The sequence below is a fragment of the Pteronotus mesoamericanus genome, unplaced genomic scaffold, assembly GCF_021234165.1.
Source record: "Pteronotus mesoamericanus isolate MK-2021 breed Mesoamerican mustached bat unplaced genomic scaffold, CSHL_Meso_final contig_50, whole genome shotgun sequence".
Lineage (NCBI taxonomy): Eukaryota > Metazoa > Chordata > Mammalia > Chiroptera > Mormoopidae > Pteronotus > Pteronotus mesoamericanus.
Window position 1 is genome coordinate 24,675,505 of NW_026555186.1, and position 288,358 is coordinate 24,963,862.

The window sequence follows — 288,358 nt, forward strand, 5'->3', positions numbered from 1 at the left end:
GCCACCAGTTTACAAACTTGGGCCCAGGTGATCTCTCTTCTTTCTCATCAGGACAGATAATCTTAATTTTCAGATGTCAGGCTTTCCTGGGATATATCCCTCTTTGGAGATAATTCATTTTAGATTTTCAGTATTGAGAATTGTCTCTTTGGAGGAAGAGGGATCTTTTAAGGATCAGTGATTCTAAGGGTTGTGCCTAGACTTGTAGCAGCAGCATCACCTGAGAGCAAGTTAAAAATGCAAATTCTTGGACCCTATCAGACCTATTGAATCAGAAATTCTGGGGGTGAGCCTATCTGTGTTTTAACAAATCCTCCAGGTGACTGTGATAAATGCTAAAGTTTGAAAAGCACTCCCTCTATTATAGAGGTACAGAGGTAACTTAAAAACGGGTCCTGATAATAGAATTCTACTGAACTGAGAAAGAAAAAAATAACTCAGGTAACTTTACAGAAAACAAATCCCAAACATGGAATTGCTTTTTCATTTCTTTAGATTCTCTTTAAACATTAGTGGATTCGTATCTACACTAAGAATTTTTAGAAAATCAAATTGAGTTATAATTAACATACAATAAAATGCTCCCATTTTAAGTGGACCGTTTGATGCCTTGTGGCGAATGTGTACACCCATGCAGTGACCTCCACAGTCAAAAGAACGTTTTCATCTGCCCGGCTGGCCCTTTTGCGGTCAGTATTTGCCTGGACTTTCAGCACCAAGTACCGCTTCTCTGTTTTCTGTCACTGGAGATTCTAGTTAGCTGTTGCACAATCTAACAAATTGACTCATACAGCACATATGGCTTCTTTTACTTAACATAATGTTTTTGAAGTTCATTCATGTTATCTGTATCAATACTTTGTTCCTTTATAGTGCATATTTGTATCCATTGCATGGATAATTTATAATTTGTTTATCCCCATTGAACACTGAAGTGGCTTCTGATTTCTTGATTGTTATGAATAAAGCTACTATGACATTCCATTATAAGTTTTTGTATGTTCATATGTTTTCATTTTTCCTATGTAGCAATGGAATTACTAGGTTGAATGGTAAATGTATACTTAACTTTACATTATGCTGCCCAGCTGTTTTTCTAAAACGTTGCACCATTTTATACTCCCACAAACTATGTATGCGTTTGAATCTTTGTTTTTGGCACTCAGGATTTTAATTCACTTCCTTTGGGGACTTTTTCACCTTCTTGCCACATAGAAGTATATTTGGATCTTTTTCCAATTAAGGCTGTGCAGAAGTTTTCACTGGAACTAGGAGTAAAAGGGAAATTCTTTCAACAATAAAGGGTATTCACTAAAAATCTGCAATAAACATCATACTTAGTGGTCAAACTTCAGAAGAGTTCCTGACGAAGTCAAGAATAAGATCGGATATTTATTATCACCTTATTAAGCAACACTTTATTAAATCAGTGGAATAAGACAAGAAAATAAAATATCCGTAAAAGATAAAACTGCCCTAATATTCAGGTAATACAAATATTTACTTCGAAAATTTAAGAGATTTTATAATCATATTAAAAATAGACTAGAAGGAGTCTTACAAATTGATAAACATTTAGAAAATAGAATAGCAAAAAAAAAAAAAAAAAAAAAAATCCAGGTCATAAGGGCAGCAAAACCTACAAGGTACAACAACAAATGTAGTGTACAATGGACAGAGATGCACACAACAACTTTATAAATGGAAGGGAGGTTTATCGTCAGGCAGAAGGGTCAGCAGTGTGGAAAGGCTGTAGCGGGATGCACCATTGAAAATGCTGCAAAGAACGCTGTCCCTGTAACATGATACATGTTATTACAAAAGTTAGGAAGGGCCACTGAACACTAATGCGGATTGCTTCTGGGCTTGGTAAGTGACCTTGTTGGACCAGAGCTTAGCCAGAGAAGGTCACATGCCCGGGCCGCTGGTAATGGCTAGAAGAAACTGCTAACTCATCATTTTGCTCAAATACCAAAATGGGGAGGGAATGAGTTTTTTGGGACCTGGGTTTGCTTTTCCTTAAAATCTAGCCTTTATGGCAGCATAACAGTGGTTAAAAGTGCAGATTCTGTAGATAGACTCTGGTTAATCTGAACCCGTATATGCCTGAGTTTCCTTATCTATAACATGGAAATAACAGCTGCTTTGTTTAGACTCTTAAAGGGATTACATGGACATATCTAAAGTGCTTAGAACTGTATCTGGCTAGTAGTACTCTCTAAATAAATTTTAGTTCTTATTTTTGGTAATAAATACACAATATTGAAATGATTTTGGAAAGTATCAACCCAGAGCCTAGGCTGGTGTGGCTTAGTTTGTTGGAGCATCATTCCATAAGTGAAAAGTCACAGGTTCAATTCCAAGTCAAGGCACATGCCCAGGTTGTGGATTTGATCCCTGGACTGGATGCATACAGTCCCCGGTACAGGAGGCAACCAATTGATGTTTCTATCTCACATCAATATTTCTCTCCCTTCCTCTCTCCCCTTTTCTCTAAAAGCAATGAAAAAAATATCCTTGGGTGAGGATAAAAAATAAATAAAAATGGAGGTATAAACACAGATAATTAAGAAAACAAGAGGGAACTATCAGCACATATAATATTTTAACAAATTTTTAGAAGGTGGAAACTCAAATGGAATAGTGGTAACCAATAGTGATAACCAAAGGAAATCACAGCCCTAACACACATATAACCTGTGGGAGACTATTTACCCTGCATAGAACCCTGGAGCAGCTGGGGACTCTGAATGCCAGTTAAAAAGGGCAGGAAATTGAGGGACTAATTTAAAAATCGGTGCATGGGAATGTTGGCTCTTTCTTCCCCATGATCAGATTATTTGATAGGCAGGTTTTAAACCTGAGGCAAACAATTAGATGATTATCTTTTTAAAAAAATCAAATAAACTGTTTCAGCTGACTTTGAAGAGCTAGTGTGGACTCTGGCACACCCAGACAAAGAATCCTTCAAGAACTGTTCATTGCCCTGACTGGTGTAGCTCAGTGGATTGGGTGTCACCCTGTAAACCAAAAGGTCACTGGTCCAGTTCCCCATCAGGGCACATGTCTGTGTTGGGGATGTGCCATAGGCAAGCGATTGATGTTTCTCTCCTCTTTCTCCCTCCCTTTCCCTCGCTCTAAAAATAGATAAATAATCTTATTTAAGAAAAAAACAAACCCGGTCGTTATGCTCAAGGAATATCCCAAATGTGCTTTCAGCTGCTAGCTCTGTATTTACAGGTAACTTGAAATAATTTTCTGAGATGTTCCTCTGACATTTAGAGCTTCTCCAGGGTAAATCCTAGCTCCCCAATATGGCCTCCATAAAGTAAAGGGCTTAGATTCAAGTCACATTATGTGGCTCTTAATTAGATTTTTAACCATAATTTTGACCAATCATCTTTTAAATGACCTACTTTTAAAAAAGAACTATTGATTGTTTTTTTTTAAGAGAAAGAGAAACATCGATTTGTTATTCCACTTATTTATGCATTCATTGGTTGCTTATCGTATGCCCTGACTGGGGATTGAACCCAGAACCTTAGCTTATCGGGACAATGCTCTAACCTAAAGCTGCCCAGCCAAGGCTAAATGGCCTACTTTTTAAACATAAGTTGAAAACTGAGGACTGGTATACATTTGAGGATGGCTGGGAATGTGAAAAGTGAACACCAAGGTAAATGTTAATAGCCTTGGAAGAAACAGGTAATTTAGGAGACAGATGAACTAAACATTAGTATTCATAAAGTTAATTTATCAGGACCCCACAAAATGGAAGCCATCCTGCTGGCCTGGCCCAAGTCACAATTCTAAACCTAAGTCAGCCTGCACTTATGAGACACACCTGTCATGGAAATCTAACATACATTAATCACACTCGTCCAGCTCAGCTTTAGCTAGTCTACCTCCCCCTAGAAAATAGGACTGTTGTTCTATAAGGAAATCCCTGCTCTCCTGGCCAATTCTGCCCTGTTTCCTATCACCTTTTCTCCATAAAACCTGCTCCTGTCCCAGATCCCCCGGGAACGGTGCCCTACTGCGTGTGAGGCACTGCACTCCCCCATCCATGGGTTGTTTCCCCGTGAATCAAGGACATCAGACTCGTTATTAACTTGCTTCAGTTTTGCCATTTGACAGTATCATAGGAGACATTTAGGAAGAATGTGTTGGTTAAAAAAAATAAGATGTCATGAAAATAAAGAATAGTTAGGGAACAACCAAGAGCCGTGGGAAGTTAAAAGTATAATCGCTGAAATTAAGAATTACTATTGGAGAGCTGGAAAATAATGGAGAGGCAGTCTCAGAGTAGAGCAAAAGCATTGAGAGAATATACGGGGGCGGGGGGGGGGAATACGAATTTAGGTGATCAATTAAGTCCCCACCTAGATAATGGGAATACTAGAAAGTGAAAAAATAATAGCAGACAGGAAGAAATTATCAAATACAATCATAGAAGATAATGTCCTAGGGCTGATGGGACACCCACCTGTTCAGATTGAAAAGGCCCAATGAAGGCCCAGTACGATGAATGTAGACAGACCCAAACCTATACACAACATTTTATAACCCCAAGGATAAAAGAGAAAATCCTAAAAGATACCATAAAGATAGAAACTATCACCATCCAAGGAATAAGACATACTAGCGCGGTAAGTATTAACCAATCTTAGCAGTTTAGAATGAAATACTTCCTGTTGTGGGACTTGGTAGGTTTTGTTATTCCTTTTGGGTCCTGACTAAGCCTTTTCGACATACTATATTAGAGCACTTACTGGAAATTTCTCAGTGAACTGCAATTTGTTTTGAGTTTTAGTTCTTCAAATATGTTTTCATGGCTTCCCTTTAAAGGACAAACACTGAGCGTTTGTACTCAGACCACCCATTCTACTTCCATTTGACTGGGACTCTGGGTAAACCTCTCGGTAAGTAACTTGCCATCTCTGGCAAAGGTGCTTTTCTTCCACACCTAAGTTAAAGCCCTCTTATTTCTCATTCTTTTTTTTTACGTGTCATCCTTGCGCAGGGGCCATGCTAATCTTCTCTGTATTGTTCCAATTTTAGTATGTGTGCTGCTGATGCGAACACTCTCTCTCTCTCTCTTTTTTTTTTTTTTTATTTATTTTCAGAGAGATGGGTAGAGGGGAGAAAGAGAGGGAGAGAAACATTGATGTGTGAGAGAAACATCTGTTGGCTGCCTCTTGCACGTCCCAAACCAGGGACCTGGCCCACAACCCAGGCATGTGTCATGACCGGGAATCAAACCAGTGACCTTTCGGTTCTCAGGCCAGCATTCAGTCCCTTGAGCGACACCAGCCAGGGCTTATTTCTCTTATTTTTGTTTCTCTGGAGACAAGAGGACTGGCACTGTGGTCACACAGACTTGGGTTTAAATCCTAGATCCACCACATAGTTGCCTCAGTTGGCACTCTAAGCCCTTGTAGTCAAAGGATATGAAATCTAGAGAGGGTCTTGGAGGTCTCTCCCCACAAGAAGTGGCCTTCAGATCAGCAAAATTGACCCCTGAACCAACAAAATTGATCCCAGCTGATCTGTTGCAACCCTGTACTTCTTTATCTGCAGGGAGGCTTGGAGCTGTGGTGCTGTCTCTTGACCAAATTTGAATGGAATGTCCTAACTAGTGACTAATGTCCTGCGCTAGGGTCTGAAACAGACCAGAGGCAGCCTGTACTGGCTTTTCTGTTTTTGAGACTGGTCGTGCAGCCTAATTTTGGTCACATGACTAGAAGGGCATAAAAGATCCCTCCTCAGAAGAGATTGTGGTTTCCTGAGACCTCAGTATTTTGAAAATACCTCGGTTGTTCATTACCTAAAATGCAACACAGCCTGTGCGACGGAGTAAGGCCACCAGGAACCGAGCCTGGGATCTGAGACCTCTCCAACGTTTGCCTGTCTTTTCAATTTTTATTTTGGTATTTTATCCTTTACCCGTATTCATTTGTTATGTCAGTATGCTATGTAGAGTCATGTGAGTTTTTTCAGTTACCCAACCCTGTGTAATTGCTGAAGATAGCTCTGTGAATGGGATAATTGAAACAGTTTTTGGCTTTATAATTTAAATAATGGCTAAGGCTTTGTTTGGGAGAAAGAAAGATGAAAAGTAGGGGAAAGATTGAGAGCCACTCATGGCAGGCTGGCTGCTGAGGAATTCCTGGTTTGAGTTCCTTCAAGTACTCTAAGTATTGATGGGAGGGAAAGCATAACAATGGAGTTTAAAGGTGGTCCCAGAGGCAAAGGAAATAGCTAGATGCATTAAAACAGAAATTCAGATAGAGAGGAAGTCAGCCAAAAATACTGTACCTCGGTTGGTTTTGGCTGCTTTGGCAAAAATGAAAGTAACTAAAAAAAGGCTTAGGCTGCCAACACCACCAAGTTTTGGCCAGTTCCATCTGTGAAGGAAAGGAACACGAGGCCAAAGGAGAGTTGGGCAGGTTATTTCTTCTGGTCATAATCAGACCCCCATCTGATAGAGAACCACTGAAGAGTCTCTACAAGGAATGGGCATCAAGAGAACTGAAACAGAGGAGCTATTCAATTGAAAAACTAAGTCACCGCATAGCTAAAGTTTACAGGTTCAATTCCCGGTCAGGGCACATGCCTAGGTTGCAGGTCCAGTCCCTGGTCCGAGTGTGTATGGGAGGTAACCGATTGATGTTTCTCTCTCACATCAGTGTTTCTCTCTAAAAAGCAATGAAAAAAGTGTCCTCAGGTGAGAATTAAAAAAAAAAAAAAAGCTAAGTAACCCTGAGGACTGATATAGAGAGCTGCTTGAAGAAATACTGCTGAAATATATTTAATGCATTATTGACAAAGGAGCACTTTTCCTTGCCTTAGGTACTGTAAAATGAAGGGCATGCTTGGTCTTAATCAAGATTTTTTTATTAAATTTTATTTATTCTTAGAGAGAGGGGAAAGGAGGGAGAGAAACATCAATGTGTGGTTGCCTCTAGTGCACCCACTACTGGGGACCTGGCCTACAACCCAGGCATGTGCCCTGACTGGGATTCAAACTGGCGACTCTGGTTTGCAGGCCAGCACTCAATCCACTGAGCCACACCAGCCAGGGCTTAATCAATATCTGTTCACTGCCACTTTTGCAGAAATGTGGGTAGATGGGCAAATTGCACATCAGCTGAGCTGGATAAAGACCAGGGCACATAAAACACACCCTGTAAAGCAAAATCATCTAATTCTGCCTGTGGGTATTAAATGGCAATATCCTTCTTAGGTTTCTGAAGTGCTGAAGATGCAGGCAAGTATCTTTGGACTTGTTATATGACTATACCAAGGTATGCCCTATTTTATGCCTTTGACTTAAGTGATCATTGTTGCTGTGATAAGAAGGCCTCCACCTGCTTGGACTGCACATGCAACCTTACTGTTGAGGGGACCAGATGAAGTGAGAGAGGCTGACCTACTAACATATTTGCTCCAACTTGGGCTGAATGATGAACAGAAGATCAGTATGATTCAGCCTTGGCTGGTCAGGCTCATTGAATTGAGTGCTGGCCTGCGAGCTGAAGGGTTGCTGGTTCGATTCCTGGTCAGGGCACATGAGTGTGGGTCCGGGTCTGCAGTTGGGGGTGTGCGAGAGGCAACCAATTGATGTATCTCTCACACACTGATATTTCTCACTTTCTCCCTCTCTTCTCCTCTCTCTAAAAGTAAATAAAGTATTTAAAATAAATAAAATCTGTAAAAAGAAAACACCCCAAAACCTTAAAAAAAAATCAGTATGATTCAGAAGGAATGAAACAGTAGGAATAAAAGAGTTGAAGAAAATCTCAGGACTAGTCAATCAAGTGGAAATGTCCATTAATCTGCTTTTCTTTCCCTTCTCAGGAGATGGCCACTCAGGAGGAGGCCACTGGAGAGAGGGTTCCCCAGCATGATGTTGCTTCTCTCATGGATTTGTCTGTTCTTCTGGGCATCGATGCTTTTCAATTGGAAAAGGAAATCATAAAAGAGGAGCAGAAAGAACGAGACAAAATGCAGAAAGGCTTTAACTCAGGCATGCGCAGTGAAGCAAAAAGATTAAAGACTTTTGTGACCTACAACACCTACAGCTCATGGACACCACAGGAGATGGCAGCTGCTGGGTTCTATTTCACTGGCGTAAAATCTGGGGTGCAGTGCTTCTGCTGCAGCCTAGTCCTGTTCCATACCAGCCTCCAGAGACTCCCCGTAGAAGAACACAAGAAGTTCCATCCAGATTGTGAGTTCCTTTTGGGCAAAGATGTTGGTAACATTGCCAAGTATGACATAAGAGTTAAGAACCCAGAGAACAAGCTGAGAGGAGACAAAGCAAAGTACCAAGAAGAGAAGGCCAGACTGGAATCCTTCAAAGATTGGCCATTTTATGCCCAGGGGACATCCCCAAGGGAGCTCTCAGCGGCTGGTTTTGTCTTTACAGGTAATTTAAAATCATTTTCTGAAGACTCTCTCTGGAGTTTTAAGTTTAGGTTTCATATTTCAGTTGCACTATGTTGTGAATTTTTCCTCTTATTAAATGTATTTTATTAGGTATAAGGTCTATTTTATTAAAATTCAACTTCAGTAATTTTGCTTTAGCTTTATGTTTCATATAGCATGTTAATTTGTCAAATATGTATAAAGTTAGACAGCTACTTTTCCTTAAATTTGGACCTTAGACAATACAGACAACATTCTTAAGGTCCTTAAAAAAAATCGTGAGGTCACCCGGACCCCAGTCTCCTCACCCATTTTCCTTTTGCTGCTCATATAAGATCTTTCTTTGATTCTTTTACGTGCTGCAATACCAGAGGGGCTTTTTGTTTGTTGGATGGTTGGTTTTAATCTTAGGGCTAACTCTAACATATAGGGCAAACTGCATTTAAGAAAACTGCACTTCGTTTGCACTGTCCTAGGCATGCCGTAAATGTTTTGGGAATGGGAATGAGAACTGTAGTAACAACGGCTGTCATTTACTGAGTACCTACTTGATGCCAGCTAGACTCAGGTTAAGCACTAAGTATCCCCAAAACTCACCCCCTCCCGCCATTTCGCAACTGAGTTCATTGAGACTCAAGGAGTTAAAAACATGCCTAAATGTCCAAAGAAATTTCATTGCAAAGCTACAAGTTAGGTCTTCTTCCTAGCAGAGAAGCCCTAGAATTTAGGAAGTTCTCTGCTTCCGCACTACTTCAGCTCTGAGAGCTCAATTAGCAAAATACCAGCTCTAGGAACACCTTGCGGGCATATTGAATTAAGTAGTTTGGAGTTCTGTACCTGAGGTATGGCCGTGGCTGAGGGGCGAGGTCCTAGGGTAGCAGGACTGGCTGGAGATTCAGCCAAATGACAGTGTGAGTGGACAGACGTGTTGGAGCACATCTTATTCCCACACAGAGCAGTCAACTCCCAGACACATGCTTTCTGATCTATTCTATGGTGCCATTGCTGGACAATCTCAATGTTTTCCTTCATATGTAGGGAAACGGGACACTGTGCAGTGTTTTTCCTGTGGTGGATGTTTAGGAAATTGGGAGGATGGAGATGACCCTTGGAAGGAACATGCCAAATGGTACCCTAGGTAAGTAGAGAAATCTGTCTCTTTTTTAAAAAAGATGAAACAAAACTAAAGACAAGAGTCACCTTCCTGGAGTAGCATCTTCAGCTTTGACTCTTTTCCTGTCTGAAACCAGAACACTACAGAATTTATTCAAGCATTTATTCAAGCAAAAAAAGGCCTGATTATATCATGAACATTTCAAATCATATTATTTGAAAATAATTTCTTAAATGTTCTTTTATTATCCTAAATACTAAGATATGTTTTACCATGTAGAAGTTTCAGGATCAGCCTTAATTGATAAATAAGAATAATTAACATAGGGATGATGTAAAATGGTGTATGAAGGAAGTTGGAAAGTAGAACAATATTTAAGACTTTGTTACAAATGGTTTCATGCTCTGCTGATTATATACCAAACAAAAACATTTTATTTTAAAAACTCAGAGTTTAGATTGTTGCAATGGTCTTTTAGTTCCCTGCTTAGAAAATAAAATGCATTTTAATTATTTGTAAGGCTATATTGACTAGTATTTTCTTTTTATTTATTTTTTAAAAATTTTTATATATTTATTTTTAGAGAGAGGGGAAGGGAGCGAAAAAGAGAAGTAGAGAAACACTGATGTGAGAGAGAAACATTGATTGGTTGCCTCTCACACACTCCTAACCAGGGACCTGGCCTGCAACCCAGGCAGGTGTCACTGACAGAGAATTGAACCAGCGACCTTTTAATTCACAGGCTGGCACTCAATCCACTGAGTCACACCAGCCAGGGCTGTATTTACTAGCATTTTCTACATGACTTCGTATCTATCAAATAAATATTCATTTCCTTCACAATTTTTAAAACTTTCACTATGGAAAATTTCAAAGGTAGAATAGTATAATAAACACTTATTAACATATGGCCAAATTATATTCCATCTACCTCTCACCCATCTCTCCCCAGAAATAATAATAATTATAACCAGATTATAGTAAAGTCAATCCCAGACATCTTAGAATGTCATTTGTTGATACTCTTATATTTTAGAGTTATATACTAAAATATCTTTAAGAAACAAAACCACAATATTATCTCTCTTAAAAAGGATTAACATTAATTCCTTAGTACGTATTATCGAATACCTGAGTCAGTGTTCAATGTCCACATCACCCTGCCTCCCTTTCTTTCTTTACTGTTGGTTAATTTGAATCAGGATTCAAAGTCTACATATTACATTTAGTAGATATGTTGCTTAAGATTTTTATTATTTTATTTCATTAAAAAATTTTTTTTCTTTTTTTACCGTAATGGTAAGTTTTGGAATAAATTTTTTGACAGTTTTATTTGGAGTTTAATAAAATTCACCAATTTTAAATATACAATTCAGTGAGTTTTAACAATGTTCATTGTGCAACCATCACCGCAATAATAGAGATATAGGACATCTCTGTCATGATGATATCAGGGCATATTTTAATTATGCTTATCAATTATAGATGTGAATTTCTTCAAAGTAAGAAATCCTCAGAGGAAATTGCCCAGTATATTCAAAGCTACAAGGGATTCGTTGGTGTCACGGTAATTTACAACAGCATTTTTTTCTCAAGTTGGCTTTTGATTACCTAACAATATCTGAATTCGAAGGGGATGGGCATTTTGGGGTTTTTTTTTTTGTCATGGACTCTACTTCTTTCTTATTTCCTTCTTTGCTACCCCTATTTCTCATCTGGCAGAATCAAGAAAATTTTATTTTCTTAGTAAACTAGAGCCCTTAAAATTCCTTTTTCCAGGGCTGGTTTTTGTTTGGTCCGTCTGTCTCCCGGACAGTTTTTCCCTCTTTGACCGAGCCCAGCTGCCCCAGCTGCCCCAGCTGCCCTTGGCCGCCCCCATCTGTCTGCCTGCCTGAGATCCTGGCACCCCAGCACCACTCCCCACAGGGGGCCTCAGAGTTACTGTCTCTTCGCTGGTTACTTAGAACTATAAGTAAGGATTCTTTAGAGGCAGGTGATGGAAAACCCAACCGAAATTGGCTTAAGCGCAAAAGGGAATTGATTGGCTAACATGACTCAGACGATGAGATCAGGTGAAAACTTGACCTGAACGTGAGGGAGAAGTGCTTTCTGAGAAAAACCCAGTGCAATTGTCAGAGGGGGATCAGCTGCCCAATACCTAACACCCTTCTGAATCCAGTTGTCTTCCTGTAGCTTATACTTCCTCATTAGTCAAGGTACATCTGCGATACCTACATGCAAATCAGCTCTGGAGCTAGATCTCTGGGAACAGTGAGCACGGAAGGCTTCCTGTGAGGCATAAGTGAACATTCACAGGTTCTTTTTGTTTTGTTTTGTTTTTGCACTGCATAAAAAATTCCAACAGTAAAAGAAGCAAAAATTTAAAGAATGATCTCCAACACTCCTGCCACTCAATCGAATGAAACTCTTTTGGGGTGAGGGAGTTCTTGCAATTTTTATTCATCGATATGTGTATACTCTAAGTCAGAATTTTTAATTATCTTCAGGGAGAACATTTTGTGAATTCCTGGGTCAAGAGAGACTTACCTATGGCATCAGGTAAACACTCAGACATATTCCAAAGGCTTTGCTTGTTTATTTCTTCTTTTGTTCTTCTTTTGTTCTCATCCTTTTCTTTTTTTTTTAAACCTTCGCATTTTCTTCCTCATTTGATGGTGCCATAGTCAGTAAAACAAATTTTTTTCACCATATTTCTGATCTTTTGGAGTTACTTAGGTTTTTAGTATAAGGGAGCACAGGGGCATATGGTAGTGCTGAGTCCCTGGCTGACATCTGCCCTAACACAATTAAAATTTCTGGAAAAAATGGTTTTGAAAACATTCTTAAATGAATTAATATCTGTCCCCATTTCCTGGTACAGGGTCCCTAAAAGTCTCAAAACTCCCAAGTGATAAGAACACGAGGAGCATCTCTTATTCTAAAATTTGCTCTTTGACCCTAACCCTGACAAATTCCTAAGTGATAAGAGCACTAGGAGCATCTTTGTTCTAATGAGGTGGTGCTGGGTGGGCTCTGGAAGCTCCTGATGGGAGCTGGACACCAGCAAGACCAAGCCATGGTTAAAAGCCTGGCATTTTCCGTCGCTCCCCTCATTCTCCAGAGAGGGGAGGGGGCTAGAAATGGAGTTAGTGACAACACGCCTCTGTGACGAAGCCTCCATGAAACCCCTGCAGCACAGGGGTCAGGGAGCTTCCAGGGGGGTGAACATGTCCACATACTGGGAGGGTGACACACCTCGACTGCACGGAGACAGGAGCTGCTGTTCTAGGGCCCCTCCCAGGCCTCTCCCTGTCTCTTCGTGTAGCTGTTTGTCTGAATCTTTTATATCCCTTAATAAACTAGAAAACAGAAGTGAGGGTTCCCCTGAGTTCTGTGAGCCACTCTAGTTAACGAAGTGGAGTGCGGGCGGCCTTGTGGGGCTGGGCCCTTAACCTGTGGGATCTGACGCTCTCTCCAGGTAGATGGTGTCAGAATCGAGTTAAGTTGTGGGACACTCAGCTGGGGCCAGGGAACTGCTTGGTGGGGAAAACCATCACACACCTGGTATCAGAGGTGTTGTGTAGGGTGACAGTATAAAGGAGACACACAGGAGGAAAAGGCTGAGATTTTTCCAGTACATTAAGCCTATGCAGATTTAAAATGAAGCGCCAGCAGGAATCCTGGGGTTAAGTGGAATATTGAAGCAAGCTTTCATCTTCAGAAACTTTTCAGAACCAAGTTAACCTAAGTTTAATTTTTAAGTCCTTAGAGGGCACAAATGACAGGAACCAAACCCTAGAACCTGCCCAAGGCAGGATGTCTAACGGAGACCATTCCCCAGAGGGGGCACCCTAAAGGGCAAGAAATAAATCTGCCTGCTCTTAAGGGAGCTACAAAGAAAATTTATCTTTCTCCAATCTTGACACTAAGTTGCGGAGGAGGGGAATCTCCTTTAGCTTTTTGGTTTGTTTTATTCTGATGCTAGATGATGAAGAGATCATTTGAAAGGTTTTGTTATCGAAAAATATACAAAAATAAGATATGTATATACTCACCATATAGCCACCACTCTGCTTCTACAATTTAATACATGATCAGTCTTGCTTCATCTAAACCATTTTCTTCTTTTTAACCTTTCCTCCAATTATACTGAAACGAACTCCAAACCTCATATCATTCTATCTGTAAATATGAATGATAACGTGAACGCTGATACAGTATCAAAGCTTGCTGGTCTCGTCATGTGCCTTTTATTTAAGCTTATTGCAATGACAGCATCTTTGCTAATGAAGAACTACGACTGGACACTTTTAAGAACTGGCCCCCTGAATCTCCTGTGGGAGCTGCAGCTCTGGCCAAAGCAGGTCTCTTCTACATAGGTGAGTCAGTAGTTTACATAAAGCTCTTAGCTTGCTGCTCATTCAAACCCCACATGTAATTCATGATCCTGAATTTGTATTCATCTGGTCCCAACAATATCCACTCTCCTAGTTTTCTACAACTCCCTTGGGTTCAGAAGCTCCAGATTGAAGCCTTAAGGTCTAGACAAACAATGAATACAAATGCAGGTATCCTCCATTTTTTGAAAGTTAGCTTTATGCTACTTTGTTTTTATGAAAGACATATACATTAGTACAGGCAGACCTCGGAGATACTGAGGGTTCGGTTCCAGGCCACTGCAGTAAAGCGACTATCACATAAGCGAGTCATAATCTATTTGCTGATGGAGGGCCTTGCTTTCAACTTGTAAAAAATGTAGTATCTGTGAAGCATCCACGACTATTTGCTCAATATCCCATTGGTCCTATGTAGAATATTGCCTCCCTGGTAACCTAAGTTGTGACTTTGTCACACTGATTGGAAATGCAAGTAAGGTTTTGCTAATAAAGGCTTGGTGGTTATTACCAGTGTCACTTAACAAATACACATGCCAGTAGCACTGACTGAATTTCCTTACATCTAGGTAAAGAGGACATCGTCCAGTGTTTCTCCTGCAGAGGATGTATACAAAACTGGGTGGAAGGTGATGACCCATTAAAAGACCACACCAGATATTTTCCCAAGTGAGAGGACTGAATGCTTAATGTCTGTGAATTTGGAGGTGCTTTAAAGCAATTTGTCCCTTGTTTTCTTCCTCATTTTCTTATTAAATCTTTGCTTATTCTTCTGATTCATACTCTGAAGGATGAGTCTTTATCTCTTTTATTCCCTTGCTCTCACGACACCCTTTCCAGGGAGCCTTTCCCTCTTTATAGTTAGAGCATAATTTTGGTTAGATCAGTATTTTTACATTATATGTTTACTTATCATGACCGCATAAATGCTGTGCAGGGGCTGAACCTATAGTAAATTATGATTTATTTTCCCTTTCTGTACAAGTTTTAATTTTTGTAGAAAGTAATAATTGTTTCATTAGTACTTTTGCTTAATTTTTTTTTTTGAAATAAATTCATATATTAACCATTTTAAAGTATACAGTCTGGTGGCATTTAGAATATTCACAATGTTGTCCAACCACCTGGCTCTGATTCCATTTTCATTACTCCAAAAGAAAACTCTGTGCCCATTAAGCAGTCACTCCTTATCTCCCCACCCCATCCCACCTTAGCTCCTTAGAGTTAACCATCTGCTTTCCTTTTATTTTAGATTTATTTATTTTTAGAGCGGGGAAGGGAGGGAGAAAGAGACGGAGAGAAACATCAATGTGTGGCTGCCTCTTACATGCACCCTGCTGGGGACCTGGCCTGCAACCCAGGCATGTGCCCTGACTGGGAATCGAACCAGTGACCCTTTGGTTTGCCGGCCGGTGCTCAGTTCACTGAGCCACACCAGCCAGGGCTCTTTTTTTTTAAAAAAAAAAAATATTTTATTGATTATGCTATTACAGTGGTCTCAATTTTCCCCCTTTGCCCCCATTCACCCAGTACCCCCAACTTCCCTTCAGCAACCGCCCGCCTTAGTTCATGTCCTTTAGTAGTGCATATAAGTTCTTTGGCTGCTCCATTCCCTATACTATTCTTGACATCCCCCTTTCTATATTGTACCTACCAATTGTGCTTCTTAATCCCTGCACATTTTCCCCATTCTTCCCCTTCCCCTCTCCCAGCTGATAACCATCTGAAAGATCTCCATATCTATGATTCTATTCTGGCTCTGGTTGGTTGCTTTTTTAGATTTAGTTGTTGATAGTTGTGAGTTTGTTGCCTTTTTAATGTTCATAGTTTTGATCTTCTCCTTTTTCTTAAATGTCCCTTTCACATTTCATGTAATAATGGCTTCGTGATAATGAACTCCTTTAGCTTTACCTTGTCTGGAAAGCACTTTATCTGTCCACCCATTTTAAACGATAGCTTTGCTGGATAGAGTAATCTAGGTTGTAGATCCTTGCTTTTCACCACTTTGAATACTTCTTGCCAGTCCCTTCTAGCCTGCAAAATTTCTTTTGAGAAATCAGCTGATAGTCTTATGGTAACTCCTTTGTAGGTAACTCTCTGCTTTTCTCTTGCTGCTTTTAAGATTTTCTCTTTATCTTTAACCTTTCTTTGGAATTTTAATTATGATGTATCTTGGTGTGGTCCTCTTGGTGGGTTCCCCTTGTTTGGGATTCTCTGTGCTTCCTGGACCTGTATGTCTATTTCCTTTGCTAAATTTGGGAAGTTTTCCTTCATTATTTTTTCAAATAAGTTTTCAATTTCTTGCTTTTCTCTTCTCCTTCTGGCACCCTTATGATTTGGATGTTGGTACGTCTGGAGATGTCGCAGAGGCTCCTTAGTCTATCCTCATTTTTTTCTGAATTCTTTTTTTTCTTGCTGTCCTGGCTGAATGCGTTTTTATTCCTTATGTTCCAAATCATTGATTTGAATCTTAGCTTCATCTCCTCCACTGCTGGTTCCCTGTAGGTTTTTAATTACTTCATTTATTGTAACCTTCATTTTTGCCTGGGTCTTTTTTATGCTGTTGCTGTACTCAATGAGTTCTTTGAGCATCTTGATCACCAGTGTTTTGAATTCTGCATCTGATAGGTTTGTTATCTCCATTTCATGTAGTTCTTTTTCTGGAATTTTGTTCTTTCATTTAGGTCATATTTTTTTTGTCTCCTCAATTTGGCAGCTTCCCTGTGTTTGTTGCTGTGTGTTAGGTAGAGTTTCTTTGACTCCCTGCCTTTTCAGTGTGGCCTATTGTAGAAAAGTCACCTGTAAATTGTGTGGGGCGGAGCCTTAGGTCATCGCCAGGGTGGAGCATCCCGTTTCACTTCTTTGTGGCCCTGGGTTGTGGGGAGGGCTCAGAGAGGAGACAGTTCCACTGCCTGGCTTCTAGAGGTTTGCCCAGGAGGAAGCTGTCTCCTGGCACTCACCCTGTTTCCAGTCACTTCACTTTCTCCCCATGTGTCACTGGTGCCCTTCCAGCTGTTGCCCTAGTGCTGAATCCCAGAGGGCATAGGTCTGCATGAGTCCTAAGTCATGTGGGCCCTTTAAGAGGAGTCTCCTGAAAATCCAGCAGTTTCTTTCACCACTCCAACCCCCACTGATTTTTAAAGCCAGAAGTTATAGGGGTTTATCTTCCTGGTGCTGGAACCCTGGGCTGTGTGGTCTGGTCTGGGCCTGGGATCCCTCACCCCCAAGGTATCTCTCCAAATTTTTATCCACCACATGTTAATGTAGGGTTGCCTGTTCAGCATCTCTGAACCTCTCCGCCCACCTCGGAATCTCCAGCCCTCTTACCCATCTGGGTGAATGTGCCTTGTTTAAATTGTTGGTTGTTGGACTTCCATACAGCTCAATTTTCTGACGGTTCTGGGTGAAATTTGTATTGTAGTTAGTTCTAATTTTTTCTGTTGTTAGGGAGACCAAATATCTTTACCTAAACCTCCATCTTGACTGGAAGTCCCAAATTTTAATTTTTGGCAATCTACTTACTAATAATGTTGAGTATATTTTCCTATTTTCCCACACAGTTTCCCTATTATTTTTCTTCAGAAGTTTGTCTTCATTATTTTTCCCCTTTGCTCTTTCTTTCTTTCTTTTTTTTAAAAAGATTTTATTTATTTATTTTTAGATGGGGGAAGGGAGAAAAAGGAAAGAAGCATTAATGTGTGGTTGCCTCTCACACACCCCCTACTGGGGACCTGGCCCGCAACCCAGGTGTGTGTCCTGGCTGGGAATTGAACCAGTGACCCTTTGGTTCGCAGGCTGGCACTCAGTCCACTGAGCAACACCAGCCAAGGCTTCCTTTGCTCTTTCATATTCAGAAAGTATATGAAATGCCCCTCTTTATCCCTCATAGTATTCCTTATTCTTAGTCTTTATCTGATATTCATATAGCCATTTCAGCTTTTCTATAATTCATTTTTACATCTCTCTCTTATTAAAAAAAATATTTTAATCCTCACCTGAGGACAAGTTTATTGATTTTAGAGAGAGTAAGTGAGAGAGAGAGAGAGAGAGAGAGAGAGAGCAAGAGAAACATTGATCAGTTGTCTCCTTCATGGGCCTCAACTGGGGATTGAACCGGCAACTTAGGTACGTGCCCTGACTGGGAATCAAAACTGCAACCTTTTGGGGTATGGGACAACGCTCCAACCAACTGAGCCACCTGGCCAGGGCTACATGATATCTTTTTGACATTATTTTACTTTTAATTGATCTATGACTTTATATTTCAAATGAGTCTCTTGTAGGCAACATAGTTGGGCCTTGTTTTTAACTCTGACAATATTTGCTTTCCAACGGGAGTGCATAGAACATGTACATTTAATGTGGTTATTGAAATGGTTGTGTTCGAATCTACTATTTTGCTATTTGCCTTGTATTTATCCCATCTCTTCTTTGTTTATTTTTCTTATTTCCCTGACTTCTTTGAGTTTTGAGTATTTTTTAGTATTCTATTTTATCTCTATTGTTGGTTTATTAGCTGTAGATCTTTGTCTTTTTGGTTCCGACTTTAGAATTTACAATGTGACTGTTTTGTATATCACAGTCATCTTTAAATACTGTAACACTTGATATAATGTATGAATTATGTAACAATATACTTCCATTTCTCCCCTCCTATCTTTTGTGCTATTATTATCATATATTTTACTTCCATACATATTATAAATCTCACAATATAGTATTATATCTTTGCTTTAAACAATTACCTTTTAAACACATTTTTAAAGGAGAAAAAAATGTCTTTCATATTTACCCACTTAGTTACCATCCCTGGTACTTTTCATTCCTTTGGGTAGAGCCCAGTGGAGTTTATTCTCTTATAATTTTCCTTTTAACTGAAGAACGCCCTGTAATATTTTTTATAGTACAGGTCTACTGGCAACTTACTGTATTGGCTTTGTCTGTATGTAAAAGTCTATACTTTCCCTTCCTTCAGAGTCCTTTTTCTTGATGAGTCTATCTGCATTGTGACCTTGGACAGAAGCATCAAAAGCCTTATTAGCTATTTACCTGCAGCTACCCTTCTATTCCTAGACTCATCTCTAAGCCATCTAGGAAAATAAAAAGAAAAAAATGAGTGTCCTGTTGCTTTTTCTCCTGGTTTCCTGTGATTTTGCAGCATGAAAATGAGCCCAAGACAGTTGGTTGTTTCTAGTTTTGTCATTTACCTATTCACGTTTATAATTCTTACCTGTCCAAGTTACTCATTTGGAGCAGAGCTCTTTAGAATTTTCTCCCTTGGTTGTTCAGCCATAATGTTCTCCAACATCCTCCCTGAGTTAAGAGAATATTTATGTACCAGTTTCATGAAGCCTGGCAGATAGTTTTTAGTCCTCACCTGAGGATATGTTTATTGATTTGAGATGAAGAGAGGGAGAGAGAGAGAAACATTGATGTGAGAGAGAAACATTGAACAGCTGCCTCCAATATGCACTTGGACCAGGGGTTGAACCTGCAACCTTGATGAGCCCTGACTGGGAATGGAACCCACAACCTTTTGGTGTATGGGATGATGCTCCAGCCAACTTGTGCCACCTGGCCAGGGTCTGGCAAGTTGTGTCTAGAGAGTATGTTTAGTCTTCATATTGATGGAGGTTTTTTAAAATAAGCCTTTTATTTGGGAATTCTTTCAAAAAATTTTCATTTATTGATGAGAGAGAGAGAGAAAGAGAGATATTGATTTGTGGTTCCACTTATTTATGCATTCATTGGTTGCCTCTTGTACGTGCCCTGACGGGAGATACAACCCACAACACTTGTTTGTCAGGACAAAGCTCTAACAAATTGAGCTAACAGCGCACAGAAAAGGTACAGAAAAGGTACACAGATAATACAGAGTTCCCATACCTGGTTTCCTCTAATACTAACATCTTTTACATTTTCATGATACATTTTTCAGAATTAAGAAACCAACATTGGTACATTACTATCAACTCCAGGCTTTATTTGGGTTCACCAGTTTTTCTACTGTCTTTGTTGTTGTTGTTCTAGAATCCATACATGAAGTTTTCTTCTCTATTTTTCATTCTTTAGGTTCATTTTAGTTGGTTTCATGTCTGAATGTTAAATATATACTTCATGCCCCAAATCCACTGGTTATTCCCACCACTATTTGATAAAACACTTAACATTCAGTTGCTGAGAGCGGCAGTCTAAACACCTGGCTTGGTAAAGACCCTGATGGAACAAATCACTGGAAATGTTGATTTTATATTTAATATTTCTCATTAAAACTCTAAGAGTATTTTTAAAAACTTAATGCATTAATAAAAATGACTGGAAATATCCTTAGGCAGGACCACGTGCATACACTGTGGAGCCTCTTGCTGAAAACCTTTCAGGAGAGAGAGCAGAGCATGGAGTCCAGGTCCCATGCGCCTGCACAGGGTGCGTGCCTGGGAAGCCTCGGGGGCAGCATTTTTAAGAAATGAGTGAGCTGTATTTTAGGAAAGTAAAGGATTTTTTTCAATTTTTTCCTATAGATCTCCATTCACTTATGGCATATATATGCATGCCAGCTACTACAGTAAAAACTATAACCACCGTCTCTACCCTTGTGTACTTTACGGTCTAGCTGAGAGTCCTGTACGTGATCATTTTCATTACCTGATTCAAATATGTCTTAACAACATTAAGAGAAAAATATTTACACGACCAACGAGTCTCACTTCTTTATATTTTTAGATATATAGTATGAACTGAAAATAAATAAAGGAAAAAACCCTAATGCAAACATTTCCCTACAACTAACGTTATAACTTTTCACTTGTGTGCTTAGTTGTCAGTTTCTCCAAAACATGAAGGCCTCTGCAGAAGTGACCCCGGACCTTCGCAGGCACAATGAACTTGCTGAATTAACGGTAATGAACAATGCCATCTTGTTTATTTGAGCGGTCCATGGTTGACAACTGTTTTTGAGCAGAAATTGCTTTCCTAAATAAGTAAATGAATAAATTCTACAAACACCTGCTGAGCACCTACGATGTGCAGGTGTGGATGGGGATGCTACAGTAAACAAGTAAGACATAATGCACAGCTTCATTAAATGTGGAGTCAATCCCTCCAAAGTTGCAGCCCAAGCTCCTTTAAACTTAGAGGTGATGAGCGTCCCAGCTACCTGGATCCCACTGGCAATCTTCATTTGGAAGATAGCAAGGTCTGACTTGCTACTTGGCCATTCTCATCTTGGCTGGAAAGATGTTTCTTTTACAAAAGCAAATGACCAACCAAATCATAAACCCAGATAATAGGTTGACCCCTTTAACACAAGAAACACCTCATAGTTCTCTGGGATATAAGCCACTATCAATTTCACACACACACATACTCCTTATTTGAGGCTGTATGTTAGGTATATTATGTTTGTCATCCCACAGGGGGAATAAAAGTAACAGCCTGTTCATTTGCTTCAAGTTTATGTTAGTGAGCTGAAAAATAAAATTGAAAAAAAATTGGGGATATACGAACAGCTTATATTTTAAGGAAGAAACATAACCTTCCTATATCCCAGGTATGTAATATTAAACATGTTAATAATGAGGGTCAATAGCTGTATCTAAGGATTCTTGGAGGGCCGTCTTGCTCTAGATGCTATGATTTGGATTACCTGGAAGTAATCACTGCTTGACGCACCATGTCCACCACCTAGGAGTACACACTTACAGATGTTTGCAGATCATGTGTTACTCCATACTTGCAGCACTCTTCCCTTCGATTGGCATAAATACATATATGAGGATGCGCTGTGTTTAGATGATGTCTGGTTCCCAATTATATCATGATTCCTCACCCTCTTATACAAATTTTTAAAAATATATTTATTGATCGATTGGAACAAGAGAGAGGAAAGGAGAGAGAGAGAGAGAGATGTTGATTTGTTTTTCAACTTATTGATGCATTCATTGATTAGCTCTTGCATGTGCCCTCATGGGAATTGAAACTGCAACCTTGGTTTATTAGGAACGATGCTCCAACCAACTGCACCACCTGACCAGGGCCTCTTATGCAAATTTTGATCTAACTGAGGATTTTATTTTCAAAGGAAACCACAAGTGAAAGCAATCTTGAAGATTCAGCAGCAGTTAGTTCTACAGTGCCAGGTAAGGATTTTGAAGTAGCTCATGGGAGAATATATGAGGGATGACCCAAACCCCCCCCCAGAATTATCTTCTGGAAGGTAGGCTCCTTGTAGTACAGGTTTCCCCTACTAGGTGAGCCCACCTGCATCCGACTAGGCACCTACCTGCATCAGTGTACGAGCTGGCGTTGTTGTGAGGGGCTGCATTCAGCCTCAGTGAATTTTTTTGAAGATCCTTTCAACTCATTTGCCCATTTCATGATGGGTGATTTATGAGCACATCCGCCAGCACCATACTGAGTGTTCAGCAGTTTTTGATCAAATATGTTTTTGGGTTGTGGAAGAATTCACAAACAGGAGAAAGTGCAGAGGGTAGAAGTTTTTATTTTTACTTTCCCAAGGGAGGCAAAGGGTTAGGTGTGTAGAAATGCACCAGCCTCAGCCCCGAGGGGTTAAGGCTTTGGATTTTTATCCGGCAGTGGGGTGGTCGTAGAGCAGGTTGTTTCAGTTAGGCTGCGGCTTGTTTCAATGTTATGTTTGGGCGCAGGGTTCGGTCTAGTTGCTGTGGCCTGGTATGTCCTGTTTCATAAGTTCCCAGAGCCTCTGTGCCTTCAGGGCGCGTCCAGTCATTTTCTAGTCCTGAGGATTAAGGCTCAGAAAACAATTAGGGTCAGTCATCTTTATGGTGTCGGCTGCTCTGGGAAAGAGGGCTTGGAAAAGGGGCTTTTGTCCTATTAACCCCGTGCCCCACCCTCCCTGTTCACCCAATTTTGCCCCAAGTGATTATTTCCCTGGATGAAAAAAAGTCCTCAAAGGGAAACATGTTGCCAATGTGGAAGAGGCAAAACAAAAAATGGCAGAAGCACTAAAAATCATCAAAATCAATGAGTTCAAAAACCGTTTCTGAGCAGTGGAAAAAATATCTCGATAGGTGTATTACATCAAACGGAGAGTATTTTGAAGGTGACTGAAGTTTAAACATGTAAGAATAAATACACAGTTTTTTATAAATAAATTCTGGTTTTGGGGTCCCACCTTGTATTTGTGTACATACATGTATATTAGGGGATTTTTAGAAGAGAGAGGGTTTGTAATTGTGCCTCCTTTCTACCCTTCACAGAGATGGCCCCGAGTGAAGCCCAGTGGTTTCTGGAGGCAAAGAGTCTGAACCAGCAACTGAGAGAAACCTACATCAGTGCCAGTTTCCGCCATATGTGTTTGCTTGAGGTCCCTTCCCTTGTAGCCACAGACAATTTGCTGAGTTGTGACCTGTCCCTCGCTTCAAAACATATCAGCAGCCCTGTGCAGCAGCCTGTGCTATTGTCTGATGTCTTTACCAACTTGAACTCCGTTGTGTGTGTGGAGGGTGAGGCTGGTAGTGGAAAGACAGTCCTCCTGAAGAAAATAGCTCTTCTGTGGGCGTCAGGATGCTGCCCCTTGTTAAACAGTTTCCAGCTGGTCTTCTACCTCTCCCTTAGCTCCACCAGACTGGACCAGGGGCTGGCCAACATCATTTGTGACCAACTCCTGGAGACGGAAGGATCTGTTACTGAAATGGTCCTGAGGAATATCATCCAGCAGTTAAAGAACCAGGTATTATTCCTCTTGGATGACTACAAAGAAATGTGCTTGGTCCCTCAAGTCATAAAAAACCTGATTGAAAAAAATCACTCATCAAGGACCTGTGTATTGATTGCTGCCCATACAAACAGGGTCAGAGGCATCCGCCGATACCTAGATATGATTCTAGAGATCAAAACGTTTCCCTTCTATAATGCTATCTACATATTACGGAGTTTCTTTTCTCATGATATGGCCCATCTGCGGAAGTTTATGATTTACTTTGGAAAAAATGTAAATTTGCGGGGAATTCAGAAAACTCCTCTTTTTGTAGCAGCAGTCTGTGCTAATTGGCTTCAGTATTCTTTTAACCAGTCCTTGGATGATTTTGCTGTTTTCAAGTCCTATATGGAATGTCTTTTCTTAAAGCACAAAACTTCAGCTGAACTTCTCAAAGCAACTGTGTCCTCCTGTGGTGAACTAGCCTTGAAAGGGTTTTTTTCATCTTGCTTTGAGTTTAGTGATGATGACCTTAGAGAAGCAGGGATTGATGAAGATGAAGATCTAACCCTGTACCTGATGAGTAAATTCACTGCCCAGAGACTGAGACCAGTCTATCAGTTTTTAGATCCTGCATTCCAAGAATTTCTTGCTGGGGAGAGACTGATTGTACTCCTGGATTCAGACAGGCCAGAAGATCTAGATTTGGGACTTTATTATTTGAAACAAATCAACTTATCCATGGTGATTAAAAATTACTGTATTGGCTTTTTGAGGTATATTTTCTGCTACCCTTCAACAAAGGCAGGGCCAAAAATTGTATCTCATTTACTTCATTTGTTGGATAATAAGGAGTCATTGGAGAATATATCTGAAAAAGATGACAATCTAAAGCACCATTCAGACTTTTTGGAGCTAATGACATTAATAAGGATGTCACAGGTATTATCTCCACAATGTTACTTTTCACTGGTTTCAAACCATTTACTGTCTCTTGCCATAAAAATTGCTTATCAAAGCAACACTGTAGCTGCATGTTCTCCATTTATTTTGCAATTCCTTCAAGGGAAGACCCTGAATTTGGATGTGCTTAACTTACAGTATTTTTTTGACCATCCCGAAAGCCTGTTACTGTTGAGGAGCATCAAAGTCTCTCTAAGAGGAAAAATGAATATCGGGACACCCATACCAGAGAGTTCAGTCCTGGAAAGATGCTGGGACAAAGCACAGGTGCCAACTATACATCAGGACTGTGCTTCTGCCTTTGAACCAATGAAGGAATGGGAGCGGAGTTTAGCTGAAAAGGAGGAAAACATAATGAGATTTCAGAATATGAAACTCAATGCACCACCAAATATCAGCAATGGCTATTGGAAACTTTCTCCAAAACGGTACAAGATTCCCCTTCTGGAAGTCCACGTAACTGGCATGGATGGTGTGGATCAACATATGCTCAGGGTTCTGATGTCAGTTTTCTCAGCTTCACAGCACATTGAGCTTTATTTAAACCAGAGCAGGGGCTTTGTTGAAAGCCTTCGCCCAGCTCTTGAGCAGTACAAGGCTTCTTTCACCAAGTGCTCCATAAGCAAATCTGAGCTGAATGAAGTAGAACAGGAATTGCTTCTCAACCTGTCTTCCCTGCAATCTCTTGAAGTCTCAGAAACAACCCAGGTACAAGGTATACCTAAATATATTTTAGCTGGCTATTCTGATGATAATTTTATTTGCTCACTCTTAGTTTTAGGTGAATGGAAACTTATGAAAGCATGAGACCATAAATGATTGCTGATAGAATATCTATTATAAAATAAACCTTCATTAATTTATTTTTTCAGTAGTATGAATTAGTGAAAGACCTCTAAACAGAATGATCTTCAAACAACTCAGATAGAAATTAATAAAAATTAACTAATTTCAAACAATTCAGATAAAAAAATAAAATATTGCCCAGGCTGGTGTGGCTTAGTTGGTTAGAATGCCATCCTGTACACCAAATGTTGACGCTTCAATCCCCAGTCATGGCACATATCTAGGTTGCTGGTTCGATCCCCCATCAGGGCATTTATGGGAGGCAACCAACTGATGCTTCTCTCTCACATCGATGTTTCTCCCTCTCTTTCTCTCCCTTCCTCTCTCTCTAAAATCAATAAACATAAAATAATAATAAAAATATTAACTTAATAAACACAAATTACTTAATATTAGTAAATAATAATCTGCATGTAAAGATGATGCTTGAAGATTACCCCCACCCGACCTGCTTAATGGGAAGAAGGGTTTATACATTATGGGAAATAAATAAATGGTAAATAATATCTCCCATTTATTTGTGTCTTCTTTCCCTTCTTTAGGTAATGCCTGAAAGTTGTCAGTGTGGATTTTATATTTCTTTCATTCAGTTTATTCCTAGGCACTTGTGTTTTTTGATACTTGTGTAAAAATATTTAAATTTTTTCCATTTTCTAGCTGTTGCTAGTATGGCTTTGGTTTTTCAACAGTTTGTTATATGCCTTGGTGTACTTGGCTTTGTATTTGTCTTGCTTGAGGGTAACTGAACATTTTTGGATCTGTGGGTTATTTATCATCAAATTTATAAAAATTTTTGCTTCCTATTTTCAACATTTCTTTTATTATAGTAAAATATACATAAAATGTACAATTTTAACCATTTAACTGTTCAATTCAGTGGCATTAGATACATTTACAATGTTGTGCAGCCACCGCCACTGTCCATTTCCAGAAACTCTTCATCATCCCAAACAGAAACTCTGTAACTAGTGAACAATAACTGCTTCCTCTCCTTAGCTGCTGATAATGTCTATCCGACTTTATATCTCTATGAATTTGTCTAGTCTAGATATTTTATGTAAATGGGATCATAGAATATCTTGTCCTTTTGTGTCTGGCTTATTTCACTTGTCATGTGTTCAAGGTTCATTCATGTTGTAGCATGAACTGGAACTTCATTCTTTTTATAGCTGAGTAATATTCCATCGTATGTGTATATATATGTATGTGTGTGTGCTTTTAATTCTTTTAGATATATACTCAGAAAGAGAACTGCTGCTTCATATTAATAATAGTAATTTTATTTATTTTTTTGAGGAACCTCTAAACTGTTTTCCCCAGGGTCTGCACTATTTTACATTTCCACAAGCATTGTGCGGGGACTCCAATTTCTCATGTCCTTATTAATGCTCATTTGTTTGTTTTTTTAAATCATAGAGGCATCCTAGTAGGTGTGAAGTGGTATTTCATTATGGCTTTGATTTGCATTTCCCTAATGATTAATGATTTGAGCATATTTTCATGTGTTTATTTATTGGCTGTTTATGCCATTTTTTGGACACATGTCCATTAAGTCCTTTGCCCAATTTTAAAATGTGTCATCTTTGTTTTCTGAGTTGTAGTTCTTTTGTATATTCTGGATATTAAATCCTTACTGGACATACAGTTTGAAAACATTTTCACCTATTCTGTAGATTGCTCTTTTTTTGAAGACTTTATTTATTTATTTTTAGAGAGAGGGGAAGGTAGAGAGGGAGAGAAACACCAGTGTGTAAGAGAAACATCAGTTGGTTGCCTCTTGTATGCCCCTAACTGGGGACCTGACCTGCAACCCAGGCATGTGCCCTTATTGGGAGTTGAACTGGTAACCTTTCGATTTGTAGGAATGACATTTAACCCACTGAGCCACACCAGTACGGCTATAGATTGTCTTTTCAGTGTCTCCATGATGTCCTTCAATGTACTAAGTTTTAAATTTTGATGAAATTAAATGTACCTATTTTTTTGTTTTTTGCTAGTGCTTTTGGTAGCATGTCTAAGAATCCATTGACAAATCCAAGGTCATGAAGATTTTACTCCTATGTTTTCTTCTAAGAGTTGCATGGTTTAGTTCCTATATATAGGAGTTGTCGATCCATTTTGAGTTTATTTTGTATATGGTACTGTGAGGTAGTAGGTCCAACTTCATTCCTTTGCATGTAGAAATCCAGTTGTCCCAGCAGTATTTGTTGAGATGAGTTCTTATTTTTGTTAATCCAGACAGTAGCACAAGACTTCCCACACAGTAGTAGATAATCAATAATTCTGCATAAAGCAGATCTTCATATAGGTACCTTCTAGAAAAGAATGTTTTATGGTATGTGAAAAGTTTTCATGTGAAAATAGCTTGATGAATCAAAGTGATAGTTTCAAATTTTCCTTTTGGAACTCTTCAGGTTAATAATGGAAAATTGTGTGCTACTTTCTAGATCAACTCTTTCCTAATTTGGACAAGTTCCTGTGCCTGAAAGAATTGTCTGTGAATGTAGATAAAGAAAATGTTTTTTCAGTCATTCCTGAAGAATTCATAAATCTCCACTATATCGAGAAATTATTGATCCATATTTCAGTTGAGCGCGGTCCTTCCAAACTAGGTAAGAATGGCACTTTGATTTACTTGTTTTTACATCACTTGGTAGAGCCACTTGGCCAATGATTCATTTAAGAGTTAAAGTTTCTGTGGATCTGTGTGTATAACCTGTATCTGTGGTAAATTATGGGAATAGAACTTTCTCATTAAGAAAGCAGAGAGATATTTTACTACATGTTAGGGTGATCGGTGATGCCAGCTGTGAAAGAATTCACAAAGAGAAGAAAAGTGCAGAGAGTAAAGTTTTTATTCACTTCCCAAGAGAGGAGAGGGGCTCGGTGTGGAGAGACATGCCAGCACTGAGGGGTGGGGGCTTTGAGTTTTTATCAGGTAATCCAGGTGGTTGTAGAACAGGATGTTTCAGCTGGTCTTGTCTAGGCTGCAGCTTGTTTCATGTTATTTTGGGGTACATGCCGGGTCCTGTTGCTTCAGTCTGGCACATCCTGTTTTGTAAGTTCCCAGAGCCTCTGTGTTTTCAGGGCGCTTCCAGTATTTTTTAGTTTTGAGGATAAAGGCTCATAAAACAAGAGTCTTTCAAGCTAGTGTGGCTGCAAAGAGGGACTAAAAAGGGGGCTTTTGTCCTGTTACTACATGCTAGGGAATTGTTACAAGCACTTTTACAAATATTAACTCATTTAACCTTCATACTTGTTCTGTGAGGAAAGGTAATATTATCATGCTCATTTTACAGCTGGGAAATTGAGACATAAAGAGATTAAGTAATTTGCTCAAGGTTACCCAGCTAAAGAAATGGTGGATCTGTGATTTAAACACTGGGATTCTGACTACTACAAAGCCTGAGCTTTAAACACTGGTATATACACTGCCTCTCCAAAATAATTTGTAAAGTTCTTTTATTTTCTTTTTAAGTTACAGATCTGCCAGATTAGGTGGAAGGAAATATGCTGATTGGTAGCAATTGGAAGCATTTCCCTGTTTTTCTCATCATCCTATCATTATGGTTAATGGACAGCTTGTGCAGCCACCTTTCTTAAATATATCATTTAGCAAAATGACTTAGGTACCATCGATTCCTTAGTTTAGTAAAATTAAGGACTGAGGAAAACCAATGACTGAGGAAATGTAAATCTCTGTGGAACAGACATGCAGAATTGCATGGAAAGGATTCACTGAGCTGAAGCCAAAAGTAGTTCTTTTCTTACTTGTTAGCAATTTTTGCCTCAAATTTAAGTTTTATTTCAGAGTTGTCATTGCTTTTATTTCTTTGTCTAGTACTCCTATTGTGTAAATGTCATGTGCAAACTTAGAAACATTAGAATGTTAAAACTGAAAGTGAATTTACTGAGTCAATGCCCTAATTTTATAGAAAACTGATTCCCAGAGGAGGTCAAACTACATATCCAAGTTCACATAGCTTGCTAGTTAGTTGCAAAATCTGAACCTAAGCCCATAGTGGCCTGATTCTTGGATCATTACATCATGGTGCTTTGTTTTAATCCAATATTGTTGAATCAAAATAACAAGTAATGTGGCTAATCCTGGTAGAAATTTGTAATTTCTCCTAATTTCCTAAATCTTTGATATTTTACAGTTAAATTGATTCAGAATTCTCCAAACCTTCATGTTTTTCATCTGCAATGTAATAGCTTTTCAGATTTTGAGTCTCTCATGATTGTACTTGCTTCCTGTAAGAAACTCGAAGAAATTAAACTTTCTGGAGTATTTTTTAATGCCATCCCATTTGGTAAGAGGTACAATTGTAAAATTTTGGTTTAAGATGCTTCTGTGGACAGTCATGTTAAGCACTTTTTAAAAATAGCCAAATTTTAAACATGCAATTGATGTCAAAGAACTATTGTAATAGACATATAATTCTAAACAAGTTATCAAATAAGTTGTACTTGATTCTACAATTCTAAGTATTTCTACTTATCAGAATTATTTCTTGAGCAAAGATTTATCTACTTGATCATAGTAATTAATTCTATCTGAATTATTGTATTACTTTTTGGTATAAGAGTATTATTTTTTGGTATAAGAGTTGTAGCTAACATAACTAGATTTTTATTTTTCCTCTTATAGTCACCGTTTTGCCCAATTTTATTTCTCTGAAGATATTAAATCTCCAAAACCAACAATTCCCTGATAAGGAAACATCTGAAAAATTTGGTATGTTTTTATAAAACTGTGCCTTTTACTTATTCTTTATTCTCTTCCTCCCAAAAATCCTTCATCTAGTTTGCATTAGCTACAACAAATCATGATATGTATTAACTACCCTAGCTGATTAGGAGGAAGGGACAGTGCTGTTCAACTCTTACCCTCAAATGCCTTGACTGTTCTCAGAATGCCTCATTTCTTAGAACACATAGTTGCTCATTAAAGCACTATGCAGTTTCATGCCAGGTACCCCTAACCCATTCCAAACATGTTAAGTCTGTGTTGTTTTAAGAGTTTCTGGGATATAGGTAAAACTATCTTTTAATAAGGTTATGAAAACTCAGTATGTGAAAACCCAGATTTAACAAAATGATTAGCTATAGAAAGAGTTTAAATACTTCTGCATTTTTTTATGATTACAAAAGTAATGATGTCCATGGGGGGAAAAAAGATAAATTGAAGCATATTAAAAATTTTAAGTTTATTTGAGCAAAAATGGATTTGAATTGGGCAGCTCCAGTTTAGGAGACAGAGCACTGGAGACGACACAGAATGACTTTCATAGGCAGAAGGGAGCAGGAACAAGGAAGCAACATGAGGCAAGAAAATGGGTTGGTCATTGCAAGGTCACTGCCCTTTAGGTGATCTCAGGGGTCAGCCAGATTCCCTAACGAGTGCTGATCAGGTGATTCCTGACTGACTGGATTAAGATTCCATTTCTGAGAGAGGTGAAAGTCTCAAGTTTTGATTTGGTAACATCGGGCTTAGCATAAGCAACTTCATTTTGGGTTTATGTCTCATTTTTAACACAAGAAAACAAGATGAGCGGAGATATGAAGTGCTGAGCAGTTAGTGTCTCTTAAACTTCAGCATGCTTAAGGACCACCTGGATCTCCTCTTCCTCTTTTCTTCTTTTGGAGACAGCTATGTGGGTGGGGAGGGAGCAGGAAGGCAGAAAGGGCAGAGGCAGGATCAGGAGTCAAAGAACCGCCTGCTGTATCCAACAGGTTGATTAAGCAAATACATTGAGTATAATGAGAGCCAAGTTTCCTCACTGTTAGAGAATGTATAAATATTGAAAGGGTAGGTTAGAAAGAACTCTGAGGTATTAAATTGGGATTAGAAATATTGAAATATTGGTGTGGACTCATGATTTTTAACCTATTCACATAGATAAATAGATCAATATACCCACAGATATATATACATTTATCTATATACAAACACACATAGTTTGGGTTGGCCAAAAAGTCTGTTTTGCTTTTTCCGTAAAAGACACATTTTTTATTTTCACCAATAGCTTTATTGATGTGGGTATTTTGAGTATGTCGGCTATTTCCCACATGGTATAATGTTAACTATTCTCAATTAATATCACTATTTGGTCGCTATCAACTTCAACTGGTCTACATGACTGTGGAGCATTGTCCAGTGAGAAATCTCCAGCATGAAATTTCGCAAACCACTTTTGATCTGTTTGATTATCACAGCACCTTCTCCATACACTGCACAAACTTTCTTTGCATTTCAGTTGCGTTTTTACCTATCTTGAAATAATAAAGCATAATATGCTGAAAATGTTGTGTATTTTCTTCCATCTTCGATATTAAAATGCTACACAAAAACTCACCGATGTTGATTATTTTTTAAATGCATGCTGATATGAAAGCTGTCTCAATACAGCCCAACAAAATTGTTTCAAATGAAGTTAAAGACAACTAAGTGCTACTAGAGTCATTTTATGGGAAAAACCAAATGAACTTTTTGGTCAATCCAATATTTCTAAGCTCAGTCAACTAAGAGACTAGAAAGCACCTTAATAGCAATGAGCACACCAAATGCCCAGATCTTGACTTTTAATACTGGCTTCCACAAAAGGAACCAAAGTTCCTGGAGAAATGGCTGATGTAAGAACTGGGACAGAGAAAGTAAAAGATTAAGCCTGGAACATTGTTTTATGGTAGAAATGTTCAAAACATCTCCAGGGGTGAGGCCTCAGAAGTAGAGAACTTTTTAGGGATCAAGTGATCCATAGTGTACCCTATTAAGGAGGAATCAAAAGAAAGACAGAATGGTGGTCTCTGAAGCTTTAGTGCTCTGAGGCAGAGGTAGAAATCTCTGAGGTTAACAGCGGGAGGTTGGATCGAAAAGAAGGCGGATGAAGGCCTTGAGTGGCTAGGAGAGTATCCAGGACGCCAGTAGGAGCTACAGCCTAAAAGAGGAAAGGGATATGTGGTAGGTTTTCTGAACTCCAGTGCAGGGAAGATTGATTGGGGAGGGTTAAGAAATGGTTGGAGGGAGCAGTGAGGATCAAAGTGTAGGCCGACCCCTTTCTCTTGTCCTTGGAGAGGAAGAGGAACACTAGATGGGGACCTCCTGGACTGTGCGTCATTTTGAAGCAAGAGACCGCTGTTTGGGAACACAGGATGAAAAAAGCCTTTTTTTCCCCTCCCCTCTTCCAATAGCCTACACTTTAGGGTCTCTTAATAACCTGGAAGAACTGATCCTTCCTACTGGAGATGGGATTTATCAAGTGGCCAAACTGATCATCCAGCAATGTCAGTATCTTCCATGTCTCCGAGTTCTCTTATTTTTCAAGACTTTAAATGATGACAGTATAATGGAAATTGGTGAGTTACCTTCAGGTAAAATGTTTCAGCTTGCATGAAAGCCAGTGTATTACTCAAGTTTTCTGCTGCAAGGTGTCTATAAAACCTCTTGTCTCACTAAAAGTGCTCAACCCACTTCCTCATTTTCACTATCTTATCATTCCTTCTTAGGTTCTGTTGATTCTGGTTCATTCTGGTCAGATTTGGAAATAAAAGATGCCCTTCCATTTGAGACTATACAAGCCTTTAAGTCTGTGTTCTTGACATCCACTGCTTTAGACACTTGGCCACATGCCTTCCATGTACTTCTTTTTATAGTACTTAAAGAAATTGAATATTAATACACATACATAAAAGTACACAAATTGTAAGTGTACAGCTCAATGAATTTTTATTTTCTTAGTACCTCAGTCTTTAAAGTTAGAATCCATGCTACAGCCATGGATTCTAGAGTGAAACCAAACTTACCCTTTGCCCAAATTAGGAAAAAGAGATTTAGGAATTAAAAACAAGAACAAAAACCTTGCTAGGTATCCACTTTCCAAGTGAGGCCGGCCTATGTTAATTGAGCACTTACTGTGTGCCAGGCCGCCTGTCCTCCTGAACCGCCCACAACCGGAGGCCCCCCGGCAATATAGGCGCAGTGGGTGGCAGTCGACAGTGAGAAGACGTGGCTGGAGGAATGTCAAATCTTCTCTGCAAAAGGGGAGATGCTGTGGTTGCCACCATCTCTCATGTGCCTTGTGACTTAGCCTGCTTCTTAGCCATGCTGCACTTTGACATCTGTCCTCCTGGGAGACCAAAAGAGAAATCCAAATATGCACAGAATGACAAAACTCTCATAGCAAAAGTGGCTTCGCTGCTCTAGCGCTTAGCTTTACCCCTCTGGTTTCTGCTTTTCCCTGGGGTTTTGGCCAGTTCTTTATTAACTTGTCAGCTCTTTGGGACTTTCAGAAGCTATTTTTAAAAATATTTTATTGGCATTTTCTACTTTTAATGGTGGTGGTGGTGATTGGAGAAGAGGTTGGCTCAAATAACCCAGTCTACCATTATTGAAATAAAAGTCATTATGATTCTGATTTCATAAATGTGTTGCTTTTATAGCCAAAGGAGCCCTCAGTGGAGGTTTCCAGAAACTTCAGAACTTAGATCTTTCATTGAATCACAATATTACAGAGGAAGGATACAGAAATTTCTTTCAAGCATTGGACAACTTGCCAAAGTTACAAGAGTTGAATATTTCCAGGCATTTCACCAACTGTATCAGAGCTCAGGCCACAACAGTGAAGTCTTTGAGTCAATGTATGTCACGGCTGCCGGGCCTTACCAGACTTAACATGTTAAGTTGGCTCCTGGATACAGAAGACATCGCGCTGCTTACTTCTGCGAAAGAAAAACATCCTCAATCTAAATACTTAACTATTCACTGGAAATGGATATTGCCATTCTCTCCAATCATTGAGAAATAGAAATTTAGTTAAAAACTACTGAATCAAGAAAATATTGGTCAAAAATTCTAAAAACCTAATTATCCAAAAATATTTATTAAATACTGCATACAAAATAATGTGTATAAAATATGTAAAGACATGTATAAAATAACAACAACCCTGCCCACACATGATTGAGCTTAAGAGACAGATTTAAAGAAAAAAAAGAGATTATCACCAGTACCTTTGAAGTCTCTGAATGGCACTGCCAACTAAAGTTGATGTACCTACATCAACATCAGGTTTTCAGGCTAATTACGGTAAAGAACAACAAAGCCACAGGGAGGAGGTTGAGGAACTTATGTTGATCTATCTTAAAGCTACAATATGGAAGAATTATATATGAAATGACCAACTTATGGCTTGAATCAGTTTCACACATACGTGAAACAAGAAGATTTCACTTTAATACAGGATGCAGATGTATCTTTTGTGGGCCAAAGATATCCCTTAATCCTTATAGAATCTATTCTATGTATTAAACTTTGGTGCAGTTGAATTTACTTATACCTTATCTTTATCCATTGCCAATGGGAAGAAGAAATAGGATTTAGGGGAAAACACTTTAACTCCAGAGGCTTTTGATTCAACATTACTGCATAAGCAAAAAAGCAGAATTTAGCATTACTGAATATTAGCTAAATTTGTTTTCCAGAAAATTGATTATCAATGCCTTTTTAGATGGCATTGTTAGAGAGTTCAACACATGCTATAATGGCCTTAGAATTTTCTTAAAATCCACTCTGCTCAGAGAGAATAGACTATACTGTCTCTTTGGTGACTTCATACAGATCAAGGTGTTAAATTTGCTGTGAAAGTCTATAATCAGGGGTGTCCAAACTTTTGACATCTCTGGGCCATACTGGAAGAAGGAGAGTTGTCTTGGGCCATGCATTAAATATACAAACACTAATGAAAATTGATTTGCAAAATAAAAGGTTCTAAGTAAATTTACAATTTTGCGTTTGGCCATATTGATAGCCACCCTGGGCTGCATGCATCCCATGGGCCGTGGGTTGGATACCCGTGCTACATCTTTTTCTACCTCCAGAATTTCACTCCTATTATTTAAGCTGAATTTTCTGAATGGCTAGAAGACTATTCCAAATTCATAATGCTCGTTTAAGGTGGAAAACAATCAGTCTTTAACCCTAATTTTTTTTTTTTTTTTAAACCAAAGAACAAGCCAATCCTTCCCTCCCAACCCAAGTATGAAACTTAGGGACAGTGTGTGTGGTATGAGCCCATTTACTTAAAAAAATATAGTCTCACGTTTCTAGATGCACTAAGAATTTCTGTAGTTTTACTTATATGTGGAATCTAAAGAATAGTATAAATGGACAAACAAAACAGAAACAGCCTCAGATACAGAGAGCAGACTAATGGTTGCCAGAGGGGAAGGGCGCTAGAGGACTAGGTGAAAAAGGCAAAGTGATTGGGAAGTACAAACTGGTACTCACAACACAGTCACAGGGATGTGAAGGGAATACGGTCAGTAATAGCGCGATTACCCTGAATGGGGCCGGGCGGGTGCTGAAATACCAGGGGGGGCACTTTGTAAAGCGCATGATTATGTAACTACTGTGCTGTACACCCGAAACTAATACAAAGTAATACTGAATGTAAACTGAATTTAAAAAAAAAAAATGTCCTGGAAGACTATACAGTGTTAATAGCGGTTAACTCCGAAGTGGGATTAGACGGCATTCTTTCTGCTTTCTCTCTTTTTCTATGGTCTTTTGTTTTACAAATGCCTGTACTGTTTTGATATTTAAAATAAAATTAAAAACTAGTTGACAATATTAACAGGAGTTACCTACCTCTGGAGGGTGAGATTACTGGAAGGGTGAGATGGGTTATCGTCTTGCTTGTCTGATTTTACGTGCAATACTTTTGTAAACAGAAAAGTTTTAAGTACTGTAACAGAGTCCAATCACGAGACAGATACCGCACATTAATTTAAATGGGGAAATTTACTATGAAGTTATTAACTGTATCAGGAATTAAGAGACCTCTAAGCAGATATAGGAAACAGCTGTAGGCTCTTCGCCTTATCCTGAGACAGAGCACCCCAAAAAGGAACCGCAGGGCTCAGATGCAGACCGCTGTGGAGAGGGCACAGGCGTGGATAACGGAGAGGCTTGCTGAGGCTCAGGAGGTGCAGTCCAAGGAGGCGCGAGCACTGGGGACTGTGCTGAGCAGGTGCCTCGGAGGGGTCGGGGAAGCCGCTCGTGTTGGGGAGCTGTGTGACGCTGAAGGGGGCAACGATCCAGGAAAAGAAGTCCCATGATCTTCTTGTGCTCCCCAGCACCCTCTACCGACAAGCTCTACACTGTGCGAGCTGACAGGAGAGAGGTATTTACAGGGTCCAGATCTATTATTGCAGAATAGGCAATGAAGGCTGGATTGGGACACAGTAACTTGATAACTGATACAAGTACGACTTATTAAATAGTTCATATATAAACAGAAGGAACTTAGTTAATTATTTTAGGATTAAATGATAGGATATATGCCACGTGCATATTTATATATTCACTGAAAACTTCTTAAATAATATCTAAGAAACTGGTAATGATGACTGACCTCAGGGAGCAGACCAGGATAGCTAGAGAACAGCAGCGGGAGAAAGGTTTGCTTTTTTTTCTCCTGCATGCCATTTGGTACAATCTAAATTCTGCACCATGTCCATGTATTTTTTTTTTAATCATGTTATTCTATTACAGGTGTCTCAATTTTTCCCCCTGGCCCCCCTCCACCCATCCCACCCTGCCCCCCTCTCCCATAGTCAATTCCCACTCTGTGTCCATGTCCATGGGTCATTCATACATGTTCTTTGTTTAGTCCCTTCTCCTTCTTTCCACCATTGTCCTCCTTCCCCATCCCTTCTGGTCACTTTCGTTTCGGTCTGCTCCATGTTTCCATGCCTGTGGTTTATTTTGTTCGTTATTTTGTTTAATAGTTTATTTTGTTGGATAGATTCCACTTATAGGTGAGATCATATGGTATTTGTCTTTCACTGACTGGCTTTATTTCACTTAGCATAATATTCTCCAGTTCCATTCATGTTGTCACAAAAGGCAGGCGTTCCTTCCTTTTTTTTTTTAATGCAGATTAATTTTTTAATCTATTTTTCTAAAGGTCAAAATCCATTATAAAATATTAAAAAATTTAAATCCGTTATAAAGTCTCAGCAATTAAATCAACATGACACCAGCACAGAAATAATCAAGTAGATCAGTGAAATGAAATGAGCATTCTAGAAACAAATGTATATATCTGTCTAACAATGTAATATAGGATTCAACTGATGTTTCAAATCAATGGGGAAAATAAAGCTTATTCAACAAATAAGGCGCATGGACCACTATTGAAATATAACAAGTATGGAGCCCTATTTCACACATTATACACAAAATATTCAGGTGAGTTAAATATCAATATGTAAAACCTAAGGAGTTTTAGGAGAAAATACAAAATAATGTTTTTCTTACCCTAAAGTAAAGTATTCAAACCCAGAAGCTATAAAATAAAATACTGACAATATGCCTATACTAAACATTTAAGACTCTATAGAAATATATGTATTAAAAAAGTTAAAGGACAAGTAATAGAATAGGAAAGTATTTGCAACACATCTAAAACAGGGTTAATAGTGGGGGGGGGTTAGGGAAAAATTTACACATTTAATAAAAAAATGGATAAAGAATACCAAAAAGTCATTTAAACCTTTTAAAAATAATAGGAATAGGCAAGAAATATACAAGAACAAGTTTAGTTTCAACAAATAATAAAGTACACTTAAAATAACACATCATTGTCACAATCAGATTAATAAGTATTAAAAATATCGGTAATATCAAGTATTGGTGACTGTGAAAGGAACTGAGTATTCATAGACTCTTTCTCTTCATCATCTTAAAGCAGTCCCTTTAACATCTTGTAATGTTGGTTTGGTGGAGGTGTATTCTTTTAGCCTTCTTTTGTCTGGAAAATTTATTTCATCTTCCATTTTAATTGAGAGCCTTGCTGGGTAGAGCAGCCTTGGTCGCAGGCCTTATCTTTTCATTACTTGGAATATTTCTTGTCATTCCCTTCTGGCTTGTAGTGTTTCTACTGAGGGAGGAGTCAGCTGCTAGCTGTACCAGGGCTCCCTATATGTTACTATCTACTTCTCCCTTGCTGCCTTTAGGATTCTCTGTTTGTCTTTGATATTTGCCATTTTTTTTAAATTAATTTATTTACTTTTTAAATACATTTGTCTCTGCCTACCCCCCCCCCCCCCTCCCACCTTCCCTCCCTCAGCTCTTCCCCTTTGGTTTTGTCCATGAGTCCTTGCTATATGTTCCTATATGATATTTGCCATTTTAATGATGATGTGTCTTGGAGTGGGTTTCATTGGGTTTCTTTTGAATGGGACCCTCTGTGCTTCCTGAACTTGTGTGACTTTTTCTCTCCTCAAATTAGGGAAGTTTTCCATCATTACTTTTTCAAACAGGTTCTCTATCCCTTGCTCCTCTTCTTCTCTTGGTATCTCTATTATACAGGTATTATTACATTTCAGGTTGTTCTGCATTTCCCTAAGCGCCTCTTCATTCTTTTTGAGTCTTTTTTTTCATTTTCTTGCTCTTTCTGGGAAGTTTGTCTACCTTATCCTCCAGCTCTCTGATTCATTCCTCTGCTTCATCTAGCCTGATTTTGATTCCTTATACCGTGTTCTTCAATTCAGAAATTGTATTCTTCATTTCTTCTTGTCTCCTGTTGATAGTTTCTATGTCTTTTCATGCTGATATAGTTTTCAGTAAGTTCCTCGTAGTTTCCCTGTAGTTTTTTGTAATTCTCTCTGAGCTCACCGAGCTTCCTTAAAACCGTTGTTTTGAACTCAGTATCTGGTAGTTTACTTGCCTCTATTTCATTTATTCTCTTTCTGGGGATTCCTCCTTTCCCTTCGACTGGGGGGTGTTTCTTTGTCTTCCCATTATTCGTGAAACTCTTCTTTTTTGCTTCTGATTCTTAAATTGATCTGTCTTGATTTCATTACTTTGTAGTGTGAACGTCTATGGTAAGAGACAGCTGTTTTTGATTTCTGGATCAGCCTCTGATGATGTCAGATGTTGACTCTATCTTACCTTCGGCAGTCTGTTAGGCAGAGATTTGCAGGAATCTACTCTCTGTGGCTGTCTCCTTCAGCTGTTAATCTAGTCACTCTGCACTCAGCAGGCTGGCTTAGAGATACCACAGGGTGGAACAGAGTCTCTCCTGTGGGCGGGATTTTAGGGTCCTCTCACGCTGCTGCTGCTGCTGCTCAGGGGAGTGGTCTGCCTGAGCCAGATGGTTGCTGCTGTATGGGGGAGGAGTCGGCACTGGGATCCCACCAACTACTCTCTCTGTTCTCTCCCCAAAGCCTCCATCTCCAGTCTCTCCTCAAGTGTCTCTAGACCACTCTCCACCCCTGTTAGCCAGGTATCTACTATCTGTGGCTGCCACTCTATACTCAGCAATCAGGCTTTAGCACTACCAGGCCAGGGCAGAGTTCCTCCTGGGGGGGCAGGGCTGTTGTGTCTTTTCATGCAGTTGCCACTCAGGGGAGTGGCCTGTCTGAGCAAGATGGCTGCTGCCCTATGGGGGATGAGTCGGCACCAGGATCCCGCCGCCACTCTCCCAGTTCTCCCCCCAAAGCCCCCCCCGACAGTCTCTCCTCAGGCGTCTCCAGCCCACTCTGCCCCTGCCTTTGCTAGAGACCAGGGTAAGTGGCTGCAAATAAAAATTTATGCGTTGGCCCTTTAAATGGTTCTTTGTGTCTCCAACCACCTATCTCTGGCAGAGAGCAACCCTGTAGCTTTTTGCAGCTGGTTGTTATCTGTGTACTTTTTTGGCTCTGGTGATGTAGGCTGGAGATCCCCACTGATAGGTCAGACCCTGCTTATCTCAGGGGGATCCAACTGGCCATTTCAATATCCTTCTGGTGCTGTTGCCCTTGGGCGCCCTGCCCGCCTTCTCAAGTCTCTACCACGCTCCTTACCAGTTAGGTTGTGCTAACGCTTATTCTTCTGTCTGTCCAAGGTTGTAAGACTCCTCTCTCGCCATTGTTCATTTGTTTGTTCGAGGTGATTTCTCCACAATTTAGGTGTAATTCCAGGTTGGTCCTGGGAGGAGGTCAGTGTGACTTCCACTCACTCCTCTGCCATCTTGATTCTCTCTGATGTCCATGTATTATTAAAAAAAAATACCTTAAAAAACCAAGGCTTCCCTTCTAACACATTGAGTTTTGTTTCCTTTACTGCTTCTCTACCTGATCTCTAAACATTAGGAGTACCTGAGTTCTTAGACATCTCTATTTAAATGTACTTCCTTGGCTATCTCATCCTGTTGAATGACTTTAAATTCAATATCTATGCTAACTTCTAAATTTTCATCTCTAGCCCAGATCTCTCCTTTGGATTTATTACTCATATCCATCTCCTAGTAATGGCATCTCAAATTTCATATATCCAACTCCTATCTTTCCTTCTTACTAAAGTACTCTTTATTCAGACTTTTCCATCTCATTAAATTCCAGCTTTATTATTCTACTTGCTTAGGCCAAAAATCTTGAGTCATTCTGACTCCTCTCTTTCATTCTCCACATGTAACCTATTGGTAAATTCTGAGCTCCATGCACAAAATACACTCTGATCCAAACACGACTATCCACTAGTCCTAACTAGTTGGCCTGCTTCGTCCTTGAAACATATGTTCTATTTTTTTTTAATCCCCACTAGAGGATTTATTATTTTTTTAACTGATTTTAGAGAAAGAGGAAGGGAGAGAGAGAAAGACAGAGACAGAGAGGCAGAAAAATGAATGTGAGAAACATTGATCGGTTGCCTACCATATGTGACCTGACGGAATCAAACCTGCAACATTTCAGGGTTTGGGATGACACTACAACTAACAGAGCCACAGAGCCAGGGCTGATCTATTTTCTTTTTTCTATTTTAAGTTTTATTTTATTGATTATGCTATTACAGGTGTCCTGATTTTTCCCCTTTTGTCCTCCTCCAACCAGCATCCCCCTCTCCCTCAGGCATTCCCCCGACCACTGTTTATGTCTATGGGTCATGCATATAAGTTCTTTGGCTACTCCATTTCCTATATTGTACTCTACATTTCATGGCTCTTCCGTAACTACCTATTTATATTTCTTAATCCCCTTCCCTCTTCATTCATTCTCTCCCACATGCCTCCCATCTGACAACTATCAAAATGTTCTCTGTGTCCAGGATTCTGTCTCTGTTATTCCTGTTTGCTTAGTTTGTTTTTTAGACTCAGTTGTTGATAGATTTGTGTTTTTGTTTTGTTTTGTTTTTGCCATTTTATTGTTCCTAGTTTTGATCTTTTTCTTAAATAAGTCCCTTTAACATTTCATGTAATAATGGCTTGGTGATGATGAACTTCTTTAGTTTTTTCTTGTCTAAGTTCTTTATCTGCCCTTTGATTCTAAATGATAGGTTTGCTGGGTACAGCAATCTTGGCTCTAGGTCCCCCTTTTCATGACTTTGAATATTTTTTGCCAATCCCTTCTAGCCTGCAAAGTTTGAGAAATCAGCTGACAGTCTAATGGGAATGCCCCTGTAGGTAACTAACTTCTTTTCTCTTGCTGCTTTTCAGATTCTATCTTTAATCTTGGACATTTTAATTACGATATTTCTTGGAGTGGGCCTCTTTACATCCACCTTGTTTGGGACCCTCTGTGCTTCCTGGACTTGCATGTCTATTCCCTTCACCAAATTAGGGAAGTTTTCTTTCACTATTTTTTCAAATAGATTTTCAATTTCTTGCTCTTTTTCTTCTCCTTCTTCCACCCCTATGATGTAAATATTGGACCTCTTGAAGCTGTCCTAAAGGCTGCTTATACTATACTCATTTTTTTTGCATTATTTCTTCTTGTTGTTCTGATTGCTTGTTTTACAGTTTCTTATGTTCCAAATCATTGATTTCTCAGCTTCATCAACTCTGCTGTTGTTTCCCTGTAAATTGTTATTAGTGTACCTTTCATCTCTGACTGGACCTCTTTTATGCTGTTGAGATCCTTACTAATTTCCTTGAGCACCCTTATAACCAGTGTTTTGAACTCTGCATCTGATAGACTGCTTATCTCCATTTTGTTTAGCTCTTCTCCTGGAGTTTTGATCTGTTCTTTCATTTGGCCCATGTTTTTTTGTCTACTCATTTTGGCCACCTCCCTGTGATTGTTTCTATGTATTAGGTAGAGCTGCTTTGACTCCACATCTTGGTAATGTGACTTAATGTAGTAGGTGTCCTGTAGGGTCGTGGCACAGCCTCCCCTAAGCTAGGTACTTGAGGTGTGCCCTTTGTATGGGCTGAGTACTACCTACCTCCTCTTGTAGTTGAGCCTTGGTTGCTGTTGGCAGACCAATTGGAGGGATTTACCCAGGCGTCACTGCACAGACTAGCTGTGACCACTGACCACCACCCTCTGCCCTCTGTGGAGGATCATCTGTGCAGGGGCAGGGTGGTGGCGCTCCGTAGCTATCCACTGGGTGCAAACACTGAGCTTTCCTGGGTGGTGCAGGCCAAGGTCATCCCCCACCTGTATTTTATCTCAGGCCACTCTGCCTGAGCTGTAAAGCAATTTGAGATGACAGTTACTTGTGCTGGCTCAGGGATTCCCAAGAGAAGCCAAGCTGTGAATTTAGGCTGGCTGCTTCTAGTGCCAGGCCTGGGGCTCACTGAAGCCAGGTGTTGCTTGTTTGGTAGAATTTAGGAAGTTGTGCTGCATGAGCCAAGACCAGCCATTCATATGGAAAGCAGCTTGGGTGGGCCCAGAAATTGGGTGGGACAGAATGTCTTTGGATCTCCAAGACCGGTCAGTGTTAGCCAGGCTGATGGAGGATCAGATATGAACCCAGCCTGCCGGCTCTGTGGATGGAGGATTTAGGAAAGGGACAACAGCCTCTGCTCACCTTGATGCCAGACACTTCAGCCTCTCCCTGTATGCCACTGGTGGCTTTCAAGCTGCTACCCTGGTGCTAGAGCTCAGAGAAAATGAGTATGAGTAGGTGAGTCTGTGTGTGGGTTCTTTAAGAGGAACTGCTTGGGACTACAGAAGTTTCTTCCACCCACTCAATCCTCACTGGTTTTTGCAGCCAGAAGTTTTGGGGACTTGACTTCCTGGCACTGGAACCCTCAGCTGGGTGGTGTGGTGTGGGGCTGGGACTTCTCGGTCCTGAGATATCCCTCCCAAATTTTTATCCACCACAGATGGGTGTGGGGCAAGTCTGTTCTGTGTCTATGTCCCTCCTACCAGTCTGGATGGGTGGATGTGGTTTCTTTAATTCCATGGTTGTCTGACTTCCATTCAACTTGATTTTATAGTTGTCAAACTTCCATTCAGCTCGATTCTGACAGCTCTGAGTGATGATGGTTCTGTATTTTAGTTGTAATTTTGATGTGGTTGTGTGAAGAGGTGAGCCATGTCTGCCTACACTGCCATCCTGACCAGAAGTCCAGGCTGATCTATTTTCAACACAGCAGCCTGAAGCCTTTTTATAAATCAGATCATGCTACACCTTTGGTTCAAAACTCTCCAACTGAAAATAAATGCTGACGACCTTACAATAGCCTACAAATGACCTGAACCCTGGCTACCTCTCCTACCTCCATCTCTTTAATCTCTGCTTTGTTCACTTCCACTCAGCCACACTGGTTTCTCTGCTCATCTTAGAGCCTTCGTACTTGTCATTTCCTTTGCCTGGGGAGGGGGGGGGGGTTCTCCCTCTACTTATGTGTATGGCTCTCATTTCCTTCAGATCTCTGCTCAAATGTCACCTCCATGAGGATTTTCCTGACCTTTCTTTTTAGAAAAGCATCCCCACTCCAATTTCACTCTGGCTAACCCCTTTCTCTGCTTCACTTTTCTCTACAGCCCGGATCATTATTTGCCACCCTATACAGTTTACTTGCTCACCACCAACTGGTTCCTACCACTATAAGCAGTAATTTTCATGTCTTGTTCACTGCTGTCTCCCAAGAAACTAGAATAGTGCTTAGCATACAAAGTGAAATAAGATTTGCTGAAATGAGTAACTTTCTAAACCTATAACCACTCTCCAACTGTATTAGGTATTAAGGGAAGTAACATCCAAAAATATCTCAGGAAGTAAGTAAGCTGCCTTCGTAACTAAACTTAACTCAGCTCATATTTAGGCAATTAAAATATGCTAAATATATAAAATAGTGGCTGTCATGAAAAAATGGTAAAACTACACTTAACCTGTACTAGAAAGCTTAAGCCATAGAACAACCTATTCTGCAAAGCTTATTTACCACACTGAATATTCATTTATTCTATAACTATGTACTGGGCAGCTACTAGTATGCTCGGCATATTTGGTTTTCCCATACAAAACTTCTGAAAGAAAAAGCATTTATCATATTAACCTCTTCTCCTGCAGCTAAATGGATTGAAAGAATCCCAGGTGCCATGAACACCAAGCCTTAGACTAAACGGAAACAACAGGATCTCCAACCTCTCCTGAGATTTTGTACTGAGAGACACAGATAAAGTCAAATGGATGAAAGATGGAACTACAAAGTAGTAATGAAGAGAGAATGGCCTGGGCAGCTGTGTTAGGCAGTATGAATGAGGAGCACGTGCAGGTCAGGAGAGAGAGATGCAGACAGACAAGAGAAGGTACAGGGAGGAAAATGACAGTGTGCCTTTCAAGAAAAAATCTAGCCTTGGTTCCTGCTGGCCATGTTCAGTCCTTGTGACACTCAGCTTAAGCTGGGCCTTGTTTCTTAACCATGGGTCAGCAGCAACACTGTTTTACAATTGGTTGTATCTTTACAATACTACCCCTTTACCTGGAATAGTTTTCTTTCTACAGACTCTACCTCACCATATATAGTCCAAGGAAAAACATTCAGATAGGCAAAATTTAAAAAATTTATCATTTATTTTTAAAGGCATTAATAAAAAGCTTAACATACTAAGAAAGTTACAATATACAAATAGGTTAACAGATTGACTTTTCTCCATTACATGTGACTTTGAGTTTCTTTTAATTACTCACATTTTCACTGTTCAGTTACTCAGACTGGTTATTCCCTAGAAACACCTGGTTGATTATTCAAGAATGAGTCACATACAACAAAGGCAAATGGAGATGATTGTGCCACTCAGCCAAGTGTTCATGAAGAAAATGATGGAAAACTGTTCACATCCATCAGGGCACATCAAAATACTCTTTTCTCCTTGGTAGAGAGCTGCACCTTAATTTGAAAGAAAAACGTCTAGATATAATTATGAAATTTAAAAACCTGTTTTCTTATAAAAATCAATAAAGAGAGAATAAAAATCTGCTAATATACTTAATGTAATACTAACTTCAATCTTTATGTAACTGTTACACAGACAAATTAATTGTGGAATTCATCTGGAAAAGTGAACAGGCAAGGATTTAAAAAAAAATTTAAGGAACACTGGTATTTGATCTTTTTTACAAAACAATGATCAAAATTGTGTTAAAAACAAGTGATTACAATAATACAAACAACATTCTCCAATTCTACAAAAGTAAAAAGTATTCCTAAGTACCTAGAAATTAAAACATTAAACATTTCTAGAGTCTGAAACAAACAAAATTTTGGAATATCTGGAAAATTATAAGAATTCTACATAGTAGAATCTACAGAACACAACTAAAGCACTGTTCAGAGGAAATTTTATGGTCTTAAAATAGCCATTTTAATAAATAATAGACAAGAAGGAATTTTAAAAACTTATTTAAAAAGTTGAAAGAAGAAATTAACCCTTGGGATAATCACATGGGCCCATTGAACCTAATTTTAGATTTGAGTTTCTTTTTCAAGCAGCCCTAACTATTTGTAAGGGTTTATAACTTGGTTCTTAGAGGTCTGCCAAAGAACAAAGAGAAGATTTACTTATTTAAAAAAATTAGTAAAACTCCTATGTTGTAATTGTGCTGTAACTCTACTGGACTCTTATAAATCTAAACTATAGAATCTTAATTTTTCTTATTATTCTTTATCTCAAAACATTGTTATTTTTCTTCCCAGGATTTATTTTATTCTAACTTGTGCACTTCAGTGATTCCTGCCTCCTAGTATTCACACCCTTATGTAATCAATCCCCTCCACTTGACTGTAGGCTGGACCGACTTCTAAAGAATAGAAAAGGTGAAAGCGTGGGATTCAGAGACTAAGTTACGGAAGTGAGATAGATGGTGTTGCTCACTCTCTGTCAGATCGCTCGCTCTGGGAAGCCAGCTGCCATGTTTCATAATGTGGACCCTCAGGTTGCCTCTGGAGAGCTGGGAGTAGCAAGGTACTGACTGAGGCCTCCTGACAACAACCCTGTGGGTGAGCTTGGAAGCTGATCCTCCGGTCCCCCTGAGATGACTGTAGTCTTGAGGCTGACAAATTGACTACAGCCTCATGGGAACCACCCAGCTGAGCTGCTCCTGGATTCCTGACCCACAGAAACTAAAGATAATAAATCTGGTATTACAGGGTGCTAGAGTTGGGGGTAATCTGTTATGCAGCAATAGGTAATACACTCACCAATTACCTCCAACCAAGCTTAAAAAAAAAAGCCTAAGATAATAAGAACACGGAAGGATGAAATCACCTAAAAGGATGATGAAATAACTCATTAGTAGTGAAACAAAGCATCACTATTACATCTTCCTTCAGTTTTCTTATTGTTGCCCAAAGTATTGGATTATCTTTCAAGAAGTTTTAATGGAAATTTGGAGAAATTCTTGTCTTCCCTCCCACCCAAGCTTTACTTGAACACAGTTGAGAATTCAGTCTTTTTTATTTTCTGTCCATAATAGCCAAGAGGACAAAACTGACAGGAAGTCACTTCATAATTATTAAATTAGAAGGTGAATGTAAATAGACAGATAGCAACATCTAGACCAGCAGATGGAAAACTGCAGCCTAAAATATTTACTACAACTCTTTAAGAAAAAATTTTGACCCCTACTCTAGACTAATAATGGTGCTGAAATTGTTCATAAGCAAAATCTCAAGACAACGTGTCTTTAGATGACATTATATATTCTACTTATGTGAAGTTTCTCAAACTCAAATTGATATGTTTCTGAGGACAAAAAAATATTGTAAAATTACTGTTAGTCGTTTAACAGGAAGGATTTCATTATATAATATTTTGTGATAAAAACCTGACCCATCCAATTTTGCTAAAACATGAGACAGTATTCTTTCATGTTTTATGATGCTTGTGTACAAAAATTTATTAGACACACTTTGTAAGCAGACAAATATGGAAGACAGGTGTATATACAAATGGAAGGTAACAGATGATGTGGAAACGAAACACAGTAATTGGATTGATCATTCTAATTGGTGTTTATAAATGTAAAAAATGAAATGTTTTGCTCTTATGCATCAAAGATAGCTATCATCTACCAATAACATTATAAGCCATGAAGTTTTCAAAGTATTTGTGTTTTGATGAAGTGCATGAACAATCAAAAAATGCTACAGGTAGAAGATGGTAGTAGAGATGCATTAGAAACCTAGGATGAATATTTATAAGATAAATATATTCCAAGTTCATGCATTACAACTAATGCACTTGGCTGCATTCAAAGAACATTATATTTTTCCAAAACTAGGAAAATATGGGAAAAAATCTGGGTCTGCTATATTTGAATTCTCATTAAAACTGCTAACAAAGTTATTTCATAATCTCTTTATTCTTCTGTATACTATTTGTAAAATGAATTAAAAAGGAATACAGTTGATTCTCATTATTCACAGCAGTTATATTCTAAAAACACTGAATTTATAAATACTAAGCCATCACTCCTAGAAGAAAACACAAGGCTGAGTTTCTGCAACCCTCTGATCACATTTTTATTAACCGACAGATACATAACCTTGTTTTATGCGTTTCTGTTGAAAGAGATGTTACTTAAATACATATTGTTGATTCATTAACATTGAATTCACAGCCAAGAGCACTATAACTCATGCCTGAATGAAGCTTATCTAGCATGTGTATTTTCTCTGTGAGGAACATCACAGCCTTCTTGCATCTGGGAACACTAGACAGCACTTCAGCACAATGCTTGAGGGCCATCTTAAAGAGTGAAATCAAAAGGCACAAAAATGTAGCACTAAGATTGTGAACAGGACACTTGTTCATAGTATGAGGGCTAAAACAAGAAAACAGCATTGCTCAACCTGAGCTGGGAACATCTGTGTCAGGTGACTCAAATTTTTCACCTTCTTGTACCTGCCCATGAATGACAGCGAAAGTGCTACGAATACTGATTGTGGGTCACAGACAAATTTTAGAAAATAGGCAAATTTGCAAATACAGAATCTATGAGAAAGAATTTACAGTAGATAAAATTTTATCAGCAAAAATTTAAAAAAGAGTAAGCACAAATATCTAAGATGCTAATAGAATAGCAATATAGATAAATGAAAAAAATTAAACTAAACACTAGAAACAGTAGATGAAAACCCAAAAGCCATTAAAAATGAATCTGACTATATGAAAATAAGGCAATATGACTACATAAAAGCAAACAATTCTGTCAAAATGACAACTGCTATCACCATAAGCAAGGTCAAATGAAATGATAAACTAGAAAAAAAGTATCTACAGTTCATATCACAAAGGGACGGTTACCATAACATACTAAGAATTGTTGCAAATTAAAAGAAAAAAAAATCCATGTTGAAAGGTGGGCAAAGGTGATGTACATAAAGTTTTCAGGAAAGTAAAATACATAGCTCTTAAACACATAAGAAGGTGCTAAATTTCACAATGAAATAATTATAAATACAATGAGACAATCACTTTTAACTATTAGACTGAAGACTGACAAAGATCCAGAAGTTTGATAAATTATTGACTAGACCGTGGGAAACAGGAACTCTCAATGTTGATGGAAATACAATATAAACTAATACAATCTTTATTAAGAGCAATTTAACAAAAATGTATTAAAATTATACATGTATTTCTTTTTCAATCCAGCAGTTCTAATTCCAGACTGAAAGTTTAGATTCTTATTTATTTAGATTTTCCTAGAGATGTATTCATCTAGCTACAAAAAGAATTAGGAAAAAGAATGACTGTAGTATTAAATACCAAACAAGTACAAAGAGCCTAAACTTTTATCCATAGAGCTTAATTAAATATAAATATACATGTATATATGAGAGTATCCTGCAGCTATTTAAAATAAGACAGTTTTATATACTGATATGTATCTCAATATAAACATGAAATATTGAGGAATAAGCACTTACTTGTTAAAGAATACTGTGTGAACTACCTATAAAAACAAAAAATTAAAAGTTTAAGAGAATAACAATGATAGATACATCTTACTTGATTTATTTTAATTACATATTTTTTATTGTCAATAAATGCACATAGCATAAAATAGAATAAAATAAAAAAGGGTATTCTGTGAAGTCTCCTTCCCATGCCTTTGTCTTCTGAGGTAACCTGAGTACCACCTTGCGATGCTAATCAAAGCGTACACATGTACATAAATATATATGAACACGGATAGCAGGCAGCATAATACACAGAGTTCTGTGTCTTATTTTCATTTAAATGTTTCTTCCTGTCAGATCGTTTGCTATACAAAACAAGTAACAATGTAGTTAAAAAAAAACTAAAAAAATTAAAAGAATAAACTGAGTATTAATTCAAACTTTAAAACTTTTATAAAAAAGAACAATGAAAAAAATCTTAAACTATAACAAGTAGATACTCGTAACAATTAGGTAAGTGTGAAGAATGAGGGCATTATTAGTTAATTATTTGGGGGAAGCAATACAACAACATTGAAAATCTACAGAATTATTTAGAATTTGAAGCCCAATATACAAAATTAATTATCAAAACACAAAAATAATTCTTTGGCACTATGTTAAATTAAAAAGCCAAAAACAGATTACTGCCATCTAGAAATACATATCATAATAACCCAAAATTTGACATACTAATCTTACATACTTGAGAGGTATAGAGTGTTGTAACCATCACAACACACTAGACCAGTGATTTTCAACTGCTGTGCCCCAAGAATTTTTAAAACATTCAATACATGACTATTTATTCAGGGGCACTGACCTCTTTTCCCTCAGATTGTCAAATAAAATAATGACAACTGCCAATACAACAATATCCACTTGGTGTAAATGAATCAAAATTACACCTATTTTTGGTCAGAGCAGCAAAAAATAATGTATTTTTGATGTGCCACAGAATTTTGGTAATTAGTTTAATGTATGCCACGAGATGAAAAAGGTTGAAAAATCACTTCAATAAATTAATCTTTCAGAGAACATGCAACTGAAAATTGTTCCAAAATAGGAAGGATGATGCAATGAATTTTGTATCCCACCAAGCATTCATGAGGAAAATGATAAAATGATTGTTAAAAAATAGGGAGAATAGCTGGTAGTGTACTTGTTTTCCTGACACGGATTATAAAGCTGGGTATAATATACAGGGAGGGGCAAAAATGGGTTTACAGTTTTGAGTACAGGAAACAAAGTTTATTCTTGTGTTACTTACTAATTATTGTATTATTTTTCATATGAACAACTGTAAACTTACTTTTGTCCTACCCTGAATTATACAACTGTTTTCAGGCACTGGGCAACAGACAGCAGAGGGCTATGATCCTTGAGAAAGGGAAGCACGTAGGCGAGCTTCCCTTTCACCCCTTTATGGCTAGACACAATTTTCAAACTGCAGCACGGAAGGTGAGATCTGAGCAAAGAGTATTGTCCTTCCTGGGTGGAATCAATAGATTGTAGTTTGGGCATTGGAAGAGGCAGCTGGAATTTGAGGAGGCAAGGTCTAGAAAGGAGCAATTTGAAGAGAAAGAACTCTAGAAAATTTGTGTAGGATTTCCATTTAGGTCCTTGCCCAAACCCTAAATTACTCCTTTGTAGGACAAAACCTAGAAGACGCTATTGCTGGGGTTGGGGAGAGTTGGGGTGCTGAGAGCTGAAGAGAGAACTCTGGGTGGTTTGTACGGAGTTCTACCATTTACTATGTGGCCCAAAGCAAGTCATTTCACCTCTGTGAGCCTTTCTCATCTGTAAAATGGGAATAATTATAGTATTTAATTCAATGGTGCTATAAAGATTAAATGAAATAACTACACCTACCACACACAGTAGTCATTCAAAACAAATTATTATTTCACATGGCAGTTCCTAGTTTCCTTTACAATAAAAATGCTAACTAACAGTTACCTAGGAGTCTACTGAAACCAAGATTTATAAAATAAGATTTTTTTTTTTTACTCTTAACCAGAAGTCTTTAAAATGTAAACCCAAAGACTCACTGATGCTCAAGCACACTGTTTCGCCTCTGTCTTCTGCCTGAAAGCCAAGTACTGGTTTTATTTAAAGTAGAATATAGCTCGACTCACGATTTTATGACATTTTAAAATGTAAAAGGTAAATTTATGTGTCACAATAACTAGTAATAAAAAAATCAGCATTTCAAACCTCAAAAACTGATTTTCCCAAAGGCTATTCCAAATATACTACTTGGTATCTTCAAAATGTTACATATATTCCCTTACAATTAACTTTCAAAACCATTCACCTAATTGCAGGATTTGTATAAAGAAAAGTCTTCTTTAAAACTAGTAAGAAATAGAGCTGATGCCTAACCTTTCATGGTGGGTGAAAGATCTGATCTGAAAACAACTCTGAAGTCTCTCTTCCCATTTACCATTTTCTCTCTTCTTTGACATTCCCTCCATTCTATGCTCTAAGCAAGAAACTGTGCCAGATATTGTAGACACGAAGAACGAGATGCAGTGCCCCGCCTCTAATGACAGAGGAAAGACAGATGAAGACTGAGTGGCATTAGGAACAGTAATATGACATCTGAGCTACCTTGGGCCTTGAAATATACAATGCTTCTGGCTTCGTATATTCTCTGCCTCGGAAATTTTAACCCACTTCATTCTCTGCCTCGGAAATTTTAACCCACTTTATTCTCTGCCTAATTTTTCTACTCACCTTTTTAGACTTGCTGAATAACCTAGCTGAAGAACTTCAACTGAGTGAAAATGACTTTAATCAAAGAATGCAATGCAGGCAATTATACTTTCAAATGTGATATGTAATTTAAAATATGCCCTTCCAGAAATGCATCTCCCATTTTGAAAGTCAAAAAGGGACTATATCTTTTAAAATATGCTTTTCAAGCCCTGGCTGATGTGGCTTACTGGGTTGGGTTGTCCCACAAACCCAAAAGTTGCCAGTTCAATGCCCAGTCAGGGCACATGCCTGGGTTGCAGGCCGGGTCCCCAGTTGGGGGAATGCGAGAGGAAACTGACTGATGTTTTCCTCTCTGTCTGTCTTGCTCCCTCTAAAAAAATTTTTTTTTGGTTTTCATGGAAACATCTACCAAAAATCATAATATCCATAATATTTTATCAAATAGTCACAACACGTAAGTTTACCTTAAGGTTATGACAGAATAAAATCAAATGACTATGTATAAGGAAGTATTTACTGTAACATTATCCAGAATGTGAAAAATGAAAAACTACTGAAGGAATAATGTGTCGACAGTCTGACAAAAAAAATAAGTAAAAGCATTAAAAATGTGATGTTAAGTGGCAACACACACACACACACACACACACACACACACAGACCCCCCCACCCTACCCACACAATGATGGCATCCATATCATAATGCAGATGAATATGGACCAAAAGTATAAATATGAAGAAAAGAAATATAATGATTGACATGTAGCTTTCACTAATTTAGTTTAAAAATATATAACATTTTTATTATGTACTTTTCAAACATACAGAAAACAGAAAAAACAGTACAATGAATGTTCATGCACACACCACTTAGATTCAACAGCTGTATGTACTTGGAGCATTGTTCTGTAAACAGTAAGGTCACAGGTTGGATTCCTGGTCAGGGCACAGCCTAGGTTGCGGGTTCAGCCCCAGTCAGGGCACATATAAGAAACAACCGATTGATATTTCTCTCACATTGATGTTTCTCTCCCTCTCTTGCCCTCCCTTCCCCTTCTCTAAAGTTAATAAGCATGTCCTTGGGGGGGGATTAAGTGTATATAAAGAGCCATTAACAACACTTTACTTGTAAATACTTTAGTATACAAATTTAAAGGTATTCTTCTATAAACTACAATAACCTTTCTACAGCTCATAAAATTATCCGTAATTATCTAGTATCATTTAAAATTCAGTTCATACTAAAATTTCTCCAATTCCCACATCTTTTCAAACCAGGGACTAAGCAAAGATACCACACTGTATTTGACTGTGTGTCTTTTCAGTCACTTTTCAACTAAAATAGTAACCCATTCCATGCCATTTTTTCTTTCATGACACTGACTTTTTAAGGAAACACCAATTTATTCTCTACAACATTCCACATTGTGGAGCTGTCTACTCAGTGTGTATGTGCATGCGTGCGTGTGTGCATGCACGTGTGTGGTGTCATTTAACTTATTGCTCTATCCCCAGTATTGCTGTTAAATGGGGAAGGACATTTTAAAGGCCTAATTAAATTTCAGTTACACTTTTTTGACCAGAGCACTTCTTAGGCAACAGTGCGCTTCATACTGCCTCCCCAATCAAAAGGCGTGTCTGGCTGGCTGACCACGGTATGCAATGCTTGCAGTGCAGTTTCATCACTCGTTCTAAGGATCTCTTTATCAAAAAGTATGTTTTTCTTTCCACACCACCAACCAACAAGTATCTGGTGAAATGATACCTGGGTATCATGAGAATTCTAGAGGGGAGATTTTATATATATATATATATACACATACACACACCTTTTATCAAGTAGTTTTGGAATCAAAATGTCTTCAATATTGTTTTATATTAACTTTCCTGCTATTTAATATTTCATTTTTAAAAATGTTTTCCATGAACTATAAAATATATGCAAAAAGAAAGATTCACTTCTATAATGATGGCACACTTACTCCTTAATTAAAATGTGGGCATCTTCCTTCTTTTTGATTTTGTTTGAATCCCTGTAAGAAAAATAAAAAAATTTAAAAGAATAGCATACACATTTTATACAGATATTCATAAACATTTTGTTTCACAATAAGATATTTTCCTCATTCCACTTAACAAAATAAATGTCACTGGCCAGTTTATAGACTTCCAATGTGCTTTAAAAGTGACCCCAAAGCATATAGTTAGGCTGTAATTAAAAAATTTTCTTCTTTCCCTTATGCTCATTTCAGCCCAATGATGTTCATGAGCAGACTTACATACCTTATTTCCATCAAATAAAAAATATAATTGTCATACTCATTTATTAAGGTAAGACCAGTATTCACTAAACAAAAACACTTAAAAAGTTAAAAAAGAAATCAACAAATATTGACCGCTCTTCTGGCCAGGCCTAGCCCAAACGCCTGGGCCTCAGCGCCTCCCACAGGCATACCAGCCCTCCAGCTCGCCGCTCATCTACCCTCAGAGGCCGTACGGGGTACTAACAGCGATTTGTTACTGATGAACACCAAAGTTGTAACCAATTGGTGTTATTCCATTAACATGAGTCTTAGTCATCTGCGTTCTGCTTGGATCTCTCGAAAGAGGAAAGGCAGATGTGAAGAGGTGAACCCAAATCCTATCTGGCTGCTCTTATGGGAACAGGGAGCAAACCGTCCATCGCGTATGCTTCTGTGAAGCAATGGTTAAGGGTTGTTAGCTGAGGGTAACGCTATTTAAAAAATAAGTTGTTGGAAAACTTGAAAATAAGTAGTGGTAAAAATTTCAAAGACACAAAAAAAAATACAACAACTCGGAGACAGGATTTCTTCATATTTCTGAATAGAAGTGTATGTTTTTATTTTAATTTATTCAGATATGCAAATAATATTCATAAAAGTAAAGATCACTTCCCCGGAACAAGTTAGTCATAGGTTAGCTCTGAATTTCTGGCAAATACTATGGACAAGATAGCTTTCCCAAAAACTGGTGCGTGATCTCATGAAAAGAAACAGAAACAACTGTATTTTGTTGATCAGGACCATAGTTAAAAAGTCCACTGAAAATCTGCTAGGTTTTAATAACACAGTACAATCAAATACATGAAATAAGGATGTTTATAAATACAATTTAGCTAACTCTAATTTTCACCCACGTCATCCTTCAAGTCCAATAAATACATTCTAACACATTAATACAATGCATTCGTATTTTTAAACTGTTGTTAGAGCTAGCAAACTAAAAAACAGTAAGATTCAGAACTATTTAAGGCTGTGGTAAAACAGACAAAACCATGAGCCTATACATAATATGAGCCTGACAAAAAAAGTATAAATAAATAAATAAATAAATACAGTGAATCTGGGTAACAGAGCTATGGATGAATCCCCTTTCCCCCTGGCTCTATCTTTCCCTGCCTAAAAAATTTAAAAATAAACAAAAACTATGCCAGAACTTTATATATATATATTAAACATATTAACTTATAAAATATTTCATAATTTAAAAAACATGCAGAGAAATCTGAGATGCAGAAAAAGGAAGCTTAGAAAGTTAGATAACTGGTTTCAAAAAACAAATAACAAACTGTTACTTTGTCATTTTTCATTATTTTTCTGGTAATTAAAAGGGGAACTTCGTCCTGACCGGGTAGGTCAGTTGGTTGGAGGTCATCCTATACACCAAAGGGCTGAGGGTTTCATAGCCAGTCAGGACACATGCCTAGGTTGCAGGTTCAAATCCCGGTCAGGGCATGTGCAGGAAGGAGCTGATTTCTTACGTATCGTTTCTGTCTCTCTAGAATCAATGAATGTTTGTTTGTTTATTATCCTCACATGAGGATATGTTTCAGCGATTTTAGAGAAAAGGAATGATAGACGATGATAGATGAAAAGAGAGAGAGACACACATCAATGTGACGGAGAAACACTGATCATCTGCCTCCCATACGCAATGGAACCCACAACCTAGGCATGTGCCCTGACTGGGGTCTGAATCCACAACACTTTGGTGTACAGGACAACACTCCAACCAACTGAGTCACCTGGCCTGGGATGAAAACTAGCTTTTAAAAGAGTATTAATGGGGCCTTGGGTGAAGTGGCTCAGTAGATTGAATGCCAGCCTATAATCAAAATAATCTAATAACATGAAAGATTTTTAAATGCACTACAATTACACTTGGTGGGGACAACAGAAGAGTAATATAAGCCTTAAACAAATAGTTGTACTTTTTAAACTTCAAGGTAGTTCTTAATCCTTAGGTTCTGCCCAATGTAACACATCATTTTTTTAATCACAAATGCAACAAAGTCACATATCCACAAAGTGTCAGGAAAAGATGCTTAGTGATCACTTACCATATAGTAACCAGTGTGATAGCCACTCATGTACCATGAGATTAACATACTTCCCAAAGCATCAGCATCATCAAGAGAATCTGGACATATGGGAGGTGGTGGGGGAATTATCTGGAAATGGAGAAAAATATACTTTAAAATGTAAAGTTAAGAGATCCATTTTATGGAGAGAATGCTGGATATTAACTGTCTCTTTCCCTAAATCCATGTTATCTATTTAAAATTTTTAAAAGATCTGACATTTGGAGAAAGCCAACCAGTAACAAGAAGACCAACAAAATTAAATTGAACAGCATTCAAAAGACACTATGTCACAAAAAATGTTTAAACATTTTGTTTTGATTAAGAACTATTTTTTTTTTTGTTTCATTATGAAGCCATGGTTGGAATACCAAGCATAAATATTGGGTTGGCCAAAAAGTTCATTCGTTCTTTTCCATAAGGTGGCTCTAGTAGTGCTTAGTTGTCTTTCACTTCATTCGGAACAATTTTGTTAGGTGGTATTGTGACAACTGTCATATCAGTGTGCATTAAAAAAAAATTCAAAATTGGTGAATTTTTGTGTAGCCATTTTAATATTGAAGATGGAATATATAACATTTCTGACATATTATGCTTTATTATCTCAAGAAAGGTAAAAAACACAACTGAGATGCAATAAAAGATTTGTGCAGTGCATGGAGAAGGTGCTCTGACTGATCAAACGTGTCAAAAGTCGTTTGCGAAGTTTTGTGCTGCAGATTTTTCACTGGATGATGCTCCATGGTCAGGTAGACCAGTTGAAGTTGATAATGATCAAATCAGGACATTAACTGAGAATCGTCAACATTATTTCACATGGGAGATAGCCAACATACTCGAAATACCCAAATCAATAAAGTTATTGTTGAAAATGAAAACTGTATCTCTTATCTTACGGAAAAAATCATATGGACTTTTTGGCCAACTCAATACTTCGACGGTTTTCCTTAAGAAAACATCCAAACAGCATTTCAAATAAAGGTCTTGGGCAGAACATCTGCACTGTTCCTGGCCCAACAGTTTGTCAAAAAGTACCTTTGTATCTAGCCTATTGTTGTTATTTAAAAGTTTACCACTAGATATCTGGATAGTCTACATGATCAGAAGCTAATATCCAGGCAAACCTGAAAGAATAAAACAAATCTTTATGTGTGGTATACTTAAATCTTTTCAAATAGGAACTACTTCCCTTTAGAATAAGATACAATTTCTGCCAGGAAGGAAGCAGGTGACATAGGGCTAAAAGCTGGGGCAATAAGAATAAGTCTGGTAAAGAAGAACATTAAAAAACCCAAGATTTAGTTCAAATTTTTACCTATTAGAACCTGGCCCTAGGGATGGTTTAAAATGACATTTCCTAATCACCTATATTCTGCTAAATCCCAAACTATGTGTGAAAGCAAAGCTTCACCTAAATTCCTTTTGCACTTACTGGTGGCCCAGAAGGAATCGGAGGCAGCCAGCATGATAGGAAATGAGGCGGCGGCGGCGGCGGCGGTGGCGGCGGGGGCAGTGGGCCATTAAATTTTAGACCTGACTGTAAAAAGTATTTCAAAAGAAGGATTCAATATGAAAACAGGAAAAAAAGATTTAATGTCAAAAAAATTAAAATAACAAATCAGAAAGATTAAATAAAATTGCATGTACCAAGTGTTGAAGTCAAACAATCATAAACCAAGATTTTCCTCATTTCCTTTCTATACACATTCAGGGAATAAAATCAAAGAAAGATAACATTTTAATACCTAATAAATCAAGAGATAGTATATTCAGCAAGGTATTTCTATCACAAATCACTATATCCCCCATAATTTCATTACCTAGGCTGTACAATCTTTTTATAGATATCCTTTCAGTAGTTGAATATGCTTAGAGCATATATTGTATAAATTAGTAAAACTAAGATTTTTTACTTAACAAGAAAAATCAGTCCCCTGAGACTAATGAATCACTATATATATACATACACATAGACAGGTAGACACACATACATAAATTAACAGGCTTGACCATTGCAGAAACTAATATGATATAAATCTCAAGAAAGATCTCACAGAAAATCTTAAAGAAAAGTCATGCTTGATATTTTTATTTTAAAAATATTATTTCCTGAATACTGTAGCCTCCAGGTAAGTCATTGCTTTATACATAACAAGTAGACAGGGACATACCTACTTGGGTTCCATGATATAACCTAAAATATAAATCTTTTTAAGTCGATTTGTTACTTATAACCAAAGGAAGCATAAGGAAAAACAGTATTTACATTTACTCTATAAAACAATCTGGAAGCCCCTTAGGATTTTACCTGTATTAGATGTAAGTACTGTATTTCCTTGCAATTCTTATATATCTTACACAAGTGACTTGGGAACTATCAGGATAGTCAGCTGATAAAACATCATACTTCCTAACTTAAGTTCACTATATCATTAATACTCCATAAAAGTATTTGCAAAAGCTTTTCATTATAAACTATTCTGCATTACTATCACTTCCTTTCTGAAGAATTCTCAAGTGTTTATTTGTAACACCTGCATAAAGCTACAAAAGTTTCAAGGGAAAATCTATAATTCCCTTATGGAAGGTCTGAATATTTGTTGAATGTTTCAATATTATCATCTATTTCCTGGGAAACTGTTCGGTATAGAAGTTACCTTTCCTTGTCCCAGTCCTGATCTTGGTATGGGGGGTGGTGGAGGGAGAAAATAGTTCCATGGAGCAGCTTTTGACTTGAAGTTATTTGGTTTATTTCCAGGAGACCTGGAGGAGTTCTCACTTTCATCTGTTGAAATCTGACTTTCATTTTCATTCTTTAAAAAGGAAAAAAATACATATTTTTTGTTATATAGATGTCACTAAGGAAAATTTAATGTCTTAGTGGATCAAATTGACAACTCGTTATACCACAGTTTCTCATTTAGTCTCTGCTTCCACGAATTCTATTTTTTGTATACTCACCTCCTGAGCATTATGTTCTATATTGTTAGCTACTTCAGACGTTGGGGAAAGTAGATCAGACAGGTTTTGCTCCTCTCTATTTCCATATCCAGTGTAAACCACAATACAGGTTTCTCTCTTAAAATCAATTGAAGCAATGGTAGCTGGGTAAATGCAGCCGTCTTCTGACCAAATGGCTGAACATTTGTCACCAACTTTCCACTACAAAAACAAACAAAGGCACACACCCGTTTCTTTTAAAGACGGTAAATTATTATTTTTGTTTGGGTGGGGTAAGGTAGGGGATAGAGGGGACAGTTCCAGTCACCTGATCCAGAAGGCAGAATGAAACAGTAAAAAAAAAGTGCAGCCCAAAATACATAAATCTGAATTCCAATATAAATATAATATAATCCTGTCATATAATATAAATTCTGCCATTTTTATAATCATGAACAGGTTTTTAAATCTCTTGGAGTCTTAGTTTCCACATCTGTTAGGTGGACACAGTATAATCTAGCTCATTTATTTATCGTGAGGCACAGAAAGGAGGGAATGTGTTAAGTGCTCCGCATTCCTGGGCTGGCATTAACAAACGTTAGCTCTCTTGCCCCCTGGTAATGAAACTAAAGTGACTAATGAGATACCGAAAACTTAGCCCCCAGGTGTACTATTTTAAGTAGCAGAAAGGACTCTACCCAGAATTTTAGGTTCCTGGGCTTAGGATTTTTGAAGGAAAATAAGGATACCTACTTCTCAGTTTAAAAAGTAAATCACTGCCAATTCAGGTTAAGGCCCTCAGGCACTCCTCCTAAACAGCACTGCCTCCCCCCACCTTCCGCCTCCCAAATAAAGTAAACATCGTCCTGAATTTGGTATTTATCAGTACCAATGAATTCCTTAGACTTTTATTGACATGCATGTTCTTAAACAATAGAGTTTAATAGTTTTAGAAATGTTATTATTACATGTCAATGGAAAACACTGTACTAACCATTTAAGTTAAAGATACTTTACACTACTTAATAAATAGTATGAAGAAATTCTTTGAAGTTAAATCTCAATGTTTTAAAATAACCTGCTTCAAGGGAGTTGTGGTGTTCTTTTTTTGGCTTTTATTCTTCTTGGCAGGTTTTCTTTTAGGTGTGCCTTTTGGTTTATGTGAAGCTTCAGAAATGTCACCATTCTTCAGAGCATGCTATGAAAATGTGAACAGAAATGTACATGTTACAGAAAGCTTCAGACAAAGTTCCAATATAATTCGGTCATTATTGGCTGGTCTCGAGGCCCCGCCCCTGCAGAGAGCCTCTGCTTTCTCTTTTCGCCACCCCACACACTACAGAAATTGCTCTCAAAGGCATCACATTTCTGACTGTCAGCTCCAAAGCTCCCTTTCTGGTGAAGAGGCTCACTTGAGGACCAGGGGCCCCAAGACACAGCCCTGGCTGAGCTCTTAGCAGAAGTCAGCACTAATTTTGCGAGTGAACCGTCATGAAAGTAGATCCCTTGCCCCTGCAGTGAGCCAACCCAGCTGATGCCATGTGGACAGAGATGATCTGTAGCTGTCAAGATACATGAACAAAATAAATTGTTGTTTTTATTTCTTTGGGAAACAAAAAACAAAAAAACCCTTTAATCAAGTCTCTGCACTCTCAATTATTAACATTACAACTCTGTTGATCATCTTTCTTTTTGATATTCAAGACAGTTTGGATGACATATCAATGTACACGCCAATGCTTTTATTACTTCTCTGGTCGAGTCTTAAACTTGGGCATTCCCAAAAAAGCCAGCCATCCTTACTTACCTGACTATGATCATCTATCCTGCTATTGCTTCAACTATAACCTCTATGCAAACAGACTTCCAAAGCTACTATCCAGCTCTGACTTTTCTCCGTAGTTCAATCTAAGATTTCCAATTATCAATTTTATATCTTCACATTTATCTAAAACTCAACACAAGTAAACTATTTTTCCCTCAAATTGGTTCTTTTCCTCTATTCAGAATACTTCCCTCTGCAATATCACTTACCCCATCCTGCACTGAGACCCATTTTAATCAGCATTTTACAGAACTCTCTTGGTTAGTCTGAGTTAGTGTACCTGTACTCTAATTGTAGACTGGAATGCATGCTATTGACAAATTCAGAAATCAGCTTCAAGGATGATACACAGGCTGGTCCTCTCACCGCACAGTACAGGAATGACTACAGAAAGAAAGTGGACTCCGTGCCTGGTGTTCTGTATGAGTGTATGCTCTTTCCTTTGACTACTGATGGCTCACACATGGTGCTCAATAAGAACAAATACCTCCGGCAGTGGGTCAGGTAATGATATTGGACAACTGTGTAAATGTTTTGTTTGGGCCACAGAAACAGACTACACCCCTTTAAAGAATTGTACATTCCTACCATCAGAACACCTGACTTAATACCCAACTAACTGGATGTGGGACAGATTAACTTAATTAAATTTATGTAAAGCAGGTAGAAGAGTGCCTAGAACACAGTAAAGACTCTGTAAATATTAATCACTGCACAACGACTATCTATCAACATTCTTTCAATAAAGATTTAACTGTTTAAAAATTATAATTCAGACTGTCCTCCCACTAATCTGAATTAGACAACTTCTATAGTGTTATGCAATGTAAACACATTAAAAGGAACAAAGGTTTAAAATTCTAGTTAAATCACCTCTCTTAAATGGATGACATATAGACAGGCTATCTCCCAACTTCTAAAGGAAAATATTTAACTGACCCATGTTTTATTTTAATCTTCAAAATTAGAACTAAATAATATGCACTCTAACAATTTACTTTAAATGTTATCAATTAAGCCAAAAAAGTAAGCACTTCATACCTTAAATGAAGCCACAGCTTTATCATAAGCTTTTATCAGTGCTGTATCATCCCAAACGTCCGAATCATCACTCTGGTAACGGTAAAGAATAAAAACAATTCATGTTTGGATGGATTTCATCAAAAAAAGTATGTCAGTACCAAGAGCCATCATAATCCAAACATAAAATTAAACTAAAAACAGGTTTTTAAATCCTAAGTATAACCACAAGAAGCCTACCTGCTTAGAGACTGTGTGACATTACTCTCAAAGCTAAACATATGTAAATGTTCTAAGAGGTAAACCATGAAGTGAATGCTCCACAGTTTAATCACAATCTATCGACCGTTAAGTGGATCTGTTCAACTGTAACTCACATTTCAATCTTTTCTAACAGCAGATAAAGGTGTAGCCTGGCAAATCAGGGATAAGATAAACGGCTTAGTTTTAGTGGGAAAAAATCTGATATTAAGTGATCTGGAAAAGATCTAAAAATTACTTCTAATTTTGAATTTAAATTAATGAGTGCTTAGCAGAATTTAAACATTATTCAATTAAAAAATATTTTTGAGCACCCACTACCTACTAATCACTTATCATTGAGAGTTATAAAATTATGTTACCTGTTCTCAAGGGAGATCAGGGATTTAAGACATGTCACACAAAACAAAAAAGAATAGAAAACAAATACAATCAAATATTAAAATGTGAAGTGCAAACAATAAAACAATAGATGTCTTATACAGAATAATATATTTTCTCTAGTTCAAGATGAAGACACAGCTGATTCTGAACTCACCTCCTCCCATCAACACATCAAATCTACAGCTATGTAGGGAACAATTTCCTCTGGAAAAACTCTAAAAATCAGTGGAGTGACTTCTACACATTGGGCAAATGAGAAAAAAATCTGATATGAAAGCAGGCAGGAGAGGCTGAGACAATCTCACCGCGAACCCCGACTCCCGGGCAGCAGTCCACAACTGGGAGCGAATTGAAGGCTGGGAGCTTTTCCTGAGGAGCGAAGGGTTTCATCCCCATATTGAACAGCCTAACTTTTAAGACCTGTACTGATATGAGTCCCCAAAACATCTCGCTTTGAAAACCAAGGGGGCTCACGTCTACCAGACCCACAAAGAACAGCAACTAAGTAAGGGCTCTTAAAGGAACCACCTGCACCGGAAGGCCCAGTGCAGAAGCAGCCACCTGAGAGGCACCCAGACTCTACGGTAAAGAGGCTCACTTGTTTACCTTAAGGCACACCCCCCACCAGAAGCAGCCATCTAATTAAATACATATCTAGGAAGCTGCTGGGACACTGAACCAGGACAGAGGCCTGCCAGTGCCGCTTTCACGCTCTCTGCCTTGCTCGAGTCGGTGGGCCCCATCTTTATTCTCTTCCTTGGCCTCGCTTCAGCTCACTGTTATCTTCCAGAAATGAGCTTATACACTTGTCCAGCATCCTGATTACTGCAACTTGGAACCAGGGGACACTCTCAGATCACCTGATTCTGGTGGCCAGCAGGGGGAGTTACAGCTGTGTTCTCACAGGCTGCTATGCTTGTATACTTTAAAAACTGCTGCCTGAGGGTCTGGCTTCCCATTGGCCTTAATTTAGCTACTAACTTAATTCAAATCCTCACTCTTGGGACACGGACAGGTCTTTGGACACACTTAATGGTCTGAGAAACAACTCAGACTTAAGGCAAGACTGAAAGATAAGGTTCATCTAAATGAGGACACTCCTTAAAGTCTGGGAGAGGTGGCTGTTTTATGGAATACATAGAAACCAACAGAGTCAAGTATTTTACTAAGTAGACGAATATGTTCAAAACAAAACAAGATAAAACCTCAGGAAAAAATCCTTAATGATAAGCATAAGTGTACCTGATAAGGAGTTCAAAACAATAGTCATAAACATGCCGACCAAACTCAGGAACAGAATGGATAAGCATAGTAAGAATTACAATAATGAGATAGAAAATACAAAACAGTAGCAAACAGAGGTCACAGAACTGAAAAACACAATAAATTCACTGAAAAATATGCTAGAGGGGTTCAACAACACATTAGATGAAGCAGAAAGATCAGTGAGGTTGAAGACAGGGCAGTAGCATGCACCCAATCAAAGCAACAAAAAGAAAAAGAATTTTAAAAAGTGAAAGAAAAAAATATTTGACTGAAAATCTAAGGGGTACCAATGAAGACAGAAAAAAAAAAAAAAAAAACCCAAAGGAATAAAAATTTAAAATGAAGTGGTAAATATAAACAATTGGCAAAGAATGTTTAATGTATATAAATGGGATCTCTGAATAAAAACTGAAGAACAAAAAAAAAACCACCTCTAAATAAATAAATCCTTAGCATCTCTAAGCAAAAAGGCCAAGTCATTTACAAAAATAAAGAAAAGCAGGTAGTATTAGACTTTCTCATAGAAATTTATGGGAAAAAGTATGAGCCAAGGATTTTATATATATCTTAGCTGTCCTTCAGTAATTAGACTAAGTTTAAAGTGTTTGAGAATACTGTACTCACTTGCCTTTCCAGAGAAATCTACTAAAGATAAGCTTCATCCAAACAAGGTTCAACCATGGAAAACTTGGGTTAGAAAAAACCAAAACTGTTAGCGTCATATATATTTAATTGCAGACTTAACAGAAAAAGAAAGTATATTAAATTGGCAAGCTGATTCTAAAACTCATATGGAAATACAAAGGGCCTAGAACAGCCAAAACAATATTAGAAAAGTAAAGCCAAGTTGAAGGACTTACATTATCTGACTTCGTGATGCACTCTAAAAGCTACAATAATCAAGAAAGTGTGTTTTTAGCATCAAGGTAGACAAATAGACCAGTGCAATGAAATCGAGTCAGAAACAATCCCATATACACGATTAATTTGCAACAAAGGTACAAATGCAATTTAGTAGGGAAAGCACAGTAGCTTTAACAAATGGTACTGGTCAATTGGAAATCCTTATGCCAAAGAATGAATTTTGACCTACATCTTAAGCCATACACAAAAGTTAACTATAATTTATCAAAGACCTAAAGCAAAACCTCCAACTTTAAAACTTAAAAGAAAAATCTCTGCAACCTTAGATAGCCTGCAATAAAAGAACCATCAAAAAAGAAAATTGAAAAATTAGATTTCAGCCAAGTTAAGAATTTCTGTCTAAATGGCATTGGTAAAGAGACTGAAAAAACAAGCTACAAACTGGGATAAAATGTTTGCAAATTACCTACCTGATAAAGGTTCTGTATCTAGCATATATGAAGAACTCTCAAATCTCAATAAAAAACAAAACAAACCAACTCAAAAATGGGCAAAAGATCTGGGCACTTTGCCAAAAAAGATATATGGATGGCAAATAAACACATAAAACGATGGTCTTCATCATCAATCGTCAGGGAAATGCTAAGTAAAACCACAAGATGTACATCTACTAGAATGTCTAAAATTAGTACAAGACTGACCATAACAAGTGTTAGCAAAGATGTGAAGCAAATGGAACTTTCATACATTGCTAGTTGAAATGAAAAATGGTACAACCACTTTGAAAAAGTCTGACAGCTTCTTAAAGTTAAAATAATGACATACGTATTACCCAACAGAAACAAAAGCACGTCCCTTAGGTATTTACCCAAGAGAACTAAAAGCACATGTTCATATAAAGTCTTGTATGCTAATACTCATGGCAGCTCTATTTGTAAGATCCCCAAACTGAAAACAGCCCAATATTTGTGAAGAAGTAAATTAATGAACACAGTTAGTATATTCATGCAATGGAATACTAGAGCGATAAAAAGGAATGAACAACTGATATACGCAAAAAAATAGATGAAACCCATAGTAAGTATGCTGAATAAAAAGCCAGACCAAAAAAAAAAAAGAAAGAGTCTCTGTTTATAAAATTCTAGTGCCTGTTTATAAAATTCTAGAAAATGCAAGCTAACCTATGGTGAAAGCAAGTAGGTCAGCAGTTGTTTAGGGACAGGAGATGAGGAGAGATGAGAAGGAAGGAGTAAAAAGGGGCGTAAGGAAATCCAAACCAGCTCACCCACTGAGACCAGGCCCCATGGAGAAGTCCTGAGACCATCTGAAGAAGAGAAATGGCCTGCCAATCCCTAGCTGCAGTACCACTGCAGCTATTGCAGCTTGAGCTACTATATGGACGCAAACAAAGGACAGGTCTCAAGGAGCAATGCCCAGCAAGGCCTTCACAAATTCCTAACCTACAGAAACTATGAGACATAATAAAATGGCTATTGTTTCAATCTATGAAGTTTTGAGTGATTTGTTACACAGCAACCAAAACAGACCATTAGAGCTGCCCTGATGTTTTTCAGTCACCACCAGTAGCCAAGGTTCTGAAATTATTCCTCAGGTTCTGCCATCCTCTACCAGTTCTCAACTACTGACGCTTCCACTGTGTTCTCTTAGGTAACCAATATACTACGCAACCTATATCTTTAACCGCTTCTCTGAATATTCCTTTCGTCTTCTTGCTGTAGCTAAAATCTGGCTTTCTCTGAGGATGCCACCTTCCTTGCAGCCATCCAAATGAAGTATTTTTCTCCTTCGTATCCTTTAAATTACTGTACCAGAGGAGGGGAAGAAATCTTCCTCAGTTCCACTTCCAGAGGATTCTCTCTTTCCTCCCCAAAGCTCCTAGCTTTAAAAATCCTGTCAACAGAGTCTACTGTCTACTATCCTGCTTATTGCAACCATCTACAGACATCTAGGTCATACCTCCTCATTTCCCAAGACTTCTATCCCAGTGCTTTCTCCAACACTACTCCTCATAACTCTTGATTATTAAAAAAAAACCCATGTACATGATCCTTCCAATACCCTATCCTTGCGGGTCTTTAAACTCTTCTCTACCAATGATCTATCACCCAATTTCAGCTACCCACTTCTAAGTAAAATCACAAGATGTCACCACATCTATTAGAATGTCTGAAATCAACACAAGACTGACACACCAAGTGTTAGCAAGAATTTGGAGCAAATGTAATTTTAATACATTGCTTTTATTATATATAACCAGTAACTACAAACTCTCCAAAAATCCTACTCTCCAACTTTCTAGGATCTACAACTTATTCCTTCTAGTAGTGTGATGATGACAATCAATCCACTTAACTGGGAATAGCAAAAACACTGATCCTTTCACTTCTTAAACTATCACTGTCCTAATATCCTCACTTCCTTTCTTAGCTTAAACTCCATGGTCAATCATTAAGATAATTCCCTTGTACCTTTCCCTATTTCTTCATGCCTACTTGCTATGAACTACAGGCATACCTCACAGATATTGCAGGTTTGGTTCCAGACCACTGTAATAAAGGGGGCATTGTGATACAGCAACCTGTACTGTTTTTGTAGGTGGTGAGTCTTGCCTTCAGTGTGTAAAAAAAAAACAAACCCAAACAAACAAAAAACCAAAAAAAAACCAAACCCAAAACAAAACACAACACCTGTGAAAGGCAATAAAGTGAAGTGCAATAAAATGAGATGTGTCTGTACAACCCTATTAATTTCAACTACTAGTTTACTCTGTGCCTGCCCTCACAAACCTGAAGTGCACTTAGGTGGTGAAAAACACAACCGTGCTGTCTAGTCTTTAAATTCATAATCACAAATCCCAAGTAGAACTTTAATATTGTCTAGCAACATTTCCCCTACATGTCCCTAGTCCAACACTTACCCACTCTCCTAGAGGCCTACTTCCTACCTTCTCGCTGCTCAAACCTCCAATACCTGCCCTATCCTCACTCCTAGTTGACACTTCTTTTATGGACAGCACAGCATCAAAGGAAAAAAGGTTTCAGTTTCCCATCAGATCTGTACTTATATCTTTCACCACATTAACTGTCAAAGTTCCTAACAAAGGCCAAACCTGTCCCCTCTTACCTACTCTAAATACACTACTTTAGCAATTTTCTCTTCTGTATCATCAGTTCTTCCATCCTTACTGGGTCTTTTCCTATCAGCCCACAGACATGCTGAAACATGTTTCTCCCATCTTAAAAACAAAGAACAATTAATAATCCACTTTAGTTCACTTCCCCCTTCATCTACTGGCCAATTTCTCTACTTTCTACTTACAATAAAATCCCCTGAACTACCTGTTTATAAATGCTGCCTTGAATTTCTTTTCTCCCCCTCTCAGACTCACTCCAATCAGACTGCACCCCTATTTCACCCCAAGCTAGTTTTTATTTTCTCCTTTATAAACCTGCTCTACTTGCAGTCTTAGCCATCTCAGCACACTGTAAACGACAACTAACTTCACGTTTTCAACTGTTTGGGACAATCTTGAAGTTATCCCTGCCTTTCCTCTCTCAAATCTTCATTACCGAATCCGTACGCATAACCGTTGCCTCTGGTTTTGAAATATCTGAGTATCTAGAATCCAAATACTCTGTTCACCTTTGCTAACACCCTGACCTAAGCCGGGGTCATGTCAAGAGACTTCTGTTTTCCCTGCTGCACCCTGGCCAGCCTCTACACACGCGCCCCCCCACCCCCCACCGCCCGCCCCTGAGTCAGAGTGGGCAAACCAAAGTTGTTGGGGCCTCGGCTCAAAGCACGCTTCCAAGCAGCATGCGGAAGGAGCTTGCTGCTGAGGTTTCCCAATGGGAAAGGATGTAGAAACAGGAGGATCACAGTCCTGCCATAAATGCACTGGCCAAACCCCGGCCCACAACTGGGGAAGAAGTGCAGGAGCCGCCTACTAGGCAGTAGGAACCCGCACTGATGGAGGAAGAGCCGGCCGCAACCTCACCTGGCCAGTGCCACGCCGGAATAGCACCGAGTCCTCCTGCTCAGGAACACCGCCACTACCTGCTCCTGCCATCGCCATGGCGAGGATACCACCAGCTGCGCGGCGTGGGCTGCGTGCCTCTGAGAATGACGATTCTCACCGCCAGGACCTCTGGGAGCGGAAGAGTACGGTGGCCTGAAGAGCGCCGGGAGCCCAGGGGGAGTCCGTGCGCTCTCTAGAGTAATCTTCATTGTTTTGTTTTGTTTTTTCTTGTTCTTCTTTTCTCTCAGTTCTTCGATTTCACTTTTCAGTGTAGTTGTACAGAGATTCTAACAGGGCATTTTTGTTTTGAACAATAGATTTTCTTTATTTGTTCATTGAAGGTGATTTACAAAACATGGGTGAAGCAATACAGTAATAATCAGTCCAGAGGTAACCAATAGTAATATTTTTTTTATATGCTTTAAAGAATTTTAGCCCTGGCCCAGTTGCTCACTTGGTTAGATCATGGTGCCTAGGTTGGCTCCTGATCAGGATATATGCAAGAATCAACCAATGAATGCATGAATAAGTGGAACAACAAATTGATGTCTTTCTCTCTATCTAAAAATCAATAAATAAAATAAAAACGCTTTAAAAAAACACATATATTTTTTAAATGGTGATTAGATTTTTCACCATTTTAAAGCATATAATTTAATGGTTTTTAGTCTATTTCCAAGGTTGTAAGGCCTCTACCACTATCTTAATTCTAGAACATTTCATCACCCCAAAAAGAAACCTTGTATCTATCAGCAGTCACTCCCCATTCTCTCCTACCTCACAGCCACTAATGTACTTTCTGTCTCATGGATTTACTTAATTCTGGATATTTCATGTAACTGGAATCATATAATATGTGGCCTTTGGTGTCCTTTTTTTCACTTAGCATAATGTTTTCAAGGAGGAATTAGTTTTAAAGAATTTTAAATGATAGGTTCTGTTGAAAAAGTATTTCTACTTATCAGGACCTGGTTCAACAAAAATGAACCTATGGCATTTTTGTTTTCAAAGAAATGATGACTTTTTTCCCTGTTGATGACATCCAGATTTGAGTTACTATATTTTATGAAGTTGTTTCATATAATAGGCAAAGCACTCAAAAATATAAATAGCAAGTTTCCAAAGGAAACTATATCATCAGATTTGAAAGCATTTATGTAAACATTAACTTCACGAACTGGAACCAATCTTCATGCATATGGAATTTTCATACTAAAAACCTGCCTTTAGTGACTCTTCCATCTTGCCCTTAATCAAATAAATAATTCAAGTAATTAATGATCTGATTTCCAGTTCTGATTTCCAGCAAGATGAACAAATGGAGTCTGGAGAAACATAAAGATTCAGGTTAACAGACCCCTACACATACCTAAGTTTGGGTAGTCATGTCCTCCTTGGAAGCTGGCCCCACATTTAGCCATCAATCAATATGTAACTCTTTTACTCCCATCCTGACAACTATGTAAGCCCTCAGAAAAAAGCGCTTGCTCTCTTGGCTCTCTGGTCGCCTGGCCTCAGGCCACCTGACCTCTGGCCACCTAGGGGCTTGCCACCCCAGCCGTCAGCTGCCCTTACTTTTGCTGCCCTGCTTTGTTTGCCCTGAACCTATGCTGTTCACACCGCCTCCCCCCTCCAACACACCTTAGCTAGGCCCGTACTCTTCCAAGCAAACGGATCACTAATAAACTCTGATTGCACAATAATAGATTTGCTGATCTCTTAATTCTTTACATGCATCGGCAAGAAGAACCAGGTCTCTCCCATCAACAAAAGGATGCTTGACATCCACAATCGAGGTATTACCAATTAAAAACCAAGAACTAGGGAGGAGGGGGAAAAACCCAAAACAGAACCATTTTTCACTCAGTTTGGTAAAATTATTAGAGATTAATAATATCAGATGTTATGAAGGGCATGAGGCTATGAAGTGCTACCTTGTTGTTGGGGAATATCTGTTTAAAATTATAAATATGTACACCATTCCACTAGGAATCCTAGTTTTAAGAATTCATTTTTATAGAAATAAAAGCACCAGTACATGGGGATGAGTATGAAGGCATATATTATAGAATTGTTTGTAGTGGTAAAGGGTTACAAACATCCTGATTGTCCATGAGTAAGAAAATTACTGGATAAATTACCACACATCCATATGATGGCCAGACCTATTGTACATGTACTGACCTATAGGCATGGCTATTAAAAAAAGTACTAAGTTACAGCTAAGTTTCCCATTTTTGTTTTTAAAAAAGCTCCCTCTGGTGGGTTGAATGGTAGCCCCCCAAACAATATATCTACCAGATACCTGTGAATGTGTCCTTATTTGGGAAAAGGTTTTTGTTGATGTAATTAAGAATCTAGAGACAAGATCATCCTAGATTAGAGTGAGCTCTAAATCCAATGACAAAATTCCTTAGAAAAGACAGGAAGAAGATAGAGAAAAAAGAAAACCATGTGAAGACAAAGGCAGAGATAAACAGTCAGGCTGCCATAACTCAGGTAATGCCTGGAGGCACTAGAAGCTGCTGGAGGGAGGCAAGGGTTTTCCTCTACAATCTGTATGTTTATATACATAGATATATGCACACATATATTTATATATGTTTACATACAGATATATAGATACATATGTTTATGTATATATATATATGTTTATGGCACAATTATTTATAATAGCCCCAAATTAAGAATAATCCAGGTGTCTGTGAAAAGGAGAGCGAATAATTAGAATATGGTATATTCATGTAACAGAATGCTACACAACAATGAAAAAGAGTGAACTACTGCCACACACAAGACAGAGGATTCTCACAGGTATAATGCTGAATAAGTGAAGCCAGACTCCTAAAAATACGTACTGGATGATTCCACTCATATATATTTAAAAACAGGCAAGACTCATCTATGATGATAGTCAGATATGGGCATTATCTAAAAGTGGTCACAAGGGAGCCTGCTAGGGTACTGCAAATGTCTATGTATCTTGATCTGGGGTGAGAATTTATATGTAAAAGTCAATCAAGATGTACATTTAAGCCGTATGTTTATTTCTCTGGGATAAATGACCAGGAGTGCAATTACTGGGTCATATAGTAAGGATATGTTTAGTTTTCTAAGTAACTGCCTAATTTATTGCTAAATTTCTTCTAGTCCTTTTGTTGCAGTTTTTCCATTTTTTGATAATGAGCATGTATTGCATTTTTTGGCTTTGAAATCCGGTTAGAGAAACAAATGGTATAAGCTTCATCATTGTTTCTCACACTTTAAACGTTTACTTACCCCCTTCATGATTTGCATTATCATGTATCTGTATTTTTAAAATTTAGTCTTAGCTTTGCAATAAAAGTATTAAACTCTACTTCATTTTAGTCTGCCCATCACCTGTCCTTCTGGCAACAGAATCTCAGATTTATTTGGGGGACCACCTATTCCTCACTGGATATATTTTGGTTATACCATCAAATCAGGCAACCTGCCCTTCTCTTGCTGAGGGATAAGCACACAACCCCAAAGAATTCATTTGGAGGTACTCTGAGATAAAGACGGAAAATTGTTGTCAGGATTTCAACCTGATAGCAGCACAAAAAACTGTCTCATAGTACCTGGAGCTGTTCCTAGATTAGAGTGAGCTCTGAATCCAATGACAAAATTCTTTAGAAAACACAGGAAGAAGATAAGAGAAAATCTTCTGACCTTTCCAAAGCTTTGAGTCTTCAACTTTTCTTTGGACCCTGGAGTCTCTCATCCTTTCAAATAATGATTGTGCTTATTAGTAAATTAATGATTCTGTTTGCAACCCAAAATTCCAATATACCAAGAAATTGGTTTTGATGTGTTTCTATTTTCTCAAGCACTCATTAAAATACAAAAATTGATTTTAAATGTCCATTCATAAGCCACCCTAACAGTTATCTTTAAAAAAGAAGATGTTATTTATTTATTTCTAGAGCGAGGGGAGGGGAAGGAGGAAGAGAGGGAGAGAAACATCGATGTGATAGAGGAAATTCGATCAGGTGTCTTTTGCACACGCCCCATCCGAGGACTGAGCCGAAACCCAGGCATGTGCCCTGACCTGGAACTGAATTGGTGAACCCTTCACCTGGCAGACAGGTGCACAACTGAGCCAGCCACACTGGTCAGGGCCCTAACAGTCATCTTGAGTGGTGTGAGGCCAAATGAGCCTTTGGCCCCTCCACTCCAAAGAAATCCTTGACATGCAATACATGTTTATAAAAGAAAAGTATTCAATAGGATTATCTTGATTTCACTGAGGTTGCTACACAATTTCTTGTGAACTTACAAGTGTGGAGAAAGGCTACACCAAACTATACTGCAAGGAAATGTTCCTGCATTGATATACCAGTAAGTTAAGTCATGGCCAACGATAAAGTAGCAAGAGTAGTATGTGACAAGGAAAATACTTCTGTAAAAGTTCTGTTACAGCCCTGGCTGGGTAGGTCAGTAGTTTAGAGCATTATCCCACAAGGTTACAGGCTCCATCCCCAATCAGGGCACATACAGGAATCAACTAACGAATGCTTACATAAATGGAACAGCAAGTCAATGTGTCCCCCTCTCTCTCTTTCCCTTCCTCTCTTTCTCCAAAAATCAATTCTTAAAGACAGTTATGTTACAAATTTTAAAATCTCAATTTTCCTGGGCAAACGGTCCAATAGCAGGCTATCTGTGAACTTTTAAAATGCATTACTAGCTAATGAGTACTTTGTAAAAGGTTTTGTTTTTAAGAAGCAAAGTTGTAAGGAAAAGCCCATAGGAAGTTTTCAATCTTTCTGGAATTCATAGGGAAGTACATTTGAGCAACTTGTAGTCATTCTTTCTATTTCAGTGATATTTTCATGACTTGGCCATCTGGAAAAATAGCATATTTCAATATGTGATTATATATAGCAAGTACTTTAGCAGATGAAGCTGTAGGAGGCAGTTTAATAAATGTTCTTATTCAGTGTTGACCTAATAGAAAATTATGATTGACAATTATAAAAATAATTTGATTTTTTATTGAATTTTTCTGTTTCTAGATCCTCATTACCAAAGACAACTAGGAACTTACCTAAAGAAGTTGATTACTCCCTATTTAGTTGATATCCCTGTTAAACCAAGACACGGATGGTAAAATGTACAAATCTAATCTTTTGTTTGTCAAAGTCAATTTTATAGTAGGTTTTCACTTTAGGGGTATGTTTTTTCCCCTCAGTAATACTGAGGTATTATTGACAAAAGTTAAATATATTTAAGGTGGTTTGATATATGTATACATTGTGGGGGGATATGCTTTTTAAAGCTCAGTAGATTTGAAATATTGCAGACTCAAAACTAACAGTAGTCGTATATCTGCCATAAACTGAAAAACTCTCTTTACAGGGTAGAACTTGAAAATATAATACAAAAATAGATTGCCACTTTCTGGAATGGAGAAACTCTTGCCTTGCCTGGAGTGGCCCAATGGACTGAGTGCCAGCCTGCAGACCAAAATGTCGCTGGTTCGATTCCCATTCAGGGTACATGCCCAGGTTGTATGTCAGGTCTCCAGTGGGGGGCATGAAAGAGGTAACCGATTGCTTTTTCTCTTGCACATCATGTTTCTCTCCCTCTCTTTCTCGCTTCCTTCCCATCTAAGAATACATAAAATCTTTCTTTTAAAAAGCAAATAAAGGATATCGCTTAAAGCATAAAAAGTTCCTTGTATTCATGGCCTGTCCGTGTAGAAATTCTAGAGATAGAATTACAGAAATCAGACCCATAATCTTTGTGGTGTGATCAGGCTTCCTCATTATCCTTTTTATTAGAATGTAACCTAAGCCATTGTAACCCTTTTGCCCTTGTGACTAGCATGATACAACGTTTTGAAGAGTGAAGTTAACTGAAGAAATAGAACAAAGATTTGCTTTAACTGAAAATCTGTGGTAATATGAAGATAAAAAGTCAGGCTAAAAGATTTCATGTTTGCCTATGCGGTATGAGACACCTAGAATGGTATTTTTATTCTTTGCAATAATTGTGCATATTTACTTCAGAAAAGAACAAGGTCTCAAACCTTAGTTTCTTTAGGTTATTTTCAAATTTATAACCATTAAGTCACAAGTTTTTTAAGGGTCTCAGGGCAGACTAAGAAATGGCACTCTTACAACACAGAGAGTGAATCCTAATGCAGACTCTGTACTTGTCTGATAATTATGTGTCAATGTCGGACCATCAATTATAGCAAGTGTACCACCCTGGTGGGGGATGCTCATGATGGGGGACGCTATGCAGGGGATGTATGTAGGGGCAGGGTTATATAAATCTCAATTTTGTTATAAAACTCACTCTGTTCTAAAAAAATAAAGTATTTTCAAAAAAGGAACTTACGGCCCTGTCCAGGTAGATGAATTGGCTAGAATGTCGTCCTGATACACCAAGGCTGTGGGTTTGATTCCAGGTCAGGACACATACAAGAATCAACCAATGAATGCATAAATAAGTGGAACAACAAATCAATGTTGTTCCACTTATTTCTCTAAATATCAATCTTTCTCTAAAAATCAATAAATTTTAAAAAATGAAAAAAGGCACTTATTCCAAAAAATATTAAAGCTGTAAGTAAAACTCTTACTGAGACCTCATTAAGTTTATGATCATTTAGTTGCTATTCCAGGTCATTTGTACTATCTGTTGTAAATTCTTCAAGCAAACCAGTTCATTACAAAGCCAAATTAGGTAAATGCATCTTAAATTTTATTATAAAATTGACTTCAAAGAGCTACCTTATCAAAGTTTAAGATCCTAGATTTATATGAGATTGTATTATCTGATCACATTACCTAATTAATTACATACACATTCATTGCTGATTAAAAAAAAGTGGACTCCTAGCCAAGATGGAGGTATAGGTAGAACATGCTTCACCCTCTCACACAAACATGAAAGGATCACAATTAACCTTAAAACAAAAAGCAGCCAAACTGCTAGAAAACTGAGCTGTATGCAAGTCCAACCAAGAATTTAAAGAAATATTCATCCAGACAGGTAGGAGGGGCGGCAACAGTGACCCCAGGGAGTAGAGGGTGCGGTGTGCAGCGGCAGCGAGGCAGTGGCAGCAGCCTGTGGAATGGGCAGCCCCGCGTTCACCTGTGGCAGATAAAAACCAGGACTGACACATGGGGAGAGTGACCCCAGCCCCAAGCCAGCCTGCCCGGCCCGTTTCTAGTGCCAGGAAAATAAAACCTCATAACTCCTAGCTGTAAAAAACCAGTGGGGGTTGGGGCGGTAGAAGAAACTGCCAGTCCTCAAAAGTCTGTTTAGAGTCCCCATGGTCCTAGAATGTATGCAAACTCACCTGCTCTGGAAATCACCACCAGGGCAACAGCTACAGTGGCATTAGGCACATATGGGAAGTGGGGGAAGTGACTGGAAATGAGGCAAGTGCCAAGCTAGCAGCATTGTTCCCTCTGACCCCTCCCCCTCCAAACAGCATCAGGAAGCAGCAAAGTGGGTTCTCCCACCCTGGGAAATACCTAAGGCTCTGCCCCTTAAAATGCAACAAGTGGGTCAAGACAGGGGCTTAAAGCAGCTCTACCTAATACACAGAAACAACACAGGGAGGCTCCAAAATAAAGGAGACAAAAAAATATGGCCCAAATCAAAGAACAGGTCAAGACTCCAGCAAAAGAACTAAGCAAAACAGAGATAAACAACTTATCAGATGCAGAGCTCAAAACACTGGTGATAAGTATGCTCAGAGAAATCATTGAGTATTGCAAATGCCTAAGGGAAGTAATGAAGGTTACACTAAGTGAAATAAAGAAAAATCCACAGGCAACCAACAGTGAAGGGAAGGAAGCCAGGGTAAAAGTATTAAAAAAAAATGAGCAAGACTCTGGGACATCTCCAGAAGTGCCAATATCTGAATTACAGGGGTGCCAGAAGGAGAAAAGGAGGACCAAGAAATTGAAAACTTATTTGAAAAAATGAAAGCAAACTTCCCTAAATTGGCAAAGGAAATAGACTACAAGTTCAGGAAGCACAGAGTGTCCCAAACAAGTTAGACCCAAAGAGGGCCACACTAAGACACATCGTAATGAAAATACCAAAGGTTACAAATGGAGAGAGAATCTTAAAAGCGAGAAAAGCAGAGTTACCTACAAAGGAGTTCCCATAGGACTCTCAGCTGATTTCTCAAAAGAAACTTTGCAGGCTAGAAGGGACTGGCAAGAAGTATTCAAAGAGATGAAAAGCGGGGACCCACAACCTAGATTACTCTATCCAGCAAAGCTATCATTTAGAATGGAAAGGCAGACAAGGTGCTTCCCAGACAAGATAAAGCTAAAGGAGTTCATCCTCACCAAGCCATTATTACATGAAATGTTAAAGGGACTTACTGAAGAAAAAGATCAAAACTATGAACAGAAAAATGACAACAAACTCACAACTATCAACAACTGTATCTAAAAAACAACAAAGTAAGCAAACAACTAGAACAGGAACAGAATCATAGATATGATAGATATGGAGCTCATATGGAGGGTTATCAGCAGAGAGGAAGAAGGGGGAGAATGGGAGAAAAGGTACAGGAAATAAGAAGCTTAAATGGTAGGTACAAAATAGTCAGGGAGAGGTTAAGAATAATATAGGAAATGGAAGAGCCAAAGAACTTATATGCACAACCCGCGGACATGAACTAACAGGGGGGAATGCCAGAGGAAGGAAGGTACTGGGCGGAGGGGGCCAAAGGGGGGAAAAAATGGACAACTGTCACAGCATAATCAATAAAATATACTTAAAAAATTATGTTCACCACTATGTCATATGCATGGTTAATGTTTTATTTTATTTTGATTTAATCTTTATTGTATTTTTTTTTCCATTACCATTTAGTTCCTTTATATCCCTCTCCCCCCAGCATGGTTAGTATTTTATTCTTTGAAGAACGGTTTTGAAACATCACACTAAGTCAGGCAAAAAGGTAAAGTTAGAATAGTTTTTATAAGGATTTGTTATAACATATGTAGTGACTGTTCACTCTACAAAATCTTGATCATAGAGCTCACGATACACCTAGTTGGCAATAGCACCCAGGTTTTCCAAACTGTCAGTCATCATTTTTCTCTTGTCTGCATTGACTTCTTCTCATTAGCTGCTTTCTGCTTTTGTTGCATGATCTCAGAGTCCCTATAATAGGAGAAAAGGCTGTAAGTTGTCACAGAAAAGCTGATTTTGTTTTCCCCTGTTTTCTATATATAACCCATTCATTATATTAGAAGACAATTTAAAAGATGTAAACATTCAAGTCTTTCCATTTTCATGGGTGGAGACAGAATGAGAAGGCTTGGAAATCAGATCTTATTTTGAATAGCATCTATCTCTACTGTTACAACCTTGGGCAAATAACCTCAGACTTTCAAAATCAGAGCAATACATATTAGGGTTGTTCTGAGGAATAGCTATGAATATATATAATAGCATCTGACATTATCTAAGAACTGTATATAGAAATAATAGTAATTATTCTTTGTTGTCAACAAACTTAATTCACTCTAAATTTTTTCCTGGGAAAAAATGGGGCATTTAACAAGTCTCCTAGAGCCCTGGTCAGATAGCTTGGTTGTTGCAGTGTCATCCTGCTAGCCAAGGTTGTGTGTTCGAACCCTGGTCAGGGCACATACAAGAAGGCATACATAAGAGGAAAAACAAATTGATGTTTCTCTCTCCCTCTCTCCCCCTCCCTGTCTCTAAGTCAATTAAAAAAGAAAAAAGAAAAGAAGAAGTCTCCTAGATATCCTAATTGGTACTAGGATTAGAACATAGATGTAATGAAGCAATTCAGGTTCTTCTAAGCCGAAAAGCTCTATAGCTAGTGATTAAAAATGGATTACATTAAAGAGAAACAAGACATTCAGGGCATTTTCCTAATGCTTTGTGTGTCTGGCTGAACTCCACATGCCATAGTAAGTGTGAACTACAACCAGACTACCTGGGCTAAATGGTTCAACATGTCTATATTAAAAAAAAAAAATAATGGCTATGTATTCAATATCTAATGTATGCCAGGCATTTCATTGTCTCTAGATTAACATTTCAGATAAAAATTTTTTTTAAAAAGGAAAAAAATTAAAGGCTTAGAGCAAAATAATTTGTCTCAGATCACGTAAAAACCAAGCTTTGTCCAATTGCAAAGTCTACGCTCTTTTCGATCTTGTTATTGCATAGATTAAGTATTATATTATACTTTAATTCAGGATAAGTAGCTCTGTTCATGGCAGTAAGATATTTCTGCAAAGCCAATAGTAAAAACAAGGAAAAACAAGACAGCTACAAAAAACTGTGTTATCATAGAAAAGAATAGTGATAGTTTTCTGTTTGAATCCAAGCTTTGCCGTGTTTGCTGTATAACCTTAGTATTATTATTGAATACACGGCCTCAGTTTCCTGTTCTATGCATTGAGCCCAATATTTTTAAGACTGTGATGATTAGAACTATTACGTACAGGACACCCAGCACAGGGCTTTCTAAGACGTGGGAGTTCATTAAACAGTGGCTATTGCTGAGCCAAGCTAGACTAGACTTTCCAATAAAAATACCATTTCAGGATCACTGATCTGTACCACTTTCACTTTTGTGTTAATATGAGTAAACAGAACTGCAAGGCAAAACTTATTTTAATAATAAATGCCATAGGAAGAAAGCATGAAGTGGTATTTAGAAGCTTCAATCTCATTAAACAATGATTCTTAACTCTAGCTGTACATCAGGATCACCTGGGGAGTTTTTTTTTTAAATTAGGTTTAACTAAGGTACAATAACATTTATCCAGAGCACCTTTTAAATTCTCACCTGAGGACATGCCCACTAGAGGGGGAGACACGGAGAGAAACATCGATGCCAGAGAGAAGCATCCATTAGTTGCCTCTTGCACATGCCCCAAAGGGACCGAACTTGCAACATAGGCATGTGTCCTGATTGGGAATTGAACCTGAGACCTCTTGGTCTCAGGTACGATGCTATAACCAACTGAGCACACTGCCCAGGCACACCTTTCAATGTCTAACCTCAGGCCAATTACCAGGTAAATCAGGACTGGGTATAGGGCACAATAGTCTGAACAGGCTCCAAAGTTTTGCAGGTGATTCTAATGTGAAGCCAGGCTTGAAGACTACAGAGAAGCTACATTAAAGCATGTTTAGTCAATTATTCACTTGACCTCCAAGTTCCACATTGATCACATTTGACTTTAGAATAACATTCAACTTTGATTAGCTGTTTTAGAAACATGAGTGCATTTTTTTTTTTTTACTTAAGCTCAGTCTCACAGTATTCCTGTAGCAGTTTTGTATAATCTTTCATGCATAGTCATATACCAAGGCTATCCACTTGTATTCTGTCCAACCCAATGAATCTTCAGAAGTCAACATAGCTACATATATTTACTTTGTCTCCTTCAGAACAGTTATCATTACGTGTCATCTACACTAGTTGGGATACAATGTCTGCTTTGAAAATGCTGCAGCAATGGGTGGGGGGGAGAGAATGGTGTAAAGAGGGGGAAGGGACTAGTCAAAGAACATGTGTGAATGACCCATGGACTGGACATGGACAACAGTGTGGGGACTGGCAGTGGGCGTGGGGTATGGGCTGGGCACTGGAGAGCAAAGGGAGAAAAACTAGGATGACTCTAATAGAATAACAAAAAATATTGTATTTTTTTTATTGGCACTTAACAGTAGACATATGGAAGGCATTCAATTATTTTGCTAAATGATGTTCTTATGGTTGTGGTGGAGTTACATGAGGTCCTCTGCAAAACAAAGTAAAGCTTGGGAGCTTTAAATTCTTCATCCATAGGTTGGGATAACTACCTCATATTTTTAGCATGCCTGGCACACAATAAATATTCAACTGTTGCCCCATTCTGCAGGTTAGGTCTAGTTCTACCACGAATTTAAAAAAGGCTTTCCATTCTCCACAATGAAAACTTCAATGACTTGAGAATTCTATTAGTATTACTGACCTTTGTTTTCTCTGAGAGGTAGTCAAGCTATCCTCTTTTCTTTTTCCCTTGCTAATTTCCTGGGTTTTCTTCATGTTTTTCTGGCGGGCAAGTTCTCGCTGATTTCCACCTACAAAGAGAAACAGTCATACTCTCTTCCCGTCTCCAAAAGTAGTAATTCCATTACAAGGCTCTTACTTAACTGCATCTGAAGTTTGCTTTTTAATAGATAAGTCAGCAAACTACTGCACTGAGTGGTGTTCCCAGATCTGACCACAAGGAGGAAGCTTAAAGGTAAACATTTAAGGTCTTAAAAGTATTATCATACCAATCAAGGTGTTCACTGGCTGTAAATACCAGATCTCTTAAACCGGGCATTCCATCCCAATCGTCTGTATATATGAGCCAGTATTCCAAAATAAGTTCTAGCTTCTGCGGGGCGTGGGTGCAAAGAAAAAGATACAGAGATCGCACAAGTTGGCCCATCACAAGCCAACTGTTAAGCAAATGCAGACGCTTGTGAAACATTACCTGCGAGGGCCAAACAAAAGAACTAGGGAGGAGACTCGGTCGGAGCTCCCAGTTTTTATTAGGCCTTCTGATTTTAAGTACTAGCTATGAACCTCCTCAAAACCAGGACCCCTTCCGGGGCTGCGGGCTTCACACACCTCACCTCCGGGGAGGTGTTCTTTGCCGTGTAGACTCGCACCTGAGGGTCAAGCACCCTTTTCAGGCTGGACCGAAGCCAAGCGTCCCTACCTCTGTTGCGTGACGAGGGGGTCCCCGCCCTGCCTGACCCAAGGGGATTCACCGGCCAGCCCCCGCCTCCCCGTCAGCCGCGCCTCGGTGATCCACTGGCTTCCTGGCCGGACGCTCCCCGCCGCTCCCACAACTCGTCCGCACACTCACGGGCCATGCGGACCAGCGGACCGAGCCTTGGGAAAGAGCGACTAGGAAAAGCAACAGCCTCCTCGCTGGCTCAGCGAACGTCCTCGGCGACGGATCTGGAAGACTGAGCCAGTGCCCGCCCTTCGCCGGACCACGCCTCTGCCGGGTCCACCGCCCCGCCCATCGAGACCACACTACGGGGACCCGCGCCACTGGCAAGCCCGTGCGCGTGCGCGGCGGGGAGGGTGGGGTTGGGCTGACTCGGCCCGGCGCCGCGGCTCAGGGAATTAACCTTCGCCCCGGGCGTCTTCTCACTTTCAAGTTGGGTAGAAACCTGAAAACAGGTCTTGTGTCTAAGAGAGAGGGATAGATGTGTGCGGATTTCCCCCACCGGGTACCTGGCACTGATGCTTGACCAGCTCCCACTTTTGGGAAATGACAATAAATGCTATAATATCTAACTTAACGACAAAGAATGCTAGCTTTCCTCATTCATCCCCTTGCGGCAGCGGGAAAGAGATGAGTGAGACAAGGCATATTGAGGTTAACGCAAAAGCAGCGTTTGGCCAGTAATGCCCTTCCTTATTCTCTCACCAACCCTGCAAAGGTAGGCAGACATCACTGTTCTCCGTTCACTAGGAGGAGACTGAGGCTCTGACCAGAAGCTACTAACCTAACAGCTATAGGGACTGGTAGAAGTGAGATTCAAATTTAAGACGGTCTCTAAAGTCTGCTCATTTCCCATTTTATTCCAGTGCCCTCATCACAGTCGACGGTACTTCAGGAGTTTTAAGTTAATGGTTTTGTGCTTGGGTTGTGTGATGGGGAGAGGATGGCAGGAGATACAGCCTCACTACGTACTTAGAGCAGCGCCGAACAACCTTAGACCCCACGTAAAAGCTGTGGAGCATCTGCCATTGCTAGAAACATACAAACAAAGATGCTTGGTAGTTATTTGGTTGGTACTTATTTTCTTCATCTATTCTGTTAACCATTACAAACTGGGAAAAGTGTAGAATTATTCCGGACGCCCTAAAATTACCCTCAATTAGCACTCAATATGTTAGCTGTTATTTTCATTCCTTTAATCGCTGAGAGCCTTGCTCATCACTCACGACATGCCACCTCTCCTCCTCAATACAGTTTGCAGGACAGGTGTCTGTTTCCACTTAGCGAACCTCTCCCGGAATAACTTGAGCAGGAGGAAAAGATGGACTTTCTGTCCAGGTTCTTTATGGGCATAAAGACATAATGTACAAGGGAGGGAAGGAATTAGGATAAAAAAGTAAGTGGTAAAGTTGTTTTTGTAAATGGCCTTAATGTACAGCCTCATTGAGCTTTTTCTTTGCAGCTGAAATACAGTTTTTGAATTGTAGGGATACACATGATGTACAGCATGTACATGAGAAGTGTTGGGTGTGTCTGCCAGTAAAAACTGCCAAATTTAAAAAGTACTGTGATGCCATTAAGGATTTACTCTGTAAATTCGGGTGTGTAACACATATTTTGACTTTAATACTAAAATTAAATCTGACTTTGTTCTCATCCCTTTACTAATGGGAAATTAAATCTTAGTCATTATTGACTTTCTTACCTGCAGAATCATGGAGATACCCTAGACGCTTACATGGAACAGAACAGAACATTTGAGGAAAGGCCTTGTGTCTTCCGATTATACCAGAATATGCTGTCCAAAGCTATATGGTCCTGGCAGTGGCTCACAGATTCTTGAGACACCTCCAGCAGGGTTTTTGTTGTTGTTATTTATTTCTTGAGCTTCTTCTTCTTTCTTTCATTGATTTGAGAGAGTGAGAAGAAGAGGGAGGAAGAGTGGAAGGGAGAAAGAGAGAGGCAGGCAGGCAGGCAGGCAGGCAGACATTGATTTGTATGCATTCTTTGGTTGCTTCTCATATGTGCCCTGACAGGGGATTGAACCTAAAACCTTGGCAAATGATGACAACTCTCTACCCAACTGAGGTGCCTGGTCAAAGCTCTTGAAATTCTTCAGGTGTACGTGAGGTTCTCTTGCCTCCCCAGAATACTAGCGGAAGCCCACAGAACTCATGAAACTTCATTTTCTTTCAAGTCTTAGAGCAATCTTCCCCACCCAGCCCCCGTGGTTTCAGCTTTCCCTTCCTACTGTCAAAAGCACTTGTTCTTTCTCCCTGGATGACTTAGCAATCTCTTCAGTCAGTTCAGTATTTTATTCCTTTGACATTTTGTTATTAATGTAGCAGGATGTTCTTGTAGAGTCATATTATCCTTCCAAGAAGAAGATGAGACCTTTATGTTTCCACAAGTCAGGGTATTTGCATTGCATGTTCAAAAACAGGCCCATACTCTGTAGATCTAACCCCCTCTGTGGCCAGTTTTCCTCTATCATAGGGGCTTTGTCTAACCATCCAACTTAAAGAAAGCCTGTCTCCTATTAATCTGTGACATTACCCTTTATATTTTTACAGCGCTTAATGCATTCTTAAGTTGTCTTGTTCATTTGTTTGTTGTATTTTTCCTTCCCTACCCAAAATACCTGTTTATTGCTCTACTGCTACTTCCTGTAGCAGATTAAGAATACTCACATTAATTTTCAGAGTTTTAACTGTAATCATTTTTGAACAGACAATATATTCACCTTAAAAAGTACACAAGCACATACAGTGAATGCTCTTCCTCCCACGACACGTTTCCCAGAAACCCAGTTCTTTTCCTAGAAGGTAACTATTATCAGTTGCTTCACACCTGAATTTCTAATCTATGTTCTACTCAATTTAGAATTTCTGGGCCTTGGGCATGTGCTGGAGACCAAGCCCTGCTCTACAGGACCCTCTAAAAACAAAATCGGCCAGCTATTTTAATAGTTCCCGTAAAATTTTGGACTGAGGGATTGACTGCCTCCTTTCTTTCTTTTCAACAACTTCTAAGGACGTCCGGAGAGGGGAGAGCACACCTTCTTGCGTCTGTTTCTGGTTCACCGGCAATCGAGGATCTGTAGTTTGACAGTTACCATGGCTCCGGGCGCTGTGCGTCTTAACGTCATTCCGCAGCGCTCGGTGATGACGTAATGAATTTAGGCTCCCTCTGAGGGCGGGGAGCAAGGTGTAGGGGGAAATTTAGCTGTTACTGTAGCAGGGTCATGAAGAAGAGGCGGCGGCGGGAGGCTGCTGGAGGCGGCGGGGGCGTGAATCTGCTGTAGCTGCCCGCCGGGCTGGTTTGTGCCTTTGTGGGAGGGGCGTAGTTCTTAACCCCCTTTCCGGGCAGCGGCCGGGGCTCGGGGCTTAGAGCGGCCGTAGGGCCGCCTCCCCGGGCCCCGTGGCTCCGCCATGTTCCGCAGGGCACGCCTTAGCGTGAAGCCGAATGTCAGGCCTGGTGTGGGCACAAGGTGCTCCACTACCCCCAATCCCCAGCGTGGACAAGAGGCTCCCAGGCCGCCGGAACCTGCAGAGGCCTGTGACCCGAAGCCAGCAGAGGCCAAAGATGTGCCCCCGGTGGATTTCGGGGGAGCAGAGCCCCAAGAAGAGGCTCTCAGGAGCAGGTAAGTGCTTGAAGACGGGAGCATTTTCATCTGCTCCGCCTTTCCGGGCCGGTCAGCTGAAGCCGAGCAGATGAACTTTACCTTAGGGGAAACTCCCTCGCTTGTTCTAAGTCTCACAGTTGATGCCGGATGATATGTGTTATCGGAGAGAGAATCAGATCTTCAAGTGGTCGTGGGAGGAATCCCGGGGTTAACAGTTTTGAAGTGAATAATATCCACGTGTCTTATTAGTCATTAGAGAATTTAAATTAACGTAGTTTTCATTCTTTTGGAATACTTTGTGGGGATGGTACTGTACATTTTAAACATTTATTTTTAAAAATTTTTATTGATTGATTTATAGAGAGAGAGAGTAGAGGAAGAGAGAGGGAGGGAGACAGGCAGGGAGAGAGAGAAACACCGATCTGATGTTCCACTCATCCATTCATTCATCGGTGGTTTCTTCTATGTGCTCTGACCAGAGGTCCAGCGGCAACCTTGGTGTGTTAGTATGATACTGTAACCAACTGAGGTGGCCGGCCAAGGCCCATTTATTGTTAAATGAAAACCAGTGTTATTTTGGTTCTGCTGATTTATGTTAGTGGAAAGAAGGCCTGGTTATTTGCTTTGATTTGAGGGTCACTCTTGAGGGTGAGCACATGGTGACCATGCTTTCTGAACGGAAAAGCATGTGTCATGTACCGTATTTGGATTCAGGATTCTTCTACTGAGTTGAACAACTTAGTAGACTTTGCCCAGGCAGTATTTACTCATTTGTAAAATGATGATAATATTACTTGCTTTGGGGAATTATTGCAGAGATTAGAGATAACTGATATAAACCATCTTGCACAGGACATGCAGAATAGTTGCTTACAGAAGTTGTTTAAAATAAAAGTGATGGAGCAAAGTCAAGATATGTCACACTAATAATGGCCTCTGTTTCTATAACATGTGAGGACATGAATAAAAAGCAACTTTATTAAGTGACAGTGGGATAGTATAAATTCTGTTTATGCTCTGGCTTAAATGTGAAATCTTTTTCGTTTTCTTTTTGGCCCCTCCTCCGTTGGCCTGAACTGGTGCTGGGTATAGAGTGTTATTTTGCTAGCTTAATGATGCTTAGTAATTTCCAAGTTTCTTAAGTGAATTTGTTTCAAAATTCCTTCCAAAAATGGGGATACAAATTCCAGTCACTTAAATTAATAAAATTCACAGAGATCCTGTTAACATATACATAAAATGCATGATGATTGATGATTTAATAAATTACTAAACGTCTATAGAGTCTTGACATTTAGGTTGGAGGATATTTAATTCTTAGAGTTAACAGTTAGGGAGTATACTTTGTTTTTATCATTTTTTTTATGGGTCTTTGCTAGTTGTAAAAATGTATAGGGTGTATGTTCTTTCTAAAAAATTTTTTATTGTTCTGTTACAGTTGTCCCAGTTTTTCCTCCTTTGCTCTTCTCCACCCAGCCCACCACCTGCTCCCGCAGTCAGTCCCGACACTGTTGTCCATGTCCATGGGTCATTCATGCACGTTCTTTGACTAGTCCCTTCCCCTTCTTTCCACCTTGCCCCGCTCCTGTCTCTCCTCTTGTTGCTGTCAGTCCGTTCCATGTCTCCATGCCTCTGGCTCTATTTTGCGTGTTAGTTTATTTTGTTCATTAGATTACTCTTATAGGTGAGATCATATAGTATTTGTCTTTTAATTGACTGGCTTATTTCACTTAGCATAATATTCTCCAGTTCCTCCACGCTGTTGCAAAAGGTAGGAGCTACTCCTTTCTTTATGCTGTATAGTATTCCATTGAGTAAATGTACCACAGGTTTTTGATCCACTCATTCACTGATGAGCACTTAGGCTGTTTCCAGCACTTGGCTATTGTAAATAGCACTGCTGTGAATATTGGGGTGCATAGGTTCTTTTGATTTGGTGATTTGACATTCTTAGGTTATATTCCCAGCAGTGGAATTGCTGGGTCAAAAGGCAGTTCTATTTTAACTTTTTTTTAGGAAATTCCATATTGTCTTCCACAGTGGCTGCACCAGTCTGCATTCCCAACAGTGCACCTAGGGTTCTCTTTTCCCCACATCCTTGCCAGCACTTGTTCTTTGTTGATTTATTAATGCTGGCCATTCTGACTGATGTGAGGTGATATCTCAGTGTGGTTTTAATTTATATCTCTCTAGTGGGTAGTGATGTTGAACATCTTTTTATATGCCTATGAGCCCTCTGTATGTCCTCAGAGAAGTGTCTGTTCAGATCCTTTGCCCATTTTTTAATTGGATTGTTTGTCTTCCTGGTGTTGAGTTGGATGAGTTCTTTCTTTATTTTGGAGATCAGCCTTATCCAATGTATTATTGGCAAATACGCTCTCCTGTATGGTTGGTTCCCTTTTCATTTTGATGATGATTTCTTTAGCTGTGCAGAATCTTTTTAATTTGATGTAGTCCCATTTGTTTATTTTTTTCCTGAATTTCATTTGCCTTAAGAGATATATTGGCAAAAATATTGCTACATGGAATATCTGAAATTTTACTGCCTATGTTTTCCGTAAGGACTTTTATGGTGTTACAACTTATATTTAACTCTTAAATTCATTTTGAGTTTATTCTGGTGTATGGTGTAAGTTGGGGTCTAGTTTCATTTTTTTGCTTGTTCTCCCAACACCATTTGTTTGAAGAGGCTATTTTTATTCCATTGTATGATCATGCCTCCCTTGTCAAATACTTATTGACCACAGAGACATGGGCTTATTTCTGGGCTCTTTTTCCCAGGGGTATATGTTCTGTACTCATGGTTCAGCATAATTAGGTGAACGATATGGTGCAGGTATTACATTATAATGGTTGAGATAAGAATGTAAATTGGAGACTTGTTGGAAAGGTTATATTATAGGTGTAGGCATTTTACACTTTTAAGTATATCTGCAACATATGAAAAAAATAGAATGCTTTTAAATCTTGACTTATACTCTCTTCTTTTTAATTTTTAATTCTTATTTTTGATTTTTAGAGAGGGGAAGGGAGGGAGAAGGAGAGGGAGAGAAACACTGATGGCTGCCTTCCATACGTGCTTCTACTGGGGACTGAACCTGCAACCCAAGCATGTGCCCTGACCTGGAATCAAACCTGCCACCTTTTGGTTTGCAGGACAGTGCTCAACCAACTGAGCCACACTGGCTGCATGCCCCCACCTCCGCCTTTTTGACTTACCTTGCTTTCCGGCCATTCCTGAAATAGTTATATCCAGTCTGAATGATACCTAATATCTAATTTGGAGTGACTGAGCATTTTTTTTGAGTGAAGAGTCTGATAGCTGTGTAAGTGGAGTTGTGCTTGACAAAAGACAAATGATTTCTGCCTTGAACAGAATTTTGTGTGGTTAGTGTAGCTAAATGTATACCTTCAAATACTGAAATACAAATATTTCAGATGTTTGATGTGCATGTTTGGTTTGACTGATCTCAGGTTGTTAATAGAATTGAAATGCCAGTAATTTAGATCAGTTTAGAAGGATGTCAGTATGGATTATAAGATTAACTTTAAAAAAAATAATCCAGTTATTTAGTGATTCAGATTAGGCTAAATAAGGTGTTGTGTTTTTTTTTTTTTTTTCGTAAGTTACTTTTTTTTTTTTTTTTTGAGAGACTTAACGTTCACATAAAATTATGTGCTGTTATTTGCTTAGGGACTTGAAATTTGAAAAAGATCAACAGTCTTCATTAGAATTTGCGTGTTTAATGACTTACTAAAAACTTTTATTGTAATCCCTGTCTTAAGTAACATGTATCTCCAGTAATTGATTTTTTTTGATAGTAAGACTTTACTGTTTTGAATTTTTACCAGATTATTTATTTTTAAAATTTTATTGATTTGAAAGAGAGAGAGGAAGTGGGGAGGGAGGGAAAGAGGGAGGGGGAGAGAGAGATGTCAAGAGAGAGACATCAATTTTGCTGTTCCATCTATTGATGCATTTACTGTATGTGTTCTTCCTGGGGATCGAACCTGTAATCCTGGAATAGTGGGATGACACTCTAACCAACTGAGTTACCTAACCAGGACACCAGATTAGTTTTTAAAATTAAAATATTTAGAAGAAGATCCATGAAGCCTTTTTTATTTTCTTTTTGAATTTCAGCAGCGATGAAAAGACTGATGGTAAGAATGATATTGAAGAACCCAGTAAATCTTCCTCTACTGTTTCACAGAGAAGAAAGCAAATATCAAGTACTCCTACTCTGGTTAAGCCTGGTGTCAGTGTTGCGTCAGAGCCTCATCCCTTATCTACAGTTAATCAAGAAGCTCCACAGCCAAACCCAATTCTAACAAAAGAGAAACAGCCATGCTCAGACAGATACCGAATATATAAAGCCCAGAAACTGAGAGAAATGTTAAAAGAAGAATTAAGAAAAGAGAAGGTAAGAGAGAGAAATCAGAATTTTGACTACTGCCTTGTAGATTTTTTTATGTCAGACATCATTTGGAGGAAAAAATTAAGCATCTGTAGCATTTTTATGGGGAAACAACCAAATAACATTCCTCATGTTAATATCCCCTTTTCTTAACAGAAAGATTAGGAAGCACTATGGACTTAAGCTATTTTTTCCATGATATTAATTTTTATATATTTTATTAATCTGTATCTTTGTTTTTGGTGAAGGCCACCAGTAGAAGTTTCATTTATACACAAATACACACAGATACACAGATAAGCATATGTATAACTTTTAATCAGATTTTTTATGAGGACGTCCAAGTTAACATGAGTTATATTCATTTGATTTAAGACAAGTATCGTTGAGCAAAAATGAATTAGTAATATTTTCTAAATTGACATTATGGAAAATTATAAGTGGGAAAAATTTTTATGTATGTATAGGGTAGTGCCCATGTTCTTTTTAATCTTGAAGATTATTTTATTGAGAGGGCAGTGTAACAGCAGTGAAGCATGCAAGCTCTGGAGTTAGCTACTTAAGGTTTCCATATTAGGTTCACCCCTTACTGACTATGTGACTTTAGGCAATTTAATTAATCTTTCTGTGTGTATTTCCTCATCTGTAAAATAGGACTAATGATAATATCCACCTAATTGAAAGATTGTGAAGACTAAATGTGTTAATACATGTAAAACTCATTTAAATTAGTGTCTGGCAAATAGCAAGAGCTTAACAAATGTCAGTTCTTATTATTAATTATAGAATTCTCTCTTTTTAAAAGGTTTTATTAATTTATTTATTTAGAGAGGGGAAGGGAGGGAGAAGGAGAGGGAAAGGGAAAGAAACATCAGTGTGTAGTTGCCCCTCACGCATGCTCGACTGGGGACCTGGTGCGCAACCCTGGCACATGCCCTAGGCTGGGAATCGAAATGGAGACCCTTTGGTTCACAGGCCGGTGCTCAATCTGTTGAGCCACACCAGCCGGGGAATTCTGTTTTTATTTTAAATTAAGAGGAAGGCACTGAGTTTGGTGCTTTGTATTCATTATCTCATTTTCTTATTTAATTCTCTCAACTGTGTGAAGTAGATATCACTATTTTACACAGGGGGGAAAAAGCTCAGAGAAATTATTTGCTTTATGACACATATTTACATCAGTGGAGGACTTGGCATTTGAGTCCATACCCTCTAAACGCCTAATTCTCCAAAATGTTCTGTGTTACAGGATATGCTTAATTAGATTTATTTTGAGCAATTAAAATTAAACATTTACTTCAAGAATTTCATATAATACACAGAATTAGAATTCAATGCAGGGTAAGGAAAAGCTATGTATTTATAACTTCTCAGTTAATTACTGTAGTTAAAAGGAATCAGTAAGCATGATTTTATACATTGGGCTTTTATCCAGTCCCAGTCACAAGTTTTAAAAATTTCTTTATATATGACAGCTTTTTAATGTTCAGTTTTTAAAAATTTTTCCTAAAAGTAGGCATAATTGTGGTAGGAGTAATATTCAAGCACTTGGCATGAATGCAACAGTGGACTGTATATTTGAATATGGTATATTTGAACTTCTGTATTCATGAAATAAAAGTGGATCTTTGTGTGTATGTTTATCTAGAAACAATGGAAAAACAAATATGCCATAAATGAAAGTCAGAGGCCACCAGATCGTTCAAAAATGACTATGAGAGACTTCATATATTATCTGCCAGATAACAATCCAATGACGTAAGTACATTTTATTTGTTTTACTTTGAGTGTTTAGTGATTTAAGTATCATCTATAGAGTACAGTTTTATGTTTTCCAAAAGCTTATTGACAAAATTTATAGCATATCTGATGTCCTTTTTTTTAAATCCTCACCTGAGGATGTGCTTTTAGAGAGGATGTGCTGGCTGGGGTGGTGGGGGAGAGAGAGAGAGAGAGAGAAACATTGAAGTGAGAGAAACAGAGGTTGTTTTTCCATATGTGGCTCGACTGGGGGATCAGACCTGCAACCTAGGTATGTGTCCATGATTGGGAGTTGAAACTAACCTTTTGGTGCATGGGATGATGCTTCAACCAACGGAGCCACCTGGGAAGGGCTCTGATGTGCTTTGAAATGGAGTTTTCCAACAAATATTAGTGGTATTTCAGGTAATTGCTTTCTTGGGATGGTAAATGATCCCCTACCTCTGAGATTAAAAATAAGTTTCTACCCTGGCTGGTGTGGCTCAATTGGTTGGCCGTCATTTTGAAAACCAAAAGGTTGCCAGTTCTATTCTCAGTCAGGGCACATGCCTAGGTTGCAGGTTCAGTTGCTGGACAGGGCATGTTTGGAAGGCAACTGATGGATGTTTCTCTCTCACATCAATGTTTCCCTCCCCCTCTTTCTCCGTCCCTTCCCCCTCTCTAAAATAAAAATTAAAAACAGTAAGTTTCCTTTGTAATATCATTAAGATGTAATAAAGCTAAACAACTTTTCTGTAATGATGATCGCAATTTCTATTTCTTGTACACTATAACCTTATGTAAAGGTGTGATCTAATTTTTATGCCCTATTTCTTAGTTAAATGCAGTAGTGTTTGATTTACAAATCCTTCAAGAACAAAGCTTCTTTAATCAAAGTTAGCCTGGAGAGGCAGAGAGTTTATGATAAATCTCATTGTTGCGTTGTTGATGGTTTAGCTGGTGGATGGAGGAGTGGTAGCATAATTTCAGTACAGCCTTTTTCAGACTCAGTAGGTTTTTGGCCAAGAGTGATTTTCAACCAGTGTGTCACAATAATTTTTAAAACGTAAAATACCTGACTATTTAGTCAGGGACACTGAACTCTTTTCCCTTAGAATTGTCAAATTAAAAAATGACAACAGCCAACACAACAGTAGCTGTCTAGTGTGAATGAATAAAAATTATACCTATTCTTTTTGTCAGATTGGCAAAAAAATATAATATTTTTTGGTGTGCCCCAGAATTTTAGTAATTAGTACATGTGTGCCATGAGATGATAAAGGTTGAAAATCACTGGCTTAGTTGAGGGAGGGCCAGAAACCTAAGGTTTGAGTTGTTTGACAAGCTACTAGTTCGCTTCATGCTCCAGCACTGGGAACCTCCCTTCACTGAGGAATTAGAGGGTAAGAGAATTCCCTGTATAGGGCCTAATAAATTTATATTTTGTGACAGAAGTACTGTTGGGGCGCACAATTATTAACAGTAGTTTTAGGATATATCATTAGTAGATAAGGGTATATCATTAAAGTGCAAGTTAAAATAATTTACTTCTTGCCTGTAGATAGAATTGACAAGATGTAAGTTATTATTTATTAAGAAGTATTTTGTTATTTGTGTTCAATAGTTATTCACTGGAGCAAGAAAAGAAAACTGAAAAATCATTGACGCCAGTCCAGACAAGAGAGTAAGCATCTCATCTCATTCTTTTTTGGATATATTCTGGTATATATACATTAAAAAAAATGATTTCAAATGATAAGTCCTGTTATAGTCAAATTACATGTGTTAAGTGATAGGAATTTTTCAGCAGAATTGCTAACAAGAATAAAGTTTATGCTTGATGTTAATAAATGAGAGAGCCCCACACTATTTGTGTATTACATATATAAATGGCTAATGTTATGATTTTAAATTAAAATTTTCAGAATTAAAATGGGCTTTATTTTGCTTTAGAATAACATGTTCACATGGTACAGAGTTCAAAAGGAACAAAAATATACTGAGAAAAGTCTCCCATCCCTGTTTTACTGACATCTAGTTCCTGTCCCTGGAGGGAGAATGTTAACCAATTTTTTAATATATTATTCCAGTTCTAGCCTACATGGATATATGTCTTTTTTCCTTTCCTTTCCCCCTTTTTCCCCATTCCCCTTTCCTTTCCCTTTGGTTTTCTTTTAGCATTCTGTGTATGCTGTCCTGAATGGATGTAGTTTTGATGCCACTAGTGAGTCTTTTTTTGTATAAGCTCTCTGTTGCCTTCCACATTGCACTGTCATGTTAGTTTGCTACAATGAAAGCCTCCAAGAGACCCCTGAGAAGTTACTGTAGCCTCGTTATGGTGGAGGATTGTGGAAAATTAGCAGAAATGTTGGGATTTTCTGGTTGGTACTTCAAGGCTTACTGAGTAATGATACTGTTTTGCTTAGAATCTACATTGTTTTAAAGCAGAACTCTTAGGCTTTACATAGGTTATGTTTTTATAGATTTATAGGTATGTTTGCTTTAGTAAAACCTTAAGGAGACAATGTGATTAAATGGAAACTATATCGGGTTTGGAGTCATTATTTGGAAAACTGTTCGGCTTCTTGTCCCATCCTTATTGTTTGTGTAATCTAGAGCCATTGAAGTAGAAAAGGTGAGCATTTATTTCTCTATATTTTCAGAGAGAGTAAGGCTTTTATCAAAGGCTACCAGATAAAATTTGAGGAAATCTTATAACCATGTCCTTAACAGCACATAGTATTTTCTGTTATTTATTGATTTTAGAGAGCAAGAGAGAGGGGGAAATATTGGTTGAAAAAAAAATTTTTTTTTTTAAAATGATTTGAGAGAGAGGGAAAGAGAGATTGATTTGTTGTTCTCCCATCTGCATTCATCGACTGATTCGTGCGGGTGCTCTTACCGGGGATCAAACCTGCAACCTTGGCGTATCTGATGATGCTCTAGACAACTGAGCTACCTGGCCAGGGCAACGCATAGTATTTTTAGTTAGGTTATAGGGAAAGTTGGAAATAACTAGGAGGTTTAATTTGCAATAATTTATTTTGGAAGTTCATGGTAGCGAGAAACACTTCTCATGGATTTATGAATTAACTTATGTTTGCCTTTGGTAGGCAAGAAGATAAGAGTGCTCCTGATGCCGAAGATAATGAAGACCTAGAAGAAGAGATGGATGATGGGCCATTACTGGTTCCCCGAGTAAAAGTGGCAGAGGATGGTTCTATAATTTTGGATGAAGAAAGGCAAGTTAAAAAAAGAGAGAGTGTAGTTTCATGACAACAAAAGTGCTTTGTCTGAGAGAGATTGAGTTTTTCTATCTGTTATTGTTACTTAGATCCTGATATTTATCTTTGTATAATGGATGTTGTAAATAGAAAAGTGTGTTAGATTCATTTATAATTTTTAGCAGTTTTTATTTTTAAAACATTTTAAAAGTTTATTTGAGAAAGAGAGAGGAAGGGGGAGAGAGAGTGGGGAGACATCGATGTGTTGTTTCACTTATTTACACATTCATTGATTGATTCTTGTATGTGCCCTGACCAGGGATCAAACCATCAACCTTGGTGTATCAGCATGATGATCTAATCAATAGCTGCCTGGCCTGGGCAGTAATTTTTAGCAATTTTTATAACTTTGAATTTGTATAAGAAGATGGTACTGCTGAGCTATCTTCTATTAACCTATCACCATTATTTTACTATCTTACTGGTAATTGGAATGAACTACTGAGCTAATCACATGCTGTCCTCTGAGAATAGATTTGAAAGATTAACTCAGTCTTGAAGTCAGTCTTCAAGTTTTCATATTATTAACTAATACCATATTCTGGTGTTTGGTGGTAACTAATGAAAATGCAGTGAAACAGGTTTAATATTTTCTCATTTTTGTTATGGTGAGGTTTAATTCAGTTTCTGGTTTAATTTCTCAGCTATAACATTAAGTTTCTTATATTTGGCATTGTGGAATTTAGTTGTCTTCCCAAAGTGTATTTTTTTAAAAAAGAAAGTGATTTTTTAGTAAGTAAATAAAAAAGAGGGATAGAAAAGTCTTCTGATAATTTAATTAGTAAAAAACGCATTTTATAGCATATAAATTCTATGATAATGAAACATAAATGTAATACTCATAATAGTAACAACTGTGTTTACATGTTTTTCCATTATTTTGTGATGATGATTTTGTTGGACATTAAATAAGTAATTAAAAGCATATTTAACTTCTTTGTGTTCAGGAATGTAAAACAAATATAAAATGCTTGCATTTCTCAGTATCCTTTGTTGAGTCTAGCATGATAAGATAATATGTATTAAATACAGGACACATACAGAAGTCAATAAAACAAGTAATTTTTTAGGTGGCCCAAAGATATTTTCTAAATTTTATATTGCTTTTAAGGATTTTTAAAAAAAGAGTTGGCATTTATATTTACTCCCTGGCAATCATATTTTATTTGTTTTGTATATTATTTTTTGAGAGAGAGAGACATTGATTTGTTGTACCACTTATTTATGCATTCATTGGGCTTGTATGGATGTGACTGGGGATTGAACCCACAGTCCTGGTATATCGGTTCGATGCTCTAACCAACTTAGCTACCCAGCCAGGGCCCCTGCCAATCACATTTTAAGTGAAAATTAGATTCTTATAAAACATGAATACCTCCAGTGTATATTGTACTTTTGACATGGCTCTGCCATGGTAAATTTCAAACTGTCACTATTCAACTATCATTTGCTATGTGTTTACTTGTTTTTAGTATTTTAAATATATCTATTTAAAAATGCATTTCTTTCAGTTTAACTGTAGAAGTTTTAAGAACGAAAGGTCCCTGCGTTGTTGAGGAAAATGACCCCATATTTGAGCGTGGTTCTACAACTACATATTCCAGCTTTAGGAAAAACTATTACTCTAAACCATGGTCAAATAAAGGTAACTGATTTTTATTTTGAATTGCAGAGGTTATTTATTTGAAATGAAGTGAATTATTTTCTGTTTCTGAATTAAATTAGATCCCTCTTAAGTATACAAAATGCAAACTATCATGTTGTTTCTCTCAAGCCAATTTTATTGACAGCTCTCCTTTGCGATCCTACCTCCCACGCCATGAAACTATAACTCTGACTTGGAAGGAGTTTTAGAAATTAGCAGTATGGTCAGTCATTTTGGCTGGAATGTTTCTCTGTCAAATCCCTGTACAACAAGTAATATTTTAATGTAGAATTAACACTATTTCTAATGCTTACAATAATGTTCTACCTCAGATAGTATTGAATAATAAAATTTTTAAATCTAAAAATGACGCTGTTCAAAAATGTATATAATACTTATTGCATGTTCTTATTATTTTTTATTGTAGAAATAATACAACCTATTATGGGAAAAAGAATTCAAACACAACAATAATATAGAGGCAAAAGATTGTATACTTCTCTGATTTCTTTAGTCCTATTCTCTTGAGGTTACTTCTGTCAACTGTTTCTTATGTATGTTTCTAACTACTTTCTTTCACACACTACTAAGCACATCTTGTAATGGTAATAGTGCTTTGGTTATGGCTGATTTTGAGACCAGATAGGCATAATGTCTTTTTTTTTAAAATATTCCAGCTGCTTTGGTATGAGCATGCAAATTTCTTATACCATGTTTCTATATAAAAGTTTAAAAAATTTTTAAATTTCTTGAGAGAGAAAGAGAAACATTCATTTGTTGTTTTACTAATATATTCATTCATTAGTTGATACTTGTATGTGCCCTGACTGGAGATTGAACCTGCAGCCTTGGCATATGGGGATGATGCCCTAACGAACAGAGCTACCCGACCAGGGCTTAAAGAAGATGTTTTTAGATTTGTGCGGTTCTTTACAACAAAATTGAATTATGTCTCTAATTTTGTAGATAGACATTTCTATGACTAAAGGTTTACTGGACTGTAATAAACTAAGTATTGTCAAACATTTTAATTCAAAGTATATACTTAGGTAAAATTTTTTTCTTCTGAAATATTTAGAAAATTAAATTTTGCTCTTTCTAAATCTTTTATTTTTACAGAAACAGATATGTTTTTTTTGGCCATCAGCATGGTAGGGACTGACTTTTCTATGATTGGACAGCTTTTTCCTCACAGAGCAAGGATAGAAATTAAGGTAAAGTAAAGCCATTACATTTGTTAATTGGAAAGAGACTAAAAATGACTAACATTTTCTTAAGCTTTGATTTAAATCTTAGTCTGTCCTTTTTCACTATTATGTTTTTGATAAATCTGTTTCTTTTTATAGCTCAAAAGGTAATGTAATATTTCTCAATTCCAATATGAATACAATTTTATTAACTTTAGTATTATACAAGGGGCACCACAAAAACCCCGGAATGATTTTTCTGGAGAGCAGGCCCCTTGTAAAGGGTTCCCCTGCTAGATGGGTTCTAGGATTCCATCTATACCAGTGTACCAGCTGGCGCTGTTGCGACAGGCTGTGTTCAGCTCAGTGAATTGTTTTGAATACTCTTGCCTTGCGTTTGCCCATTTCATCATGGGTGATTTACACATGCATCTGCCGACCCTGAGCTGAGTGTTCAGCAGTTTTTGACCAAAAATGTCATGACTCCTGTGCTGCACCCTCAGTATTCACCCGATCTTGCCCTGAATGACTTTTTTTTGTTTCTCTGGATGAAAAATGTCCTCAAAGGGAAATGTTTTGCTGATGTGGAAGAGGTGGAACAAAAAATGGCAGAAGCACTAAAAGTTACCAAAATTGACGAGTTCAAAAACTGTTTTGAGCAGTGGAAAAAACATCTTGATAGGTGTATTGCATCAAATGGAGAGTATTTTGAGGGTGACTGAAGTTTAAATGTGAGAATAAATACACAATTTTTTTAATAAATAAATAACGTTTTTTGGGTCACCCCTAGTATTTTTTAATTTATATCTTATCTACTTCTAAAATGTGGGAGTACTCACATTTTATTTGTTTGAGGGAGTACCACTAAAGTCACTGAAACTAAGGTAAAAGAATAATAGATAATGAAGAGGGAAGATAAATGTACTAGAATATTTGGGTTAAGTGTAGCCTTTTGTTCACAAAATGTATTTCCTATGAAGGCATGAAGAAAAGCATGCTGAATTACATAGTTGTCATTACCTGGTCTTAACTATTGTTTTCTCAGGCCACCTTAACTATGGGACACGCAATGACAATTAACAACAGCAGTGATGTCAGTTAATGTTTTAATATGCCTAAGAAGATGAGCTTTCTCTGTTTATAGTTCCTTTTCTTGGGGAACTTTATTATGAGTTTCCTGGGATGGAGTGCAATCTCTGGCAACCACCGGTCTTCTCTGTATCTACATGCCTTTTTCTTTCCTTTTTTTAAGGAGTGTAGTGTAAGAGCATATGGTATTTTTCTTTCTCTGCCTAGTTTATTTTGCTTAGCATAATACCCTCAGAGTTCATTCATATTGTCACAAATGGCAAAATTTTATTCTTTTATGGCTGGAAAATAATTACTTTATCCATTCATTCATTGATGGACACTTTGGTTGTTTCTGTGTCTTGGCTATTGTAAGTAATGCTTTAATGAACATGGGGGTACACATATCTTTCTGAGTAAGTGTTTTCATTTTCTTCACATAAATACCCAGAAGTGGAATTGCTGGAATATAGGGTTATTCTATTTTTAATTTTTTGAAGACCTTCTGTACTGTTTTACATAGCAGCTGCGCCAATTTGCATTTTCACCAACAGTGTATGGTGGGTTCCCCTTTTTCCCATATCCTTGCCAACACTCCTTCCTTCCTCCTTTCCTTTCTGTTTTCTTTTTTCCCCTTTCCTTCTTTCTTGATAATATGTGTTCTAACAGGTATCAGCTATATCTCATTGTGGTTTAGATTTATGTTTGGGTTGTGCTTTTTTATCCAGTCTGACACTCTGTCTTTTAATTTAATTTTATTTCTATGAGAGATAAACGTTCATTGTTTTCTTATGTTGACCCTTGATAAATAAAAATGTCTGTTTTTACCTTTCTATGTAATAATTTAGTTTAAATTTAATGTAACAGTTGATATGGCTGTGTTTAAGCCTACCATCTCACTATTTTCCATTTATTTCATTTTTTTAAACAAGTTTATTGAAGTATAATTTACAGTAATTACCCATTTAAGAAAAATTTTATTCTTTTACTGATTTTTGAGTCAAACATTTTTTAATATTAACATTTTACTTTTCCTATTGTACTACTTTACTTTTTATACTTCATACTTCACAAGTCAACTCTTTCAAATATAATTCCATTTTTGTACTGTTATATATTTTATTTTTACATATTTTATGAACTCCACTTGACAATGAATTTATTTTAACTTAAACAGTCTTTAGTGTTTAGAGGAAATTGAGTAGAAAAAATAAACCAATCTTTAATATTTAACTACATGTTTACTATTTTTGTTGCTTCTCGTTTCAGATGTCTGAACAGCAGATCTGCTGCTGAAAAATTTTATCTGCTTTTATTACCTGAAATCTTTATTTCAGTCTCACTTTTTTTTATGTACACTGTTCTTTTTTTTTTTTTAATCTTCACCTGAGGATATATTTATTGATTCCAGAGAAAGAAGAAGGTTGGGGGGGGGGGGGAGGTAGAAATAGAGGGAGGAAGAGGGAGAGAGAAAAAGAGAAAGGAGAATGGAGAAAGAAGAAGAGGAAGGAGGGACGGAGGGAGGAACACTGATGTGAGAGAACGTCGACCGGCTGCCTCTGGTCTGCATCCAAACTGGGGTCCCAATCTACAAACCAGGCATGTGCCCTGACCTGGAATTGAACCAGTGACCTTTTGGTTTATGGGATGACCCTCCAACCACCTGAGCCATACCAGCCAGGTCTCCGTCTCACTTTTGATGGAGACTTTTACTACATATACAAATCTGGTTTGACAGATTTGTTTGGCATTGTTTTTAAAAATGTCATTCCATTGTCCACTGGCTTCCAGTGTTTCTGATGAAAAGTCAGCTATCATTCCTATCATTCTTCCCCTGTATGTGATGAGTTGTTTTTCTGTAGCTGTTTCAAGACTTTATTCTTTAAGTTTGGTGTTTAGCAGTATAATTATGATTTGCCTAGGAGTAGTTTCTCTTGAAACTTTTCCTGCTTTGTTGTCTCTTTCTCGGACTCTGCTTGCTTGTATTTCTCTGCATGACATTGTATTACAGGTTACTAGAGCTCTGTTCATTTTTTTCCAATCTTTTATTTCTATTGCAGTTTGGCTAGTTTCTATTACTATGTTTACAAGTTCACTGAGTACTGCTGTTGTTAATCTTCTGTTAAGCCTATTCAGTGAATGTTGTGTTTGTGATACTATATTTTTCATTTCTGTAATTTCCATGTGGTTATTTTTCTTAGTTTTCATTCCTCTGATGAGATGTGTCTGTCTGTTCATTTCACATTTTCCTCTAAATTCTTGAACATATTTATAACAGGTACTTGAATTTTATTGCTTCCTAATTTCAACATCTGGGTTGTGGTGGGATTGTTTTTATTGCCTTTCTTTTTATTTTCTTGACTGTGAATCACATTTTCCTATCTTTTCTCATGTCTTGTGTGTTTTTTAAAAATTTGTACTGGACATTGTGGATAATGTTTGTACAGAGTCTGTACTATGGTTTTATCCTTTAGAGTGTTGAGATTTGTTTCTAGAAAGCAGTTAACATACTGCCAACTCTCCTCATTCCTATCAAGTCTTGGTTTTCTGCTTTCTTAAGAAGATCTAGATGGGTCCTTATGCTAGGCTTCTTATCTGAATGACAGAAAAAATTTGAGTTATTTTTCCAGCTCTCTAAGAATGGTCATATTAATACCATTCTAGATGCCTAGGAGAGAAGGCAGCTCATTAATGTCGTGGTTGACCTAGGGCATTAGGACTTAATTCTCATGCTAGAACCTTGACTAAGAAAAGCTGCTCTAGAGTGTGGTCCATATCCCTGAGTGGTGGCTTTTCTGGCATCTGAGGTAAATGGGTGTAAACAAAGTCTTGTCATTCATGTGGACTAGAACACTGTCATCTCACTGTGTTACATGACTTCTATTATCTTCCCTCTATTCTCTTCCCTGCAATAGATGGTATCCTAGGCCTCGAGCTCTGGGCATATACAACCTGGAGAGAACCAAGACATGGAATACTTCCACCAAGCTATGAGGCTCCTTTTTAAATAGCACTCTTCTCAAGAACACTGCCTCCAAAGATTCCCTGCCTCCTTAGCTCAGTAGGATCTCTGTGCTCTGTTTGGCCTTTATCTCCCTTTCATTGGTTAGGAAATTTAGCTCAGGCAGAGAGCCAGGGTAAATGTTGGTGTATTTTGTGTGTTTCCCTTCTCTCCAGGATTGTGGGATTGTAGTCTTTCTTGTTCTGCCTGTTGTTCAGTGCATGAGTGCATGAAAATAGTTGATGCATTTATTTTATGTCTTCTTAGTTATTTATGGTGAGGTTGGTTGTATGGAACAAGTCTGTAACCAGTTACTTTGTCAGGGCCAGATGTGGGAATTATGGAATTTATTTTATGATCATCAGATTTGGTCTACAGTGTCTCCTATGAAATGAGTGACTAATAACAATATAGTCTTCAAAAAGCTCTTAGTCTGAATTATATACACAATTAGGTAAAATATGATGTAGCAATATTTTAGAATTGAAGAATGCCTAGAGCCTGATGGCATTTCTGTCAGGATGTAAACATCCTGACTTCAGGATTCAGTGATTATAGCCTGTCACTTTTTATGGATGTAACTTTTGTTAACTTTTGATATGTTTATAGAATAATTTTATCTTTTAAGGGGGAAAGATGATCATTGAAAACTTCTATATAATTTGGTAAAACTTTATGAAGAGAAATAAATTATTAAAATGACAGGTAATCTGTAGATTTAAAGATGTTAAAGTCAAATGAAGTTTTTAAAGAATGGGCAAGGATAAACTATAGAGTCTAAGAATGTTCTCTTGAATGGTAAACAGGAAGAAAATGCAAGAAAATAATTGCTTTAAAAGTCAGGTTAGTGGTTAGGTTCTTTTGGAGGGAAGATGCGGTCCATGAAGTAGTAGTTCCTTTATTTTGTGTACTTTTCTCTATTTTTTTAAATAAAAAGTTGTATTTTTATATTTTTAATAAAAGCTTTAGGCCACTGATCTATAGAAGGGAGGGATTAGCAAATTGTTCCCTCTCCCCAGATGTGCACGCATGGTTAGACATTCTGAGACACACACTTAAAACCTCAGATATCCTAATGACCTTAGGATGGATTGAGTCATAAACCTTAACTACCTCCATTGTAATGGAGTTAGTATGGAGTGGAGCTGGGAATGGGGCATGAGGAATGTAATATAAAGAAGGTTCCAAAGATAAACTTGGCCTGTTTCAAAATCTTGCTTAGGTATTTCTCTACAGTCACCCCTCCATGTCATTAAAAATATATTAGAATAATAATGTAATAGGTTTAACTTGATATGAATGTTAGTTTTTAAAGAGTTAGTACTGGTTAGTTTAATTGATTTGTTAGTTTGATCTGTTTCTGTGCTAGAAGACTTTATTTTTTCTATCCGTAAATGAAGCTTTCATTGCTGATTCATGCTACCAGTCATAAGGAGGATCAGGAAACTCAGTATGAATCCTTCATCCCATTTTTAAGAGGCTAAAGTTTAAGTAAGTTGTCTGTTGGCAAAGACATTTTTATTTATTTGGGAATTATATGTTACTATAAGAGTTTCACTTTCGTACTTATTGTTTTTTCTTGTTAACGTAATCCTCACTTGTTTAATGGGAGAAAATTATTATAACATTTTTTTGTTTTGTTAACAGAATAAATTTAAACGTGAAGAGAAAACAAATGGATGGAGAATAGACAAAGCATTCCGTAAGTACTAAGACCTCTTTTATAATGTATAATTTGGAGATCCTAAAAAGTGATCAGTCTTTTGTCTTTGGTTCCAGTGTGTTTTAGATTTGTTTTGTCCTTATATTGTCATAGAAGAAGAGTGGAAATTTTTCTCTTTAGCAGTGCAGGGCCAGCTGCTGATACAGATCTATAGGTAAGGGATTAGCTAAATTACCAAGAAGCAAGCAAGCAGAGTTCTGAGTCCGAGAGGTCACAGATGGACTGAAGGTACCATTTTTAAGTGCTCTTTATTCTGAGGGAGCTGTGTTTAAGGAGTTGATTGTTTCTGAAAAATACTGTACTGTAGATGCTTCCTTCCAGTGGTTGGTCATTCCGTCAACAGTACTGACCACCTGGTGTGTGCTAGTACTGTTTAGGCATGGGAGTATATAATGGTGGCAAGACAGATGAAACTCCTGCTCTGATATGAAAGCCTTCAGTCTAATGGGGTGGGGGAAGGGTAATAGTCTGTAAGCATGGTAATTTCAGATAGTGATTAATTTATAAGAGGAAGAAAAGAGAGGGAGTTTGGCACGTAGGTATTTAGATTGGCTGGTCAGGGAAGTTCTGTCTGAAGAAATGACATTTGAATTTACATCTGATTTGAAAGAATGATGTATATACCTTTCAGCTTCTAAATCAGGTATGTCCAACCTTTTGGTGTCTCTGGACCACAATGGGAGAAGGAGAGTTGTCTTGGGCCACATATTAAATGCATTGTGACATGTAATCATAAAATAAAAAATCTCATAATATTTTAGGTAAATTTACAATTAAGATTTTATTTATTTATTTTTAGACAGAGAGGAAGTGAGGGAGAAAGAGAGGGCGAGAAACATCAATGTTTGGTTGCCTCTCATGTGCCCCTACTGGGGACCCTACCTGCAACCCAGGCATGTGCCCTAGACAGTGGATCGAACTGGTGACCCTTTGGTTCGCAGGCTAGTGCTCAATCCACTGAGCCGTACCAGGCCAGGGGAACTTTTTAAATCCGGAGAAAGACATCAAGGGATCTGTAAAGAAAAACAAATGTACTATATAAGGTAGTTTTGTATTCTTTGAAAGATGATTATCAATGTTTCATGATTAATAAATGTATTCAATGTCTATTTGTTATAGTGCTTATCTTAGGAAAAAATCTAAGGAGAGGACCTAGGTTTTGCAGCATGCACGTTTATTTAATGAGTAAATACTAGGTAAGGTAGATGAGTGGACCCTGTACCCTGTGTTGTATTGGGTCCCCAGGGAAACCACTTTCAGGCATGGCCCTTGGAAGATCTGAAATACTGTGGTCATCAATCCTGTCCATTTTAGAGAAGTGGTCCTGAAACTTTTTACTATGTTTTACATATTATAATCAGAAAAGAATTTATAAATCTCTAAATTGTCTTTTATGGGGTGTAGAGCCATTGTTAAAACCACTATAAAAGGTACCTTTAAAAATGACTGATTTTGGTGTTTTGTAATGGAAAATAGAAAAAAAACAAAAATAGTGTTTTCTAGAACTTATATTTCAAATTCCTCTGAAAACCTTTATGGGTTATTTTAGTGCTCTGTTTTTTACCATCATTGCTGTGGAAGGTCAGAACAGATAAAGGCTGAGTCTACAATAAAATAGGGCCTTCAGAAATCCCAGGTTTGGACTTGATTTCCAGGGGCTGATTTATTTTTGTTTTGGTATATACCTCTTTTTCTGAGGCCATCTTCAAATCATCTTACGATCAAACTAATCTTGGAGCTTACGTATGTAGAGCACCATTTTGTCTACATTCACTGTATTTTTATTTTTCAAATTTACCTTTTTTACTGTATTTTTAGAGTAGAGCTTAACTTAGGCAAGGGTTTCACTCCAGTAGTGGATTTATGTCTGATTTGCTCACAAATTGCTGTTTCTGATGTAGTGCTGTTGTTGGGTATTTAGTGAGAGCAGTCTCGATCAGTATATTCATTTGCTTTCCACTTTGATAATATTGGGAAGAGTAGAGTTAATAGTAATAAAGAGAGGGCATGTGGTGATGCATAGACTATTGAGGACTTCTTAGTCCTAGGTTTTCTTAAAAGTTGATGTATAATTAATACACAGTGCAATTTGTAGTTTAAGTTTTGACAAAGATTGGTGGTATAACCACCACCCAAAATGATATATTTCCCTTTCTAGTCAATCACCGCTCATATCCTGACCCAGTCAACCACTGTTTTCAGTTGAAACATCATAGATTAGTTTAGCTTGTTTCAGAATGCCTTATTCATGCAGTCATACAGTATGTACTCCTTTGTGTCTGGCTTCTTTGACTCATCATGGTTTTTGTAAAAGATTTTATTTATTGATTTTTAGAGAGAGAAGAACAGAGGGAGAAAGAGAAAGAGAAAATATTGATGTGCAAGAGAAACATTGATTGGTTGCCTCTTGCATGCTCCTACTCAGGGCCTGGCCCAGAACCCAGGCATGTGCCCTGACTGGGAATTAGTCTGCGACCTTACTGTTCACAGGCCTGCGCTCAGTTCACTGAACCATACCAGCTAGTGCTCATCATGTTTTTTTGAGACTTAAGTTGAAATCATTAAAAAAAAAAATGGTTTGTTTCTTTTTATCTTTTTATTGCTCAGTGGCCTATTATATGACTGTATTGTCGTGACTAGAATGTTTATCCATTCTCCTGTTGAGAAGTGCATTTGCTTTTTTAAAAAATTTATTTATTGATTTTGTGGGGGAGAGGAGATTGACTTGTTGTTCCATTTATTTACGCATTCATTGGTTGAGTCTTGTATGTGCCTTGAGTACCTGGGGATTGTACCTGCAACCTTGGCACATCGAGTTGACATTCTAACCAACTGAGCAACCCAGCCAGGGTCCCATTTGCTTTTGATGTTACCATACTTACATAAAAACTTGAAGGTTCTTTTTCTTTCTGTCTTTTTCTTTAAAACAGAGGAAAAGCGCCCCTTTGACTTCAATTTTTTTGCTCATTTACTTCAGAAAGTTCTTGCTGAAGAAGAGAAAAGAAAACAAAAGTCCATTAAAAATCAGAGTTTAAAGGAGAAGAAGTCCTCTAAACCACGGAAAAATGTAAAAGGTATTTATTTGAAAAGAAAATGTGTTATTTTTCTCAGTAGACTTGCAATATTGTTCCTTAAGTCTTTGAGTATCCACATGTAGTTCAGGTAGTAGAGATCATCTGGGTATTCCAGTTACCTGGCCCCAAACAGCAACTCTCTTTTAAATTTTCTAATTGTCATGGCTGGGCTATTTGACATCTTTCTTGCATCTAAAATGTAGTTGTAAGAGTATTCGAATTTTGGAGTGTCATGTTTGGTTACTTATTTTTCTCTGTAAAACAGATTTGACACAAAATTCTAACATTAAAAGACATGAAATTCATACTTTGGACTTGGAACTGAATTGTATTGTTTGAACATAACTTATTTCTGAGGGTTAATGTTGACCTGAACCAAGTAGAAAACTGTTTCTGTAGGTTTTTAAGAAAATTTTTAGTCTTATATTTTCTTAACTATTTAAACTCTTGATCTATGAAGACAATGTTTAGCTACAATCACATAATGTAAAGAATATTAGAACTGCAGGAAACCTTATGTTAGCTAGTCCACATCCCAGCCCCTTTCTGTTTGTTTTAATCATCCAAAAATAGTCCTGTAGATCCTAAATCACTTTTTTCTAAGGTCTCATGGTGTTAGTAGTGGCAGAGGCGGGACTCAAACTTTGAACTGTGAGAGCCTGTGTTGGGGTTCCCAAGACCACTCCCCAGATGTGATTACTTGCCAGGAGGACTCATAGAACTTAGTGCATACTTGTGCTAGCAGCTGAGATTTATTACAGTTGCAGACTACAGAGTAAAATTAGCAAAGGGAAAAGGCAGAGGGGTCAAAATCTAGGAGAACCCAAGTACAAACCTCCAGGAATTCTGTCCCAGTAGAGTCACACAGGATATGCTTATTTTCCCTATCACCAAATTGTCACAAGATATGTAAGATGTTGTCTACCAGAGAAGCTTGTAAGAAACTCAGTGCCCAAGGATTTTATTGATACATGCCTTCTACCTGGCATGTACCAGAATTCAAGACTCCTAGAAGGAAAGGAGTTGTTCAACATAAACCACATTATTTGTACAAACAGTTGAGGTACAATGAGCCACTTTTGTCAGGTAGGCAGATGGGAACTCTTCCCCAAACTCGAGTTTCTAGACATAGGCAATGGGCCAATGTTTTTAAGCAGACCTTTCCAAAGATAGCCTGCTATGTTAACTCTCTTCTGCACAGAGTCAATCTAGAATTTCCATTTCTGTAGTATGGTGCCTATATCTTTTAAAAAGTAGTATTGATAAATGCCAAGTTATTTCATTCTTTAGATGTATTAATGTAATTATCTTGTTAGAGTTGATAGCACAAGTAACTCACTTTATCCTATTAATATGAGAAATTTTCAGATGTATTATTACAAGTCTCAGAATTTAAAATTGCTAATTATTATTCTGATAGAGAATAAATCAGGTGTTATTTTCTTAGTTTCAAAATCTTGTTTTGACTTTCCTGCCACAAAAATAAATGACATTTAATTTTATTATTTTTTTAAGATTAGATATTTTTAGAGATGTCTGATCAGCCATGGTTGTGAAGTTTGCTTTGAGTTTGGATACTGTTTCCATGGTGATCTCTATTTTTGGTTTTTAAATTATTTCATTGTTTCCATCTTTTGATACAGTTGACTATTAATATGACTGCAAAGAAAAAGCACTAGGAATTATTTTAAAATATATGTTAAAAAGGAAATAAATAATACAGGAAATACAATTCTTGAACTCTGTTTCTTATCCTGCCAATCAGAAGAATCTCCATATTTTCTAGGGATAACTATTACTAAACTTTTTTAATGCATATATACATGTGTGTCTTAGAGTATACGTAATTAATTGTTTTTGTTTAATAAAAATGAGGTCATACTATATATGTTGTTTTGCAACTTGATTTTTTAAAAAGGTAACTATTTTTTGAAATCTTTTACATCACTATATATGAGCCTACCTCATTATTATTTATAGCATGGATTTTTATAGCATAAATGTAGTATTATAACTTATTTAGTTGTTTTCTGTTGGGCATTTTATATTGTCTTAAAAATTTTGCTCATACAAATAATACTATAGAGGACATCTTTGAGTATTTATCTTCTTCATCTTTAAGAATTTTTTTGTAGGTTGTTGCCATATTTATAACCATTTCTCTTATTTTCAGTGAAAAAAGTTGCCAGTGAAGGAGTGAGTGATAATCCAGATGAATCTGTGAATGCTAAAATTTCAGACATAGAAGGATCTATAAAGGATGCTCAGACAGTTCAAGAAGAGCAACAACCTCTGACTTCATCGGGACAGGATTCAGAACAGATTGCATTAGAGCCAGACCTAAATCAAAAGAAAAGGAGAAGGAAAAATCAAGATGAAGTTGGTAAACAAGAAGTAAAAAATCTTTCAGGAAATGCCGCTGTTCAGCCAGGCCCTTCTAAAGGAGAAAAACAGAAAAGTAAGTTTCTTACATATGATGTTCATAGCCCCTGTATTATTTGAGGACATCTGTACAGTATTATGGTGTATAATTTACATGCCATCCTTTGGGATAGTAGTAATTATTAATGATTATTAATTGGCTCTCTACTTTTGTAGTGTGTTAAATCCTCTTATTTTTAAGTTAGTATGGAAAAGATTGTTAAAAAAACCCTACAAAACTAAATGGAGAGATTTTTCTCCAAAGTTTGTGTCTGAAATGTATTACATCCTATGTACTCAATTAACAATGATAGGAAATCACATGTATATACTGCAGGTCCTTGAATAATGTGGTTTCATTCAACATAAGTTTTCTGCAACTTGATGAGACGACATAGGAACTTAACTCTTTTTTTGGATATCAGTTAGCCTCTGGTAAAATTGGTTTTGTTATATATCATTTTGCTTCATTTCCAAGAACCTGTTAACAATGTTGAGGACAATAGTTAAATGTATATTGCTTGTGTCTGTTAATAAATCACAAGTTTTCATGTCACCTTTTCAGAGCACCTCTGTGAGCCCACAATAAGTTGTTTAATTTCTATAACAGAGCTATTGGAATAAGTATTCCTCCCATTTTTCATTTTTTAAACTTCCTTCCAATGCAGACATACTGACTTTTATGAGTTGCTAAGGAATGAAGGCTAAGAGTTTAGGGAAGTCTTGATCTCTTTCCATTAAGAGTTTGCGTGTAGATTACTTAATGTAGATAATTAAGTAAAGAGAGGAGAAAAAGGTAGTAGCACATCAGAACAACCTTTCTATAGAGTTTAAATTTTATGTAGTTCAGCTTCACCAGTAAGATTTTAATTAATGAGTCCTTGTAGGTAGGTAGCAAAGTATGATTTATAGGAATTATAATATAATGCTCTTTTGTGGCTTACTATTAAAGATATTATATGTAAAGCAGAAGAGCTCAGTGATTAGAAATGGGGCTTTGGAAATCCTGTAGACCTTGGTTTAAATTCCAGCTCTTTTATTTGGTAAGCGTGACTTTGGGCAAGTCACTTAAGATCTTTGAACTTAGGTTCTTTTTCTCTTCGATGGGTTAATAATAATACCTTTTAGTAGGATTGTTTGGAATATTAAATGAGATATTTATCTGATGGACATAGTTTCTGTCATTTAGTTAAGTCCTCAGGTGATAGTTGTTAGTATGTTATTAATTATGACCCTTCTAAAAGAGGAGAAGAGCCAAATCCACTTTGTTTCCTAACTAGACATATTTAACCACCTAAAATTTAATCATGGTAAGAGGAGGATGTTATAAACTGCCCAAGAATCTTGTGCTGATCCTCAAAACATAGATAGCTATAAGTTGATTGATTTATAATGCTCTAAAAATATGATCTATTTCTTGCATATAAGAACTTGAATGTTGAATGGAGTAGTGATTTATAGGAAGAGATGGTATTATATATAAATTCCTTTAGGCTTTAAAATATAGATGATTTTGCTGTCAGTTTTTAGAATACCGTGCATTTTTTATTCATAGATAAATGTCAGTCTCTAAGCCCTGAGATAAATGAAAATGAAGGCAATATGGAACAGACACTTCCCTGTGCACAGAACACCAGTGAAGTTGCAGATTTATCCTCCAGGGACAAAGTTATGAAAAAAACTGACCCTGTTCTTTCATCAAGGTATTTTATATGTTTTTCTTGACATTGTCTATCTACATTTTATGCCAGTTATTGAGAGAGGAGTGTGAAATCTTCAGTAGTAATTATGATCTGGCCTATTTCTCTTTTCAATTCTTTTTTTTTTTAATGTATTTTCAGGCTCTGTTGTTACATGCATGCATATCTTGGCTTGTTGTCTCTTGATGAAATCACCCTTTTTTATCATTTGTGTGATATCATTCTAGTATTGCCTGTTTTAAAAAATGTATTTTATTATGTTATTGCAGTTGTCCCAATTTTCCCCCTTTGCCCCTCTCCACCTGGTACCACCCATTCCCTCTGGCAATCCCCTCCCCACTGAGTTCACGTCCATGAGTTGTGCATATAAGTTCTTTGTCTGCTCCATTTCCAATACTGTATTTGACATCCTCTGGCCTGTTCTGTACCTACCAATTTGTACTTAATCCCTCTACCTTTTCCACCATTCTCCCCCCTTCTCCTCCCAGCTGATAACCCTCCAAATGATCTTCATATCAATGATTATGTTTCCGTTCTGCTTGTTTGCTTTGTTTGTTTTTTAGAATCAGTTGTTGATAATTGTGGATGTATTGCCATTTTAATGTTCATAGTTTTGATCATCGTCTTTTTCTTAATTAAGTCCCTTTAACATTTCATATAATAATGGTTTGGTGATGATGAACTCCTTTAGCTTTAGCTTGTCTGGAAAGCACTTTATCTACCTTTCCATTCTAAATGATAGCTTTGCTGGATAGAGTAATCTAGGTTGTAGGTCCTTGCCTTTCATTGCTTTGAATACTTCTTGCCAGTCCCTTCTTGCCTGAGATGTTTCTTTTGAGAAATCAGCTGACAGTCTTATGGGAACTCCTTTGTATGTAACTGTCTCCTTTTCTTTGGCTGCTTTTAAGATTCTCTCTTTATCTTTAACCTTTGGCATTTTAATTATGATATGTCTTGGTGTGGTCCTCTTTGGGTCCCACTTGTTTGGGACTGTGTGCTTTTTTGACTTGTATGTCTATTTCCTTTGCCAAATTAGGGGAATTTTCTTTCATTATTTTTTCAAATAAGTCTTACATTTCTTGCTCTTTCTCTTCTCCTTCCAGTACCCCTATGATTTGAATGTTGATATGTCTGAAGTTGTCCCAGAGGCTCCTTAGCCTATCCTTGTTTTTTTATTTTTTTATTTTTTTGTTCTTGCTGTTCTGATTGAATGTTTTTTTTCCCTTGTGTTCCAAATATTTGATTTGATTCTTGGCTTTATCCACTGCATTGTTGGTTCCCTGTAAAGTTTTCTTCATTTCGCTTAGTGTAACTTTCATTTCTGCCTGGGTCTTTTTTATGCTGTTGAAGTACCCGAGGAGTTCCTTGAGCATCCTAATAACCAGTGTTTTGAACTCTACATCTGATAGATTGCTTAGCTCCATGTTGTTTAGTTCTTTTTCTGGAATTTTGTTCTGCTCTTTCATTTGAGCCATATTTCTTTGCCTCTTCAATTTGGCAGCCCCCCTATGTTTGTTTCTATGCATTAGGTAGAGCTGCTTTGCCTCCCTGTTTTGGTAGTGTGGCCTATTGTAGAAAAGTGCAATTGCCGGGGTGGGGCAACCTATGTGAACCAGGTTGATGGAGTTTCTGATATGGTGTCACTGCTGTGTGGCTGTGTGTGGAGGAGGGCTCAGAGAAGGGACAGTGCTGCTGCCTGGTCTCTGGAGTTTTGTCTGGGAGGAAGCTGTCCTCTAGTACTTGTCCTGATGCCAGATACTTCAATTTCTCCTCCTATGCCACTGGTGCAGTTCCAGCTGGTGCCCCCATGCAGAAGGCCAGAGGGAGCGATTTTGTGTAAGTCCTAAGTCCCTTAAAGATGCAGTCCCTTTAAGAGGAGACTCCTGAGAATCCTTCAGTTTCTCTGCCACACCAACCCCCACTGGTTTTTACAGCCAGAAATTATGGGGGCTTCTCTTCCTGGCACTGGAATCCTGGGTTGGGTGATCTGGTGTGGAGCTGGGATTCCTTGCTCCTGAGGTATCCCTCCAGATTTTTATCCACCACACTTGGGTGGGAGACCACGTGTTCTCTGTCTCTGCACCTTCACGCCTCTCTACATGTATCCAAGTCCTGTCTGGATGAATGTGACTTCTTTAATTCCTTGGTTGTCAGACTTCCATACAGCTTGTTTTTCTGACGATTCTGGGTGATTTTTTTGTAGTCTAGTTGTAATTTTTGCTGTGGCTGTGCATGGAGGCGAGCTGTGTTTACCTGTGCCTCCATCTTGACTGGAAGTCCATACATTTCGCCTTTTGTTCTGATGCTTACTTTGCCACTGCAGCTTTCTTGTAATAGTGTTTTCATGGGTTTGTCATATTTTATAAAGATTTTCTCTTTGTTTTGTAGCAGTTTGAATATGTTGTATCTTGCTTTCTGAGTTTTTTGTTGTCTTTTTTTAAATTGTGGTCAAAAAGGTATATGTGATCTCTCCTATCAAATTTTTAAGTGTATGTAATACAGTATTGTAAATTATAATCACAGTGTTGTAAAGCAGATCTCTATAATTTTTTCATACTGCATGACTGAAACGCTATACTGATTGAATGGAAACTGCTTACTTCCTTCTTAGTGTTAGTTTCAGGCAACCACCATTCTATTTCATGTTCTTGTGTGTTTGATTACTTTAGATACCTCATATTATTTGTCCCTCTATGACTGGCTTATTTCACCCAGCATAATGTTTTTAATGTTCATCAATGTTGTAGCATATGACAGGATTTTTTCTTGTTTTAAGGATGAATAATATTCGATTTTAGTACATACCACATTTGTTCATCTGTCAGTGGACATTTAAGTTGTTTCGGTATCTTAGGTGCTGTGAATAATGCTGCAATAAACATGGGAGTACAGATGTTTGTTTGATATGCTGTTTCAGTTCTTCTGGATCCCAGAAGATCATATGATAGTTCTATTTTTAGTTTTTGAAGGAACCTCCACACTTTTCCATAGTGGTTGCACCATTTTATGTTTCTACCAACAATGCACAGGGATTCCAGTTTCTCTATATCCTCACCAACACTTTTTTTTTTTTTTTTTAAATAATAGCCAGCCTAACAGGTATGAGATGCCTCATTGTGGTTTTGATTTGTATTTCTCTCATGATTAGTGATGTAAAAATCTTTACATATGTTGGCCATTTGTCTGTCTTCTTTGGAGAAATGTATATTCAGGTTCTTTTCCCATTTTTTAATTGAATTATTTGTTTTTGTTCCTTTTATATTTTTGATGTTAAGTCCTTATCAGATACAGGAATTTTACAGTTTAAGGTGTTAACCTTTAAGTCTTTAATCTACCTTGAGTTGATTTTTGTGTTTGGAATAAGATAAATGTCCAATTTCATTTTTTTGCATGTGGATATGCAGCTTTCCATTTGTTGAAGAGACTATTCATTTCCTTTTGTACCGTTTTGGTACCTGTAGAAGGTCATATGTCTATATATATGTAGGCTTATTTCTGAGCTGTCTATTCTACTCCATTGGTCTATATGTTTGTCTTCTGAAAAATCTGATGGAAGTTATTCTCATGTAGAAAAATACACATAGGCACATGGGCTGATTTAGTCATGTAGTTTAGAATGTTAATTATTTGAAGATGAGCCATTGACCTCTGATAAATTTTTTTAAATTACTTTTTTAGAGAGAGAGGGAGGGAAGAAGAGACAGAGACAGGCAGACAGAGAATAATGATTTGTTCCTCTTATTTATGCATTTATTGGTTGATTTTTGTATGTATCTTGACCAGGGATTGAACTCGCAACTTTTGTGTATCAGGATGACACTCTAACCAACTGAGCAATCTGTCCAGGGTCATGATTCTTAACTTGTGAGGTTATAGACTTCTAAATTGTGACTTCAGCAATAACAACTAATTTCATAAACTACATATAAAACAATAATGAGTATTTTTTTCTAATTTAGGGGGAAAACAACCCTGTAATGACTATTAAAATCTCAACTAGTTTTATAGAACAGCAAGCTGATACTAAAGTTGTTACATACATAAGAGTAATGATCATGGATAGTAAATATAACTTTGAAAAATGCCTCTGGAGAGGAACTGTATTAACAGTTTTAAAACTAGAGTAATTAAAGCAGTGTAATACTGGTACAGGGACAAATTGACTCAAAAGAACTGAATATAGTCCAGGGAAAGATTTAGGAATTTGATACACGGCAGAGGTAGTATTAGGAATTAGTGGGTAAAGATTGAGCTGTTGTTTATTAGTTGGTGCTGAGATAGGAAAAATATGGTATTAGATCCCTATTTCACCCTATGCACTAAATTCCTGATATATTAAAGACTACATGTATAAAGCAAACCTTTAAAACTTTTAGAGGAAAATATCTTGTGATGTCAAGGATTTTTTTTAGATACAAATAAGCACAGACTTTAAAAGATAAAATTAATAAATTTGCAGTAAACTTAAATACTTTTGTTGACAAAAAGCTCTAGCAGAAGGCAAGCTACTGATTGGGAAGTTTTATGGGTAACATCTAACCTAAGAAGAGGAAAGAGCTCTTATTAGTTAGTTGGGGGAATACAGTAGAAAAAAATGAGGAAAAAAAAAGTATGGCTAAATGTGGATATGTTTGGAAACTGAGTGCTAGTTAGTACATGGCTATCATTTATATTCTTACTAGTTGAAATACTTCATAGTACAGTAGTCCTCTTTTTGCATAGTACAGTGTTAACTTTAACATGCATATTGGAACTGTATCCTCAATTGAGTTTTGGTTAACACAGTATAAATTCATGCAAAGCAAGGATTGCCTAAATAAATTTTACTTTATTTTATTTTATTTTTATTTAGTTTAATTTAATTTAATTTTTGAATTTTTATAAGAGGTTATTTGAACCAAACTGACACATATGCTGGAGAGCAAGATCTCAAATGCTCTCATAAAATTTTAATGAAAGATAGTTCCTAAATATTACTATGATTTTATATATACATTTGATTTGTGAACTTCATATAGGTAAGAGCTTTTCCTTTTGTGACTTTTTAAGCACTTTCCCAAGCTTATTAATTTGTGGTGGCTACTTTCTTTGAAGGAATAATTCTTCATAACATGGTGCAAGAAAGATCATAGAAAAGCCAAGATGTTTGTTTTCATTTTTCCATAATATGAAGGATTATCATCTATAGTGTTGATTTGTATATAGTATTTTAAAAAATCTTTTAAATAATTAGTATAAAGTATGCATTACTAAGAATTTCTTTCCCCTGATGTTTTCATTTCCTTAGTAGCCAACAAGATGCCATGTCAGTAGCAACTGAGACTTCAGAATCAAGTACTTTAGATTTGCATTCAGCAGAAGTTGGAATTAGAGCCTTGTGTGAAGTGAATAATGCTGAGAGTAGTTGTACAGAAGAAAGAAATGTAGACCTAAAAAATGTATCACTGTAAGTATTTTACATTGTGGGATTTTAAAATTTATTTTCGAACTTTTGATAATTTATTATCATTTAAGAAATGGTGCCCTGGCTGGTGTGGCTCAGTGGATTGAGCAGTGGCCTGCAAACCAAAGGGTGGCCGGTTCGATTCCCAGTCAGGGCACGTGCCTGAGTTACAAGCTGGGTCTCCTGTGGGGGGACACTTGAGAGGCAACCACACACTGATGTTTCTCTCCATCTCTTCCTCCCTTCTGCTCTGTATAAAAATATATAAAATAAAATCTTAAAAAAAAATAAAAGAAATGGTAATAATACTGCTTCCTTTAGGGATGAGAAAGGAACTGTAGACTATTTAAATATGTAACTATACCATGGTCTGGATATCACATCAAGGTTTTTCACTTTATATTTCTCCAGAGTCTCTTTCATATATGATGTATCACAGTGATACGAAGTTTAACGAAATGGTAACTTACAAAATTCTGAAATAATTTAGAAGCTTAAATATTTAGTATGAGATTTTACTTTTACATGGTTTGAGTTAATATTCATGCCTATTGTTAAAATGGTTGGTTTTGATATTTATGACTTTAAAGAGGTTGTTTTTTAGTATACAGATACTGATTAAATTAATATCTTCACTAAAAATAAAGGCACCACAAGAATTTCCTTTTGAAGACAGATCCCAAAAATTTAGACTTCCTTTTTGTCTCCCACAAAACTCCTCATATGGGCTTAAAAGCCATTCAGTTTATGAATTATTTATTTTCAGTGAAGCAAACTCATATTGAGAACCTTATTTTTTAAAATAAAAATTTAAATTAGTCTTTGGAATAAGCAATATATTCTTACGATTCAAATGTCTAAAAGTGTAAAAAGGTATTGAGTGAAATATTCCTCCTGCCATATCCTTATTCACTGTAACTAGTACCAGTTTTCTTTTTTTATATTCTTTCAGACTTTTTAAAATATTATATGAAAGCTAATACAAGTATACTGTCTTACTCTTTTAAAAAACCTAGTGGTAACATACTGTATATATCATTTTGTAAATTTTTTATATCTTATATCTTCATATCTTTACATAGAGACCTTCCTTACTCATTTTAAAGCTGCATAGTGTTCTATGGAAGAATCACATTTTCTATAATCAGTGCCCTATTGATGGCTATATAGGTTGTTTTTATAATCAGTGTTTATAATCTTATATCTCCATTGTTTCATCTCTATGTCAGTATATTTGTAGGGTAAGTTCCTAAAAATGGAAATGCTTGCTCCATGGATATATTATGTGTGTACATTTATGATTTTGATAATGCCAAAATGCTCTCCATAGGGGTTATACTAGTTTGTATTCCCGCTAACAATATAAGGAAACACTTGTCTCCTGTACCAACTAACAGTGTTATCAAACTTGAATTTTTGCTGGTCTTGATAAATTACAAAATAACATCTCAGTATAGTACCTTTACCCCATTCCTTTTTTTGGGGGAGCAGTGTATGTAATTCTTTTATTTGTTTTTTTCACTTTTCATTTTAATATTTTCTAACCTAAACAAAAATCAAAAGAATGGAACAGTGAGTATCTGTATATAATTCCACTTAGATTCTCTGATTTTTAATGTTTTGTCACATTTGTACTCACTCATGCTATCTCTTTGTCTACATTTCATATGTGCTTTTAAAATATTTATTAATTTGAGAGAGAGAGAGAAAGAGAAACATCGATTTGTTAATCACTTATTTACGCATTCATTGGTTACTTCTTGTATGTGCCCTGACTGGTGATTGAACTCACAACTTTGGCTTATTGTGATGATACTCTACCAACTGAGCTACCTGACCAGGCAATATGTACTTTTCTTATTGGGAGTGAAGAGCATCTCTTTACATTTAAAGCTATTTTTATTTTTTATTTTTTGAGTTGTACATATCCTTTGTCCTGTTATTTAATTAGTTACTGATGATATTTTTTGTAGGAGTTCTTTATGTTTTAGGGAAGTAAGCCTTGTGCTATGAGTTGTAAAATATGCTTTATTAGTTTGTATTTTGACTTTTTTTTTCTTTTGATGTGACTGTGTTCCAGTAAAACTTTATTTACACCAAAAATCTGAAGGACAGATTTTGCCTTTGGTCAAACCCTGCCCTTAAGGGCTGTGTGTTTACTAATTTGACAAACTTTTAAAAAAATATATATTTTATTGATTATGCTATTACATTTATCCCATTTTTTTCTCCTCTTTATTCCTTTCCACCCTATACCCACCCTTCCTCCAACATTTCACACCCCCACACCCCCTTAGTTTATGTCCATTGGTCATATATATAAGTTCTTTGGCTTCTCCATTTCCTATACTCTTTTTAACCTCCCCCTGTCTAGTTTGTACCTACAATTTATGCTTCTTATTCTCTGTACCTTTCCCCCCATTATTCTCCCTCCATTTCTATGATTCTGTTCCTATTCTAGTTGTTTGCTTAGTTTGTTTTTGTTTTTTTAGGTTCAGTTATTGATAGTTGTGATCTATTCATAGTTTACTGTTCATAGTTTTTGATCTTCTTTTTCTTAGATAAGTCCCTTTAACATTTCATGTAGTAAGGACTTGGTGATGATGAACTCCTTTAACTTGACCTTATCTTGAAACACTTTAACTGCTCTTCTATTCTAAATGATAGCTTTGCTAGGTAGAGTCATCTTGGATGTAGGTCCTTGCCTTTGATTAGTTTGAATACTTGCCAGCCCCTTCTTGCCTGCAAGGTTTCATTTGAGAAATCAGCTGATAGTCTTATGGGCACTCCTTTATAGGTAACTGTCTCCTTTCCTCTTGCTTTTAAGATTCTCTCCTTATCTTTAATCTTGGGTAATGTAATTAAGATGGGCCTTGGTATGTGCTTCCTTGGATCCAACTTCCTTGGGACTCTGATCTTCCTGGACTTCCTGGAAGTCTATTTCCTTTGCCAGATTGGGGAAGTTCTCCTTCATTATTTTTTCAAATTTTTCAGTTTCTTGCTTTCCTCTTTTCCTTCTGGCACCCCTATGATTCGGATGTTGGAATGTTCAGAGTTGTTCCAGAGTTCCCTAAGTCTTTCCTAATTTTTTTGAATTCTTGTTTCTTCATTCTGTTCTGGTTGAATGTTTATTTCTTATTTCTGCTCTGAATCATTGATTTAAGTCCTGGTTTCCTTCTCTTTGCTGTTGGTTCCCTGTATATTTTCCTTTTTTTTTTTTTTTTTTGTAAGATTTTATTCATTTCTAGAGAGAGGAGAAAGGAGGGAGAAGGAGAGGGAGAGAAACATCAATGTGTGGTTGCCTCTTGTGCATCCCCTACGAGGGACCTGGCTGGCAACCCAGAGTGTGCCCTGACTGGGAATTGAACTGACGATCCCCCTGGTTTGCAGGCCAGTATGCAATCCACTGAGCCACACCAGCCAGGGCTATTTTTTTTTTTTTAATTTCACTTTGCATAGCCTTCACTTTTTCCTTCATTTTGTTACCATACTCAACCAGTTCAGTTAGTGTTCAGATTACCAGTGTTTTGAACTGTGCATCTGATAGGTTGCCTATCTCTTCATCGCTTTGTTCTATTTTTGGAGCTTTGATCTGTTCTTTTTTAGGCCATATTTTTTTGCCTCTGAGTGCCAGTTATGTTGGAAGGGGTGGAGACTTAGGTATTTGTGGGGCGGGGGCGTGGTACGGGGACAGGGACGGGCAATCCAGTTCCCTGTGTAGTCACATTGTGTGTGGGGGACGGGTCCAAGAGGGAACAGTGGTACTTGTTTCTTGGTAGGCTCTCCGCCATCCACAAGCAAATTGGGCCCTTCTGGTCCTGATTCCCAGGTGGATGGGTTTGTATACTTTCTAGGACCCCCTGGGTCTCTCCAGCTGACTCTTCTGTGAGGCTGGGAGCTTCTCCCGCTACCACAAACCCCACAGGTTTTTACAACCAGAGGTTTTGAGGCTTTCTTTATCTGCACTGGAACCCTGGGTTGCTCAGTCTGTCTTGCTCCCCAGCTGGTCTTCCCTGTTTATCCGCACATGAATGTGGGATCACCAGTCCGCCAGCTACTGCTTTGCTGCATGTCCTCTCCATCCTGTCTGCTTGTCTCTGCCCCTCCTACTGGTCTGGATGAATGTTTCTCCTTTAGCTCCTTGGTTGTTGGACTTCCAGTTCGATTTTCTGGCAGTCTGGTTATTTTTTGTTTTTAAATTTGTTGTTGTCCTTCTTTTGGTTGTGTGAGGAGGTAAAGTGTACCTACCTACACCTCCATCTTGGCCTGAAATCTGTAGTTTAACTTTTGATTTGGCTGTGTTTGTTTAGGTCATGTAAAATTTTTTTATTTTTATGTTGTTAATTTTCTCATTTTTTTTTCTTTTATCGTTCCTGAACTTGTAATCAAATTTTAGGTCTAATCCCACCTTAAGGTTATAGAAGAATACTAATCCATGTTTTCTTTATAGTTTTATTTAAATTGTTGATCCACTTGGAATATAAGTACAGTGCAAGGAGTGGAGCTAATTTTATTTTATTTCCCATTGTTACCAGTTTTTTCATCATTATATATTTAGTATTTATTTTTAAGATTACATTATTTTGTATTTCATTTTGTTCTCACTGTTTTTAAATTCTACCTTTATTTTATACTAAAATCATGTGTATTTTTGGGTCATCTCAATTTTCTCTTGTATTTCTTTTATCTGTTTCTTCATGTGTCAGAAAGACAGTGTTTTAATTATTGGTGCTGAATACTATATTTTTAATATCTGAGAGAACAAGTTAGTTCCTACCTCATTGCTCTTCTTTTTCAGTTTTCTTTGTTACTGTTATTGTAAGCTTAAAGGATGTCCAATCTGGCTCTGAGTGGATTTTTAAAGAATTCATTTAATATGCTTGCATGATAGTGCAATTTCAATAATGTAAATTTTTTAGGGAAACTGATCAGGCAGAAAATGTTAAACCAATGGCAAGAGGACGACTTCAGAGACCTAAACCCAATTTATCAAGGGCTGTTGGGAAGAAATCTGTTCTTTCACAAGGTGAAACAGATGCAGAGAGCAAGAGTTTACATCCAGAAACTTCACTTGGAAAGGTATGGAATAAGAGACTTTATGGAAATACAAATTATAAAAATTTTTTAGTTGGGAATAAAAGTGTTTAGTTGTAATTACAAAGTAATGTTACTGACACTAAAACAAAAATACAAGAACTAATACATTAATATTAAATTTATCTTACTAGTCTCCTATTTATGCTTTTTCTTTTTTTTTAGGACCTAGGACAAATTTCAGAAATCCTCAGTAATGACAAATCTGACTTTTCTTATATAAAATTTTTATTCAAAATATTTTTTAACCAGCTATACCTAAAATTATAGTCACAACTCTTTGGTCTAAACACAAATAAATTCCTCTGTCCTTAATAAACTTTATCTCTCTTTTTATGTATGTAACTATTTCTGTAGTTTTAATTTATTTATTTTTAAAAAATATTTATTTATTTTTAGAGAGAGGGGAAGGGAGGGAGAAAGAGAGAGAGAGAAACAGCAATGTGTGGTTGCCTCTTGTGCACCCTAACTATGGACCTGGCCTGCATTCCAGGCATGTGCCCTGACTGGGAATCGAGCCAGTGACCCTTTAGTTCACAGGCTGGCACTCAATCCACTGGTGAATCACACCAGCCAGGTCATGTTTTTTTTTTAATTTTTTTAACATTTCTGTAGTTTTTAATCATAACATAAAATTTAAAACTTTTTTCTCTAAACTATTCATTTATGCTTTTTGAAGGGATTGATTGATCTTTTTAATAGTTGCATCTGGTTAATTTGCCAATTTACCTAACTATTTCTGTAATGGTGGATGTTTAGGTTATTTTCATTTAAAAAAATCTCTTGAAATAAAAGGAAACAATTTTGTAAATGGGCTTTCTCAATTATAAAACAAAGGATAAATTTTCAGAGATGGTGAGATAAAAAGGTTGAAGTATTTTTAATATTTTTATAGTTCTTGTGCATTGCCAGACTTACAAAGACACAAATCCATTTACACATTGCTGCAAGCATCAAATGAATGTTCCTATTTCTTTATATTCATGCCAGCAATATATTGTTATAAATTTTTTATTTTTGCTAAAGTATTTTTAAAATGTTAGTCTACCTGTTATTCTATTATGTGAAATATCTTCTTTATCATACTTTTTGTCATATAGTTATATGTGATTTTTTAAATTGTAGAAAATAGGGTAAGTATAGATTCATGTAAAAATTAAAACAAAATCTACTTGTAATTTCATTATCCAGATGTAACTGACCTTTTAACATACAGTTCTTCCAGCTTTGTTTTTTTACAAAATTGAGTGGTAGTATTAATTCAGTTTTGTATCCTTCTTTGGTACATTTTATAAATATTTTTCCTGTATCATTAAACATCTATTGAAAACCTTTTAAAAAAAAATTTAGTGACTTCATAATCTTCTATCAGTGGATGAGACTGAATTTATTTAATCATTCATTATTCAATATTTTGTTTGTTTATAGTATTTGCTATTTTGCGTAATATTCCAGTGAACATCCTTGTACTTAAATCTTTATCTAAATATTTTAAGATAGAGTCTTAGAAATCATACTACTGGGTCAGAAAATGTGAACATTTTTAAGGCTTTGATTCATATTGGCAGAAGTCTTTCCACAAAGGACTTACTGATTTGTGCTTTTGTTAGTAATGTATGAGGTGATACAGGGATGGGCAAAAGTAGGTTTACAGTTGTGAGTCCACGAAGCACAAGTTTATTCTTTTTTTTTTTAATCCTCATCTGAGGATATATCCATTGATTTGAGAGAGAGAGAGAGAGAGAAGGGAAGAGGGAGAGGGGGAGAGAAAAAGAGAGAGAGAGAGAAAAACATCAGTCAGTTGTCTACTGAATGTACCCCAACAGGGAACCTAACCTCAACCCAGGCATGTGCCCCAACCAGGAATTTAACCTGTGACCTTTCGGTTTACAGGATGACACCCCAGTCAAATGAGCCACACTGGCCAGGGTACAGTTTTATTCGTGTATTCTTACTTATTATTTATTGTATTATTTTCCATATGAACACTGTACACCTACTTTTGCCCCCCTTCTATGTTTTATAATACTTTCATCTGTATATGTGGTTTTAAAACTCTCTTCTAATTAGCGGTACAAAAGAGATTTTGTTGTTTTAATATCCATTTATTTATTACAAAGTTTGAACTTTTTATGTTAAGTAGATTAAATGTAAAACATTCAATTCATAGACTCAGGTGGAAAAGGAAAAAATGAATTTATTTGACATTCCTGGAATGGAGAATACAGAGAAAAAGAACTCAGAAGCCGATACCATATCTAAGTAAGTATTTAGGAAGTAGACTAAAAATAGTAATTCTTAGAATTGATTGTAATAACCTGTTGTCTGAAGTTTATTTTCAGCTATGTACTTTAGGTCCATTTTTAACAATAGATATTGTTGAAACATTTTAGTAATGCTCTTTATGCTTAAGACAGGGGTGGACAAAGTAGGTTCACAGTTGTTTATTTCAGTTTAATTGTGTGAGTATACAGTTTATTTTAGTCTTACAATCATAACCTGTATCTTTTTGTCTATACAAACAACTGTAAACCTATTTTTGCCCACCCCTGTATTGTAGAAATAAATAATGAGATGGCTCCATTGAGGTAGCAATTACATTTCTCCCTCAACTTATTAACAAGATTATTAACAAAGTCTTGTTAGATAAGTTAATGGGTAAGATATGTGTTTCTGGATAATTTTATTAATGGCAAGGATTTCAAAAGAGAATATTTAACTTGCGATGGAAATCTATGATAGGCATTGCTCTGGTATGAATCTAACCAGTGGATTATGGACTGTACATCTATGCCATAATCTGGTTCCAGTGCCCTCTTGTTGTATATTATACAATATTATTTACAATATAATATTATTATACAATATCCTTAGTGGAGAATGGTATTATTACATACTTGTGAGGTGTAGGTTTTTCCGTTTTTGTGATGAAAATTTGATTTTAAAACACTTTTTATACTCATGCTTCCAGGAGTATATTTTGGGTTCCTAAGGGTCAAAGTGTAGAATATGTTTGAAGGATGTTCTTGAGAGCACTTGTGAATTATTTTATGTTACAAGTGGTTTATTTATTCATACCTGAGAGAAGGGAATACTGAAAACAAGCAAGTATGTGACTTCAGAATAACCATTGATTTTATTCCTATGTAATTGTTCTAGTTTGAGTGAAAAAGTTAGTCTGAAGAAAGATGATCAACCAAAGGCTTTCAGACCTGCACGACAAATGAGGGGCCGATTGCAAAGGCCAAAGCCAAATATAGGTAAAGCAGCTGAAAGGAGAGAAATTCTTGCATCACAGGAAGAAATCGGGGCCAATGCAGAACAGAATGAAAGTGAATATTGTATTGATAGAGATGTAAGTACTCTGAGTCCTCCCAGTTTTTTTGTTGAACAATACATAAGCCTCCTTTCATCCTCCTGCCTTTTAAACAGCAGTGCTATATAATTGTGTACATTGTTCATTAAATATAAGGCCAAAATGTCATTGACATTTTGCTGATTGTAAAGCCGCATAACTCATCTCTGGATTTTGAGCATTAATGTGATGGATCATCGGCTTTTCCCTTTCCTTGTTTGGACTTGCTTTCCCCCATTACTTCGCGGGTTTTGAATTACACTTCCCTTTTGAAAATATACCTAGATGTGTGAACTTTAATGCTGGCTTAAACAGTATAAAATGGTAAAAGCTCCCTACTAAAATATAATCTAAGAACAAAAATTAAGAATTTTAGATTATTTACGTAATAATACATCTTCATGACAAGGGTAACAGTCGGTATAATTCAATTTCTTGTTATAATTCCCAAGGTCTATAGTGTGATTATAATAATAAGGTGGATTCAGAAAGATAGACACCAGAGCATAATTCTTATGGATGAGACTGAAGCTGTTACTGTATTTTGCTGTGTATAATGCACACCCACATTTTTGGCCCAAACTTTCACGAAAAAAAAATCTTTCATTTTAATTTTTTAATTCAGTTTTTTATATGTTTATATTTAGAAACAAAACTGATTATTGTATTCCAGGATATTATTTTGCATATGGATATAGTTACTGCTTTGTAGAGTTACACTTTCAACACATAAGCATAAATGAAAGAATTAAAAACATTTATATAGATATGGAAATAGTACTGCCCATGTATGATATGCATCCTTATTTTTCCTTCAAAAATTTGGGCATTGTACATGGCAAAAATACTGTAGTTGCTTTCTGATTAGGAGAAAAATAGGGGCTTTGAGATGAGGGAAAGGGTGTGGCTTGTGAAATTTTCTAAGGTATCTGAAGAAAAAAACATTAAAAAGCACCCCTTGAATATCATAATTTTGAAATGTTTACTTTTTTTACTCAAATTGGGCACAATTTTGAATGAAATCTTTTATAAATGGTTGTTTCATTTTGAAACCTAATACTTTTTAAAAAAATGTGTTTGTTATTAAGACTCCTGAACAGAAAGATCAGTCACATACAAATTTTGAGTGTGAAAACATTACATCACAGTCTGAAAAAAGAGATACTTTTCAGAATGTTCAGCCAGATGAGCCCAAGTCTCTGAATGAATGTCTAAGGTAAGCATCATCTTATTGATTATATAATTTTTAAATTTATGAAAGTTTTTGAAATTGTTAATTTTTAAAAACAAGCAGATAAGACTGATTTTATTTCCCCATATATCAATTTATGTAATATTTAGAAATATAACCTTATTTTTCAAGGCAATTTACATCATAGCCTTTATGTCAATTTCTCACTTATGGGGCGATTTGACAAGAACTACTCATCATAAATTAGACTTTGGGTTAACATGGATAGAATTATCATTTTAACATGCATGTTAAGTCAGATATCTTATGTCCAAATGTGAAAATGCTACTTATTTTTTAAATAATTGGTTCCTTGGGGTTAGATTTGATCACATATTGCCTTTATTAAAGGTTTACATAAATTTTATGTAAAACCCATGTGTGAAAACCCATACATTTCATAGCCAAAGCTCTTTATATTTGTTATTTTTCCCTCTGGAAGGCACCAAACCAGACTGATGGGATTATTAATATACATTAATTTTTTTTCTTTTAGAAAAGCAGTGATAACAGAATAATGGGCTCCTATGTACCTATTGTCTATTTTCAACAATTACTAATATTTGGTCAATCTTTACATTTAAAGTCTGGCCTATACTATACTTTCTTACAGCCGTATTAGCCTCTTAAAATACTACCTAACAGAGTGAAAGCTTGGTCTCCTGAACTATTTTAAAGATCTTTATTGGAAGACAGAAAAATTATTTTATTCCTTGCTTCCTCCTGTATTCTTTCATACTTTCCTCCCTGTAGTGTGCATTCAGGGCCCCTCCCCCGACCCTGCCGCCCCCAGTAAACTGTTTTTCTACTCTGCCACATAATCTCTGGGAAGAATCACAGACATTACTTACCACATATCTCTGATACACTTATTAATTACATATCTGACAGTTTGGAAATAACATTGTTACATATCTCTGCTACAGTTATTAGTTACAGATACCTGACAGTTTGGATTTTTTGTTTATATTTGTTTCAGTTTGAGCCAGATTCTACATAATATCATGCAGCTTTGTAAAAAATTAAGTTTTTCTCTTAGTGGTCTTTAGGTTTTAGAACCCTGGTAGATATTGTTTGTAACTACTATCCAGTCTGATCTCAACAACTTTTCTTTTTAAGGCAGTGTCCTTTCTCTTTTATCATGTGGTCTTTCTGGTCTTTGAATCTCCAACATCCTTAAAAACAATTCTAAGATTCTGTGTATTATCAAATCATATGGTTCTTTATATGTAACAAGCAGTTCTCTCCATGCCCCCAAACACTTTTAGCTATTCAAGATGCCATGTAAGAGGAAGGGAAAATAGAGAAAGAGACTCTGAGATAAAGAGTGCATTAAAAAGCTCTGAATGGCCACGGCTAGTGTACCTCAGTGGGTGGAGCATGAGCCTGTGAACCAAAAGGTCAGAGGTTCAATTCCTGGTCAGGGCACATGCTGGGTTGCAGGCCAGGTCCCCAGTAGGGGGCAAGTGAGGGGCAACCCTACATTGATGTTTGTCTCTCTCTCTTTCTCCTTCCCTTCCCCTCTCTCAAATAAATAAATAAATATTTTTTTTTTTTTTTTTTTTTTTTAAAGGGCCCTCAATGGTGTGGCTCAGTTAATTGAGTGCAGGCCTGTGAACAGAAAGGTGGCAGGTTTGATTCCCAGGGAGGGCTTGTGCCTGGGTTGCGGGCTGAGTCCCCATTTGGGGGACATGCGAAAGGCAACTCATCAATGTTTCTCTTGCACATCAATGTTTCTCTCCATCCCTTCCCATCTCTCTAACAATAAATACATAAAATCATAAAAAAAAGAATGCACTAAAAATTCTTGATTACATAAATTAGCAAATGTGTCTTTGAAACTTCTCTAAGCTAATTTACATCCTGTGTACTTGATATAAATATTTTGAGGTTAGTGTCATGATCGAAGATTATCTTATGGAGGTTTATAAATATTTTGTTGACTCTAAACTCTGTATTTTAGAAAAATACACATGGACCATGGAGCAGATTTATAGTTTTGTGCACATTCTTTCTCCAACCTTTTCCAGTTGTGATCCTCCCTCCCCCCCTTAAATTCTGTGATCTGGGGAGAGAGTTATAGACCCATTATATGTTTTAAGTTGAAAGTAATCAAGTACAATTGCATGCCTAATTTCTAATCTTAGATACTTCCTTTCACTTAATTATGCAGCTGATATGAGCTCAATGAGATTTGTCTTGTTCACCAGTGTATTCACAGTTCCTAGAACATGCCCTTCTGGCAAGGAATAGGTGCTTAGAACCTATTTGCTGATTGATTGTTCATGAACTCCAAGTAATGTGGTGCTGAATATTTATCCATAAAAATAAAGCTTATCAAAGTCCTTTTATTACTTAGGATCTACACACATAGAATATAATCATAACCTTGTGTATTAACATCTTAAAATCTGAGTCAATATTGAAATAATGAGATCATTAATAAACCTTTCGCTTAAAACACTTATATGTTTTAAGACCATGTAGTTTTTATGCCCTGGCTGGTGTAGCTCAGTGGATTGAGTGCTGGCCTGTGAACCAAAGGGTTCCCAGTTCGATTCCCAGCCAGGGCACATGCCTGGGTTGTGGGCCAGGTCCCTAGTAAAGGAGTACAAAAGGCAACCACACATTGATGTTTCTCTCCCTTCTTTCTCCCTCCCTTCCCCTCTGTCTAAAAATAAAATAAATCATATATTAAAAAAAAAAGAATATGTAGTGTTTAAAATGTGGCTTTATATCTTTTCCCGTGATAATTAAACCAAGATTGCTAGTATTTGAACCTCATTAAAACCTAGATATTTCTGGATGGAGATAAAAAGTATTGTAAGTCAGAATAAAATCCACTGAAGACTAACCAAATTAAATTTTCTTTAACAATTGGTATTAATTTTACATTGAATGTTATCTATTACTAAAGTTAATGATAATTAAAAAAACACCTCAGTTATATAAACAAGTATGATTTGAAAAGCAGCCTTGTTTCTAAGAACCTGCCTTGTGTTATCAAAAATTGCATTATAAAAAACATGGTTTTTTTAAGTATATTTTATTGATTATGCTATTACAGTTGTCCCATTTTTTTTGTCTCCTTTATTCACCTCTGCCCTGCATCCCCCCTCCCACCAGCTCCCCTCACCTCCTTAGTTCATGTCCATGGGTCATACATGTAAGTTCTTTGGCTTCTCCATTTTTCATACTGTTCTTAACCTCCCCCTGTCTACTTTGTACCTACTATTTATGCTTCTTCTTCCCTCTAGCTTTTCCCCTGTAATCCCCCTCTCCTTCCTTGCTGAAACCCTCCAGGTGATCTCTATTTCTGTGATTCTGTCCCTGTTCTAGTGGTTTGCTTAGTTTGTTGTTGTTTTAGTTTTCTTTAGGTTCAGTTGTTGATAGTTGTGAGTTTGTTGTCATATTACTCTTCATAGTTTTGATCTTCTTCTTTATAAAAAACAGATGTTTCAATAAAGAAATACAGATTAGGACCAAGACAAGTTCAAACAAGCATTAACATAGTTTTTAATCTTTTTAAAAAAGCTGTTAAGTTTATGTACTTGTTCAGACTAACTTTGATGAATAAATTTAGTGTTTCATTTGATCTAGCTTTTGCCTGAGATTAATGACCTTTCTTAACCAGACACTAAGAACTCTTTCATTCAATTATATATTTTTATTGGGTTTTGCCATCTAATGTTAAGATAAAATACAAACACAAGTGCTGCTGCTCTTCTGGAGAACAAGGTACTTATTAAAGATAGTGATTGTTGTGTGCATAACAGTCAGCAGACTGCAAAATACTGTTTATTTAATTTTTCCTTTTATTCCCAATTTGTATTGAAATCACAGCTCTTAGAGAAATGTCTGTACAGGAAATATATTTTTTAATTGCTTTTAAAAATGAGGAGGTACAAACCTAGTTCTTAGTCATAAGGCTGTATCTTATTCAAATCATGCCTCCATTTAGTTGTTTGAGATGCCAGTCAAGTCTGGCCAGATAAGTGAGTTCCTTAACTCTATGGCAAGGCACATATCTGTAAAGGATAGTAGGGGAAAAGATGTAGGAATAACAAACAGAAATTGGGCCAGCTCCAAGGAAGAGCCTGATGAGTTTTTCTAAGCCAATGTTTGCAAAGAATGGTGTGAATGACAATTAGAAAGAAACTTTTCAGGGCCAAATAGCTGCTACTCTAATTGATCTTACTGATGGATTTTTCTCTATGTATGACAGTATATAAATAGATATGTTTAATTTTTTAAAAAGTTTACTATAATTTCAAAAGATAGAATTTTTCTCTCTTTTAATTTTTAAGTTTTACCCAGAGATTTCTGGTGCTTTCCTTTTTTTCCTTTTTTTAAATTGAGAGTTCCTGGTGTTTTAGTAGTGAGTTCTCAACCACATCTCTTTAACTGGCAATCTGGTTTAAAATTTGATTTGTTTTTTTCCCCCCACAGTATTCAAGAGGATAATAAAGCAAATATACTCAAACAAGTTCCAGTTTTAAAGAATCGATTTCAGAAGCCAAAACCAAATACAGGAAGAAGAACTGGAAGAAGAGAGATTTTCTCAAAGGAGGAGGAGATTACTGCCTTTGGGGAAAAGATAGCAGCAAGACTGGAAACCTCCCCAAGGGAGAAGATACCAGTAGAGACTAATACTACTAAGGAAACAGAGTCAGAGTTACAAGAAACTGGAAGAAGAGACATCTCTCCCAGGAAGAAGATACCGGAAATGATGGACATCTCTGTGGAAATGGAAACAGGTTTGAAAGAAACTGGAAGAGAGATTTCTCCAAGGAGGAAGATTCCAGAGGTGACTGATACCACTGAGGAAATAGAGACAGAGTTGGAAGAAATGGGGAGACAAGAAATATCCCTACAAGAAGATGCCCTAGAGGGCAACACTGTGGGGGAAGTGGAAACAGGTTTGAAAGAAACTGGAAGGGAGATTTTTCCAAGGGAGAAGGTACCAGAGGTGACTTATACCACTGAGGAAATAGAGACAGAGTTGGAAGAAACTGAGAGAAGTGAAATAGTCTTACAGGAAAACGCCCTAGAGGACAACACTGTAGAAGAAGTGGAAATAGGTTTGAAAGAAACTGAAGAGGAGATTTCTCCAAGGAAGAAGGTACCAGAGGTTTCTTACGCCACTGAGGAGAGTGAAACAGATTTGGAAGAAAATGAAAGAGGGGAAATACCCGCACAAGAAAAGGCCTCAGGGGTCAAAACTATAGGTGAAGAGGAGACAGATTTGAAAGAAATTGAAAAAGAAATTTCCTCAAGGGAAAAGGTACTAGTAGGGATCAGTGCCATAGGGGAAAGGGAGATTAATTTGAAAGAAACTGGAAAAAGAGACATTTTCCTGATGGAAACAGTATCAGGAAAGATGGCTACCATTAAGGTAACAGAGTCAGATTTGAAAGAAACTGGAAGAAAAATTTCCTTGAGGAAAAGTGGATCAGAAGAGATCAGTGGTAAGGAGGAAATGGTGGCAGATTTGAGCAACACTGGAAAAACAGACATTTCTCTAAGGGAAAATGAACCAGAGGAGACCTGGACATCACTACAAACTGAGACAGATGTAATGCAGAACAGTAGTGCTGACTGTACTGCTCTGCCTTCACTAGATACCAAAGTACGTATTTTTCTGTCCTTAAAAATTTTTTACAAAAGATTTTATTTATTTGTTTTTCAGAGAAGGGGAGGGAGGGACAAAGAGGGAGAGAAACATTGATGTGAGAGAGAAACATTGATTGGTTGCCTCTCATATGTGCCCTGACTGGGGATCGAACTGGCAACCTTTTCACTTTGCAGAATGACACCCAACCCACTGAGCCACACAGGTGAGGGCTGTCACTCCCCCACCCCCCAATCTGTTTTCAGAGAAACTATCAAAATAATTCCATGATTATTACCTAGTCCAATAGTGTTTAAAATCTCTAAAGCCTGAAGTCTTTCTTAGCCCTAAATTCTTTGTTTTGGGATCTTGAACTATATGTATATTTACATATATTTATAATATTAAAATATATATGTAAAAAATTTTTACATATATATTTTAGAAATATTTTCTTTAATTGTGGAAAAGTTACTATTCTTAATGTTTTTTTGAATTTACTTTTTTACATAAAAGGAATAAGTGAAATTGGAATGAATTTGTACTAACTCTAGTATGAGCATATATTGGAATTATTTCTTTTGACTATAAATGTATCAGTTTTCTCTTAATTTTCCTGCCCAATCCACTTCCACTTTTAAAAGTTCTTTTTTATTTAAAGTTTTCAGTTATATGAAATTCATCCTATTCTATCATTTTTAAGGACCTCTTTTTTTATTTGAATAGATAACATTGGCATTTATGATTTGGAAAAACCATAATATGCAATATAAAAGGAAGAGTTAGCTGGAATTTATGTTTTAACATTTGTAAATTTTATTTTATTTAAAAGTTAAAAAAACAGATTTTTAAAGAAAAGTGTTTAGAGTATAGTAGGTTTTGGTTTGATATGCTTAAGGACTCTTGTATATGTGATTTACTATGACTATTCTTCCAGAATGTTAGCAGTGAAGTACCAGTTGTGGTGCATACATCTGTAGAAGAAAAAAGAAATTCTGAAAAGGAAGTATCAAGTCAGTTCAGTCATTTGAAGACGACTTCACCGATTTCTAAACCTGATAAAACAGAAGACCAGGGGATACCATCTGCTAATGTTCCAGAGCAGTGTTCAGATACCAATTTAAGGTACAAGTATATAGGTCTGTGTGCTTTTAAAGAAAAAACATACTAAGTTCTATTTGCAGATTATGTTACATGGAAGTTTCAAGACATAATAATCTATAGCATAGTGTTAGAAATTTTAAGCTAGTTTTGGGAAGACTAGGAGATGGATTGAAGTTATTCTGAGAGCTGATTGTGGGAATTACTAACGTACAGAATTGTATGTAACACAAACTCCTAAGTCAATATGGATCTGACAAACCTGTCTTGTCTTTGTGCAAAGATGATATAATTCCTAGGATTATATCTATCTGGATTGTACCACTCATGTTTTTCAAGATCTACTTGATGCTGAAGTGTAGTTTGTTTTCCTGTTAAGAATTAGAATTAAGTGTTTACTGCCAATTGCTAAGGTTGTCCTAAAACTCCGCTCCCACTGCCCCTTCAGTTCATTCTAATTCTTGATAATCCTTGTTCCAAAAGCAAATCTGTTCCTCAAGAACAAAAGCCACTTGAAATTAAGCCAGCACCTTTCATGAGAAGTCGATTGAAAAGACCAAAACCAAACTTATCAAGAGCAGCTTTAAAAAGAGAAACTGTGGAAGGAGAAAAACATGTACCTGGGAAGAAATTGGAAATGGATAAAATGGAGACTCTTGTGATAGAACAGGATGGTGAACAAATGAACACTCTCCCTTCTCAACATGTGAGTTATATTTAAGGTGGAGGATTTCTGTTTTAGTTAATAAAACAAAACACCTGGAATTGAAATTTCACAACTGTTTCCTCATAAAATTTTTACTGTGTGTAATTTTGTTGTAGCTGTACTTAATCTGCCTTTTTGTTCCATGTGGATTGAAAAAGAATGTCAAATCTCTGGTGATGGGCAAGTGTGTCAGGGGAAGGAATTTAAGAAGCCGGGGCTCTAGTTCAAGTTCTGGCCTTTATTTACTACATGGTTCAGCGCCAAAGGATGCAACCAGTTTCTTCGTAGGAAAAATGAGACTAACAACTTTTTTATTTCACTCTCTTGGGATGGTGAAATAAAAAGTTAAGAGCTTCATATAAGTTACTTACTTGGTTCATAACATTAAGATTGTGTGGTGTAGCATCAAAAACTTGAAATGTTAACACTTGAACATACACTTTTTTTTTTTAAAGGCTTTTATTTATTTTCAGAGGAAGGGAGGGAGAACAACATCAGTGTGTGGTTGCCTCTCAAGCTCCCCCAACTGGGCACTGGTCCTGCAACCCAGGCATGTGCCCTAACTGGGAATCAAACCAGCGTTGCCTTCATTTGCAGACCAGCGCTTAATCCAATGAGTCACACCAGCCAGGGGTTTTTTGGGTTTTTTTTTAAGATTTTATTTATTTGTTTTTAGAGGGAAGGGAAGGGAGGGGAAAATAGAGGGAGAAAAACATCGATGTGCAAGAGAGACATCAATCTGTTGCCTCTCGCACGACCCCAGCTGGGGACCTGATCTGCAACGCAGGCATGTGCCCTGACTGGGAATCGAACCTTTCAGTTTGTAGGCCAGCTCTCAGTCTACTGAGCTATACCAGCCAGGGTGAAAGTACTTTTTTAAATTAAAATTCTTATTTTCCATCTTAAAATAACTTAGGTCTTACTGTGCTGGAACATTTGTACATTTTTCTTCTAATCTTACATTTAAAAAAATGACTTTTTATTGATTCATCTGATAAAAATTTCAAATTTGAAAAAATACAGAATCTAAAAAGTGAAAGTCCTTTATAATGCCCATTGTTCCCTTCCAGTTAATAATGTAGCAATTTTGAATATATCCAACTAGACTTTTCTGTATAGATACTTAACTATATAAATAAAAAATGTGAGGGTGTTTTCATTGTTTTACAAAAATGACATCATAGCTTGCCTTCTGATTTTCTTTTTCACTTAACACAACATTGTGGACATTTTTTGGATCAGTATATAGAAATCTGTCTTTTAAATGGCTCTGTACTGTTGCATTATACAGAAATTATAATGTATTCAGTCCCCTACTCATAGATTTGTCTTTTTTCAATATTTTGCTTTTTTCTTTAGTGCAATAGCCATTTCTTTTCTTTCTTTTTTTCTTAAGGGGTCAATAATATTGCTATAATAAATATCCTTGAATAATTCTCTAGATACTTATTTGAGATACTATACATTTCTAGAAGTAGAATAGCTGGGAAGTAAAATTTTTAATAGAGCTGACCTATTGTTCTCTATAAAGATTACACTAATTTATTCTTCTAATAGTACATGAAAGTTCCTGTTTTCCTATACTTTTACCAATGCTCAATAAAATTTTTTTTACCTCCTTTTAGGAAGTGTCTTCCTTAATGACATCAAGAGAAAAAGACAAATCAGGTCACAGGCAGGAGGAGGCTGTGATATTACCATGTGTACAGACAGAAAAGAACCTTTTACCTTCCAGTCCTTGTGAAGCTAAAGAGGAATCTCAGTCTACGCAAGCCCAGGAAAAGGAATTACTAGTTTCTATGGGGTAAACAATGATAGTCCCTTGAAAATCTAAAATAAGAGAGTTCTTTCAAGTACTTCATTTTTATTAAGATGCGTTAATATATTTTAAAAGCAAATATAAAGAATACTGTACTTGGTTTATTTTTATTCATATGGTAGACTGCTTGTCTGCTTATATTCACTCTTCACTGCTGAAGATCTTATAAAGCACTGCATTTAAAAATACATGTATATGAGGTATGAATTATTTCTTTTAAAAATTGTGGTAAAATACATCTAATATATATCATATAACCTAATTTTTTGGGTGAATAGCCATTGGTGTTAAGTACATTCACATTGTGCATCCATCACCACTGTCCATCTCCAGAACTTTATTTTCCCAAAATAAAAGTCTGTACCCATTAAACAGTAACTCTCCATCGCCCCTTCCTCTAGTGCATGGCGGCTGCGATTGAACTTTCTTTCTATGAATGTGAATATTGGAGGTCCCTCATACCAATTTATTACCTTTTAAGAATTGAAATAACTATGTTCTTTTATAAAATAAGGTATAATTATAATCAGAAAGTACTATAGTTTTCCTTTGATGCTATAAAATATTTTTATAAAGAGGATATTTTTATTACAGGATACTGAAATTTTGTATTTTTACAGTAGTTTTCATCTTTTTACAGTCAGGTCCCTCTGTTTTCCCCTGTCCCTTTTTCTAGGACTCGTAATATAAACACTTCTCAACAAGAAGCAAAGGAAAGTGTTATCCAAACTGCTCAACCAGTAAGGAGCCGATTTCAGAGACCCAGACCAAACATAAGAAAGGCTGGACAGAGGCAAATGGTAGAAAAAAGTGAAGCCAAAGGCATGGTTAAGGAAGAAAGAACAATTATACAAAGAGATGAAACTAAAAAGAAATTCCTGACTGTGGTGAGTTATTGTTATATAATTAAGTTGAGCCTTTTAGTACATATTAAAATATCAAATGATAGCTCAAACTTGTCTTAGGTTATCTGACACTCCAGTCAATGAATACATAATAATGTGTCTGGTTTTCTTTCAGATTTACCATTCCACATTTAAAAAAAAGTGAATATAAAATTTTTTTTCTAACTAGTGAACCTATTCATTGTGAAGAACTGTTAATTAATACAAAATAATGCAGTAATTATCCCGAAGCTCACCACTTTGAGAAAACCACTAAAAACTTCTTGACATATATTACCATATCTATCTCCATTCATGCATATATGTGGAAACTTATGTAAATTTAAATACTAAAATCACTGTATACATGCTATTTTATGGCTTACTCTTTTTCATTTAATATATCAATATTAACTGATATTCCATGTCAAGAATACAGAGATACATCATTTTTAACTGCTTCATAACATTCTGCTCTTTTGAATGATAGTTTAACCATTTTTTACTGATGGATCTTTTGATACTAGAAACAGATCTAAGTAGTGTAATGCTCATTTCAACAGTTCTTGTTTATCTGTTCTTTTCTCTGTTAAGGGCAAATCTAGATTTAAAGTGATTGTGATCCTTATTTGAACTTTCTGACTTAAAAAAAAAAATCATTAAACTTTTTTTTTGTTTGTTTCACAACGGATGGTTGTTATAGTTTTTAAAGCATCATTTAAGCATTGCTGCAGTAATGGCAGTTTTGTTTTGGGCAAAAAAATATGAACATACCCAGTTTGAGCCTTCATTTCAAAAACTAAGTACCTTTCTTAATGATTGGAATATTTTAGGAGCTGTATTCTGTTGTTTAAGGAAAAAAACAAACCAAGTATGGTTTTGTCATTTCAGCCAAATTCTCAAATTGTAACTGAAATTGAATCCTCCACAGCTTCTGAAGGAAGAATGTATGAAAGTCAGAGTCACGTGGCTCTTGAAGAAAATCATGTTAACAAAATTAATGTTTTAGATAAAAAGATGAGGTGAGTATGCTTTTAAATCAGGGAAACATCAGATTTCCCAAAGGTAAAGGTTGAATTTTTACAAGATAATTTCTCATCTTGAAAATTTTATGAAAGGATAGGTAATAATTATGAAACTAGAAATTTTTAAATCTGCTTCTTCAAATACTGTAATACATGACTGATGTTCTTTTAATTTGTAAATTCCCTGGAAAGTTTGTCAAGCAGGCTAATTTTATTTTAAAATTAAACTTTTATAGTAGACTGGTTCTTAAGTTCTTCATATCTTTAGAAGTTTATAATCTGTTGATTAAAATTAATAAACAGAAAGTGTTATGGAGTACTTATTATATGCTATACTTGGAGCTGTGTTCCAAACCAAATGGTAACAATGATATCTTTTAAATGAGATATAAATCGAATATGCCAGAAGGGTGAAGATATATGAGCATTACTACTTTTATTTATTTATTGCAATTTGTTTTATTGTTACTGATATTAAAGCAAGATCTGTTAGGTTCTTTTTTATACATTAGGAAAATAAAACACCTTTTTGTTTTAATTGTTGTTCAATTACAGTTGTCCCAGCTTTTCGTTGCTCTCCCCTGCCCTGTGCGACCATCCCCTCAGCACCCCCTGCCCCCTCAGTTGATCCCTACTCTGTTGTCCATTATCATGGGTTATTTATACATGTTCCTTGACTGGACCCTTCTCCTTCTTTTCCCTGTTTTATCCTTCCCCCTCTCCCCTCTGGTCACTGTCAGTTTGTTCCTTATGTCCATGTCTCTGGTTCTGTTTCGCTCGTTTGTTTGTTGATTAGGTTACACTTATAGGTGAGATCATACGGTATTTGTATTTTCATCAACTGGCTTATTTCACTTAGCATAATGCTCTCTAGTTCCATCCATGCTGTCACAAAGGGTAAGAACACCTTCTTTCTTTCTCCTGTGTAGTATTCCATTGTGTAAATGTACCACAGTTTTTTGATCTACTCATTTACTGATGGGCACTTAGGCTGTATCCAGAGCTTGGCTATTGTAAGTAATGCTGCTATGAACATTGGGGTGCATAGGTCCTTTTGAATTGGTGTTTCAGGATTCCTAGGGTATAATCTCAGCAGTGGGATCGCTGGATCAAAAGGCAGTTCCATCTTTAGTTTTCTGAGGAAATTCCATACTGTTTCCCGCAGTGGCTGCGCCAGTCTGCATTCCCACCAACAGTGCACCAGAGTTCCCTTTTCTCTACAGCCTCACTTGTTTGTTGATTTGTTAATGATGGCCATTCTGACTGTAATGCAGTGGTATCTCATTGTGATTTTAATTTGCATCTCTCTGATGGGTAGTGATGTTGAGCATTCTTTCATATGTCTATGTGCTCTCCAAAATACCTTTCTTATTCTGGATATAGTCCTCAATACATCTAATTTACTGCACTACCTTTGTAACAGGATATGTTTCAGTGAAGTATTTATTAACTTCCCTCCAGGATATCTTTAGCACATAAAAATTTACTTTGAACAGTGCAACTTCCTTTAATTATATAGAATTAACTTGTTTTTTTGAGGGGGGGGGTCATTGCAGAAGAGATGTTATATATCCTTTTTTCACTCTCTGTGAAGCCATAGAAATAGAATTTGAGCATGTTATGTCATATAACTGCATGAGTAGTGCTGTTGATTTTGGATGGCTTTAAACAGTTTGTTTTTATTTAGGCAGGTTTCTTTCTTTTTTTTTCTTATTTTTTTAAATCATCACTCGATATATTTACTGAATTTAGAGAGAGGGGAGGAGGGGTGGAGAGAAAGAAAAAGAGAGAGAGAGGTAGAGGTCGATGTGAGAAACATTGATTGGTTGCCTTCTGCATGCCCTCTACTCCCCACGCCCAGCCAGGGATCAAACCTGCAAACTAGGTAGGTACCCTCACTAGGGATCCAACCTGCAACCTTTTGGTGTATAGGATGATGCTTCAACCGACTGAGCCACTTGGCCAGGGCTAGGCAGATTCCTTATATGAAGCTTTTATTGTTTTATTATGAATTTCTCTCATATCATTTGTTTCTCTGTGTGTGGGTGTGAGTGTGTGTTGAAAGGCCTTCTCATTGCTTTTATTTTAAAACTAAGGCCAGGTTTTTCTTTACATTAATTTCAAGCTTCCTTGCTAAGTCATTTTTTCATTTCATTAGACTGGATGTTGAAATAAAGTGGTTGGTGCTTAGAAATATTTTCATTAAAATGCATTATAGATAACATTTGTATTATAAATGCTATTGGATTAGGTTGATGATTGCTGCTACTGGGTAATGCATCTCTAAAAATGATTCCAGAAAACACTTTCTGAGATGTTAATTCCCAAACATTAAAGATGAACCTGTTTCAATCTCTGTCTTTTCTTAGTTACTGTTTATGGATTTCTTGTCCATGTATAATTTAATCTCTTTTTGATCTTATAGAATTACGTAGTTTTGCCACTGAAAAGAATGTTAAACATTCATTCATTTAACAAACATTTTAGTATTTTGTGTGCCAGGCATTGTTGTAGGTGCTGGAAATATAGGACAGTATAGGAACAAACAAAATCCCCTGTCCTTGTGGTGGTTACATTCTAATTTGGAGAATAGATTATAAACACATAATTTGACTAAACTGGTAATAAATAAGTAGAGAAGAATAAAGCAGGTAGAGGAGTAGGAAGTATCATGATTGGGTTTTGATTTTTAGAGAGGGGGAGGAGAGAGATCAATTTGTTGTTCCACTTATTTATGCATTCATCAGTTGATTCTTGTATGTGCCTTGACCAGGGATTGAACTCACAACCTTGGCATATCTGGACAATGCGCAAACCAACTGAGCTATCAGCCAGGGCAGGTATTTAGTTTTTAATTAGCAGTGATCAGAGACTGCTTCATTGAAAGGGTCTGATTGGTGAGTAGGCCTAAAAGAAGTGAAGGAGCAAGTCAAGGGAATGAATAGGGAAAGAGGAAATAGCAGTTCAAGAGCACTTCAGGGGAGAACATACCTGGCCTATTTGAGGAACAGCGAAATGGGCCAGATTGAAACAGGGAGAGAGAGGAAGAGTAATAGATAAGAAAGGTGAAGGTTTAGTAGAGAGAAGGTTTGTTAGGATTATGTAGGACCTTTGTAAGAGTTTTGATTTTTATTCTAAGTGAGCCTTTAAGGACTAGTGACCTTCAAGGTCAACCTTTCCTAATGTTCTCATTTATAATTGACTACATAAACTTTTAGAGGATTTAGATGGATTGCTCAAAGTAACATTGGGAATTTAGTATGAAAACTTAAGTTTTCAGGATTTATGATTTACAGACTAGCGATTTCCTAAAGGCAGAGCTTCCTGAAAGAAATTTTTCATATGCCAAGAGATTTTATGCTCAGCCTTTGCATTTTTACATTTCTTATATAGAAACCTATTTTCCACCTAAATCTACTCCCCCCTTTTAACCTTCTCTGTTCATGAAGTTTATTGTAGCTTTTAGCTATATCTTGACTGATACTTTCTTCAGAGTATATATTCTGTATAGTTTTTAATTTAACTTATTCTTAGGTACAGCATCTTCTGGTCCTTATTGACTTCAGTAGCACATTGCTGCTTACATATGTATTTTATTCTTAAATATCTTTGTAGAATCACACTTGTTTATAAATAGCTTATACTTAAGTTAAATATAATTTGTTTTCCCAAATGCATTAGCCTACACTAAATGTATTGGTTAGCATTGTAATCTTGTTAGAACTTCTGTGGACTTCCTTGATGTTTCACTGCCAGACGGGCTTAGGTTGGAACATTTGAAAATGTAACTTAGTACAAAGCTTTTTCTTCTGGGTAATTTATTAGAAATATTACTTAAGATTAGTTTTTAATACAGATATTTTAGAGGACTGATGATATTTTAGAGGAATAACTGGACCCATATCCAGTTATTCTTATTTTAAAAATTTTTTAAAAACGATTTTATTTATTTATTTTGAGAGAGAGGGAGAGAAGCATTGCTGTGCAAGAGAAACATTGACCGGTTGCTTCTTGTACACCGCCAGCTTGGGACCTGGCCCACAACCCAGGCATGTGCCTCGACCAAGACAAACTGGTGACTTTTCGGCACTCAATCATCTGAGCTACATCAGCCAGGGCCAGTTATTCTTGATAAATCTCCACATTTTTATTAGTTTTCAGCTTTCTAATTCAGAATTCATGTCTTTGCCTGTTATTTCTTCCCAGGAAACCTTAGGACAGCTGTTCGGGTTGCCTTGGACGATATGATTACTCTAGTGAATATTGAAATCTTATCTTTCTATATTTTGGCTGATAGAAGGGGTTACATTGAGATTCTTATGACACTGGCTATCAATAAACTGTATTTTATGAGCTGATAGGCATGTGGAGGAAGAATAGACTCTAGCTTTCAAGCCTGCCCTTGAACCAGTAGAACCATGGTTGTTGTGACCGTTGTGTATTTGTTGATGCCTCAGGCCCAGTTGAAGCATTTGTTTAATGTGCCATTATGAAACCCATCTTCAACTACTAGAATTTTTTGTTTGTTTTTTCCTAATTACTACTCTGAAAATTACTTAAAGTAGAATGAAACCACAAACCAGATTCAGTGAAAATAAAAAAGATTAATATTGTTGTGAAACTATTCCCCAGGCTCTATTGGAAATGGACATTATAAAAGCTATTATGTTCTTCCTTTATTATCAGCATAACCAACTTATATATAGTCCTTTGAACATAGGATTGGTTTTTGTCAAATATTGTTTAATAGCTGTTACATTAAGAAATAATTTTGATTTTTGTTCATGATTTGTGCTTCATTCTAGACATGAACATAAAACGTGTGTTTCTAGTCCAGCACAGTTGATAAGAAGGCAGTTCCAAAAACCTAAGCCAAATTTGGAAAGAGCACATGATAAGAAGGAGGAACCAGGTGTAAGAAAAGACACAACAGATCAGAATGAGGCAGGGAAACCAGAAGATAATTTGTTGCAACAAAGAGATTCTCACACCCATCTCCTTCAAAAAGTAAGTTTTGAAAAAATACAGTTTTTTTCAGTAGGCTGTATTTTGTCAGGATCATGAAGCAGAGCATTAAAAATATATATAGTTTTGCCTTTTGTATTGTTACTATTTTCATGAAAATTGAGTAACATTCTCAGTATTATAAAAACTTAGAAACCCAGTTTGTGTGTGTGTATAAGCAAGAAAGCTTAGATCTCTAGACCAAACTACCAAATTAAATTACCATAGAGAATGTTTTTGTGGTAATATTAGCTGCTGCTTCTTAAATTTAAGGAAAAAACTGAGCTTCTGACATCTCTGGAGGTTTCAGCAAGAAAAGATTGTGTAGGTTCCGAAGAGGCTGGTTTGGTCAGGAAAGATGCTCAGTCAGAAGCTGGACCATCAGGAGGTGTTGGACAGAAAACTGTGGGGGATAATTCTGTCTCGTCGACGATTAAAGAGCAGCATCTCAATAAACTAGCAAGGTAAGATTTTATGTAACAAATACTTTCAGAAGAGGAAATAAAAAGTTATTCTTTACAGATGTCTTACCTTAATTTATTGATAGAGTGAAAGATGGCTTGTAACAGAGTATAAATTGTTTTTTATTGATGGGTCTATTTCCCTCCTTTGATTTTTATTTACTAAAATTTACATTTTTCTGACCTTTTTAGGAAGATTTTATTTTCCTGACATTTAAAATCTCTGGGTATTAAGCATGTTAGACCTGGGCATAAACTTCACCAGAGACTAGTATGTAGTACCTAAATAATTAGGATACTAATTTCAGTGGAATCACAAACACAAGTGAAGGACTGTAATTCTGAAGAAAAGTAGAAAGCGACTCTAATTGCCATGTTCTTGGCTGAGTGTTTGGATACTTAATGTCTTAGAATTAGAATCTGGAGTTTTATATGTTTTTTTATTCCTCCTTTTGATATCATTCAGTTTAGATTTGATTGTAATTATCTTTTATCTCTGTCTTTTCATGTCAAATACTGGATAAGACTTGTTTATTTTTTTATGTCATTAAAGTCCTTTATTTCTCCTTAAAAAAAAAAAAAAGAAAAAGAAAAGTAGAAAGAAACCTAAGTTCTTAAAAACAACTATGTTCTGATGGATTTTCTGCCTCCTCTTTTTTCTTTTATCCTATTCTCTTTACATACTAGGAGAAAGCTCATATTCTATATTAATTGGCTCATTGATCTTTATTCCTTTTTTTTAAGATTTTATTTATTTTCAGAGAGGCGGGAGGGAGGGAAAAAGGGAGGAAGAGAAACATCAGAGAAACATTAGTTGGCTGCCTCTTGCATGCTCCCAACCCCCAACTGGGGACCTGGCCTGTAACCCAGGCACGTGCCCTGGGTGGGAATGGAACTGGTGACCTTTTGGTTTGCAGGTCAGCAGTCAGTCCACTGAGCCACACCAGCCAGGGCATCCTTTTTCTTCTGATTCCAGTTTTGTATTTCATCTCTACTTAAATAACAAGGGGGAAAATGGCCCAGAAATAAAAACTTACTATGAAAAATTTGTGGATTATACCTAAGAATTAACTCTGAATGAGAAACTTAAGTTTCATTTTTCTTTTCACAGTATAAGTTTTTGACAGAATGAGCGATGGGAGTTTTCATTTTAATGGCTTGAATTGGGATTTCACTCTTAAAAGTTTGGTTTTCATTAAAATTATCCTTGTGCATGTAGTGACTGTGTTATTATTTTTGATTAAACCTCCAGCCATTCACAAATGTTAAAAGAATCAAGTTACTTAAAAGTTGCACTAAATCGAAGAACAGCTCTCTCTTCTGCCTCTGGACGAGAGATAGATCATGGTGTAAGGAGAATGCATCGGAAGATCAAACCAAATGCCACCAAAGGGCGTGGATCAAAACGAATTCGTAGTAAGACTTCTAAGAAGGAACCCCGAGCTTCCAAGGCTATGCTGGTGACTCTTCGGGCTTCCCAGGAAGAGGAAGAAGATGATGTTGAAGATTTTGAGTCTGACTTTGAAGAAGAAAGCTATCATCTTGCTCCAGAAGAAATAAACAAAGCTCCAGTGTTTGTACCTGTTGGTCTCAGATCTCCTGAACCTGTTCCTGCTCAGGTTGAGGAAACGATGGAAGAGGTAGTTTGTTCTTTGAATGCTTAGAACTTTATCTTACTTGTATATTTCTTTTAGTTGATTTTTTTTTAGTGATTATTAGGATTTGTAGAGTTCATTCTCTAAATTACGTCTACCAAATGTAATTTTTACATGCTTAGGCTGTTTTTTGGTCGGTAGAGAAGGTAGAAGGGACATATATTAATATCTATATATTCTTAATTGTGGTGAAATACACATAACATAAAATTTACCATCTTAACCATTTTAAGTGTGTAGTTCAGTGGCATTAAGTGCATTCATTGTGCTATATCATCACCATCCATCCACAGAACTTTTTTCATCTTATAAAACTAAAAGTCTATACCCATTAAACAATAATTCCCCATTACCCTTTTCCCTTTAACCTGTGCCAACCACCATTCTACTTTTGTTTCTTTGACTTTACTCTCAATACCTCATTTAAGTGGAATCATACAGTATTTGTCCTTTATATTAGTGGTTTATTTCACTTAGTGTAATGTTTTCAAGGTTTATCTGTGTTGTATCATGTGCCAGAATGCCCTCCTTTTTTTTATATTGAGAATATGTTTATTAAAGATAGGGACAGACACAAGGAAGGGCTTAGGACAGAAGAAGCAACAGGAGAGAGCTTAAGTGGTGCTGCTTTGCCTCACTAAGAATTAAAGTCTCAGCAGAATGTCCTTTTTGAAGGCTGAATAATATTCCATTGTGTGTATATATACCACATTTTGTTTATTCATCTGTCAGTGGACGTTTGGGTTGCTGCCACCTTTTGCCTATTGCAAAGAATGCGGCTGTGAACAGGGGTGTACAAATATCTCTTCTAATTCCTGCTTTTAATTTTTTTGGGAATATACCTAGAAGTGGAATCGTTGGATTGTGTGATAAATTATAAATCTAATTTTTTGAGCAACCACTATACTGTTTTCCATGGCAGCTGCATGGTTGTACATTCTTGTCAATAGTGTACAAGGGTTCTAATTTCTCCACATTCTCACCAACACTTTTTATTTATCATTTCTTTTTTCTTTTTCTTTTTGGATAGTAGCCATCCTAATGGATGTGAGGTGGAAGAACATACTACTTCAACTTACTTTATTATAAAAGCTTCTTACTCTTTTGCCTTTAGATCTAGTATTCCAACTTTGTAAGTTTAAAGTTTTCTGTGTTGCTTCAATTTTCAGTGACTTACGTGGCATTAGCCTAGCATATATGGATCAGTTTTGTAGTCAGTACTCATTTGAAATAGAATCAGGAGTTAACCGAGATGGTATTGATGATAATAATAAAAGAAATGGTAAACAAAACAATTCAAGTAATGTTAAGTTAACCCAGAATTAATGAATTACTGAATCTGTAAATTTACATTTATGAATGGCAGTCTAAAACCACCTTAATTCACTGTTAATAACAACATGCTAGGAGTGGTAAAGTTACTGAATTAGAATAGTTGAAGCTAAACAAAAATGATGCAAAATGAAGTTGTTTCTTGTAACTAAAAGTTCAAAGTAAAGATAATGAATTTAAGTTTTAGTTGAAACTAAGAAAATGCAAAAGGAAGGTTAATTTTGTGCAAGGACAGCTGGTTAACACTGCATATGAATTCATTTAGCAATATTTATATTTTATAAATTTCTTTGGCTGAAAGACAAATTACTAATGAAAACTAGTATCAGAAATTAAATTCTGAAAATTAGGTTCTAGTATTTAACCCTGAATTGGTACAGAATGCCTTCTTAAATAGCATTAATCATAATAACTGAGTAAAGAAAGCTTAAATTACATTCCTTATAGCAAGATTATTAAGGCAGGGAAGTTGTTTATATATTAGAAAATGTTTCCTTTAAAAACCATTGAAATACAGTGGTATATTATTAAATCATAAAGGGATATAGAGTATTGATACATACTACAACATGAATCTTAAAACCTTGACAACATTGTGCTAAGTGAAAGAAGCCAGTTATTTAAAAAAAAAAAAAAATCACATATTATATGACTCCATTCATATGAAATGTCCAAAATAAGAAAATCTAGAGACAGAAAGTAGATTACTGATCTCTTAGGAATTTGGGGTTGAGGGGTCAAGGGAGTGATAACTAATGAGTATAGGTTTTGTTGTTTTTTTTTTTAAAGCAATGAAAATGTCCTAAAAGTGACTGGTGATGGCTGTACATATTTGTGTATAATCCAAGAAACTTTAAATGGGTGAATTATATGGCATTTAAATTATATCTCAATTAACCTGTTAAAAAGTAAAGCTTTGAAACTGTAGGATATTCAAAGAACCAACTTTAAATTATTTGACATGTTCTAATTTTTCACCCAACTTTTCAGAAAATATTTTGTCTTTTCAAATCACTTGAACTATTTAATCACCCCAGACCTGTAGGATATTAGCAAAGACTTTTCCTCTAATGTTTGTGTCTGAGAAAAGAGACACAGAATACACAAGTGTTACTATAATAAATGTCTTGACGGCAGATTTTCATACTTGCCTCTATTCAGTTTCTACTGAATTACACAGTTTTTTATACTCATCTCTCTGTTAATAAGGGAATAGGAGCCAGTTTGTCTTGGATTTAGTCTAGGAAATAAAATCTTAGTCTTTTTAGCCCCCTGTAAAATTACAGGGATCTTTAATCAATAAGATTGCCAAATGAAGGGTAAATGTGAGTGAACCTATTATTTTACACAGCCATGACATGGCTATCAAGAATGGTACAGGTTTTGGGGTTGTGGGAGAGAGTTGTTTCCTTGACAGGGGTCGGGGTAACATGTCTATCTAAGTGCTTTCAGCCCATCTCTATTATAGTACTGAGGACAGTGTATGATTAGTTGATTTTGTATGTTTTTTTTAGATTGTGAGATCCTTGAGGGGAAGGGCCAGACTTGTCTTATGCAGCTTTGTCTCCTTGTACCTGCAGCCCTTGAGTTTTTAGGAGCGCTCCGTAAATACTAACAGACCGATGAGAGAGATTAAGGGGAAATGGGGACAAAGTGGGGATGATGGAAAGTTAGATGCTGGGGACTGGGGAGATTAGTCTTAGAAATTTTGGTTATTGGTTATAAGAATCATAGACCCTTCAAAAGCTTGAAATGTTTTACTTTTGCCAAGTTGATATAAAAAAAGTTTAAAAATAATAACTGTATTTCAGTTTTTTAATTGTGTATAAATGTGGATTTTTTTTAGTTTAACATTTTATTTGTCAGTGTATAGTATGCCAAAATGAAATAATGAAATTTTTCATTTTGACAGCTTGAAATAACAGTGAATGTCCCAGATATAGGATTCATAACTGTCGATGAACATCAGCTCTCTAACACAGATGTGACTGCTCAGGAAATGGAACAAGAAGAAAATTTGAATGTATTATCAGTCGTAAGCATCCATTTTAATATGTCCTTTGTGTTTTTGTTTTGTTTTTAATTCTTTGCTTACCTTCAAAAGACTGAAAGTTTATTTTGAATACTTTAGGTTTACAAGCAGTTCTTAGCTAATTTCTGTCATCTAGAGAGCTATAGCTATGAATAGTGGAAACTAGTGAAAAATCCATAGGTTTTATATTTGACTTGAAAAGCAGTGATCTTTGTGTATATGTATGGATATAGCTCTTAATATCTTCATAGGCTTATGTTACATTAAATCTATACCAAATATAAATTATTTGGAATATATTTAATTGCATTTTGCTTGGCATTCTTTCTTATTTGGTTAGTGTTTATCTTATTTTTGCAAACAAAGACTTGGGATTACAACTTTTTAAAAACAGCTTTATTAAGATATGATTCACACAGCATACAGTTCATCCATTTAAAGTGTACAACTCAGTGATTTTTAGTATACAGATATGTGCAAACATCATCACAGTTAATTTTAGAACGTTTTCATCACTGCACAAAGAAACACCATACCCATTCCTTCTATCCTTCCTCATGCATAGCCAACCAACTTGTTTCTAGAGATTTGTCTGTTCTGGGCATTTCATATAAACAGACTCATATAATATGGTCTTTTGTGTCTGGCTTCTTCTACTTAGCATAATGTTTCCAAGGTTTCATCATTGTGGCATGAATCAGTACCTCATTCCTTTTTGTGGTCAAATAATATTACTATGAATATACCACACTTTTGTTTATTCATTTATTTATGGACAATTGGTTATTTCCGTCTTTTGGCTATTATAAATAATTGTGCTATGAACATTTATGTACAGGTTTCTGTATTGGCATATTTTTTCATTTCTCTTGGGTATAGTCCTAGGATTCCTGTAATTGCTGTGTTATATGATGACGCTGTTTAATCATTTGAGGAATTAGCAAACTGTTATCCAAAGCTGCTCTATCATTATACATTCCCACCAGCAGTGTATGAGGGTTCCGGTTTCTTCACATCTTTGTCACCATTTGTTATTTGACTTTCTGGCTTGAACAACCTAGTGGGTGTGCAGTGGTACTTCATTATGATTTGGATTTGCATTCCCTAATGATGACTGAGATTTAGCATCTTCTCATGTACTTATTGACCACTTTTAAATCTTTGGAGAACTGTCTATTCAGAGCCTTTGTCCATTTTTAAAATTATTGGTTGACTTGTATTTTTATTATTGAGTTGTAAGAATATTTTATATATAGTAGCGCCCTCTTATTCACAGAGTATATGTTTTTTTCTGTACATACATACCTATGATAAAGTTTGATTTATAAATTAAATACAGGAACAGATTAACAACAATAATAATGAACTGGGACTGTTATGATGATGTAGTGTAATACAAGTTATGTGGCTGTGACCTTTCAAAATGCTGTACTGTGTGTACAGTACAGATGTGCTGGACACAGGGGTGACCCATGATGCCTGCGGCAGGCCAGAGGAGGACAGCTCGAGGTTTCTTCCTGCTACTCAGAACAGTGTGCGACGGAAAACTTACACATTGTTTATTTCTGGAATTTTTTATTTAACATTTTTGGACCATGGTTGGCCACCGGTAACTGAAACCATGGAAAGTGAAGCTGTGGATAAGGGGGGGACGACATGATCTATGAATATTTTCTCCCATTCTGTGGGTTATCTTCATTTTCTTGATGATTCCCTTTAAAACACGAAAGTTTTAATTTTGATGAAGTCCAGTATATCTATTTTTTTCTTTTGTTGTTCACGTATCCAAGAATCTTTTGCCAAAGCCAAGGTCCTGATGATTTATTCTAAAAATTTATTTTTAGAGAGAGGGGAAGGGAGGGAGAAAAACAAAGAGAGAAACATCCATGTGAGAAGCATTGATTGGCTGCTGCTTGTATGCGCCAGATGGGGGACCAAACTTGCAACCGAGCCTTCTGCCCTGACCAGGAATTGAACTGGTGACCTATCACTTTGCAGGATGACACCTGTCAGGGCTGATTTACTCCTATTTTTCTTATAAAAGTTTTATAGTTTTAAATATAGTTTTACATTTTAGTCTTTAATCCATTTTGAGTAAATTTTTGTATGTTGTGACGTTAGAGTCCTACTTTAGTCTTTTGCATATTATCCACTTGTCTGTCTCACCTTTTATTCTTTCCCCATGGAATGGTCTTGCATTTTTGTCCAAAATCAATTGGTTGTAGATGTATAGATTTATTTCTGGACTCTCAGTTCTGTTCCATTGATTTAGATGTCTGTCTTTGTGCAGGTGATGCCCTGTTGATTACTGTTAGTTTGTAGTAAGTTTTGGAATTGGGATGTGTAAGAATTATTTTATTCTTTTTTTTCAGGATTGTTTTGGCTATTGTGGGTCCTTTGTAATTCCATATGAATTTTAAAATTAACTTGTCAACTTCTACAAAGACATCAGCTAGGATTCTGATTGGGATTGCACTGGACCTGTAGCTAAGTTGGGGGGGCGGTGGTAGGCATTGCCATCTTAATAATGTTGAGTCTTCCAGTCAGCGAACATGGGATATTTTCCCATTTATTTTGATCTTTGATTTTTTTAAAGCATTTTGTAGTTTTTAGAGTATAAGCTTTGTACTACCTTTGTTAAATTTATTTTCATGTACATTTTAATTTTTGATGCTATTGTAAGCAAAACTTTCTAATTTTATTTTTGGGTTGTTTATTGCAAGTGTATAGAAGTACAATTGATTTTTGTATATTGGTCCTCTGTCCTGCAAGTTTGCTACATGTGTGGTTATTTCTAATAGTTTTTAATGGATTCCTTAGGATTTTCTACATACAAGATCATGGCATGTGTGAACAGAGATGGTTTTATTTCTGCCTTTCTGCATGAGTTTCCTAGGGCTGCGATAACAAAGTACTATGAACAGGGCAGCTTAACAGAAAGTTACTCTCTCAGCTTTGGAGGCAGAATTCCAGCATCAAGGTGCCATCAGTGGTGGTTCCCTCTGGAGTGTCTGCGGGAGAAATCATCCCAAGCCTTTCTCTTGCCTTCTGGCAGTCCTTGTCACTGCTTGGCTTGTGGCAGCACAATTCTAGCCTTTGTCTCCAGTGCCATGGCTTTCTTTTTGGATGTGTGTCTATATTTCTTCTCACAAGAACATCGGTCATATTGGATTAGGGCCAATCCTAATTTTAACTTGATTACATCTACACAGACCGTATTTCTTAATAAGGTCATGTTTACAGTACTGGAGATTAGGACTTCAACATATCTTTCTGGGGAACACAGTTCAGCTTATATCACTTTCCAATTTAGATGTTCTTTATTTCTTTTGCTTGCCCAGTTGCCCTGGCTAGAACCTCCAATACAATGTTGAATACAAGTGGCAAAAGTGGACATTCTTGTCTTGTTCCTGGTCTTAGGGGGGAACATTTAGTCTTTCACCACTCAGTTTGATGTTAGCTATGGTTTTCTTCAATAATACCCTTTATCGTATTGAAGAAGTTCTATTCTGTTTCTAGTTCGTGTGAATATTTTACCATGAAAGGGTGTTGGAGTTTATGGTGTGCTTTTTCTGCATCTATTGAGATGATCATGTGATTTTTGTTTTTTATTGTATTGATGTATTGATTAACTTTTGGATGTTAGACAACAAATTGCATCTCTGGGATAAATCCTACTTGGTCACGATGTGTAATTTTTATATGTTGCTGGATTCAGTTTGCTAGTAATGTATCGAGGATTTTTGTGCCCTTATTCATAGTAGATATTGGTCTATTTCTGTTATGAATCTGACACCAGATTACTGTGTCAGAAACCGAGTTCTGCTCCTCCTAGGAAGAAAGCCCTTTAGTTGGGACCTGTGGGGAGAAGGGACCTGTTTTCTTGGCTGCAGCAGTTTGAGGTGGAGTCTCTGCCTTGCTGAGCTGGGAGGAATGAGGCAGAGAACAGTTATCAGATTTTCATCAGTTTTCTTAAATGGGTGTTTTCTTATCCTGTGCCCTCGGGCCCATTTCCAGAGGCTTTAATGATCATGTTTAAATAAATTTCACCAGTTTCAATGCGGGGAGGGGCAGCAGAGCTCCTCATGCTGTCATGCTGGACATCAGACTGTAACTTTTTAACGTGTTAAAAATCCACTTAAGTTTTAAGCTACCTAGTAGGGTAAAAAAATTCCAGTGTTCTTCAGAACTTGGTTTTCATTGAGTCAAAACTAATGGCAGTTGTGACTAAAGTTGATGAAAGTGAAGAAGTAAAGTAAGAATGGTAGAGGTACACTGCAATATAATGAGTTAAAATTTGCAAATAATAGAAGGCCAAGGTAAAATAAGGAACAAGAGACGAAAGAACTTGGCTTTTAAATTATTTCTGTTTTTGTTTATGAAAGTTACGAATAAGGGGGAAAATTAGTTTTCACTCCATCGTAATGAAAAGCACAGACAGATCTGAACAACATGGTGCTTTTTGAGATGCAGAACATGTATTTGGGAAAATGCATAAGATATTACTCTTCCTCTTTTAGGAAATGACCACAGGTGAACATACCCAAGATGAAACAGGTAACTGTTAATAGGAAACTGTTAAAAACTACTTGGTTAACACTAGCATGGTAATTTAGTAGTAGTGGTAGTTCAAAAATGAGTCATTTTGCTGGAGAGTTGAACAACAAGATTAAGCTTTTGAATGTGTTATCGCTAGAGGAAACGTGGATTTTGGAACATTACTTTAGAAAATGAGTTAAATGTTTAATAAGTATTTATTTCCTCTAATCTGCATAGATTTGTTTTTTGAAGATATTATGTTACTTAATGGGTGGGAGGCATTTGCAGTGGTTTGAAGGCAACAGTTCTTTATTTGTAGTATATAAGCCAAATAAAACATTACCACAGTAAGGGATTAGTAGTACAGAAGATGTTGAAGCTTGTTACCAGAGGATAAACACCTGAATTTAAAGACTTTTCTAAGTAAACATACTTAAGTTTTCAGATTCATTCTTCTGTTTTAATGTTGGTATATTTTCTCACAAGATACCAACAACGATGGAAGCGCTGAAGCTGCCATAACTTTACTTACAATGGGAGATCTAGTGTTGCAGTCAGAGATCAGTACAGAACAGAGTGATGGTAAGAATGAAAGATAAGTCCTCAAAAAAAGAAACTTAAAAATCCAATTTTTAAGAAATTTATACCCACATTTGAGTAATAAGTGAATACTTGCCTTTTATATATGAAGTTGGTACCACTTTGTTTTTTTTCCAGAAAAGGTAATATGTATGCATTGATCCATCTAATTGTCCTTTTGGATGTAGTGGCTACCATTTTGAGAGTGCACTTGGTTTATTAAGAATAATTTATATTTGTGTGGAATAGTTACCTTGTCATCATTAACATCATTGGTTAACTGAGCTCATTGATCACTGATTGCACACATTTCTTTAGCAAAGGAGCTGCCTCTTTGGATAGTTTCACAATCACATGGCAATTGAATACAGTACGAAGGGGCAATAGCTATCATTGAGATCATTTGGTTTAAAATGTTGTTAGTTTGCACCAAGCCAAAAGATATGTCAACTCAGATTTTTAATATTTTAGGCTGACTTTAACAGAGAAGCAGTGGTCTTGATTATATAAGTACCTTCTACTGTAGTCCATTAAATGTATAATTTAATTATATTCTTGTTAATTATTTTGACTGGTGATGAATAGCCTGCCATTTATTTAGGTGTTAGACTTTATTTTTTATTTAAAAGATTGTTTTAACCTTCAACTGAGGGTCTGTTTATTGATTAGAGTGAAAAGGGGAAAGATACACAAGGAGAAACATCAATGTGAGAGAGAAATGTTGATCAGTGTCCTATTGTACATGCCCTGACTGGGGATCAAACCCACAACCTGGGTATATGCCCAGACGGGGGACTGAACCTGCAGCCTTTTGGTGTATGGGATGACATTCTAACCAGCTGAGCCACCCGGCCAGGGCAGGTGTTAGACTTTTAGACCTGTGACTGTATATTTATCAGGAAACGCTGCTTTGTGTTCCCTGTAGGACTTCTTTCTTAATGGCCAAGTATTGCATTGGAGCGTGTCACAAACCTCTAGAGCATGAACATAAAATATAGGTTTTAAAAAATTGTAAATAAAGGTGGTCCTGTCTTGAAATTCATTAGAGGTTATGTAGTTATTGAAAATAACAAAAAAATTCATTTTTACTTATAATAACAGAAATTTCAGTCTATAAGAATTATTAAACTTAGGTCTCTGGCAAAAAAGCAAACTTTAAAAACAATACCGAATTTTGTAGTTGCTGAATGTTGAAGGATTTATTTTATTTCAACATCTATTTGCATTTTCTTTTTTTTTTCTGCAATAGGAATATGTGTACTTCCTGGTGTTCGTTCAAAGGATAAAAGCCATATTCCTTTTAGCTCAGATAATGTCAGTCACGAAATTGTTCATGAATGTCAGGAGCTTTCTTTACCTGTCAGTAATATACCTCCTTCGTCATTAGAAGAAAACAAGATTGTATTGGAGGAACAAAGTTCTAAAGAAGAAATTGGTTTAATGGAGACAGTAAAGGAAAACGCTGTATCAACCAGGTTTATTTTGCTTTATTAAAATTATCATGTCTTTTCAGTTTCACTAACAAATATATAGTATTTAATTAAGTGCATTTAAACCATTAATTTAGTTAATAGCTTTGAATAATACTTGTATAAATAAATGTAAAGTAGGCAATGCTAATTTCTTACTCTTTATAGTAATGATTTGATTTTAGTTTAATGTTTTCCATATTAAAATTACTGCAATATGTGTGTCTTTGAAGCTTTAAAGAAATAGTTTTATGTTATAGTCTGTTTTACTGACATGGTCCAAATTCTCTTCCCTTCTCAAGATGTTTAATAAAGTTAGTACCATGTAATTTTATCATTAAGAAATGAAGCACAGAGACAGTGTGGCTCCTTAGAAGGTGGCACATAACTGTTCTAGGACTAGACTGAACATGTCTCTGTGAGAGAGAATTCTTAGACTGTTGACAAATTTCTCTTTTTTCCCCTTCTTTTTTAGGAATTCAGCTTCTGAAGTGACCAATAATTTGAGAATTAGAAGTAGATTCGCCAAACCTAAACCCAATCTTAAACAGATTTTAGGAACCAACAGATTTGGTGCCCGTCAGGAAGTTCCCTGTTTGTTTGTAAACAAAGGAAAAGAGGTGGAAATTCAAAGAGGTAAATTTCATTGTTCCCTTTCAAGTTACAAAATTACTTTGACACAAGAAATTGCATTAACATTTGAAATGCAATAGTCAGTTGTTAAACTTATTTTAACTTACAATTAATTTCAAACATGCAAAAAGTAGAATGAGCTATAAAATAAATGCCCATAAATCCACCAATTGGTTTCAGTAATTATTACCATTTTGCTGTATTTACTTGATCAAACTTTCTTTTTATATATTTTTTTCTGTGTGTGGTTATATATGAATACTCAAGCACACATTTCTTAGATATGCATACATGTGGCAAAAGACTACCCAAAAGGTATACAGTTTTAAAAACTCCCTCCTCCTTTGGTTCCCAGCCCTCTAATTTCACTTCTAGTGGTAAACTGCTCTTAACAGTTATTAGTGTAGACGTCCAGAAATGTTTTATACACATAAGCATCTAATGAGGGGGTGTATGTATACTCATACATCCATGTGTATGTTCCTTTCAGAAAGAATAAAAATATATGCTAACTGTACACTATTTAGCACTTTTTAAAATAATAAGTTTATTAATTCCTGTACCATATAAATCACCCATTTAAAATTTACAAATTAGTGGTGTTGGATACATCTACCAAAATTATATTAAACTTTGTATGCTATGTGTAGAAGATCTGGATAATTAGCATCTTTTCTCTGTTTTGGGATTCCTGATTTCTGGATTTCTCTTTCAACCAGCAGTTCGTATGGTTCAGTTAGTTAATTCCATTAGCTCTCTCATTATGCAGGCTCAAGTTACCTTTTCTATATAGAAGTAATTTTTTCCCCTTTGTGACATTCATTATTCTTTGTAGAGCAGCTCCTGCCCACCCCCCGGTACTTTTCCCGAGGTTGAGATAGCCTCAGACCTCATGTATATCCACCTCTAAACCTCGTGTTTGTGGGTTTAATTATACTGCTATTACCATAAAGTGGAGATACAGTTATCGTGCTAACCAGGATTGAAATATGTACAGTGCAGGATTCATTAATCCAAAAATCTCATTGGCCAGGACTACCCTTCTGCCCTGTGAATAAACTTGCTTTTTGGATTAGGAGGTGTTTGGAAGAGCCACTATATAGTGATCTGTCTTTGAAGAGTGAATTATGTTTCTAATGTGGAGACTTTAGCTGTACTATTTTGGACTATATCTTAAATGTTTTTTATTTAAGAAATGGAGAAGAATGCTTCTAAAGCAACAGGATTAGAAGATAAAAACCTTGGATCATTTGCAACAGCAGAGAGTAAGGAACAGAGCACATTGGCACATGTACATGGTATTGAAGAGACCAGTATTTTGCAGGAAGCAAGCATAACTGAAAGGTAAAAGATGAAAGATTGTGGGATTTGGTTTCTGTTCTTTTTCAACTATAACCATAAGCTGTAGCTGTAAGAATTTGATTTTTTTTTTAAAAAGGATTCTGTTGCATTAAATATAACATTCAAATTAAGAAAAACATTAAATTAGATAAATTTGACATACCTATCTGTAAATATTCTGTGGTTGTCTGCTTGATTCTAAATACATACTAAAACTCTAATACTAATTTCTCTTTCAGAAAGGAAGATAAACAGGGATCTCAAGAAGTTCAGATATTGTCATTTGCTCCAATTGTTCCCTCTGAGACAAGCTCCCACGCACTTGGTTTGGATAGGGGTCTTGGTGAGAGTTCTATTGGAGAATCCCTGAAAAAGGACTCAGATGGAGACAATGTGCTTAAATTTTGTGTGCCAGAGGTAAAGGAATAAAAAATATAACAAGAGGTGGCTAGGAGTTTGTTCCTCATTTAAAAATAATTAAGGTATAATATAAACACAATAAACTTCACCCTCTTTGGCGTGCAATTCTATAAGTTTTGACAAACATAATACAGTCATATGACTAATACATGAACAGTTTCCTCACCCCCCAAATTCTCCAGTGCCCTTTTTTAGTTACACCCTTCTTGCCACCACCCACAGCCCCTGGCAGCCACTGATATGTTTTGCCTTCACAAGAATGTACTGTGATAAAATTTTTACTGTGATTTAGCCTCTGGAGCACAGAGATAAACTGGCCAATACAGAACTATCATGACATAGCTAGGTATTGGCTAGTTTACTTCTTAGCCCCTAGATCTGGTAAGTTCATGTGCAGAGCAAGCATTTATTGAGATGTTATTGCATGTCCAACATTGTGTGAGATATGGGGGTACAAACTTGTGGGAAACCAAGGAGTAACCCAATAAACTCAGTCTGATAGGTGCTTTGAAAGAGAGTTGCACAAGACTGTAGGAGTGAGTGGTCCTCAACAAAATCCAGTGAAATCAATCTGTGTGAGAAGTAGGGCCCAGACATGAGCATTTGTATTTCATATTACCCAGGTTATTCTGATGCGCAGCCAGGACCGAGAGAGTGTTTGATCTGGAAGAACAAGTGTGAGTTTATTAGCTAAAGGGAGAGGAACATATATAAAGAACAAATGTGAAATAGCATGATATGTTTAGGGACTGCAAGAACTTATGAGGAATATAAAGGAGAAAGTGGTTAGAGATGATGTTAAATAGGTACCCTGGGGACAGATCATAAAAGGAATTTTTACTTTGAATTGCTGAGGAGTTTGGACTACATTCAAAGTTATGGGATTTTCCCACTCCCCACTTTCTTAAATTTTGAAATAATTTCGAACTTGGGGAAAAGTTCCAAGGATCTTACATAGAATTTATCAACACTTTACTGGGATATACTCATTGTTAACATTTTGCCTCATTTATTCTTCCTCTCTTGTCTATCTGTCTTGTTTTCCATCTCTACAGTGAGATACTTTTAAAAAACAAATGAAACATTTGAAAGCCAAGTTGTAGACATGAGCCTTTACCCACAAACACTCCAGCTTGTATCTGGAGAACAAGGACATTCTCAAACAGACAAATGGCAATGCTGTTGTCGTACTCAGTGTTAACATGCTGTCTAACATTGATTTAATAATATGTTGTGTAGAGTTCCAGTCAAGACTTTTACATTGCATTTGAGTTGTCATTTCTTCTTACTTTTAATGTAGAGTAGTTTTCTTGCTCTTTTCCCTCTTTTGTGAAACTGACATTTTAAGAGTCCAGGCTAGTCTCTACCTTTTGGATTTTTTAAAATGTTTCCTCATTGTTAGATTCAGGTAAACATTTTTTTTTAATTTTTGGGGGACCAGATTACTACATGTAAGATACTGTTTCTTCCTTTTGCATAACATTGGAAGACACAAAATATCAATTTGTCCTATTATTGGTGATGCTTGGCTGAAATGGTGTCTGCCAGATTGCTCCATTTCAGTAGCATCTTTTCTAATTAAGTAATTTGTCGAATGAAACCCAGCATCCTTGTACTTGGTAGTTTTAGTGTACATTGATGATTCTTGCCCGAGTCAGTCATTGTGGGTTGCTAAGTGAAAGCTTTAAAACAGGAGTCCCCAACCTTTTTGCCACCAGGGACCAGCAAAAATGGAAAACAATTTTTGCACAGTATGGGGGGTTTTTGGATGATTCAAGTGTACTACATTCAAGCTCCCCTCCTGCTGTGCGGCCTGGTTCCTAACAGGCCTAGACTGGTACCAGTCCGTAGCCCAGAGGTTGGGGACCTCTGCTTTAAGATACTAAACACTAGAGAATTATAATCACAATTGCATGTTAGAGAAAACAAAGTTCGCAGTTTTGTGAAAAAACCAATGGGAGGGAGCCATGCTGGAGGCAAGGAGACCATCTGGCCTTCATTGAGATGTCCCCTACTAATAGTCCTATGGCTGTTAGGAGGAGGATGCAGAGAGGTTGAGGGGTTTGCAGCTCCCTTTTCTGTTACTTCAAAAATCATTTCAGAGACTACACATACTGAGCAGTTTAGTCTGAATTCCTTTGTGTGTGTGTTATGTATGTTTATTTAAATTAATCTAAAGTTTATTGTTACAACTAAAAGTTTCCGAAAACTTCAAAAATTGCACATGGTTAAGTTGTTGAATTTTGAAGCAATAACTTCACTGTATGAAATTATTAGGAAAACTTTTTAAAACTGAGATTTGGTCAACTTCACTCTTTCCTTTTAATTTTTATGGCAGTGTACAACTAGTATACCAGAAGTCCAGCAAGAGAATGTAATCAATCCTCAAGATTTAACAGGTATGATAATCTGCTTCAATAAAGCATCATAAACCTAACAGTATGGTTTTTACACCCTGCCCCATATTTGACCTCAAATTAAAAAAAGAAACAACTTGAAGTATTTTGTGTATGGCTTTTGCTGCTTAAAATTATAAATCTTCATAGTGAATCATCTTTATTTATAAAATTACTTTTTTTTAGTGTAATCAGTTTTTATTCTTAGTGATAGTTGTTTTGAGATGTTTTACAAAGGAAATAAATTAATGATTCTCTGTTCTTTCATGGTTCAGTTTTTCATTATTAACTTTTAAACTTTGATAGTGAATCTAGTTGCTAACGTACATCATGATGGTGAGGATGAACAAGCATTCATTTTAACTCTGGTGGAAATTCCAACTAATACAGTAGAAGAATTTACGGACACTGCTACACAGCTAATGCCGAGCCCTTTACTGCCAGCGCCCATACTGGTCAAATCAGTGACTACAGAAGAAAAGGGTGACATGAGGTAAAGAATGAGCCAGACTCTTTTAGCTAGGAGGGAAGGTGCTTTATGGTTCAAATAGTGTTGATTGGAACCAACGTTATTTGTAATTGTCCTAGATATCTTACTTAGTAATTATGTGGTAAATTAGAGAAGAAATCATATATGTTTTTATCTGGTGAAGGTGTCATTTGAACGTCTAATACAATCTTCTGTATGAAACTTGTTCGGTAGTTTTTGTATTTTGAAAGCTAAAAACATTTAGCAGTCTGAACCATAAGATGGCACCTGTTAAAAGTATGATTACTTTGTAAACATTTATATATATTTTAAATTCTGAAATGAATATACACTCACCAAAAGTTGCAAAAACAGGAGAGAGGTAACATTTCTCTATGTTTTTGATAGTCATTCTAATTCTTAAGTTGTATTTTAACTGTCATAGATTCAGATGCTTAATTGTCTAATAAGTAACACTAGAAATTGAAGCCTTTTATATTAAGAAGAGATATTTTAGATTAAAATTTACCTTTACAGGCAAGGAAAACATTTTTTATACCTCAGATTTAATTCAATATTTGGAATTTAAGTTTAAGCCTTTAAGTATTAATGGAGCTCAAAACATTTTTGTGTTCATGGCCATGTTTATGTTAGTTATTTTGAAGCATTTTTGGCAGTTTTCATTGGAAAAGCTAGCTCAGCCTTTAACCTCAATAAAGTAACTTCTAATTCATTGTTTTAATATGTATGTATTTTGTATGCAGTATGTGTTTTCCAGTAACTTCAGTTGGTCAGAATGCCATGTGTCTATCTAATTCTGGAGGTGATGATTCTGAAAAGCCTTCTGATAATTTGGATTTTATATCTAGGAAGAGATTGCATTGTAGGCTTGATGAAAGTGACGGTGTTCCTCCTGCCAAAAAAGGTTCACTCGTTTCAAGAAACGATTGTCAAAAACATACTTCTGAGGTAAGAGAGCCTTCAAGTGGGATGGCCATATTACAACAGATCTATTTCTGTTTTTTCTTTTAGATTCTCTATATAAAGATAGTTCTAATACTTTTCACCATAAATAATTCAGGGAAAACTGGTTTTGTATTTCCATTTTCAACATGTTCTAAATGAAAATTGATGGGCATTAATCAGGAACTCTATTATCAGCTCTGTGTCATTAGCTAAAAAGATGCCAAAAGCATCATACAGATCTGGATCTTGGTTGTACTACTTAATAGTTGTGGGACATTAGGCAAGATACTCTCCGGTTGAGTTCTGCTGTCATGTAAAATGATGATAGTAATATTACCACCACCATTATTATAGTGCTTAAATTTTCATGTTGCTATAAGGAATAAAACCAGAACCCGTAAGGCCCTCTATTTATCTGGCTCATTTCTGTTTCCAGTCTTACCTTGTGCTAATCTCGGCCTCACTCTATAAACCATATTGGCCATCTTTTAGTTTCTCAGAGGCGTAATACTCCTTCATATCCCAGGGTATTTCTTTGAAGTCTCTTTTTCTGAAACATTCCCTTGCAAAATTTACTTCTTTTACCTCAATTTTCACTACCTTAGGGAAGCCTGATAATAATATGCAGATTTAGTCAGTATCCACTGTGCTGTATATTTCTCAGCACCCTCTGGTTTTTGTTTTGTGGAACTCATCATAATGTACAACATTATGTAACCACACTGTGGAAGTTAATTTAGAATCTATATTTTCAAAGGGACAGTTGAAGACCAGTAGTCCATAGATGATAGCAGACAACAGAGGCAGTGTATCTTTATATATCTGGTAGGTGAAAAATAGTTTCCCGTAATCATTATAATTTCTCTTATTATGAACATTTTTTTCATACTTTTTTTCTTTTCATATTCTTAAGAGCTATTTGTATTTTCTGTGAACTGACTCTGTATATTCCTTACCCATTTTTTAATTGGGTTGTTGATCTTTTTCTTATAGATTCGGAGGAACTCTGTTATGTTTGTCTGTGATAGGAGTTGCAAATATTTTTTCCCAGTTGGTTAATTGTCATTTGACTCTTCTTTATGTGGTTTCTCAATGCAGACTTTTTCGGTTAACTTTAATATGAACATTTTCAAACATTTAAAGGGGTACACAGGTTAGTATACTGTATCCCTATGTACTAATCACCTAATTTCAACAATTAGCATTTCATGCAGACATTGTATTGCTTTGTTTGATTTTAAAAATATATTTAATGACATGGAAAAAAGATCATAGAACATTACTATATGCAAAACTAAGTTTGGTTTTTAATATAGCCTTTAAAAAATGATAGATGTACATTGATGAAAAGTATCATGTCTAGGCTAATTTGTTATTTTTATTTTCTAAACTTTGTTTTCACATTTTAACAATAAAAATTGCTGATAAAAGTCAAAGTTATAAATTTAAATTCTAGAATACACAAATACTGCATTCAGATAGACTTATGAAAATTTTTAATTTTTTTTCATCAAATTTATCAGTCTTTGTATGTAATGGCTTCTGGTGATTATGTTATACGGTAAAAATCTACCTTGAGATTTATTATACATTCTTCTAGTTAATATTATTGATTTGTTTAGAATTTACTTTGGTGTTAGGAAGAGTGGAACCAACTTAATTTTCCCCAGATGCCTATGTGGTTGTTCCAGCACCATTTATTGAATAATTAATTTATTTTTCTCCACTTATTTAAAATTCCACTTTTATCAGATATTAAATTCCCATATGTATTTGGGTACATTCTTAAACTTTTCTTCTGCATTGATTCACCTATTTGCTCTGGAGCCAGTATCCCCCTGCTTTTTGAAAAATTTTTAAAAAATTTATTGATTTTAGAGAGAGGAAGGAAGGAAGGGGGAAGAGAGAGAGAAACATTAATTTGTTGTTTTACCTATTTATGCATTCATTGGTTGCTTCTTGTATGTGCCCTGACCAGAGATCGAACCCACAACTTTGGCATAGCGGGATGATGCTTTAACCAACTTAGCAACCCGGCCAGGGCCAGTATCACACTGTTTTAATTATTGTAGCTTTAAGTGTTTAAATATCTGAAAGGGATAGTCTCCCCACCTCCTAGCCGCTCCCCCCCCCGCCCCCCCACAGGCCATACAATTACTCTTCTGTTTTCAAGTTTTTCCTAGTTGCTTATTTGTTCTAAAGTTCATATCAGTTTTGGAATTAGCTTGTTCAGAACTTTAAAAAAAAATCCTATTGGTACTTGTATTAGGATATTACTTGAGAGAGTAACAGAGGGAAAATTGATGTCATAATTGTGACGTTGAATCTTCCCATCCAAAAACATGGTGTGTCTCAGTGGTACTTTAAGCTCTTCTTCATATTAAATCTGGTGCATTTTTTATTAGATTTTCCTAAGAATTTTATTTTATTTTTTGTTGCTATTATCATTTAGCTCTTTTCTACCTAAAGAGCTTACCAAATTCCCCTCATTGTATGCAGTAATTTTTCTGTTGACTCTCTTGGGTTCTCTAAGTAAACAGTTATATCATATGCAAATATAACTTTAATTCTTCTCTTCTACTTTTTATATCTTTAATTCCTTTCTCTTTTCTAATTATATTGACTAATATAACTCAGAAAATATCAGAACATATTTTTGATATTAGACTTTTTACAAAAATTCCTGACCTTAATGGGAATACTACCAGTATTTATGAAGTGGGATGGTGCTGGGTTTTGGTTGGCCATCATTGTATTACAGGGTTTCAAGAAAATGTCTCTCTATTCACCCTGACTGGTGTGGTTCAGTGAGTTGGCCATTGTACTGCAAACCAAAAGCCTGCAGGTTCAATTCCCTGGTCAGGACCACATGCCTGGATTGCTGGCCAGGTCCCAGGTTGGGGGCATACTAGAGGCAACTGATCACTATTTCTCTCCCTCCTTTTCCCTCTCTCTAAAAATAAATAAATAAGATCTTTAAAAAAATGTCTATTCAATTTTAAGTTGTTTTTTTCTTTTTTAAAGGATGAGTATTATTGGACGCTTTTCCTGCAAAAAGGAGCTGTATCATTTTTCTTTTCAGATCTGTTGAATTAATAGATTTCATAATATTGAATCATCTTTGCATTCCTGAAACAAACTCTACTGATTGTGATGTATTATTAGTCTTTTGATGTACTGCTGAATTATGTGTAATATTTCATTTGATATTTTTGCACTGATGTGAAAATGGTTAGTTGGTATCAATATTATGCTTGATTTATAAAAGGTGTTTGGAAGCTTTACCTCTTGTATTGTGCTCTGGAACAATTTCAATAACAGTAAAAATATCTTTTCAATAATAGTTTGGTAGAATTCCCCTAAGATATGCCTGACCCTAAAGCTTTCTGGGAGGTACATGTTTTCTATACTTAAAACAGAAAGAATGAAAGAAAATTAATTTTATTTGATAAATGGGTTTCTAATTTTTTTTGTAAATTTTCTTAAAACAGGTATGTTCAAAGGAATTAATAAATGTTTTTGAGGGAGCAGGTGAGTGAAATAAATTTTATTGCAATTACATATTCCTAAGTATTCCTGATTATTTTTTATGCATCTTCATCAAATTTGGGATTAAGCAGAGTCTTGCTAATTTATTATTATAAGTTTTTCTTCCTTGCTAAGATTTCAGTTTGGCACTTTGGTAGCCATAGAACTCTACTTTCTTCTTGCAATTAACAGAAAATTATGTGTCTACAGGATTCCTGAAAAAGCATGACAACTACATTTTAGGAATTAGAAACTTGAGTATAAAGGAGTTTTCACAGGTCCTTAGCTATACCCTCAGGTTAGAAAGTGATCACTTTGTTAGTTCCAGAAGTATTTATGGGGAAATGTTTTTTAGGTGTAAATATATTGATATGACTGTTATGTATCCGAATGAAGAAGCTGTTAACTTCAGCTTTTGACTAGTTATATTATCCTTAAGCATCCTGGTAACTCCACTAATTTATAATTCAGCTTACTCTTAGTAGGGCATGCTTATAATAAAATATCATGGATTTGTTTTTTTTCCTTCAAATTTTTCAATTCAGTTGGATGTATTAATTTCAAACTGTGTTCATTTGTTTTTTGTTTTGTTTTTTTTTAAGGGAAGTCTTACAAGGGACAAGATGTCTTTCCTACTTCAGAAAGCACACATATAACTTCAGAACCTCAGAAAGAGCAACTTGAACCAAGTCTTCAGAGTATAGGATCTAGACCTCTCGATAAAATAATGGATACACATGTAGAAAAGAATACAGCTCAGTTACCTCAGGATAAGATGATTGTGTCTGATAAGGAGGGAAGGACTTGTGCAGCTTCTAAGTTTGAACAAGTGGTTGGCATCACATCTTCAAAAACCCCACTATCCAGGTATCATGAGGAAATCTCCAATAAATGTTTCTCATTCTCCATTTCTCTCTTTTGGGATATATATATATATTTAAATAAATGACTAAACCCAGTACTAAGGATGGTATTTTAGAAAATAACCCTCTGTTGGTAAAGGGAAGGAAATATGGTAATATCAAACACTTTTGTAGGACTGTTTGAGATAAATATACATTCCCTATAACAAGAGCTTCACTTTTTAAGGGCTGAAACTTTGACTTTTTAGATAGAAAATCTTTAGAGTTTAGTATTGTGTACTTTGTTTTTCACATTGTCCATGGTTATTATTTTGATTATTATTTATTCTGTCATACAGTAGCTGCCAGCACAGATGTAGGTGACCTGAAGCATAGGGCTAACATCAGAAGTAGCTGTGGGTGTTGTTTTATTGAGGTCCCCAGATAATGTGTCCATTTTTCTCTCTTGTGGCATACCAAAAAGGGAAATCGTGGCTTTCTCCCTATGAGAGTGTTGAATGTAAGCCCAAAGCTAGCTTTTCACACGTTATTTTCCTTGTACTCTGGAAGCAAGCCTTCTGGGTTATGGATAATGACTAACTTGTCAGCCGTATTAAAATTATTAACATGTGTTGGTGAGTTGAAGAGGGGAGGATATATGCTAACCTCCATTAAAGAAAAGGTGGAGGGGAAGGACATGTGTAGCTTAAAAAGGCATATTTAATGAATGTATTATTTCATAATATAAACTACAGAAAATAAAGCTCAGCAATATCCTTTCTGGTCTTAGACATGTGCTGGATATAGAATGAGGGAGGCATCATGGAATTCTGGGTTAAAAACAGTTGAGGATCAGTGTTTTTTGTCTTAGAGATGTGCTGAATATGGAATGAGGGAGGCATCGTGGGGTTTTTGGTTAAAAATCAGTTGAGGGTCAGCAAATTTTTTTGGTATAGATAATTTAGTATATATTTTAGGCTTTGTGGCCAATAGTCTTCGTTTGCATTTGTAGTACAAAAGCAGTGGATTTAAATAGATGAGCATGGCTTTGTTCCAGTGAAACATTTATAGAATCAGGTGGTGAACTTCATTTTGCCTGTGGGCAATAGTTTGCTGACCTCTGCTCCATAGCTTTGCTTTTCAAAGTCTGGTCCTGGGACTAGTGGCATCATTTGACAACTTGTTAGAAATACAGAACTCAGGTCCCACCTCAGTCATAACTCAGTCATAGCTTTATTTTAATAAGATCCCCAGATGATTTGTATGCACTTTTTAGCTTGAGAAGTACTGCTATACAGTAAGCATTGACCTTTGTCACAAAATATATGTGATAGCATAGTGATATCAGTACTTAGCAGATGTGCTGATACCACTAATGTGGTATCATATATGTCATTTTAGGATTAATGGAAAGAAATTGGTATTAGGAATGTATCTTCCTGGATATTTTTAAAACACCTTTGTGTTTGCTTTTCTAGACCTGGCAGAAGACCCTTGGGATTTTTGTCTTTAATATGTTCAAAGAATAGTTTGGAGTCTGATGCACCAACTCAGGTTCATAGTAAGAAACGCCTAAAACCTCTTATACCTGTATCAAGAAAGAATTTGAAAAGATCTAAACCACTCAGTGAAGGCCAGAAAAAAATTCAAGAATCCTCTGATCTGCTTTCATCTCCAAGTGTTGATAATACTCAACCTGAGAATATTGGCAGTTCAGCAGCTCAGGTATGTGACACTGGCTTATTATTGTTCTTATAGAATGGATTGGGTATCAGACTCAGCTAGGAATAACATGGCAATTGTTATTATCATTTGGGTATCAGAAATGATGCAGAACAAACCCTGTCCATTTCCTCCACATCATACCCACCCCTCGCACCACTATACTGGAAGAAGATAAAGTGTTGAATTAGGAAGTTACAGCTAGTTTAGTACAGAGTCATTGAACTAGCCATAGGCACTTAATTGCCGTTTCTTTAAAGCAAGGATTCTTCTGATCCGTGGAAGCAAAACAGAGCAGTGCTTGCATTTTAATTGCTTTCAGAGAAATGTCCTTACACCCACAAAAATTCAAGAAACAGTAAAATTAGAATTTGGGTGTTTTATTTCTATGCATTCCAAAGCTGTACATATGGGAAGTATTGGGATAGAAAAATCTGTGAAGCTGTATCAAAGATTTAAACAAATATTGGGGTGACTTAGAATCTCAACAAACGCTGGTAACCTTTAATGGATAGGATGAGACTCAAAGGAAGGGGTACTTTTGTAAAAAATGTCTTTAAAATTTTAAAAATATTTTATATTATTTCCCAGAATTGTCTTCTGAGACCAAGATTTTTTGTCTTTATTATCATTGCCAAATTACTTTGGAGAGCAGTGCTATAATTACCACCAGTGTTCCAGTGCCAGTTTATTCACATTCTTGCCAGCATTAGATAATAACTCTTCAAAATAATTTTTTTAAATTTAATATAATGGTAGAGGGTGGACATGTGATTTCATTTGTTTCATTTGCATTTCTTTAGTTACCATTGACTTGATTTTTCCAATATATTTACTAGATATTTTATTGTTTTCCTTTTTTGTTCCTATCTTGCTAATTTATAGCTTTTGGGATCTAAGTGTTTTCTTACCAATTTGTGTGAAATTTTAAATTTTTTAAAATTATTATTTTTTATTTATTTATAAATTATTTTATTTTTTATGCTATTACAGTTGTCCCAATATTTCTGCTTTTGCCCCACCCACCCAGCCCATCGCCCACACCATTGTGCATGTCCATGAGTCATGTATGTTTGATCTATGGCTGCTATAGTCCCTATGCTGTCTTTTACAGACCCATGACTCTTCTATGACTACCAATTTGTACTTCATAATCCCTCTACCTTTTTCTCCCATTTCCCCAACCCCCTTCCCATCTGGCAACCACCAAAACATTCTCCTCTGTATAGAGATACAGATCTCCTCTGTTCTGCTTATTCATTTATTTTGTTTTTTTAGATTCAATTATTGATAGATATGTATATTAATTGCCATTTTATTGTTCATATTTTTGATTTTCTTAAAGAAGACTTTTTAACAATTCACATAATACTGGCTTCATGGTGATGAACTCTTTTAGCTTTTTCTTCTCTGGAAAGCTCTATTTGTCCTTCAATTCTAAATGACAGCTTTGCTGGGTACAGTAATTGTAATTTTTAGTTGCTGCTTTTCATGACCTTGAATATTTCTTGCTAATCCCTTCTAGCCTGTAAAATTTCTTTTGAGAAATCATCTGACAGTGTTATGGGAGCGCCCTTTCAGGTGACTAACTGCTTTTCTCTTGCTGCTTTTAAGATTCTCTCTTTGTCTTTAACCTTTGGTATTTTAATTATGGTGGTCTTGGTGTAGGCATCTTTGGGTTGCTCTTGTTTGGGACTCTCTGCTCTTCTTGGACTTGTATGTCTATTTCCTTTACCAAGTTAGGGAAATTTTCTCACATTTTTTCAAATAGGTTTTCTATTTCTTGCTCTCTCTTTTCTTCTGGAACCCCCATGATGTGAATGTGAGAATGCTTAAAGTTGTCCCAGAGGCTTCCTACACTCATTTTTTTTTTTAAATTCTTTTTTCTTTTTGCTGTTCTGATTATTTTTTTCTTCCTTATATTCAAAATTGCTGACTTGATTCTTGGCTACTGTTGTTTCCCTGTAAATTGTTATTTCACTTAGAGTATCCTTCATTTCTGACTGGATCTTTTTTATGCTGCTGAGGTTCTTACTAAGTTCACTGAGCATCCTTGAAACTGTTATTTTGAACTCTGCATGCAATACATCTTTTTGTCTCCATTTTGTTATTTTTCTGGAGTTTTATTCTGTTCCCTCATTTGGGCCATGGTTCTTTGTCTCCTCATTTTGTCAGCCTCCCTGTGTTTGTTTCTCTGCATAAGAGATAGGTGCTGCATCTCTCCCAGGCTTGGTAGAGTGGACTAATGTGGTAGATGTCCTTTAGGATTCATTGGCATATCCTCCCTTGTCACTCAAGCTGGGTACTTAAGGTACACTCACTGTGTGGGCTCTGTATACTTTCCTGTTGTAGTTGAGCCTTGATTGCCTTTATCACACTCAAAGTCAGCCACTTTCTGTGTTCTCTATGGTGTCACTCAGCATAAGCTTCAAAGTGATCTGCTGATGGCTGCCCCTTGTGCTGGGCTTGGAGGTACCCAGGTGTGAACAAGCTGTGAACCAAGACCAGCTGCTGCTAGGACCAGTCCTGGGGCCACTTAGTGAGAGAGATAGGCAGGGCTTGCTGAGACCGGGCGCTGCTAGTTAAAGAGAATTAGGAAAATCTGAAGCATGAGCCAAAAAAGCCATGTTTTGGAAAAACCTCTGGAGATGGTATGGGTAGGCTGAAAGTTGAGTGGGGCTTGGCCTCAGAGAATCACCGGGGTTGGGCAAACCATTGTGAGCCATGTTGATGGAGTCTGAGATATGGCACCTGCCTGCCAGCTCGAGGGTGGAGGGGCGGGGAGGGCTCAGAGGAGGAATGATGGCCTCTGCCAGATCTGTTTGGAAGAAAGCTGCCATCAGCTCTCACCCTGATGGTGGACAATTCAGTTCCTCCCCATGTCTCTGTTGCCTTTCAATCTGTTACCTGCTGGTGCTGGAGCTCACAGGGAGTGAGTTTGAGTAAGTCCACATGCAGGCTTTTTAAGAGAAACTGCCTGGGTGTGACTCCAAGCATTTCTCTATTACACGGCTTCAATCCCCACTGGTTTTACAGCCAGAAGTTTTGGGAACTTATCTTCCTGGCACTGGAACCCAGGGCTGGAGGGCCTGGTACAGGGTTGGGACCCCTTGCTCCTGAGATACCCCTCTCAGTTTTTATCTGCCACACATGGATGTGTGACCAGCCCATTCCGTATCTCGGCTCTTCCTACCAGTGTAATTTCTTCTTTAATTCTATATTTGTAGGACTTCATTTAGCTCGATTTTTGGCTGTTCTGAATGATGGTTGTTCTTCATTTGTAGTTTTGATGTGGTTGTGTGAGGAGGTGAGCCGTGTTTACCTATGCCGCCATCCTGTGTGTGAAATTTTTATGTGTGTAAAAAAGCCATGTACCTTCTAGCTCTTTGCTGCTACAAGTGGTTTTTCCAAGTTTATTTACTTTTACGATTCTTTGATTTTTTAAAAAATATACATAAGTTTCAAATGGTTAGTCAAATCCATTACTTTTTTCTTTGCAATTTCTTAAACTTTGCAATTGCTTTTATGATTGGGGAATTTTTATCCAGAGGTATAAAATTTTCAGTTTTAAAATTAATTCTAGTCATGGTTATTGACTTTGGTATAATGGTAGATATATTTGGTGTGTAGTGAGAGGCAAGAATCTAAACTAAATGTAATTTATAAATTCCTATTTTATTAGTTTTTGAAAAAGTAATATATTCTACATCTTAAAATTCATAATCTACAACAGAGTTTACAGTAAAATGCTTCCCTCATCTGTCCATTAGCTTCCTATTCCCCCTTTTGACAGATATATATTATTATCAGTTTTAGTTTTAATTTTCTAGAGATACTTTATGTATATACAAATAAAAACATTGTTCTTCTTTTTATATAAATAATAGCATATACCATTCTCGTCCATGCCGCTTTCACCTTACAGTATGCCTTGGAGATCGCTGCAAAGCTGTAGATAAAGAGCTTCCTTCTTCATTGTCTTGCTTTCTTTTTAAAAAGTTTAAATTATACTTTATTTTGAGATCACTGTAGATTCACATCAATTGTAAAAACTAATACAGAGAAGTCCCAGTGTATACCCTTTATCCAATTTTCCCCAACGGTAGCATCTTTTAAACATATGGTACAGTATCACAATCAGGATACTGATGTTGCTGCAGTAAGATACAGAATAGTTTTGTTACCACAAGGAACCTTTATGTTGCCCTTTTATACACACACCCACTTCTATCCACCCTATCCCGACTCCCTCCTTAACTTCTAGAAACCTATTCTCCATTAAATTTGTCATTCCAAAGAAGTGATGTACATGGCATTTAATATACTGTTGTGTAAATGGAATCATACATTTGGAATTGGCTTCTTTTCACTAAAATAGTTCTCTCCAGAGTCATCCAAATGGTTTGTTTATTCCTTTTTCTTGCTGAATAGTATTCCATAATGTCGATGTACCAGTTTTTTTAATCCATTTAGCCATTGAAGGACGTCGGGGTTGTTTTCAGTTTTTGGCTATTATGAATAAAACTGCTACAGAACATTTGTATTCAAGTATTTGTTTTCATTTTTTAGCAAGAGTGTTGTCCTTATTTTTAATGACATAAGGTTCCATTGTTTGTATATACTATAAAGTAATATTGGCCTCATACTGGTAGACATTTAGGTTATTCCTAATTATTTGCTATTTCAAACAATGTAGTAATAGCTAAATTACAAATGGGCCATTTTATACATTTTCTGTAGGTTAAATTTCCTAGAAATAGAATTGCAGGTCAAAAGGAATGATTATTCTTTTGACAGATATTGGCTGATAGTCCTCCATAGGGATTATATGAATTTCTATTATTTGAAAAAAAGTAATTTTAGTCCTGGCTGGTGTGGCTCAGTCAATTGAGTGCTGGCCTGCGAACCAAAGGGTCGCTGGTTTGATTCCCTGTCAGGGCACATGCCTGGGTTGTGGGCCAGGTCCCCAGTAGGGGGTGTGCGAGAGTCAACCACACATTTATGTTTCCCTATCTCCCTTCCCTTCCTCCTCTAAAAATAGATAAATAAAATCTTTAAAAGAAAATATTTTTAGTGTTTTTTTAAAAAATGTTTTGTTTCCCCCCCCTCCGCTTCCCTCACCTCTGCTTCCCTTCCCTCCTCCCCTTTTAGAGAGAGGGTAAAGGAGGGAGAAAGAGAGGGAGAGAAACATCAATGTGTGGTTGCCTCTCGAGTGCCCCCGTACTGGGGACCTAGCCCACCACCCAGGCATGTGCCCTGACTGGGGAAAAAAACGGCGACTCTTTGGCTCACAGGCCAGCACTCAGTCCACTGAGCCACACTAGCCAGGGTTTTTTTTTGTTTTGTTTTTTAAAATTTTTAACTTTTATTGAAACATTGATATGTTGTTCCACCTATTTTTGTACTCATTGGTTGGTTCTTGTATGTGCCCTGACTGGGGATTGAACCGGAAACTTTGTTGTATGTGGATGACTCTCTAACCAACTGAGGTACCCAGCCAAGGCTTAGTTTCTATTCTTATCAGCAGTAGATGAGAAGGCCTTTTTCTTCACATGGAAAATATATTAACACTTTTTTTCTACTTTTATCATTCTTCATGGATTTAAGGAACATGTATGAATGAGGTTGAACATCTCTTTGTGTATTTGAATCATTTATGCTTTTTCTCTGATCCATCTGTTCATATCATTTGACTTTACAAAGAATTGGGTTATTAGTCGTTTTCATACTGATTTGTAGACGTTCTTATTGTATTAAGGAACACCCTTTGTGATATAGGTTGCAGATACCTTTTTTTTTTTTTTAAAGTGGAGTACCTAGGATTTGGACCCAGGTCTGTCTCTAGTACCCTCGCTCTTTTTTTTTTTTTTTTTTTTTTAAGATTTATTTATTTAGAGAGAGAGAGGAAGAGAGGGAGAAAGAGGGAGAGAAACATCAGTGTGTGGTTGCCTCTCATGTGCTCCCTACTGGGGACCTGGCCTGCAACTGAGGCATGTTCCCTGACTAGGAATTGAATTGGCAACTCTTTGGGTCGCTGGCTGGCGCTCAGTCCACTGAGCCACCCCAGGCAGGGCAGGTTGCAGATATTTTTTACCCCTGTATGTCATTCATCTTTTGATTTTGTGTATGGTGGTTTTTGCCATGCAGACATTTTTTATTTTACATAGATGAATTTCTCAATAATTTATGGCTTCTGAAAGACACTCCCTTTTCCCCATTCCAGGGTTCTAAAAGTTTTCCCATGGTGTTGTATAGTAGATTAAAAAAAAAATGTTTTCACATTTAAATCTTTTGACCCATGTAGAATTTATTTTGGTGAGGTATAAGCCTAACATTTTTTTTTTCTGAGATGATTATACAATTGTCCACCATCATTTATTGAATAATACATCTTTTCTCATTTTCTTTTTGGAAACATCATTTTTATCAGATACTAAATTACCAACCATGTGTCGGGGATATTTCTGGTCTTGTATTTAATTGATATATGTGTCTGTTTCTGTCTGATATTATGCTATCTTAGTTTTTTATAGATTATAGGTATGGTAATTTTTGATAGTTTTGCTTTTATTTCTTATGATTCCTTTGGGTAATGTTCTGTTTCGTGGGTCTGTTTATTTTTATACTGGTTATTAAAATGTTTTCATTATACACTTAATAATGATATGTTTTTCTATTATGTTAAATATTTTTCATGGAAATTAAGGTGATATAATGGATCATGGATACACTACAATTAACCTGATCATGCCTAGTGTTGTTTATTTGTTGATTCCAATTTTTTATTTTAACTAATGCTACCAAAATTATCTTATTCATTAAACTCTGTGTTTAGGATTATTTCCTTAATATAATAGCATAGAAATAAGTATGAACATATTTAAATCTCTTAATAATATCCTATATTGCTTTTCAAATATATCAATTTTGACTACCACTACCAATATATAAATGTTATATTACATACTTATTTTTATTACCTTTTTAGGTTTCTTGTGATCGTTCCTTACAGAAAGAAGAAGGTAAAAGTGTCCAAAGCCAGGCACTTGAAGAAGAGCCATCCACAGTCTCTGAGTATTTCTTTAGTGATATCTTTATTGAAGTGGATGAAACAGAATGAAAGTTTTGTTGTTGTTTTTTTTTAATTCTAGAATTTCCAGAGTCAATTATATTAACAGAACTGTATTTAGAAAAAAGCATCATGTCTCTTTTTCTTTATATTGATTTTGACTATTTAATGAGCTTGATTTGAAGTTTTTTATAATCAGTGGGAAATATTGCTGAGGTTCCTTTCATTCTGATTAATTCAGCATTTTGGAACTACCAAGCATTTAGGTTTGCTTTCTCAGAAATAGCAACTCCTGTTTACATTTTGACTATTCCTGTACTGGAAACACATGGACAGTTTGGAATGTTGTGAGTGGATAAATGTCTCTGTATAAATCACAGTGCTTACATATTTGGAGGTGAATTGTATTTAACATTTAGCAAACTACTTTTGTGAAGGTTTTTGTTTGTTTGTTTGGATTTTTTCTTTGGGTGATTAAGGCCTTTTCACTTGCCTCTAAGCATATGAAAGTAAATTGTTAAAAACTTTTCTATCATCAGCTATTTGACTGACTGAAAAATATGTATTTTTCTAATTCATGTTAACATTAGTCCTAATTGAAAGAACTAGTATTTAAACTTATTTATAAAAATGAAACATCAAAAAGCTTATTTATTTTTAAATTTTTTATTTAAAAGAATATTCAGTTTTAATTATTTTCACCCCTCAGAATATGGGTAAAGAAGGCAGTAACAATTTTGTTTGTCTCCTTTCCCTCTTAAATTTAAAGCTATTGAAAGTGATATAACAAAGTATTTGGATAGTGTATATGTTTTGAATACATTTTTCTCATAGATTTAGTATATTGACTTTGTACTGTGAATATTTTGTTTTTTTTTCTTATTTCTTGGATAATCTCAGGATTTGTATGGGGAAAAAAAACCCTTTCCTTCATTTATGAGGCAACTTTTCATACAAAACCAGTCTCCATTACACACACACACACACACACACACACACACACACACGTGTACACACACATACATTCCTTTTTTTGAAAACCAGTTTCTTGATAGTTTCCCTCCCCCCCATCAAATTCTGCTTAAGGAACACTTAGGCCTTTAAGTACAGAAGATAATTACGATATTCAAAACAGAAAATAAGATAATAAGATTATTAATTCAGTGATTATGAATTTAAGTTGTTTTCAATGTTGTAATTTACATATGTAATTCTGTTATTCACCCAAGCAAATCTTTGGTGTGGTTCAAATTAAACTTCTCAAAAAAGCATATTTATCCTCAGTTGATAATACATTAGGTTGGGAGTCAGAAACATTTTTTGCAAAATATTTTTCAGTTTGTGGGCCAGATGACCTCTGTGGCAACTACTCAACTTTGTCATTTCAGTTGAAAACAGCCAGATAGTATAAATGATGGATGTGGCTGGATTGTGCTTTTAGTTTGACCTTCTACATGAGACAGTAGATTTCTTACCTTAAGGTGCTGACGTCTTTACCTATGAGATATTTGTCATTGAAGTTGTAGTTGTGCCTAACAAAGCTGTTGATTGTATTATGGAATGATCAGTATTTCAAAGGGAAGTTATTTTTAATGTCTAGATTATTGTGTTTATATATTGAAAAAAATAGTGGACAATTTTCAGGTTCATTAGTAAAATAGGATATGGCTCAGGAGGACGTACAACAGTAATCCTAACTTCTTGAAAGAATTGATATTAGAGCATTTGTTCTTCATTTTCTTAAAGTGAAATTTAACTTTTTTTTTTTTTTTTGCTATAAAGGAGGATCTATAAATCTGAGTGGAAATCTCTATAAGTATACATTTATTTATTTCATGTGCTCACAAGAATCATGCTAGTAAATCACATTGCTATTTTAATGCCCTGTTTTTAGACATTTTTAAACAACTCATTCTAAAAGGTTTCTTTCATTTGATTAATGTTGATTTGGGTGTTAGGTTACCACAACTAAACTATTATTTTATTTCTTGTATAATATTTATGTTTTAACTTTGTTAATGTTTGTCTCTTGTTCACCTACAGTGAATTAATTTTATAAGAGTTGTAAGTTCTTACTGTGTAAATAATTTTATTTTGGGGGCATTTATTGTATTAGAAACTCAAGTCACCCAGCCAAATTACCCTACTATTATATACTTAAAACTAATCTTGAAGAAAGAGAAACTTAATCAGTGTATTTATTTACCTTTTAAGGTGGAAAGACTTGTTCATACCTGTATTTAATCTATTCATGTAAAGATGATGTTGGGAAAAATTTGTATTTTACGAATCTTAAAGGAGATATAATTAAAGGCCTTTATTTTTTTCTTGACTTTCCTCCTGAACACTTACATCTTAGCAAATGGTGAACATGACAATTTAAGAGCCTAATTTGTTGGTAAATGTTTGAGGCACAGATAAAAATATGAATATTCACTGTTTACCACTATATTATTTGAAATAGAAGTGACAATGTGTATCTTGCTTGAAGAAGTCTTTGACAAAAAAGCAAAATGTCACTTGTAAATTTTCTTGTTTTAAAGAAAGCAGTTATGTTCTACAGATATAAATTATGTAAATAAATGTTATTTTATACTATTTTCGTTGTGTCCTTTTCTTAATGTTACCCAAAACAAGTAGTCATGTACAGCTGATACTTATTTTCTTCCTTCCATAAAAATACAGTACAGTCATCCCTTGGTATTAGTGGGGATTGTTTCTAGGACCCCGCCGTGGGTAACAAAATCTAAAGATACTCAAGTCCCTATGTAAAATGGCATATTATTTGCATATAACCTGTACACATCCTACGGTATACTTTAAGTCATCTTGAGATTATTTATAATTCATAACACATAGTATTAATGGTAACCAAAGCAAGTAGTTTTTTATTTCTTAACCCTTAAGTTTGTGGCCTGCCTATTTACATATTTTTTGACCGTGGTATTCTGCACAGTAATGAGCCTTGGTGTAAGCCTGCCTGTTTCCTGTCCCCACATTCATGCTGCTGGGCACTTCATGGGCTTTTTTAAATATACTCATTTCCTTCCCTTCTATTATCATTCCCATCCCTTCTGGAAAATGTTCTTGATCAGGAACAAGGTAAGGATGTCCACTTTTGCTGCTTCTGTTCAGCATAGTATTGGAAGTTCTAGGCAGAGCAATTAGGCAAAATAAGAAATAAATGGCATCAAAAATGGAAAGGAAGAAGTAAAATTATCTCTGTTCATAGATGGTATATGTAGAAAACCCTAAATATTCCCCACTAAAACTCCTGTTAGAACTAGTAAGTGAATTCAGTAAAGTAGCAAGAGACAAAGTCAACACGCACAAATCAGCTGCATTTCTATACACTAGTAAGCTAAAAAAGAAAATCACAAGAACAATTCCATTAACAACAGCACTTTAAAAGAGTAAAATACAAAAAAGAATAAAATAGGAATTAACCACAGAAGTGAAATCCTTGCACAATGAAAACTACGAAACATTGCTGAAAGAAATCAAGACATACATAAATGGAAACATCCCTTGTTCGTGGATTAGAAGACAATATCGTTAAGATGTCTGTACTATCCAGTGCAATCAGTAGATTTAATGCAATTCCTATCAAACCCCTGTTGATATTTTCTGCCAAAGTAGAAAAACTGATCCTAAAATTAATATGGACTTTCAAGGGACCCCTAATGGGGGCAAGGGGAAGCAAATAAAAGAGCAGCAAAGCAGGAATGCTCACACTTCAAAACTTATTTCAAATCTACGGTAATCAACTGTGTGGTACTGGCATAAAGACAGACACTTAGACCAATGGAATAGGATATGAACCCAGTATGGTCAAATGATTTTTGGAAAGAGAGGCAAGACTATCCAATGGGAGGAAGGGAAAGGACAGATTCAAAGATGGTGTTAAGGAAATTGGGTATCCAATACAAAAGAATAAAGTTGGATCCTTGTATAATACTGCATACAAAAATCATATCAAAGACTAAAATGGACTAGATAATTTTTTCCTCATTGTGCAGTGGGTGAAGGATTGTGAGGATGCCCAGATTTGTTATTGGTAAAGTTTTAGAAGTAAATTAAGTTGTATTGGGTTGGCAAAAAAGTCAACCCAGTATTTTTCTGTAAAGGACACATTTTTCACTTTCACCAATACCTTAATTGATTTGGGTATTTTGTGTATGTCAGCTATTTCCCATGTGATATAATGTTGATTGTTCTCATTGTCTCGATTTGATGTCAATCAACTTCAACTGGTCTACCCAACCATGGAGCATTGTCCAGCGAGAAGTCTCCAGCACACAACTTTCCAAACTACTTCAGACAGGTTCGATCAGTCACAGCACCTTCTCCATACACTGCAGAAATCTTTTTTTACGTTTCAAGTTGCGTTTTTTACATTTCTTGAAATAATAAAATATGCTGAAAATGTTGCTTATTTTCTTCCATCTTCAATGTTAAAATGGCTACACAAAAATTCACAAATTTTTGTTTTTTTAAATGCACACTGATAAGACAGCTATCATAATACAATCTAACAAAACTTTTAAATGAAGTTAAAAACAAGTAAACACTACTAGAGCTATCTTACAGAAAAAAACAGGTAAATGTTTTGGCCAGCCCAACACCACATTTAAGTTGCAATTTATTACTATTAAAGTTTTTATTGTTGTTTACTTGTTTATGATCTTCCCACACTATAAAAGAAGGCACTTTGTTCTACACCGTGTCCCCAGCGCCAGAAGAGCACCTGACGCAGGAGTCATTGAAATTTTTTGCTGAATGAATAAATGTATCCTTTAAAATTTTCTTAGGGAAGCTTAATGTCTGTTCAGTTTCCGGCTCACATAGAATGAACTTTTTCAAGCTTTGAAATGCCCTTTTTATTAGCAGAAGAGGAAGAAAACAATAGAAAATAAACGAGTCCTAGTCCAAGGAATGTCAATGGCAGGTCACTACCCTGTGCCTGAGCAGGCCGGCTGCAGAAGGATCGCTCCGCCCCTTGACTCGCAGTGCTCCTGGGCTCGCGATAGGACAGGGTCTCGCAAGGCTGCTCTTCTATCCCTTATTGGCTGTTTGGGGGGCGTGGTGCGCAGTGCCTACCAATCCCGGGCGACGCGTCCACGCCCGTGCCAGGGCTGGTCTGGGACTCCGGGAGGTTCCAGGTGGTTTGGGGCTGCAAGAACCCGAGCTGGGCATAACGCGAAGCGGAGAAGCGAGAGGAAACGGCACCTGTTCCGGGTGGGCAGCTCTCTTGTGTGCCTCGCTCGTTCTGTGGCCGCTGACATGTGGGCCACCTTGAGGTTAGCCCCGTGGCGGTGCGCCTGCGCTGCTGCCCTGCGGCCGCGCGCCTATCACGGGGACTCGGTGGCCACGCTGGGCACCCAGCCGGACTTGAGCTCAGCCGTCTACCAGGTAGGCTGGGGGAGCGGCCCGGGCCTGGAGCCCCCGGGCGGAGTCTGTGATTTCCTCTTCCACCCGTCAGCTAGTGCAGGGCCTGCGGGACTAGATGCTGACCGGACTGGGAAGCAGGTGGACAACACTTTTAACAGTTGCTGTTCTTTTCTCTGGAGCCTCAGTCATGATTCTGGGACTCACTAAGAAGTCTTAAAGATTGAAAAAAAATACCCAAATAAAATACATTTTAGTTTACTTTTAGCATTGACACTGTTTTGTGTATCATTGAAATTAGTGATTCTCAAAACCTGGCTTAGCATTGTCAGTTGGGGAGCTTGTTGAATATACAGCTGCTCTAAGCCTCACCCCGGACCTTTTGGCGTTTACATGCTTAATGAGGTTCTAGGGGCGTGGCAGCAGCCAGATTTGGGAACCACTGGCCTAGGACCACTAACCTTGGAAGTTGTTCTTCTCAGACTTTAGTTAAAATGGTTATGTTAATAGAAAATATCCCATCCCATAGTATTTTTGAATGTTTTTTTTTTTTTTCCCCCCCCTGAACTGGGAGCAGTTACAAGTTCAAAGAAACAACTTGGAGCTTCTAGAATCTCAGAGCTGGAAATCTTAAGTGGGGACAGGTTTTGTCTCCTCAGTGGCCTGTTTTCTCAAGGCCTCCTTGCTCAGCTCCAGCCTTGCGGCCCTCTTGCCTATCGGCAAGGCTACAGTCCCTGAAACCAGGCGGGACCGTACCCAACATCCAGCTATTATGTCTGAGTTCCAAAAGGACACCCTCATCTGCTTGTCTTCTTTTTAAGGAGCCTTTCTAAAAGCCATACTTTCTGTCTGTATTTCATTGGATAGAATTTAGTCCCACAGCCACACCTGTCTACATAAGAAGGCCAGGATATGTTACTTTTCCAGCTGGGCTTGTTGCCGCCTTGAGTAAAATTGGGATTCCATTATCAAGGACGATGGGAAGAATGGGCATGAATACACAGCTGATACTGTCTGCCACGTATAACAGATATCGTGGAGAGAGTGGGTGTGTTCTTAAGTTGTGTTGGATGTTAAAAGAGTTCACTTAGGTGTACCCGTATCTCCTGACACCTCCAGCTACAAGTAGTAAACTTTGATGCAAAAAACCCATAAAAGAGAACAAAACATAAAGCCATACTTTGGATGGAGATGGTACATAGGGGCCCAACCACAATCCAGTTTCTCCCTGCCTAGTGTTCCTAGTCGCTCATGTTAGACCAGTAATATGTACTGTCTGTTCTCACTTCTCCCACCGCTATGTGCTTTAGCAAGGCTTGGTAGTGACGGTTTTCTTGATTTTTTAATGGGAGGATAGCTTAGCCAGGGTAAAGATTTCTTGCATAACCAGCTTTAGCTTTGATTGCTATTGTTCTAAATGGGCAACATCATGGGCTATAGTGATTGTACGCTGGGGTTTATGTGTACTTTAAGTAGAGACCTACTTGTTTGCTCTGTATGTGTGTGACCTGTTTTGAGCTTTGGTGCCCGTGGTTTGAAAAGTTGTCAGGATAGTGGCAGGTAGGATGCAGAAGGGAGGTAGGGGTGGGGAGAAGGAATAAAATACTGACGGCACACCAGAATCCCATAAACCTTTAGATGATGTGCAAGGGAAGGACTTGCTAAAGGGTACTGTGGGGATGCATTTAGCACATCTTTGTTGTCTTGAAATGTTCTGTTTATCCCATGGAAAAATCTGTGGGACAAACAACATTTCAGGACAAAAGATGGTAGAACTTATATTTTAGAAAAGACTTAAGAAATATATCAGCCAGTTGTGGGTATGTAGCTTCCCATAGAATCCTATTCAAATACACTGTGAAAAACAAATATCTGACAGTTGGGACAGTGTTTTCACTCATTGGATATTTGAGGATATTGACAGTTTATTGAGAGACGATAGTGGTCCTTATCTTTTGGAGATTAGGAAATACTGGTGAGACGTTACATCTAGGATTTTCTTCAAAATCATTCAGGATGGGAGCTATATAGGAAACAACTTTGGCTATATAGGGTGAAGTGCATTGGGTACATTTCATTGCACTAGTCTTTTGCTTTTCTATGTGTTTGATAATTTCCATGAAAGTTAACAACAATGACAACAAACCACACCAAAGGGCTGCAGAACATGTTAGTGAAATGTCCTTCTCTCTAATTTGCTCTAATGCAGCCTGTCTCTTCCCTCCTTTTGCAGTGCTGTGGACTATATCACAGTGACTGGGTGGACTTGCTTGGGAATTAGCCAGACAAAGGAGGATTGTTCTATGACTTCAGGGACTGTAGGAGCTGTTGAAAATAGGAAATAATGGATCTGTATCATCAAGACTGTAAATTCATCTAATTTTGAACACCTGGAAAGCTGCTTAGCATTGTGTCACATAAAGTGAATGACATTACCAGATATGTTGATCACATTATGAAGAACCAAATGTGTTAGCAGGATAAATTCTGAATTTTCAAAAATAATTAGCTAAGTATTGTTTTAAAGTAATGTGATCCAACAAAACTTAAAAACAAGGATGAAAAGTTAGTCCCTCTGCTCTTTTCCCACTTTGCAGTGTTTATGTGTTCTTGTATATTACTGTAGGAAATGTCCAAACATAGGCAAACATAGCATTTCATTTCTTTTTACACATAAAATAGGATCCACTTTTTCCTCCTGGCATTGTTTTTAAGTGTCATTTGTCAGTTATTAAGTATTTCTGCATTGGTTAGCACCTCCTCAGAGTAGTTAGAGATAGGACAGAACAAATAAGATATTCTAACTCTGAAAAATTAAGGAACATATTGCTTAAGTCTTTAAAATAGAAAAACAAACAGAGATCAATTAAGTTCAGTAGATGTTTAAGGAAGAAAGATGTTAAAATGAGTAGGAGTGGCCAGAATGGTGTTGGCTTTCAGATGGAACATGGATTAGGCTTTAAAAGGGGGTACGATTTGGACAGATGGACCAGAGCGAGGTGGTGATAGTGAAGAGTTTGAGCAAAGTACAGGCAGGAATTAATCTTCTCATACAATGGAATGGCCCATCATGGGAACGCTGTGGATGAGGTTGTCCAGTGTGGAGGCCATGTGAGCTTGGCACATGATATTCTTCTTAACTCATATTTTGGTAAGAAAGATAATTGCTCTCTAATATTACTCTCTTTCTTTGTTTCTGTTTTAGGAAAACTATGAACAGATGAAAGCACTAGTAAATCAACTCCATGAACGAGCACAGAAAATAAGACTCGGTAAACACTCCTTTATTCTTCAGTTGTTAACCTAAAAGTAAAAGGCCAAAGTAAGAGGCACCAAGCATTTATTTTAGATACAAAAGATTAGCTATTCTGGAAGCACTGATTCAGGTCAAGACCCAACTATTGTTCCAGTTAGGAGGTGAAGACAAGGGTATTTGTAAGAAAGTTAAGGGGAAAAATGACATGAATAGAAGATGAAGGCATTTTTATGGGTGTTCATAAGCTAAGGAAGGAATGTCTGTAGGTGAGCTAACACCGTGATGGTGAGTCTAAAGAACGTCTTTAATTTTCAGTCCAGCAGTCATGTCTGCTTTCCTGATAGCTTTGCAAATAGTTGTTCGGAACACAGTGCTGCTTTAAGCCCAGCCCAAAAGTAATCTTGCCCAGTCTTATCATTCCAAAGGTTCGAGGAATAAGATATGCAAGGCAGTTTGTCTGAAATGGCAGCTCTGGCTCCATTTTGAAGTGGCTCCATTTATATTATTTTTCACACTTTTGATTAAGATGTCCCTTTATAGTCACTGGCTTTTGGAAAAACTTGGAGCCTTAAGCTTTTGACTCTTCAAGACTGTGAATGCAGACATTTTATTTTCTCCTATTACTTCATTAGTCTTTCTGCTCATATAGCTCTCCACTGTTTGGGGAAAAGTAGAAATTCAAATTCATCAATTGTTCCAACTATTGCCTCATAAAGATTTTTATTTCAGCTACAGCATCCCACTGTGAAAGCAGAGGCTGATAGCTGTGTTGTGATCGCCCCCTGGTGACAGTGACAGAGAGATGCTCTAAGCTGTAAAATGCTTCCTAATTTTAGGAATCTTGAAATGGAAACACGACCTGTGTCTTAGAAGTGATGCAATATGGTAAATGAGAGAGAGGGAAACAGATTTTTCTGGCCCTGAATCTGTGAGGATGGAAATAATTAGCACAGCCTATTTATTTAAGAATAATCCTTGGAAAACTAATGTGCTGTTTCATGGTATTTGTGGTCCATATATCCAATGCCGGTTTAAGTGCCAGAGGAGCTTAATTCTGTGATCTGAGAATCTGTGTTGGGATATCCCTCTTTTTGTTTTTTTGTAATAAAACCAGAATTTATTAGCTGTTCCAGGTTGCAGAATCAAGAAAGAATGATGTCTTAAGTGCTAAAACATTTTTATCATCTCTTGCCATCCCATCCTCCCCTGCCGTCCCTTCCCCTGAGAACCCCTAGGTGGGCCCTTAGGTCACCTGACTCCCAAAAACCCTCACCAAGCCCTGACCTTTCTTGCCATACTTTAGGTTCATTTTTCTTGTACTGTTTATTTTTAAACAACTTTACAAAGGAACAATTTTCATACAATGAACCACATAATTTAAAGAGTATGGTTTGAGTTTTGACATGTATACACTCATGAAGCCATCAGCACACTCAGCATAATGAACGTGTTCCTCCTGGAAGTTTCTTCTGCCCCTTGGGATCCCCTCCCTCTCCCCCGTCACCCCTACCCCCACCTCCTACTCCCTTCCCTACCTCTACACCCACCTCAGTAGGGAATTCTGAGTTCCCTGTGGTTGAGAGAAGAGAGAAAAGCGATTGACTTAAGTACACTATTTTGTAACTAAATCTTTTGCTCTCAGAATTATTTTCACTTTAAAAGATAATTACTTTTCTTTGTAATATTATGTGTGCTATTACTATCTTTGTGACCGTAAGGCAGATTTAATCTTAAAAATATGCCATCCATCTCTTCAGAAAAAGTAAAAATCTCTTTAGATACAGGAAAGAGTTCTGATTTGAAAAATAAGGCTATATGTGGAAGCTTGTTTGAAATAGATATGAACTTATTTTCTCACCTACAGAAACAAAGAAATGGCTTTCTTAAATAACTGAACATTTCATTACCCAAAAATCATATTAAGAGAAAATTCTTGGGCAACAGTGAAAATGCATCCTGAAGTACAATGTGATCCTTCTGACCCGTTGCCTTGGTTTGCTGAGTGTGCCATTGATATGAGGCTCCGGGGCCCAGTGGCCCTGGGGCCAGGTGAGGTTTGGCGTGCCTCTCACCGCAAGCAGCCTCAGCAGACTCTTCAATAATTTTGCTTTTCTTTGTCTAGAATAACATCAGGAAACACCAAAGACAATCTCTGAGTCAAGATATTAACAGAAGGGGACTTTGTCGTTGCTATATAAGGAAGGCATGTGATTCTCCTATTTGGAGGTAGCCTAAAAAGCCTTGGGTCACTAATGACACCATTAGATGAGTTTTGCTGTGCTATCATGAAAGTCATTTCTAAAATAGTGTTTTTTACCTGGTACAGGTGAAGGTAGGAATATTTCAAATTTCATGTGGCATGGTGCTAGATATGTGTAGTAGGTATTTAATAAATATGGGGGGGATGAGGCAGTATTTGCAGTGCATGAGTTGCAGAGAAAATACTGTCATTTCTAATTTAAGTAAGTAATTAAGAAAATGAATTAAGAAAATGTATAATATGCTGTGAAATCAGGAATAGATTGATTTTAGTCTAATTTCTATTTTTATTTTTTAAATGAAAAAAATTTGAGTTGCAGTTGATGTTCAGTATTATCTATATTAGATTCAGGTGTATAACATAGTGGTTACACATTTATATAACTTACGAAGTGATTCCCATGAAATATCTAGTACCCATCTGACACCATACATAGTTATAGTTAATGCAATAGGGATAGACTGATTTTTTTTAAAGGCCTATTTACTTATTTACTTCAGAAAACTGGCAGTTTGTTGAGTGAATGATCTGAAAATTTGCCTTTTCTCATAGGATATGTGGACCTTTTAAAAGCTCTATATTAAAAAAAAAACAACAAGAACAAAACAAAACAAAACAAAAAAACTCTGACCAGGTAGTTCAGTTGGAACATTGTCCTGATATTGCCAAGGTTGCAGGTTCAGTCTCTGCTCAGGTCACATACAAGCATCCACCCATGAAAGTGTAAGTAAGTGGAACAACAAATTGATGGTTCTCTCTCTCTTTCAAATCAATAAAATAAAAAAAAAAATGACAAGCCCTAATTGTAGACTGTTACATGTTTTTCTGGCATTAAGTTAAATGGAGACCTTATAACGTGTCAATCTAATCTAATCCTGTTTTTATTACAGGAGGTAGCAAGAAAGCCAGAGAACTCCACATATCAAGAGGAAAACTGTTACCCAGAGAAAGAGTCGATGGTCTTCTAGACCCAGGGTTGGTATATACCTGAGTGCTAACTCATTGTTCTCTATTCCATGGGACTTTCTTAGCTTTATAAATAAATGATTTTAAATTCTGGTTCTTATCTTAAGATTCAACAACAAATGTTTATTGAGAGGCTACTATGTGTCAGGTACTTTTCTAGGTGCCAGTGATACATCAATGAGCAAAATAGACAAAGATCCTTGCCCATCTGGAGTTTATATCGCAGCAGGAGGAGATTGAAAATAAAGGATAAACATCATATATTTTATAGTATTTTAGAAGATGGTAACTGTCATGGGAGGAAGAAAAGGTAGACTAGAGAAAGGGAAAAGAAGATGAAGTTCAAGTTGCAGTTTTAAATAAGGTGGTTAGGGTAAGCGACGTTTGAGCAAGGATTTGAAGGAGTGGAGAGAGAGAACGGTGCAAATACCTGGAGAAAGAGTGCTGCAGGCCGCGGAAATGGCCGGCGCAAAGGCCCTGAGGCGGACATGTGCCGGGTGTGCTGATACACTCGCGGAGCCAGGGGGCCAGTACAGTTGGGGAAGAGACATGAAAGGGAGAGCAGGAGAGATGGGGTCAAATTCCATAAGATCTTCTAGGCCAGGAGAAGAATTTTGGCTCTTAATGCTGAAAGAAATAGGAAGCTTTTGTGGGGTGTTCCACATGTGACTACGACGATCTATTTGACTTGTTTTGAAAAGAGTGGTCCTGGCCGCTGTGCTGTGCGTAAACTGTGGGCACGGGCAGGGGCACTGAAACCAGGTAGAGGGCTGTTGCAGTGATTCAGGAGCGCCGTGAGCGGGGCTTGGCCCAGGGCACCAGCGGTGCAGCTGATGGGAATGTCAGTTACTGGGCGCGTTGCCAAGGCGGAGTTAACCCAACAGCATTTCCTGAAGGATTGGATGAGGGGGATGAGGTGGGGTGGAGAGGAGGAGATGACGTCTCCAGAAGTATCTTTTATGACATGCACACACATACCCAACTAGACACAAACAGTGCTAACACCTAGCATATATCTTTCTAGACCATTTTCATTAATGTGTGTGTTAGGCACAATTTTTTAAAAGAAAAGTGGAGTCATACTAAATTTGGGTTTTCTACCCTCCCCCCTTTTTTCCTCACTTACTGTATCTTGGACATTTAAGTAAGTAACGCCTAGAATAAAACAGTGGTGAAAAGCCTGGTCCCAGGTTGCTTATTAAAACCCAGCTCTGCCACTTACTAGTGACTTAGACAAGTGACTTGGACAAGTGACTTAGTCTCTTGTTTCAGTTTCCTCATCAGTCAATGGGGACTATAATAGGATCCACCTGAGCAGGTAGTTCTTAGGCGCAGATGAGTTAGGTTTCTGAAAGTCCTAGAAGAGAGCCTGGCCCATAGCAAGTGCTACATAAGTTTTAGGTGCTATGCTCTTTCTATATTAATAAACACATTTGTAAACATCTTTTAAAATAACTACCTAGTGTTCTATTGTATGGCTATACCACATAAATCCCAAAAGTAGTCATACCAGATTTTATTTTAAATATTCTTTTTGTACATACAATATACATAGTTGTAACATTGGCTTATTAAAGAAAAAAATCTTCTTCCAGATGTGTAATTGTTTAAATATGCTTTAAAAAAAAAACAAAACGAAAACAACATTCAAACAGCATCCTTCCTTTCTTCCTTCCAGGTCTCCATTTCTGGAATTATCCCAGTTTGCAGGCTACCAGTTATATGGTGATGAGGAGGTCCCTGCAGGTGGCATTATTACAGGCATTGGGAGAGTGTCTGGGTGAGTATCCTACTTACGCTCACATTGAGGCTCAGGAAGAGGGACAACTCACTGCTTGCATGTTGGCGTACAAATTTTATGGTGTTGATATTATTTAGGACTGAGGCTTCCTATGCAGACATGTTTTAGATTCATTTGTGGAGCTTTAGAGACAAAAATTGAAGGGAAAAAAATCCCTAGCAAAGATCCCAGGGGATCCAATCCAGACCTCCCCACCTAATCAGCATCTCCAGGTGTGGACAAGGCTGGTGTGGCTTTCCATGCTTCACAGGTGATCTCTTCACACCGGGGGTGAAAACCCCTGTCTTAGAGGAGTCGCACTTCAAGTGTGGTCCCCAGGGAGCGTAAGTAAGCATCCCCTAAGAACTGTGTTAGACATGTAGATTATCAGGTTTCCCAAGAAGTACTAAATCAAATTCTGGGCTGGGACCCTGCAATCTGTTCTCAAATGCTAATATTTGAGAACACCATGGATTTGGGGAATCTAGATTGCTAGATGTTAGCTGTATTTATATGTATTTATGTATGAGGTCACATTTTCTTCAAAGTTACCATGCTAGGCACTATGATAAATACTTCCCACTGATTAGTTGTCTTAATCTTTACCACAGTTCTGTGAGAATGGGTACTATTATTGTTATAACTATTCTGAGATAAGGAAATAGGGTTTAGAAAGTTAAATAACTTGCCCAAGATCAAGCCACTGGCACAGCTCTGCTTTGACCTCAGGTGGTTGGATCTGAGCAGGATACAAGCACATTTGATTCCGCTCCTGGTTATTTGTGTGTGTACCTCTCCCTGCTCTGTGCCTTCAGGGGAGGCAGAGCTGTAGCCACTCACCGTTATTGTTGAGCTGGCCGCAGGCATTCCTGGTCTCGATTCCACAAGCTGAGCAGCTACAGCAGAAGGAGAGCTCCTAGAGATAGGCCTGGGGCCCGAGCCCACTGCGGAGTCACAGCGTGGACTCTGTGTATAAAGGCCTGGTTCTTGTGCCCACCTTTGAAGATAGGTTTTGGGGTGAGTGCCACTTGAACCACGTGGATTACAAATGGAGAAGAACTAGTTTCTGAAAAAAAGCTTAGCTCTATTCTCAAAATAAGAGATGCTGGGTAGGCAAACCAGTAGATGTACAGTATAATATTTTTGTGAACTGATTTTATTTCTCATTAAGTAACATGTCTGTGACCTTTTAATAAACAGTAAAAGGGGCTATGTCTCCTGTCCAAGGTCACAGATCTAGCGAGTGGCAGAGCCGGAATTCAGCCCCGCTTTGTCTGACTTCACAGCCTACCTCTGCCCATTACCAGACATACTTAAGCTTTTCCTGTGCAGCATATCCAGGGTAGGCAAGTGTGAACATGCTCTAAAGCATAGGGTTGTGGCCCAGCCACCTGTCCTAAGCCTAAGTTCCCTTTGAAGTCTAGTTTGTTTAATGTTAATGTGGTTAAAAATTCTACTCTCAATAATGTTAATTGCAGTGGAAAATGGCTTTATATGTATGATCTGTCCACGTAAGAAACATCCAGACCTGTAAAGAATTTTTGAGCGTTTGAGCCACACTGATGACATATGCCAGGGAACAAGATCTCAAATGCTCCACAGAAGAACAGATTTGCAGCTTCTTTTAAGCATTTGAAATTAAGGAGGGAACTAAGGAAGATTACATGGAGGTGGGGGGAAAGCAAGGTGGGGATTGGACTGCAAGATAGTGAAGCAGATTATGGGTTCTCTTTAGGGTAGTTACCGCTTATTTCCAAGGTAGATGCTCAGAGACAATGGGTAGGGCTTGCTTAAGGCAAAGATAAACCTTTTACTAAAAAGTTATATACCTGGGTGGCAACTTCCCACCATGACCTGCCCACTTAGGAACTTATGGTCATATCACCCAGTGAGGTTACTTTCCATAAAACTCCCTTTTTTCATCCACAGACCTAGTGAGTAAAATTGATGCTCAAAGGACTGGCATGGCACCCTGTTAAGTTGTGGTGAGCACTGCTGGGCACTGCCCGAGGCTGTGTGCTCATTCCTGTTCTCTGCTTTCAACAGGGATTCAATTAGTGTCTTTTAGAATTCTAGAGAATATAAGGTGAGATAACAAAAAGATAAAAAATACAGAGAAGATTAAATTTTGAAAAGGACACACTGTTCTCTCAGGTTTCAAGTGGAACCTCGGGCCTTCAGGTTTCCTGGCAGTGCAGTGTTGAGCAGTTTCCTTAGCCTGCTGTCTGCATTCACCGCCCTGGCTCTTGTGTCACTTGGGGGCTGAGGTCCTCAACAAGCCGGTTTTGGTGAGACAGGGTACCACTCATGACTCAGTACAGTATACACTTTAAATATGCTGTTTTAAAGATTGCACCTGTTGTTTCCTTAAGCAAGATGAATGTTGTATTTTAAATTATTTTTTATTTTTATAGAAAAGCATATGGCAGTAATGTTGAAGAACTTTTGAAAACATGAAAACTAAATAATCTTGATGGGTCAGTTTTTATTTTTGCAGATTCCTTTCCTAAAAGGAAACTTGAAGGTTAATTATGAGGGATTTCCTCACCCATGAGACTTGGATTTTGGAGAGGGCATTATTATTATTACTACTAACTTTATAGGACGTTTTCATTCAAATAACCATTACGAAATGTGGCTTAGGTTGTTAGTTTTTCACTACTAATGTAGGACTGATGACTCTTGTTAAAAGTGATCATTTTCTACATCCAAGATGACTCTGTGCAGCAAAGCTATCATTTAGAATGGAAGGGCAGGTAAAGTGCTTTCCAAATAAGGTAAAGTTAAAGGAGTTCATCATCACCAAGCCCTTATTGTATGAAATGTTAAAGGGACTTATTTAAGAAAAAGAAGAGGATCAGAACTATGAACAGTAAAATGACAACAAACTCACAACTATTAAAACTGAACCTAAAAAACAAACTAAGCACAACTAGAACAGGAACAGAATCACAGAAATGGAGATCACATGGAGGGTTATCAGTGCGGGGCTGAGGGGCGCATGGGGGAAAAGGCACAGGGAATAAGAAGCATAATTGGCAGGTACAAAATAGGCAGGGGGAAGTTAAGAATAGTATAGGAAATGGAGAAGCCAAAGAATTTATATGTACGACCCATGGACATAAACTGGGTGGGGGGTGGGGACTGCTGGTGGTGGGGGCACGTTCAGGGCGGAGGGGAATAAAGAGGAGGAAAAAATGGGACAACTGTAATAGCATAATCTACTTTAAAAAAAGTGATCATTTTCTATCATATAAATGAATATGTGAACTGTGATTAAAGCTTGCTTTTATATCTTAAGATTGCCTTAATACTGCTCATTGGTCCTGTGTGCTAGAAGTTGAAGGTGGCATTGGACTGTCTTGGAATGTGATGTAATTGGCCTTTGACTGTGAAGAAATCTCTCATATTCTCTTTCCAATGAAATTTCTGCCTTTCAGAGTAGAATGTATGATTGTTGCCAATGATGCCACTGTCAAAGGAGGTACCTACTACCCAGTGACTGTGAAAAAACATTTACGGGCACAAGAAATTGCGCTGCAAAACAGGCTCCCCTGCATCTACTTGGGCAAGTTACAAGAATTATAAAAGAAACTCTTTTTTGCATATTGTAAAATATGACTGTTTAGGAGGACATATATGTGTTATATGAGTATATTGGTTTCTTCTATAATTACAAAAGAAATGCATGTTCTTGGCTGGAAGTCTGGGAGAAAAAATGAATAAGAACTACCCATGATAGCATCACTGAGGAGTAACCCTTGACAGTATTTTGGTTTATGCCAGTTTTTTCTTTACAGATGTGTGCTTTTTTTTCTTCCATATATATTTTTTTTTCTGTTAACCGTAGTGGATTCAAACTAAAAAAAAAAAAAGCTAGTATTTTGGAATCTCTTGAGTATCAGGTTATCAGGTACTATGTTAAATGCTTGAGTATGTGTATAATCTTTTAAAGAGATATATGTTTTTTAACTTATTGATTTGGGAGAGAGAAATAAACATTGATTTTTGTTATTCTACTCATTTATGCATTCATCGGTTGATCCTTGTATGTGCTCTGACTGGGGATCAAGCCTGTAACCTTGGTGTATTGGGACGATACTGTAACCAACCGAGCTACCTGGTCAGGGCCAAGTGTGTATATAATTTGAGCAGATAAAATTTAAAGAAATTTAACATAGTTTTAATTTTTTAAAATGTATTTTTCAATTATAGTTTACATACATTCAATATTATATATTACTTTCAGGTGTACAACATAGTGATTAAACATTTATATACTTTTTGAAGTGATCACCTGATTAAATCTAATAAGAAAATTTAATTTTCAGTGAAAGTAAGTTTATGTTTAAAATTAAAATACGTTTAAATCTAAGGATATTTTAAAAAGAACATAAAAGCAAGGCAGTATACAATTATTACTTTCTGGATATTGGTTTAGTTTTGTAAAACTCTATATGCTATATTGTTAATTTATGTAGATATTTGAACAGGTACTGATGGAGAGATTTTTTTTCTGCAAAGGTCAGTATGCCTGGTTGACTACTTTGTATACATAGAACATAGCAAATGAGGTCCTATTGCTTTCAGGTGCTATGCCAAACAGTGTAGGGGGTGCAGTGAAGAGTATTATGTTCTCCTTGTCTTCAGCCCACATATGATTAGAGACAAGATGTAATACATCAAATAACAATACAAGACTTATGGTTTTAGGCAAGAATAATAGGTATAGGACTAACTGACTCTTTGTAGTATTACTATGTCTTCTCACAGTATGTAATGAGCTAAGTGCAGCAGACACGTTATTTCATGTTATCTCAATAAGAACTCTTATGGGATAGCTACTGGTGTCATCTTCATTTCACAGGTGAGGGAACCAAGGCATAGAATGGTTAGGAAACACGCCTGTGATCACAAAGCTATGAAGTAACCAAGCTCTGTTTGGAACTCAGCTGACGTTCTTATCTACCACTAAATAATCTGCAGTAAAAACATTATCAGAAGGCAATATATGATATATTGTCACATAAATTCTGTAGATGGTTTCTGTGTTGGTTAAAAAGAGGGAAAGATACTTTTTGAAACTGAACTGGTTAAACATTTACAATATTTCTAAGGCTTGAGCTGGTCCTCAAAGGAGAGAAAACACTACACATTTCAAGTGCAGTTGGGCACAAGGGTAGGAGAGCCTAATGGATTTGAGGAAAACGGTGACTCCTTTTGGCTTCATTGGGGGTCTGGAGAAAGGCTATAGAATAGTTTAGAAAGACAGCACAAATTATTGTGATTAAGAAGTGATGCTGTCGTTAATGCAAGTCTTCCTTTGTGTAGCACATTTTGTTCAGAGAGATGGACTTATTTCTTCCCTTTCCCTTGTCTTCAGTTGACTCAGGAGGAGCAAACTTACCTCGACAAGCAGATGAGTTTCCAGATCGAGAGCACTTCGGCCGCATATTCTATTATCAGGCAAGGATGTCTTCTAAAAACATCGCACAGGTAACTTCTCATTAATGAGATGTATTGCTTTTTGCTCTGAATGACTTTGCTAGATAGGTACTCTGAGATGACTTAGAACTAGTGAATTCAGAGTTTAGTCTTTTTCCACAAAAAGTATCTTAGGGTTACCTCTAGTCAGATTCTTTTGTTAATTATGGGAATACACTTTTACTGTAATGAAGGTAATTTACCAAAGATAAAGAGTTTTTAAAAAGAATGGGTACCAAGTAATTGTTGTTTTGGAACCATATTCTGGAGAAACTCCAGTATATGTATGAGGGGACATGTGCAAGAAAGTTTGTTGTAGCATTGTTTGCACAGCAAAGTTAAAGAGCAGCCTAAATGACCATTAATGGAAGATCAATAGTACAGTTTTTAGCTGTTAAAGTGAATAAACTAGAATTGCATGGATGAACATAAATATGTCTCAGAAAATATTTTGAGTGAAAAACATAAATAAAATTTTAAGCTTTCTAAATTAAAAAAAAGTGGAATATATAACCCATGCTACATATGTAAAGCTTAAATATATCAAATAATACTGCCTATTATTTATGTCTAAACATGTACATTTGAATGATACACTTCGCTTTAAAACAATGGCTGCCTTTGAGGTGGGAGGGAGGGTAAAGGGGCAGGAGGTGGTGTATAGAGGCTTCACTTATATCTGAAATATTTTATTCCTTTAAATCTGAAAATAAATTGGGCCAAATGTCAAGATTTAAGACTTGGTATTAAGTAGATAGATGTTTATATTATTATTCTCTAATCTCGTTTGCATGTTTGAAATACTTCATAATACTGATGTTACTCCTTTATGTTTTATTGGATTTCTTAAGTTTGTAGATTTTTACTAATATTCTAATTAAATAGTCTTCACTTGCAATTGTATCTCTTTTATTTTCTGTCAGTAGAGCATGTTATTATTCATTATATATGTTTACTGTCATATAGTAACCCTGCATATCTCTATGCTTTATTTATCTAAGTAGAAAATTCAGCTTTGCTCAATTTTGTGCAGATGGGCTCCTCCATTATCTGGTATGAAGTTCTTAATGTGATCTTGCACGGAGAGAGAGGATGAGAGCAAGAGCGCTCTTTGTAGGCCTTCACGGGGCTGCCTTCTTTGTGTGTCCCTGTTTTCTTTTCTGTTTTAGAAAGACACACTTGTCATGGATTTAGAGCCTGTCTGGGTAATCCAGAACTATTTTATCTAAAGATCCTTAATTACATCTGCAAAGACTTTCTCCAAATAAAGTCACATTCCCAGGTTCTAGGGTTTTGGGTATAGACATACCTTTTTGGGGGGCACTGTTCAGCCCACTGTAGACTTCTGTCACCTGGCAATCTCATTTTTTGCTCTTCCTATTGATGTACCTTTTGCGGAATCTATAAAACATCAACCAAATATTTACGAAGGATCTATTGTAAGGCAGGTACTGCGCTGGTGAATGAAACCAGGTGGGTCTCTGTTCCTGTGGAACCTAAAGCGTGAGGTGCTTTAAAAAACAGGTATTTTTAAAATTCAGTGTCATATGTTTTGAATAAGCAATACCTGTGTATGATTAAAAAAAAACAAATCTAAAGTGCCTCAAGGGCATGTGACTGAATGCCTTCCTTTTGTCTATTTTATTTTTGTATACTAAAAATTTTAACAGCAGTATTTCTTTAACTGGGCCACTTCTCTTAATTTAATTTTTTCTCTTTCATTCCAAAAGGAATTTTATGGTTGAGGTTTGCCTTTTGATATTTTTATGAACTTTTTGGGATTAAAAAAATGTATTTATTATATTATATATTAGTCTCCAGAGTGCCCGTCCTGATCTTTCCCCCTATAAATGAACCTAAACCCGATATCTGTGCTGAGGCTTCTCCTACATGCTTTGCTGAGCCAGGCTGTGTGTGAGCACTGCTGTTTCTATTAAAAACACTTACTCTGTCTCCTTTTATCCCAGAAAGAATTGTCCCTCCTCTTCTCCAAGGCTAAACTTGGCATTTAGAATCTTAACACAAACCCTTCCTCTGTACTTTATCCATTTCTCTCTTTCACTTTAATATTTTCTCATCCCCTTATTTTGCTCATAGCCAGTAGTCATGTTGACTTTTTTTAAGAGGAAAAAGGAAAAGTACCAAAAATAATGCCAAAAGCAAAGGCCCTTTTCTAGCTTCTGCTGTTCCTTGAAGCTTCTCTCCTCCCCAGAATTACCAAACTTCTTTTTTTTTTAAGTTTATATTGAATTTATTGGGGTGACAGTCAATATTTTAAAAAATACTTTATTGAATTTTTACAAATTTCTTAAGGATTGGCCTGTGATCTTTCCTGACGTCTTGCGCTCCTTAAAGCCTTCTGCCCCTGGAGAGCCCCGCTCCCCCGGAGCCCGAGTCTCACTTCGCCCAGCCTCTTCGTGTCATCGTTGTTTCCTTTCTTGAAATTCTCTAGGCTTCCTGCCACTCTCTCCCTTCAGTCCTCCCACCCCACCCAAGAACTTGTCCTTAATGGTTTAATAAACTCTCATGACCTAACTGTCATCTCCATGATCTCTTTCTAGTCCTGATATCCCTTCACTCCTCTACTTCTACTTAGGGCTTCTGTTTTTGTGGATTTCCTCCTGGAACCACAGGTTTAAACTAGACATTGGGCACTTTAGCTTCCCCTGCGAGTTTTTCTTCATCCGTGTTTCTGTTTGCTATTGATGGTGTTTGCTTCTTGTTCTTTTCCCTAGGATTGAGACTTTGATGTCATTCGTGACTCTTCTCTGCTTTTTCCTCTACTTAATTCTTTTGGGTCAAAAATATATAGTGTCTTTCTTGTATTCTCAGGAGCTCCTCTGATACCGGGCAGATAATGAACACACAATAAACCTTTGACAAATGAAGTCCTGTCGGTTTTTACCTTTGGATTGTTCCTCACTCCATTCCCATCACCACCACCCCAGCAGTTTGGGCCTTCACTGCCAGCTCTGCTGTGGCACTAGCTTCGCCCGGCTGGTGTCCATGACTGTCTAGTCCCTCCTTTTCTATTGTGCACATTACTGCAAGGTTATTCTTTATCTAGTTCCCTGGTTCCAAACCATAGTTTCTACAAAGCAAACTTCAGACTTCTTAGCTGGTATTTAAGACCCCGAGTGATCTGATTCTAACCTAATTTTCTAGCCTTACCGCTCATGCCCTGTAAACCACCGGCAGCCTGCACCACGTGCTGTGTTCCCGGGCACCAGAGTCTTTAATGACTGTCTGCTCAGGTCCTCTCTCCTCCACTCCTTGGGGTCAATGTCTCCAACTCATTTCCCAAGGCATTTCTCAGACGCCACCTTTTTCTGAAAAGCTCCCCAGAATTTCTTTCTAGAAGGAATCTTTTCCTTCTCCCATCTCCCGTAATTCTTGAGCTATACCTTATTAATGGCATTAAAACAGTTTGTTCATGGGTCCTTTATACATGTTCCTTGACTTGACCCTTTCCCTTCTATTCCCCATTACCGCCCCTCCTCCACTGTGTAAATGTACCATCATTTAGATATATCCTAATTTCTCTCACAACACTTTCACTTACTTGAGTCTTGAGACATTATCAGATTAATGTTTATATTTTCACAAATTTCTGTAAGAAGCTGCTTACTTAGTATTATTAGAAGAGCAAAAGTTATATCCTTATAACTAAATAATTATAAGGAAAAGCAGTTATATCCTTATAACTATTAAAGTGATACCTAACATATGGAGTAATTATGCTTCTCCTATATTTTAATATGCTTTATTATGTAAGACATTCACTTGAATGACTAATAAAAGCAATTTTGTACATTATTAAATAAAACAATTTTTTTAAGGATTTTATTTATCTATTTTTACTTAGAGGGGAAGGGAGAAAGAGAGGGGGAGAAACATCAAAGTGCAGTTGCCTCTTGCGTGCCCCCTACTGGGACCCAGCCTGCAACCCACTGTGCCCTGACTGGGACTCGAACCAGGGACCCTTTGGTTTGCAGGCCAGCACTCAATCCACTGAGCCACATCAGCCAGGGCTATAGAGAACAATTATTATAAATCCAGTTTTGTCATGTGTGCCTTTTGATAGCTAGCACTTGCTTCCTTACCTGTTCAGGTCCTGTTTTCCTCCCCAAGATTGGTTTTTATTTTAATGTTATTAACCTTGTCCATTGTAAATCCACATATCTATTTCTAAGATGTATGTCTTTCCCTGTTATTTTCTGTATTTTTGTAGTGATAAAAATGTGGACAGATTCTTACAGACCTTCCAGGTTTAAAACTTTTTTTTTTGCTTTCAAAGAGAAAAGACAATTGAATGAGATTCTTTGTATTCTCTTTGCTCATTATTTTGAAATTTATTTTCTTTGCTTCAGACTTTGGTAATTGTTTTCAGAAGCTTGGTTAGGACAAACACTGTGTATCATTATTTTAAAAATGCATTTCAATCTGTTGATTAAGCCAGGTAGGACCTAGGGGAGACAGAATCATTCTGTTTAAATGTTTGAGGCTCTCAGATAAAGTTTGAGGAAGAAACAGGACATTCTGGGTAAATTAGACTTTTTGTTTTCTGTGGCTGTTTAAGCCTATCCAGTTAGCGCAGATAAGCATGAGTATTCTAAAACCAGCAGTGTGGTCAGTCACTGTAGATTGTAATGTGCTTAAATTCTGGACAGCTACAGAATTGATGTGTATTTTATGGTTTTTATTTTTTAATACTGGCTCTTCAGGTACAGGGATTAAAAAATGTGATGTAGGCAGTATTTGCTTTCCACATATTACTTTGAAGTGAAAAAGAAGAAGAGAGATTTAGCAATATATTATTTTAAAACTATATTATTATATTGTTAGTGGCTTTTCCATCAAACAACGGAAACTCTTTCCCTCTCCACGTCATATTACATTTAGCACCCCTGTGCCTTTGAACTAAACAGTCTGCAGTTTTTCAGTGGGAGGGAGAAGGTCTAGAGATCGCACAGCTTTTCATCCTTTCCACAGGGCAGGCTGCTCACCTGCAATTTGTAATTTGTTCTGGGTACAGTGAGATCCATTCTCTGTTCAGGCAAGACCTGGAGAGTAATGAAATTTTGTCTAAAGTTCTTACAGACTATTATTGTCTCTGTTATGTAGCATCTATTTTCCTGTTCCTCAAAAAGTTTGCCGTGCCTTCTGCAACGGTGATGACAAGTATCATTGCTGTCATCCTTAGCCTTCTTGCTGCTTTCTTTCTTACTCTTTTTTTTTAAAATCCTCACCCAAGGATACATTTATTAAATTGAGTGAATAAGTGAGAGAGAGAGAGAGAAAGAGACATCAATGTGAGAGAGAAACATTGATGAGTTGCCTCCCATATATACCCTGACAGGGGATTGAACCCACAGCCTAGGAATGTGCCTTGACCAGGGATAGAACCCATGACCCCTTGGTGCATGGGCAATGCTCTAAACACCTGAGCCACACTGGCCAGGGTTCTGTTTTACTCTTTTTTTAAAAAAAAATCTATTTATTTATTTTTATATTTTTATTGTTCAAGTACAGTTGTCTCCATTTTTCCGCCACCACTTCCTCCTGGCCCACCCACCCCCACCTCCCACCCCCACCTCCCACCCTCAATCCTTCCCCACTTTGGTTTTGTCCATGGGTCCTTTATACATGTTTCTTGACTTGACCCTTCCCCTTCTGTTCCCCATTACCGCCCCTCCTCCCCTTCGGTTACTGTTGGTTCTTTTTTTTTTCAATGTTGCTGGTTATATTTTTCTTGCTTATTTTGTTGATTAGTTTCTGCTTGTAGGTGAGATCACTTGGTATTCATCTTTCACTGCCTGGCTATTTCACTTAGCATAACGCTCTTCAGTTCCATACGTGCTGTCGCGAAGGGTAGGAGTTCCATTTTCCTTTCTGCTGCGTAGTATTCCACTGTGTAAATGTACCATCATTTTTTTTTAAATGAATTTCACTTTTCTTTTAAAGATTTTATTTATTTATTTTTAGAGAAAGGGGAAGAGAGGGAGAAAGAGAAGGAAACATCAATGTGTGCTTGCCTCTCGCGCGCCCCTTACAGGGGACCTGGCCTGCAACCCAGGCATGTGCCCTGATTAGAAATCGAACTGGCAACCCTTTGCTTTTCAGTCTGATGCTCAATCCACTGAGCCACACCAGCCAGGGCTGTATCATCATTTTTTGATCCACTCATTTCTTGATGGGCACTTAGGTTGCTTCCAACACTTGGCTATTGTAAATTATGCTGCTGTGAACATTGGGGCACATAGGTTCTTTTGAATTGGCGTTTCAGGATTCTTAGGGTGTAATCCCAGCAGTGGGATTGCTGGATCAAAAGGCAGTTCTTATTTTTTAGCTTTTTGAGGAAATTCTAAACTGTTTTCCACAGTAGCTGGGTCAGTCTGCATTCCCACCAACAATGTACTAGGGTTCCCTTTTCTCCACAGCCTTACCAGCACTTGTCGTTGGTTGATCTGTTTATGATGGCCATTCTGACTGGTGCGAAGTGGTATCTCATTGTGGTTTTAATTTGCATTTCTCTGATGGCTAGTGATGCTGGACATCCTTTCATATGTCTCTGGGTCTCAAAGGAAGACTTGGGGAAGCGTCTGTTCAAGTCCTTTGCCCATTTTTTAATTGAATTGTTTGTCTTCCTGGAGTAGAGTTGTGTGAGATGTTTATATATTTTGGAGATCATTGCTTGTTCAAGGTATCATTGGCAAATATATTTACCCATACAGTTGGTTCCCTTTTCATTTTGCTGATGTTTTCTTTAGCTGTGCAGAAGCTTCGTATATTGATGAAGTCCCATTTGTTTATTCTTTCCTTTATGGTCCTTGCTTTAGGGGACATATCGGTGAAAATATTGCTGCGTGGAATATCTAAGAGTTTCCCGCCTACGTTCTTCTTTAGGACTTCTATTGTGTGACAACTTATATTTAAGTCTTTTCTCCATCTTGAGTTTATTTTTGTATATGGGGTAAGTTGGTCGTCGAATTTCATGCTTTTTTACTCTTGACTCGGGTCTTGGAATCACCTGTGCTTCCTCGCCCTGCAAGACCAACTTCTTGGTTTGTCCATGTCATAGAGCAGACCCATCTCATAGGTGACTGCATGGACTGTAGCCACTCAGTACTGTTCTGGGTGTCATGAGGTCCTGAGGGTCATGGGATGTCTCCCTTGGCACAGTGCCTGTGCTGAGCCGCCCATGCAACTCCGAGTATGATCAGAACAGTTTATAGTCAAGTCTCTTATGCCCTTTTAATATCCTTGTAGTAGAGAAAGCAGAATTTTCTTTCTGGGGTTCCAGATCCTTAGTCCACAGTGGCCCAGCGTAAGGTCTTCGTTGTACCACAGGCCAGTGCTCTGGGACTTGCAAACCCTTCAGTGCTGTTTTGGCCCTGGGGTCCTTGCGCTTTTTGAGGAGGAGCAGACACACGGCGGAGCTCTTGCTGGTGCACACTCGCTCTATTTTGCGAGTGAATGTCTCAGAATTCACAATGAGGAGACAGTGTAACAGTGGTGACTTTGGGTGACTTGCCAAAAAGCAGTAAGACAAAACTGAGGAAAATGATTTTGTCAATTATATGTCAATTAAAAAAAACATTAAAAACAACAAAGGAAATGAAACTGAATGCCATCACGCCATCTCAGGTTGGGGGAGAAAGATCTACCAATTCAGCAGAAAAGTCTCACAAGTGAAGAGCTGACAAATTATTGGCACATCTACAACAGGGAATTTTACCATATTCCTAGTGCACTTCAGATGCATGTTCTCCACAGTGCCCCCGAAACCAAGGAAACTAACCACCCACTTCTCTGACACCAGCCAATAATGGCCTCCCAATAATCCCTGACTTTGGCGTTCACGTCCTGTGCAATCTCGTCCCCTTGAGGATGTGCTTCTATCAAATGACAAATGTCACTTCTGTTATCAAGTTATGAAACACTGTGTCTTCATCTTGCTGGCACTCTCTCTCCTGCCCACTTGCTTGCTCACTCCGGTGCGGCCAGCCGACACGTGGTGAGATGCCTTATGGAGAAGCCCATGCGGGGAAGAGCACTAGGAAGGCCTCCGGCCAACAGCTCAGAAGGAACTGAATGAGTCCTGCAAGGAACTGAATCCTGCCAACAACCACGTGAATGAGACAGGAAAAGATTCCTTCCCAGTCAAGCCTCCCGATGACTGCAGCCATGAGAGAGACCAGAGCTAGAGGACCCAGCTAAGATGTGCTCAGACTCCTGGCCAAGGGAAGCTGTGACACAACAGATGTTGTCTTAAACTGCTATGTTTAGGGGGTGATCTGTCCTGCAGCAATAGGTAACTAATACAGAGAGCAAAACCATCTTACCTTAACAGACGGCAACTGAAGCACACAACTGAAGACTTGGGACAGTTTTAAACCAAGAGAAAGACATGGGCAAGCCCTGAAGCTAGTCACAAAAGACCACTTACGGTATGACTCTATTTGTATAAAATGTCCAGGCAAATCCATAGAAACACAAAGTGGATTCACGGTTGCCAGGGGTTGGGGAGACGGGATGGAAATGGAGAATAACTGCTAATGAAAATGGCATTTCTTTTTGGCGGGATAAAAATGTTTAACAGTGTGAATACCCTAAAAAACCACTGAACACAATAAATTGGTCAACTGTATGGTATGTGAATTATAACTTAATAAAGTTGCTATAAAAACACTTTTTAAAGTAAGAGCTAGAGTTACTAAGTATACAGGAGTCAAAATTCTCAAATTTTTCATCAGTAAGAAAGGCTACTCCTATTCCAGTCACACGTATCTAACAAAACAAAATTTAAGCAACTTCTGCTAAGAGAAACAAAAATTAAATGAAAAAATTATTGGGAGGCCATTATTGGCTGGTGTCAGAGAAGTGGGTGGTTGGTTTCCTTGGTTTCGGGGGCACTGTGGAGAACGTGCATCTGAAGTGCACTAGGAATATGGTAAAATTCCCTGTTGTAGATGTGCCAATAATTTGTCAGCTCTTCACTTGTGAGACTTTTCTGCTGAATTGGTAGATCTTTCTCCCCCAACCTGAGATGGCGTGATGGCATTCAGTTTCATTTCCTTTGTTGTTTTTAATGTTTTTTTTAATTGACATAAAATTGACAAAATCATTTTCCTCAGTTTTGTCTTACTGCTTTTTGGCAAACTAAGCCCCCTGTCCTCGTCTCCTCCATCCCAACCTGCATGCCCACCCCCGGGCTCTGAATACTCACTGGCAGTGCTGGTCTCTCCTCTGCTTTAAGTTCCTGTTGTTTCCATGGGGCCCTGCTGTGCCTGTTTAGTTCTATAAGTCTTACTTTTGAGGTGTCCTCTTCTAGGTACTTATATCATTATAATTCTTCCCTCTACTTCCTTGACTTTTCTGTAGCCCTGAAATAGTTTAGGCAGAATCTGGTGTTCTGGGACAGAGAACAGGCTGACAGGATGGAGTCGTGTCCTTTGCTCCCGATGGAACCTTAAAGAAAGAGCCCATAAAATACTTCAGACATGTAGAAAGTACAGAGAATAATAGAGCAAAACACTCACCTCCCCTCCAGCTGGATTTATGAATTGTTAACATTTCATTATTATTGCCTTAGGTTTTTAAAGAACTTACTTATCGATAATTTATTTAGCCATTCAAAATATTGTATTGATGGGCATGTTGGTTATTTTCATATTTTCACTATTATGAACACTGCTTCACAGGTGTGAGTTTTTCTAGCCATAGATATTTTGAAAACTAACTTCTGGGTGATTGATAAGTAAAAACAAGAAGGGATAAACATTGCTGTAATACATTGACAGAAATATTGCAGCCATTTTTAATAACATACATGAAATAGGGAAAAATGCTTTTTGTTAACAGCCATTTAGATGGAAAAATGTTGACTTGTGTGGCTTTTTTTTTTTTCAAAACAGATATTTGTTTGTCTGTAAGGAAAACCGATAATATCAGAATTAGTAGCAACAACTGCTTTCATATGATAATTTAAGAAAATATCTATTATGTACTTTTCCTGCTTTTTAATGACATTATTTATTCCTGTGTAGAGGTAACTGCCAAACCCATATTTATTTTTCTTTGTGTTATACCAGTCTCTAAGAAAGAATATTTTAAAGCTTTTATTATGGTAAATTTTAAACACATACAAAAGCAGACTAAATAGTGCCATGAGCGGTCCTGTGTGTATCACCCAGCTTCAAAACAGCTGACTTCCTTTCGAGCAAGATTTTCAACTGTGATGCTAACATTAGTTTTATATTTAGAATGTATCAAATTCAGGGTAACATGCAGTATTAACACTCACTTGGAGAATTTTTTCAGTATTCCTGTGAGGTAAGTGGCAGTTGTTTAGAGAACTTACTATTATTAGATTTAAAAGTTATCCTTTCATACAGTCTTGCTAATGTATGAGTGGGTTGCGAGTGTCTTCTCCATTAGTTGTTTAGGCTACCGGTCTTTCTGACCGTTCTTCCCTCTGACAAGGAGATTGTCCATAAACTTTGTAGAAGTGTGACACAAGCTCTTCAAAATGCTTTGATAAAAGAAGTTAGGAAACTATTTCAAATATTTAGAGGACTCCATTTTTATCTATTTGTGTATTAACTTTTTAAATCCTTACCTGAGAATGTGTTTATTGATTTTTAGAGACGTGGTGGTGGTAGGAGGGGGAGACATTGATGTAAGAAAATCAATCAGTTGCCTCTGTACATGCCCTGACAGGGACTGAACCCGCAACCTAGTAATGTGCCCTGACAGGGATTGAACCTGCAACCCTTTATTGTGTTGGGATGATGCTCTAACCAACTGAGCCACCTGGCCAGGGCTTGAGGACTCCACTTTTAAAATGAAGTAAAGGGACCAGCTAGTAGTGTCCACTGGTACTGCAACGTTTATGGGCCTATAGTTCCAAAGATTGTATAATTCACTGGGCTAAACCTGATGAGTTTCTCATATGCTTGGATTCCAGATAGCGGTGGTCATGGGCTCCTGTACGGCAGGAGGTGCTTACGTGCCTGCAATGGCTGATGAAAACATCGTTGTACGCAGGCAGGGTACCATTTTCTTGGCAGGACCCCCCTTGGTAAGAGCATAGTTTCTATTGGTTGATTGAAGTAAAATATATATAATATAACATTTATCATTTTTACCATTTTTAAGAAAATAGTTCTTGGCATTAAATATATTCACTTTGTTGTGCAACCATCACTACTGTTCATCTCTGGAACTTTTTCATCTTTTCCCTTCCAGGTATCTCTTCTTCCAGTGGTCCACTAGTCCAGCTCCCAGTGCATACATGACCCCCAAGGGTGGGCTGCCTCATGGCAGGATGTGTCTGGTATTTGGATGGGGAGCGGGAGAAAGGCTACCCCTGAGCTCATACCCCCACCGAATCATCTCCTGGAAAACATAATTCGGCACTGATGGTGATGGTGCCACCGTGCTCCCCCTGAGTCCCCATGGGGTGCACGCCTGACCCCTGACCCCATGCCATGCCAAGCCCTCACTCGGGAAGATACAGCAGTCATTGGGAAGTGGGCAGGGAGGGGAAGGTAGGGCATGCCCAGGGCCCAGGCATCCATTAGCGGGGAAGCAGGGAGTCATGAACCCATCCCACTGAGGTGGTGGGTGGCGGACTGGCCGAGAACTGCGGCTGGAAACCCCAACATGCACACTCCATTGTCCTCTCAGACTTTACTTACAAAACACAAATTCAAAGATGAGCTAGAATTGCAACAGAGTGACCATCGAGTGTTACGTTCAAGCACAGGGCCCTTCTGAGAGCGGGACCCTGTGCAGCGTCACGGGTCACCTCCCTGTGGCGCAGCGCCGAGGACTGGGTTAACTCACCCTGGCTCTCCCTTCGGCCCCTCTTTGGTCCACGCCACTCCCCTGACTGTCAGCAATGCAGCCACCACTGTGCCATGCGGACGGCACAGCTGGGCCCTGGACTTGGCAGGGATGGAGGGTGGGCGAAGACACAGGTCGTGACCGCACCTTACAACAAAATGTCCCGTTGTAGGTGAGATCCAAGAATGTTAAATAGGTAACAAGAAAAATGTCATATTATAAAATCAAAATCTATATACAGTGGGGTATTATTCAGCTATAAAAAGGGATGAAATTCTGACACATGCCACAACATGGATGAACCTTGAAAACATCATGCCAGACACAAAAGGGCAAATATTGTATAGTTTCGCTTCTGTGAAATAGAATAGTCAAATCCACAGAGACAGAAAATAGTTTAGTAGTTGCCAGGGACCAGGAGGGTGGAAGGGGGAGTGACTGCTGATGAGTAGTGATGAGTGTCCTGGAGTTGGGTGGCGGTAATGGTTGCACCAGTTTGTAAATGCACTAAAAAACACTGAGCTGTATCCTTTGGTGAACTTCATGGTCTGTGAATTATATCTCAAAAAGTAAATTTACTACTTCAAAAGCCTGTCAAAGAACCGTCTTTGGTTTTGTAATATTAACAAATTTATTAAAAATAGTGTATTAAGAAGAGCTTATGCTTTGCTGTGAAATAAGTGTATTTTCCAAATGATTGTGTTAATTTTTAATAACTTTATTGAGGATCGGATCAGCCTGAGTAGCTGCCATTTCAAATGTGATAACATGTTTAAGGCATATTCAAAAAGCCTGTAGTATTTATTATTCTTTAACATTTCTCTAGCTTTATGTGACAGCAGTCATTGGTTAATGAGAGGAAAATTCACTCAGAATTTACTTTGGTATAATAAAAGGTACATGCTTTCATGAGTAATTCTTGTTTATTTTTCATTAGAGAATGAATAAAATTAATAAATATATGACTAAAATTTGAAAACATCTTTTTGGGAATATAGACAACATCATAATACTAGAATAATGCTAAGTATTTTCGATAGAAGATTTTATTTAAAGGTCAGCAGTTACCAGTGGATTCAGATTTAGCTTGTACCTTGAAAACAGGGTTGGCAGCTGGAGAAGCCTGCAGTTCTGTCCCAGAACGGAACCTTGTTCGGGAGTCCGCTATCAAAAGACTGGATTATGGGTAGAAAAAGAAGCAACAGCATACTCATCTGCTGGAGAAGTCTAAATTTCAACACCTGTTTCACTGACAATTGAGAAAAGACTTTGTAGGTTTCACACATAATGTGGGGTTGAGTTGCTGTAGTTTTCAATAGCTTAAAATGGTTGAAAAATGCATAGCAGTAAGACAAGTTTTTGAAGGAACTTTTTGTTTTCCTGTCTTTTGTTTATCTTCTGAATGTGTGACTTAGTAGAACGAGTTATTTTAATTTTTCCTTTGACTTTTACCATCTCTGCACCTACTACAGTATCAAACGATGTGGGTGCTCAGTAAATATTAACCGATGACAAATCCTTATTTTTTTAGGTCAGATCTCTAAAAGTAAATAGAGTATGTTGGTTGTTTATTCATTTTTACAACTTTAAATGTATAGACACCTCTAACAATTAGTTATTATCTGGACCAAATGCTATTTTATGCTGAAATTTTTTTTGAGAGGAGGACCAAAAATTTATTTCTGGAGGTGGAATAATTGGAGGTGAAAATTTTAACTACCTCTCCCTGTGAAATAATTTTTTATTTAAGACAGCTTTTGGTGTATAATAAGTCATTTTTATGTTTTATTTTAGATTAATGTTCATTATTCTAATTTAAGCTTTTCCTATTTAAAAAAAAACAAACAAATTAGTCAACTCAAAGAAGTAGAAATCAATAAGCAATTCCTAAGGGATCAGGTTGGTATTTAGCACTAAAGATTTTTTCTTGTTTAGAATTTCTCAGGCTATAATTAAGTCATTCTTAATTTATCACTTCACTTGAGGTTTCTTTTTTTTTGTTGTTATATTCTGCTGAATCTTGATATAAACAATCTTAGATTTTTCCCCCCCATTTTAACATTATTATACCTTTTAGAGTTTGTAATAGTCACTGGAGTTTTCAACATGGGTGGAAAAAAACACATTACTTCAATATATTTATTGAGTGTGAATAAATTACAGTTTCCACCATCAAGAAACTCAGGATAGAGAGCAGATGACAGAAACAAATGGATATTACTGAAAGTCAGCCTGGCAAGTGCCACATAGGAGGTGTAAGGGGAATACTCTCAGACCACTGATAAGCAAGCTTTGTTCTGTTCTTTCTGTGCAGTGTCATTAATGATGAAAAAGCCTGGCTGGGTCAGGGAGAGCCACACAGAGCAGGTGGGGCTTGACGGATAAGCAGGGGTTCACCACCACGAGGGTGAGAGGGAGAAGGGAGCCCCGGCGGTGGCCTCAGACACAAAGACTTGAACGTGTGTGGAAGCAGCTTAACGGGGGCACAGAGCAGGCTTTCAGGCCAGAAATGCCTAGGTTCAAATCAAGTTCCATCACTTGCTCAGGGACTGTGGGCAAGTTCCTTAGTTACTTGGGGTTCAGGTTTTTCACTTGGTCTACTAGGTCTACAGTATTATCTAGGCTTGCTAGGCGAGTGGAACGAGAAAACAATGTTCTTTAGGTCTGTGGAAGAAAGAATGGTAGGTACAGGCAGTTTAGGAGATGTGCATTTAGGAAAACATTTGTGTATGGTGGACGGGCAAACCTCACCGTTGACTTTTCTCTTTGTTGTAGGTTAAAGCAGCAACTGGAGAAGAGGTGTCAGCTGAGGATCTTGGCGGTGCTGATCTTCACTGCAGGTAGATAGAAGCGTCGTTTTTTTTCAGGATTGGTTGTTTGCTTGTTCGTTTAATAGTCTTTAAAGTATTTTTCCAAGTATTTAACTTACCACAGTTTACGTGTTCTCAATCTGCTGTTTTAGGGTTCAGTTCTTTGAACTGTAGAGTTGCATTTCTAGAACATCAGCTTTTTCATTATAGAAAGACTGGAGAGATGGGTTTCTTATTTAACAAATATCCATTAAGCACCTGTTAGGTGACTGGCACTGTACTAGGGGTTTGAGATAAGAGGGACATTGTCTTTGACCTCAAGGAGTTTACAGTGTAGTCAGGGATGTGGGAAATGAACAATGACCAAAATTTCATATACACATGTATGTGTGGTAAGGCCTACAAAGAAGACATATAGGGAGAGCATATAGAAGGTGGCTCATACCCAGGGGTTAAAGGAACACTTGTGAACTGGAGCGCAGGGTTCTGGATGGTGAGCTGCAGTTCAACAACCCACTGCAAGAAAAATGGAAATAGAGAAGCGTACTGCTCACGGGTCCTGGAGGAAGTACATGGCATGCCTCCAGGGTCACACAGGGAGGTCAAGGCAGAGTGCAGACGGAGAAAGAGAGAGAGAGAAGGTGGGGCACATGTTTTTAATAGGATCTAGGTTGGAGTGCTTCGGGGTTCCTGGGCTAGGGCTGGATTGGTCAGTTCATTCCAAAAGAGCAGAATTTTGGTAAGCCTCTTCGGGGTCTTATCTAAGGTTGTATACAGCAGTGGGAGGTTGGGGAGACTGCCAATCACAAGGGCTGTTGGGAAAGTCATATCTGGACTTGCATTTGCTTGTGACTCTGCAGCTGCTGTTTAGGGCTTGTGTCTGCACCAGTGTCAGTTTAAGGTCCCGGCAGGCCTCTCGGCCAAACAGAATGCCTGCTGAGGCAGCAGTACCAAGGAGTAGCTTAGCTAAACTCTTGGTAGCAGGTAAGTGTAAAATGGCTGGTTCTCTGGGGGAGGGAAAAAGCCCTGCTTTGTGGCATCTGCCACTTTCTGTAGTATAAATTATCCCACCGTACCAAATTTTAAGCTACCAACAGGACGTCACTGAGCGTGGAATCAGGAAGTGATGCTCTATGAGTCAGACATGAGCTGGCTTCATCACGCTACTGGTCTAACCACTTCTGGTTGGAGTTCAGGGGTAAGAAGACCATCTACCTGCTAGAATTTGATGAGGGTTAAATGAGGTAATACATGTAAATTGCTTGGAATAATACCTCCTTTAAATAAGTAACTATAAATGTTAACTGCCATTGTTGTTATTGTTGTTTATCATCAAAATAGTATATTAAAGGTTTTGGGCTCTTTCTCCCCCTCTTTATTTTATTTTATTTTATTTTATTTTATTTTATTTTATTTAAGAGTAATTAAGAAACCATTGAAAAGCTCTAAGCAGAATGTGCTATTACCAAATACTTCATTAAAAAAAAATCCATCTGGATGCTAAATGGAGAATGCTTGGAGGGTTGGCAAGAGTCTGTGTAGGGGACCAGTTGGGTGGTTGTATCAATATCATTGGTGAGAGATGCTGGTGGCTTCGATGGCTATGGTGGTAGTGAAGATAGGGTGGAGTAAACAGATTTGAGCTCTGTTTTAGAGGTGGAATTGGGAGACTTGTTGATGATTTTATGCAAGGGGTGCAGGAAGGTGAGGTGACAAAGATAATAACATGAACTGGCTTTATTTCCTGAGATTGGGAGGACAGGAAGGAGAAAGAACCGGTTTGAGGGTGGGACAGGGGGATCAGGCGTTCCTTTTGGACCTGGTAAGTTAGAGATGCTTGAGACACCCAAGTAGAGATGCTGAAGAGGCAGTTACCTGTAAGAGTAAGAAGTCCAGATCAGTGCTGGAGATCTTTATTTGTGAAATTTAAAACCAAGGGACGAGATGAGCTCACCTCTGGGTGAATATAGACAAAGAGGAGGGCCCAGGATCATAGAACCCGGACATAAATGGCAAGTCTGTAATCATCAGGCTCAGTGGCCTGGCAGGTGCAGTGAACCTCTCTTTGATCCGCCAAACCACAAACAAACCAAGGGAGGCAGATAAGTATAATATTTCTCCTTTCCTATCGAAGAACACTGCCATGCCTTTTGAGGAGTTGATTGAGGGGCTTACCTTTGCCTCAGTGTTTCATTCATTTCTTTCTCATTGAGCCCTAATTGTGGATAGATTGATTGTATTGGGTTGCTCCAAAAGTCCCTATTTTTCTTTTTTGTAAAGTAAAAGACACATTTTTCATTTTCACCAATAACTTTATTGATTTGGATATTTTGAGTATGTTGGCTATCTCCTGCATGACAGAACATTGATTGTTTTCAGTTGATGACTCAGTTTGTTCACTATCGACTTCAACTGGTCTACCCGACCCTGGAACATCATCCAGCGAGAAACCTCCAGCATGAAATTTTGCAACCACTTTTGACATGTTCAATCAGTTACAGCACTTTCTCCATACATTGCACAAATCTTTGTTTGTGTTTCAGTTGCATTTTTACCTTTTTTGAAATAATAAAGCATAATATGCCAAAAATGTTGCATATTTTCTCCCATCTTCAATATTAAAATGACTACACAAAAATTAACCACTTCTGATAAGTTTTTTTTTTTTAATGCATGCTGACACAACAGCTGTCACAACACAATTTAACAAAATTGTTTTGAATGAAGTTAAAGACAACTAAGTGCTACTAGAGCCATTTATGGAAAAAAACAAATGAAGTTTTTGGCCAACTCAATACCAAGTGTTATGAGTAATACAGTAGAATTTTAGCCTTAGTACTTGAGCTTGGGATTTATAATTTAGGCAGCTAAGAGAAATAAATGAATGAATTAAACAACAGTTACAAAATATGCTAGCATGCTGCCCTGGCCGGGTGGCTCAGTTGATTGGAGTATCATACACCAAAGGTTGGGGGTTCGATCTCTGGTTGGAATGTATACAGGAGGCGACCAATTGTTTCTCTCTCTGTCTCTCTCCCTCTTCCTTCCTCTCTCTCTTTAAGATCAATGAAAATATCCTTTGGGTGAGGTTTTAAAAAAAATGCAATCATGCTTCCAGTTTTACAACTAGAGGCCAAAGGAGGAATGGTTGAAGGAATGCCTGGAGTGAAGTTGAGGAAGGCAGAGAAAAGCTTAGAGGGAGGGCCTGAGTTTCTGCCTGAGCTTGAACAGAATACTGTACTTGTTCATTTAGGTGAGCATAGCTGTGAGAGCAGAGATGCAGTGTGACTATCTTACCTGGCCATTTACTGACTGTTACAGGGAAACAGCAAGTGGATGTTTCCCTGCAGAGAAAGCGGATGCAGGCAGAATAGGGTGCGTGGGTATAGGACAGAGTGGCTGCCACTGTTCACAGATGCTTCGTCAGGGGGAGGTGATGAAGATAGTATTTGAGAAGCATCAATTTAAAAAATGTTTTCTGACTGTAAAAGAAGTAATCTGGTGCCCATGAAAACTGTAGGCAGTATTTCAGTTTAGGATGTAGGTTCTGGAATTCATCTTTTATTTGCCTCACTTATTGCCATATGACTAAACAACTTAATATCCCTGAGCCTCATTTCTTCATGTAAAAAATGAAGATAAGAATAGTTCCTGGCTTAGCACAGTGTTTGGTGCATACTAAGTACTCTTATTACTACCAGCTATTATTGTTAATAATAATCGTTTAAAATCATGAGACAGTGATTAGATGGTGATGGCTTTTTGGGGGGAAACAGTGTCATAAAATTTACTATTCACAAATTGCTTTGGGTTCTCTCTAATCAAAGTGGTATAAATATGTATTTGTAAAGGTCCTCTTTATCACTCTATATTTATACCTCTCTGATTAGTCATCCTGAGGAATTAATTTGACACAAAGACTTACATAATATAATGCCTCATCAAAGGTTTTACCTTCTGGCTGTTTTGGTAACTACTGGGTAGTTTTGTTTTTTAAAGAAAGCATTTTATTTATTTTTAATGTAATTTTTTAAAAATGTATTTACTTGAGAGAGAGAGAGAGAGAATGCCCTGTCCGGGGAATCAGACCCATAGCCTTGGCATATTGGGATGACACTCTAAACACCTGAGCTACCTGGTCAGGAAAGCATTTCATTTTAAATATTTTACTGATTTGGAAGCAGTTCCTTCTGCTTCTGTTTGCTTTCTGATTACTATAGTGTAGGCAGCTATTGTAGCTGGTATCATATATGAAACATTTAAGAGATATGGTCAGTTGTAAATTACTGCTAAAGGAAGGGTCTGCCATTGCAAGGCATTGGAGGGCTATAACAAGGAGTTAATACAGTCTCTGCTCTTATTTAGGGGCACCCAGTCCGGAGGTGGAGAGTGACACAAAACCACTATGAGAGTCCAGTTCTAAGAAATGTCCCCCAAGGATTTGGCCTTTTCCCTAGACATCAAAATTTAGATTGCAGCAGCTTAGTTCTTACTCATAAAATGAACAAAAACTTTATCTTTTTTCAGGTTTTTGCCTGACTTCACAGTTTTGTTTATACTTTATTAGAAAGTTATAGTATATTACATCTAAAATAACAAGCCATCTAATCAGGAAAAAAACTAGTAACCAGAGCAAGTCCATACTTCATTGACACTGAACTTGAAATTAAACAGGAACCTCCACGGCCCTAATCACAGAATCATTTATCAATACCCATTTTTACCCATGATCTGAGGGACAGTGTCTTCAAACCTTTGTGTTTGTTACCCTATGACAGCTTGCTCTTGGGTGTAACTCTGTAGGGAGGGGGCTCAGCAGTCTTTCAGAAACAAGAGACCATAGTTGGCATCTTCATTAGGAGCTCAGTTAATTACATACAAACACTTTTTGTAGTTACCAACATCACCATGAAAGTGTGCTATCTGGTTGAACTTTATTATGTAAAACTTTGTTTGGAGGTGCATGAGATGGCCATTAAATAGAAATCCTGTCAGCAAGGCCCCATAGTTTAGTAGAAGGAGGTTAAGAGAGAAATAAGAGTGTGGATTCCTATGCAGCTACTGGTGGTTCTAGTGCAAGGGTCCTACATGAACCTCAGTTTTTCCTGCTTGTAATACCCGGATAATACCAGGGACATTGTCATGTTTGGCAGGGACGTTTGAAGATCAAATTAAATGACATTTATTAAAGTGGTTTAGAAGTAAAAATGATGCTATCCTAAGATGAGAGATTTGGGTTTTAAGATACCGAGTTATTTTCCTTTTCTCTAATCTGATTATTTTAGTGTGCTTTACTCTGCAGGAAGTCTGGAGTCACTGACTACTACGCTTTGGATGATAGTCATGCCCTTCACTTAACTAGGAAGATTGTGAGGAATCTAAATTATCAGAAAAAACTGGATGTGAGTTGGATGTGTTCTTACATCTTTTATTTTCCTGAAAAGCATTTTGGCTTATGTTGTTTTTAAATAATATTTAAAAAAATGGTTAATTAGGATTTTTCTATTTTCTGTAGGTGACCGTTGAGCCCTCTGAAGATCCTTTATTTCCTGCTGATGAACTGTATGGAATAGTTGGTACTAACCTTAAGAGGAATTTTGATGTCCGAGAGGTATGTAAACTGGAACTGTGAGCTGTACACCTTGCTGTCTGTCTCTTTATATGTGTATCTGTGGCCAAAGCTGGGCTCTGTTTAGAATGTTCGTGCCTAGGAACTGTTTTGGATCTCGGTAAGGAGTGACATTTAAGGGAAAGATCTTCCCATAGTGTAGGATTCACTGGTACACAATATATACTAAAAGTCGGGAGGAACCTCAATTACTGGAAAGTTTTCACTGCACAATGGCAAAGCTTGGCTTGCTCATAAATAGTACTCCCTAATATGAACATTAGGAATGATGTAGGACTACTTTATAATTTTCATCTATTTCTTTTCACTGTCCTTATTTTAGGAAGTGGATGAAATGTCAGTAAATTGTCAAAATAAAAAACATCCTTTTAGATCAATATGACATAGCAAAGATTAGACTTTTGAATATAGATGAAGATGTTGCTATGGTTACAGATTGTCAGCCTAGTCTTGTAGTCTATAGTAACAGTTTTAGTGTTTGCATATGCATGTTGCCTTTTCTTCAGTATTGTTATCTGGCAGAATGCTTTTTAAGCTAGAAAATTATTATAATACCAGGTTTTCTGCCTTCTTATTTTGTTGCTTTTGCCCTTGACTATAAACCTATTATTGTAATAATTGTGAAAAATGTAGAAAATATAGAAAAACAAAATTGTCTATAATTCCACCATCCAGGGAAAGCAGCTATTAGTTTGGTGTTTTGGCTAATGTGTATGTATACATATTTATGTGGTTGAGATAGTATATACATATGTATTTTTTTAAATTCTACTTTTTTTAGTTTAAATTATAAACATTTCACCATTATTTCAAGGTTCTTCATGAAACATTTTCCATGACTAGGTCCTATTTCCTTAGTATCTAATATAATAGTATCTGGCAACATGGTAGGCACTTAGTAAATATTTTTTTGAATGAATTGATGCATGTAATATCCCATTTATGGATGCATATAATCGTTATTTAGAAAGTACCCTAGTATTGTTAGAGGGTCTTAAATCCTGGATTTTTAGGGAGTTCCTCTTTAGCAAGGTGACTTAGTTAACTGTAACTTTTAGAATTAGAATTTCAGTTTGACTTTTAAGTTGATTACAGGCACAGAAAAAAATGGTACTTACAATCTTATGTACTTGAAAAATGAGTTGTTCCAGAGAACCTAGTTTTCACGATGGTTAAGAATTCATCCTTTTAAGAATGAATTTTTAAGAACCGCTTTTTACATGTATTCAACAGTATTTATTGCTCTGTGAAGGTATTGTTTCAGGCACCAGGAACACAGAAATGAGTCAAACAGATGCAAATCCATTCTTTCACGGTAGTCCATTTCATTTTTAATGGAGATTATAAGGATAGACTCTTAACTTCTTAAATAGTGTCCTGGACGTCTACCTTTTGCTAACTCAGTTTATTATTGTGATTTTTTTCTGTAATAGCCAAGTGTCCTTGTGTGGAAGGCTTCCTAGTGTATGGAGTTGTGGGACCGCACAGGAATAGGAATCAGAAGCCTCGGCTCTAGTCCTTGTTTCCCTAGCCAGTGGTACTGGGGTTGATACTCTGAGCACTGATTTCTGCCTCTAGGTACAAGAACAGTAGTTCTGTATGATGTGTCTGCTTTCTAAAGTTTGAGGCTTTGTGAAAATGAGTTACTGTATTTTATGTGGCTGGGTGGTGTTTATGGTAAAGCAAATACAGTAGAAAGTAGATTCCCACTGAGTCACCCTAGACTGTTGTGCCCTTTGAGTAGCTTTGTCGTTGTGCGGAAGAATGGTAGTTATTTTGTTGACTGTTTTTACAAGGTACAATTTTGGAGGTACATACCACCTAGAACAGATAAATTATATCTCCCTTACATAATCAGACCTTTCAGGAAAATAACTAAAAAATAATTCAAAGTAAGCTTTTACTTTTTTGGAAAGAAAGATATTGGAAGCATTCACTCATTTCTCAGCTTTTGCATCTTGCAAAAGAAGGTTTAGGTTGATATAGTAAATAGGAAAAAGAAAGTTCAAACTAGATAGAAAAATAATGTATATCAGATAAAATAGTTCCTGAAGAAATTAAGAATATGCTTCATGTTTGGAACTCTTTGAAATAGTCCTCATGTATAATGATGGGCCCCAAAGATGAACTATTTCATAATTTCTACTCCTTTTAGATTAATTGCACACACATACACATTATGATCCTTCAAGTATATCAGAATCAGTGAACCTTTATTGATGTTGGAGGGGAGGAAGAAACTTTTCTTTACCCATCAGGGTTCTTTCAGATGGTCTAATAATTAAATCTACACAAGGCAGGTTAGATTAATAAGAGAAAACAGCCAAATATAATTACATATGTACGTATGGGACCTCCACCTACACGAGAGAGCCAAAGACCCTGTGTACATGAGAAGTTCAGGGACAGAAAGTTAAAATGAGGTTTATGTGGCATTCTGTACTAAGAATGAGGGAAGGTGCCTTGGAGTTTCAGAAGGGAGGAAGGACAGCTGTGGACGTTAAGAAGGGTAGATGTGCTGCCTTGGCTGGTGCGGCTCATTTAGTTGGAGTGTCATCTCACAAACTGAATGGTCATGGGTTTAATTCCTGGTCAAGGCATATGCCTAAGTTGTGGGTTCGGTTCCTAGTTGGAATGTGTAGGAGAGGCAACCGATTGATGTTTCTCTCTCTCTCCCCCACCCCTCTTTCCCTCTCTCTAAAATCAGTAAGCATGTCCTCAGGTGAGGATTTAAAAAAAAAGAGAGAAGAGCAGATGTTCAGTACCTAGAATTTTGCCCTGCCTTTTACATAGGTTGGTGATAACTCTTAGTATGGGCATAGCCCCTAATTTCAATTCTTTAAGGGAGATGTAAAAGTTTCTCATGAACCCTCAGTGTCTCAGTTGCCTTCAGCTCAAAATAATCCGCAAACCAAAATAGCATGTCTTGGGGAGGCCTGTTCTGAACCCCTTCAAAGTCTTAATAGTTACCTCTTAATGACAGCCAGGAAGTAGGCTATGCTGTGGTTAGTACTTTTTAAGCGTTACCGTTTTTTAAAAAACAGATGAGAAAACCGAGGCTGAGAGGATTTTAGGTAATCAGCCTATGACTCTAATTTCTCAGTGGTAGACCTGGGAGTCAGAGTTGGTTCTTCAACTTAGCATTATTTTATTAGGTTACTTTACTACTAGGTAGGTCATCATGTCTTCACAACTTTGTCCAGTCTTTGCAGAAGTGAGAACTGAGACTCGGAGGGTTAAATGACTTGCTGCAGGACACACAAATCGTATGTGACACCTCAGGTTGGAGCCTAAGTCTTCTGATTCTACGCTCTGCACTCTGCTTCCTGATGGAATCCCTGACGCTAGGCCAGTACGTTTGACTAGCCACTGAAGCTTTGAGTCTGGCAAACGGCTCATGGAGTCTGTCCGCTTCTCCGGTATGCAACATGGTGCTGTTGCTTTTATAATGAAGTGTAAACTCAGAGCCCAGAATGACTTCATGTGTGTCAGGTGAAATTCTAGTGAGAAGATGTTCTGTGTAGGGTGAAATTTTGTGAAAGTGACAACTTCACTATGAATTTGTTTTCCTTATAAATAACTTTAATGCAACAATTCTTTCATTGTAATTTCTCAAGGACATTGTTATTTTTCCTCTTAGGTCATCGCTAGAATTGTGGATGGAAGCAGATTCAATGAGTTCAAAGCCTTATATGGAGACACATTAGTTACAGGTATAAAAATGAAGAATTGAATGTGAACATTTTCTGATGCTTGGGAAATAGGTGATATCTTATCTCAAGGCTTTGATACCCTTGGCATGAGCTTTGTTATTTAGAGCAGCACGAATGTGAGTCAGTGTTCAGAGGGAGCTCTTTTGTAAAGATCATTTGTAGCCAAGAGGCTCCGTGGATCCAGAGTTTAAATTGACAGCATCTAGATGTTGTGGTAAAGACCCCTACCTGTGACATTAGTGGCATTAGCTGCATAAAAATCTTTTCATCATAGTACAAGTATTGGGTTGTCCAGAAAGACAGGTTATTTTTTTTTTCCCATAAAATAAAGGACACATTTTTCATTTTCACCAGTAACTTTATTGATTTGGATATTTTGAGTATGTTGCCTCTCTCCCACATAACGTCGATTGTTCTCAATTAATGTCTCGATTTGATTGCTGTCAACTTCAACTGGTCTAAACAACCATGGGGCATCATCCAGTGAGAAATCTCCAGCATGAAACTTTGCAAACCATTTTTGATACATTCGATCAGTCATAGCACCTTCTCCATACACTGCACAAATCTTTTTTTTTGCATTTCATTTGTGTTTTTGCCTTTTTTGAAATAATAAAGTACAATATGCTGAAAATGTTGCATATTTTCTTCCATCTTCAATATTAAAGTGGCTATATATAAATTCACCAATTTTGATAATTTAAAAAATACATGCTGATATGACAGCTGTCACAATACAGTCCAACAAAATTGTTTTGAATGAAGTTAAAGACAGTTATGCACTACTAGAGCCATCTAATGGAAAAAAAACCAAACTTTTTGGCTAACCCAATACCAGGAATGTTTGTAGTTCTTTTTGTTTCTCTGGATAACAATAATTGCTTTTGAAAATTTCACTGCTGTCTTTTTTATTATTTAGTGTCTAATTCAGCTGGGAAATTTTGTATGATGTTTGGACTTTCCTCAGGGCTTCTGTGTAGGCCTTATGTTGATTTATGTAAATATGAGAATGAGAATACAGGATAGAACACCAAATCTGAAAAAGCAAAACAAGAATATTTATAAAAGTTAATTCATTCATCTGAGGTGTTAAGTGTGTAGGCCTTTGGAAAAAATATTTGAGACCTAGATGCTAGACCCATAATAATGTATCTTGGACAAATGGCAAAACAAATGTGGGCATTTTATTTGGTTTTATAAAAGCTTGAAAATGTAGCAGCCTGAAGACAACATTTCAGAGTAGAAAAAACAACTAGCTGCAAAAATCCAAACTGCAAATATACATTGAGGCTAAAGGATAAGTCACTGCACTTTCTCCTAGTCTGATTTATGAGCAAGACAAGGGTTCACACTGGGAGTGGAATTTATGTTTTTGTATTTAGGTGTTTAAGTGATTAAGAGCTTTCGTTTGATATATAGGCAGGATTTGTCACTGCACAGTTCAGGATGTAACCCTCATTGTGCAGCTTTTTAAAACAAGTCAAAGCTGTTTCTGCTGCTTTCTCAAAGACGGATGGGCTGTCCTCATTTTCTGATTTTGTGTATTTGCCCTGCACTTGCTACAAGACTGGTGGCACCTTGGCCCCCCCAATGCTAGGGATATATCCCGCTTCCTCTGTCTCTTCTTGGCTGCACTGGGATCCAAATAAGGTTGGGGAAAGGGAGGGGAATGAGAAGGAGAAGGAGAAGGGAGGAATTAGAGGGTGTCGGGGAGGAAGGGAGGGTGAGAAGGAGATTAAGAGGTTGGGGACCATAGTGGGGGAGGCAGTAAGGAGAGAAAAATGAGTTTCCTAAGTATCATGTGTCCCTGGCAGCTCGTCAGGGCTTCCTCCTGCCTCTGCACTTGCCCTATGTCACCCCTAGTAGTTTCTTGGATATTTTGCTTTCTTGTTTGGCCCATGGGAAGGTGGTGAAGAGCCTCCCTTCATGGGTGTCCCTATTATAGTGGGGCTTGTGCCCTACTCAGCAGGCCCGGTGCCTGGAGATCCCAGTCAGGGCTAAGGGTGTGTTGAAAGTCTAAATAACAAAGAGGGCAGTATATCTTCAGGGGTAGCCCCTTACGGCTGAGAGACTGCCGAGGTTCCCAGCTCTTCGTGTGGGTGGGGCAGGACTCAAAGTGGATCACAAGGCCTTTCAGGGAGCTCACCGCTCCCTGCATTGACTCTCTCAGAGGCAGGGCACCGGAGGGTGTGCAGCGTTTGGGCTGGGATTTGAGGCCTGAAAGACCCAGGGAAATCCAAGTGATGCCCAAATCGTGTTTCATTTTTATCTCATTAAATAAATATAATTAGATCAAGGCAAGGTCAGAGTAAAGAAAATAAATTTTTAAAAATCCAGTGTTCTGTTTATCAATAGGTTTACACTCTCTCTTCTCCATTAATGTTTTGAACACGTGCTTTGTGCCCGGCATCACATACTGGAGGTCTTAACGGCAGCCTGGGCAGCTTGAGCTGGAAGACAGAGCCCGGCTCTGGGAACTTGGTAGCGTGCTGTCCTTGACCCACTCTGGCCTGCACAGCTTGTTGACTCTTGGGTTCCAAATATTTGATATCTATATGTAGTCATTGGTAAGCTTGTTGAAAATTACTCTTGGGAAGGTCTCTAGTCAAGTTCTTCAGGTTCACAAAATAAGTAACCTCCTAAAATAGTCTAAGGTGTCTGCCTCACAAAATAATGTCCTTCCCCTGCCCCCCCCCATTTTCTTGTGTGTGTGTGTACGCATGTAGAGTGGGAGTTTACAGCGCTAGTAGAAGTGGTAGTGAGAGACAAACGAAGCTTATGGAAGGGAGAAAACAATGCAAAGAGAAAATAAGAGTGAGTGATTCATTTTTCTTCTAAGGTTACCTGGATTTCTTACTATAAACTTGGTTACCACCAGCCTTGTCAGTGTTCCTGTTTTGTTTTGTTTTGTTTTTTTAAAATTGCCTTTGCTGAGTGTATCTGCTTTATTTCAAAGGCCTATCATTACCACAGACATTTTTGGGTAAACTGGTCACCTGAAACTGGCCGACAGCTTTGACTGTTGACCTTCAAAGGACGCTGTGTCTTTGATTTGTTCTATTTCAGAACATCCTCCAGGTATTGGTACACAGTGAGCACTCTGATATATGTTACATGAATGAATGGATAACACACTAACCCAACAATCTAACCAAACCAGCCAGTCAGACAAGTGGATAACTTTACATGTGATACACCCCTTTCAAGAAAGCAAAAAACCCAGATTCCAGTACCTTAGAAATAAAATGCGACATTAACTGTTTTGCAACACAGAATCTCTATATTTTACACTTTGATTTGATATTAAAGAATGTCGAATATGTCTGTTTTGAATTAAAAGCCCTCTGAAATACATAAATCTTTATTTCAATTTTCTTTTGAGGATTTGCTAGAATATTTGGATATCCAGTTGGTATCATTGGAAATAATGGAGTTCTCTTTTCTGAATCTGCAAAAAAGGCAAGTACTGTTAAACATGTTTCAGAATTTTCTGTTTTAAACATAATAAACTTTTAAGATCAAGTAGTGCATGAAAGTTTATTGCATAAAAACTTAAAATATTTAACCAGATGCCTCCGCAAAAAGAGCGCTGTGTGTGTGCACGTGAGCATGTATGTGTCTGTGTGTTAGTGTTTGAAGTGGTTTTTGTGGAGGTTTACATTAACATTGTGAGCTATCTTGAGCAATATTAAAAGTTCAAACATTTTTTTAGGGAAATTCTTACAAGATACTTGAATTATAGCTGCTGTGGGTGATGTGTACATATTCTAAGAATATAGGAATACTTGTCTTGAAAGTGTTTCTCTAGTGTAATGTATGTGAGGAATTCAAGGATACTTTTAGGTGGTTCTGAGACATAATCTGTTTATTCTGTTCTATCCCATCATTAGTTTAACTTGATACTATTTTTACTCTTTGGGAACGGAAACGTAATGGGTCTTGTTACTGGAGCTGTGGTTTTGTTTTTCTTTATTTTTTTTATTTTTTATTTTTTAATTTTTTAAATTTATTTACTCTTTACATTTGTCTCTGCCTCCCCCCCTGTGGTTTTAAAAGAGCAAATTCATGAATGTCTTTTGGCTTAGTATTCACTTTCATACATCATTGTCTCAGATTTACCTAAACTTGAATAAATGTAACTATTGTACTTATTTCATAAAGTATTTTCTTTAGCAAAAAAAAATGTCTAGCCTTGTTTTTCCATGTCAAATGATTAAGGAAATAACAAGGTTAATGAATGTAGGTAACAGGCAGATAAGTGCTTTCAGACCCTAACTGAGGACGAATCTGCCTTGGGTGGAACGTGTTAGCAGTAAAGGTCAGCTTCTGTACTCTGCTGTTCATTGTTGTTCCGCTCATTGCAATGATAAGAGACACAGGAAAGTAAAACTAAGGAAAAGAAAAATCACCTACACTCGTACCAGAAATAATCTTGAGTAACATTTTATTGTGGTTCCTTAGTATTTCCTGTCCCCTCTTTTTTTAGCAAGAGAGAATAACTGCATTTAATGTGTGGATGGAAACCCCATGTACATGAAAGAACCAAAGACCCCACATGCAGGAATAGTGCAGAGATAGCAAGGGGGGTCTGGGTATAGAAAACATTCTGAGCTAGGGATGAGGCGGTCTCCTTGGAGGCTTCAAAGGGTCATTGCAGGATAACAGGAGCAGATGGTTAGTAAGTGGGTATTTGCTCTGCCATCCGGCTGAAGCACGGCCCCAATTCAAGTTCTTCTAAGTAGTTAAAGGGAGTGGCAGGAGCTTCTCTTAATCCTGAAGCTAAAATTGCCCTTAGCTCAAAACAAGCCACATACCTCCCCCTTTTAAAAAATAAAATTGGTGTTGCCACATACAGCAGGTCCTTGAAAACTGTAATTTCATTACAACATTGATGAGATGCCATAGGATCCATTAGCCTCTGATACAGTTGGTTTTGTTATATGTCATTTCACTTAAAGTTGCAGAAACTATGATGACATGAAGTGAGGACTTACTGTATATAGAGGCATTGCTTGTTTTCTTTTAATATATGTAGTAAGTGTTTCCTAAAATATAAAATATCCCTGAATTAATGAGTTTTAATGAATATATAATACATTTATTTAAATAGAGGAACTATCAGGCTGAGGTCAACAAACTCTATGTAGTTTTATTTAGCGGCTTGGCAAAGACAGGCAGCGGGGGAGCTATGTTTGGCCTCAGTCTGACATTTTATTTGTAGAAGTGTTACAGGAGAAATTCCCAGAAACTCAGTTCTTCTCATCGACACAGCAGAAAAATTACAGATCAGCAAATCTACTAGCGTGCAGGCGGGGTTTATTCGGAAGAGAACAGCCTGGCTAAGGTGAGGGGGGCGGTGAAAGGGTTAGGCGAAGCAGGGTAAGGGGGGTGGAAGCAAGGGCGGCCAGGGGCCGGGCGGCCAGAGAGCCCAGAGAGAGAGTCCTTTGTTCTGAGAACTCACACAGTTGGTGGGATGGGGTGAAGAAGTTGCATATTGATTGATGGGTAAAGGTGGTGCCAGCTTCCTGGCGGGGATATCACTACCCAAACTTAGGTATGTGTGAGGGTCCATTAGGCTGAATCCTCACCTTGCACCAGACTCCATTTGTTCATCTTGTGAGACAGATGCATGACAAGAGGCAGTTAAAGTTGGGGCAGTTACCCAAAGTTATTTATGGGCTCTTCCTGTAAGCATTAGGGACGCCCTTGTAAAACAGATAGTGACCAGAGGTAGGTAATTAACCAAAGTTGTTTTATGGGTTCTTCCTTTGGGCCCTGTGCACCCTCTTCCACATTTCAGGTCTTGGGATGAAAGCACAGTTTCAAGGCTTTCTTTCCCAGATAGTGGAAACGATACACAGAATTACAAACGCTCCCCTCCTCCTGTGTTAGCATGGCGTTTCTTGTGATGTTGGAACACGTGGCAACGATACTGGGCCGGGCCCAGGACAGCTGAGTCAGTGGGCGAGACATGTCTCCTCCTCCTCCCTGCCTTGCTTTGCTGTCTGTCCTACCTAACAGAAGTCAGCCCCAAAGGTGTGTGATTTCCTCATTATTGTGTCTGAGGTTCAGCAGTTGCTTTGAGGTTTTGTAATTGCCAAGGCACTTCAGCAGAGTTAAAGGGATCTATGAATAGATAGTAAAATATAAAGGAAATGGTTTATAAGAGTGTCCTTAGTCACATAATCCTTAGAAGATATGGAAAGGAATAGTCATTTTTTTGTGTCATTAAATAATTTCCTAAACTCAAGGTTAGAAGGTCTCTAGCACTCATCTAAAATCCCATTTAATTGGAGTAAATTGGTAAGAAAAATGTATTTTATTATAATCTTGGCACATGAAAGAATTTTTGATGATGATCAAAGTGTAAATACCATCATGGATTTCCCTGAAGGGATTATATTTTATCTTTTTTAAAGTGGAGAACTAGAGAATTGTCTTATAGCGAGGCTCAGAAATCTCATTGACAAGCATCCTTTTTTCTCTGTTACTTGTTTCACTTGATGTTTGGTTAGTGTTGGCCTCATCCGTGGCAAAGCAGCTATCCTACAGCCATGGGTCCTCGGTCGCACAGCTGACTGCACAACAGGTGCAGTATAAACCTCAGGCCCATGCCCCCTGGATCACGGCTCCACACCACAGTGTTACTCTTTTACTTTAAGGTCAGACAAGCCAAGCAGAGGGTGGTCTTTCTTTTCTTTGACCCAAGCATGGCATTGGCAGAATGCCTGGTGACTACAGATTTGTTAACCCCCCTTTGAAAAGGTTTTTGTCTTCTTTGCTTACAGGGGTCTCACTTTATCCAGTTATGCTGCCAAAGGAATATCCCTCTGCTATTCCTTCAAAACATTACTGGTAAGAAAGTAGTGTATTCAGCTGGGCTGCCTTTATTCTAGAGTTGCGCTGTGCAGTATATCTTAAGAAGTGATCGCCACAGTAAGCCTAGTAACCATCTCTGTTGCTGTGCATGGTTATTGCAGTTTTATTGACTCTCTTCCCTGTGCTGCACCTCACATCGTTGGGGCTTGAGTTTGGACTCCAAAGACTGGGATCATCTGTGACAATTCTCCGGGTTTCATGTTCCATAAATGATCTTAACATGGTGGATAAAATAATTTTTAATTTCTCTTATGGTTCTAGAGTTCTTTTTCTTAAAATTCCATGATTCTTCTATTTATGCTTTTTTATATTCCATGGTCTGTGACATATAGGAGACGCTGAGGTACGTAGGTTAGCCAAAAACTTCGTTTTTAATCCTGTCCATGGTTATCTCCTGTTTAAGAAAGGAGAGACTCTTAATTACTTGTTGAGTTCAGGCAAATCACACGAGGGAGTTTGGCTCTTGACAATCAGCGGGGCTTTAGATATTACTGGTGCTAACACTCATCTTCATCTTTAAGATACCAGTTTAGATGACTTTTGAGAGGAGTTACATCCAGAGGGAAGCCTGGGAGGACCCGATGTGGCAAACTGCATAAAAAGGGCAGATAAAAAATACTCTGAAGCTTCACTAGTGCAGTGGCCTTGTTTCTAATGATGATTCGTGACTCATTAACTACTGATAAGTTAAACTGTGCTCTTGAAAGATTCCTACATTTTCGTGGGTTTTTTTTTTTGTTTGTTTTTTGCCTATGTTGGGGGCAGAGAGCCGAGGTTGAGCTTGGCTCTGCAGCATTGCCTTCGAAGGACCTGTGTTGCCGCCATTTGGAGATACATAGTAGGCAGTTGAAAAATCTTGAGCACAGAAGAGGTGTGTTAGCTGGAGGTGAAAATGTAGGTATCATCAGAAAATGGAAATGGTATTTCAAGCTATGGGAATAGGTAAGAATACCATGAAGAGAGAAGGGGACTCGGGCAGCCTGCGAGTAACTGTGGTTTCTTCCAAGAGGTGAGGGTAATGGAGGAAATAGAGTATGATTATGTTGTTTTTTAAGGTGGGAAGGAGAAGGATGGGAGAAAGCCAAGGGACCGGAGGGACAGTGGGGTGGTGAGCGGGGGTGGTGAGCACGGGAAGAGAATCGATACTTGAGATAGCTGTTGTGGGAACAGCGCAGGGAGTCAGAGAAGGCAGATAAAGGGATTCCGAGCTGCACGGAGGGCCTGGCTCAGAGCGGGCAGCTGGAGGAAGCCGGCGGTACCTGGTGAGGTGAGGTGAGGGGTGGCCTGTCACTGGCTCTGTGTCATGTAGTACAGTTTCGCTCCGCGAAACCTGGTGGGAGCGATTGGGGGATACGATGCTGGAGGTTTGCATAACAAAGAACAGTGACAATCAAGTAGCTTGTGAGGCTGCGGGTGGTGAGGGAGACCCGGGAAGCCTGGCTTCGTGTGTATTAGGTGAAGAAGAAGGAGCCCAAGGCCTGGAAGGCCCCGGGCCCTGCAGACCCGTTTCAACAGAGATGGGAGAGCTTGAAGAAGGATGAAAAGTTTTTTTACCTTGCGATTGACAGGAACTCTTAGCGTCTCTTTACTTCATCAAAGTCTAAGCATTACTTCAGAAGGAATCCCGAATTTTTAAACCAGGTGAGTGAGAACCGAGGCCCTCACCGTTCGGCGTGCCACAGCGCTCTTTCCTCAGCTGCCACGTCGCAGTCTTTCATCACCAGGCTACTGCTTTGAGATAATTTCTTGAAGCTCAATTGCATCCTTACTTTATTTGAAGATCTGTGTGCACCCAAATGAACCGTTTCAAGGAAATTTTCAAAGCGACTAGAGAAAATGTTATTTTATCTTTTAAAGCACACTTTTTGGGGGGCATATTTCAGGTCTAAGTTCTTCGTTAGGGAGAGAGGCCTGTAGTAAAATACAATCTGACGAGATGTCCTTCCAGTGCCTTGGGGGGTCAGCTGCTATACAGTAATTGCGTTACTCAGAGGCTCTCTTCCTATTCTTCTCTTTTAGGGTTTATGGTTGGTAGAGACTATGAAGCTGAAGGAATTGCCAAGGATGGTGCCAAGATGGTGACTGCCGTAGCCTGTGCCAATGTGCCTAAGATAACTGTCATCATTGGGGGATCCTATGGGGCTGGAAACTATGGGATGTGTGGCAGAGCATATAGGTAGGTGATTGTCATCATTTTCTCTGAAAGAAATTATACTTCACGTATAATTATAAATGGTCAGGTTTCTTTGAAATATAGAATGATATTCATAAATCTTGAGCAATAATACCGTAATTTGTATCATCTGGAGAGACGAAATGAAATTTAATGCTAAAGGTACTGTTGGGAAGGAACCCACAATGGGAATAAGGAAATATTTTGAAATGGCTGATAATGAAAATACTACATATCATAACTGGTGCGATGTGGCTCAAGTCTTGCTTTGAGAAAGGTGTGTAGACATAAATATATATCATGGAAAAGAAGTAAGGCTGAAAATCAATGAGCCAAGCAGCTAGCTCAAGAAATTCAAAAAAAGAGAAGCACTGTGGACACAAGAAAAACAGAAAACAGAACATGATAAAGGACAAACACTGCAAGACAGAAGACTCAGGAGAGCCTCAAGCTGCTCTGTTTGAAAGGTTAACAGACGTAATAGTCCCCTGGTAAAACTAAAAGGGAAAGCTCTGGGCTGGAGAACAGGACATGACCACAGATAATAAGAGGATATTTTGAATACTTTTACAGCCAATAAACATACATGAAATGGAAAAATACAGTTTATCAAAACAGACATCAGAATTGCCTAGAGAATTTAAAATTTTGTACTATCTTTAGGCTCCACTTCTGGAGATTAGTCTAGGGTGGGTTCCAGGCATTGGTATTTTTAAAAAATTCCCAGATGCTTTTAATGGGCAGCTGGAATGAAGAACCACTAGTTTAAAAGATAAATGTGGGCCTCTGAAAATACCTGTGTTGTCATGCAACTTAATTTGATCATTCATATTCCACCCCCGCATAGCCCAAGATTTCTTTACATGTGGCCCAATGCTCGTATCTCGGTGATGGGAGGAGAGCAGGCAGCCAGTGTGTTGGCGACCATAGCCAAAGACCAGAGAGCGCGGGAAGGGAAACAGGTAAATGCCATTTCTTCTCGTCTCCAGGTTTGGTTTTCACCAGCGGACACCCTGAAGCCCGGGAGCAGTGCAGCCAGAATCGCTTCACTCTCATGGGTCAGGGGTCCAACATGTAGGGCCTGGCTTTTTAGAAGATGCTGCCTCGGACGAAGTTGCTTCAGGAATTCAGACTTACACATTTTCTGTCTCTTTTTTTAATGCCATTTCCTGTGAGGTACCTTCTTGTGGTAAAGTACAGATTTTTTCAGAATTTTGAGAAAACAAGAAACTGCCTGTGAGTGACTGAGGCATAAAGATATTTGATTCTTAGTCATTCGCAGTTAATGAGCTTTAAATAAATTTGATTTACTTCTTTGATTTTATGACCTAAAGCAGCAGCATTTTTTCCCTCTACTTCACTGTTAAGGTGGTTGTTAAGCATAGCTTGAGTGGGAGGGCTCAGTCATCTAATGAGAATTGATTAACATTATTACACTGTGAAAGTATAAAGGAAGTAAAATGCAAAGGGCACTACCAGCTGAATGGAAGGTAAATCAGCAAGCGGCTGCTTTTAAAGTGCATTCCTTTGTTTGTACCTGTTAGAGAGTCTTCTGAAATTTTGCACTAATTTTTACTAGTTATAGTTTTTAACTGTTTTGTGTAACCACCAAGCCTTAAAATCAGTACGTGTTCCTGAAATTGCTAGATGCACTGTTTTCATAACAAGGCATAAGATGAAGGAGGCCCTGTCTCTTCAGGCCCTCAGTACTGCCATTTAGGGAGCAGCTGGTCAACCACCCAGTTTGTGGAGTGGGCTAATAAAAAGCTAGAGGTGGTTCCTGCCTCCCTGATTGCATCCCACCCATGCCTCACACCCCTAGTTGTCTTTTCTTAGGAGCAGGGACTCTGAAGACCAAAACTGAGGTTTCACATTCACTTCAGTATTGACCTGTGTCCGAGCAAAAGGAGAGCTTTATGTGTGTATTTGTGTGTGTGTGTAGCAGGGTAATGGGCGGGGGGGGGGGATGGTGGGGGGAGATATGAAATTCTACCTGATATTTAGAAGACATGTCTTTTTAAAAAAATTTTTATTTATTTTTTTACTGTTCAAATATATTTGTCTCCATTTTCCCGCCACCACTTTCCCCCTGCCCCACCCGCCCCACCTCCCACCCTCAATCCTTCCCCACTTTGGCTTTGGCGATGGGTCCTTTATACATGTTCCTTGATTTGACCCTTCCCCTTCTTGAAGACATGTCTTAAACTCTAGCCCAGCATAGTGATCTCTTATTAAATAGCTGTTCTTTGAGTATTTGATACACAGATACATGAATTCATCTGTTTTTATATATGAAAGTACAAGATTTTAGTGGTTCTCCCTCTAAATTCTTAACTATAAATGATAACTATGAAAACACATGAAAGAAGGTTGGATTTATTTGAAATAAATCATTTATTTTTGGTGTGGAATATTTTTTTAACTGAAAATACTTTTCAGGGTTTTAAAATTAATTTGCATAAAGGTTTTTACATCTGAATTAATTATCACTTGTTTCTGGCAATACTGATGGGCAAGCCATTAGATTTTTAATTAGGGAAAAATATCTTTCAGCCATCTGGGAAGTTGAAGAGGTTATTCAAGGTGTGGTTGATAATTTATCCCTTTAAGTTTCAAAATGTTTAAAATTTTGACTATTTTGAAAGAAAATGTAATGTGGCCCTTTTGTCATTTTGTACAATTCCCATGCATTGTTGTGCGGCACTGGAATACGTGGTACCCTTGGTTTTGACCTTACATTCAATAGCCCAGGGTGTTGTCTCTGATAAGGGAAGTATAATGGCACGCCAATTTGATAGTCATGTCTCAGGTGAGATTATGTACATGAAACAATCACTTGTAATCTATCCCTCACTGTACAGATGTTGGCTGTAGCATTAGTCATGACATGTTACCCTGTTTGTCTTGAGGTGCTCTTGGGTGCAGCTGTTGTTCGGCTGCAGTGAACTTATTCCTGGTCCCTTTTCTTTCAGTTCTCCAGTGCTGAAGAAGCAGCTTTAAAAGAGCCCATCATTAAGAGGTTTGAAGAGGAAGGAAACCCTTACTATTCCAGTGCCAGGTGGGAGCCAGAGAATAAGTAACTTCTTGCTGGGAGCATGTTGGCAGTCAGGGCAGCAGCTTTACAGAGACCTGGGCGGTCAAGAAGGTCCAGCCTCTGTGAGGACAAAAAAATAACATTCGGACACACTAAACCTTTACTATTGTCTCTGTGAAGGGAATGGCTGCTGCTGAAACGCAGCCCCTTCTCCCAGGCCGGGGTGCGGATCCATCGCCCTCGGTCTGATTCTGCCACCCTCCACCCCCATCTTCTATCTCATTTCTCCCCAAGGTGCCTGGGGCCGGGCCGGACCCTGCGGCCGCAGGTGGACCACGTGGGGGCAGGGAAGTTAGGGGCTGTAATCCAGGCTGTAGAATGTTCAGGAATGCTAATTTTGGCTTAAACTGGTGAATTCCGGTCATCCCCCCTCCTTGATTATTTTGTTTTTACCCCATTGTAAGCACGAGATTGGTTGAACCCTTTTTGACATTTGTTAACAAGTGCACTCGTGCGTTCAGAAGGTGATTAGTCACAGCCAGGGTCCATGTGTCAACACTAAGTGATTACCTCATACACCTAGGGAGCTCTCGGTTCTGTTTGTTTCTTATACCACTTAATAAGGTAATAAATTATCATGGCCTGTCCCAGCTGGAGACTTGCTGGCATGTGCTCTCAGACCTCTTTTTATCAACAACTTTCGTGTTTCACATTCTGAAGAATAAGTTTCATGGCTTCATTTCATCCCTTGGGCATATGGGAAAAAAGAAAATATTTGTGTTTTTTAAAATTAGATTATGCAGTGATTGTGCCATTTACTGGAGAGGAAGGAGAGAATAAAATCAAAAGTCAGGATTCATTTCAGTCATGGGAACGCATCTTGTGAGGCAGGCACCGCTCGTAGTGTGGGGGGTGCGAAGACTGAACAGCCTTTGCAGAGCACAGTTGGTTTCAGAATCCGAATAATGCCATTTGGGATTTTTTTTTTAAAAGCCTGTTTCTCTTGTTAATATCTATTTTAATAAGTAATTTTACCAGGTATATTTTGTTGCAGTGGGTCATTGATTTATTGAATTAAGAACAAATAGTCTTTGATTTGAGAAATAAACATGCTCTTTTTTTAATAGTAGCCAGTAGAAGCAAAGAGGACATACAAAACCATATTAAAAGTTTAAGAGAAAATATGTATTGTAAGCACACTTAAATTGTTTTTAACATAAGATTTTGAAATTCACAAGGACAACTGAAATAATAAACTTTGAAAAATAGCATATTTTGTGTGAGACATTAATTTGTTTTTCAGCCCTGGCTTAGCCGTCTTTCGAGGAAGACTCAATCCTTTATTATTTTCATATATAAATTATTATTATTTTTAATGGATTATATTCAAGGCAGGAGAGCAAAATGCCCACATAGACTTATCTTTGGAAATAAATACTGAAAGACAGTGAAGTTTTTCTCTTACTTTGTAGATGCTTAACCCTTCTGTTGAAATGCTTGGTGGCATGAGACAGCAACTTTTTCCCCAAGATGAAAGAATTTTCAAGCCAGTGTATGGCACCTTTTTGGGATTTAATAGATATCTTAGCAGTAAAATTCTGTGGTCTCTTTAGACTTTCATGTGCTTGACCCATCTTTTCAGAGAGAGCTGTCATCATTTTCTACCATAACCTCGTATGTTTTCCTTAATCCTTACATAGGCAGCACATCAGTTTTATTCTGCTCAGCTGTTCTTGCAGTTGAACTTCCCTGGCCCTGGACTGAGGCCTCCCAGCCGTCTTCCTGGTGACCGCTGTGAGGCAGCCTCCGCCCCCCCGCCCCCCCGGCCCCCGACCGGCACACCTGTTGTTTTATTCCCCTCTTGGCTTCAGAAGGGAGTGTAATCAATTGACCTGGTTACAAATTACATGAGTGGTTTTTATTTATTGGCAGTTGATACTGCAGGGTCCCTATTATGAATGTTTTATGAGCATAGATTTGATTCATGTCTGTCAGTATAAGCATGGTTTAATAATTAATGCTGTGTCCAGTTACTGAAGGCAGTTTGTTTAAAGAAAGCAAAAGTGCCACGTACCGAAGACCTTTAAAAAAGCAGTATTTCTCATTCCTTTTTCTTTATAAATTTGAGGTTGTCAACGAAAAGCAAACTAAAATTTCTACTTAAAAGTTTCTTCTTAAAGCAGTTTAAAGCTATTGTTTTTTTTCTGTTGTAGCAAAAATAACTATATATGAAGGTATTTTATTAATAAAATGTATTGAAGTCGATTCAGTAGTTTTCATAGTTTCTTAAGTGATGAGGGAGTTGTGAGGGACACATTTTTCTACTAGAGACTTTTCTACTTTGCGACTAGAGACCTAGGTTCATATGGCCCTTCATATTAATGACAGGAATACATCAACTTTATTTGTACATTTGTGTGGGCAAAGGACGGACAAGAAAGTTTTTCCCGAAATAAGTAAAACTATTTTGAAACCAGGGATTATTTGGTGATTTCTTGTAACAAGCTGTTCCTAAGGCCATAAGCTTGATTTGATGTTCTGTGGGAGCCTGGGATCAAAGTAATTTCCTTTTTTCTTTCTTCCTTTGTCCTCTTGCTTGAACATGGTTTCAGTTTTAGTATAGTACACAGAAGCTAATCAATAGATCCATATTTCCCCTGAAGAAAAAAACCTCAGCATTTCTGGGCAGGGAGTGTATCAATGGTAGTTTGGTGGTAGATTCCTATTAACTCATATTTTGTTTTTTTCTCAGGCTGTGGGATGATGGGATTATTGATCCAGCAGACACCAGACTGGTCCTGGGTCTCAGTATCAGTGCAGCCCTCAACGCACCAATCCAGAAGACTGACTTTGGTGTCTTTAGGATGTAACTGGAACATAGAGCGTCTTCCACTGGACATGTACCAAAAATTAATACATTAGTAACATTAAAATTTGAGACTTTTTTCAATATTTGTTACAGTAAAATTGTTCTCTTAGCACAGTGCATTGTATTTTTCTACCTTAAAAAAATCAGTGAAGACATTTATTTCATGAACCTCAAGCCCTTGTAAATTTTCTGAGATTTTTCTATGATTCAGCTTTACCACTCTTAAAATGAAGGGAATAACTTAGAGTTATCCTTTCTAACCCACCAGTAGTATGAAGAGTTCCGTAAACTATAGATTCCAGGTATTATCGAGGCTATTACATGAAGTTATATTTCCACTGAAATGATGCCTTGTTGATTATGCATGCTATTGTAACACACTTATTTTTTAAAAAATATCTATTACTTTTCCTCCAGCCATTGTCCCATTCCTTCCCATAATACACTTCTCGCTGTCTGCTCTCGGGGCTCTGTTTCCCACCCACCCTCTCCTCACCCTCGCCCTCGCTGCCCTCGCTGCCCTCCTCTGCCAACACCTCTCCCCAGGGTCACCATTGACCCCCACCCCTGTTGCTGAAACCACCGGCTTCTTTTCCGACTTTATCTTGTTTAATTCTCTGTAACATTCAAATCCCTTGAACACTTCCTCCTAGAAACGCTGTTCTTAGCTTCCGTATGGTAATACTCCAGGTTTCCTTCCAACCTCTTCGGCCATTCTGTTCAATTTCCTTTGCAGGCCCTTCTCTCTCTGCTGAGTCCTACCCTCTTCACCATTTGTCCTCATTTTTTGTTCCTAATACATGATGCGGTCTTACTCTCAAAGATACAAGTGACACAAAAGTATCTCCTCATTCTTTTTTAAAACTGTGGTAGATACATCTAATGAAACTTTTAAGATTTTAACCGCTTTTAAGTGTGCAGCTCGACAGCATTAAGTGCATTCACATTGTTGTGCAGCCATCACCGCCATCCACCCTCAGAACTTTTTATCCTCTGAAACTGAAGCCCAGTTGTCCAACGCTACTCCCCATTTCTCTTCCTCCCAGCTACCGGCACATCTTATTCTTAAATGTGTGTTTTTCATGGCTTAATTTAACCTTCCAGGGCCATTTCATACCTTCTTCAGGCGTCAGTTACCATCTAAATGTGGATGGTGCCTGCGTTGGCTGTTCCTAACACAGTCCTCCGCGGACCTTCAGACCCTGCACATCTGACAGATATACTGTATGTCTGCACCGATTGTCTTACAGGAACTGCGGTTTCAGTCAACAAGTTCTATTGATTTTTGTCTCTTAACTCTCCCTTGAATTCCCCCAGTTATTTTTGTCTTTCACGACCACAGACATTAGAAGTGGTCTCCCTGCATCCAGTCTTCCCGGGTCTAATCATCACTCTGGAATTAGGATGGCCATTCTAAATGCACGTCTGGTCATGCTACGCCTTTACTGGGATCTTTCACTGGTTCCCTGTAGAACTGCCAGACCCCCGATGCCACCCGTGAGCATCGCCCCTTCAATCTCATCTCCTGGCTCCTCACCCTTGGTGCTTCGGCCATTCTAGACTTCTGGCTCCTTGAACTGACGAAGTCCTTCCCACCTCAGGATCTACAATTTTTCCTCTGCCTGAACTGTTCTGCTCTTTTTAAATGTATCTTTTGGTCTCCCTGACCTCTCTGGATGGGGTTAGTCCCTTAGAGTGCGCTCCTGTAAAGTGCCATGCGCTCTACCATTGCTGTCTTACATGTTTATTAAAACTAGAAACATTTCTCTAACCTTGCCCTCCTGCTAGAACGTAAGCTCTGTGAGAACGAGGAGACTCCTGTTTAGCCTGGACCTCCAAAGCTTGGCACTTGCAGGTGCTCAAATACTTGTTAAAAGAATCCATATTTTAATTGATATACTCAGGTCACATCATTTTAAAATTAAGTGATTGATTATGCGATTTAATACAATTATCAGATGTTTTCCTAATAAAATTAGTATTTCAAACATTTGTGTGTGATGTTCAACTTAGGCTGCATTTGTGTATCAGGTCAGTTTGTTTTTTTGAGATGCGAACACATAGATGGACTCAATTCAGAGGTAAGTTGCGTTTTTAGAAGGATGCTGGAGATCATCAAGTGCACGTGAAATGCTTTCATTTCAGTCGGCAGGGCCGCATCACTTCTGGAGGCTTTATGGATAAAATTCATTTTCTTGCTTTTTCAGCTTCTAGAGGCCTCCTGACTGTTTTGTAACTTCTTTTTTAATCCTCACCTGAGGACATGCTTATTGATTTTAGAGAGAGAGGAAGTAGGAGAGAGAGGGAGAGATACATCAATGTGAGAGAAACATCCATCTATTGCCTCTTGTGCGTGCCCTGACCTGGGACCGAACCCACAACTCCGGCATGTGCCCTGACTGGGAGTTGAACCCACCACTTTTCAGTTTATGGGAGGGATGAGGCTCCAATCAACTGAGTCACACTGCCCAGGGCATGTTTTGTAGCTTTTAATACAGATTTCAGTATGATATACACATAATACGCTTTACCATTCTAGAGAACCATTTAATTAAGAGCAGAGTTGACCAGAGTGCAAGGACAATTTTATTTTCCGAGGCACCCAGCATTTCATTCAATATGTCTGGCAGCTTTTTCTTTCTCAAAGGTGACCCAAGTCATAGCTTTGTGCTACTCTTCATGTTAAAGGAGAGGATTGTTTGAGGGAATACAATATCTTAGAAGGAGGGAATTTAATAGAGAACTTACTGAAGAGAAAACAACCAGGACAACTTGCTAGAAATAAACCAGAGGAGGAAAAAAAAATGTGTAATTCAGTGTTAACTGTAAGAAGGGAACAAGTCGAATTTTGGAGTACTGCCAGGTTCTTGAATAACATCAGTTTACGTCATTTTGTTCGTCATTTCTTTCAACGTCGTTTAGTTATGACGTTATGAGAAAAAAATGGATTCCTTGCCAGGGCTACCGGCTGCATGGGTTTTCTCCAGGGCCTCCGGTTTCTGCCCCAGTGAGAGCTGTGCACATGAGGTGCGCTGGCGTGTCTGCACTGTCCCCGTCTGAGTGAGTGGGTGTGAGCGTCCTCGGGAAGGAGGTGTGTCCCGCCCGGGGTGGGTGCCCACCTGGCGCCCTCAGCTGCCGGCAGAGGCCCCGGCAACCTGTGACCCTGAACTGGAATAAATCGTAAGAAGACTATCTTACTTGTTTTTAGTAATCTTTCTTAAATGTATGTATAACTCATTTCTTTAAATGATTACTATTAGAAGTGTTTTGAGTTGTTACTTAGAAGTTCGGTGATGTTTTTGTGACCTGAAATATGCCTCAGGAAACTATTAGCCTAGGGTAAAATTGGTTTTGTTATATGTGTCATTTCATTTGAAGTCACAGTTTCCAAGAACTTGTTGACAATCTTAAGGGAACTTTCTGTATTCGGACTAATATCAAGAGGTTTCTGTAGAAAATGTATTTGACACTTTTTAACCACAGCTCTTATCACATTTCTATAGCTGTAAGATAATTTTAAATACCTATTGCTTTTAAATTATTTGTAATTTAAAATCCAACAATATTATTTGTAGAAAAATTAGAGAAAGAAAGTGAAAATTCTCCATAATCCCACCACCCAGGATGCAGGTGTCAGTAATTTTTTAAAAAATATTTTATTTAATTTTAGACGGGAAGAGAAAGACAGGAAGAGAAATATGTGTGTGGTTGCCTCTCATGCGCCCCCCACTGGGGATCTGGCCCACAACCCAGGCATGTGCCCTCAATGGGAATCAAACCAGTGACTCTTTGGTTTGCAGGCTGGCATTTAACCCACTGAGCCACACCAGCCAGGGCAAGTGCCAGTAATTTTAAAAGTCTCCTCAAGTGATTCCAATGTGTGGCCAGAACTGAGTCACTTCCCAGGGTAAGGCTAGATCAGGGGATTTCAAAATGGAGCAACTGCTCATTTCAAGACACTTCCATGAACTTAAAATCTTAATTTAAGGGGTGTGTGTGTGTGTGTGTGTGTATTTAGCTAGCAGCCTAGATAAGAGTTTACCCTATTCTGATATCTGTATGTATGTTAGATATTTCAGGCTAACCACCGAAAGCGATTACCAATAGCTAAAATTTCTAATGAGATTTATCCAAGGCGATGGTAACAAGCTAGAACAGGAAAGACATTTTACGTCATGGGTCATAAACACAGCTGATATTTCACTTCCAAGAATTGTTTTCTGAGTCATTTCTTTATGCCTTTTATGCCTTTTCTGTAACTTTGTGGGTTAAACAGAGAAGACTTAAGTCTCTGTGGACTTTGATCAGTCCACAGATCACTACCAACCAACCGTAACCGGATAAAGAAAAGAGTATTCACCAAAGGATGGTAGAAATTACATTTAAAACTTCCGTGTTGCAAAATATAACAGAATTTGCTGTTGTCACCATTTTTCTGTGTGCACTTCAGTGACCTGAGGCAGGTCCACGGTGCTGCACGGCCATCGCCGCTGTCCCTCTGCAGACCTTCTCCATCTTCCTGAACTGAAACGCTGTGTTTGGTAAACAGCAGCTCCCCACTCTTCCCCTCCCCTGAGCCCCTGGTAACTGCTATTCTGTTTTCTATCTCTGTGAATATTCTTATTCTAGGTATCTTATATAAGTGAAGTCATACACTATTTGTCTTTTTTCTGGCTGGCTTATTTTACTGAGCATGATGTCTTTAAGGTTCGCCTGGAGAGTCTTTTGATCAAATATATCCATGTCACAATTGCATTAGGTCTGTAAAGGCGTCAGTCTTACTCCCATTAAACAAACACGCAGGTGACGTAGGGAGTGCTCCTTCCCCAGAGGCTTTAGGCACTGCTGTGGGAGGGGCTGCGGTGGGGGGCATTTAGTCCTGCTCTCAGCAGGAGCACCCTCCTTGACGCTCAGTCCAGAAACATGAGCCTCACTGTGGTTCTTTCCTCTTCCTTGGCTTGACATCCAATTGCTCAACAACTCTCATTGATCTTGCCTTTCAAATACCTCTGTAAATCCTCCATTTTCATGCCTGAACTAGCCTCCACCAGACTTCCATCTATTTTCGCTTGAATTAGTATCAGAGACCCCTAACCAGTGTCTCGGGTTATCACGGCTATCAGTCATTATTTCATTAATTCATCCAACAAGTGTTCTATTGCACAAACACTTCTTGTCAGGAGCTACACTGGCCTCTTAAGTTACAGAGCTGTCTGCATAGCCACTTGAACAGTTTGTCTCCAATAAATCTGATTTTATCCCAATACATCGGTTCTCGAACCCAGTTTTTCCCAGTCCACTCACTGCTTTCCAGTAAAGGATGGAATAAAGATTCAGAACTCTTGGCAGGTGAAATCACTGGGTTCAAAATAAGAGGAAACTTAAGAGTAATAAGTACAGAGACCTACGTCTAAGTTCAGGAAAATAGGGACATGTACAGAACTGGGAAACCTGATTTTGCAGCCATGTGTACAGGGAAAAAAAGTCTGAAAGAATTCTGGTTATCAAGAAGGTTGATGGGTTAACACTGTGATGATACTCTATGTAAAAGCTAGTCACATTCTCAGCTGCATTAATTTAAAAAGATGTCCTGATTAAGGGCCATAATAATGTCTATACTCTGGGTTAATTATTGCTGTCAGTACCATAAGCCGTAAACTATGAGAAATATTAGCAAACCAGAGGAGGACATGCAGGACGGTGGTTCAGGGGCCCAGAAACTGGGCCTTGGTTATACTTGGGAAGCATGTAAAAAACCAGGTTCTGCTACTAAACTTCGTGACAGCATGGATGGAACTGGAGAGCATTATGCTAAGCGAAATAAGCCAGGGGGCGAAAGACAAATACCATATGATCTCACCTATAAGCGGAACCTAACCAACAATACAAAGATGCAAGGAAAATAAGACCAGCAACACTGAAAGGAAAAGAAATCAACTGAGACAAGAGGGAAGGAGGGAGCGGGGGGCGGGGAAAAGGAAGGGAAGGGGAAAGTCAAGGAACATATAGCAAGGACTCATGGACAAAACCAAAGGGAAAGAGCTGAGGGAGGGAAGGAAGGAGGGGGCAAGGGAAAGTGGTGGGGGGGAGGCAGAGACAAATGTATTTGAAAAAATAAATTAACATAAAATTTTTAAAAAAAGAACAGTGATCAAAAAGAAAAAAAAAAAAAAGGAAAAAACCCCAAAAAACCAGGTTCTTGGGATACACCCCTGGATGTATTCAGGTGACTCTAATGCACATCTTAGTTTGGGTACCACTGATATGGAGGACATGAACATCATCATCTGGACAATATTGAAGAACGTGGGTATTTAGCTTAGAGAGACAAAATTATGGGTGGATTAATAGGTGTTTCCAAGATGTCAAGGGTTGTTATTTGTAAGTTGAGGTGGCAGAAGGAGCAGGGAGCTGTAGTATGTTCAAGGAAACTTCTGTGAGAATTTACTGATAATGAACGCTAGGTGGTCATGGACCAGGCTGTCTCAGGAGAGATTAAAGAGGAGTCTGGATTGTCAGGGATGCTGTAGGGCAGTCCTTCAAGTTTTAATGTGTGTCTGAATCGCGGGGCGATCTTATTAAATGCAGATTCTAATCTAATAGATTTGGGGTAGGATGTGAGATTCTGCACTTCTAATGAACCGATGCCAATGCTTCTGGTCTGCAGGCCACACTTCAGTAGAAGGCGGTAGGGGTGCTGTTGCTGATTGGACGGATGACCTAGATCTCTCAGGTCAAAGTGGGTGTTCAGCAAAGGTTAATTAATTGAAGATGGAGAAAGCACGCTACCCAAAATACATCAGAATCCTTCAGAACTTTTGGTGTGGAACATGCTTCAATTCTAGTTCAGTTCTTTCATTTCTCTAGAAACTGGATATTGTAGATGAGCTTTGGAATCACATAAACTAGGCTTTGTGTCTCACCTTCTCCCCTAGTAGGACTATGAAGCTGGGCAAGTGACAGCTGACCTGAGCCCCATTTCCTCATCTCTGATAACCCCCACTGGACTTCATGTGTTAACATATGTAAAGTGCTGAGCATAGAGCAAGTACTTGATACCTGCTCTTTATTATTATTTTATGAAATTATTCGTTTAAGCAGGCATCAACTCCACACTGTTATCTTCTTCGCTCCTCCTATATTCTCAGAGGGTGCCTGAGAGCTCTGCAAGCGCTGTGGAGTGTACCCGTGAGCTCTGAGAGTTCATGACATGCTTCCCAGATTTCTGGAAGTACTACTTTTTGGTTCTCATGTCTTTATTGTTGGTGTTTTATTACCTTCACCTTCTGAACCAGAAGCTAAATATTTTCTCTACTTATTTTAACCAAAATGATCAGTTAATATCATTTTATTTCTTTGACCCCAGAAGTCAGTTTTTCAACTTAGATGTTATAATGGATACTGTTGGGTGTCTGCCCAGCATCCATTCCCCTGTTTTCTTTCCTACAGAATGCTATTATTATTATTTTTTTCTTTGGTTGTTCATACCTACAAATCCATGTGCCTCAGGGAAGCTGATCAGGCACCAGTTCTGGGTGAGCCTACTGTGTTTAAGGAGTTTCCCATTCTTTGTCCCATTGATTGGCCCAGGAATTGGAGTGGAAGAAAGTGTGTTGACAGGGTACAAAAACCCACCCACCTGGGAATCAACACCAGAAGGGCCCAATTTGCTTGTGGATGGTGGGGGAAATGACTGAAAGCTGGCTGAGAGCTGAGCAAGTGGCATTGTTCCCTCCCCAACAGACAGCAGCATCACAACACAACGACCTGGGTTGCCCTGCCCTGGTGAATGAATACCTAAGGCTCTGCCCCTTCCAATATAACAGGTGAGCTGAGACAAGGAGATATGGCCCAAATGAAAGAACAGGTCAGAGCTCCAAAAATAGAACTAAGCAATGAACAGATAGCTAACCTATCAGATGCACAGTTCAAAGCACTGGTAATCTGAATGCTCACTGAATTGGTGGAGTAAGGTCACAAAATGGAGGAAAAAATGAAGGCTATGAAAAGTGAGATAAAGAAAAATATACAGGGAACCAACAGTAAAGGGAAGGAAAATGGGACTCAAATCAATGATTGAGAGCAGAAGGAAGAGATAAACATTCAACCAGAACAGAATGAAGAAACAAAAATTAAAAAAAAAATGAGGAGAGGCTTAGGAACCTCTGGGACAACTTTAAACGATCCAACATCCAAGTCATAGGGGTGCCAGAAGGAGAAGAGGAAAAGCAAGAAATTGAAAACTTATTTGAAAAAATAATGAAGGAAAACTCCCCCAATCTGGCAAAGGAAATAGACTTCCAGGAAGTCTAGGAAGCTCAGAGAGTCACAAAGAAGTTGGATCCAAGGAAGCACACACCAAGGCACATCATAATTACATTACCCAAGATTAAAGATAAGGAGAGAATCTTAAAGGCAGCAAGAGGAAAGAGACAGTTACCTACAAAGGAGTGCCCATAAGACTGTCAGCTGATGTCTCAAAAGAAACCTTGCAGGCAAGAAGAGGCTGGCAAGAAGTATTCAAAGTCACAAAAGGCAAGGACCAAAATCCAAGATGACTCTATCCAGCAAAGCTATCATTTAGAATGGAAGGGCAGATAAAGTGCTTCCCAGATAAGGTCAAGTTCAAGGAGTTCATCATCACCAAGCCCTTTTCATATAAAATGTTAAAGGGACTTATCTAAGAAAAAGATAAAAAACTATGAACAGTAAAAGAGGGGGGAGTGGAGGGGGAAGAATAAGGGAAAAGGTACAGGGAATAAGGAACATAAATGGTAGGTACAAGATAGGAAGGGGGAGGTTAGAATAGTATAGGAAATGGAGAAACCAAAGAACTTATATGTATGACCCAGGGACATGAACTAAGGGGGGGCAATGCTGGGGGGTGGGGCAGTGTAGGGTGGAGAGGAATAAAAGGGAGGAAAAAAAATGGGACAACTGTAATAGCATAATCAATAAAATATATATTTGAGAAAAAGGAAATGTGTTGAGGGGTGGTACAGGAGAATTCCCATTCTGCCATCATTTGCCCACAATACCACAGCCACGGAACCCTTGAATCTTTTTCCCTCCTTCAAACCTTTGCATGTGCTCTCTCTTTGTCTGGAGTTTTATCATCCTAGTCTGACTGAGAAATTCCTGCTCATCCACTTTTTCCTGAGAATTCTGCTCAAACTGTCAACTCTTCTATTACATTTGCCCTAATTTTACCCTCCCTCTTCAAGCAATTGACTACGAGGGGTGTGCTGCCTGTCCCCTTTACTTGATTGCATGTTCTGCGAGAACAAGGACCACACCTTTCTGCCTAGCGCAGTATTCCTTGTCCCAGGCACGGCGCCTGTCCTGGCTCCTACTGGGCACTTTGTAATATTCATTGCATGTACAAAGGAATGCATTCCTTAGCGGTGAGAAAGCCAGCTTAGCTCTAATTGTCCGCACTTAGAACAGGATCTGGCGCCCAGAAGGACGCCTCCATCGTGACTGTGGGAGAGCTGTGTATCTCCAGCCACCCTTTGGGAGAGTGCTTGCAAGATGAAAGTTTGGGGCAGTCAAGAGGAGGCTCTGAGGGCAGCAGATGGGGGGTGGGGACATGAGAAAGAGGTGAGGTTACTCTGCTCTGTCCCAGGTTTGCCTATTGCCACCTTGAAATTGTGGCAAGGAGTTGATTTCATGATGTCTTGGTTACCCATCAATTTTTTTTTTTTTTTTAAAAAAGAAGGGAGGCTCTGAGGTATTGGAAGTGAAGAGCTAGAGCTGGGTCTTGGGTTTGAAGTCCCAGCTCCATCACTTGTTAGTTTTGTAATTTAGGGGCAAGTTACTCAAATTCTCTCTGCCTCAGTTTCATTATCTGTTGTGAGGATTAAGTGATTATATATTATTATGTTATATTTATTTGTAATATATTGTTTATTATGTTGAAATATATACATATAATTACTCAGAGTCCATGAAAGACATATACTAAGCCTTAATTGTTAGATATTATTAAGATAATAATTACCAGGTGACTAATGCAAGATTTTAGGTCAGGGGCTTGCACAAAGCCACACAGGAACTATAGGGTGGGTTCAGAGTGAGAAATATATATTTTGAGATTCAAGGACCAATTAAAAAAATCCCAGCCCTGACCAGGTGGCTCAGTTGGTCGGAGCATCATCCCATGTTCCAAAAAATTGCAGGTTCAGTCCCTGGTCAGGGCACATGTCTAGGTTGTGGGTTTGATCCCTGTTTCAGGCATATATAAGAGGTAACTGATTGATGTTTCTCTCTCACACTGGTGTTTCTTTCTCTTTCCCTTCCTCTCTAAGATCAATAGACACATTCTCCAGTGAGGATTTAAAAAAAATCCCAGCAGCAGAGCCCTGCAGCCCCTGGCTGCGCCTCACTGAGCAAGAGGAGTTGTCAGAGACGCTCAGAGCTATGCCTGGGCCGAGGCAACAGGATGTGATGCTTCAGTAGGTCTGAAATGCATTTGGCATCAAATGCTGGATATTCTCTGAAGGGCTCATTCAAGCCCAAGTCTCTCTGGACACATGGATGCAAAAAGGAACTTGGAAAAATTCATTCCTTGATATTGAAAACACCAGCATCATTTCACTTCGGTTATTGTACACCAAGATGTATTAAGAAGTGAATCTAAAGATATTTCTTCAGAGATGACCATATTGTTAAAACTGAAATACAGGATCCCAAGCTTTTCTGGTCAGCTCATGATTTTATGATGAAGATACTTGGAATTCATCTTGTTCAATTCTCTCTGTGGACCCCTCTGGGCTATTTGTCTATATTCAGTCTCTTTAGGAGTTTGTTCAGTTGGGTTTGGTTGCTTCCATATTTTGAGTTGAAAGGTGGGAGTAAGGAATTAGACTAGAGTCAGATTGTTAGAGGATATTTTTATCTCTGAAGTAGCAGCAGTGGAAAATAGTGGTCTGCTTGCATATCTCGGTGAAGAGCCCTCCCTTTTTTTAAATACCAGTTGAGGCTTTGAATAATGTGTTTACTGCCTTATTTCATATGTTTTGTTTTAATTATTTAGTGGATGCCCTAGGGTTTACAATGTGCATCTTATCACATTTTCTTTCAAATAACCTCGCACCACTTCATGAATAGTACAAGAATCTCACAACAGTTTGCTTCCACTTCCCCTCCATCATTTGTGCTATTAGTACCATGCCTTTTAATTTAATACTTTTAAATGAAACCCACAATACATTGTTATTTATTTTTGCTTTAAATTGTAAGTTATCTTTCATAGAAATGTAAGAAAGAAAAAAAGTGTTGTTTATCCACCTACCTGCCATTTGAGCTCTTCAGTCCTTTGTGAAGAGCTGAGTCTCCAGCAGGAATGGTTTCCCATCAACCCTAAGGATTCCCTTTAACGTATATTGTAGTGCAGGTCTGCTAGCAACAAGTTCTTCCAGCTTTCCGTTTTCGGAAAATGTCTTTATTTACTTATCCCATTTTGGGGGAGGGGAGAGGGTGATAACAATTGGTGAAATGTGTACAATCATAGAATGAAATACATACAGTTTAAAATAATGCAAAATGTATTTAAAGACATTTACTGTATATTAAACAAAATAGCTTTTTATAGAGATGGATATGTATTATAATGTCATTTTATATAAAAATTGTGTATATTGTGTATATTTAATCATAGAAAAACCCTGGAATAATGTACAAGGGAATGTAAAAAGTGGTATATCAATGAATTGTCTTCTTTTTGCATGTTGGAATTTTCTAAAGTTTCTAAAATGAACCTGTATCACTTTTAGCATAAGAAAATAAACTGTTTGTTTTAACCTACTTTGCTTTTTCCATCTAACTTTTTTATATTATTAAAATGCATACCTTAATAAAATTTGTTTTAAAAGTAAATGCCATTTAAACTCTTTCCTAATAATGCAAGTGTTAATTGTTAGAATGAAAATTAAAGCATGTTTCTGGATTCTGGACTTTGCAAATATAAATGATAGAGGGGAAATGGGCACATTTTGTTAGAGTTTAGGGAAAACTGAAACAGCAGTGCGTTGACTTCATATACTCATTGAAGTTGAAATAGTCTTTTTAAAGAGATAAGATATTAGATATCCAGTCTCTTCTCATCTCTCCCTCCCCACGTCTTGTTTCCCACTCTTTCCCTAATGAACCAGTCTCAGGAGCTGGGGGTAGCCTCTTCCAATCCACTTAAAAATGCTTTTACCTCCTTGGCTTTGTATGTTTTTTAGAAGGCAAATAGCTGGGGATGAAAATTACTCGTGATTTTTCTCTATTCCTCAAGCCATTAAAGCACACAATATGTAAAACAGTGGACTTCTAAGCACACACAATACTTTTACACAATACTTTTATGTATTAGTAGCTAATACGTGGTATTATTATAATATATATGCTTGCAAAGTTTCCATAAATTATATCTTACATAAAATTCTGCATCGTCCTTTTCCCCACTCAGTTCACATTTTATTTGGACATTTATCAATTTTGATTCCAATAGAGGAACAGACAGCGAAGTGGTCAAGACCACCGACTTGGAGTCAGGCTGCCTGGGCTGAATTCCAGTCCTACCATTACTAGTTGTGTGACTTCGGCACATTTTCTGTCTTCTTTATGTCCTAATTTCTTTATCTGTGAAACGTGGGTTCTGATAGGTTTCACTTTATTGGGTTGTGGGGAGGATCAATTGGGTTGAAACACATAAAGCACTTAACCAGTGCCCAGCCAACACAGGAAGTGCTCAGTCCCTGTTATTGTTGTTATTAAATATGCCCCTGGCTGTGCATCTCTAAGACAAAGATGTTGAATTGTTTATTTCTATTGGTGATATAGATTTCCACCGAATCCCTCTTGTGCTCTGAGGAAGCATTCCCAACCTTGCTGCATGGGGGTAGACTTGAAATTATTAGCGATAGAACAGAAATGTGTGCAGTTACTCCACTGTAAGCACTTAATAAAAGTGAGCTGTTGTGGTTATCTAAATCACTTCTTTTAACTCTTGTATATCATATCATCCCAATATATTTTCTTAGGAATGGACACTTAGGTTTTTGCCTATGTTTTTCTGTTAAAAACAATGCTGTAATATTTATTCGTGTGCACAGCTTGTTATGCCCATGTGAGAAAAGAGAATTGCTGCGTTGGAATTGAACGTAGGCCTGCTTAATGCCAACCACTACATTCCATGTCTCTCACCTCTGGAGTCACGTGTAGAGACAAACGTAACACATTTTGGGAGCGGTGATGACCCACAGCTAATGGAAAATTCCCCTGAGAAGGACTTTCTCTCTGTGAGGCAGTAGTTCCCCAGAGGGGCCTCTAATGGGGTGGGGGGCGGCATTTAAAGTCTCCTCACTCCCTAAATGAATCCAAATGAAGCTTTAGCTGAATGTGATACATGTAAGTCCAACAGGAAAAAAAAATAAAAGATTTACAGGGATGTTGTCAACATGAACAGTTTTATTGCTTAAAGAGTAAGGGGTTACTAGAAAAAAATTAAATTTTATTTATTCAATCAACACTTAATTGTAGACATTTGTTGCAGGCTTGAAAGAGTAGTGATTTGTGGGGATGACCAGTTTTGAAACATTATTTCTCTTTCAGTCTGACACAGTAAGTCTCTTTATTGAGCCAAGAACTATTTAATTGTCTGTACTTCAAGGAGCTCATGGAATTATTGGATGCTGTGATTCCGTATTAGACAAGTGGTAGAATATTTCAAAATGTCAAATTAGTGAAGCATCGTAGAGGAGAAAGAAAGGGGCAGAGAGGAGACAAGAGAGGAGGACTTCGCTGGGGGCGGGGCGGGGGCGGGGCGGGGGCGGGGCGGGGGCGGCACAGAGGCCTGGTTTGATGGAAGCAAGTTCCACACCCAGCAGGGAGGACTGTTCTCTCCTGTCGAGTCCGTTTCCAGGGACAGACAACAACCTTCCCCAAGCAGATCTTTCTGCCTTTCTGCAGGCCCAAAAAGAAATGTGAAATTTCATCCCCTTGTCTTCGGGCCTCTGAGGGCCCGGACTGTGGGCCCTGAAGGTGGGCCGGGAGATGACGTTCACCTCTTGAGGCCCAGGTGGTAGAGGACATGGTCCCGGTTGTGAGCCCTTTCTGTGGCCTTCACTCTCCTGCCTTCTCACTCCCCATTCTTCTACCCAAGGCACCCAGACACCTGCAGGGGTGCTGGGCGCTCTGCTGGCAGAATTGTGTCCTTGGTACAGTGGGCTCTGGAACCAAGATGTTTGGCTTTGTGGCCCCAGCCTGTGCCTCCTTTTCCTCATCTGGGCAAGGGTGCAAATGAGAGCTCTCACTCCTTAGAATTGCCACGTAATGTGGACAAGGCTCTGCATGGGGCCAGAAAATGCCTCGCCATTACGGTCCCTTGGGACGCAATAAGAGCACTTTAGTATGATTGCAGAGGAAGAGGGGAATATCCCCGCCTGTGGAAATTCAGGACGTTGCTTTGGCTCATTCCCATCTCTAGCCTTACCCTTACCTCAAGTCTCTGAAGTAGATGAGTCATGCATAGACAACAAAGGCTAGAGCACACCTTCCCACCCAACAGGTCCCTTACTCCTTTGAGCATGTGGGGGCGGGGGAGGCCGGACCCTCTCCTCCTGGCAGGTCAGTTCTGGTTCGGAGCAGCCCGAGCCTCTAACCTTACAGCTGTTATCCTTTCCTGTGGGTGCCTGACATTATCAGGGAAGTTATCTTGGATGATCTCAGGGTTAGCCAGCCAACTGAAGCAAAGGGGAGGGTAGAATCTTGCCTCAAAATGTGGTTAAAGGCAAAGAAAAACAAAACAAACGTTCCTTTTTAATAAAGCATTTTCAGGAAGGGACACAGCTCACAGGCCTTTTGTTCTGTCTGTGTGACCCAGCTGGATGAAGTCTAACCACTTCCCTCCTCCCTTCCCTTTCTCCCTCGCCCACTTTGTCGACCAGGTCTTAGCCAGAATTCTCCTGTGATAAGGCTCATGATTTCAGTGACTAAAAAGGGACAATACATTACTAATGATATCCACAGATGTTTCCCACAAAACATCTATTTTTGTTTGCTTTATATTTTGATTTAAAATAAGCCATTTATAAAAAAGGGAGAAAGGAACAATTAGTCTACGGTGAACCAAAAATAAATACTGCAAAACATGAATTCTGAGCTTAGAGAAAATTTACTTCACAGAATTTCACATTAAAACAAATGATTAAATAGAACATCCTTTTAAGAGTAACCAATATGATTTTTTGAAAGATCCTGGAGTTACAAAATTTATTAAGGATAGGAAATGAATAGAGCAAAGAATGGCAGAGAAATCATACTTTATAAAGTATGGAGATGTCTGTTTCCCCTCTCTTGATTAATAACTTTTAACATAAATTCAAGGTTTCATAGGAAAGCAGAGCTGAAATACCTTCTCATCCTATTCTTTCCGAAAGGCGGTGTAGTGGCAGAAAGCACGTGAGATGTAGTTCAGATCGGCTTCCAATCCTACCTCTACCACTCATCCTACTGGGTGACCACAGAAGCATGGATGCTACCTGAGTGTCCTAATTCCCATCAGTAAACCTTGGAGGCTGAGGTATGTTTTTTTTACACACACACACACACTCTCTCTCTCTCTCTCTCTCTCTCTCTCTATTTAGGTATGTTTCCTAAAAAATTTACATGTGGGTTTTACCTGATCATCCACTGACCACAAAGATATCCAGTGACTAGATTGCAAAGCATTCCTGTTGATTTACAAATGGTGACCTAACAAATTACAGTTAGGAATGCTTTTAAGTGTGATAGGCATTTCTAAGTATTTGCCTAATCTTAAAAAAACTAAAATCTTTGTAATGTCTAATATGAAGCACTTGCCATTTATTTTTATCTCAACACTGTGTTTCTACAAATTGTATGTGATTCTGACTCTGCGACAGGACTGAATCTTGCCTGAATCAATTACTCCTCCCCTTTTTAAGAACAATTATTAGTTCTATGTATTATCATTTGCTTTCTCAAGTGTCCAGCCATTGAAATCATTAAGCATTTGAAGCAGCAGAGCCTAGTTTGGACTCTGAACTCAGACTTCTAGGATTCTAATCTCAGTTTTGCTAAACACTTGCTGTGTGACCTTGGAAAAATTACTTTCCCTCTCTGGGCTTCAGTTTCCTCATTTGTCAAAAATGGGATAATAACAACACTGAATTCATCTTTAGAGGGCCTGCTATCGTTCTAAACTGTAATTTCTATAAAAGTCTGAAAGAATACAATTATTAATTTTTCAAATGATTTAAAATGAATAAATAAAATACTTCAATAGTGTATTCATACTATTGAGATACTATTAATAACTATGAAATTAATAGCTATTAAAACATAAGTTTACTGTACTTCCTCCTGATACAGCTATTTAAGAGAAATATCTGTAAAGCATCTGGCATTTAGTAGATATTCAGCAAACAGTGGCAATTTATTATTACTATTATTATTATATTGGGAAAGAAACCTATGCTAGGTTATATTTAAAGGGCACCCATTTGACTCAGCTCTGTCTGTAGAGCTTTGAAAGACTGCAGCGTTGTAAAAGCGCACTGTTTTCAGGTTCGGTAAAGATGTGATGACTAATGCTAAGTACTGTTCCTGTTTCTGAGTCAAGTCATCGGTGACCTGTGCGGCCGGGGGAGGGGGGAGGGCGGTGCGGGGGCCGGGAGGTCGGTGGTTGGGGCAGTGTGCGTAGGTGGCAGGTCAGGGTCTTGAGGCTTTTGCCCTCCTGCCCTCTTCTCCTCACTGCTCTTGCAGCTCCTTTTTGAAAGAGTCACCCTTAAGAGCTTTCTGCCTAGGCAGGCTGTGATGAGGTGCCTTCGCTGGGGGGAGGGGGAGGACAACTTGGCGCGTGGATGGTAGATTTCAAGCTGGCTAGCTCCCCTGGCTTTCTTGCTGAGTCCCCTAGTTCAAAAGCACACAGAGGGCGGCAGGAAGAAGTGACAGAGCCTGGTGCCAGAGGGTTCAGGCTCACCGCTCCCAAGCTGTGTGACAGCTCGACCTCTCTGACCCTTGATTTCCACATGTGAGAGTGGGAAAAAATTCATGATTCTCAGTTTAATTGTTCTTTGCTCAGTGCCTGGCCCAGTTAGCAACTGTTATTGGCATACATAGTGCAGTTCTGATGTCAAAATCTATTGAGTGTGTCCCCCCAAGGGTGTTAATGCATTTTTATCTTCATGGTTGCTCTTCAAGGAGAAGCTCTGTGCTAGCCTAAGAACGAATTAGATTATTGTCCTCCCCACCTCTTCCCTATACAATTGTAAAAGTATTTTTTTTCCATTTCTCTAAGGCTATATATTTTAGAACTAAAATTTCCCCAGTGGGTGCAGCTATAAAAGAAAGAGCTCGCTGACAGCAAGACTCAGGCTTAGTTCAGGGAAATGGTCCTTGAGATGCAATCAGTGGGTATTATCAACACCCATTTCAGCTCAATTTGTCTGATCCCTAGGAAGAGAGATCTTAGCCATTTCTTTCTGGAGGCATCAAATCTGTATTTCCCGGATCTGTGATGAAGCCAATGCTGTGCGGCATTGAAAGTCCAGGGCTAGGTCACGCATGACATCAGCTAGTGCTGCACAGTCACTCACTGGCCCTGGCGGGAACCATGGTCATATCTGGTGTCTTGGGTGGCAGCCTCAGCGCCATCCCCAGGCCTGACTTGTGGTTTCAGCAGGAGCCCCAGGGCAAAGGCCCAGCATAGACTCCCTTGGGCAGTGAGGGAGTGAGCGAAAGGAATTTAAGGTCTTAGAATAAAGCCAAAATGGCACCTCAGAGGAGATGATCTTGCAGTCTGTGTCTCTCTGTGGAACCCTGGGTGTGCTTCTCCAGGTGGGAGGGGTGGGGAGGGGGTGGTGAGTGCCAGCCACTGGGATGAGGAAGGACGGGGCGGAACAGGTTTCTATTTCCATCCAATTGGCTTTCCAAAAGCTTTCGGAGGGAGGAGAGGGAAACCAGGAATGCAGCTGCAAAGGCTCAAACATGATCTTTTGGGGGTTCAGTTATTCCTCTTCTTATTTTTTAAAACATAAATTTATTTTTCTTTTTTTTTTTAAAAGATTTTATTTATTTATTTTTAGAGAGGGGAGGAGAAGGAGAAAGAGAGGGAGAGAAACATCAGCGTGTGTTCACCTCTTGTACTCCCCCAACTGGGGACCTGGCCTACAACCCAGGATGTGCCCTGACTGGGAATCAAATCAGTAACCCTTTGGTTCACAGGCCGCCACTCAGTCCACTGAGCCACACCAGCCAGGGCATTCCCCTTCTTACTTTTATTGGGTTTCCTCTCAAGTCCTGGGCCCAGTGGCACAGTCTTGTCTAAGGCCTGGTGACACCTCTTAGCATCAGTGACTCCCGTCTTGGTTAGGGGGTATCCTTGTGCCTTCCCTGAAACCATAGTCTTGTTGAATGTCAGTTAAAGATACTTGAGTATAAATGAGACCTGCCCCCCTCTCCTATTATTGGGACCAATGTTTACCAGGTCATGCAGTCAAGATCTACAGGCGTGCTCTTTCTTTCCTCAATTTTCTTGTTTATCCCAGGGAGTGTGTAGGCAACAGGGGGCCATACTGATCATTGAAAGAGGGAGCTTCTAAAGGACCCTTGCTGGCCATTGGAATCTGGATCTGTGCGGTGGATATTGTTTGAAAAGCTCCCAGGTTCTCCTACTCTGCAGCCAATGTAGGAACCTCTGTGTAGGGTTTGCCCATAATTAGCGCTCTGGCCTTGGCTGTCTATGTCAGAGAATAGGGCTAATAAAGTCCTGCGTGCAAACTTGCTGTTTTCATCTGTCTCCCCACACCTCTTGGGCAGCCCTATTCACCTCATCCTGACTTACTCGGGTGTAACCGGGCCCTGTGACCACACTTCTCGAGCCCAGATGAGTTTTTACAGAATTCTGGAGAAAGAGGCTAGACGAGAAAGGAACAAAGAATTATTTCAAAGTTTTCCTTTGAAATGCTTGAACATCAATACTACTTTATGACAAATATGAAGATTCTTAGGAAACAGGTAGTGACATTAAGAGGCTACTTGCTTTTACGTGCACCCTTGTTTCAGAAATAAAACATAATAATAAAACCAACTTGACAGGTTTCTGCAGTCTTTTTCATCCCCCGAGGAGAATTTCATTAGCAAACACTGGGAGAGCTAGGTCTCTGTGGGTATCTGATGGCTGCTGTGGGCAAAGCTACAGTTACAGTCTGCTCCAACTCCCCTGCAGGGCGCCTGGCAAAGGCCATGTCCTTCAGTGATGTCTTCATCCAGGGCGACCCTGGTCAAGAATGCAAAAGGCAGAAAATGACATTTGCGTCTGGGCAGAAGCACCGCAAATGCTCATAGCGGTGGCTTCTCAGTGTCTCTCATCATCAGTCAGCTGTGGTGGGTTTGTGTCAGGACGGGGTGAAACCTTTCTTTGCTCTTCCATTGGCCAAAAGGCCCTCAGGGTCTCCACAGTCTGCCCGGGAGATCTCTGATAGGGCAACAAGGTGGGTCTCGGTCCAAAATTCACAGTCTTGTACAGGGCCCCATTTCACATTGGGAAAGTCAGAGCTGGCACTTGGAGACATGACCTGGCATTTTTGTAGCTTTCAGCAGAAGATGACTTGGTTTTTCAGGGAGCAAGGGGGATCTTGATCATTAGGCGATATCTTTTTCAATACTTAAAAATTATTTTAAATTTGGGTTTTATTTTTTTCTTTTCTCTTTTGCTCTCTTTCTTACCTTCCTTTTTTTTAAAGGTTTTATTTATTTATTTTTAGAGGGGGAAGGGAGATAGCAAGCGGGGAGAGAAACATCAATGTGTGGTTGCCTCTCATGCGCCCCCTACTGTGGATCTGACCTGCGACCCAAGCATGTGCCCTGACTGGGAATTGAACTGGTGATGCTTTATTTCGCAGGTCAGCACTCAGTCCATTCAGCCACACTAGCCAGGGCCTTACCTCCTTTTTTAAAAAAATGATAAAGTTGATAAAATAGAATGGAAGGACAATGTCAATAAGAAAACAGTAGGTTTTCAAAGGATCTGGGCCAACTTCCCACCTGCCTGGGGATCTGCATCCAGTTACTCAAATGATCATTTTTATCACCTATGGCATTGAGAACACAATATCTGCTCAAGGTGTGTATAATAAAGCCTTTTATCAAGGTTTAATTACTTATTACTATTTGGGGGGCTTATGTCTGTATGTTAGGTACTCAGGGAGAGCCCCTTGGAGTATGTTCATGACCTCTTAAAAGAAAGGACAATGGATATGCCCACTGAACTACGGGTGACTTGACTTCATCCATCTATATTGGGTCAGCTATCGAGCTGTTCATGTTTTAGGAGGGAAGGGTATTTAGAATCCTGGAAAGAAGTGGCCTGAGAGATCTTGGAGGGCCAAGTGTGTTTCCTGACACCTCACTAGATGATGCAAAGATCCCCAAAGCAGCACATCTCAACCAGGGAGTTCTATCAGTCAGGTTACGTTAGAGTTACTAGGGGCAACTTTTTCCAATGACAGGAGCTAGACCATCCTCCTCCACAGAGATTCTGGTATCCCACCGTCTGGGAGGTGGGTATAAGCATATGTAATTTGGTAAACACTAATTTCCAGTTGATTCTGATACTTTCACATCAGGCTGAGAACCACTTCCCTAAAGGTAAATTGCCTATTTGGAAAATGTCATCTGAGGAATTGAGATTGAGGAAAGAAGCATCACATTCCCATGTGCTGCCTGGGGTTAGAAGCCTTGGCTTGGCCAGCTCCTGGCCAAGAAGACTTTTCCCCACTTCTCCGCTGAAACAAATCCACCCTTGAAAGCCTAGCTCATATCATGACCTAACTTTCAGCTGCTCTGGCCTAGAGCGTTCCTTCTCTGCACTTTTAATTCATTCATTGTCTGGATGATTTGTTTGACAACTCAGCTAGCAATTAACAGGCTGACTTCTCTTTCCTCTGAATGCAGTTTGTCTTACATTTCTATTTAATATTTCACTTATTTCTATCTAGTAGAAATAACACTGACCTCAACTTTAGTTCTGGCTTTACTTCTATGTATCCCAGGCCAAGTGGGTTACCTTTCAGGGTTTTAGAGCCCCAGTTAGAAAATTCCACAATTCTCTTTCTTACCTCACCATCAAGCTTAGTTTCTTGCACAATGATGTTCACTCAGTTTTATTCAATGTTTTGAGAGAATAAGTGGAGTTGATATTTTCTAACACGGTTTCCAGTGAACCTGTATCCTGATTTCACGCTGTTATGTAATCCCGTGCCCTCGAGTGTGGACAGGACACAGCGAATATGGCAAAATGACGGGATGTTACTTCTGGGATTCGGTTAGAAGAGACTGACTTTGGTTTTGCTAGCATTCTCTCTCAGGCTCTTCTCCATGCTTCCCCTGATGGACAGGGTCTCAGGTGGAGAGGGTCAGTTGGAAGGATGGAGGGCACCTCCAGACTGAAGTCTCAGTCCAACAGCCTGTGGGAAAGCAGGTCTTACCAAGAACCACTGAATTACCTTGAAGGGGGATCCTGCCTCCGTTGAACCTTGGAATGACTGCAGCCCCAGTCAGCCCCTTGTGATTGCAGTCTTGGGAGAGACCCTAGATTATAGTCCTTGACTGTAGTCCTGTGACAGACCCTGAAGCAGAGAATCTAGCCAAGCCATGAATGGATGCCTGACCCAGAGAAATGGTGATGCTATAAATACATGTTGTTTTAAACCAATACATTTTGGGGTAATTTGTTGTGCAGCAATATTTAAACGATACTACCTGTGAGATGGGTTGATAGATGTGGTAGTCTATCTACCTGATGGTCATATTGAGCTAAATTATGCTGCAGTAACAAATGATCCTGAAGGTGGCTTACATCCACAAAAATTTATTCTTTCCTAACACTATATGTCCACTGAAGACTGGCTGTAAGTTGAGCTCAACATTTTCTTCCCTCTAGAACCCTCTATATCCCAGGCTGACAGAGCTGCCTCTATCTGGAGCATTGCTAATCATCATGGAAGAGGAAAAAGAGAGTATGCACTGGTTTTTAAAGCTTCCCCATGGAAACAATGCATCATACTTCTGCTTATATTTCATTGGCCAAAGCAAGGCACATGGCCAGGGCCCAAAGTACAATCCTCCTCCATGGAGGGGCCCTAAGTATTTATGAATAGTAACAGTGAATCATTTACCATTGTACAGTGGGTCAGGGAGAGTGGTTGCTCAGACTGCTATAATATACAGAAAAGAGAAAGAATAGCTCACATCCTCAGCTAAATGGGTATGGCAGCTCCAGAGCCTGTCTAAGGAGATTATAATAGAATAGCTATTTTTTTCCTAGAAAAAAATGTGAAAAATAATGGAATATGAAGCATTGAGAGAAGTTGAAGGGTTTTTTTTTGTTGTTTTCTTATTTTTTGTGGGTTTTTTTTTTTTTAGCATCCTCAAAATCTCCATAGTTACATCCCTAAGATCTTTCCAAACCAGTGACTCTCTATGGCATATGAAGCTTTAAGACATGCATCCTGGCACTCCTCTTCAGACTACATTGCCTCCCCTAAGCCCTTGAAGCTTCTTCTGTATATAAATATAAGAGACTCCCTTGTCTATAATCCTGTTCATAAAGTTAAACTGGGTTTCCAAACAACTGTCTTCCAGCAGTCAGTGTAATAGGAGAGAAAAACCTGACACATGATCTTGGGCAAGGCTGTTGTGCTATGGGTTTCAGTCTTCTCAAAGTCTGCTCTAATCTCTCTTTCCTGAGTTATAAGCACAGTCCCTGTGGACTTCCTGTGAATGTTCGAGGAGCTTAAGGAAGGGTTGCTACCCATCCATCTTGGAGGCCTGGCCAGGCTGGCTTTAGAGAGGCCGTTTGATGGGAAGTGCGGAGACTGGATGTCAATTCTAGCTAGCAGAGAGGAAAGGGGGCCTGACTTAGCTGGTAAGCCAAGCCAACATGATGGATCTGTCGGTAAAACCAGAACCAGATTAAATTGCTGACACATGGTAGAGAAATGTCAGGGCCGGAGATCCCCTAAAAAGTAAAGAAGAGACTTGTGGAGGACCCTTCTTCCTATAAAATATACGTCTGCCCTCAGTCCCTGCCTCTTTGGATCACGCCAGATGGTATTCTGTTTCTCCTGAGGTTGGAGTTTATGTCCAAAGGAATGGGCTTCTCTTCGATGACTTCTGAAGGAGGCATGAAAAAGTCCCAGAATTGTGGTTTTAAAAGTGATCTTAGATGCCATCTAAGCCAAACCACCTAGCACTGGAGTCACTTCTTCATGTCTATGATCTGGAGTTGATGCTCAGGGAGAGGTTTTAAACTTCCCGAGACTTTTCAGGATGTGATCCTGCCCCAGTTTGCTTTCCGTATTGCACCACAGAGAGTGTGAGGGAAAGCAGTGAGGTGGAAGTGTGCAATAGGATGTGGAGACAGTCTGCCTAGTGACACAAGTTTTGCATTTGGGAAAAATTTTCCATTTTGTAACTGAAATGCCCTTAGTTGTCCCAGAAAATGTTGAGGAAGGCCATAGTCTGTACCCCAGAAATCCTACTTTTGAAGGTGACTACCTGTGAAACAATTTTACCCTTCTCTGGCATGTTTCTCCCTGGTACACAGGTGAGAATGGTGTTTCTAGATAGTAAATTGGTAGTGCTTTTTTCTTCTTTTTTAAAATTTTAATTAAATTAATTAATTAACTAATTAAATTTAAAGTGGCTGTGCTTTTAAGCTGCTTGATGAATCTATTCTGTAATAGAATGTATACTTTGTCTTCTAGTACATGTCTAAATATTATCTTCATTTCAAGATACTAAATATTATCTTACATTCAAGAGTAAGAGCAACTAACTTATTCTTGTACCTCTGTGCATCAGGCACCAAACTAAATACTGGAAATAGAAAGGCTATTAGATATATTCTCTGCCTTCATGGATTTTGTTGTGTAGGAAGTGAGATAGACATCTGACAATATGATGTAATCCATGTTAGATATTTAAAAAGTATAAAGTTTTATGGAAACAAAGGAAAGGCAAACATGGTGATCTGATGGAGCAGTGGGTGTGTTTTAAAGCACGAGCTTTTTAGACGTTCAAGGTGTGCTTCACAGGGAAGGTCATGGACAAACATGCAGAGTGAATGTGATAGTCATTAATGCATTCTAGGTACATGGAAACGCTGCACTTCTTAATCCTGTTAGTTTTGGAACCATACCACTAGTTTGAGCTAATGAGTTGGAAGCAAACATGAAGTGTCACTTCTGGGCCAAGTCTGTTAACAGCAAGTTCAACACTGTCCAGAAAGCATTTTTCCCTTCTAGAACACAACCATCAATATCAGGTATGGTGTCTGTTCAGGCAATTTGGGCCCCTAAGTGACCATGATGAACATAACACTCCATCAATCCTTGATGCACATGTGACATGAGTGAGAAATGTCTGTTTTTTTCCCCATGTCACTACGATTTTGAGATTGTTTGTTATGGCAACATAATCTGGTTTATTTCTCTAGTTCAGTGCAAAATTAAGAAATAAGTATGGTATACCTGCAAAATAAAATATAAGATAATTGATATGACTGGTTCAGAGTAGAAGAAAATGAGATTGGAAATATTGGTCAGGACTGAACTATGAAAAACTCTGACACCATGCTGAGAAATTGACTTGAAACTGTAGGCAATGAACTGCCATTGAAGGATTAAAATTACTCTCTATTAAGCCATATAGTTTGTCTTTGGCTTTGCCAAAAGTTGGCATTACAGCATTGCCAACAGCTGTAATGCTGATCCTACACTTCCAATAATCTTAGGAAATCTAGATCCAGGAAATTTAGTAGAGAATATGGAACAGATGTGGCATAGGGAGTATGGGTCACGTGTGCCACTCCTGCTGCTACACTACAGGTGTGCTGGCCAAAATAAACTAGAGGAAGATTTATTTCTACTAGGGCAAGTCTTTCCTCATCAGTGATATCTCCCTGTATCTGACATAGGCTACTTTTCATAGATTCAGTGCAATTCCTAACAAAACACCAATGGCATATTTCAGAGAACTAGAACAAATATTCCAAAAACTTATATGGAACCACAAAATACCCTGAATAGCCACAGAAATCTTGAGAAAGAAGAACAAGGTTGGAGGAATCATACAATCTGATATCAAACTAAACTACAAGGCCATAATAATCAAAACAGCATGGCATTGGCATACAAACAGACATATAGATCAATGGAATAGAATAGAAAGCCCAGAAATAAACACACAACTTTATGCTCAGTTAATATTTGACAAAGGAGGCAAGAACATACAATGGGGTAAATATAGCCTATTCAATAAATGGTGTTTGGAAAATTTGACAGGTATATGAAAAAGAAAAATGAAACTAGACCACCTGCTTATACCATGCACAAGAATAAAATAAAAATGGATTACAGACTTAAATATTAGACTCAAAACCATAAAAATCCTAGAAAAAAAACAGGCAGTAAAATCTTGGACATTTCTCATAGCAATATATTTTTTGATATATCTCTTTGTGCAAGGGAAACAAATAAATAAATGGGACTACATCAAACTAAAAAAATTTTGCACAGCAAAAGAAACCATCAACAAAATGAAAAGACAATCCATAGAATGGGAGAACATATGCACCAATAATGCATTTGATAAGGGGTTAATATTCAAAATTTATAAAGAACTTATACAATTCAATGCCAAAAACCCTCCCCCAAAGAATCCAATTTAAAAATGGGCAAAGAATCTGAATAGATGCTTCTCCAAAGAGGACGTACAGATGGCCAATAGACATATGAAAAGATTCTCAGTGTCACTAATCATCTGAGAAATGCAAATTAAAACCATGATGCAATATCACCTCGAACCTATCAGAATAACTATCATCAATTGATCAACAAACAAGTATTGGCAAGGATGTGGAGAAAAGGAAACCCTCATGAACCCTTGATGGGATAGCAGTTTGGTGCAGCCATTGTGGAAAACAGTATGGAGTTTCCTCAAAAAATCAAAAATGGAACTGTCTTATGACCCAGTGATTTTACTTCTGGGAATATATCTGAAGAAACCTGAAACACTAATTTGAAAGAACATGAACACCTCTATGTTCATTGCAGTATTATTTACAGTAGCCAAGATTTGGAAGCAGCTCAGATGCCCATCAGTAGATGATCCACAAAATAGCTGTGGTACCTTTACACAATGGGATACTACTCAGCCATAAAAGAAGTGAAATTTTACCTTTTGCAACGGCGTGAATGGACCTGGAGAGTATTATTATGCAAAGTGAAATGAGACAGTCAGAGAAAGACAAGTACCATATGATTTCACCTATATGTGGAATCCAATGAACAAACTGAACCAACAAGCAAAATAAAAACACTCATAGATACAGGGAACAGAATGACAGCTGTCAGAGGGGAGGAGAGTCGTGGGACTGAATGGAAAAGGTGAAGCGATTGAGCAAAAACAAAAACAACCTCATAGACAACAGTATGGCGGTTACCAGAGAGAAAGAGGGTGGGGGTGGAAGAGGATAAAGGGGGGATAAATGGTGACAGAAGGAGACTTGACTTGGGGGGCGAACACACGATGCAGCATACAGATGATGTAGAACTGTATTCCTGAAACCTGTATAATTTTAGTAACCAATGTCTCTTCAATAAATTTAATAATAAAAAACCTTGCTTTTAATGTAAGTATTTGAAAAAGTGAATCCTTTGGGTTCACCTGTGCTCCCACTTCCTTTCATTGGATCTGAATTTGGACCTACGTATTGCTGCTCTGGATTTCCCTTTTCTGCTCTACTGTTTCTTTCTAGTCTTGTTTCCCATTGCATGTCCACCCCTCTCACATTCTCATGTACCTTACTCTCCTGCAACCCAGACCCTTCAGTGTTCCTCCAGATGTCCCGGCCCGTGTGACTTCACTTACCACTGCCTGCTTGAGCCCACGACCCCAGAATGGGTTTGTTATTATTGAAATTCTACCCACCCTCTAAGACCCAGCAGCTCATACACTATTTTCTCATGAAGCTGCCTCTCCCGAGAGGGAGTTCATATCTGACTTCTCTGGGCTTCCCTTTCTCCACTAGAACCCTCACCTCACTGAACTGTTGCATTATTGGTATTTGTGAGCATGACCAGTGCAAAGATCAAGGGTAAGAACTGTGTCTTGGTTATCTTGGCAATCCTCAAAGTATTTGGCAATACTATGAATACACTGGACATCCAGAATATTTTAAAATTAAAAAACTTGAAATTGAAAGCCTTTTAATTGAAAGCTTAAAACAATTAAGAGAAAGCTTTGTTCAATTTCCACTGCTTTACTCTTTGAGAGGCTGTCTGTAAAGCATGTATTCTCTCCTACTACATCTCCAACACCCTCTTCCCCACTGAGCATCAACACCAAGTGTCCTTTTTTTGCAGACTATTTCCTTCCAGATAGCGATAAAGATGTTTCGTCAGAACAGTGACACCAGTTCCTTAGGAAGGCTATGGATTGAAAATTGGTAAATAGAAAATGAATGTCAATGGAAATTAATTCCTCTTCTGGAGGCCAGTGGAAAACAGACAAGGTAGAAATGAAAAGTGTGCCACTTGAGAGATTATAAATGTCTACCAAAGAGAACTGAATGACGTTTACCTTGGAGGAAAGCACAGTGAACATGAGAGAATCTTAAATACAAGTATTTCAGAAGTCAGTGAAACTGAGACCATTTTACTGTTGAATGAGACTTGGTTGGTGGGGGGAGGGATGGATAACAAAGTAGTCTGGCATTTGAGCAATATGATAGCCCCAAATGCCAGTGCTATTACACTTTTCCAACAAGAGAGGCACAAAGGGAAAGCTATTACTTGTGCCTGGGTAGAACAAAATTTGAGAGAAAGTATTACAAATGGATGGGCTAAAATCTGAAGCTTAGAATGTTTTTAAGATCACTAGAAATGATTTTTGCAATGAGTGTCAATGTGTCTCTATAAAGTTTAAACAGTAAAATGTGCTGCCACTGAAGTTTTGTTTTATAGAATCAAAAGGCATGTGTGAAAGGCTAGGGGAGGTGTTAAATTTTCAACTTGAATTTGTCCCAAAAGAAAATATTTTGATGTTGTTAATAAGTGTGCAATTTATCAGCAGAGATATTACTTCTTGAGTTGCTTCCCTGTGTGCATTTGAATGTATTTCTTTGTTACTGTGTGCAGTAACAAATAAATACTTAATGAATTAAATATCCAGACACATATAATGTGTTAACTATCCCAATGAACCACATTATCTGCTAAGCAATAAGAAAGGTGGGAGGCTGAACTGGTGGATACTTTGGATTGGGTGGTCAATGTCATTTAAACTGAGATTTATATGACAAGAGGCAGTGAGCCATTTGGAGATGCAGAAAGACTTTTCCAGGTAAGTGCAAAGGCCTCAAAATGGGTATGACCTTGGCTTATTAGAGAACCAAAAAGAAAGCAAGTGGAGATGGAGTGGAGGAACCTGGGGCAGAGTGGTAGGACACGAGCTTGGAGAGGGATGTAATCATTTAGTACTTTATAAATCAGGATAAAGAATTTAGATTCAGTGTTTAGTCATATGTAAAGCCATTAGTGTATTTTAAGGGGAAAAATATCCTGGCTGGTGATGAACTATGGATTAGAGGAAGGCAAGGGGATATGGGGTGCGGGTTGGGGGAAAGCAGGAAGTAGATTGGAGCAGCTTCCCAGGGGTGGGACGGTAGTAGCGGGGGATGGAGAAGAGTGGACGGACTAAGGGCTGGGGTGAAACAAAGAGGGTGTGGGGAACGGAGCCAGGTGGGCAGGCTGGTGGGGTAAGCCTCCACATCTAAGTGGGAAAACATCTCCTCTCCTACAGGAACTTTCATTTGTATTCAGGATGTAAGGACCCCAACCTCTTAAATACAGTGTCTTCACAAGGCACGGAGGACCTGGCTTACCACTGACTTCTGATTTTCATAATCAGGAGGCTGCATTTTTTCATCCTTTTATTTTGTGCTCTTCCTTCGATATCAGAGATGCATAGTGGGTTAGAGGGCCTGTGAGGATGGTTGAGTTTGCCCTAGGGAAAAGCTGAGGTACTGCACACAGCCACTTCCCTGGGCAGCCTCAAAGTTCAAGAGGAGAGATATGGAAGCCTAGTGCTTTTAGTGCTAAGGGTCTGGGGCTTTACATACCTGATCTTTCATTCCATCCTCCGGATAACTGTGAGGTACATCTTTTTAAATTCTAGTTTTACGAAAGGAAAAAGTAAGCCCTGGCTGGGTGGCTCAGTTGGTTGGAACATCGTCCTGTACATCTAAAGGTTTTGGGTTTGATCCCCGGTCAGGGCAAACACCAGGTTGAAGGTTTGATCCCTGGTCTGAATGTAAGGGAGACAACTAACTAATGCCTTTCTCTCTCTCTTCATTCCTCTCTCTCTAAAATCAATAAACATAGCCTTGGATGTGGATTAAAAAGAAAGAAAGGAAGGCTCAGAGAGGTTCTTTATTTTGCCCAAAGTCATACAACTTGTCAGTGTGGAGGCAGGACTGGAAGCAGAGCCTGGCTCTCTGCACTCTTCACATCGCCTCTGAATTGCAGCTGGTCTGTTTCCCCTCTTTTCTCATTATTACCCCACAGATTCCATGGACGAGCCCATCCCGGGGAAGGCTACAATGCCTCTTTCTTGTATGTACTATGTTTGCCTCTCTTGTCCCACCGTGTGCCTAGAAAGGTGCTCAGCGAACATATCTTCCTGAAGGCAACACCCCTTCTGCCTGCCACATAGGGGGCTGGGGTGAGAGTCATGGCAGGGCGGGGGAGGTGGACTGGGCTGCTGCCGCCGCTGCTAGGAGGTGGGGAGGGACTCTTCTGCTTATTATGCCTCACCTAAAAGACAGTTTCCATTTCCTAGCCCTCCTGCTCCCCATCCCTCACCTCTCGCCCCTTGACTTCAGCTCAGACCCCTCAGGGAGCATCCCTTACCGCGGGGCTGACAACATTTGGGGGCGCGGGGTACTTGGTTTCTGCGCTCTTGCCCATCTGTGCTCAGAGCTTCGTTCCCCGGGAGCCCGGAGCCCGGCGGGCATTGACGTCAAGCGGCGGCGGATCGCTGCCTACAGACGGGTGACCTGGACCCTCCTCCACACCCCCTTCCTTCCTTGCCCCCTCCCTCTTCCCTGCTCCCGGGCTCTGGCTGGGTATAAAAGGCGGGAGCGCGGGGTGCCTCAGCAGCGCCGAGTTTCAGCACCATGGAGAGCCCCCGCTTTCGGCTGCTGCCCCTCCTGGGTGCCGCCCTCCTGTTGCTGCTACCTCTGCTGGGCGCCCGTGCCCAGGAGGACGCCGAGCTCCAGCCCCGAGCCCTGGACATCTACTCTGCCGTGGAGGATGCCTCCCATGAGAAGGAGCTGGTCGGTATCCCCCACGCCCCAGACTCCCCTGGGCTTCCACGCCGTCCCTTTCTTTGTACCTCCTCTCTTCCTCCTCCCCACCCCAATTCCGGGAGTCAGGCGAGGCGCGGGGAGGTGAGCGCAAAGTCCGGGCTCCCGCTGTCCTCCGAAGACTGTCTCGAGCCTACGGGCTCCCGGCAGTCTGTAGAGCGAATCTCTTGTCCCCGCACCTCTGAGCGACAGGAGCCTCCGAGGCTCTGGGTCCTGCTGTCAGTATCCCTGAGGGCGCTCGCTTAGTTTCCACCCCTGGAACATCCCAGGGCGGAGTGTGTGTGGTTCTGGGGCTCCTTATAACGCACCTGGGCTGGGCTCGCAGCCAAGGCGACAACTTCGGGCTCCGCTGGGGCGGTATGTTGCAGATCGAAGCACTGCAGGAAGTCCTGAAGAAGCTCAAGAGTAAGCGCATTCCCATCTATGAGAAGAAGTACGGACAAGTCCCCATGGTAAGGTTTTGGGGTCACCCCCTCCCCATGTTTTTCCAAAAGAAAATATATCACCCTGCGTCTTATACATGCCTTCTCCCTAGGATGTGGCTGAATAATTCAGGAAATGGGTTTGCAGAATTTCGTGCCCCTCCCCCTTTGTTTCCACTGCCAGCCCTTGCCCTTGTCTCTAAGGATTTCAGAGGATCGAACAGCATGTGCCAGGAACCTGCTCTTGGCTCTGTGTACAAAGGAGCGTTGCGTAAAGATGAGCTTTTTCACTTCACCAAGAATTCTCTCAATTGGAAGAGCCCTCAAATCTACTCAGTTCTTGCTCTTCCAGTTTTCCCCAGAAGCACTCAGTTTTTGATCTAAGTTCTTAGGCTCAAAATTCTTAACCAGGACTTGTCACCTTCCATGGAGAACAAATACACACACACATACTTAAATTTCCCTTTTTGGGACGAAGGGACAGAAAACAGGGGACAGGGGTTGTGAGAAAATATAGATCTATTGTTTATTTCTCAGAGAGAAGGTCTGCTTGATCTTATTTTTTTTTTTTTTGGATGAGCAATTAAAGGACCCAGGAAATATAACCCACCCCGTACCCCCCCCCCCGGCTCAACCCCCCCCAACCAAAGGTGGAAAAAAGGAGGAGAGGCTCAATAATTTAAATTTCTTTCTATGTTCTCTCACTGAAATTATAAGCACAAAGCTCTCTGCCATTTTAGGCCTGACTATAGTTAGGCCCCTGGGGATGGTGTTGGGTCTACCCGTCTTTCCCAAGAGGCAGAAGCTGAGTTGGTGGGGAGATGCGCCCTTTGGGTGCCTGGGTCTGCGCTTGCCGGAGACCCCGCGCTGTGTTGCCTGCAGTGTGACGCCGGCGAGAAGTGCGCAGTGCGAAAAGGAGCGAGAATCGGGAAGCTGTGCGACTGTCCCCGAGGAACCTCCTGCAATTCCTTCCTCCTGAAGTGCTTATGAAGCGTCCACCCTGCTCCATCAGTCCCCACTGCCCCAGCTCCCCGGAGAAGGCCACGCCTTCATCCCCAGAGTCGGGCTTTATCAACAACGTTTGCATTTCCCTCTGAGGGCGAAGGGGCCCCTTTCCTGCTGTTTTCAAATCAGAGAACACATTAGATGTTACTTTGTGAAGGATAATGCCTTGTATGGTGTTGATACGTGTGCAAAAGTATTCTTTTCTTGTTTTATTTGTCTGACAAACTCTTGCGTATCTATGTATAAAGTAGGGGAACTTTACTTTGAAAATTGTATTTTCTTATGTGGCATGGCAGGATGTAAATTAGGTCTAGTTAATGTTGGGTAGATGACATCACAATGTGGAAAATAAATCACCCCCAGCATCACACATTCAAGCATGCACAACTTATACATAATAAAGTGTTTTTAATAATTGCTCAAAGTGCCTTGTTGTTTCTCCATAAGAAATTTAAATAGGAATGATGGGATTAATCTTACAGTTGTTTTCAAAGAGAAATATTTTTAAAATAGCAATCTATTGGGAGAACAGCCCCTTGACTCCAAGGAGTTTCGTCATTAATTAGGTGTTCGTCACACAAGCGTTTGTACACTCTATGTTTCCTTGATTACAGTGTGTTTGTGTGTGTGTGTATGTGTGCGCGAGATGAGATGGATGGAGATGAGCTGATATGATTTTGTTAAAATCTTTATTCAGATCCCTTAAGTGGAGCAGTGAGACCAATACAAGATAAATTGTTTTGCGCTTTAGCCACATTAAAAGCAATTTGAAAAATTAGGACCTTTGTTTTGGCAACTCTGTTATTAGAAAATGTGCATTGATAAATGGACTCCTTGAGGGTTGTCTGTCAAAAGGAAAGGCAGTAGCTGTCTCAGGTGCTCTAAAGATGTGAGGTCCAATCATTCCCACTCATAAATACACAATCTTGGAAAAATTCTCTGTTCAAAAGAAAAATACATATTTTAGTAAACAGTTTTGAGGGGGACAAATGAAAATTGATGGGGGCAGATTCAACTCAAGAAATACAAAAATTTTAATGTAAAGTAGCCTTTAAATACTTCTGAGTGCTTATCTGAAGTCACATTTTTGGGGGTTTAAATAGACCAAGTAACATTGAAGAAGTTACATCATGAGAGGAACAGATGCTTACAGCTTCCTAATGCAAACTCAAGAGGCACCTGTGTAGCAGAGTCTGAAAGAACGCCCGCCCCTGGTTCACGGGGAGACAGCGTGTGCTGAAAGAAAATATTCTCACTCACAATTGCTATTGGGTGTTCTTACTGCTACTAGTAGCATGGCTCATTCCCCTACTAACCTTGAAAAAGAGATATTATTACCACTTTTCAGAGGAGGCAACAGAGGCCAAGAGAGGTGATAGAACTTGCTGGAATCACACAATCCTAAACCACGATTTCTGCTCTAATCCCTCTGACTCCAAGGATTTGTCGTTCTTTCCATGTTGCCCCAGCCATTTGGACAGGCTGTTTGGACTCCCAAATCCTCAAGAAAACACTTCTTTCTTGAATAGAAATTAGCTCACGGGGGTTAGCAATGTATTTTGGGGGGGGGGTCACATGTTTATTTGAATTCCTCAAAGACAGGCTTAGTTGTGACTTAAATGTGTTAATCTTTAAAAACTGCGAAGAGTTATGTAATAGTTTCGCAATGTGCTACTTCTCCAAAAAGCCTTTCAGTTAAACTTCTAACCTTTTTCTTGACTCCCCTAACTGTTCCCATTCATATCAGCCCTAAATAGTAGGTCAGGAAATTGCTTTAATCATTGATTAATGCACAGGCAAGACCCTCAAGGATATTGCTTAGAACAGCTTCCTATTTCGGGCTGGAATGTTTCCCCAAAAGCAGAGTGATGGCAGAATTTTTAGTTCAAAGAAAGACACAAGAACTTGGCTCTAAAATCCTATGATTTGTTCCCCATACCCCTACTCCTAGTGTATCATCCCTTCTCTCTTGTTTGATGTGACTGAATTATACGGACTTGTGGAGGACTGGTGATGGGGAATCTGTGGCCTGGGTATGAAAAGGCTTTTTCCAAAAGTTTTGTCTAGGTGTCCAGAATCTCAGTTTATGGTGCTAATGACATTCTATAGTAATGATGTCAACATTTAATCTAAAGTGGCTTATTAGAAGCACTTTTGCCCTCACCAATATTAGAACTTTTCTTCAAATAGAATGCCTTTGTGTGTTTAATGACTGAAGATCCCTGTGATAGAAGACAAAGTGTTAATGATTAAGAAAATTTTAATGATAAACGTCATTGCCCATATGCAAACCCCACATACATGAGATTGGCTGAAAGATTAGGGATTGAGAGGTGACAAGCAGCTACCTCTAAAGATCTGGGGGACATTATAAGGCACAGGAATGATATACCCAGGGCTGTGGTCCTTGCAGGAGCCTGGACATGACTTGTGAATGTTACTAGAGGCCTTTTTTTTTTTCAATTATACACAACCATTTCCCCCATCAGTAATTTACCCCAGAGTAATTACTGATATTATATCCCTCACCGACTATGCCAGAATCTGAAGGGCTGCGAGGGACACGTGCTGTAGCTGTGTACCTAGAGCCCCTCCTAATGCCGGTAATGGTACATCAGAATCTGGGTATTGGCAAAGACTTTTTGTTTGGCCAAACTTTAGTCAGTCTCTTGAAGCTTCTTCTAGGCCCATTTATGCACTTCCTTGTAAAATGCAGTTTTAGCAAGAACCCAGCTAAGTCAGTTTATTAATAACCATCCACCCTCAATATCTGATCAGGTTCCTCATCCTCCACCATCCTCAGGTGATGTCTGATCACCCTGACCTGCCTTCAGCAAAGACCCTGTTAGGTCAGTCTTGCCAGAATCCTCCCTTACCCCTGATTTTTCCTCTTAATAACTTTTTATCCATTGACTCCAACAACACCCCTTGGCTATAAATTTCCACTTGCCTAGGCTGTATTTGGGACTGAACCCCATTCTATACTGAAGTTCCTTTGTCCCTATTGCAATAGTCCTGAATAAAATCTGCTTTTTATAACTTCAACTATTGTCCAGCTCTGTTTTTTCTTCATTAGGGGAGTACAGTTAGAGGAAGGGGTTTAAGATTGTATAGTTTGAATAAGTTCCTCAGATGGTTCTGCTAAGCTTCCTACCCTAGAACCACTGCAATGCTGAGCTGGTTTTTCATACAGTCCATTCATTCCATACTTTTTTCAAGTGTGTTCCCTGTGTCAGGTTCTGAGAACATACTGGTAAATAAGGTAGACATAATCCCTATTTTTGTGGAGTTTATAGTCTAGTGGTGAGAGCAATAAGAAATAAACAAACAAAAATTAGAAGTCACGAAAAATTCTACAAAGGACATTCTGATAGCAAATGTGCAGTCAGGAAAGGTGATATTTGAGTTGTAAGTACAAAGCTAAGGAGCCAGCCATGCCAAAGACAGGGTGGATGGGGGAGAAAAACAGCAGAGTGCTTCAGCAGAGGTACAAAAATTGAAAGGCTGAACAGATGTCAACATGCTTGAGAAACTGAAAAAAGGCCATGGAGTGTTAGAAAAGTGAATGCCGGATGAGGAGAGGTCCAAGTGGCTACTCCTGCAAATAGTTCATTGGGCCCAATCATATGCAATCATTGGGCCCAAACTGTTACCCCGATCAGGTATCAGGTGGAATTAACAGATGTTCATAGGTCAGGATATCTCAAAGGAAAGAAAGGTAAGAGGAGGAGGGTGGTTATCCCAGCATCAACTCTCAACCTTCTTTATCTCATTGATGGACGTGCATAATTCTCTCTTGCCTGGCCAGTGGGTGTCTATATTTGTTTCCCTTACCTCGTTAAGTGTGCTCTTCAGGGTCTCTAGTCATGAGGGTCTGTCAGCACAACTGTTCTTGCTTGAAAAATAGTTTATATAAATATTTCTAACTGGTGTTCCCTGAATACTGTGAAGAGGAAACAGCAGAAAGGAAGAGGTTAAACATTTAGAAGAAAGAGGAGGTAATTGATGGAGCAGAGCTCTCAGTCAGGGATGAGAAAATGGGATTTGGAGCCAGGAAAATGATTTATTTAGGGGAGGAGGTGGGGTCGGAGAGCACATGATATATACAGATGCAGGTGACTTTGTAAGTGCATTGGCAAGAAGTTGGGGTAGTTATTTTATGACTTCTGTTTTCCAAGGCATGTAGGATATAAAGTCACCTGCTGAGAAGGAGGTGAAGTAAATTATCCATTCAATAATTATATAGACACAATATAGAAATTGATGATAGCCAAACCTTTCTCATAAGGGGACAGACTTACCATAATAACACATGATACTTTAAGTACTAAACAGAGTGATAGATAAATTTAAAGGACATAAAACATGGATTATCAAGGGTTATAGACAAAGTGGCATTTGAATATTTGCAGAATATGTAATATTTCAAAAGGTAAAGATTGGGGAAAATTTATGATGTGGCAAATAGTGTGAATGAACGAACGTACATAGGGAAAGAGAAAGCAGAAATAACTTGAGTACTGAGTCCGTGGGTGTAAAATGGTGAAGAAGGAAATAAGAGTGGGTCAGATTGTAGAGAAAGGAACAAAGGCTTCATTCCTGGTAGCAGATGATGTGATCCGAGCTGTGCTTTAGGAAGCTTGTTCTGATAGCACACTAATGGAGGGACCAGAGAGGAAGACGCGGCACAGAAACAACAGGCAGGAAGACACTACTGTAGTCCAGAAAAGAAGTGATGTGGACCTGGAAGGATAAAGGTAGTGAGGACATAACAGGAGGGACGCAAGACACTTCATCCAGGAAGGGCCTGAAACAGTGTCCCCGAACCTGTCTTGTCTGCGATGGTTCTTCCTCTCCTGTATGGCAAAGTGGCTTAGGGGCAGGGAGACCAGAGCTCGATATGTCCAATCGCTGATTGTCTTAATTCAAAGTTTAGCCAATGTTACATGTGAAAAGTCATGTTTATTGAAATATAATTTATATATAATAAATATATGTTAAACATAACTTATATATAATGAAATTCATCCAAGATTTGTGGTGTTAATATGTCCTTTATTTTATGAAATGGTAATGGATCTAGATGGTAGTTGTTTTCCTAAGGTTTCCATTAGCAAAACAAAATTTAGCACCTCTCTTTGGGGGTGCCAATATTATGGGGGATATTTGACCAGTCTAGAATATCTAAAAATCTGGAAACTATTGAATTTATGGAGGTCTATGAAAAGAGGAATTTGAAAAGCTGGGAGGGTGGTATATGCCAGAGAAAGGAAACTCAGGAGCAGATGCTTGTAATGGGGAGAGGACTGAAGTTTTGGATATGTGAGGGACCTGGTGCTTCTCTAAGTTTCCTCTAGATTCCAGCCCCGAAGTGGCTCCAGGGAAGGGAGGCAGGCACGGGGGAAGGTGCTGCGGTGGAAGCAGGAGGCCAGGCATCCACTGAGGGCTCTGACAGTCCGCGGTGCAACATAAAGCAAGTCACATAACCTCGCAGGACCTCAGGCAGGCAGACATCTCAGGTCCCCTTTCCAGCAAAGATATTTCGGGACTGCCTTCTATACAGTTTGATCATACCTAATATTCTATGTTTGAGCAATTGTAAACTAAAGCAAATATGTCCCACCCAAACTGGTTTTGACTTTACTTGAACTACAGGTTTTAATAAGACAGAAGGAACCTAAAATCAGCTCAATTTCATAAATTTGGATTTTTAAAATGCTAAACGATCTTGTAAATAGCCCTAAGCACTTGGAATTTTAAGAGAATTGCTTTAAAATAATATATAATATTATAATTATATATTTAAACTATAAATATAGCGTCTAATATAGCGTATTTTCCTATGTATAATGCACACCCATGTTTCTGTGCACATTATATCCATTATTATACCCATGGCATGTAATCATTATACCGATGTATAATGTACATCCTTGTTTTCTCTAAAAAATTTGGGCAAAAAATTAGGCATTATTCATGGTAAAATATGGTATGTAATATATAGCACATATAATTTTAAAATTATATTTATATGTTTTTAAGTATATTATATTTAAGGCACATATTATTTGTATTTATGTTATATATGTATGTAAATTATATACATTAATTGCTTCCACACACATAATTTGTTTTTTTTGTATTCTCATTTCCTTGTTTGTATTGGTGGTTAAGACCCAGCTGGAGCTTTCTAAGGAGGCACACTTATGTAGTCTTCATAATGTCTGAAAACGTTTGTAAAAATATAACTGGACAGTAGTTCTAACTTGAACATGTTATACTAGGACATGCTTTCCAGGGTTCTGAAGTCTTTTAAAAATGTATTAGTAATTAATTACCATGGCTGGGGTGGCTTAGTGGGTTGAGGCCTGTCTGTGAACTGAAATGTTGTGGGTTTGATTCCTAGTCAGGGCGCATGTCTCTGTTGCAGGCTGGGCCCCCAGGTGGGGGTATGCGAGAGGCAACTGATCAATGTTTCTCTCCCTCCCCCTTCTCTAAAAATTAAAATCTTTAAAAAAAATTAATATTAATTAACATTTTATTTTTTTAAATTATATTTTATTGATTATGCTATTACAGTTGTCCCAATTTTTCCCCTTTGCCCCCCTCCACTCATCACCCCCACCCCCTTGGGCAGTCCCCCCACCATTGTTTATGTCCATAGGTCATGCATATAAGTTCTTTGGCTGCTCTGTTTTTTATACTATCCTTTACATCCCCATGGCTATTCTGTAACTACCAATTCATACTTCTTAATCCACTCTCCACTTCACCCATTCTCCCAAGCTCCTCCCCCAAATCTGACAACCATGATTCTGAACACGGAATGTTTTTTAGATTCAATTATTGATAGATAAATATTTGTTGCCATTTTATTGTTCTTAGTTTTGCTCTTCTTCTTTCTCTCAAATAAGTCCCTTTACATTTTATATAATAGTTTGGTGTGATGAACTCCTTCAGTTTTTTCCTGTCTGGGAAGCTCTTTATCGGCCCTTTGATTGTAAATGGTAGCTTTGCAGGGTAGAGCAATCTTGGTTGTAGGTCCCTGCTTTTCATGCCTTTGAATATTTTTTGCCAATCCCTTCAAGTCTGCAAAGTTTCTTTTAAGAAACCAGCTGACAGTCTAATGGGAGCTCCCCTGTGGGTAAATAACTGCTTTTCTCTTGCTGCTTTTAAGATTCTCTCTTTACCTTTAACCTTTGGCATATTAATTATGACGTGTCTTGGAGTGGGCCTCTCTGCATACATCTTGTTTGGAACTCTCTGTGCTTCCTGGACTTGCATGTCTATTTCCTTAAAAAATTAGGGAAGTTTTCTTTCATTATTTTTTCAAATAGGTTTCCAATTTCTTGCTCTTTCTCTTCTTCTGGCACCTCTGTGAGGCAAATGTTGAAATGTGTGAAGTTGTCTCAGAGGCTCCTTACACTATCCATGTTTTTTGGATTCTTTTTTCTTCTTGTTGTTCTAATTGGATGTCTTTTGCTTCCTTATGTTCCAAATCATTGATTTGATTCTTGGCTTCATCTGGTTTACTGTTGTTTCCCTGTAATTTATTCTTTATTTCAATTAGTGTATCCTTCATTTCTGACTGGGTCCTTTTTATGCTCTTGAGGTCCTTGTTAAGTTCCTCCATCACCCTTATATCCAATGTTTTGAACTCTGCATATGATAGATCTATATTTCATTTAGTTCTTTTTCTGGAGTTTTGATCTATTCTTTCATTTGGGCCATATTCCTTTGTCTTCTCATTTTGGCAGACTCCCTGTGTTTGTTTCTCTATATTAGATAGAGCTACTATGACTCTGTCTTGTTAGCCTGGCCTATGTAGTAGGTGTCCTGTAGGGTCCAGTGGCACAACCTCCCCTATCACTTAAGCTGGCTACTCAAGGTGCGCCTTTGTGTGGGCTAAGCATAACCTCCTCTTGTAGTTGAGCCTTGGTTTCTGTTGGCAGCTCAATGGGGGAGGATTTACTCAGTTGAATCAGCTGCAAGGACAGGCTGTGACCACTGACTATCAATGTCTACTCTCTGTGAAGGATCAGCTGTGCAGGGGCAGGGTGGTTGTGCTCCAATGTGGTCTGTAGTTGTCCACTAGTTATGCGGGCCCTGGGGTTTCCCAGGTAGTGCGGGCCAAACTTAGCCCCCACCTGTGTTCTGCCCCAGAGCCACCCTGCATGAGCTACTAAGCAATCTGCAGGTGGCTCCTACTTGTGCTGGGCTTGGAGGTTCCCAGGCAAAGCCAGGTTGTGCCCCTAGGCTGGCTACTGCTAGTGCTTGGCCTGGGGCCATTTAGCAAAAGGTGCAGAGGCTGGCTGTTTCTTGTTTGAGAGAATTTTGGAAGTTGTGAAACATGAGCCAAGACCAGCAATTCATGTGGAAAAGCCATTGTTAACAGTTTGCTTGGGCCTGAAAGTTGGGTGGGGTAGAGCCTCAGGGAGTCACCAGGGTTGGGCAAACAGTGTTAGCCAGGTTGATAGAGTGTCAGAAATGGCACCTGCCTGCTGGCTCCCTGGCTCTGTGTGGGGAGGTTTCAGAAAAGGAACAATGGCCTCTGCCCATCATTCTGTCTGTGAGAAAACTGTCCCAGCTGTCATCTAGATGCCAGACACTTCAGTGTCTCCCTGTATGCCACTGGTGTCTTTCAAGCTGCTACCCTGGTGCTGGGGCTCAGAGAGAATGAGTCTGAGTAGGTCTGTGTGCATCCTATAAGAGAACTTGCTTAGGAATCCAGCAGTTTCTTCCACTGACTCAATTCCTGCTGGTTTTAACAGTCAGAAGTTATGGAGGTTTATCTTCCTGGCACTGGAACCTGAGGGTGGGGAGCCTGGTGTGGGGCTGGGACCCCTCACTTCCAACATACCCCTTCCAAATTTTTATCCACCACATGTGGATATGGAACCTGCCTTTTCGCGTCTCTGTTCCTCATACCAGTCTGGATAGATGGAGTTTCTTTAATTCTGTAGTTGTCAGACTTCCATTCAACTCAATTTCTGACAGTTCTGAGTGATGGTTGTTCTATATTTTAGTTGTAATTTTGTTTTGGTTGTGCGAGGAGGTAAGCTGTGTTTAGCTATGTCTCCATCTTGAGTGGAAGTCCAATATACTTTAAAATCCACTCTTTGGACATCTATGTCTCAACTTATGTCTCACCTGAGGTGTTGAGCGTTCACAGACTCCTAGTGTTTTACTTTCTGTTGTTCTTCATAATTTAGAGTGTCTGCATTAAGGGTCTGAAGCAGTTGGGTTTTGTCAGTTTTATTAAGACTTTGCTGTGATTCTCACTGTACACTGCAGGGGTGCCCAAACTTTTGACATCTCTGGGCCACACTAGAAGAAGAATTGCCTTGGGCCACACATGAAATACATCACGACATGTAATCACAAAAAGAGACCTCATAATGTTTTAAGATTGTGTGTTGGGCCATATTCATAGCCATATTGAGCTGCCTGTGGCCTGTGGGCCGTGGGTTGGACACCCCTGCTACAGCTTCCTAAACCTAGCTTATAAATTGTCTTAATTTGGAGATTGGTCACAGAATTTTAGAATTGAAAGGAAACTTTGGGGTCACTTAATTAAACCTCATTTTATAAATGTGGAAACAGAAGCTGTAAGGCGCTGAATTGTCCTTTTTTTTTTTTTTTATGGTGACCAAGTGAAAATTCAGGTAAGCAATTGATCTATATGTAATAAGTTGTAGGACATTGATCTAACCAAATTCCTTTTAGGGAGAGCATTGTCTTAATTTGGAAGGATGCCTTGAGAAGTGTTTGGGGGAGAAATAAACCCTCCTTCATTATGTTATATTAATCTTTCTATCTCCTGTTAGTCTATATTAAAATTGATTTTACTTTGACTTAAATCATCTAAGACATGTCATTTGGTGGCCAAAAAATATAAAACAATTCTGAGTTATGTTCAAAGGAGGAATTTATTATAAGGCTATTAGAGGCCAGGAAATAGAGGTGAAGGAAAAGAACTGGATATCCAAAGCCAGTAGGAATCTTTTCCTCTTTTTCCTGTCCCACATTACCCCTCTTACTTTCTCACTCACATGTGTGCTCTCTCTCTCTTTCCTCTCTTCTCCTCTTCATTCTCTGCCTTCTCCCCCTTTTCTCGCCCTCCTCTCCCCTCCTCTCTCCGTATTGCTTTGTGTAAATTTATCTAGGATCTAGTAGTGGAATTGCTGGGTTTTACAGTGTGCATATCTTTAACCTTGCTAAATATTACCAGGTTGCTCTTCAAAATGGTTGTGCCAATCTATAGTCCCACCAATAGTATACAAGACTTCCCACTGTTCCACAACCTTGACTATTATGTGTTATTATTCTTTTAATTTGCATCCATGCCTCTGACTACTTGGGTTGAACATATTTTTATATTTATTCAAATCTTCTCTTTTGTAAATTGTCTTTTCCATGTATTGTCTGTTTTTCAGTTGGGTTGTTTATCTCTTTCTAATCAATCTGTAGGAATTCTTCATATGTTTGAATAATATTTTCCTGTTTGCTCTATGTGTTGACCTGTGGCATATTTTTTACCATAGGGTCTCTCACTATGCAGAGTTGTTAATTTTAAGGTAGTCAAATGTGTTAATCTTTTCATGTTTTGCGCTTAGTTTAAGATACAATATCATCTCAAATCATAAAGATATTCCCCTATATTTTTCTACAAGATTATTAATCTAACTGAAATTTATTTTTTGTATGATGGTATAAGGTTGATATTTAATTCTGTTTTCTTTAAAAATATGGAAGTTGTTATTTTATCAGCAGTTATTAACATATAATAACACTTCTCCACTGACATATAATAACACTCTATTGATTTTCAAGTTTTCTTTATTTATGGGTGTTTTTGGACTCTTTATTCTGTTCCATTGACAGATAAGTTTATTTGGGTGTCACAGCCATACATTATTTACAGAGTATTTAAAAGAAATTTTGATATCTCTATCAACATCCTTCAACCAAAGACCTCTAGGAACACACCTAAAGAAATGAGGTTTAGTACTAGTTTTAGTTTATGTCAGGGAACTGTATGGCATCTCACAAAAAACACTGCGAGAAAAAAACTTACTGTAGGATCTGGGCTTTTATTGGATGATTCTGGGATGGTCTGAGCAAGAGGGGATTCGCTCTAGACTGGATATTGTCAGGAAAAGGGGACAGTTCTGTGATTGATAGCTCAGTGAGTATTATCTATAGGGAGAGCAGGCTAGAGAGAGGCCAAAGTGCCCTTGGTAAAGAGGTAGCAATCACTTGTTTTACCTGAGAGAGGCATGCTTGTCTCACGTGGATTGCACAGGGACCTTGTGCTTGTCTGTGCTCAGACAAGATTATCAAGTGGCTTTGTTTTGTCTGACTTTGTTATGGTCTCAGAGTGACCTTGTCTGAGATTGGTGTTCTGTGGGAATGTCCTATGGGGGCATAATGGACCATCTGTGAGTACCAGGCCAGCGTCCAACAGCAGTGCGGCCACCTGTGAGCGTCAGACCAGTTCCCAGATGTCTCATCCAGCAGAGCAACCCTTCCTCCTCACCCTTACACAGTTCCTCAAAACACAGGCTTTTAATGATTCTTTCTGTTATACAAGTATGTGAAATTTAGCAACAGGTTGTAAAATTTTATCAAATGTTCCACAGGATTTTGACAGGAATTTCATTGAACTCGTAAATTAAATGAAAAAGAACCAAAATGTTTACATTATTTCATCTTTCAACCCATGAACGTGGTATGGTCGCTTCAATTATTTAGATGTTTTAAAATGTTCTTCAATAACTTTAATAAGTTTCTTCATAGAAGTTTTGGATTTATCAGGTTTTAGATTTTTAAAAGTTTTAGAACTATTATTTGGTATTTAATTTTTGTGGCTAATATGTATATTTTTAATTCATATTTTATAATTGGTTTACTGGTAATAGGAATACAATATACCATGTTTATATATTGATGATATCCTGTAATATCCATGAACTTTACCATTAGTTCTAAACATTTATATATATTGTCTTGGATTTTCTATGTAGACAACCATGTTATCTGAAAACAAGGATAGTTTTCTTTTTCTTTCTAATTCTTTTATTTTTATCACATTGGCTATGTCTATTAGTATAATGCCAATTGATATAGGCATTATGGCAGGCATTCTTATTTTATTTTGGACTTCAGTGACAATGCTTCTAAAGTTGAACAAAAATTTCTCTTTTTATAGATTTAAAAAATACATACTCTTTCTTAGATTGAGGAATTTTCCTTCTATTCTTGGTTTAGTAACTTTTGTTGTTTTTTTTTAAACATATGTGAGTATTGAATTCTATAGACTTTTTCTGCATTTATTAAAATAACCCTATTTTTGCCCTGGTTGGTGTCATTCAATGGACTGAGCACTGGCCTGCAAACCAAAGGGTCGCTGGTTCAATTCCCAGTCAGGGCACATGCCTGGGTTGCAGGCTGGGTCCCCAGTGCGGGGGGCATGTGAGAGGCAACCACACATTGACATTTCCCTCTCTTTCTCTGTCCCTTCACTCTCTCTAAAAATAAATAAATACAGACTTTTAAAAAAGAAATGACCCTATTTTTACATAATCTATTAATGTCTTGCTGAATCTATTAATAACCCGACTTAATCTACATCCTGGAGAAGTAGTCAGCAGCTTCCAGCAGAGGTCCATGGACACATGCTAGTGGCTGGAGATCTCAAAGGCTCACACACCCCCCCAAAAGGAGGAAGAGGGCCAAAGGCTCTGAGAGGGCGTGTGGGAGTGGCACCTCTCCTTCTGCAGATCATGTCATGGTTACCAGAGACGTGATTTTTAAAAAATATGAAATAAGAAAGAGAACTTCTTGTTTTTACTTTGTACGTAGTAAGGACCAGGAGAAAGACAGTAAAAGCATGTATGTATGTGCTGTGTTGGGGAAAGGCTGGAAGAGAAGACAATTGGAAAAAGAATTTAGGGGAGCACCTAAATATCTAATGCACATTTATTCAGTTATTTGCTGTGTGGTGGTGTACATACATCAGAAACCTCTTTTCCTGCTCTCCAATGAATTCGACAGTCAATTTTGTTACTCACACTTACAATTGAGGTAGCTTTATTGAAATAAATGCTTATCACTATTTCTCTCCTTTACTCAGTGCCCAGTATGATAAGACAGTTGTATCTCTTCATTTGACTTTTTACTTATTGTTTCACAAACGTTGTAAGCGCCTACTCTGTGTCAGGGGCTGCGCTAGGCCTCCAGACTACAGCAGACAAGCAATCAGTCCAGACTGCCGCCCTCAAGGGGCTAATGATCTTCTGTAACGAGAAGGCTCTGTTTAAGCGAGACTCCTACAGGAAGACCTAGGGAGGGAGAAGATTCCTCCTGTGGCATTAGACCCCTCTGCCCTGGCTATTTGTCCAGATCATCTCTCTCTTCTTTCACCTGTTCCCACATAAGGCTCTTTACTCTCGTTTCCCGGGTTGCCAGTGATCCCCCTTTTCCTGTGTATCTCAGCTCGTGGCATTTGTTTCCAATCCTTTGGCTCCGACAACCCATTTTGGATACAGTCTCTAGCCACACTTCAACACTGATCTAATGCAGTGCTCAGTTTTACCTTCTGGCCCCCAAACTCCATGGCTGCTGTAAAAGACCAGCCATTTCCCACCCACAACTTTCTAACGGGTCCCTGGGACCAGCCATAATCCTCACTTAGCCATTCCATGCTAGGGAGACACGGATAGTATCCATCATCTGCCAGAGGGACCTGCTCCCCATTTTAACCCATGAACACTTCTGCTTGAAAACCCAGTCTGTTTGCATGAGAAAGGCTGAAACTGTGCATGTAGATTCGGGAAGGCAGAGCTACACAGCCACCTGGCTCTGGTTCTGCATCTACATTCCTGTCTCCTCGGAGGACTTCCATGCTGTCACCTAGGACAACTGTGCACAGGGATGCTCTGCTCTCTGGATGACTGAAACCATTAAGAATTTACCAAACTCTGGCTGCTGCCTTTCATTACTTATTACTGTGTTAATAATATCCCTCAGGAGAAGGAAAAAAAATTATTCCCCTCCTATGCAGTGCAGACAGGCCATATTTCATAAATCAATCAGGGGTGGGCGTTTTGTATTGAATTCCTTTGAACTCTTTCTTTGCAGGGATAGAGAAAGTGGAAGTAGGCGTAATGGGATAAAGTGAACCAAGTGAAGGATGCTCCTTGAATATCAGAGTCAGTGTGGTGTTAGTGTGGCTGTCTCCGCCTGTGTGTTCCCTCACCGAGGGGATGGGATCACCCTTACCAGCATATCTCGTCAGTACAGGTGGAGCCTCTCAAAGTGTGGAGCCGAGAACTTGACATGGCCCTCTGACGCATGACAGTGCTGCAAGGCCACGGAGGCCCTTTTCAGGCCACGACTCTTGCCAGCTAAGAAGGCAGGGTTTTTTTCCCTCCCATTTGACCCCAGGAGGACTAACTGAGTTAAAATATATGAACAATACCTGAACGCAGGGTAGCTCTTCCAAACAATAAAGGAAAGCGCATCGTTCTGGAGGCTCTGTGTGTTGCAGGCTGGCTCCTACATCTCTCTCGGATGCTGCGGGACATAGCAGCAAAGTTTCACTGTGGCGTCTGAGTGACTGTCAGGTCATTCCCGCTCTCTCAGCAAGAAGGGGCAGATAGGCGTCTGGAGGCAGTCTCTCAAATGGGGTGTCCCGTATCAAAACATGCAGGGCAGCTTGAGGCTGCATGTGCCAAACGTTTTATGGGGGTTTTGGATCCAGTGTGTAGTTATAGGATCCTGAACCTGTTCTGGAAGTTTAGCAATTTTTCTTGGGTGGGGAGAAGGGAGTATATACATTCATTTGACAAATATTTGAGTAATAGGCAATGCCCCAAGTACTTAACATTTTTTAAGGGTTTTAATTTCTAAGTTTATTATTATTTTGTGTAAGTCCTGGCTAAAATAGAAAATAACAAGAAAGTCATCACTCCTGTTTTTGTTCAGGCCTTGGGGGGTGGAGCTTTTCCATCCTGTCTGTCTCCTGTGAGGCTGACTCCTGGTGTTCCCTGCGAATGGTCTAGCTGGGCCTGCCCCTTGGGAGCTCTGCCACTCAGCACAGTGAGTGAGGCTAGAACTTCCTGCTACTTTGGAGGCTGCTGCCTCCTCTCTGCCCAAGGAAGGCCTCGAGGTAGGTAGCTTTAGGTCAATACTGGGAACTTGGGGGAAAGAAAGACTCCCCACTTTTGGAGTATGTTTTCTGCAGGTTTATCTTTCCTTGTTTCTTCTCGCTGCTGTTGAGATCTCCAGGAATAAAAGAGGGTAAGAGACAGTGGAACAAGGAAGACACTCCAATGGTTTTGACTCAGGCTGCTTAGGCTAATCAAGCTCAGTCAAAGTAAGAGCTTTTGAAATAAGGCCCAGTCTACCCATCTGGGGCTTTTTCACAGAAGCTGGGGCAAAGCTCTATCTGGTAATACTGCTTTGGCTTTATCCTCTATGTTTGTTTTTCTTACAGGGACACAGTTGGGTTTTCTTAGTTGGTAGATGCTAGAGAGTTTAGGGGGTCTCACTTTTTTTTTTCTATTTCTTTCCTTCTTAGACCTGCTGGTGTATACAGCAGGCTGAGATGAGTACATCCTCAGGGGGAAAGTCCTATACAAAGAATGAGGCTCTCACAGTGCACCTCAAACCTTTCCTGCAGCTGATGCTTCTGGGCAATGCCCACCATGGAGCTGGTCATTTTTGAGTTTGGAGAGGAGAGGAAGTGTTTTTTGGCTGAGGGCAGGTTTCTTAGTGATCTCATACTGTTATCACAGTCTCCTTTGAATATAGGTGACATCTCAGGCAGAGATCCCAGTTGTTGAGCCGTAGGAGGAAATGTGATAGGCGGGATCTGGTTTTGATGAGGGCAGGGTCCGTTTTGGGGGCCAGAGTAAGCTTATCCAGAACTGCAGCCTGCAGAACAGTCACTTTTCTCTGGGGCAAGGCCATTGTAAATGGCAGAGAGTTTTGGCGTCGGGTTCGTGGGATCCAACATTGGTGTTTATTTCTGGGACCATAGCATGTTCGACCCAAACTAGACTGGGCTTCTGGGCTTAGTGTCAGTTTTTGACCCTGATTATCTTTTGCTTTGTCCTGCTTTTCACCAATATTAATTCTGATCTGTCACTCTAGATAAAATAGATCTTGCTACAGAAGAAAAATGGCTAGTACAGAGAATATATGTGTTTGTAGTGTCATAAAAAGATAATACATTTAAAAAACTGAGAACACAAATCCTAAACCCTGGTTTGAACTCTAGCCATATTGCTACTTAGACAGACAAAGTTGGCCAAGTTACTTAACTACTCTGAACTTCATTTTTCTGAACTGTAAAATAGAGACATAAATAATAACAACTTTGAGAATTGTTGGGAAAATAAAATGTTAATGTGTGTTAAGTGCTTAAAACAGTGCCTATTTAAGTATTTGCTTTTATTCTTTATGTAATTAATTGTTCACTATTTCTTTCCCTCCATAATTTCCCAAGGACAAGGACAATGTCTAGTGGTTCATCATTTGATCCCCAGAGATAAGCATAATGCCTAAAACATGATAAAAGTGAAAAGTGTTTGTTGTATGGGAAAGAACTTTTACACGGTTCAAGGTTCTTCAAAGTCAGAGGAATAAAATAGCTGAGGATGTGCTGAGTTTTTGAGTGAAGCATGTGGTCAAGGATATGCTGTGTTTCTCTGGATCCCTAAAGCACAAACTAAGCACGTACCAACAGCTGCACCAAGGCCTTCACATTCTGCTCTATTTGAAGAAAAAGAGAAATAAAGAAAAGCACAGTGAATGGAATGGAGGGGGTCCTTGTTATGAGGAGTTGTGGACATGGCTCACAAGATAATGTGAATTATGTTTGTAGGCAAGTCTAACAATCAATTCAGAAAATCCATTTCCTTGCCTTTACAGCTTTTATAGGCTGCCCCCTCTCCTTGGCTTATGGCCCCTTCCTCCGTCTTTAAAGCCAGCAACATCAGGCAGAGTCCAGCTCATGCTGCATGTTTCTGGTTTCCTTTTCCTATTTCCTCTTCCACCCTGAAGAACTCTTGTAATTACATTTGGCTCCTTGAGTGAGGTTTTCTCTGCCTTGATGATCCTCTCACCTCACCTACTGGACTGGGGTTTGGCTCTGCCCATCTTGGTGGCAGACCCAAGCCATCAGCCTCTATGGTCACTCTGGGCATGGTCAGTCCCAAACTCTGACTTCTCAGGCTGGCCCTGACAAATACACTCTCATTTTACTGCCGTCATGGATTTGAGATCTTGGGATCTTGGGTTTATCAATAAGATGCTTACTTTCTTAAAATAAAACTAAATAAAAAAATTTTTTTTTAAAGGAAGGGAGTTTGGGGATTTTATTAGAATAAAATTAAATAAGCTTCTTGGTAATGACTCAGGCCACTTTTGGTTGAAAAACATTTGTGGACTGATAGGGCATCAGTATCCCAGCATGATGTTACTGTGAGAAATTAATAGCATCTATTCCCCATTGTATTTGACAAGTAAGATGATTGTGTCAACATAAAAGATAAAATACATATGCACATGGAGCGTGAGGGAAATAGTCCTAGAAACTTTCTCTAGCTGTCAATAACACAGCTAATGAATTTTAGATCCTTTTCTTTGAAGGTGAACCCAATTGCAGGAGTCCCCTGGGCCCAATGAAGCGGAGGGCTCTTTGGACTCTGACCACTGCTGATGTCATCCAGGTTCCTGCTTGTCTTGATTACACTGAGAATAGCCAAACACTGCTCATTGAGACAGATATTGATTTTGGCCAGGAAGTTCTGTCATCGGTAGTAATTACAACTGCTTTTTTAAATTTATTAGATGAGGAAATCTAATAAATTTTCCAAGAGTCCTCTCCCCATTTTTTTGCTGGTATGTATGATAATCTTACCAGGTTATTTCTGAGAAAATTGGCTCTAAAACAGGATGTAGATACGAAATGTGGATTGTTGCTTTTTCCTCCTTGCTCATGGTGATGGAAACCACCTTCTTAGTTGTGTGGTTTTGGGCACACAATTTAACCAAATTACTTAAATAAGTGCTGGACCCCCTTTTATATATTTGTAAAATGAGAAAATGATGATCGAACTCTTGGAGTTTTGTAAGGATTAACTGAATTTATTCACTAATTACTTAGAACATAAGAACACAGAGTAGGTTGTAACATGAAGCGTGGAGGGAAGCGCCGCCTGGGTTGCCACTTGTCCTTTGTCCAGGCAACAACTGCCGTGGGGAGCACGGCACTCTGAGATCTGAGGGTTACTGTCTGGGGCCAGCTGAGATGGGACCGGGGACTCTGAATCCCGCAGAGCCCATCCCAGGGGTGTCACCGATGGGGAGGATAAACATGAGTCCTTGCAAACACTTCCCTGTTTGCCAGGAGCGGGGACATGGCACATCCCTCTAGTGGGGAAGGCCCAGAGTCCTTTTGTTCAAAGGCTTTTATTGAAAAGGTTATCAGTGGGGCTGGGTAACAGGAATGCACAGGTGATCTCATTACATCAGTATGTTAACATCCACCAAGAATAGGTGATGTTTTGAAGGAAACAAATGGCAGGAACACACTAGTCTCCCAGAGGAGACTAGTAAACAAGAGAGACACTAAACGTGAGAGCGTAGTAAACACAAGAGTGCCTAGGGGTATAGGGTTAGGGCCTGTGAATAAAACAAAGCACACTTCAAAGAATTTACTTTTAGGCCTGATTTCCCTGGGAACTGCCAGATCTGGTTTAGGACTGACTCCAGTGTTGTTTCGAGCCTGAGCCAGGAGAGGGGAGGGAGCCACCAAGAGACAAGGAGACTTCTTTCAGATAGAACGAGGACTCTGGCCATGTCTAAGCCGAGCCGAGGGGTGCCCTTTTGCCCTTTCTCCGTGTCCCCCACTTTCTTGTCTACTTTCCATGCCAATCGATGTCTGGCTTAGGTTGTCATCTCTGCATGATATAACTTACCCGTCATCCACAAGTGACCATCACAGGGCCAAGCAGAGAGGCAGGAGCCATGCCCCTGCCAGGGGGGACAGGTTATGTCTCCTCAGGAGCCTGTTTCCCCAAGGCCTCCCTGATTATTTCCAGCCTTGGGGCCTTCCTGCCAGTTGGCGGGGTTACAGTTCTTGAAACCAGACAGGGTGTTTCCCAACAGTAGGTGCTTAGTAATGTCAGCTATTATGGTTACTATTTTCATTAATAAAAACATGAAAAGTCATCTGAGACATATTTTGTAGAGAATAGAGGTGGGTCCTTTTTAAGGTTTGTGTGGAGGCAGTGCAGAGATAAACAGAGGGTTTGGGGAATAACTGAATACAGCAAGTTGAATGCCATATGTGTTGAAGATAAAAAGAAGCAAATTTGTCTGCTTATAAAGCATTGCATATTTATTATAGAAAACATAAAATTATACAAAAAGAAAAAACATGTCCAAACTCTACAACTCAGAAATAACCACTGTTAACATTCTGATATTTTTTTCTTCCAGACTCTTTTTCTTTGCATTTATAAATACATGTGTTTTTAAAATATATTTGGGATTTTGTGTTACACAGTATTATTTTAACTTTTATATTTCATTTTCTGTATTATATTTTATGTCTATGTAATATCAAAATGGTATGACTTGTCCATAACCTATAAAGCATAAATAATATAACAAACACTAGTAAAATTACTCTAACCTTTATGCCTCTATCCTCCGAGGTAAACACTGTGACAAATTTTGTGTTTTTCTTTTTCTTTTCTTATGTGACTTAAATAAATGAATCCTTTTTTAATTGTATTTTTTCTATTACCATTTATTCCCCTTATACGCGCTTCCCCCCACCAATCACCACACCGTTGTCCATGTACAGGAGTCCGTTTGCCTTTTTCCTCAATCCCTCTACCCCCTAACTACTCCCCCTTCCACCAACTTAGTTGTCATCTGCTCTCCATCTATGAGTCTGTCTCTATTTTGCTTGTTAGTTTAGTTTGTTCATTAGATTCCACATATGAGTGAAATCATATGGTATTTGTCTTTCTCTGACTGGCTTATTTCACTTTAGCATAATGTCCTCCAGGTCCATACATGCTGTTGCAAACGGTAAAATTGTCTTCTTTTTTACGGCCGAGTAGTATTCTATTATATGAATGTCCCATAGTTGTTTTGTCTACTTATCTACTGATGTGTTTTTCTTTCCTTGCTTTTAAAATAAAAATGGTTCTGTTCATTTTGTTCAAATAGCATATTGTTTGTTTTCTTCTAACAGTTTTGAAGTTTGACCTTTCAGATTCAAGTCCTTAATCTATGTGAATTACAACTTTATGGGCTCTCTCTTTTGAGCTTTCTCTTTTTCATGAGCTCTCTAATACTTTCCAGCTGATTGGGGTCCCCACTCTTAGTCTTCTGGCCAGAAATCTGGGGTCTTCTTTTCCTCCTTCTGCTGTGTACTTCCCTTAACTGTATCTCCATTCAAGGCCAAAAGGCCAAGCAAGGGTGGAGGCGGGGGGTGGAAAGAGAGACATTCACCCCATCTTCCTCTCCTTCCTCTAGTCAGACAGAAGGGTCCCCCTCCCTGGGAACTGTAAGCGCCTGCCTGGCCACCGCTGCCATCCTGTTGCTGCTGCCGTGCCCCCCCCGAGAGCTGGGGTGCGGGAATGGACAAGGGGAAAAAAGAACATGAACAGAGGAAAGGGAGCCAAATACACGGTGATGGGTGGTAAGCACACAACACAACATACAGATGGCGTCTTATAAAACTCTATACTGTACCTGAAACTTATATAATGTTATTAACCAATATGACCCCAATAAATTCAATTTTAAAAAATTTAGCAACAACAAAAAGAAAGGGTTCCCTCTCGTTCTCTCAGACCTTTGTTATTCCCTTTCCCACTCCTCAGACCAAAAAGAGAGGGCTCTCTTAGAGCTCTTCTGTTCCGCCCTCAGCTTTGGGCTGCTTTTGAGCCCGGGCCTGGTGATCCTGGAAAAGAAGAAAAAAAAGGGGACACTCACTGCCAGCCCCGTTTTTAAAATCTCGGCCTCCTTCCGCTGTCTCGCTGTTATCTGTCATTTACAATTTAGAGTCCTCAGGCAGCTGCTCCTTGCATCCTGTCCGTGGTTTCTAGTTACATTCAGTAACAGTGACAGAGTCCAGTGTGTTTATTCCAGCTTGTCTGGAGCCAGGACCCCACGCTCATTTCTGAACGATAATTTTATTGGGAGCACAGTGCTAAGTTGATAGTTATCTCTCTTTCTTCTAACTACTCATTGTTGCTGTTAAGGAATTTGTTCTCAGTCCTATTGCCATCACTTGGAAAGTTATCTATGAGTCCTCTCTGGCTACTTTTTAATATCTTCTCTCTTCTTTCTGCTTCTTTTTCATGGCAGTGTATCTTTTTCATGGTAGGTGTGGATTTCTTTGTATTTGGGGAGATGTTGTGTTTTCTGGGTTTGTGGATTCGTAACTATACCAGTTCTGTCAATTTTCCGGTTGTTACCTCTTCCAGTATTGTCTCTTTTCCATTTTCTCTATTCTCTTTTTCTGCAGACTCACATTAGACATATATTAATGTATTAACAATGCTTTTTATTTTTTTGTGTATTTCCTAATGCTTTGGCTTCCTGGAGCCTGGCTGACCCTGACCCTGGAGGAACTGCCCCTCCAGGCCAGCCAGTTCCCAGGTATGATAAGTGACCTGGCCAGCAGCACGCCTTTCAGGGGCTAACAAACCAATCCCGAGCCCGCCCATCCCCCCAGCTCCTCTGCTGGGTTCTTACTCAGGGCCAAGGTCCCCCTGCACTACTCACCCCCAACAGGGTCAGGCTCCAGGCAACTAGAGACAGCGCCTACGCTCCTGAGCCCACTGAATTACTTCAAGCAGCCAATCCTAAACCCATTCCTTCCCAGGGAAATCACAGTAGAGGCCCTTGCCCCCTTCTCCCCTCGCTTCCTCTGCCTCCTGGCCAACCCTGGTACTTCCCAAGAGTGGCCCTCTGTGGCCTGCTGCGCGTCCTATTTGTAGGGGTCTGTGAGTGTAACAACTTTTTCCTTCATAACAGTCATTTTGTGTCTGCATTTCTTACCACACCAGATTAAGACAAATCCCAAATACCTGTAAAACCATTTAGACTTCTTAATCTGTCCTGGGTGCCTCTCATGGTCTCGCTGGTAACTTCCATATACTTACCTCCCTATGCTGCAGTCTGGATAATTTCTTCACCTCTGTTTTCCAGCGTACTAATTTCCATTTTATTTTTGCAAGGTCCTCTTGATGCTTTTCCAAATGTGCCTATTACTCCTTATAGTATCTTGGCTTTGTTCGTATTTCAAATTCATTCATTCATTCATTTTAACATTTTTTATTCAGCTATTCTGTATTCTGAGTCTGGCAGTCCCCAAATTTGCAGCCTTTAGAAGTCTAAGTCAATCATTTGTTTCCATTGACTGTCACACATGATGCAAATTTCTTAAGTGCTTGGTTCATTTTAATTATGAGTTTATTGCTTGACCTTAATTCTGCTTTTCTAAAGTGAAGATGCTGGGCTCCAAGAATTGCTGCTGACATGGGACTACTTTAACCTTCCTGTATAGTAAAGAAAATTTGGCCTTTCCCTTGGCTACTGGAGGGTGAGCTACAGGTTCTTGGAATTTCCTGCCTGACAGGAGTGTGTTTGTTTGCTCAGGGGCTTTGGCCATTAGATAGTCAACACTGTGATTCATGATGGAGGTGTGGGTCCACATGGTATCGGTTTTGCTTCTCGAAGGGACTAGAGGGGCTCCTGACTCCTGAGAGGGGCTGGGACTAAAGGTCACCTAATACACAAGAGAAGCACAGCAAATAAACAGTAGTTCCCTAAAATGGCTGCCTCCATATGGCAACATTTGTCTAGGCTTGATGATAAAAATGGTGATGATATTGATTGTAAGGAAGGAAACTCTGCTCTCTCTTCACCCTACTCGAGAACACTGACCTTGGTCCACCTCTTAGGGGCTGCAGACCTGCTAATCTGATGATGGAGTAGAGTCCCAGATAATTACTGGTGGGTGGAGGTGAGGTTCGGGAAAGATGCCATCTTTGGGTCCCCCAACTCTCTCTTGTTCTTTCTCATTCATCTTATTGCAAAAATTGGTAAACTGTCACTTCTTTCTCTTTCATATTGAGTCCAAGGAGTGGGATAGTTAAACCCTGAGGGTCGTTCATCTCTTTATTCCTTTCCATAAACACATTCATGATTGTTAGTTCCTGGATTCAAGTTTAGGGGCAGTAGTATGTCCTGTTCAGTTCTGAAGCAGAACCTACCTATTCTGATTCAGCATTTTAAAAAGAGCTCTTTCCAGAGTTTAGGCATTGAAAGCTATTAATAAGTTAATTCCTTTGCCCTAGCCAGCATGGCTCAATGGGTTGAGTGGCATCCCACAAAGCTAAAGGTTGCCAGTTCGATTCCCAGTTAGGGCACCTGCCTGGTCCTGTCCTCAGCTGGGGTGAGTGCAAGGGGCAACCAATTGATGTTTCTCTCCCTCTCTTTCTTTTTCTCTTCCCCTCTCTCTAAAATAAATAAATAAATAAATAAATAAATAAATAAATAAATAAAATCTTTAAAAAAAGAAATTCAGTTACTTAAAAAAGATAAGTTGGATTTTTATTCTCAATCTGCTATTGCACCTTGCATCTACCTTCCTAGAATCTTGCTGTAGGAAGCAGATGTGATTGCAGGGCAGGACTTGCCATTCCTGGGTCTCTGACCAGGTGACCATGAATAGAGTGAAAACGACCTCACACTTCCTTCTAATAATCATTATGAGGTAAGAGCTCATCGTGTATTTATGGTTTCTGAAATTGAGTGGCTGCCGCTGTTGCTTCTGAAGAAGGGACAAGGAGGGAAAGGAGGAAGGAGGTAGTGAGCTGTCGGAGACGAGGCTCTTGTAATGAGAGTGCAGTTCATTACTGAAGGCTTCAGGCAGGTTCCATAGGTTGTGACCCAGGGCAGGTCCAGTTTTACCCAAAAGAGGGACATAACCAAAAAAAACTATATCTCATACTGATGTCAAATAGTTTGCTTCCTGTGTTTTCCTCTAGAAGTTTTATGGTGTCAGGCATTACATTTAAGAAAGGCCTACTTGAGTTCGTTTTCCCAGTACCGCTTGTTGAAGAGACTGTCATTACTCCAGTGTTTATTTTTACCTCCTTCATCACAGATTAGTTGACCATGGAAGTGAGGGTTTATTTCTAGGCTATTTTCTTCCGTTGATTTGTGTGTCTGTTTTTGTGCCAGTACCATACCCTTTTGATTAAAAAATGGGCAGAAGATACAAAAAAACATTTCTCCAAAGAAGACGTACAGATTACCAACAGATATATGAAAAGATGTCCAACGTCACTAAAAGTAAGGGAAATGCAAATCAAACCACAATGGGATACCACCAAATACCAGCCAGAATGGCTACTAAAAAAGTCAAGAAACAGCATGTGTTGGTAAGATGTGGAGAAAAGAGAATCTCTGTGCACTGTTGGTGGGACAACAAACAGGTCAAACATATGGAAAACAGTTTTTCCTAAAAAAACTACATATATAGATATACAGTACAACCCAGAAATTCCACTTCTGGGTATTTATCCAAAGAAAACAGAAATACTAATTTTGAAAGCTATATTCACCAGTGTGTTCATTGCAGCATTATTTATAGTAGCCAAGATATGAAAATAGCCTAGGTGCCCATCAGTAGATGAATG

General features: G+C 38.3%; 6 protein-coding genes and 1 non-coding gene across 12 annotated transcripts; 4 read left to right on the forward strand and 3 right to left on the reverse strand.

The window, feature by feature from the left end:
• The first annotated feature begins 4,906 nt into the window (after positions 1-4,906).
• On the forward strand, positions 4,907-34,526 carry NAIP (NLR family apoptosis inhibitory protein). Its single transcript, XM_054578239.1, has 15 exons — positions 4,907-4,922; positions 7,861-8,431; positions 9,469-9,568; positions 11,030-11,111; positions 12,052-12,103; positions 13,804-13,923; positions 14,508-14,607; positions 20,756-20,837; positions 22,019-22,076; positions 23,175-25,292; positions 27,871-28,035; positions 29,584-29,736; positions 30,075-30,161; positions 32,618-32,782; positions 33,866-34,526. Exons 2-15 carry the CDS (start codon positions 7,864-7,866, stop codon positions 34,228-34,230), a joined length of 4,215 nt encoding a protein of 1,404 aa, XP_054434214.1. The 5' UTR covers positions 4,907-4,922; positions 7,861-7,863; the 3' UTR covers positions 34,231-34,526.
• Positions 4,974-5,085, reverse strand: LOC129074763 (U6 spliceosomal RNA). The gene has a single exon (XR_008529570.1). It is a non-coding gene; the product is annotated as a U6 spliceosomal RNA (small nuclear RNA).
• A 10,703-nt stretch (positions 34,527-45,229) lies between the features above and the next one.
• On the reverse strand, positions 45,230-69,401 carry LOC129074603 (survival motor neuron protein). 2 transcript variants are annotated; one of them, XM_054578472.1, is made up of 10 exons: positions 69,265-69,401; positions 62,493-62,564; positions 60,705-60,824; positions 59,648-59,848; positions 59,344-59,499; positions 58,119-58,223; positions 56,666-56,776; positions 54,288-54,338; positions 49,573-49,598; positions 45,230-45,528 (listed from the first exon to the last, which is right to left on the reverse strand). In XM_054578472.1, the coding sequence occupies exons 1-8, from the start codon at positions 69,340-69,342 to the stop codon at positions 54,291-54,293; spliced, it is 891 nt and encodes a 296-aa protein (XP_054434447.1). In that variant the 5' UTR covers positions 69,343-69,401; the 3' UTR covers positions 45,230-45,528; positions 49,573-49,598; positions 54,288-54,290. The 2 variants fall into 2 exon arrangements, with proteins under 2 accessions (XP_054434447.1, XP_054434448.1); XM_054578473.1 differs by lacking the exon at positions 58,119-58,223.
• An 8,847-nt stretch (positions 69,402-78,248) lies between these two features.
• On the reverse strand, positions 78,249-82,321 carry LOC129074431 (small EDRK-rich factor 1). Its single transcript, XM_054578240.1, has 3 exons — positions 82,179-82,321; positions 81,291-81,399; positions 78,249-78,453 (listed from the first exon to the last, which is right to left on the reverse strand). Exons 1-3 carry the CDS (start codon positions 82,183-82,185, stop codon positions 78,381-78,383), a joined length of 189 nt encoding a protein of 62 aa, XP_054434215.1. The 5' UTR covers positions 82,186-82,321; the 3' UTR covers positions 78,249-78,380.
• A 2,942-nt stretch (positions 82,322-85,263) lies between these two features.
• BDP1 (B double prime 1, subunit of RNA polymerase III transcription initiation factor IIIB) lies at positions 85,264-176,202 on the forward strand. Of its 5 annotated transcripts, none has more exons than XM_054578474.1 (39): positions 85,264-85,689; positions 89,816-90,095; positions 91,738-91,847; positions 93,454-93,513; positions 94,943-95,071; positions 96,625-96,758; positions 97,878-97,972; positions 103,662-103,716; positions 106,668-106,811; positions 108,985-109,269; positions 110,788-110,935; positions 116,220-116,378; positions 121,295-121,454; positions 123,640-123,731; positions 124,629-124,824; positions 125,913-126,040; positions 130,505-131,684; positions 132,604-132,791; positions 133,251-133,473; positions 135,099-135,277; positions 135,969-136,179; positions 137,068-137,198; positions 142,007-142,208; positions 142,479-142,669; positions 143,919-144,306; positions 147,566-147,688; positions 152,206-152,242; positions 152,711-152,806; positions 154,053-154,278; positions 154,748-154,908; positions 156,099-156,249; positions 156,486-156,663; positions 159,005-159,065; positions 159,369-159,555; positions 160,296-160,500; positions 163,989-164,028; positions 164,628-164,892; positions 166,346-166,592; positions 173,578-176,202. In XM_054578474.1, exons 1-39 carry the CDS (start codon positions 85,478-85,480, stop codon positions 173,707-173,709), a joined length of 7,389 nt encoding a protein of 2,462 aa, XP_054434449.1. In that variant the 5' UTR covers positions 85,264-85,477; the 3' UTR covers positions 173,710-176,202. The 5 variants fall into 5 exon arrangements, with proteins under 5 accessions (XP_054434449.1, XP_054434452.1, XP_054434451.1 ...); XM_054578477.1 differs by having other exon boundaries at positions 160,401-160,500; XM_054578476.1 differs by having other exon boundaries at positions 142,509-142,669.
• A 2,553-nt stretch (positions 176,203-178,755) lies between these two features.
• MCCC2 (methylcrotonyl-CoA carboxylase subunit 2) lies at positions 178,756-232,149 on the forward strand. The gene is made up of 17 exons (XM_054578479.1): positions 178,756-179,070; positions 182,252-182,318; positions 185,453-185,537; positions 187,207-187,308; positions 190,749-190,876; positions 192,692-192,804; positions 203,762-203,875; positions 207,418-207,482; positions 212,755-212,854; positions 212,968-213,063; positions 216,722-216,794; positions 220,177-220,253; positions 223,583-223,649; positions 225,693-225,849; positions 226,694-226,808; positions 228,819-228,904; positions 231,633-232,149. Exons 1-17 carry the CDS (start codon positions 178,942-178,944, stop codon positions 231,748-231,750), a joined length of 1,692 nt encoding a protein of 563 aa, XP_054434454.1. The 5' UTR covers positions 178,756-178,941; the 3' UTR covers positions 231,751-232,149.
• A 29,845-nt stretch (positions 232,150-261,994) lies between these two features.
• Positions 261,995-263,609, forward strand: CARTPT (CART prepropeptide). The gene is made up of 3 exons (XM_054578241.1): positions 261,995-262,158; positions 262,557-262,640; positions 263,493-263,609. The coding sequence occupies exons 1-3, from the start codon at positions 262,000-262,002 to the stop codon at positions 263,598-263,600; spliced, it is 351 nt and encodes a 116-aa protein (XP_054434216.1). The 5' UTR covers positions 261,995-261,999; the 3' UTR covers positions 263,601-263,609.
• The last annotated feature ends 24,749 nt before the right edge of the window (positions 263,610-288,358 follow it).

What these genes read in the sequence shown, in the direction of transcription:
- CARTPT (XM_054578241.1), top strand. Translation starts at nt 262,000, where the DNA reads ATGGAGAGCCCCCGCTTTCGGCTGCTGCCCCTCCTGGGTGCCGCCCTC. An exon ending in CCTCCCATGAGAAGGAGCTG is followed by an intron (nt 262,159 to 262,556) that starts GTCGGTATCCCC and finishes GGTATGTTGCAG; the next exon opens with ATCGAAGCACTGCAGGAAGT. An exon ending in AGTACGGACAAGTCCCCATG is followed by an intron (nt 262,641 to 263,492) that starts GTAAGGTTTTGG and finishes TGTTGCCTGCAG; the next exon opens with TGTGACGCCGGCGAGAAGTG.
- NAIP (XM_054578239.1), top strand. Translation starts at nt 7,864, where the DNA reads ATGGCCACTCAGGAGGAGGCCACTGGAGAGAGGGTTCCCCAGCATGAT. An exon ending in AGGGATTCGTTGGTGTCACG is followed by an intron (nt 11,112 to 12,051) that starts GTAATTTACAAC and finishes AATTATCTTCAG; the next exon opens with GGAGAACATTTTGTGAATTC. An exon ending in AGACTTACCTATGGCATCAG is followed by an intron (nt 12,104 to 13,803) that starts GTAAACACTCAG and finishes CTTTTATTTAAG; the next exon opens with CTTATTGCAATGACAGCATC.
- MCCC2 (XM_054578479.1), top strand. Translation starts at nt 178,942, where the DNA reads ATGTGGGCCACCTTGAGGTTAGCCCCGTGGCGGTGCGCCTGCGCTGCT. An exon ending in CTTCTAAAAACATCGCACAG is followed by an intron (nt 192,805 to 203,761) that starts GTAACTTCTCAT and finishes CTTGGATTCCAG; the next exon opens with ATAGCGGTGGTCATGGGCTC. An exon ending in ATTCCTTCAAAACATTACTG is followed by an intron (nt 223,650 to 225,692) that starts GTAAGAAAGTAG and finishes CTTCTCTTTTAG; the next exon opens with GGTTTATGGTTGGTAGAGAC.
- BDP1 (XM_054578474.1), top strand. Translation starts at nt 85,478, where the DNA reads ATGTTCCGCAGGGCACGCCTTAGCGTGAAGCCGAATGTCAGGCCTGGT. An exon ending in TAAACCATGGTCAAATAAAG is followed by an intron (nt 96,759 to 97,877) that starts GTAACTGATTTT and finishes TTATTTTTACAG; the next exon opens with AAACAGATATGTTTTTTTTG. An exon ending in GTCAAAAACATACTTCTGAG is followed by an intron (nt 160,501 to 163,988) that starts GTAAGAGAGCCT and finishes TTCTTAAAACAG; the next exon opens with GTATGTTCAAAGGAATTAAT.
- LOC129074431 (XM_054578240.1), bottom strand. An exon ending in ACCTCTCAGAGAAAACAAAG is followed by an intron (nt 78,454 to 81,290) that starts GTCAGTAATACT and finishes CTCCTATTATAG; the next exon opens with GGACTCTGAGATCATGCAAC.
- LOC129074603 (XM_054578472.1), bottom strand. Translation starts at nt 69,342, where the DNA reads ATGGCGATGGCAGGAGCAGGTAGTGGCGGTGTTCCTGAGCAGGAGGAC. An exon ending in CGATTCCTTCTGGGCCACCA is followed by an intron (nt 56,777 to 58,118) that starts GTAAGTGCAAAA and finishes CTCCATTTCCAG; the next exon opens with ATAATTCCCCCACCACCTCC. An exon ending in ATCACACTGGTTACTATATG is followed by an intron (nt 54,339 to 56,665) that starts GTAAGTGATCAC and finishes TTTTTCTTACAG; the next exon opens with GGATTCAAACAAAATCAAAA.